The sequence below is a fragment of the Camelus dromedarius genome, chromosome 3 (genome assembly GCF_036321535.1).
Source record: "Camelus dromedarius isolate mCamDro1 chromosome 3, mCamDro1.pat, whole genome shotgun sequence".
NCBI lineage: Eukaryota > Metazoa > Chordata > Mammalia > Artiodactyla > Camelidae > Camelus > Camelus dromedarius.
In genome coordinates this window covers 86,186,647-86,475,004 of record NC_087438.1, presented here as the reverse complement: position 1 = coordinate 86,475,004, position 288,358 = coordinate 86,186,647, and the positions used below count along the sequence as shown (strand labels likewise).

General features: G+C 41.2%; 1 protein-coding gene, 2 long non-coding RNA genes and 2 pseudogenes across 6 annotated transcripts; 4 read left to right on the top strand and 1 right to left on the bottom strand.

The window, feature by feature from the left end:
• Positions 1–52,061: 52,061 nt before the first annotated feature.
• On the top strand, positions 52,062–91,657 carry LOC105089737 (uncharacterized). The gene is made up of 6 exons (XR_837208.3): positions 52,062–52,461; positions 59,794–59,838; positions 65,916–66,055; positions 67,405–67,525; positions 87,410–87,509; positions 90,508–91,657. It is a non-coding gene; the product is annotated as an uncharacterized LOC105089737 (long non-coding RNA).
• LOC105089726 (elongation factor 1-alpha 1-like) lies at positions 54,325–56,384 on the top strand (annotated as a pseudogene).
• LOC135320519 (uncharacterized) lies at positions 76,414–99,632 on the bottom strand. Its single transcript, XR_010379688.1, has 3 exons — positions 99,501–99,632; positions 79,635–79,872; positions 76,414–76,838 (listed from the first exon to the last, which is right to left on the bottom strand). It is a non-coding gene; the product is annotated as an uncharacterized LOC135320519 (long non-coding RNA).
• ZNF608 (zinc finger protein 608) lies at positions 97,279–276,820 on the top strand. Of its 4 annotated transcripts, XR_010379655.1 has the most exons (11): positions 97,279–97,563; positions 100,908–102,014; positions 141,292–141,547; positions 187,403–187,490; positions 188,014–190,468; positions 192,133–192,550; positions 193,117–193,289; positions 194,585–194,738; positions 196,630–196,711; positions 265,513–265,598; positions 276,594–276,820. XR_010379655.1 is itself a non-coding variant. In XM_064483621.1 (10 exons), exons 2-10 carry the CDS (start codon positions 101,094–101,096, stop codon positions 265,541–265,543), a joined length of 4,578 nt encoding a protein of 1,525 aa, XP_064339691.1. In that variant the 5' UTR covers positions 97,279–97,563; positions 100,908–101,093; the 3' UTR covers positions 265,544–265,626. The 4 variants fall into 4 exon arrangements, 3 of the variants coding, with proteins under 3 accessions (XP_064339691.1, XP_064339696.1, XP_031304783.2); XM_064483621.1 differs by lacking the exon at positions 276,594–276,820 and having other exon boundaries at positions 265,513–265,626; XM_031448923.2 differs by lacking the exons at positions 265,513–265,598; positions 276,594–276,820 and adding an exon at positions 197,293–198,308 and having other exon boundaries at positions 97,280–97,563.
• Positions 230,673–231,808, top strand: LOC116149763 (large ribosomal subunit protein bL9m-like; annotated as a pseudogene).
• Positions 276,821–288,358: the final 11,538 nt, after the last annotated feature.

Sequence of the window (288,358 nt, the reverse complement as noted above, 5' to 3'; positions counted from 1 at the left end):
TACTATCTGCAGGCAGCAGGGATCCATTTACAAGTTTTAAGGGAATTGTGGCAATCACAGAAGGGCTCTGAGAAGATCAAACTGTCAGCACATAACACAAACTAGAGGAGGATAAGTCTGGAAGAAGAGAGGCCAGGCAGGAAGTTTTGCACCTATACAGGTGAGAAGCAATGCAATAATGAGGGGCTGAGCTAGGAGATGTGTAACTGCCCAGACGGCAGGCAAACAGAAATCAGTCTGTTTCTGATTCCCTTTCTAACCAGAGTTTTCACAGGAAGTTTAGTCCAGTAAGGGAAAAAATGTACTTCAATGGGAAATGCATTTTGTTAGGTCACACCTTTTTGATTATCTGATTCTAGTCTTTCATTGTGTTTGAACTCTTTACAACTCTGTAATTTGTAGACAACTGATAACAATGCAAAATAATGCTTGTCTCCAGATGTGTAAATTCTCCCTAATAGAAGTTCAGCTGACTTCCTTCCCCATGTGGAAGAGGCCAGTTTTGCCTCTCTTTGCATGTTCATGTCAGCATTTCTGATCAAAAAATGTAACCTTAAAAAAAATTCTCCCTTGAACTGGTTGAAACAGCTCACTGGTTGCCTCATTAATGAGGTAAATAAAATCTAACTTGTGTCCCTATTTATATCTGTATTAAGACTGAGATTTAATCTTTTCATTGAAAATTTTAATAGCCATCCTTTCTTTTTTGTAAGTGGATTCTTGAAGCCAAAGCTCTAAATAGAGGTGAATGACTGTTACTTTGCTGGTGTTTAGCACTGGAGGTAAATTTCTAGTAAATGATAGAATTACCCTAAAGAGACCACTTGCCAAGTGCAAAGGCCAGTGTTTTGAAGGTTAAGTACAAACAAAATAGCAAAGGCATTGTGCACTCTCTGCCTTCCAGAAGACTCTTACCTTATTGCAGAAAAAGCAACTTCCTGTCAGGTGGCAGAAAAAGAATCCCAATTGCTTCCATTTTATCAGGAGTTACCACAAAGAAATGAATATCTAGTTTTTAAGAAATGGAAACAGGCAAATATTTCTTTTTCACAAAGCAGGCCTATTCATATGTAAAGTATGCTACCCATGTTCTAAGTGCATAGAAGATCCAGTAGAAGTGTGCAAGGTGTTAAAACCCCTGTAGATCGTTATCCCTGTAAATGGACAGCTGTTTATAGTGCCAGTCTTAGAGCTGCGTGCCACATCCCTTTCAGTGAACTCCAGAGAAATGACCCGATTCTGTGGTTATGTTAGAATTTTTTTGTATGTAATATTGCTTAAAATAAATGGGCCACCAACTGAAAATAAGAAATCTTTGAATCCATCTCATTGGAATGGAATTTGGTTTTGTACTACAATCATAAAATGTAATCTCGCAGTGCAAGATACCCTTCTCTGAGTTCAGGAATACTAATCTACTTTTTACATAGATGTATCTCAGAAGCTAACATTCGGAAATGTGCTCGCACAATATGTCACAATATGTTGTTTAACAAAAATATAGAAAAAAGTCATATCTGCCGCAAGTGAAGAATGTCATTAATGCATCAGCTGCAAGTTGTTCACAGGCTTCTGACTTGGCAGTTGGCTGAAAAGAACCACTTACTTAAGCAATTCCTTACAATTAGATTCTGCTTGTTGCTTTTGGCTTCAGCACAAAGCTGCTTTCAAAAGCAGGTGACAAAATGAATTCTATAAAGGCTGAAGTCTGCGACCTTATTTTGGGTCATTTGCAACTTCACAGATTGTTAGTAAAAAATGTAAGAGCATTAATAGGCTGGTATAGTTTTCTTAACCCCCCTGAATAGAGTGATTCGCAGAAAGACCCTTGCCATTCTTAAAGCCAGACTGCCGGAGTAGTGGTGGAACCAGGTCACTTCCCCCCGGGGTGACCCAGGGTGCAAATCATGGTTCCACCATCTCCTAGCTGTTTGACCCTGAGCAGATTACTTAAATTCACCATGTCTTGGTTACTTATTAGTAAGTCCTAGAGTCCCTATGAGGAGTGAGTATGTAAGGTGCTCAGAATCAAGTCCGGTCTGTAGAAATGCTGTATAAGGGTTGTCTGATGGTATTAAGATTTATTTAGTGGTTGAAAGAGCATTCCTACAAACTGCAGTGGTTCTAGCTACTTTCCAGTGTACGGAAGAGAGGAAACAATCCTCAATTTTGCCAGCAGCTGGAGAAGACTAAGACGGCTGACAACCCACTCCTCTGTTCTCATATTTCTTCTCTCCCCTCCTCATTTCTGGGAAGAGTGCCCAATAATGAGAACGATTTGTTTTCAGGAGCCTCCCACAAGCTGTGCAAGGGATGGTACCTGGTCTGAAGCCCATCCTTCATGGGAAATTCCCTGACTCATCTCAGCTCAGTGGGAATGAAAAAAATTTCTTTTGATCATTTTCTGTCACATCCCAGCTCATAAGCACAATAAAAGTGGATACCATCTTCTTTTCTCTCTCTTGTGAGATAGTAAGGGAGTCTGAGAGTGGTTCGCACATCTTCAGGCTTGTCTTCATAAGTCAGCCCTAAAAGAGGTCCACAGACTTCCTGTTCCAGGAACAGGCTGTGTTCTGTTAGCATTCCGCTAAGAAGGTTAGCATTCCGCTGATAACCCCACTAGTGCGCTCAGTAGGGAAATGGGCAGTGCCTCACGGATTCCATCTCCCCAAACAGGAGGGTCTGAAGAGGCTCAGGGAGCATTCACCCAGAGCATGAATGGGTTATATCACTTCAGATAACTCGCAACTCAACCTTTGTTTAACATTCAAGGAGAATTACGGTGATGAGAGAGAAAGAGAGAGAAAGGGAGAGAGAGAGAGAAACTTAAGTAAGCTATGGTGAGGACAGCCTAAAGGTCAAAATTGTAATATTAAATAAATCTTACAAGATTTTATAAACCCTAATTTATTGTCTATGTGCAACTGACATTTTAGCTCTTGGTTTAATACCAGACACTTCAAAGTATTCTTGTAGAAGAATGGTTGATAACCCTCTTACACAGTATAATTGGAATTCTGCATGTTAGAACATTTGGTTTCTGAAAGATTTCTGTAAATGTTAATAGCTGTCTTTTAAAATGGTGTAAGTGTGAAATGCTATGAAAAGCAAAGGTTTAAATGTCACTCTGTCTATAATTTTCATATTGTAAAAACTAAGTAAGTTTTTTTAAATGGAAAACCTAAAAGCCTGCTACAAGTTTGAAGATATAACGCATTCATCCTTCCTTTTTGACACGGATATGACATTTAGCCAAATGAGCCAATTTTAGAATTAAAGGTAATCAGTTTTTTTTCTAAAGTTTACTATTGAACACTTAGCCTAAACTGAGAAGCAATTATATTTAGAGTGTCTCCCACTTTCTCCCAGATTATGAGATTATGGCTAAAGATCTGTCTTTCAAGCTTGTACCTGATGAGCCACCCTGATCCCCTTGATCATTGCCAACTGGGGTTTCGTTCCTGAGTACAGGCAGTCAGGCTGAGGCTTTCAGAACAGTGGTGGAACCAGGTCACTTCCCCCCAGGGTGACCGAATATTTGGCCATTACAAAAATTGAACATCTTCCCCCCGCTCTTTTCCTCTTTTCTTTTGCTCTCTGGTTAGCTTTCTCTCACATTAAAATATTTACTGCACGTGAGGAAAGAATTTTCATTTTCCTCCCTTTACTCTGTTTGGAAATCCAAATTCTACATCTCCTCCAGTGATACAGTCTGAGTCTGCAGTTCAAGACTAAGTTCCCTATAAACAAAACAATTAGTAGGCCTGATTCACCCAGAATAGGGTCTGAACGTTACTCAGAACCCCTTTTGGCCTACATACTGTTTAATGAGCTAGCATAATTCTGAAAAGTCATGTTGGTTATGTGGGTGCTACTAGAAATCTGTTACTTTTCATAAAGTACCAGAGGTTTCAGAGGAATCAATTAATAAAAATGTAAATGAGATGGCATTTAAGAATTTTCCTTCAATACATCACACTCATTACTGCATTTCAACGTTTCGCTGGTTGAAAGAGAAAGGAGCCAAGTCACAGCTCAGACCCCAGGAAACACACACAGCTCACTTCCTGCTGCCCTTCTCTCCTGTGCACACAGGCCCTATGTCTCAGCATCCTGACATAATAGAAGAAAGCTGGCTAGTAGTGCTGGTTTAATATCCACTGGGCTGTTTTCACAGAACCATTTGTAGCATCTGCTGATTGCCCACAGCCTTTACCTCTGTGAACAGAAACTAGCTTTAGGCTAAGCCAGTAGTAGAGTCAGGGGCTACAGAACTGGCCAAATTCAGTCTTTTCCACTGGGATAGATTAGAGATGAATGTAGTCTTATCCTCTTTGATACTAACATTGACCTTAATAATATCCCTTATCGTGATAGCACCTGAACTGTAAACTGGATACTCTGCTTCCTCCTTCTCCATAAAGAAAGAAAAATAACCATCCTTCTATGTGAAAATGGGACTTTTGCGGGGGGAGGGGGATCATATCCTGGGAAAGACCTTAATAGATGATTAGCCTTGTTATTTAATTAGGATACCAGAGCAGTGATTCTCAAACTTTGGCCAAAATCAGAATCACCTCCAGGGCTTGTTAAAACAGATTGCTGGGTTCCACCCCCAGAGTTTCTGATTCAGTAGATCTAAGACAGGACTGAGAATCTGCACTTCTAGCAAGTTCCCAGATGGTGCTGGAGCCGTAGATTCGAATTCTACACTTTGAGAACCACTGAAATTGTGTGCTTTTCCAGCACGCGAGCTGAAAGATAACTGGGTTATAGCTAACGACCCTAAATAGCAAACTTACTGAGTCACCTAGGGACATATTTTATATCCTGCTTTTCCTGGTTTACTAGAAAGATAAATTACATAAAAATAGACATTCACTAAATGACTCACAAAGATCATTTCAAATGGAATGGGTCACGGAGTGGCAAAACTCCTTTAAAATTTTCTTACTAAATTACCATGGACATGCTGTCTTTGGGACCTTCATTACTTTTTTTTTCCTGAAAAACAAAAATGCTAATAACTTCCATTTGTTAATTTCTTACAACATTCCTGGCTCTGCATTGTGTGGTTCCCATGGGTTGACCTCATTCAACCCTTACTGCAGTCAATGAGGAAGTTTTATAATTCCCATGTGACAGATCTGAGCACTTGGCTGAGGGAGATTTAAAAAAAAAAGTTTTGGAAACAGTGCATTAGATACTCTACAAGTGAACCTTGGAGCAAACCAGATGACAGAGAGCATTGTCACCAGCTGACTGATCTCTTTCTACACCCTGTGCTTGGGCATGAGGCCATCAGCCACATTGAGAGACCTCGTAAGAACAACCCTGTAGCTCATTTGCTGTTTTCCTGTAAGGATGTTGTCAAGGACATCATTTACTTCATTACAAAGCGTCTTCTTTGTGAGGGTCTGCTGGAGAAACTTCATGGCTCTCAGTGCCAGGACGAGTTGTGTTTCTTCTCAGCCCTAGGTCTGATCTACAGACAACATCAATCATGTCCCCAGGCATGTCCCCTTTTGGCTTTACTTTTTCATCTTCCAACATCCACATAATAATATTTACTTTTTTAGATGTTCTCAACAATAAATATAACGAAGACAATTTGAGGAAACCGGTAACAAACTTGGTGTCAGCTTAGTTGAGCATGTTTCCTGCAGGAAGATGCCCCTGTTCCCGCTGAAATGGAAAACAATGGCAGGAAGTAGGAGTAACTGTGAGGGGAGGAACAAATGACCTAGGACCTGTATATGTTGCAAGGGCCACAGAGAATTTGTGCACATCTAGTTAACGTGAGCAGACGTCGTAGACTGTCGTTGTCATTGTCATGCTTGTAGCATGTGCTTGTAGCATGTGCTTGTGCTCCCCATCCTCTCATTCCTCTTCCTGTTTAATGTTTCCTTACATCCCTGTCACCGTTCCTCACAGAATCTGGAGGAGGGAGGAAGTTCCTAGATTATTTGTCAACAAAAAATAAGCTTTGTGTCTTGGATAAGGTGGTAGACGGGGGGAGGGCACTGATCGATTCCGTGCAGGGCTGTACATCACAGAGTAAGAAAAAAATAAGATCCTATTATGTTTAATCAGCATGTTTTCTAAACTGTTTAAGAAATCTTATCTAGCCTTCTCTTAAAACATGTGAGAACAGCTTCTGGCAGCTTGTTGCTCAACTATGCAAATCCTAGAGCAAAGTCAACAAAGAAAAGTAGATGCTCCCCTCAAAATTTGCTAATAAATTGTAAAAGGAAAACTTTACAATGGAAAACTCTGGCAGGTGCTGCCTTACCCAACTCAGCATTACCAATAATGGGATCAACAGCATCGTGTAAAAAGGATACACGGACACAATAACACTTAACACTTACCTCATACTCCTTAAAAAAAAAAAAAGTGTGTGTATGTGTGTGTGTATAAATGTATATATGTGTGTATATCCTGAACCTAATGATAATAAGATAAACCCAAACTGAGGCATGTTCAACAAAATAAATGACCTATACTCTTCCAAACAATATAAAAACAAAGAAAGGTCAAGGACACATTCCAGATTAAAGGAGAAAGAGAGTCTTAGAGACTAAATGAAATGCAAGATCCCAAAGTGAATTCTGAACCAGGGACACAGTGACTCTAAAGGACATCATTGGGACCATTGCCAAAATTTGAATAAAGCTCTGTAGATGAGATAATGGTATTGTATCAATGCTCAACTTCCTCTTTTTGATTATTGTACCATTGTTATGTGAATGAATATCCCTCTTCTTAGGAAGTACACGCTGAACTATTTAGGAATAAAGAGACACTGTGTCTACAACTTAGTCTCAAATGGTTCAGAAAAATCATTTGATCATTATATACATATGTATGTATTATGTGTGGATTTAGCCCATGTTCATTTTGCAGCAGAGTAAATATATATATATACACACATATATATGAGTTAATATCTATCTTTCTATCTCTCTATATAGATATATATAGAGAGAGGGAGAAAGAATATTAAAATAATGAGGTAAAAATGTTTAGAAATTCCAGTATCTGGATGAGGGGTATCCTTTGTACTATTATTTGTTCTTTGCAGTTTTCCTTTGTGTCTGAAATTATCACGCAATTAAAAATTGTTTTGTTTTTCTAAAGAGAGCGGCTGGAGTGTTTTGCTAAGCAATAGCAACTGAAGTGTTGTTTGTGTTGTGGCACAGAACATAGCTGCAAAACAAGGTCATTCGCGTGACAAGCATCGTCATCTTGAAAGCACGATGCCTAGTGAAAACATTTTTTTTCATGCATAGACTTGAATAAATCCTTTAAAATTTTTTTGAAGCACTGGGGTCTGTTATTTACAGCACAGAGTGCTCTTGTGATAGCAGTGTCATGCATGCCACGTCCAGACATGCTTAGACCTCAAAAAGCCTTTCCCCCATCCTTTAAAAGACATCGGAACATACCAGAGCATCCACGTTACCAGCTGGAGTCATATGTCTGTTTTCTCTGACAGGGGTAGTGCCATTATAATCCAGTAGGCTCTTGTGAATGCGGGGCAAACGTTAGCTCTGATTTTTATTGTGGAGCTTGAGGGAAGAGAACATTTGTTCCTTTTCATTCCTGAATATTTTCATGGTGACATTTCTCAATCCATGGGTTTAGGGATGGCGCGCGCGTGTGTGTGTTTACTGCTTTCTTTTCCCTCAAAGAGACCATCCAGTGACCTTGAAATCTGCACTGGCATTTTGCTGGCAGGAAGGGAAGCTCTCTCTTCTCATTTGCAAAATGAATAACAATTTGATCATCCTTAAACTTCTAAAAGGTTAATTATGCTCTCTCCATGAGTACTGAATAAAAACCTGTTTTATCGCTGCCCAAATGAAACCCACAGGGTTCACCCTCCCTCTAACTCTGCCGGGAGACCAAGTCCTTCCAGCTGTCAATTAACCACTATCTACTCCTAGATCTGTGTGAGCTGCAGTAGATTTTCTCATCCCAAAACTATGACAGTCCTCATTTACTAGACTGTGTGGTGACTTTAAAAATGTCTCAGCAGGAAAGTGTTATCTGGCTGCGGGCAGGATGGAAAGAAAAGGGAAGCAAGAGGAGCGAGTTAGAGAGAAAGAAAAAGATAAAAAGGTGTTGGATTGCTGAAACTTCTTTCACACAAGAGCAAAACAGCAAGATGAAAAAGCATGCGCCAAGATATAAAATAAAAGATAATAAATAAGATAATAAAAATAACCACCATTAAAATTAAAAGCACATTTAAAGTGTTTAAGCTCTTTTGTTCTCAGAGGCAGTAGATTTCTGCTGATCTAAGACTTCTCAAGGAGGGTCCCTGTCCCTGTACTCACGTGTACAAGCACCTGTGGTTCAGCACTTATGGGTGGGGTGGTTGACAAACCTTGTACAGGACAGGTTCAACATCTGCCCATCTCCTGTTTAAAATTTCTAAGTTCCTATTCTTTCTTGGCCATAAACAGCCTCTTTAGTTATAAGTCATAAACGGTATCTTAAAAAGAAAGTCTGAGTTACATTTCATTTTTATTACAAGAAAACCTCGTTTTTCAAAGGCAAGGAATGTCAGACAGTGGAGGTGGGTGGCTGGGGCAGGGATTTCTGCCTTCTCCCTGATATTCATGGCTCCTTGTTTTAATTTGAAATTTTTCACCTAAGCCAGCCAAGTGTTATTATATGGGAAAACAAGAGAAACAGGAGAAAAGATGGAGCAAGCAATATATTTTTTTTCTAAAAGAAATATGTTATTCTGTACAACACTTGAGATGTTTTTAAGAGTAATGTAATTATTGAGACGCCACGTAGGGCCTGATCTTTTAACCAGATTGAAGTGGGTTACTGTATGTGTATAAAAGGGCCTCTGTGTAGCTTTACCCCATGTTCAGTATGCAATAGAGTAAATACTAGTGCGGATGGGGCACCAGGTCTCTTATTTCTCTGTAAAATGATCTAGTGGAGACTACAACTTTCCAATGATTTCATGAAAACTGGAATCATTTTCACCAAAAAGCACTCATGCAAAGTGTATAGTTTTTGTTGTTATTCTTCCTCAGTGTGTGTGTGTGTGTGTTGTAAGATATACATAACATAAATTTACCAGTTTAACCATTTGTACAATTCAGTGGCATTAAGTACACTTACAGGGTCGTATAACCATTACTGCTGTCCAACTCCAGAACTGTTTCATTATCCTAAACAGAATCTCTGTCGACTCAACAACTCCCTGTTCCGTCCTTCCCCCCCATGCAATGGCCTGAATATTTGTGGCCCCTCAAAATTTGTATATTGAAATCCTAATGCCCTATGTGATGGTATTAGTAGGTGGGGCCTTTTGGGGATCCTCAGGGGCCCTCATGAATGGGATTAGTGCGCTTAGAAAAGAGACCTCACAGAGCTCACCAGGCCATCCTGCTGTGTGAGTGTACAGCTGGGAGTCTGTGATCAGAAGTAAAGAATCCCTCATCCAACCAAGCTGGCATCCTGATCTTGGATTTCCAGCTTCCAGAACTGTCAGAAATAAATTTATATTATTTATAAGCCACCCAGTCTGGAGTATTTCATTATAGCAGTCTAAACAGCTTAAGATACCACAGTCCCTGGTCACCTCTATCCTGCTTTCTATTAATTTACCTTTCTAGGTACCTTATATAAGTAGAATCATAATGTTTGTTTTGTGTGTGTCTGGCTTACTTCACTTAGCATAATATTTTCAAGGTTATCTATACCATAGCGTGTGTCCAAATTGTGTTCCTTTTTAAAGGCTGAATAATATTCCATTGTCTGTATATATCACATTTTGTTTGGCCTTACATCTGTCAGTGGACATTCACGTGGTTTCTGCCTTTTAGCTATTGTGAATAATGCTGCTATGAACATTGTTGTACAAGTATCTGTTTGAGTCCCTACTTTCAACTCTTTTGGATATATACCTAGAAGTGGAGTTATAAAGTATATAGCTTTTGTCTGCAATAGTTGTGTTAGCTAGGTCATTATATGTGAGATAAGAAATAGAATAGAAATTTTACTTAGCAAATATTGGATATTAGTTGCTTGGATTCTATTCTAAGATCTTTTACATTGTTGTCTTTTAATTATTTGAATGTTTGCCGGGAGATTTTGAAACTTCAGAAAATGGGGAAAGAAATGGAATCCATAGAATTTTCTTCTAGCAGAGAGCTGAGGTCTAAACTAAAGCACTAACATGGGTGAAGGATACCTTCCTCTGAGTTGTGAACAGAGCAGGAACATTGTTTTTCTTAAGAATAGTGTCATTTGGGAGGGTCAGTTGACAAGAGTTCCATCTCCAGCTTCCTGTGTACCTTTTCTCTCCTAGAGTCCTAGAAATGTTCTCCACTGCCCACCTACAGTGTCCTTTGGCAAACTGCCTCCCTCTTCCTTCTCTCTTCCCTCCAATCTGCTGTGCCCTCATGAACCAGATAATCCCACTGCTCTGCTCCCTGCCAATGCTAGTTTTTCTAGGATTAGGCCCATGGTCTAAAGAGGATCTGTCTAGACTTGTTCATTGACCAGTGGCTTACAATCCAGCATTTGTATTACAAACATGAGCTGAACTAGCTGGGATCCTTTCTCAAGAATTAAAAATCAGGAAACAGAGACTGAATCACATACTCTCTGAAGCAAAGGGCGAAGATTGTCCTAAGAATGCTATAAGGACTCCTTTGAAGAGAATGTTTTAAGTCAAAGTCACGTGTAGACTGAAGTTATGAGAGAGCAGAAAACGTTAGATACTAGTGGGGGAAAGTGGCTCAGATACACAGAGAGTAGAAACATCATGTGAGAAAGAGAACACGCAGCCTGTGAGGAGGACGGCAGAGCTGCTTGTAAGATCTGCTTTATGCCCAAGTCTTGCCATTTCAAGGTCTCTCCATGTGTTTCTTTACCAACGGACCCTTTTGTCAAGCTAACTGCAGTGACTCACTGTTCCTTGCAGTTTAACAAGCCCGACTGAAACGCTCTTCTGTTGCCTTTTCTTCTACATCTGCCTCCTTCCAGTATCTCTTTTTTTTTTCCTTCTAAGCCCCCTTCTTTCATTTTTTCTCTTTTCCTTCCCCCTCCCTGTCTATGCCTTAGGCATCCTGTAATTGCCCTTCCTTATAGAAGGCCCAAGAGAACTGAAGAGAGATAATACAGTGGCTTTTTTTTTAAAAATAGCAGCTTTATTGAGATATAATTCACATACCATAAAATGTAATACTTTCCAAGTGTAAAATTCAATTAGATTATTAGTTGTATAATCATCACCACTGCCCAATTTTGGAACATTTTTATCACCCCAATTGAGTCTTCCCGCTTACCCTCCTCTCCCTAGTCCTAATGTACCAATCTATTTTCTGTCTCTGTGGATTTGCCTGTTCTGGATTTCATGTAAATATGCTATGTACAAAATACAACCAATACAATATGTGACTAGCTTCTTTCACTTACCATAATGTTTTCAAGATTCATCCATGTTGTTGTGTATATTGGTACTTCATTCTATTTTATTGTCAAGTAATACTCCATTGCATGGCTATGCTACATTGGTTTATCCATTGGTCAGTTACTGGACATTTGGGTTATTTCCAGTTTGGGGTTATTATGAATAATGATGCTGTGAACGTTGTGTACAGGTATTTGCGTAGACATATTTTCAGCTCTCTTGGGCGTACATCAAGGCGTGGAATTGCTGGATCATATGGTCTAATGCAGTGCGTATAATTGCCTTTTGCTCCCTTTTTCTTTCTGTGATATTTTAAGACCTTCAAGTTTCACTACTATCATTCTCTATTCTTTTTATCTTCTTTGTGTGTTACTGCTTTCAGTACACTTTTCCATTTTTCTCTTCTCTGCACTTTTACTAATTATTTGAGTTCATTTTTTAAAAATCATCCTTAAGTCCCTTTACTATATTTCTTTTATCATTCCTTCCTTCTCTCTCTCTATCTCTGACAGTGCTTGAGGAGAATCCGCTTCACCTCAAGGAAAGTAAGGCTTGTGTGAAATATAATTGCATAAGGCCATTCTATAGAGTAAGAGCTTCAGAAACAGAAGCAGGACATATTCAAGGGTGCGTAGACATAAGATGATAATAGCTTACATATGAACGACTACTGTGGTTCTATTTTTATTCCTCTGTTTGCCAAATCTGACCACAAAACTTGATGTTGGCCTGCAGTCTCTTCCATCTCTCTGTCCAAACAAGCTGCAAATATAATGTGACTCCCAGGTAATTGCCGCAGCCGCTGCTGTAGGGTATGTCACCCTTGGCAGCACTAACCCTCTGCCTCGGGCACCATATGGACAGTGACAGGCAAATCACCCTGATGAGATGAAGAGCTGTAAGTGGATTGAGGGAGGCCTTTGACTTGTCCCAGCCCCACTGCTTCCCACCAGGACATGCCTCTGTCTTAGTCTCACTATAAACTCAAGTTTGAAGCTGAAAAGCACCAGTTTTGCTCATGGAGATGATTCAGTGTTTTCCAAGATTTTGACAGCTGACCAATTAAAAACTAGATGCCACAGTTAACAAGCTCTCAGTAAGCCGGATGTAGTGCTCTAGAAGGCACCAAAGCACCTACTACACAGCCATTCTCAGTGTGAGCTTGAGAGAAACTCACTGATAATGACATTGATGAAGATGCTGATGACCTCAGGGATACAAGGCAATATTCAAGTCATTAACCAGAGGGCAGTGAGTGCTGTTTCTTCCAAACATTTCCAGTGAGCCTTCCATTTCCTCTATTTCAGGATTTCTTGTCTCCAAAATTCTGAAATTTCATCCGTTAATGATTTGAATCCTGCCCAACATCCCTAAAGTACTCATCATCATCTTCACCAGCTTAATTGTCACTGAACATTTCTCAGACTTATACTAAGCATGGACAGATATTGGATAAAGTAACATGGCCAATTTGGTGTGTAATTTGAAAAGCATAGTTTCATTCATTTTCAGTCAAACCACAGAGTTTATACCATTACTAAGATGTTTGTTTACAAGCCCATCATTTAACCTTTCAGACTGTGAAAGAGGACACAGGGATATGTTTCAAAAGGGAAAGCCACACAAAGTCATATTCCTGAAATTCGTGACGGTTACCTTTTTGTAAAAGCTTTGTAAATTTTCCAGGATCAAGAACAACACAGAGAGGCCTGGGTCCCAGATCGATTGGCATTGTCCTTTACTTACCGTTCTGATCAATATTTAGTATGTCAGGCAATAGTTGGGTGCCTATAATGGATGTGAACCATGTAATGGTTTTTATTTTTATTTTGCTCTCCTTATTAGCCAATGTACCAAACCCCTTTCCCAATAAGAGGTGGAACCAATAACAAACAGGAATTTTTGCTTAGTGAGTACGTCCTTTTCTCTGTGTGATCAGACTTTAGCGAGAGAGGTCTAAAGCAGTGGGCATGGGCTGCTGGACTTTCTAAGTTGCTATAAAAAGTGCACATCAGAGAAGTTTTGGATAGCACAGCATGATGCAAATTGCTACCATACGCATCACTTACAGGACCATGCCTATCTCAGCAGTGGTGGTGGGAGTGACATCACTAATGCTGTGACTTGAACTGCCCTCAGGGAAACAGAGCTGATGCACCAGCAAGGGTGGTTAGCAACACACAGAGACCCAGCAGCGCACACCAGATGAGGTCGATCTTCCCGATGGGAAGCTGTTGCAGGGGTTCTCAGTTTGATTTCTCAAGTTTTTTAGCTAGTCCACATAAAAAATTTATATGAAAAACCTGGGACGTTTTTCAGTCAGTGAGGGGAAGTGGCACAGTGAACAACATTTTATTTCATTCTTATCAAGTAAGAAGTCAACAGAAATGAAAGCTTTTATGGTATCTGTGTTAATAGCTAACAATTCCGGTCACCAGTTCCGATAGATGGGTTTTTCCCCACATCAAGCAATTCTCGGACACCAGCTGGGCATCCTGCAATTCAACTCAATTCTGACATGGTCTGCCTAGAGATAGCATCAGATCCCATAGGTTAAGGGCTCAGTCCTACAAAACTGTCCCCTTCCTCCCATTTTGGATGCCGCTTACAAGTCTAGGTTGTCCCCTGTGCTTCTAACCAGTCAGTTGTAGATGGGAATTTCCAACCACCCCATCCTTGGGTTTGATTAATTTGCCAGAGCCACTCACAGAACTCGAGAAACATTTTACTTCCTATATTTCAAGTTTTATATAAAATGATGTAACTCCAGAACAGGCAAATGGAAGAAACACAGAGGGCAAAGTACAGTGAAAGAATGTGGAGTTTCTGTCCTCTCTGAGTCAGCCACTCTACCCACACCTCCACATGTTCACCAACGTGGAAGCTCTTCACATCCTTTCTTTCTTTTCTTTTCTTTTCTTTGGAGGTTTCATTACACAGGCATGATTGATTAAATCACTGGCCATTAGTGATTGAAATTAATTTCCAGCCCCTCTCTCCTCCCTGGGAATCTTTGGTTTATTAACTTACTATGTTTTTCCCTACTCGTGCAAATTCGTGAAAACAGAGAGCTAACTGGGCTAACACTATGACGAAAAGCCAAGCAGAGGGAACAGCATGTGGGAACTCCTGAGACAGCTGAGAGCTTGGTGGGCTGAGCTACTGACAGCCTCTGCGGCGTTATGATTTATCTGGAACCACTGATGCCTCCAACTCTGAAAACTGAAGCAAGGAGTTGGACAAAAGAATGAAAACACCGTTAGGAAAGAGAGTCCCCAGTGTGCAAATTAGCCCACATACACAGAGGAACGGTAGGGACTGAGAAGGGAGAAATCGACTTCCACTGCTCTGCAAGGCACACAAAGAGACATGTTCTCATTAAATTTCATGCTTATTTTTTGTTCATTTTCTGTATAAGATGGAATGAAAAACATCTGCCTTTACAAAATTCAGAGAGAAAGTTGTAAGGAAAGAAATAAGGTGGTTTCAGCATGAATCAGCAAAGTCTATACTCTCAGTAACTTTCATAGTTTTTGCTATTGGCAGGTACTTGGTTAAGCTGAAAATGTCATTGTGATAAAAATGAACAAAAATACGTCACGAATGACTATCCTTTTACTTAACATTGTTCTCTGGATGTGGTGGTCATTCAAAGAAGATTACCTAATTCATCAGTTAAAACAGGAAATACACCAAAAAAAAAAAAAAAAAAAAAGCACAGGCATATCTCAGTCATTTTAACACTCATTTGCCATTTTTTCTGATATAAAACTTAGATCAGGGACCTCAACACTCACTTTCTTAAATCACTTGCAAAATGCATCAATTATTTTTCTGTAGAAGAAACTTAAACATATTTATGAAGAAATTTGAATGCAAATTGCTTCTAGATTTCTAGGGTCTCATCCCCACAATGTTCATAGTTGTCTTTACCACACCCAATCAACTATAATTCCTCTATAACAACTCTATTAAATATTTCTAACACTTTAAACTTAGTTTTCATTGAAATATCAAGTTTCTTTTCAACATCTTGTTTTATGGTTCCCATAAATTTGAATTAAACTTTATGCTTCCAATAGCCTTTACAACTTGCTTAAACAGGTTTGGGAACAAATGTAACCGGCTTCATGGGAGAAGGGTACTGACCATATTGGAACTAGCATTTGGCCGGGAACTAACCATGTTCACTCTGGGTGCCTCTTCTTGACATTTAGCAATGAACATGGGACTGTATATATCCTTCTGAATTAGTGTTTTCATATTCTTCAGATAAGTATCTGAAAGTGGAATAGGTAGACCTTTTTTTCTTAATGTTTTGAGGAATCTCCATAGTGTTCTTTACAGTGGCTGCCCCAATTTGCAGAACCCACCAAAGCACGAGGGTTCCCTTTTCTCCATCCTCTGCAATATTTGCTATTTCTTGTGTTTTCCGTAACAGCCATTCTAACAGTGGTAAGGTGATACCTCATTGTGATTTTGATTTGCATTTCCCCAATGATTAGTGATTGTGAGCATCTTTTCATGTGCTTATTGGCTATCTGTATGTCTTCTTTGGAAAAATGTCTATTCAGACCCTCTGCCCATTTTTCAATTCAGTTGTTTGTTTTTTGGTGTTGAGTTGCATGTGTTATTTTTACATTTTGGGTAATAACCCGTTATCAGATACATAATTTGCATGTATCTTCTCCCATTCAGCAGGTTACGTTTTTTTTTTTCTGATGATAGTTTCCTTCTCTGTGCAGAAGCTCTTTCGTCTGAGCTTTATATTTGCTTTTGTCACTCTTGCATCTGGAATCAGACCCACAAAAGCATCACTTAAGACTGATATCAATGAAGTTACCAACAATGATTTCTTTTAGGAGTTTTATGGTCTTAGGTCTTACGTCGGATCTTTAATCTGTTTTCAGTTAATCTGGGTTATAGTGTAAGATAATGATCTAGTTTCATTTCATTTCGTGTGGCTGTCGAGTATTCCCAGCACCATTTATTGAAGAGACTATTCCCTCTCTACTCTGTGTTCCTTGCATAACTATACATTTGTGAAAACTCATCAAACCACATTTAAAAGAACAAGTTTTATCGTATATAATTGTTTCAATAACGCTGACTTAAAAAAAAAGGAAAAAGATAAATAAATCCCCCTTAAATATGGTGTGTGATCTTTTTTTTTTAATGTGTTGTTGCATTTGGTTTGCTAATATTTTGTTGAGGATTTTTGGGTCTACGTTCATCAAACGTATTGGATTGTAATTTTCTTTTTTGTGGTGTTATTGTCTGGTTTTGTTATCAGGGAAGTTCTTTGTAAAATGTTTTAGAAGGCTTCCCTTGTCTTCATTTTTTTGGAAGAGTTTGAGAAGGATAGGTATTAAATCTTCTCTAAGAATAAGTATTGATTCTTCTTCCTTGAATGTGTTGTAGAATTTACTAGTGAAGCTGTTTCGTTTACCTTATTAGTAATTGGTTTGTTGAGATTCTCTGTTTCTTTTAATTCAGTCTTGAAAAATTGTATGTTATTAGAAATGTATCCATTTATTCGAGGTTGTCCAATTTGTTGGCGGATACTCATTCAGCCACTCCATGTCTTTTGATTGGCTAATTTAGTCCATTTACATTACAGTAATTATTGATAGGTATGTACTCATTGCCATTTTGTTAATTGTCTTCTGGCTTTTTTTGTGTGATTCTCCTCTGTTGCTTTCTTCTTCTCTTTCTCACTTGTCTTTTGGTGATTTTCCTTAGTGTTATTTTTAGATTCCTTTCTCATTTTCTTTTGTGTATTTACTATAAGTTTTTTTCCTTACATTTATCATGAGGCTCACATGTAGCATCCTATGTAAACAGCCATCTGTTTTAAATTGGTAGCAACTTAAATTTGAACACATTCCAAAGCTTTATCCTCTTACTCCATCACCTCACATTTTACACTTTTGATGACACGTTGTACACCTTTGTATTTTATGTATCCCTTAACTTGTTTATTGTAATTTTAGTAAATTTTAGTACTTTTGTCTTTTAATCTTCATGGTTCTTTTACAAGTGACCAATCCACTATCTTTATTATGTATTTACCTTTTCCAGAAATATTTCCACTTTTGTATGTTTTCTTATTATTAATCAATGCCATTTTTTTCAGCTTAAAGAAGTTCCTTTAATATATCTTGTAAGGCTAATTTACTGGTGGTAAACTGCTTTAACTTCTGCTTATCTGAAAAACTCAATCTCTCCTTCAATTCTGAATGATAATCTTGCTGGGTAGAGAATTCTTGGTTGGAAGTTTTTTCGTTCAGCACTTTGAATATGTCATGCACTTTCTTTTGACTTTAAGGTTTCTGCTGAAAAATCCATTGATAGCCTTATGTGGTCTCCTCTGCACATAAAAAGTTGTTTTTCTCTTTTAGGATTCTCTCTTTATCCTTAACTTCTACCATTTTAATTATAATATGTCTTGGTGTGTACCGCTTGAGTTCTTATTCTGCCTGGTCTTCCTAGACCTAGCTATCTGTTTCCTTCACCAGATTGGGGAAGTTTTAAGATATTATTTTTTAGAGTAATTTTTCTGGCCCTTTCTCTCTTTCTTCTCCTTCTGGGCCCCTATGATATGAATGTTATTCCACTTGATATTGTCCTGAGTTATATACCCTTAAGATATATTCACTTTTTAAATTCTTTTATCTTTTCAGTGCTCTGTCTGGGTGAGTTCCATTGCTGTGTCTTTCAGTTTGCTGATTTGTTCTTCTAGCTCATCCAATCTGCTTTTGAACCCTTCTGGTGTATTTATAACTTCTGTTTGGTATTTTCTTATGTTTCTTTTGTTATAATTCTCACTGTTTGTCTATTCTTCTTCTAAGTTCAGTTAGCATCTTTATGACCATAACTTTTAACTCTTTATCAAGTAGACTGCTTATCTGTTTTGTTTATTCCTTTTTCTGAAGTTTTGCCTTGTTGTTTTGATTGGAACATAGTCCTCTGTCTCCTTATTTTGCTTAATTCTGTGTTTGTTTCTATGTATTAAGTAAATCAGTGAATTATCTCAGTTTTGAAGAACTGGGAGATGCCTTGTGGGACTTAAGCAAAATTCTGTCTGGACACACAGCCATGAACATAAGAGGCACTCTCCATGTGGGCTGTGTGTGCCCACCTGTTGTGGCAAGGTTGTGTTAGCGGCTGGGTATTGGTGGGCTGGGCTAGCCCCCAGAGTAGCTGTGGGACCTGGCCATGGTGGCTTGCAGACACAGTAGGCAGAGTTATCACCCAGCAGGCTGGAAGGCCGAGCTGAGGAGCATAGGTGGGCAGAGTTCTCAGCAGGGCACACCCCGGCAGTAACAGGTGGGATGGTGATTTCCACAATGGCTCATGCCAGTGCTGGTATTAGCACAGTGGCCTGCAATCACAAAAATGAGTTTCTCCAGTGTCTCCGAGCCCAGGGAGCATCTCAGCTGGTTCCTGTCTCTCCAGCATATGCTTCAGGAATATTAAGTGGGTCCCCTTTACCCATGGTCCATGCACTTTCAGTATGACATTTTTATGCTGCTTTTCAAGTCAAGTGAGTGTGCACATGAGCCGTTAAGAGCGAAATTTTGGTTGCCTATAGTTCTGTAGTTTTTTTGCATGTGTTCCCTGTTGGTTTACAAAGCCAAATATTTAGGGGACTCATCTCTCCTGTGTGAGATCTAGGGGTTAGGTTGCCTGATGTGGAGCTCAAATCACTTGCTCCTCAGGGAAATTAACTGTACCTTTGTGATTATTCCCAATTGTGTTTCACTGCAGCCGGAATGTGGCTTTTTCCCTTGGTGTGATCATGTCTCTATTTTTCCTACCCATCTCAGTGTTGTCCCTTTACCCTTTGTTGTGGAGACTCTGTTCATTCAGTTTTCAGGTACTTTTCTGAGAGAATTTTTCCACATGTAGTTGTGGATTTGCTGTGTCTGTGGGAGGAGGTGAGTTCGGGATCTTCCTACACCACCATCTTGAACCCCTCATCACATTATGCTTATTTTATTAGGTCTTCTTTTCTCAATAACTTTAAAGAACTGGGTAGAATAATTTTTTAAGAGGTGGGCAAATGAACAAAGCAAAATATTAAGTAGTAGTTGTGACCTAAGACATCATTAATTTAATACCCAAGTGTCTTTAATAATGATGGTCTACTGCATTCACACATTTATAATAGATAAATAATGCAAATTCATTGTAAGTATTTCTAATCATGCAGAAAAGTGTAAGAGATATAATAAAAGCACTAAAATCCCCCAACCCACTGACAACTACCATTAACGTAAATTTATGTATTATCTTCTGCATGCATAAATAAGATTTTGATGGTGTACTGACTTCTTTCCCTGTAAATAACTCTGTACTCAGATTTGCACTTCTGCAAAGGAGTATGATGTATATAGATGGGTCTTCAGATGGCTTCTCCTGGGGACCTTTCAGGGACTCCCTTCCACAAATCCAATTTAAAGTAAAGTAAATACTGTGAAACAGATACAATGATGTCCTATTACAAACATCTTGGCATTTGGATATAGTCTGTCTCATATTTTTTCTCTTGGTGCATGTATGTGTACTTCCTAAATAAAATGGTCTCTTTCTACCCCCTCTAAAGAATTGATAAATGTTTAATTATACTGCATTCCATTGATTTATTGCAGTGAACTGAATGGAGGTGAATTAAAGAGAGCCATATGGGAATTGTTGAGTGGTTGTTAAAACATGTCTCTACTCTTGTGGCAATGTGGTGCCTTCAGTCTCCCAGACATAACAACAAAATAAAAAGACTTGTAATCTTCTAAAATAGCAAAATCTCTTAAAGTCCCATCCAAGTGAAAAATGTACTGCTTTATCAAAAATGTCCAAAAATAAATAAATTACACCCCCATGACTCTCTCAGTATTTGAATAAACCAGAAACAAAGATTTTTTAAACTATCTTGATAGGTATACATGTTCTCTTTATTCTCAAAATTATCACTCCTTCGTACTGTAATCTATTCTTGAAATCCTATTACTTCTAGGAATAGAACCACTGCTGGTAAGTATTTTAAATACCAAAATCTACCATTAGAAGTCAGGAAATGTGGCATTAAATAGTTCAGTTGTTTAGTCTATTACGATTTCTCACTGATGGGCCACTGTGGGTCACTGGGTAGGGGGAGGCGCTACAATTCGGGCTCTTTGAGAAAGCAGCAAGAAGACGTCATCACTCTCTCTGAAATGAAAGGTTCTCCTGTGCCTGATAATTGCCACTAATAATCCCTAAGGTGTATTCCTTATCCAGCTAGGGGATTTTTAAACTTTTTTTTTACTGGAATGACATTTTTTTCCTCCTCTAGTTAGAAATCAGAGCTTTTTAGTACGTGTCATGATCAAGCTATTGGAATGTGTCCCACAAAGGGATCTACACTTGCAAAGCACCCCAATAATCTTCAGAAATAACCAGGTATCCAGCATGACAGGGGAAGAAGAGGTGTAGCCTATCGGAAAAGCAATTCCACTAAATAGAATGGGGCCTAGGGTAAAAAAAAAAAAGATAAATTAGAGCCCTTTCATCTGTAGAATCAAGATAAACAAAAGCAGTGGAGAAAACTTAAACCCCTATGGTGGCTGGTAACTGGCCACCATCTGGCTTCCATAAATCCCTTGGAAGTGGAGAAAGCATTTCAGGTGCTAAATGGGACAAGGCTTATAGCCCATATGTTGAAATCAGTGCATTTACAAATAAGCATACCGTTAATTACAGTTACTTGTGAATGGTAGCAGCAACAGCTATTGCTTCCCAATAATCGTTTTCCTGTTATTTAGTACCAGAATCCTGACTTTATCTGAGCGCATCTATAAACTAGACATAGAACTCTGTTTTTCCACCACCTTTCAGTTAGATGTGACCATATGATGAAGTTCTAGCCAATGATACAAAACCAAAATGTTATCTAGTATTTACAGAAAGTTTCCTTACACGGCAAGGACTGAGCCTTCTTCTGTCTTTCCTTGTCCTGCTATACAGAATAAGAAAATGTAGACCCGTAGTAAGGAACATGGAACAGAAAACTAGAGGGAACCATGCCAGTCCTTGACTCACTACCTCCAGATTTACTTTACTTAAAAGAGAATTAAACTCTTGTATTGTTTAAGCCACTGTTGTTTGAGGGCTCACTATTATTTGCTGCTGAAATGAATCCCAGCTAATACAGGTTGAAAATGAATAGATTTATATAATGCCCAAATGTGCTGGCAACACAGAGGTATCAGCCAAGGGTGTTCACACAGGCTAATGGGAAGGACTTCAACCTAAGTGCCCTTGTAAGTAAAAGGGTGAGAGGGTGGCACTGGGACCAGAGGTGCCATGCCCAAAGTCCAGGAAGACAGTTACTGTATTTGCTCCCCACTGAGCCTGAACACTGTCTCCTAAGACTTCTCAATTCCATGGAGATTCAAGCCACTTCTACCAACCTTTGGACTGGACATAAGCTGAGAGAGACATATAAAGGCCCTACAGCAGTGTTTCTCAGCCTTTTATTTGACACCACTTCTGGTAAACATAAAAAGCTCCAAGCCATCACTCTTGAGATAATGATACATCCCTGAAGAGTTAGTACCCCCCCACACCATGCCCTTTGGGAATAACTAGAACAGAGCTCCCATCAGCTGTCTGGGTGCTGCCAAAGGTACTCATTAGGGGGTTTTGTTCTTTGTGTATAAAGCAGTTCTCAGTGTTTGGGTTTTTTTTTTTTTAATCTGCTTCAAGAAATAGAGTAGATGATATTCACAATGTGAAACACCCATGGGCATGCCCAGAGTGAAAAGAAATTCCCAGCTTGCTCACTATAACGCCGTCATTTTCTATCCCACTCGGGAAGGCATAAAGGAGTTGGGATAAGAAGGATATTATTACAAACTGTATAATAATGATGTGACAACTTTGAATTCCCTTTAATATATAAAGATATTAACTCATATCAAATTTTTGTAAATAACTGGTCTCAGTTAAAGATCATCTGTAACAACGCTCATGAATACAGCTTCAACATGCCGTGACACCTCCAAGAAAGTGGCTCATTTATAAAACTCTTCTTTTGCTATAATCCGTACTGAAGACTCCAGACTCTCCTCTGTGATTTCCAAGCCTGAGAGAGGCTTCCAATATAGAAAGCTATTCACCAGGTAAACAGCTGAGCAAGCTTCCCTATGCAAATGAGTTCTGAATAAAAATCTCTTTAATGATAATAATGAGGATGCTGATCAGAGCCAATTATTTGAAGCTTCATAACTTGTATATTAACTAAACATCCTCATAATTAAGCAAGTTAGCCTAGGGAAATGCTATTCATTATCAGCTCTAGTGTATTTTGGTTTTGAATTTTCTGCTCTAAAATAGTCCCATGAATAGGAAGTGAGCTTGTATGTGAGTAACTGGAAGCTGAAAGGAGAGAGCTTAACAAATCGGGGGTGTGATTATCATTATTGTCATTATTTTAACATAACCAGAAGTCTGGAGGGAAGCTGTCCAAAGCTGGTACTGTGGCCCCAGGTAGCTAATAGGGATCCAGGCTCTTTTCTATTTCTGCTCATCACATCCTCAGGGTGAGGTCTCATAGGGGGCCAAGATGGCAGCCCCACCCCTCCTTCATGCCCCATTTCAAGCAGGAAGGGGATGGCCAACGGCAGCCACCAGTGGAGTCAGCTTATTTTCTAAAGAGCTTGCCTAGACATTCTACCTGGCAACTTCCACTTACACATCGGTGACCCAACAGATCACATGGTCACCTTTAGCTACAAAGTGGGGCTTGGGATGTACTATGTTATGGAACCTGTCTGTGTTTTTTATTCATCCCTAATGCATCCTTGTTGTTTTTGTTTAAATGTCTCCTTTCTCCTTTTTTATGATTAAAAACATTCTGGAAAGATGCTATCATCATACTTTTTAATATTTTTCCTAACCTACAATGTTCTGATCAGTTGGCCCTTCTTCACAAGTCAAAGGGTGCAGGTTTTTATTTGTAAGTAATGGAAGCCCGCTTGACATCTGACAGTCAGGCTCACTGTGTCCTGCTCTACACGTCAGTAACAACTGGAACAGTTCTGGAATTAGCACTTCGCTGTCAGTTTTGTTAATGATGTTTCAGGCAAAGAGGAACACAACCTACTCTTCTGGGGATATGATATATTGACTCTGCATAGCTGACAAAAGGCAAATGTTGGTTTAATGCCAAATTCACCTTTCAGATATGTCATAAGTTCTAAACAGCTGAAAAAAGAATTAGTAGTGCTTAACTCTATATTAGAAAGTTGTGTAAAGCTGAATTTGAAAGTTAGCTTAAGAAGAGATTTTTTAATTATTATCAGTCATCAGAAAATCTCCATTTCAGGTGACATACAGAAATGAACAATAGAAATAGTTTCTCCTCAGATAACATTTTCCCAACCAAAATGAGAATTGACAATTGCTAATATTTAAAATGACCCTTGAAATAAGCCTAAACAAAGATTATAAGCTTCAGGAAATTGACAGAATGGTTGACAATGGTCTGTGTAAATTATACACTATAATCATTTTTTGTAGGAAAATGGGTCTTCTCCTCATAGTCTGTGGGTCCCATGCTATATTTTGTCACTTTTAAAGCAGCACATTATGATGGATTGTTTTCTTGTCGTGAGAGCACAGATCTAAGAATTCAAATGAAGCCTCCAGCTTTCTTGTTAGAATTTCTAACTGCTGATTTGCTAGTAGAACAGCTCAGGATATACTGTGATATTCCTTGAATCTTTGCACAAAGGCATGCTGACCATATTTGTCCAAAGTGTACAAGCACAATAAGAGCACACACATAAGGTCTGGGAAGCTACCAGACCTTACATGCTGAAACGCCTGTGCTGTCTGTCCACTGAAACAGATGCACTCCTAATCTTTCCCCCTTAATCAAATAGATTTAATAAGTCTACAGTATAAACAATTCAAGTGGATCAAGAACATATTCAAAATTTTTATAGGTCCGTTTGATATGCTAAAAGCATCACTCTCTTGAAACATTATGTTAAAACATAAATCAGGCATAGTTTTCAAAAGAATGAAACAATGACACATCATAAGGGCCTTGTCAGTCTTTTCACTTAGAGCAAAGATAACTACTTTTTCCCCATGTAGTTTTTGGGATTTTTTTAAGTAATTGTTTTCAATTGTGGTGAAATACATGTAATATAAAATTTACCATCTTATCCATTTTTAAGTGTACAGTTCAGTGGCATTAAGCACATCCACATTGTTTGCAACTGTCGCCAGCATGCATCTTCAGAACTTTTTCATCTTCCCCACTTGAAACTCTATACCTGTTAAACAATAAATCCTCATTACCCACTCCTGCCCAGCCTCTGGAAAACACCATCCTACTTTCTATCGCTGTGAATTTGACTCTTCTAGGAAGTTTATATAATTCGAACCATGAAGTATCTGTCCTTTTGTGACTACCTATTTCATTTAACACATGTCCTCAAAATTCATCCATGTCATAGCGTGTATTAGGATTTTCCTCCTTTTTAAGACTAATATCCCATTGTACGTATGTATATACCACATTTTTATCCATTATCTGTCTGTGAACCCTTGGGTTGTTTCCAACTTTGTTGGTTGTGAGTAATGCTGATATGAACATGGGCACACAAAGAACTCTGTGAGTCCTTGCTTTCAATTCTGTTGTTTCCCATACATTTTTAAATAGTAAAGCCGAGTACTGGTGTTAATTTCCTATGTGCGGGGAAAAAAAATTTCATAAATGTTCAGGAAGAAAATTCAGTCTCGTGAGTATCAGAGAAACAGAAGATAGTAGGAAGAATAGGCTCACCTCGGTGACTTCCCAGCTTTGTAACCAAAGGACCTTGTGGGAGACATTTGAGCTCTGGTTTCCTCATCTGTAAAATAAAAGCCTCTAATTATGTGATTAAGGCTCCATTCCAGTCCTATAATTCCTTGGTTTGATGGCTCTAATCAGCTCAGGACTTCTCACCAAGCCTTACGTGATAGTTCATAACGCTCCAGGACCTGATCCAAAGTTTGTGGGATTTTTATTTTTAAGTTTACTTTTTAAGCTCTGAAATTTCTTTCCCACTTGTAGGGAAAGGGAAACAAGACATTCATTTGAAAAGCAATTGGCATTTTTCAAAAGTATTTAAGAGAAAAATGAGTGCCCCAGGGCATAATCCTTGTGGGTTATATTCTTTCTGAAAGGAAAAATGTATTCACTTGTAATATCACTGTAAGTGTTGTGAGAATTTGCAGCATATTATCGCGTTGTTTTTCAAAATTGTCCACTGGTGTGCTCTTCTTAAGATACGGTTTAACTCAAAGAATCTCAACCAGTATGCTACCCAAGGGAGGTTTTTCCGGTTACCTTTTACTTCAGCGAGGTGGTGTGCGGACGTGCGATGGTAGGGCGAGGGTAACTGTTTTCCTCTCTATTGTGTAGTGAACACCTTCAACTCGTCCCCCAGTTTGGTTTATGTCTGAGAGTTGAATTACCAGTTTGGATGACTCTTTGGTTCAAATAAGCTACATTATTGCAAACTTTCCACTTCGTTTTCTGTTGAGTAAACACAGAGCTTGCGTTCAGGCTGTGGTTTTGCAATCTGACCGAGCCCGCTCTCGTCCTGGCACAGAGGCTGCTGACCGCCTGCCTCCTGGGCCTGGCAGAGCATCAGGGACGGCAGAAGGGGCTGGTGGTGGTCAGACACATCAGGGCTGCGGCAGATTGCTGGACTGTAGGCCTTTATGTTCTGTGATTGGTTTGCACCCTGACAGGTAGCACGTAGGAAGCGTGTGATTGGAACAGAAAGTTAAGCTTTATGCTGGATGTTTTATTTCTGGTCTACACACATAATTCTGCCTCTCCCTCCTCTTCCAGTCCTGTGGAATTCAAGCATGCCTGCCCACCCAGCCTTTGAGCCACTGCCTAGTGATGCCTCTCTGTGCCTCAGCTTCTGCATCTGTAAAATGGGCATTATAAGAGTGCTACCCCTTCGGTGGGTTGTGAGGATTAGATGAATTAATACAGGCCAGATGCTAAGATGCTGTACCTGGCACGTGGTGAGCTGTGGGCACGTGTCCATGAGAATTAATATTCTCCCTTGAGCTTGGGCCCCTGACCACCTTCACAAGTTATCTCAGTGCCTGGATTTTCCATGGAACCTCTTCCATGGTTCCAGGCCCTTTCAGCTTGCTTCATGCTTTGGGACATCTATGCCTGAGTCTGACCCATTTCCAAACCTTTCTTATCACACACTCCCAGGCCTCCACCCTGCGTCTATGACCAGCTGCCCCATGCAGTTCTAGCATTAACAATAGTCAAGGTTTGATTGGGATGAAAAGCTTTCTTTTTACAGCCTGACCTGAGGGGAGATTGGCAGGGGCACTTGTAGCCTGGACATTGTCTACTGGAGAACCTTCTAATCTGCTGAAAACTGAGCAGGTTGGAGCCCTGTACCAACCCCTGCACCCCTCTCCCCTCAGGTCCTCCTTGATAATGCATGTGGGGTGAAGCCGTGTCTCTTGTCCTGAATCACACAGGATGTCAGTAACAGAGCCAGAAATCGGGGCTAGCTCCTGGCTTTCCCATAGTTATATTCTACCCACTCAACTCAAATGCCAAAAAAAAAAAAAAAAAAAAAGGCACCGCAGACATTTCATCAACCTGTCTCTTCTGTCAAATTACATTATTCTCAAATTGTGTAAGCCTTATGTAAACAATATCGCTTCACACATGGGGTTCCATAAGTACATTTTCTGCGTGTTTCTCACGCAGCAGGTTTTCTATGGATGGGGATATAAAAAGTGCCAAGATTTCAAACTTAAGAAAACACTTAAAGGGCAGCCGTCCAGCAGCATTAGAGTCATGTTTTGCCCCGAGGCACAGGCGTGTAAGTTTTGTGCAGCTGGGCTGTCATAGGTGGTACTCATTACCCCGCGCTCAGAGCGGGACCTGTTCCTGCTCCGCTGATTCACTGAGACCCCATGGCTGATGGACTTCACTGCCGTTGGAAGCACATTATTTTGTACTTTCTTGCTGCCTCTTTCTTCTTTTTGACACTCTTCTGCTCACTTGCTGTTTCATTCACTCATCAGAATAACCATTAGCTCTCTATTCTCCAGCCGTCCCCCCCACCCCGCCCCAAACATCTTATAATACCACATATTCACACATGTTTATTTGAAGTTATTATATCTAGGGAAGGAGAGTCCCTTTTAAAACTCCCTTAAAACCCCCAAATTCATTACATAAAAATGGTCCTCCTATCTATCTGATTTGTGTTTATAGGCTTGCTGAATTTTTATTGTATTTTGTGTAAAAGATGGTGTTTCCTCCAACTAGTTAACTAGCTACAAGTCCTTCAATTAACTTTCACTATAATAAAATGAAAGCATTTAATTGATTGTTAAATAATTGAAAGCAGGCGCACTAAGGTGTATTGCCACAATTTAATATGTTGTACCATAAAATGATGCTAAAACCCTGACAAAGAACAGCTTTGGAATTTAGCAGCAGGTATTATAATTTATATATTATGCTGATGAAGACATTATGTTAAAAAAAATAGACTTTTCTGCCTCCAATCCTTTCTCTAGCCAATCTATCTAACCCAGAGTTGCCAGCTTAATCTTTGGAAACACCACTTTGTAAGCATTACATTACTTTCGGGAATCTTCCGTGGTTTACCATAACTTAGAGCATTGGTTCTCCACCTGGAGGGAGGGCTGGTTAAAACAGATTGCTGGGCCCCACCCCAGACTTTCAGATCTGGTAGACTGGGGTGGGGCCTGAGAGTTTACATATGTAACCAGTTCCCACATGAGGCTGAAGCTACTGGTCTGAGGCCCAAGCCTGGACAACCATTGACATTGAAACTCAGATTTTAGTATGACTTTCAATGTCTTTTCTTATAATAACAGGGCCTTTTTTATCTCTTTAAATTATTACCGAGTCCATCTCGTTCTGCTCACCGCACGACAGGCCAGTGAATCAGGAGACAAGGTGTTGGGGCAAGGAATAATGACTTTATTTAAAAAGCTAGCAGACCAAAAAGATGGGGAAATTATGTCCTAGAGAACCATCTTCCCCAAATCAGCATTCAGGTTCCTTTTATACTAAAGGATGGTTGTTGCAAACTTTACGTCGGAATCCTATGTTCTTGAGCTATCCAATAGGTCAGGTCTTGGTGTCCCTGTAAACCTCCAACAAGACAAATATTATTTTCTATTCTGCAACTTTTTAAAATCTTTATGTGAATGGGAAAGTGTTATACCCTTAAAGGTCAGAGCCTTGAGAATAAGCTATCCTGTGTATTTCAGGCTCTAGGCAACACTCTTTTACAAAAGGTGCAGAACCAGCATGACTAAGTACAGGAGATAGAGCACAGGGTTAGAGCCAAACGAACAGATCTAATACGGCATCAGGTCTGTTCTTCCCTATTACCAAATGGTCATCCATGAGCCCCCTTCACAGGAAACTGCTATGTCAGTGAAATTCTTCTCTTTGTCTTCCCCGAAATTGATGCTTCCATCTGTATTGAAATGGTTTCTGCTGCTTAAAACATATGCCTACCCTGGGGACCTTCGCATCCTATGGGGTGTCAGGGTTTCTTGCATCTCCGATTATGATAAACATTGGTTTTTCTCTGCTGTGTATTTGCCCCCAGTACAGGTTACCTTGTATTATTACTTATTTACCTATAAATGTGATCAAATAAAGTAGTTTGCTGTGTGACACAACCAAAAAGTTTGAAGATCTTAGGCAAGGTTCACATAACAAAGCCAAAATTGACTGCTTTTTTATTTTTACTTAAAAAAAAGAAAATCATGATAATGGTCAGTCACCAAGCAGTCTTTCTGTTAGAAGCAAGTCGGCGATGTAGTTATCCCACAAAGCTCTCTGCTGCACGCAAAGACCTTTTGCCAATCCATTAATATGGATATGTGACTTTTTTCTCATGGCATGACTGAAAAATAAAACTGATTTCCACAAGCCTTACACAAATCAATCACCTGGTGCTCTTGATGGGTAGATTTTTTCAGCTTCACGTCCCAGTTTTGCTGTGGATGTAAGTCCAGAGGTGGATTTCCTGTGAAGACAATGGAGCTTAAACGTCAAGCTCCTCACGTGTTTGATGGAATGAGCCCTTTCTGTGGCTTGGTGAGGAGCCCTAGTGTTCTGTTCGTGAGATCATCTATTCCTGTAAAATTTGCAAAAGTTAACTATTTCTTAGACTTTTTTTTCCTAGAGAGGGCCCCCCAAATTGTATAAGCATCAGAGCCTGGGTTGGACTCTGGAACCAATTCAGAAGCAAAATTAAGGCTCTCAAAAATAAATGTTTACTCTTTCCCCTGGTTTTCTATTTTGCTTTTAATCCATAAGTATAACTCTAGAACTCTTTAATCAAATGAAGACACATATTTTGCCATTTGGAAATTTGTGGCCATGCTATTCATTTTTGAAAATGGACAATATTAATTTATATTGATTTTATGTGATCATATCATAAATAACATTATTTGAAATACAGGCAATTACCATTTAACAACAGTTATCTTTGTTAAATCAATATGGAGCCCAGGGAAGTAAATATCATATTTTTATGAGCAGTGTGAAGAACGAAAAAGCCTAAACCAATCAACAAAGCATTGCACATTTGCATAAGAAGAAAGTGTGAAGGAGTGATGCTTTGGTAGCAATGATAGTACATGACACAACTCTTGCTGTCACAAAGAACACAGGTTTAGAAAGATTAAAAAGCACAAACTGGAAAAGTTAAAATTGTATTTTCTTAAGTTTATGATGTGAGAAGAAGACTTAAAGATACTAGAATATTTCTAGGACTTAGGTAGATTTGTTTCAAAAACAAAAAAGTAGTGTTTGGTGTTTTCTTTCAAAGCCATTCATTGTGAGCAGTTTGTCATCACAACCAGCTCTGGCACTTGGCCAGTTCTTTTCAGGGACTGGCTTTAAAACAAGTGGCCATTAAAATCTTACCAAGTCACAATAGAAAATTCTTACTGTGGTTCATTCTTGATGCAAAATTTCCTTCAATTACTGTATTCATTGAGAGATTATAAAACTTCATTTCATAAACCAAGTCATTTTCATAAGCAGTAAGTCATAACTTAGATTTCTCTTTACTTTTATCAGATACATTCTTGGTTTTCCAGGGAGAAGTTCCTAATTGTTTTTCTTCAAGCAGTAAATAGTTGCTAAGAGCAAGGATTTTCATTGTTACCCCTCATTTCTTGAAGATATAATGGAAATGAAGTGAAATTTACATTATTGAGTACATTAAAAATTAGGCTTACATTTTTAAAGCCAAGAAACACAAAATGTTAAAGTTCAGGGTACTAAAAATTACTTAAGAAGGCACATTATACTTTTGATGAAATAGACACTATTCAATAATCGTTATGTGCACAGTGGCACAGAGAAATTGTTCCATAAATGCTGTTTGAATGAATGGTAGATGAATGTGTAAGTTACCAAGGATGAAAGTAAGAAAATTGTGTTGCCGTATACAACTGAAAAGGCTTTAATACATTAGTAATTGAAAGACGGCTATTGACAACACATTTAAATGAAAAAGTTTGGACTCATCACTGGAGACAACTTGAGTCTGAGTAACAAACCTTACTAACCAGTCCTCATCCACCGTGCATTTCCTAGTCAGCTTCCCCAGGTTTACTGTCCCAGAAGCCCAAACTACACCCCTTTTTCTCCCTGTCTAGTTATTTCTCCAAAATTTATTGTCCTTTGTTAAAATGGTACATGAGCCATTGGAGCTACCAACTCTTTGGGGTTTTACTTTTTTCTGAAGTCCCCATGCATGCAAAAATGTTGACATAATTTGTATGTCTTTTCTCCTGTTAATCTGTCTTTTTCAGTTTAATTCACAGGCCTCATTTAAAGACTCTAAGAAGGGAAAAGAAAAGTTTTTCCTCCCCTACTGCTTTGGGGGTTGAGTTTGTGTCTTAGAAAGGGGCTTAATGACAGGGAATGCTTTCAGGTTTGTTTAATACTTTAAATCTGTGTCAATTAGGAGAACAAAAAAATGTTTCTGCTCCACTGCAGCATTGTTTACAATTTGTTATAAAATTTCTTCGCACATTGGAGTACAGTGAATGTATGCACTTGGCTTCCAAGCTGACTGAGCCCAGGTCCAGGAACCAGCAAAAACTGTAGTATTTGAACAGAACTCATCTCTGAATTTAGAACAGAGGCTGCTGTCTTTCTACTGTGTCAGACTTCCTGCTGGTAGAGAGCATCCCTTGGTCCAGAGATATTGATTATAGCCGAAATAAATCAGAGACTTCTTTGCCTGCTTGTGCTAAGAGAAATCATACTCCACACTCTTGACAGTCTGCCTGGGCTGAGATCTGTGCCCAGCCAGCACGAATCATTTGTAAAGAGAAGTGGAAGGGCAGTCTCCCAGCACAGCCACAGTCCTTGAAAGCCTTATGCTGAAAGAGTGGCTCAGGCCCCAGATTAGCAGCATCAGCAGCATCTGACCACACCCAGACCCACTAACTTAGAAACTGAGAGGGGTGGGACCCAGTAATCAGCGTCTTAAGCTCTCCTGGTGGTTATGATGCAAGCTAAACACTGAGATAAACGAACCCTCTTCTCCTGTATACTGAGCACTTCCTACTACCAGGCACAGTTCTAAGCCTATCAGTACATTCAGTCTTCACACCAACCGTATATGGTGGATACCATTTTTACCCCATTCTGTAAATGTCAAAAGTGAGGCTCAGAGCCCCATCACAAAACTGAACAAAACTGAACCTGGTCAGGTGCTGGCATTGTGCTATATTGGGTACTTCAACACAATAAGGGTCAAAAACAGATATGTCTCTATGCTAATGGAACCCATAGTCTAGAGTAGCTACTAAAGGCATAGACATATGAGAAGGATGAGGCAAATTTTGTTGCATAAAGAGATATCTGAAGCATAAAAATGGTTCCAAGGTGACTCTCACTCAGGCAACAAGGTGGTGCTGGCCAGTGATCAGAGGCCTCAGCTCCTCTTCACATGGACCTACCCACAAGGCTGCTTGAGCATCCGCACAACATGATAAACAACCTAAGAGGAGAAGGTGGAAGTGGAAGGGGCAGATTTAGCAAATAAAAATACAGGTGACCCAGTTAAATTTGAATTTCAGAGAAGCAAAAAATAATTGTTTAGTGTTAATGTGGCACATGCCATATTTGGGACATATTTATGGTAAAAAAAATTTTATTGATTTCTGAAATTCAAAGTTAACTAGACATAGTGTATTCCATCTGGCAACTCAACTTTCATGACCTGGGTTCAGAAATCGTACACCATCACTTATTCAATACTTTTTGGCCACACAGAGCAGCTCTGATTCAGTGCGGAAGGAGCCTGCAGACAAATGTTAAAATTAGGACATAAGGGTCACTGAGATCTTGAAGGCTGACTGAGATATCAGATCTGCGACCTTGTCACCGAAATTTTTCCCTAAGGATCCATTCAGTTTTCTCAAGTTTCCCAAAAGGAAGAGTCATCTTCCAGCATCTACTACTACAATTTTATAGTGTCAATCACAAAATAAGAATAAGAGTAATTTCCCTTGAAGGAAGGAGAACAGTGTAAGACTTTTTCTAGCCACTTCCCCAACAGTGAGATCAATGTTTGCATATGTGTCTTACTTTAACATCTATTAAAAATTATGTCTCTACCTACATATGCAAAAGGCTTTCAAACAACAGTGGATATTTTTCTTATATTCCATTTACAGTCTTAAATGACCACTGTGAGTATTTTAATCACCCTCTATGTGGACTTCTTCATCCCCTAAAATGAAATATGACGTTTCTTTGTCTTTTTCAAGATCTTTCTCAAGTTCTTTTGAACCTTTATTTTCTAGCCTCATAACATCATTAAATGAGAGGCTTCTGTATTTTCATGTATCGGGACCGTACTCAGTGCATCATATTTTATTGGCTCTTTAGACTTTGGAAAGCAATTGAGCAGAAGGGGAAATAGAATTAGCATTTCTTGAGGACCTGCTAATGTCAGGGAACTCTTCATGCCTTTTAAGCCTCATTGAAAGTCTGCAATGTAGGTACCATATCTTGGTTTCCTTTTTCCCACTGAATTTTATTCCACCAAAATACAAGCTGAATGCACCATTTTATTGAAGATTTTCAGAGACCAGGATTTAAATACCTATTTTCTTCTGCCCAGCTATGGGCATTTAGGAAGAGCAGGACCTGAGCCAGTCAGAGCAGAGGTGGAAAGCAGTAGCCTGGCTTTCATGATAAGGCTGGCCAGGACCAGAAACTGAGGATGTGGAATACTGGAAAACGTTGTAGGAGCATCAGAAGGCAAGACACAGCTCGATAATGGGGTGAGGGCACTTGTATTCTAGTGATCAAAAACAAGCGTTGCCTTTTCCATATCCTAAAACCTTCAGTTAGAATTGAAAATCACATCTCAACTCCTACAAAAGGATTCTTTCCCTTTTTTACTCTGCATTTTATTATGAATCGTAGTAAAAACTCTTATTCATTGAGCATGTACACGGGTGAAGCATCTTCCTAAGTGCCTACATATAGGGGCGTGCTCCCACATGGGTGCCCATATAACCCTAATCCTGACACCAAAATTGGCTTTCTTCCTCCCATTTCACATATGGGAAAACTGAGGTTCAGAGACACCGAGTAACTAAGCCTAAGTTTTCAAAACGTTAGGTGTCGCAGTTGTAGCACAACCAAATGTTCTGATTTGTCCAGGGAGGAAGGGTTTCCTGGGATACAGGACTTTCAATGCTAAAACCAGTACAGCCACAGGAAAGCCCCTGACGTTGGTCACCCTACATAGTTGGATTCAGACTCCAGATCCTTCTGAATCCGAAGCAAGTGTCCTTTCCATTACTAAACACTTTTTGTTGTTGTTGTTGAGTTGTGTAGCACCTATTTACTTCCATTACTAAAATGTTTAGCACAGCGCTTGGTACGTAACAGCACTAGTAAACACTGAATGAATGAAGGGATGCGTAGGTGATTTCTTTAAGGGTGGTTGTGTAATGATCATGGCTGTGGTATTGGTGGGAGAGGATAAAGTCATGGGCTTTTTTTTTTTTTTTTGGCCAATTTACTTTAAATAGAAAGCTGTTAAATGTGCTGATAAATGCTTAACGACTCTTGAGGACAGGAGAGGATGAATGTATGGGGGAGGGAGTGGGTTGGCAGCTCCAAATTGTAACGTTTGTTGATTTCCTATGATGGCCAGGTTTAAGGTGCTCAGGCGTTGTCACTGAACATGGAATTGGGAAGAGATGAAATAGCACATCATTATAATTCCATCCTACAGGTGTGATAAATGTAAATAACCTTAAAACGATAGGTAATAGAGAATAATTAAGAAGTGGTAAGTTTTGATGTATTAACTTTGAGTGTAATTCATTTAATTGTAAGTCTACATAATTTAATTTTTAGGAATGACTATGTTTAAAAACCAGCTCACCAAATCTTAAAAACTGAACAGTCCATTCTTAGAAATAATTGGTTCCATTGGTTGCAATGCTCCTGGCCCATGTAGCAGCCCCGAGATTTCTCCCACTGGAGAAATTACTAGTAAATGAGTTGGCTCAGGCCAATACCATCATCATGCCTGGACTGAAAAAAGAAAAAATACAGACATCTCTCTATGTGGTATATAAAAAGAGCAGGACATATTTTCCAGAGATAAAGTACCAAAATCAGTGGGGTGAGACTTCAGAGGATTTTAGAAATTTGGTGGGCAATTAACATTTATGAAAGTATTTCTAAGGTTGGCTAAATTTCATAGAAGAAAGCAGTATTTCCACATAATTTTGGTTGACTGATGAAAACAGACCTCAGCCAATTTCCAGGAGAAATGTGATGATATAACTCAACTGATGTGTATTTTTGTCGGCAGTGCAAGGATTTAGTTATAATATTGTTATATCTACATACTGAAATATAAATAGCTGGAGAAATCTATAGTGCGTGTGATAGTCTGTTCAGTTTATACAGCTATTTCTTGAAATGAATGTCACATCGTAATATAAATTCATAATTAGGAATAGAAATAATTAGGAAGAAGAAACTACAAATACTTCTCTAGCCTAAAGGAGACTTATATATCTTTGTCAAAACTTTGACCTCAGGTATGATAAGATTTTTTTCCATTGTTGTTGTGAGCTGAGCTTTATTTTGAAGAATAATTAACTCTAAAATTATGTCTCTGCAAGTAAAGTAAAATGAACCCCAAAAGAAATCATCCTTCACTATCTAAGCAGGAGGAACAATGACTGAACAAACATGCTTTTCCAGGTAGATCAACTTTGCTCCTCATTTTTTCTAGGCTAGGTTCAAGGTACATGTGATTTTGTGTTTGGTGACAGTTATGTCCTGATTCTTAGCTGCCAGGAAAATGGGCTTCCAGAGCATCTCTGTGAGAACTCTCAGGATGAAAAAGGATCATCTCCAGAAGATCCAATCGAGGTTATGTCATGGTACTGACCAGTGCATGACCAATGCCACCAATACCTATGAAGATCTTTAGGACCTTAAAAAGCAGCCAGGTTTATAGGGTGCCTTTGGCTCAAGAACAACATGGACATAACAGGGCCACTTGAGGCTGTGCCCCCGTGGACTAGCAGGAATCGCCACGATTCCGTCAGTGGGTACAGATGCGTCCTGGACACATGCGTGATACTGTGCTAGGCACTGAGTTTCTATCCCAAATCAACCAGTTGAGTCCCCCCACTCACTGCATTTCAGAGAATCAATCAGACCCTGCCTGGGCTTAACATTCTTCAAGGGAATCAAACATAATCTTCTAGCAATATCTTCAAGTAAGGTTATACAGTCACAGGAATCCACTGACAAGATGGCAAACTTTTTTTAAAAGTCGGAGTTATTGAGGTAGTTTATATGTTTAAAGAAATCACCATTTTTAAGTGTCCACTTGATGAGCTTGACAATTACATACAGTTGTGTGACTGTTAACATCACATTGGTTTAAGCTATATTATACCGTTACTAGACCACTTCACCTGTTAGGGAGAATATTTTTAAGCCCAATGAGTTGCATAAATACGATCTGCATTTAATATTTTGAAGGTAGAAGCATTAAATGTGTTCAGTGGAAGTCTCTAAATATACTTGAAGGATTTTAAGCCTGTATTGGCCATTCTTCATTTTTAAAATGCTGCCGGGGCCTTGAAAAAAAGCGAGGTACTCCTGGTCTTTCTCATATGCTGAGAAAGCTGAGCCTGGTTATGTGGCAGGTTTTGTGAACAGCTCAAACACTATGAAAAAGAAAGCGTACGCAGCACTTTTTTGCAGAAAGTTGAATTGGATTTCTTTTGCATTATCCATGTTGTACCCCCTTTCTCTTGTCACCCCAAGAGTAACAGTGGCAAGAAGTTAAGTTTCATAAAGTAGTATTTGAAAGCTAGTGGGTCCATGTGTTTTAAACATCTGAGACAAAGGAAAGAGCCAGACACTGGAAAGTCAGCTTCTCCTCCCCCTGCCTGCCTCACCCCACTTCCCTCTCCTTGAAACTAAGTGGGGAGGGGGGCATATTATTACATATTATTGAGGGTTTTCAAGGCTGTTGTATGTCTGCATCATAAAAATACTCCACCTCAAAGAAATTGGGCCCAGCATAGGAGGAAAAAAACCAATCACTTGGGCAAATGACCAAGCAAAAATTAGGCAAAAGATCTGGCAGAGAGTTGCAGGTATGGATAGTAGTGAAAAAATAGGACCTTTGGTGAATCTTTCCCCAGTTCAGTTTCCAGTGACTCACTATGGGAATTGGTGCTGTGTACTTTCCCTTTCCCTGCTCCTCTGTCAGATGTAAATAGGATGTATCTTGTGAGGTTGTTGGGAGAATTCACTGAGAAGAAACTCTTTACCGAGCAGAGCCTCCAGCACAGGGGAGACACTCAGTTACTTTAGTTCCTTCCACCCATCCTCCTTAAAAATTAGTAACAAAATCCACTTGAAATATTCAAGACCATTTACAGGCCCCCAAATGCACATTTAAAATCAACCATATTTAGTAAGAAGATTGTCAGGAATGCTGACTCTTTGCAAAAGTACAAGACTATTTTGAAAGTACCGATCCCCTCTGGGTGGATTTTGTGTCTCATGGCTTCTTATTTCAAGCAAACAAGAGCCTTTTGTGGTAATCTCTCCCACATGAGCCATGGGAACAGATTGTCTTCAATCGAAAGCAAACGAGAAATTGCTTAAGTACAGGTAGTGACTATATGAATCATAAACCACTTTCTCAGATAACAGCCATTAAGTAAGTCTGTGTACAAATTTGACAATTTTTATTTCACTACCTTTTGACAGTGCTTTCGAAGGGTTTCAGAGAACAAGCTCTGACTATAGCTTTCAAAAATTTGTCACTGAATGTTTGTTAACCTTGCTCCTGGTGATAGCTGGAGAACTAAGATAATGCCTTTCAAATGGAGATAAATTACCATCTTTCAAAAGATTATCACGGTCTTAATCGAGTTTGCTCCAACAGCCGAACAGCCTGTGACCTTGTTAGTTATACAACAAACATATCTGTTACTTTATGATTCTATAGGTAGTAGGGTAGAACCTTCCATGTAAATGTTTTCTTTTTTTTTTTAATTGAAGTATAGCCAGTTTACAATGTTGTGTCAGTTTCTGGTGTACAGCATAATGTTTCAGTCATACATATACATACATATATTCATTTTCATATCCCTTTTCATTATAGGTTACTGCCAGATATTGAACATAGTTCCCTGTGCTGTATAGTATAAACTTGTTTATCTATTTTATATATACTAAATGCAAATCCTAAAATATTTTCTGTGTACCAAAGGATGGATTTACTCCAGTTAATGCTTTTGGAGATAAAATAGAAGATTCAAAGTGTTTAAAAAGAGTATATCACGCTAGTTCAGATACGGTTCCGATTTTTTTTTAGTGTTTCATGTTGACGTAATTTCAGAATCAGAGAAAATTTGAGAGAATAATACAAAGAGTATCTGGATAGCTCTCCCTCGGATTTCCCAAATGTTACCATTTTCTAGATGCATAATGTGATTTAAAGGAAGAGGAAGGTAATTCCAAGTTCAGAAATAGGCATTGTGTTATAAAATTCTGTGCTAGTGTGCTGTCATACGTATGTATATATTATATATATATTGTATGATAAAAGCATAGGGATTTCACAATTAAAACATTCAAGAGACTGTTAGAGCGTCCCCATTCTTAATTTCTTTGAAAGAAATCATTTGCCAATTTTTACATATAAGTGTAACTATCTGCAGGTATATGAAAAGATTCCAACATATGGCCCAGTTTATGAAAACTACAATTACTACATCTTGGGAAATTAAAGTACTTTTATCCTGAATATAATGTTACAATAGCATGGAAATCAGCACGCCGGGTGTTCCAGGATGTCGGCACATCAGTGGTGCCGACTTTCAACAGAAGGGAGGGAGCGTTTGAATGGTATTAATTATTAAATGGTAACATTTAATCCTAGATCCTTATTATCTGTGCCAAGAGAAAACATCTGTGGGTGCTTAGAACAGGCAGATTTTGGAGCATCCATACAGATTCTGTTAGGTTTTGATGAAGCCTCCCAGGGAACAAGGTAATTTGGGAAACTAAGCATTTATTCTCTGCGTCACACTCCTAACCTCTCTGCAAACAGATGACTCTGTGGTACCGAGAAGGGCTTTATGGGTTACCCACGTGGCAGGGAAGGAAAGGAGAGGCCCTGCCTTTCCACTCCTGCCTTGTCAGGGCTATTTGAAATGAATTCCCTGTCAATCATCGCAGGAGAGAAAACTCAGTATCACTGTCTCAGCTCCTCTCACAGTGGCCACCATCTGTATGACAATATTCATTCATGCTGTTTCCTGCCGCCCCTTGCCTCTCTGTTTTAATGGTCTTTTGTAAGTGTTCCTGACATTTTATCTTTCTTTTAAACATTCTGCCAAGATTATGTCTGAAAAGAAGAGGGGGGAACCCTCCATTTTTCACTTGTTAAATCTTTGGCAAGGAAAACAATTCAGCACCATTCTCCAAACACTAAGACTGTTTCAGGACACTCAAAAGTCTCCAGCAAATGGCTGGGCCCAATCAGGGCTGTGGTCCAAATGCAAAGGGACAAAGTGAATACACCTACTTCATGCTCCTCAGACGAAATCAGACTTTTAATTGATAATCTGTTTTCTCCTTTGCTGAAGTGACAGTCTTAAGGAAAAATACATTTCCCTCTTAGCCTCACACTCCTCTCTTGAAACTAATGTATCAGTGTTCATTTCCTTAGGTTTCAATGACTTGCCTAGCGACAGTCACCCCAAATGTAGTGCTAAAGATGCTGTAGCTGATCAACAGAAGGAAGTTTATGAAAAAGTCAAAGGAAATTGTGTTTCACAAGAGAGTCCAAAGAGTGCTTTTGAACTTTGGACTTAATTCACCATTGTAAGTCTGATTTCCATGTTAGCAGATTTCTTGTCCGCGATTTTCGTTAGCTAGATTAGTTGGGTGTGCAACCTCTCCCCCATTTCTGACCTTTCCTTGATCTTTTCACTTCCTCATATTTGAATCTTGCTTTTCCCCCCAAGATTTGGATAATACTTAGGAGACAGAAAACTCCCAGCACCATGTCCAGAATTTTTCACTAATCTCTGTATAGTGTTCATAAATCCATGACCAAGACTTAGACCACTCTGCAGATGTATCTCAACCCAAAACAGAAATTCCTAATCTTTATTAATATGCTTATCAATCACTGAAGAACATCCAAGAGTGTAGTTTTTATAAATTCACTTAAAATCTCCTAATCTCACTTGAAAAGTCTGTAAACTCCTGGGAGCCTTTCTCTTCATTGTCCCAATGTAAAGCTCGCTGTTATCAGAGTATCTTGTCATTGTCACCTTTGTCATTCCATCTTCTCATCCCTCATACTTTTGTTGTCCCATGTGACATGTTCTCAGTACATTAACCCCTGTCCCATCAAAGCCCCTAAGACAAGCTTCTTCTGTTCTAGTTATTCTACCAAAATGTTCATGTGGCTTTTATCATTTCTCCACACCACCCCTACTAGGCAGGGGATCTCAAATAGAGCCACATTAATTGTAATAGATTGTTTCTTCAGCTTTCCTGTCTACCTGCTATTACAAGTTGTAGACCCCCATACAAAGCCCACAACTCAACTATGGGAACTCCCAAAGTTTGTCTCTAAATTTCTTATAAACGAATATAGTTTGTAATTAGATCTTGACCTTAAGTATACTACTTCCTGACCTGCAATAGAGGGTTAAGCAGTGTCCCTCGAAAATTCATGTCCACCTAGAACCTTAGAATGTGATCTTATTTGGAAATAGAGTCTTTGCAGATACAGTTAAGAGAAGGATCCAAATGAGATTCTGCTGGTTTAGGGTAGACCCTACATCCTATGAGAGAGTCCTTATAGGGAGAGAGGAAGACACACAGATTCACAGGGGAGAAGGCCATGTGAAGACAGAGGCAGAGGTGGAAGTGATGCTCCCACAAGCCAAGAAACACCAGGAGTGACCAGGAGCTGGAAGAGGCAAGGAAAGACTCTCCCCTAGAGCCTTTGAAGGGAGAATGGCCCTGCTGACACCTTGATTTTGGACTTCTGGTCTCCAAAACTGTGAGAGAATATTACCTAACTCTTGAAAATGTGGTATAGATTAAATGAGATAATGCATGTGAAGAACCTAGTACAAGACCAAGTTCAAGTCTCTGCTTAGTCACTTGCCAGTGATGCTAGGGAAGGTTACTCAAATTCTCTAAGCCTCAGTTATCTTCTGAAAAAAAGGAGATAAGAATTTCCACCAGCCTTCACTGAAGAGGTTTCATGATGAACAAATGACGTATAAATATGAAAATGCTGACATACATGGAACGATCGTGAAACGTGGGAATCTGTGCTCTTTCCACCTCCTGCCCCTGAAATGACAGGAGGTGGTAGAAATGGGGGAGAGAAACCAGATTATCAGGCTTCTCTTCACTAAGCTGTTTTGATAAGAAGAATGACCATCAGACCAAAGAAGAGCTCTGGCAGTATCTTTGGGATGACTTCTGGATCTTATTAAGCTATCATCCTCTAAATGTAGTTTCCAGAAGTGTTGATATTGACATCAGTAAGCCTTCACAATCTCTGTGTTGGTAGAATTGGTAAATTCATGCAGCCAGTCCAGATCTTCCTCCCTCCCTCTCGTCTTTCTTTCCTGTTTGCCAGTATTGCTTCCCACCCTCTCTCCCTCCCTATTACCATGCTGCTCTGACATCATGACTGGGGATAACTCTGAAAAGAGGGCAGCCCCCGTCCGCTCCCGGTGATTCATCATATTCTAGACTTGACTTGTCAGGGAGTACTCTGAATGTGTGGACCTGGGCATGGTGGCAGGCTTCACTAAGAACTGGGACAGATTGCTTGAGAGAAAATATGCGGCATGGAAACCAGGTAGTAGGTATTGGTGTACTGTTCAGGAAATCACAATGATCCCTAAGACCGAGGTGGTGGCTGTAATTTCACAGGTAGCAGCCACAAGACCACTAAAAGTATCATAGACGAATCAAGCCTGGGAAATATGTGACAGGAGCACAGCCTTGTTATCAGCCTTTATTCAGTGACCCTGAGTTTCCCACCGTCACCTGGGAGAGGGGCTGGCATCTGAGGGGCTAGAGGAAAAGCACAGGAAATACCCAGAGATGGAAGCCAGAAGGCTGCCCAGGTGATGCCCACCACTGCTCAACAAAGAGATGGTCTGGGGGGATTACAAAAGTCCAAAAACCTTTTCAGGGGGAGAGAGAAAGGGCTAAAAATATTTAAGTGTGGAAAATAGATGGCTGTGGAGTTGGACTGTCCTTGGTGAGAATCTGGCTCTGACACATGAGTGGCCTTGAGAAAATCATTTCCTTTCGGTTCGGTGGTCCCAAATGTAAAGTGGAGATTAACCTACCTTGCAGGCTTGTTGTAAGATTTAACTGAAGTTATGTATGAAAGCATCCTGGGATGAAAGATTCAGAAAAAATGGATTCTTTCCTTCCTTCTCTCCTTCCTTCTCCTTTTGCCCTGAGTTCCTATAAAATCACCTTCCCAAGATAAAGATAAAAAAAAACTTTATGTTCCTCATGAAGAGAACAATCTCTTTCTTGTTCCTTTAGTATTAAAATTCAAATGGTCTTTTTCTTAGTAAAAGCTAGAAAGGGACATTGGTAACATCTCTTGTAGGCACGCCTGTATTTCTAAAACTGGCAACCGTCTGATCATAAGCTCCCCCTCCACCTGTCACTGGGTGAAAGTATCCCTTTACTGTGAACAAGACCTGGGCCATGTATATTATACGTACACTTCGATGCTCCCAAATGCTAATTTGTGACAGACCAAGAGTACACAGAAAAGAAATGGTAAAAACGGCAAATTAATAGTTATCTAGTTATCTAGGGATCATAAAGCTGAAAAAGATATAAAGACAAGGTAAATGGCCAAGAAGTTAATGAAAGTTACCTGAGAGCAGGGAATGAATTAAGGCCTTGAGTGAGAGATTTAGACTTAAAGAAGATGGATTACTTAGGAAGACTTCAGTTTCAGGTAACAGAAAACTCAACTCACATTTGCTTAAACAATAGATTTATTTGCTCAAACAATAGATTTATTTGCTCATCTATCGGGAAGTCCAGACAGAGTGAGGGCTTCAGCATTGTTGGGTCCTGTGGTTCAATACATTGACGTGAGTTGGGTTCTTTAGTCTTTCTACTGCAGACTGAGTGTCAGCTCAGCACCGGGGCTCAGTCCACAGGAAGGATGGCCGCAGTAGCATCAGAGCTATATTCACAGTGCGTGGGAGAGAGAAACAGGCTTCTCATAGTTCAGAAACCTCCCGCCAATCTGTCTTCACTTTTTATTAACTGGATTTGGGTTATATACCCATTCCGAATGAGGGAAAGACTCATCCTTCAACCAGTCAGGCTCTCCCCTGGGCTGTGTTGGGGTCAGCTTCCCTTGAGGAATTTGAGCTGCATCAGGGGGCTTAGAGACCAAACAAAACTGGAATTGATCAGGAAAAAGAAAGTATAAATAGGTCGAGGATCGGCCACCAACCTATGGAAGGTGAGAGGGGGTGAAATTTACAAATTTGAGGGCCAATTTTTCATACCTGGGGCAATGTCACCGAGACAATTACCAGCAAAGTCAGATCTGGATATTTTTCTTAGTCGCAAGCAGTATGTTTGCTTTATTGTTACGTTGTTTTGTTTGAACTATACTACACTGCCTCTTAAACAAGTAGTACAGAACCCCTCCCTCACAAGCACATACAAGAAGAGATTTCCTATCCTGAAGCCCGTGCACTCAGTCAATTGCCAAGTCCCTGCATCATAACATGAACCCACTACAGCGGGAGGTCCTGGGAGTGCCGTCACCCTGGCAAGGTCCGTGGTTCCTAACCTGGCCGAGCAACAGAATCATCTGGGAAGCTTATTAAATACACACCTGCCAGAGATACTGACTCAGTAGGTATGAGATGAGGACTGGACATCTATGTATTTTTTAATCCTGGATGAGAGGGAGTTGGAGACTGGAAGCCTAAAGACTGGGATGGGAAGGAGCATTATTTCACTGTGTGTTTCTTTTTCTATGCTCTTTAACTCTTTATTTAAGATTTTGCATATATGGTTAATCTTTTTTTTCTTTCTTTATTGAAGTATAGTTGTTTTACGAAGTAGTGTTAGTTTCAGGTATACAACATAGGGATTCAGTTATACATATATGTGTAATATGTATTATTTTTCATATTTTTTCATTATAGGTTATTACAAGGTATTGAATATAGTTCCCTGTGCTCTCCAGTAGGACCTTCTTGTTTATCTGTTTCATACATCGTACACTGTGTACTTTTCTGCGTGGTTTGCATTTTTTTTATCATGTGTACATTATTCTATATTACTCTCTTCCTTTCCCTTCCCTTCTCTGTCTTCTTTTAGGCCCCTGATGTTTCTGAGGTGTAGCCAGGGCTGAGAACTCTTCATCTATGTGCTCAAATAGCAAAACTTAGGATTCGATACTCTTGAGGCCAAAAGTATTTAGAACATTTTTTCAGAGTCATAGTGTAGTCACTGCCTCATTAACAAGAACCCTGAGGCCAACAAGGGAAGGGGGTCCGTGCTGATGCCTGACTCTGGGTCTTGGACTCATTTCTTTTCCGGTTTCTGCAATGACCACAGAGTCTCAAATACACCCCACTTCTTGAAATGGAGACTGTAGATGACCAGAGAGTTTTGTTGACAGACACAGAAAGGGAGAATTCTACAGGAAGTTGTTCAGCTTCCTTTTGAAAAAGTAAGCAGAGGCACCACGTGTAAGCAGAGGCCACAGACACAGATGTCTCAGTGACAGAGACCACAGTAAAATGATGCTGTTTATTTCTTTTCTTTTCCACATCATCCTGTATACTTTATTGAAGTACAATCAGTTTACAATTTTGTGTCAGTTTCTGGTGTACAGATACTGTTTATTTTAAGATCTTATTGTAGGTGTTTTTTTCCAGAGTCTCTTCTAAGTGACCAGAGGCACTGCTTCTCTTTGAATTACAACCCCAGAAGTAAGAATCGCTAAGTGGATGTGTTATAAAGCCTTTCTCACTAGCAATGTGAAGAGATTAGAAGGTAGATGGAGAGAGATGTGTTTAGGAATCATTAAAATGGTGGACATTGTTTTCAGAAAGGGACAGCCTTTGTTCACTCTTTTGTAGCTAGTTATGGTCTGATGAAAATCAACCACAAAGGCAATTCAGCCTAATAGTCATTTTCACAAGAATGGACCAGACCACTTGTGGACACAGTAATTACTCTCTCATACACCTTTACTTCATACAGGATATTTTTTAACCGGCATATAAATTGTCTGGCAAATTTTGAGGTACGTCAGATGTGGGAAATCGTTCTTTCTATAAGGTCAAAGTCATAGCTTGTCCTGAACAACCAACTAAAAACCGTTTAGGTGCACAGTATCCCTCCATCCCTCTCTGTATTTACACTGCATTTTCTTTCACAAGGGCTTCCTCTCCTTATCACCCCTGTGTAGACATTCCTCATCAGCCCAGCTTTAGAGGAAAGAGCTTGTCTGTTTGCAAGATGCAAATGCCAGGTAATTCTTGAGTAGGAGAGTCCAGATGTCTCACCCCTAAAATTTGTGCAGTACAGTGAGTGACTCAGTCTGAGGAAATGTTGATCTGAGCATTTGGCACCAAATTTCCTACAGCTCCCTTAAAGTGGCCTAGCCTTGGCTTGGACTTGGGGCCTGGGGGTTCATCCAAGATGGACAAAGGGTCCAGGTTAGCTCCAGGAACTAAGAAAAAGATAGTTGAAGAAGGGATACCCGCATTTTCCTAAAGCCATTTTCCCCATGAAGCACCAACAGGAAGAAAGCCAAATTTCATTTTCTTATTTTTTCTGTTCCCATCCATCCAGCTGGGCCTTAAATTTCTCAGTATACCAAATATCATTATTTTTATGAGCTAACCGAGTTCTTCAGAGTACATTCTTCTTATTAAGTGAATTTGGTATTAAGCATTCTACAGTGCTTTAAAAATTAAAGAGTTTTTTTTTCTTTAGTCCAAAGAAGAGGGTAGAAAACTAACTAGTTCCTATTGTGATTCAGATACATGTTGGATTTTTATATTATCTCATTTCATTCTTGTAACCATCCTGCAAATTAGTTACATTGTATTATTCAATATTAATGTCCAGATAGGACCTACTGCATGTCTTCTCTGTTCTCAGGACCCTTGCAGGTCCTGGGGACTTTGTGATCCCTCCAAGAACAGTCTGGTGGGCAGGACAGCATAGAATGGTCATTACAACACAAACAGAAAGGTGCCACAACAGATACATGAACAGAAGACTGCAGGAGCATGCCTTTTTAAAATGTAAATCTCTTTTATGCATGCACCAGTCAAAATAGTAGTCTTCACCCCAAAACAAATTCCCAGGTATTTGGAAAAGACTCCAATATTTTGATACAATCAACTTACTGAAAAACAGAAAAGTAATTAACTAGGAATATAAGCTGCTTTTTTTTTTCTTTTAGGGAACATTGGAAAGGTTTCTGAATCAATCTCTCTCTCTCTTTTGTTTTTCTAATGAAGTAACTTAAAATGTTCTCAAGAGACTTCGTTTATTCATTCATACTCCTGTGTTGTTTTTTAAATAATTTAACATAGCTTACCAAAGTGCATACAACAGCACAGGGTACATGAAAATACTCAGTACCAAAGTGATTCTCTCTATGTCAGTTTCCTCTTAGTATCCACTTCCTGTTCCCCACAAAGAACCATTTCCTTCTTTCTGGATTCAGTTCTGTTTTAGGTCACTGTAGCTATCCTGGCAAGCTTGGGTTTCCTCTGGAACTGATTCAGGGCCTCACATAGGTCCCAGACTGCCTGACCTGTCTCCCCGTGGGGTCTGTGTCGCCTCTTCCACCGGCACAATTAAGTCTCCAAACTACTTAGACAGGAACTTCTGTCCCAAACAGATCTGTTTATCAGAGAGCTGTTGGATTGCATGTACAGAAGCCTCAACAAACAGGATATTCCATCTCAAATTTATGGCCCCTTGGCACACACAAGAAGGCTTCCCAAGGAAGCTGTGACTCTTAAGACTGCCAGACTCCATCATCTACCACGTTGCCAAAGGGAACAGGCTTGGCATCCGCTTGACTGGCACTTCCTGGTTAAAGTACGACAATGAGTGCCTTTTTTGAATTTGTGCAGCTTTTGGGTTATTAATTTCAGGATGGAAATCATTAGTATTCTTAATTTAAAGAGGAAATCTTTGGACAAGAGTCTGCAGCTATACATCAATAATAAAGATTTTTCTCTGAATTATGATGTTTCTACCTGCCTCTGAGATTGGATTTTTTTCCCCCTTTTCGTTTCTAAGCCTTGAAATTTGCCTTAACATACTGACTCTGTCAGGTTCCTGTGGTGAATTGATAATGAAATTAGGAGAGACAGGGTCCATTGACTTAGAAGACCTGGGCCATTAGTTAAGTCTTCTCTCTGTTTCTGCAACTGGCTTGACACCCGCTTAGTCACCTTGGTTTTGGCACTTGCCTCTGACACTAACACTTAAGAGAGCAGAGCTCAGAATGGAGATGAGGAGGAAGCATGGTAAATAGATGCTATAAAAAAGAGGTGAAAATCAATACTTCCATTAACATCTAGAAGCAGACTCTTCAAAGGACATTTATATGTTTAACTGACAGTAATGTGCCAAGAAGACTAGTTCCTCTAAGGACCACAAATTATGTAACTATCACTGTGATATTATTTCGTTTTCTCTTTATTTTGACAAGAGATTTCACCAATAGAATTTAAAACTAAAACAAAACAAAACAAAAAAACCCCAAGCAAACCAAAAAGCTCTGCCTGGGAAAAATATTGAAATAAAGATTACATTTTTCAAGAATGTAGCTACAATAAAAATTCTAGTTACATACATCAAAGTTACTAGTAATGTGCCACAAAATAGATATTTTCTTGAAGTTTATCATAATAGGATTGATTTGTACCTGTATCTCCTTTATAAGACCATTAGTTTTGTAATATGTATATTAGCAGTGAATGGTTAATTTTCTGTTTTGGTGTTATTGTATTATCCTCTCATCCTCAAGTCTAGATTTAATTCCTGGCTTCTGCATTCCCTGTGACTTAGAGAAGACAGTCAACTCTTAAAATGTGTGTTAATTTCCACACATGTAAAAATGGTGTTGGGAGGAATAGAGAATGGGTGTATGTGAGTACCTAACACTGTGCCTGGCACACAATAGAGTTTCAGTAGCTCTTACCCCCCCACCTCCCCCCTCTACTTGGTGTTCCATTTCCCTCATGTTAGTCCTCCTACCTCCTCTGCTTTACCATCTCCACTCTACACCTTCAGAGGGAACACCTCTGGACAAAGGATGATGGTATTCAGTGACTTTGGATTAGGGATTGAGCTGGTGGCCTTCCCTCCAGTGAAGGAGGCTGGGTATCTCTCCCGAGGCTGCCACCACTTCTACTCCCCTTTCTTCCTTTCCTCTTGCCTGTGCCCAGGAGCCAGAGTTTGGTAGGCTCACCCGTCCTCATAGACAGCGTGGGGCTTGGGGCGTTTCTCTTTCTGAGGACAGAGGTATTCAACCCAGCAGATCAAGAGATGTAGCTTGTCAGCTTGGATTTGAAGGACACAGTTACTCTAAACTTGATTCTGATCTTCAAGATAGGGCAGGTTTAGAACAAAGTGCTGAGAACCTTGGGAGAAAACAAGAGCAAAAGACAGGAATATTAATCAGTATCTGACATGCATCCTAGACTATGGAAAGCACATTTCAGAAATTTCAAAGAAAATATATGAGGATTTTCTGAAAGGGTATAGCTAGGTCCAGAAGGAGTAGAAAATGAAATTCTAACTACATAATAAAAAATAAGCCAAATATGGAAGAAAAACTAAAAAAATCAATATGGTTGCCCAGAGAACTCTCCTTTGAGCTCAGATTTTTAAAAGCATGTTTGAAAGATCAAAGACCTTGTAGGCAAGAACAAAAGCCATGCCACAGCACAAACCTAGAAGAATAGTGTCATAAAGACTAAAGTGAAAAATAAGCTCAATTTTGCTCAGGAAAAAAAGGATAACAAAAAAAAAAAAATGACATTTACCAATGTGTAAGAAGCAAGAAGAACTAGGAACTGTTAGTCACATTTCTAAGAAATTATGATATAATGTTAACAAGACAAAGAGAAAATAGAATTACTCGGCTCCGATTTTGCTCTGTCTTCTATACCAGAAGAATGAACTTCAGACTAAAAATGTAAAGATGCCTGGCAGATGTACCTGAGGACTGAAAATAAAACATGATAAAACGCAAAGCGGGGAGTCCCTGGATGATTTTCCATGGGGGAACGCAGCTGTGTAAAGGATCACAGAGGTAGCATCAGCCAGAAGCTGGACCACTCCTGCGATGGTCTCTCCAAGAGATGATGAAGGACTGAAGGGAGGCATTGCAGAGCGTCAGAGAAAGGTCTGATGGAGGGAGGCTGAGGAGGTAGAACTGATGAAATAACCCACTGCACTTCAGGAAAGATGTGGACGTGCTGTTTGAAGTGCGCACAGAGGAGGAAAGGATTTCATCTGTGGAAACAAAGCAGACAGGATGAGGGGAGTAGAGACTGTGGGTGGAGAGCAATCACATGAACCTAGTGGTGGAGACAAAAAGTTGGCATGTGTTTAAGACAGGAAGAATCCAGGTTTGCCAGAATCTTAGGTAACGTTCAGGGAAATAGCTGGGTATACAGGAGACATGGAGGAAAGGATACAGTCTAGGTGCAAAGGGTTTATTACCTATCAGAAGTTCAAAATGAGGGCTCCGCACCTGCTGAGGAGCTGCAGGTGAATTTAAAAAAAAAAAAAGAGCTATTCATATACCTCGTCCTGTGGACACCATGTAATTAGAATATGTAGCTCAAACCTAATGGAATCAGAGGTCTGTGAATTTCTTTGTGTTTTTGTGTGAGATTGACAGGTTAACAGTAAGACTGTTGAAAATGGACAGTACCACTCCTGTTAAAGAAGGTATCTGGGTTATTTTGAATTGCAGGATGCTAATGTGAACAGAGAAAGCTTCCTGGTCCCACCAGAGCTTACGATAAGGCTTCCTCAGTTAGACCAGGGGTCCAGGATGGCCTCTCTAAGAATGTGGCTTGGGCTGAGAGCTTGCAGATAAGTGGAAACTAGCGTGAAGAAGTACTGCACACACTGGGAGGATTAAGGCTTTAGTCAGATCTGGGTGCCTCACTTTCAAGAGAAATGTTGCTGAAGCTCTGTCGTATGGGGAACCGGAGACGGCTAGCCAGGAGTCACTGACTTAGGAGGAAAGCTGTTTTATCAATTCTCTCTTGCCTCGAGGGAGAATCTGATCCAATTCTTAGGTGATCCATATCAAGGTCAAGCTCAGAGGCTCCAGACCCAGATATCTAGATTTGATTCCTGGCTCTGCCATGAATTACATTACTTCCTATGTATAACAACAGAAGCAACAACAGTAATACATATGGCACAGGACTGCTGGGAGGATTAAATAAATAAATACTGGTCGTGTCTAAAACAGTGCCTGGAACACAGCAGTCATTTAATACATGTTGGCTATTATTATTGCAAAACAGATGGGTATGTATCATTTTGTAATGGAATGTTTTAGTTATCCAAGTTGTTGTGCAATATTTGAAAAAAAAAGAACCTGAAATGTTTAGCCAGGGATGAGACGCTCATTGGAAGAAACCAGGAGGAGCTGACACCTGCCTTGAGTGGGCAGATAAATTGTATGACACCCACTCTTTCTGACTTTGAGATTCCACAATTTCATGTGCAAGAATTGGTCTTCATTTCAAGTCATAGATGTGTTCCTGGTAGCAAATTATTAAATATCCTGTAGCACTTTCCTTGTTGGGACCAAATATCTGTTCTTTAGATTCATAAGACCCTAAGTCTTCAGTTAGGACATAGCTGTGTGTTTCAATTTGTGATGAGTCAAATCTCTGGGAAAACTATGTATTCAGTCTATAAGATGGAAACAGAGAACATGGGATTTTTAATACGCTTTCATTCCGAAATGTAAAATCAGGGACTTTTAACTTATTGTCAAATTGCCACAACCATCTTGTAAATGCTTCTTGATTGTTAGTAAAATGATGATACTTTATCATCAATCAGCAATGAGCAATAAGGGTCAGTTAAGAAATACAGATTTTTTTTTTTTTATCCTTTCAAGGGTTTTCCTCAAAATTCTCGATCTCAGTGAGAGCACTGATAATCTGTGAATTATCTTGGCTCTCAAAATGCAGAGAAGAATCCAAAAAGATTAGAAGAAAACATTGGCCCATTTTACTGCGAATTCAGCCAGGCTGATTTGCTCAATGGTAACAGAGGAACAGCAACTACACTAAACATCAGAATGGTCAGTGCAATTAATGCAATTAAAGTAATTAGTCCTGGCAGCTGTAAGGTCAAATAGAGGTAGCTTTGTAACAACAATCTGCCACTGCAAAATTACTGACATTTCCAACTAAATTATATTCTCTAAATTGTTGCCTTAATGCTAAATAAATAAAGTTATGCTAATGTAGGGACTGATTACAGATTGAAATTAGCACAATTGCTTGTTATACAGTCTGCTAGGGTTAACATTTTTAAAAAACATAATTAATAGCCTTTGCTTACTGTCTCTGGTTATAGATCCTGCAGCTCATTTGCATTCTTTTGCAAAATGCTGACAGTGCTAAATGTCTAAGAAGAAAGATCTCATCTGGAGGTGGAAAATGCATTTTGCACATCATCAAGCTAAAACTTGTTATGGTTTCAGGCCAACCTTCATAACAGAGATGACCAGAAAGAGAATGGATCAGAACGAAGCTAGAATCCGTTTTTCTTTTCAGCCTGGTGATCCAAGCCTTTTCTGGAGTCAATGTGAAATGTAATTGCTCTTTTGACCTCTATCTTCTCTCTCCCCAGGTCTGAGGAAGAGCTATACTGGTTGATTATTGCAAGAATGAAAGGCACCCTGACCTTGTGGACTGAACGCCTTGCGGCTTTCAATGTTGCCCATTATACTGAAGGCAGGCAACTCCTAGAGAGAGGCGGAATCGACAGGAGAGCTGCTTCCTGGGCAACCTGCCAGAAAAGGCTTCAGCAGCAGCAGTTTAGACACCACCAAACAGCTCAGGCAGCAAAGGAAACAGCTGGGGAAGGGGGGTGCGGCTGGGGGGTGAGGCAAAGACAGAGTATATAAAAATATTGTTAGCACACAGTTTAAAGAGCTCCCGGGCATCCGTGCTATACAGCGCCTTTGCTAATCCTGCCCCTCATCATCCGCCTGAACTGAAAACCGACCTGGGAAGGAAAGCTGAGGAAGGAAGCAGCAACCAATGTAAGTGCAGCTACTGATTTCCTAAAATAGGCCGACACTCACTCAAAAGACCTTATGATCATCCTCCCATGTAAATAGGAATGTAGTGTGAGTTTCCAGCAAAAAGTAGGTCAGGATATGGCGTTCCGATAATTGTTCTAGACTCTAAATGATTCACTACAAACCTGGTGGGATTATTTTTAGAATTTATGATTCACAGAAGGATTAGGGTGCCACTCGGGCTGAAAGCAACACACTGGCTCCTTCTGGCTCTCTAGTTAAACCTGATTCGTTTAAAATCAGCTGTGGGTTCTTTACATATCTGCTAGTTCTACTCCAACAGTTCTATTCAACAAAATTTTATCGAGCATTTATTACATGCTTAAGCCCTGTGGGAGAATAACTGACATGTGGCACTTGCCTGTGCATTAGTGAGACCATCTGGTTGACCAGTCAGACACAGCAGTGGTGCTATTTGCTTTGATATTTCATTCCATCCATGGAGGGAGCAAGGCATGGTGTTGGATATTCTAGATTCAAACTTTCATTTAAGTCTTATAGTAATCTTCAAGTTCATACTGTCATCCCCATTTTAGGAAGAGATGATTTACTAGAGTTTTAAAAGGCTTTGTAGTCTGGAATTAGCCAGACTTGGGTTCAAACTCAATTTTGTTACTACTCAAAATCTGCAATCTTTAAAAAAAAAATGTCCATTTTTCTGGGCTTTGGTTGACTTAGTTTCCATAGTGAAGGAGACTAGATGGACTTAAGACCTTTCCCAGCTCTGTGTTCTATACGAAATATTGTTGAGGAACCACACATCCTAGATTTTCTGGAACACCCCAACTCCAAATATTATGGTCCATTATGCCTATGAAATTATTTATGCCCATCAAATGCTGAATTTGGGCACCTCAATCTCCCTATCTATACATAAAAAGAACTATCAGAAGTAGGGAGAGAATAATGAGTAAAGGCTGGGGAGAATAGTGTTAAAAGATACTTTTCAAAGAATGGCAAAATTGTGACCCTTGTACAGAGATAAAAATGAGTACATGTTAAAGATTTGATTCTATTCATTAATCAAAGAGGGAACCGACAGATGTTATAACCTGTTCAAGAGAGTCTAAAGAGACACATTTAAAGATCAGGAATATTGAAATGAGTACACAAATGGAACCAAACTGTTTTTTTTTCCAGAGGAGTGGAGGGAAATCAGTTGAACCTTTACCATACAGGGAAGCATTTGCATGTCTATCAGTTACCTGTAACATATAAGTTGTAAAATAGCTCAAGGACAGTGAAGGCTAAAATCAGATAATGGGAAGGGTGTGCTGTGTGCAGACAATGCATAGGTTCCCATGAAACACAGTTTTTTTTTCCTGAAGGGGATATAGCTTGGAGTCGAACATGCTTTCATTGTGGTTTCCGATTCTTCAATAGCTTTCAGGGGAAGGATCTCAGTGGGGGCGTGGGTGTGGACCAGGATCACCTGGGGAACTTTCAGATCAGAATCACCACCTCCAGACTGCATCGAAGAGTCTAACGAATGTTCTAAACAATTAGAGGGTCTCTTCAACTGCTTTTTGAGGTTGAAATTATGATCGAAGGAGACCTGGAAATTCAGCTTTGTGCAGTATTTATAGGTGTAGTATTTCTTCCTGATCCTTTTGTGACTTTTTTTGATGTGGTTTAAGGGTCTTGAAACTGTTAAGAGTTCAGTTCACCAAGGGCTAAGGACTGCTGTGCACACTGGAGGCACAGCAAAGTCAAAAGGAGAAAAGTGAGAATTAAAGAAATAAAAAGAGGGAAAAAGCTTTTTTGCAGTGGGTTTGCTGCCAGAACACAGGGGTCATAAAAAACCACTGCTAAATCTAAGGCAAAATGGGAAAGGAATAGTCTTATATCAACATGGTCATCATTGGACATGTAGATTTGGACAGGTCTACTACTGCTGGCCATCTGATCTACACATGTAGTGGACTGACAAAAGAACCATCAAAAAGTATGAGAAGGAGGCTGCTGAGTTGGGGAAGGGCTTCTTCAAGGAAGTCTAGGTCTTGGATAAACTGAAAACTGAAGGCTAGCGTGGTATCACCGTTGTATGTCTCTGCAGAAATGGGAGCCCAGCAAGTATAATGTGCGCATCACTGATGCCCCAGGGCACAAACACTTTATCAAAACCGTGATTTCAGGCACATCTCAGGCTGACTGTGTGTCCTGATTGTTGCTGCTGGTGTTGGTGAGTCTGAAGCAGGGAACTCCAAGAACAGGCAGACCCCTGAGCATTCCCTCTGGCTTGCACACTGAGTGTGAAAGAACTAATGGTTGGTGTTAACAGAATGGATTCCACTGAGTACTCTAGGGCCAGAAGTGATACAAGGAAATCATAAAGAAAGTCAGCACTTACATTAAGAAATCTGGCTCAAGCCCAACACAGTGGCATTTGTGTCAGTTTCCGGCTGGAACGGTTACAACTTGCTGGAGCCACATGCTAACATGTCTTGGTTCCAGGGATGGAAAGTCACCTGTGAAGATGGCAATGCCAGTGGAGCTTGGGATCACACTGCTTGAAGCTTGGGATCGCATCCTGCCACCAACTCGTCCGACTCACAAGCCCTTGCCTCTGCCCCTCTAGGACACCTGAAAAATTAGTGATATTGGCACTGTCCCTGTGGGCCAAGGAGAGACTGGTGTTCTCAGCCTGAGTGTGATGGTCATCTTTGTTCCAGTCAATGTTACAACTCAAGTAAAGCCTGCTGAAATGCACCTTGAAGCTTTGAGTGAAGCTCTTCCTAGGGACAGCGTAGGCTTTGATGTCAAGAATGTGTCTGTCAAAGATGTTCGTCAGGACAGTGTGGTTGGTGGGATGGCAAAAAAATGACCCACCAGTGGAAGCAGCTGGCTTTGTGGCTCAGGTTAATATCCTGAACCATCCAGGCTGCATCAGTGCTAGATACACTCCTGTGCTGAATTGTCACACGGCTCACATCGCTTGCAAGTTTGCTGAGCTGAAGGAGAAGCTTGATCATTGTTCTAGGCGCAAATTCTTGAAATCTGATGAGGCTATCTCGTGGTTCATGACAGCCCACTTGTATTGATGGCTTCTTTGACTCTCCTCCTCTGCCCTTTTGCTTTTGGTGAGACTTGAGACAATCTGGTTGCCACCAGTGTCATCAAAGCAATAGATAAGAAGGCAGCTGGAGGTAGCAAAGTCACCAACTCGGCCTAGAAAACTCAGAAAGCTAAATGAATATTATCCCTAGTGCGTGCCAGCCTGCTCTTCATCAGTGGTGGAGGAACAGCCTCAGAACTGTTGGTCTCAGTTGGCCATTTAAGTTTAATAATGAAAGACTGGTTAATGTGAATAATGCATTGTAAAACCTTCAGGAGGAAAGGAGGATGTTTTGTGAACCATTTATTTTGTGTGTGTGTGGCAGTTTTAAGTATTGGTATTTCAGATCGGTACTTTTTAATGGGAACACGTTGACCAAAACTCTGTCACAGAATTTTGAGACTCATTAAAAGAAAGTTTATTGAGGAAAAAAAAAGTGAGGGGTGAAGAATAAAATGAAGAATGGAAACAGGGAAAAGAAGAATCAGCTGGTACAGGGGTGGCCATGGATGCCCCTTCCCCCTCCATAGAGCTACTTTGTTAATAAAAATACCATTTCAAATTCATGCCCATAAAGAGTGGGAGTCAAAAGAAGCTTTATTTCCAAAGCTCTGCTTTGTAGATTTCCCACTTCCACGGACAATCTAACATGGTCATAGTTTTCACGAATGTATTGGAGTGTATGTATTCTAATTCCATTATAATAAATGAAATACATGCTGTTCTTGCAGTTTTGCACTTTGAAGATTTTTCCCCCTCTCTCCCACACTTCCCTCCCTACATAAAAATTAAAAATAAAGGGAGTGATCAACTGAACATCTAAATTGAAGTCTTTTCCATTTGCATGTATTTTTAAAAACACAATACTGTATTGTAACGGTACTGGACTAAAGAAGCTATAGTTACTGATAGTTCCAAAAGGAAAATTTGTGAAAATACCAGTTCAAGTTTTTAACTCAGCAATGAAAATGAAATGCAAAAGAGAAATGAAACGTGGAATGTGGAGAACTCTGGCGGTTCTAGGAAGACTGTGAGAATCGCTAGAGAAGGAGCATTCAGCAGGAGGAAAGCTGGCACAGGGTCAGGGCACACTAGACCTTCTATCTAGTGAAGCTTTGTAACCTCCCAGGATATTATTCTGGAGTCACTCTTGAAAGAAAATTTGAAGAAGCTCAGTAGCTGTCACACTCAAAGAGGTCAACTCAGAAGGTGTTACCAATCTCAGATTAGGCTGCTCACCATTCAAAAGCCAACCAGTTGAGAAGTGTCGGTAGAAAGGAAAGGTGCTTTAATCAGAAAAAGCTGGCAAGCTGGGGCGATGGTGAACTTGTGTCCAGAGACCATCTCTGAAGATTTTGCTCAGCCATGAGTGTTCTAAAGGGAAAAGGGGAAGAGATCTGTTAATCACTGAGATAGGGAGTCAGAGTGGTCCCCACCCCCCACCATGTGCAGGCTTGTGGGAAGCAGTATTATCTTGACTAAATTCTCTGGGAACTGTGGACTCCAGGAGAGGAAGGAAGGCCCGTGGGCTTTCAAAGTGACAGAGTACAGCTGGGCCAGCAGACTCCCAGTTGGCAGGGAGATCACTGTGTTTGGACAAGGCCAGAAGGGTTCAACCAGCCAGCACCATGATGCTAATGAAAGAATGCTACTTGAACCTCTCTAAAGTCAAAGTTTCATAAAAATTCAGTCCTACCGAATAGTTCAGTCCTACCGAATAGTTTCTTTCTTTTCATTGTTTTAACCTAAGGGATGAAGAAAGTAAATCAGTGTCAGATTAAACCAAAAAAAAAAAAAGATTCTGGTAGCTCCACACAATATATTAAAAATGAAAATAATCGTTTGCTTGTGGGAAGAAGAGAAAGCTCATAAAACTTTTAGACGCTTCCTTCTAATCATACACATTGTTTAAAAGAAACTTTAGAGCTATTATTCCTTTCGATCTTCCCCCAAAGCTACAAGGTGTACAAAATCTACTGAAATTGCACTGCTTTCTAGCTGTCATGGTTTAAATAGTAACATACGCATACCTTCCAAGTTTTGAAAGCCCATTCAATTTTTATATAAAAGCAAGTTACCAGAAATGGGCAGAGAGTACAGTACTAAATATAGCAATGTAATTACTGTCATATAAATAATCTCCTCTCTATAGTGTTAGAACAATGAAATAAAAGGTTTATCTTGACAAAGTTTGAGTAAGTAGAGGTGGAATTGATTCAGAATCTCCATAACTTCTCCATCCACTGGCATGGGAGGGGGCAGAAAAGAGCTCCTTTAATTTCAGTATCAGCACGTCCTTCCTATTCATTTGCATTTGGGGAGTTTTTCCACAATGTATTCATTTGCTAGTGAGATAATGTGTCCCCGCCTGATCAGATAAGAGGCGGATAGAATTACTAATGATGAAAAGAGGCAGCACAAGGGCATGAAAGCAAAGCAGCCCTTCCTTTTCTCACCTCATCTGGATGGATCTGAACTTCAACCATCTCTTTTTTTTTTCATGGTGATAGTGGGGCCATTTTCCAAAACTGGGCTAGGACATTGCAAATTGTGTTCTACAGATTCTTTTCTCTGTAAAGTGCCATTCAGAGAAGGAATGTGATGTCATCATGCTGTTCTCTTCTGATATTTGTAGGGACTTGTCAGTTAATAAATTGAGGGCAATTTAAATCAACTGTCACTCAATATGCATCAACTGTTTCCAGGTACTGCGGAAATAGCACCATGGAGGTCCGCTCCTTTGAAATAATTCTAGAAATATATCTATCTAAAAACATTTCTAATAGAAAGTTAGAAAGCTTGGATTCCCAGAAATGTTTAAATTACTGATTGGAGTAACAGGGTGTTACTAGTAGCTAAAACATAGAATGTAGATAGAAATACAGGTTAAATGGAAGGAGTAGAGGTGATGTCTTATCCTGCACGGGTTTTAGGTAAATGTACGATTTATGTAGAGTGCTCAGTGGATTCCTTAGGACAAGTCCAAGTTGGGAAGCCACCACTGGGCATGGAGCAGCAAGTTTTGAGTTCAGGAGTCTCTGGCCTGAAAACCAAACAATCCCCTTGGCCCTCACTTTCCTTTCCTGCAAGCTTCCAGAGTCTCTCGAATATGAAAACTGTCCTTTTTGGAAAAATATGGGAGAGCAACAGCTTCTTGATCAGCATTTCATTGATACGGATAACATAGAGACTAAGATCAGACATTCTTACAGAATGAAAGGGGTGCAGGAGTACACGCCGAGAAAAGATGGTTTTGCTTTGACTTACCTAGGAGACGCTGTGAAGGTAGCTTGGAAGCGTGAAGCGCTCACTGGCTGACTTGACTGGGGAAGGCTTAGATTCCTCTCATCTCTTACCTGCTGCCCTTTGGGTCGAGTACTACTCTGGGATAAAGGAGGGCTCTAGAGTGAGTAAAAGCATGCCAGATTTGAAGTTCCTCTGCTCTCCATCACCCAGAAACACCATAGCTCTGAGATGGGTACCAGTCCACTGTTGTTCCCCCTGCCCGCCCACGGTGGTGAAGCCTTGTTTGGTATTGAAATCATGCTTAATAACGATGCCCTGCGTGGCCTTGTCACCCACAGAGAGCGAAAGGAACTCTGAAATAGTCACAGTCTCATAAAGAAAGTAGTGTTCCTTTAGTAAAACGCCAGTGTCCACCAAACAACTGTTACAAAGGAGATGTAGCTCCTATGACGGGAGAAATTTTTCCAGGGCTATTTGGCCAAAGATGATAGTATAATAGCAAGAATCCTAAAAATGAGAATGCAATTATGAAGGAATCCTTTGGAACCCTGCACCCCCATATTCTAACTGTATTCATTTCCCAAAACTATCAGACCATATTCTAAAGACTAACACATCAACCGAACAGCATTGTACCACCTTTTTTCTTTTTTTTTTTAATTTTTTAATTGAAGTATAGTCGGTTTACAATGTTGTATCAGTTTCTGGTGTGTAGCATAATGTTTTAGTCATACATACACATGCCTAAATTCCTTTTCATATTCTTTTTTTATTATAGGTTATTACAAGATATTGAATATAGTTCCCTGTGCTATACAGTATAAACGTGTTGTTTATCTATTTCATATATAGTACTTAGTATCTGCAAATCTCGAACTCCCAGTTTATCCCTCTACCCACCTCTTCTCCCCTGGTAACCATAAGTTTGTTTTCTGTATCTGTGAGTCTGTTTCTGTTTTGTAAATAAGTTCATTTGGCTTTTTTTTTTTTAGATGGGGCTATGATGTCAGCATGCCCAGTGCAATATTCAAGAAAAGGTAACTAGATTTTTTTGTTTTGTTTTGCATTCTTTCTTATTGAAGTATAGTCTGTTTACATTGTTGTGTCAATTTCTGGTGTATAGCATAACAGTTCAGTCATACATATACATACATATATTCATTTTCATATTTTTTTCATTATAGTTTGCTACCAGATATTGCCTGCCTTGAAGCTCGGGAACTAACATTTATTGATGGCTTTGCAGGTACCTAGCACAAGGCTTCAGCACTTTCTCATATGCTAGGATGCTAGAGAGCAGGCTACTGTAGGACAGCTTTTATTCTCTCTGTATCTACAGGACAAGGACACTGGCTATGATTTAAAAAAAATAGAGATCAGGTTAAAAAGATGGATACACCTGAGGGTGTGCATTGGGGACTGTGAAAGAAAAATGACTAGGGATGAAAAAGGAATGCAAAGTAGGACTGAGGGCTGGACATGCATAGGTCAAGGTCTTAATTTTTTTAGACAAACTGAGTGCCCTGTGGACATAATCCAGGGTCTCTAGAAGTTAGAATGGAAGCAAATTGCTCTCTTCATTCTAAAATGGTTATTTTCTTTAAGAGCTAGGCTGAAAAGAAGAACTGAGAAAATCAAAGTTGCTAGCATATTTCTGAGCCAGTGCTTGAAAGTATGGAAGATTCTTAAATCCATGCCCTTCCCAGGTCAATAGGTTCAAGACAAGCCCATGTTACATTGGTTCAGAGTCCCTGCGGGATTCCCAAGAGTTTAATCCTACACATTAGCAACACTGGGAGTTAAGATTCTTGCCTGACTCCGTGAGCTCTTTTCCCAAGTGTTTTGTAAATCTCTGAGCAGTATGGTGGAAATGAATAAAAGGAATCTAGCTGCATTTCCTGAAAATGTTCCATATTCTAGCAAAAATAGTTATAATAAACTTTCCTGTAATTCCCAGTGAACAAGTTGGCTTATTCAATTGAATAGACCTTTACTGGGCACCCCAGGTGTGAGGCATAGTGCCAGGCGCTGGGGTGGGGGGTGTACTGTTGTGATGATAGTGGTGATGGGCTGCTGATGGTGAGAAAATTACTTCCTGGGGGCTTACCGTGCACCGAACATTGTTCTAAACTCCCTATGCGCGTCCGTCTGAGGAAGTGTTTATGACAACCTTACTAGGTAGGTCTAACCCCCACAGTACAGAAGTGGAAACTGAGGCATGTTGGTGACTCTACTTCCCTGAGGCTCAAGGTGGTAAAAGTCAAGTCTTGAGGAAAAACTCCCTGTCATTGCTTTGTTTTTCCCACTCTCATTTTATTTATTTTATTTAATTCTTTTTTAATTGAAGTATAGTCAGTTTGCAATGTTGTGTCAATTTCTGTTCTACAGCATAATGTTCCAGTTATACAGATACATACATATATTTGTTTTCATACTCTTTCATTATACGTTACTATAAGATATCGAATATAGTTCTCTGTGCTGTACAGTATAAACTTGTTCATTTTTTATATAGTAGTTAGTATCTACAAATCTCAAACTCTCAATGTATCCCTTCCCACCCTGTCCGCCCACTGGTAACCATAAGTTTGTTTTCTATTTCTGTCCCACTCTCACTTTTTAAAATTTGTAAATTTTTATTGAAGTATAGTCAGTGTCCAATGCTATGTCAGTTTCTCCACTCTCACTTTTAAAAGTATGAGCAGAGAAGTTGAACTCAGAAGTTACCAGGGAAATAAAGTGGACTTTTACAGAAAGTCTAGATGTTGAGAAAATAAGCCAATTCTTTATTATCACATCATATCATATGAAATCATATCCTATTAGATTACCTTGATAGTCATAAAGATATATTTAGAAGTGTTGCAAACAGCCATGAAAAAAATTCTCTTGGTTGTTGATTTGTATTGGTTAATGGGTAGCTGCTGAAGCCAGCTGGAGGCAGCAATAGACACAAGACAAGCAGTCTTTTTTTTCCCTTAAACCTTAAAAACCTTAAAATGTCTGACAGAATGCTTCTAATGAGAAAATAGAAGTGAATGTGTAAAAATAAGCCTGTTTGAAAACATCCTAATGTGATTATTCATATTGTATTTGAGTCTCCTCTAGTTTAAAAAAAAAAAAAAAGGAAATTATGTCTACTGTGAAACCTCCAGAAATGTTGTTTGTTTATGTCCTAAGATAGTTTTAGGAGCATCTCTCTTATCAAAATTTTTAAGAATCATTTCCATCTTGGAACCATTCCTTCATTAAAATGTCCATATATCATTCCATTTAATTTCCTTTAATCCCACCAGAAACACATCAGGTACCACTCACAGCCTCAAGAGTATATACAAATTTGTTACACCATCTTTAGGGAAAAGCTTGTCGATTTTTAAAGTGTTTATGCTTACTTTATTAACATTATTTAAATAGTGACATAACCAGTGTTGATTTGCTGCCACTACCTTGGAAATGTTTAAACATTATTACAACTTAGCTCCACATTCCAGTTTTATCTCTAAAATTAATGCTTTTAGGCTCAATTTATGCCTGTCAACAAGTAATGATCAGAGATGTGAGCTGGCTCATAATCCAGAGGTACTAGGTTACAATGTGTTACCATGGAAACTGTGTTTTATTGCATTTTCTCTTCTTGATTTAAGGCATTTGACAATCATAGCAACTGTTTGCCAGTCTTCCCACATCATAAAAAATTCAAAAACACAACCAATAGAGAAAAAAGAAAAAAAAGAAAAGAAAAAGAAGATGGGAGGAGTCTCTACTGTTCTTGGACCTCATTAGAAACATAAAAAAGAAATGACAGCCTAATATTTAACATGGACCTTTTGTGAATAGTTTATCTTTCAGAAAGTCCAGGAGTGTTGGAAAATTCAATCAGTGGTTAGTCATAGAATGGACCTGTCTGCCTGTGGTTCATTTTGTTTATTGCATCATATATCTTTTATGATCACTGGGACTTTAGCCTGAAACAGCATTTTCTTTAACAAGAGCCATGTTTCCGTTAACGTTGTTTATTGCATCTGAAACATTACTCTTTGAAATCACGGTACATTTTCTATCGAGCAAAGGTCTGCAACTGAATCGTGCATGAATGTGTTTATTCAGAATCTAGAGTTTAAAAAAAAAAAAAAAACCTCATCCAGTTCATGTAACATTAATCACTTTGCCAGTGTTCAGCTGAGGTCATTGCCACATTCCTAGCAGTATTAAGGCAAGTCGAGATTAATGATTAATCACGTACATTAAACCTTGGAAGGGGAGCACGTGAAAGGGATCTCACGTTAGACACTGTTTAAAAGACAGAGAAGGGACTGTGGTGAAATGGGCTAAGTCTGCTGCAGCTTGACTTTACAAAGTGCTTGTTTTTACTACATGGGGTCAGTACAACGTCTGTGAATCTCAAGGCTTCCTTTTCCTATTTCTTCTAGTTTATAGGTCAGATTTAAGGTCTTTCTGACTGTTCAAAATGAAGACTCATTCACTAAACTTTCTTTTTTTAGTACATGCTGATCACCAGGCACTGGCGAGGAACTATCCACGCAAAGATGACCCAGACACAGCCCTCCCTTCCCTGCTCCCCCCAAGAACCACACGATCCACCCAGGAAGAGCGGTACCAGATGTGCACAATCTGAGCAGAGTTTTGTGGGAGTACAGAGGAAGGAATGATTAATTGTGAAGGGAAGTCAGGAAAGACTTTACTGAAGTTAACTTTACAGGGGGAAAGAGGTGAGCAAAGCTGGCCAGGCAGAGGGAATGACATAAAGACCCTGTGAGTATTCTCAGACTAATTAGTGATTTGATGAGATGAGAGCAAAGGCTTTTGTAGAAGAGCTGAGAAGGGACAGGCAGAAGATGAGATTGTAAAGTAAGGGGGAGACACATGGCCAAAGTTTCTGAATGTGAACTTTATTCTAAAAGCAATGAGAAGTCTTTGAAGAATTTTAAGCAGGAAAATTTGGAGCATCAGACTGTAGTAGAAATTGGATACAATTTCGGGTGAGGGCAGGTTGGATGGCAGATTAGTGGGTAAAAAACTAGAATTACTGTCTTCAAAAAGGAGGAGGATACAGTCAGCCATTAAAGTGGTAGCAGCTTAAGTTTGGCCATAGAATGGAGAGAGACATTATGGGACCAGATGTGACAAGAATGGTCAGCTGAGTTCTTGGAGGGAGTTAAGGATAGATGACAGAGAAAAAGGAATCTAAGATGGTGCCAAGGGATCTAGCTGGGGTGAAGAAGCAGATGGCAATGCCATTAACCGAGGCACCTGAGGTCATGGGACCATTAAAATGATAACTTCTAGTAGGATGTTGGACAAACTACTATGTCACTGAGGAATGACATTGGTACTGGATACGCTGATTTGGGGGCCATTAACTTATACTTGGTTGTTTAGGTCATAAGGGAAGGTGAGAATGTCCAAGGCAAGAAGGTAGAAAAAGAAGAAAAGACAGTCCGAGGAAGAGTTTCTGGGAGAGAAAGTATTTCTCACTTGTGTGATGATTTTCGAATTTAGAAAAAAAAAACAAGAGGCTTAAGGAATTTTTATGTTTTTCTCTATCTAAATAAAGAGTAAACCTGGCACACAGAATAACCATTTCTACAAGAGAAAATTTAAGAACAAATATTTGATTAAAAATATTTTACTCCTGGTTGCATATAATGTATAATGCAACCTGTAATTAGGATGCTGGTGGGCTCACATGTAGAAAGAAATGTTTCATATAAGAGGTTAACACTATTTTGAAGCATTACCGCTTTAAATGTTCTTAATATGCATATTTAAATATGTTCTTATATTGTATGTGACAGATTTACATACTTCCCATGTTACCATCATACACTTCCATTAAAGATTTATTTATTTTTAAAAATACATTTTATATTCCCATAAAAAGGAGAAATTAAATCATAAAAAATACACACAAAGTTAGTGTTTATAGTCTAACTACTACTCTCACAAAAAAAAACCATTGGAGTCGGTGGCTGTCTTTCCCGTTGAATAAGGAGAGAAGGCCCAGGTATGAGCTTAATTTTTGCTCATGGAGTTTTGTATTTCAAAGACTAAATTTTCCTAACTACAGAGATAAAACAAATGTGAGATGCAAAAATGTCACCTTCTAACAGAGCAGGAGGTTGAAATTGTATTCATCTAGGCTTGGCCTCACCTTCATCAGTATGGAAAATTTAAGAATTGATTTCCATCCAGTAACAAGAAGTTACTGGAAAAATCAGTAGTATGTGTAGAACTCAGAAACACCATTTTGGGGAGGTTTATGCCTTCCAGCTAGTTTTCTGTTCATTCATATAATCATTGATTCACTCAGTAAGAACTTACTGAGCAGACATCATGTCCCAGGCTCTACCAGTAGCTCTAAGATGGCAACATGTCCTTCCATTCTAGGAATTTATACTCTTGGCCAAAAGATGAGGTGAATTCTCAGGTTGCTGTTGTGATTGGCTGTGCAGGCTGGGCCCTGTACTGCTCTAGAGGGAGTCATCACAGATAGGCTATAAAATAGCCCTGGTGCCACCCCAACCCCAGCTTATGCTGGTGGACATCTGCATCTCCTTGGTCACAGTGATTAGCTCAGAGATAGGCATGCGACCCAGTCAGAGCCAATGAGATATGAAGAGATGTTCCTGTAGGAACTTCTAAGAAAAAGAAGTTCCACCTCTCTTTCTGACAGCTACCAAAGGGAGCCCATTTTCTGCTGGATGATGAGGTGTGAGGATATGAGATCAGAATTTGCTTCATGTGTTTTGCTACTGGGAGCTGTGAGCCTGGAGTTACTGAGTTCTATCATGGGGGTCCTGAAGAAAGCCCCAGTATGGTGGGCAGAATAGGGGGAGGGAGCACCCAGGTCCTTAGTGACATCATGGGAGCAGTAGATCAAGCCTCTTACAAACCCACAACAAAGTCAGCTGCATAAGCCCCTACGTTTCTTTTTTCTGCTTAAGCCAGATTGAATGAAATTTCATGTCACAGTTACAAGAATCTTGACATAGTCCCCAATACTGATACCTCTTGTATAATATATAACTTTTGTGCCTATTCAGATTATCTACTGGTCATGTTCTTCCCCATGTGTATTCTTCTACCTTAGGGTAAGGTGGATCCCAGTGGAGTCAGTGGGAGGATGGATAAGTTCAAACTCTTTGAGAGATTGACCTCTAAGCTCAGAGCCAACTGCTTTCCAGTCTGTTAGTTCTCATTCAACTTGATACGGAGATGATGACAAAGAAAGTGAGTATTTTTAAAGTATTTAACATTTGGAGCTTGCCCCCCAAACTGACTTGACACTATCCTCCTAGATTTGGAGGCTTTTTGTAGGAAAGTGCTTAGCATTTATTCAATGCTTTACAAAGATTTTGCTTAAAAATGTTTGCATGTTTTTATTGTGGTAACAATATATAGAACATAAATTTACCGTTTTAACTATATCATTTAGTGGCATTAAGTTTACAGTGTTATGCAACCATCAGCACTATCCATTTCCAGAACTTTTTCATCATCCCAAAAAGAAACTCTGTCCCCATTAAACAATAACTCGCCCTCCTCCCTGCAGCCCTGGTAACTTCTGTGCTACTTCCTGTCTATGAATTTGCCTGTTCTCAGTACCTCACAGAAGTAGAATCACACAGTATTTGTACTTTTGTCTCTGATTTCACTTAGCATAGTATTTTTAAGGTTCATCCATGTTGTAGCATAAAGATTTGCTTTCAGATGTATTCCTCTCCCTGTCCCCCTAAAAGTGTTTTAATTTCTGCTCTTCAAAAAATAATATGTACATATTGGGTTAACTTTTAAAAATTAGAACATACTCAGGAACTGACACATATTTTAGGCCCACAAGGGACCAGTCAGTGTTAAGCACGTAACAGATACGACATTGTCTAGTGCTCTCAGTCCTAACTGTTGTGTTACTTTCAAAGACCCAGCGTCACAGGGGCACGTGATACGGTACCCAGGATACAATCCCATTTCTCCTCACTGTGATATTCCATAGACTTCACATCACAGAATGGTCTAACCGTAAGCCTATTTCTAGTTTTTGAATAGCTTTAAAATTTCCAGGATAAAAGATTTCTATTTCTAGTTAGGTTTTATTTGTGCTAGTACATACACACTAGTTCACACTAGCGGGGTTTGCTTAAATCTTTGGCATGAGGCCACCCTCCAGACACCTACTGAGTGATTGATGGTCTCAACTGAGGACTCAGGCTTTCTATGTCCAAGCCAGGGTGCACTCCACACCCAGAACACACATACACACCTTCCATTTGTCTGCACACCTGCTGTGCCCTCCACACGCTAACCCCTCCGTACACTTGCACTGAACACATGTATCCTTGGCTTCTCAGAGTCAGACAGGAGTTCTGGTGACTTCCAACAACCTGTAGGACCAGCAGAAATTTTAGGACCAAGATGGAGTTAGCCTCTGCCTCGTCTGCCTTCTACAATCCCTTCAAGTTCCCTCTTCTGATTTTAATCCCTATCAAAAGTAAATGCACAATTATATGTGATTTTTCCAGATATGCTTTTCATTATTACAGAACTCACCATTCTTCCTGCCCCCTGTGCTACTATTCTAGCTACCCCAGAGGAATCCTGCCCAGCAGCCCGAGAGCCGAAGGACCAGGGCCGCTCTTCAGATCAAGTCTTCTGTGATTGTCTGGAGCTGTCTAAAAAAGGATGGAAAGCCTTCTGAAAAAGGTACTTCGTCTTCTAGAGGTTGAAAAAAGTGGGTCAGAGGGCTTTTTTTTTTTTCCAAAATCTAGGGCAAACCTATTTTTTGGTTAAGGACTTTATAAGACATTGCTCAATTTATTTAATGAGCAAACCGCATTGCCACATACCCAGTTCCTCTGAGAGAACTGTTCCCCTAAGTTTGGATCTTCGCTAAATGTGCAATCATGGATTCTTCACTCACATATACTTTAACCTTGCTGATGGCTCTCTCAGGACACTGCAGGGAAATTAGCGTGTGTACTGGCAAGCGAAGACATAGTGCAGTTAGCAAACCTGGACTGGAATCCCAGCTCCAACACTTTACTTCCCGTGAGGTTATGAGCAATTCTTGGAGCCTCCCTCTAGCAATCATTTATTTATTGCTGCGTTAACAAAGCAGTCTAAAATTTAGCAGGCTAGAAACTAACTTTTGTTGTTGTTGTTGTTTATTGTGTGGGTCAGCAATTTGGACTGGGCTCCCCTGGGCAGTTCTGGTCTCTCCCAGGATCAACCATGCAGATAAAAGTCAGCTAGTGGCTCGAATGGGGCTGCCTGGTAAAAGATGGTCTCACTTACATATTTGTCCAGGGCATGTCCATGTTCCGCCCCTCACCTTTTTGGTAGACTAGCTTGGCTTGTTCATGCAGTGGTCTCAGGGTTGCAGCCACAGCCCAAAGAAATCCACGTGCAGGCACTTTCAAACCTCTGCTCACGTTTGTCATGTCCCATTGGCCAAAGAAAGTCTCACGGCCAAGCCCAGATTCAAAGAGTGGACAAAGAAACTCTACCTTTTGTTGGGAGAAAAGGCAAAGTCACATCGCAGAAAATCCTTAGTATGGAAATGGAATTACTGCAGCCATCTTGCAAACAAACTCCATTCTTTCTTTACAAAATGGAGACAATCACATATGAAATATAACATTACTGTGAAAACAGATTTACTCCCTCCTCTTTGTTAGGTAGGTCACTAGGGCATAGAAATGGAAAGAGTGTGGGCTAAGGTAAATTCAGATCTCATTATGGAGGGTTCGGAATGCTCGATTGAGTTAGGGGATGGTGTTTATCTCAGCCATCAGTGAAGACTTACTGACACATCATGCACAAGTCAAATGACATGATGTGAATTTGTTTAAGCAACTGATCACTATATAAAATGATCTGCTTCACTTACTTGTTTTGTTGTTTATGATTGTTTTCATCTGTCCAGGAGATTATAAGTACCATGAGACAGAATAAGGACTTTGTCCAGTTTTATTGTCTGTCCTCAGCATGAAGAGCTTTGTCTGACTTAAGACATGCTTGCTGCATGATTGACTGTGGTCCAAGTCACTTCAAAATTCCTCCTATAACGTGACTTCCAGACTTTGCACTGTGCTCACCCAAATCAAGATGCGTAATCTCCTCTAGTTCTCAGTGTCCTCTGGCACTGTACACAATCCCCCTGGTATATTCAATGACAGAGAAAGAAAGGAGTATCTCTTGATCTGGTTACTTCACTTTTGTTAATGCAAGCTAAGATTGAATTTCTTGGCTCATCTGGAAGTTTGAGGTAACTAAAATTCCTAGGGTTTTCTCCTACAAACTACTATTAGTCCAAATCATAGTGTTCTCCCCTCCCAAATTTGTCACCAAAAATAATTTTTAAAATACCATAAACGTAAAGTGTGTTGCCCTTGTTCAGTTTTATCTTCGGTTTCTGGCTCATCATTCTAATTTGTCTAGATTGTTCTGAGTCTCCATTGTGTCATCAAATACATTGGCTTGCCTTCTCAGTTTTGTACCACATTCAACTTTGATAAGCACACTTCCTCTGTCTTCAGCAAAGTAGATAAGGATGTTGGGCAGGGAAGCCCTCATCTGGAGACCTGCCACTGCTGTTCCATTAGAACTCTTCCTCTAAATGTAACCAGCCACACACCCACTCAACTCTCCTATTCTCCAGTTTTCACTTCTCTGTCCTTTCTGAGCACGTCATTGGCATGTTATCATATGTCTTGCTGAAATTAAGGTATCAAATGTTTCTAGCATTCCCTTTTGAAATTTATGTATGCATTTATTTTACAATACCATATTTTAAAGATTGAAGTATAGTTGATATACAGTATTATATGTTATAGGTATATAATATAGTAATTCACAATTTTTAAAGGTTATACTCCATTTATATTATAAAATATAATATAAAGTAAAATATTGTAAACTAAAATAAAATTTATAAAATCCCCCTTGTTGTACAGTATATCCTTGTAGTTTATTTTATACCTGATAGTTTGTACCTCTTAATCCTCCAATTCCATCTTGCCCCTCCCCCTTCACTCTCCCTGCTGATAACCACTTCTCTACGTCTGTGAGTCTGTTTCTTTTCTGCTGTATTCACTAGTTTGTTGTACTTTTTTAGATTCCACATATAAGTCATATCTTACAGTATTTGTCTTTCTCTCTCTGATGTATTTCATTTAGCATAATGCCCTCCAAATCCATCCATGCTGTATACCAGAAACTAATACATTTTTAATCAACTGTACTTTAATTAAAAAGCAACCAACCAACCAACCAACCCATTTAAAATATGGTCAGAAGAACTGAACAGACGTTTTTCCAGAAATGGAGATGCAGATGGGCAACAGCCATCCCTTCCCTTTTGTACATACCTATTTAACCAATCCCTTTTTTAAAAATAATAAGATGTTAGTTAGTCATGGCTTGTTTTCATCTTCTTGTTGACTGACCTGCATGCAACTTACCTGCCACTGGATACTCTTTCTTTAGCTTACCTCTTAGAAAGAGGATGTTTCCGGGGGAAGACATCCCTGATTCAACTGACGTTCCGTCCTTCTACTGGGACTCCTCCTATTATCTCCTTACATCTTTGCAGACTGCCAGGATCCCCTCTCTTCTGTAAAGTCAGTCTCCCATCTTCATTGGATCATAGCCATTACCACTGCAGTACTGGTTCTCCAACCTGATTTCATGTCAGACTTGTCCAAAGAGCTTATTAAAACATAGATTGCTACGTCTCACCCCCAGAATTTCTCCTTCAACAGGTCTGGCTTGGGAGCCAGTAATTTGCATGTCTAACAGGTTCCCACTGGCGCTGATGCTGCTGGCCTGGGGACCATATTTTGAGAACCTCCAACCTAGTATACATCCCATCTCATTAAAAAAAAAAACAAAACAAAACAAAACTTCCCTTGGACTTTATAAACACCTCCAAAAATGAGGCTCCCATTCCCTCTTCCCTTTTCATAGCCAAACTTCCTCAGAATATTACCGACTCTCACCATCTCCATTTTCTCATCTCCTGTTCACTCTGACACCAGGGAAACACAGACATGTGATATGATGAGCCAAGAAATGTGGATGATCTTTCGAAGCAAAGAATGGCAAGCAGATTTTCCCCTATACCCTCTAGAAAGGGACACAGTGCTGTTGACGCTTGGATTGTAAACCACTGAGACTCGTGGCAGACTTCTGACGTAAAGAACTATAGGGTAATAAATTTGTGTTGTTTTAAATTCTTTTGGGTGGGGAGGTAATTAGGTTGGTTGGTTGGTTTATTTTTAGCAGAGGTACTGGAGCTTGAACCCAGGACCTCGTGCATACTAAGCACGCACTCCACCACTGAGCTATAGTCTCCTCCCAAATTTGTGTTGTTTTAAGATGGTAAGTTTGTGGTCATTTGTTACAGTGGCAAGAAAATTAATACAAGCCTCATCTCCAGAAGTAACACCAACATCTACCCAGTTGCCCAAGCTAAAACCTTACAAGTCATCCCTGATGCTTTGCTTCCCTTTTATCTACCTTCTACCCACCTAATCTAGCAACAGGGTCTGACAGGTTTACCTGCAAAACAGATCTTGAATCTGTCCATTTCTCTCCACCTTATCTGTCAACACTGGAGTCCAGACCGTCATCATCTTGTATCTGGACCACGACAGCAGCCTGCTAAGTGGTCTGTCTGTTTCTGTCCTGGTCCCTTTCTAACTGATTCTTAACTTGTTAGTGATAATGATCTTTTGATAAATGCCCATCACTTCTTTGCTTCAACTTCTTCAATGTCTTCCCATCACAGTTAAGGAAAATCCAAGTTTCTGAACATGGTCTACAAGGTCCTTCATGACCTGGCTCCTGCTTGCTGCTCTGATTTCACTTTATACATTGACTCCAGCTCACTTTGTCCACCACATTGGCATCATTTCTGTTCCTGTAACATGACAGACTCACTCCTTTGATTCTCTTCCCTTGTATGGCTTCTTGTTTTTCATGTCTGACCTCAAATATTACCTCCCTGGGAAGGCCTTCATTAACCCCTCCAGGTAAAGCGTGCCACACCACTGTCATCCTCATTCTTTGTCAGATAACCCTGTTTGTAATTAGTGAATTTGTTTGCTTTGTTTTCTTTATTCTCCCGACTAGAACGTAAGCTCCATGAGGCTGGCATGGCTGATTCAGCGTCACACCCCCAGGCACTACCACACTGCCAGACTGGTGGTAAATAGATGCTCCCCAATGCAGGAATGAATGAAGGAGTGGAGTGAGTGAGTGAATACTGTGATCACAGGGGTTTTTTCCATTGAGGTGAAATGTACAAAACATAAAATTGACAATTTAAAGTGAATAATTTAGGGGCATTTAGTACATTCACAATGTTGTTCAACCACCATGTCTTAACTAGTTATGAAACATTTTCATCACTCCAAAATAAAACCCTTTACCCATTGAACAGTTATATCCCATTCTCTCCATCCCTCCACTCTGTACAAAGGCCAGTTTGCTTTCTGTGTCTGTGGATTTGCCTATTCTGAATATTTCATACAGATGGAGTCATACATGGATGGATACATTATATGTCCTTTGGTGTCTAGCCTCTTTAGCGAGGACGGTTGCAAGGTTCATCCACACTGTAACATGTAGCAGTACTCTGTTCTTCACGACAGCTGAATACTATTCCTGTGTGTGTGTGTGTGTGTGTGTGTGTGTGTGTGTGTTTATCCAGTCATCTGCTGATGGACATTTGGGCTACTTCCACTTTTTGGCTATTGTGAATTAGTGCTGCTGTGAACATTTGTGCATATTTGGAATGTAGGCAGTGATTTCTAGAGCATAAGCCTCATTCAGCCCTTGCCTGTTTCTGATTTCCTCTGTATCTCTCGTGCCCCAGGATTTCGCAGTCAATGAGAGTAGCTTAATGATCATATCTGCTTAATTATCATAGAATTCTTAATCAGGTTGTTTGTTCTGTGGATTAATACAGCGGGTTCCAAATTTAATAGGGCTGGAGACAGAACGAGGGGTAGGCTGAAAGAGATTAAGCAGAAGAGTGGTAGGTGTAGTTAAAATTATGACTTTTTAAAATCATGCACATTACAAGATAATCAATTTACTCATCCAGTGATAAACTTTATGTTTCCCTCAGAAATGTTAGTAGCTACCAATGCTTTCTGAATTAGGTACTTAGAATCCCTTGGTAGTCCATTCATTGCCATTTCCAGTGTTAAAAAGTTTTAATCCACAATTAGACATATATTAAGCCATTAAAATATCATTGCATTTTAATGATTTGAATCTATGAAAATATGTAAATTAGTAATGGCTTATTAAACTTTACAGTTTCGGGTGATTGTACAAAAAGAACTGTACATATAAAATGGTAGAGGGGAAAAAGCCTTTTGTGTATTTTATTACATCATCCTTCAGCGAGGATGACAACAATGAAAACATGTGTGCAATTCCCCATTTAAAAAAAATAAACATATTCAGCTATTCTGAACAGAAACGATTTCCATGAAAGCCAAGTCCACACAGTCATTTGGGGTCTAAGCATGTCATCTTGATCCCTGGCACTCTGTTTTGTGCTTTGGAAAGCGCTACTCAATTCAAAACAGAAATTTGGAAAAGGCGTCCTCCCTGGAGCCCTCTGAGAGCCTGTAGTTACGGTGGTTACTTAAATATTATTTCCATAGCTACGCTGGCTTCTAGCCACAGCTGAAATGCGTGTCAACGAGCTTGGTGTGAAAATGGGCAGGGAGGGGGAAAAAAAGAGGAGACAGAGGACACTAATTTTCGTTCTTCGGAGTAGGAGGTATAATGTCTTTATAAAGTAATAATTAAAAGAAAAACAATTACTGGAGCCTTATCTGGACCGTGCAGCTGTACTTCCTCCTTTTGCATTAACAGTGTTCCTAAGGTTATGACAAACCATGAAAATTGCATCTTTAGAGGAGTTTTATTCCTTTTCCTATGATTTGATTGAAACAGACAGCTACATTTTGTGTATATATAATTAGGCAGTAAAATAGGCTTTGAAGGCAGGGTTCCATTTAGTATGTGAGTCACACGCACAACTGCCTTTCATTCACCAGCCAAAGACTGATCTTTTTAATGCTTCAACTCGCTCAACATGTTTTCTGAATGCTACATCTTCCACGGAGAGGGGGGAAAAAAGGAAAGAAAATAAATCAGCTTTGCGCCCATATTTCTTGCTTTTTTTCATCTTCTTTCCAAAGGGAAAACAGTCTGCAAAGCCAATCTAGGAAGTCTTTGGTGATTTAACCTTCTGACAAACTGATTTTTATCGTCCCCCTTCCAGATTGTCGTCGGGCACAAGTGAATGCTGCACCCGTTCCTGGCGTATCTAATCCCTCTCATAAAAGGCCATTGTGGCAGTAAAACTGAGACCAATGGCTTTTTCATTCTCCACCTCTCAGCTCTCCAAAGTAATGGCGCTGGGTCTCCTCATCGTGTTTTTCTTTTCAGATGCATAGTTTCTCCCTTTAACAAGGTTAAAAAAAAAAAAAAAAAAAAGGGTAGGGGGCAGGGGAGGGAGGATGGAGGGAGGAGAAGGAATCCAATCCCATTTTATTAGTGCCATCCTTGTATGTGGTTACTAAGTGATTTCCCCCACCCCCGAACTTGAATTAGGAAGAGCATTTGAGATAACAGCCTGTTTTTATGAAAGAGATTTTCCTCTGAGATTTTGAGTATGATGAGAACAAGCCTGGGTGTATTTTTTTTTTCTTGTCATAAAAATCAGGGCTATCAACTGTGCATCCTTATGCCTTATCCGATTAAAAAGCAGTCGCCTATTAATCTCCATCCTTTCATCTCACTGTGTACCATTTGCTCTTTCCTGTCCCGTTCTGGCAAACCCAAAGATGGAGAGAAATAATATCAAGCTACTTGGCTGATTTATGCAAGTGATAGTTTGTGTTTGTAGCCTGCCTTTCATCTGAAGACCTCAAAGGGTTTTAGGAACATTATTACGTTGACAGGGCCCAACTCCAACATAAAGGGCACAGAACGGCCATAGTCATGCAAATCTATGTTTCTAGAGTGATTAGTACCCTGGTAACCAAGAGAGATAAACTAGTTTCTCATTTTTGATGTGAAATTTGATGTCCAGGCAAGAATTTCAGTTTCCAGTTCAGCTCCCCACAGCCCCCCACGGGATAAACCACTCAGTATTCAATTTACCTCCTGGGATGTCCCCCCGGGGAGTCTACTCCCCAAGATGAAGGGCTTTACATGACAGGGAGGTGTATATATTTCTTCAATTGGCCTAATCTAATAAAGCTGGACGTGATTTATATGTGCAAAATGTTGCCATGCTAAATAATTCAGAATGAAACTGCCTTTTCTAGTTGTGCTACAAATAGGTGTCAATCTGCATTTGATGGTGCCTGTATCCCACAGGGACTTTGGACCTACTGAAAAGAAATACATTCCTTGTGCTGGTTCTGAGGAAAAACATTGGGGACAGTGCCCCTAACTAAGCCTATGCGTCCAAATCAAATGAAAGCTTTCAAAGCGGACTCTTCTTGCTGGTTCTGTTTTTGTGAGTAGGAGGAGCAGCTTCCATTGAAGACTGTGGCACCTGTCAGGGTTTCCCTGTAAATCTGATACAGAGACTTCTTACTGTAGGAGATGTATATGTACGTGGTCAAGACCCTGTTGGAACAATCAGTTTCTCTTCCTAGCAGTCCCCGCTTTTTGCTGACTTTATTCCTCTTTACAGTTCTCCCTTTTTTAAAAAAATTTTTAACTGAAGTATAGTCGATTTACAATGTTGTGTTAGTTTCTGGTATACAGCCTAGTGATTCTGTTATATGTGTGTGTGTGTGTGTGTATTCCTTTTCATATTCTTTTTATTATAGGTTATTACAGGATATTAAATATAGTTCCCTGTGCTATACAGTAGGACCTTGTTCTTTGTTTTACAAGAGTAGTTTGTATCTGCAAATCTCAAACTCCCAATTTATCCCTCCCCTCTTCCCCCACTGGTGACCATACGTTTGTTTTCTATGTCTGTGAGTCTGTCTCTGTTTTGTAAATAAGTCCATTTATGTCATTTTAGATTTCACATATAAGTGATATCATATGGTATTTTTCTTTCTCTTTCTGGCTTACTTCACTTAGAATGATGATCTCCAGATCTATCCATGTTGCTGCAAATGGCATTATTTCGTTCTTTTTTATGGCTGAATAATATTCCATCACACACACACACACACACACACACACACACACACACACACACACACACACACACATATATGTATGTGTGTGTATATATATATATATATACACCACATCTTCTTTTTCCAGTTATCTGTTGATAGACATTTAGGTTGTTTCCATATCTTGGCTCTTGTAAATAGTGCTGCTATGAACATTGGGGTGCATGTGTCTTTTTGAATTAGAGTTTCCTCTGGATATACGCCCAAGAGTGGGATTGCTGAATCATATGGTAACTCTTAGAATTCTCCCTTCTTTCTACCTCACAGTTTCTCTCCCCACCTCCGTCTTATTCCCCTAAACTGTGGATTTTTTAAAGAATTTCTTTTCATGAAAACAGTATCTTGAGCCATATTTTTATTGTGGGTTTTCTCAAATAAAGTCATAAAGTTTGCATTCATTATTTGCTTTTAACCGTATAGACAGACACGTGGACCTATATGGTTAGAGCTCCACATTTCCATAGCTTTATGCTTCTGAAGAATTTCAGCGATGGTTTGCTTTTACATGATAAAGCATCACATGCATTATTTCCCAATTGGAGCCTCTTGATTTATGAAAATGAAATAGCAACATTATGAAAATGATCCAGCCAATGTTGGGAGTTTCTTGATAACTTCTGAATGCCAGTTTTTATTATTAACTTAGCCTAATTTTACCAATGGATATGAGAAAACACAGGAAAATGATATCCTGTGCCTTTATTGGTGAACTAGCGAGACCACAGTAGTCAGTTACTTCTTCAGTCTTTAACAGCTGACTGGAATCCCAGCTTTGTGTTACCCTGAAAGCAAAAAGCCAGCAATGGAGTCAGAGATGTCCAGCAAGCCCTCCTCCTTTGGGTCCCTTGGCCACACAGAACCAGGACATGATGTTTCTGGGGCTGGCCCTATTTTAGTTGGGCAGTGCTTAGTTAATATTCCCTTTAAGAAAAGCATATTTGGGGTGCTTATTTTAAACCCAATTCAGAGAAGTGGTCTACTTTTAGGAAAGGAGCTCTTCATGGATTTTAATGAAGGACTGGGAGCAGTCAGAGGTACAGTTCTTCCTGCCTCCATCATGTTCCCTCATTTTGTCTTCTAATATTTTCTTCATAGTATTTCTTACTATCTGAAGTGAGCATTTGTATTTACCTGTTTACTTCCTTATTATTTCTCAGTTTCACTAGAATATAAACTCCATGACAGCAGGGACTTTGGTATATATAACCCGTATCTATATCTTTTGTCTATAATAGAGCTTGGCACCTGATGCGTACACAATAATATTTGTTGAATGAATGAATGAGTGAGTGTTAGTAATATGGTGAGTGTCCAGACATAGCTTCTTCTAAACAGATACATCAACATTGAATAGATTTCTGATTCTGTAATTCTATAAATATTTAACTAGTATGGAAATGACCTGATTACTTTATTTTGATTATTGTTTGGTATAAACATCAATTCACTGGAATTAATTGCAAGCCAATATCCAGTGACTCTCTACGTCGACCTTATCATATCTACACTAGAATGAAAAATCACATGCAAATAAGTGACACAGAATCAGTGCAGGATACTAATGAGAGGTTTTAATTTTGAAACGAAGTTTAGATGTAGGGTCTGAGTAGTTAATTGTATTTAGATTCATTGATAGTTTGTGGAATTCATGCACTGCACCCGTACCAACTAGTCTCTGAATCAAGGATTGGTCTTGCTAAACCCAGTCCTCTTACTCTTGCTCCCGTCTTTGAAGGTCAGTGGTTGAGCATGTGAACTTTGGACTTTTATGAGCCAAGCTCCAAGTCTCCCACCATGCCTCCATTTCCTCCTCCCCAAATGGGATAATAGCTCCATCTCCATTTTGTGTGTGAGTGAGACTTTAAAGAGAGGATTATGTAAAACACCTAGCTCCATGCTTGGCATGTAGTACTCAATAAAAGTTAGCTATAAGCGCTAAGTAATAGAAGTATCATTATTCTCTTTTTCTGTTATTCCCAAGCCAAGTTTGGTTAGCTAGTCTTAACTTCTCAAATCTATTCCTTCTGTCTACATTATCTCCAGTTCAAGGTCTCCCTCCAGATAGCCTTTAGAATTTGTTGGACCCACTTCTGCTCTTTCATTGGAATGGATCATTCAACACATCTGCCTTTATTTATGGCTGTCCATGAACTTCATTTCGTCTCCTAACCCAACACCACCAGCATTATCCATCTTGCCCATTTCTGGAATCCCAGATTTTTAACCCAGCCACCACCATGAGTCAGTCTCTACTTTGGACTTAAAAAATGGTTTCAAAGATAGCTCTGAGTAACTGAAATATTAGAACAGTCATGCTGCTACCTCAAATGTGTGGTCTTGGGCAAAACATACATAAGCTTAGTTGCAGTGTTTTCAGCTGCAAAATTAAGGGAGTCGGAGTAGAATATTCCGTAAGGTCTTTTCCGGCTAAAAAGATTTGATTCTAATTATGTAATATATTCTTTACTTCCATACTTGCTCAGGTTAGATTTTCAAATAATTTCTACTATAGCAAAACATTCAACCTCACTATTGTTTTATCAAATATTAAACTAACTGATCCAGATTGAACATTTGCTATTACGTTCTCATTGCAACATCTCCTATAGCTATCAGTTTCTAATATCAGTTTCTGACATACTCTTAGGCTGATATGTATAGAACTGATTTGACTCCTCTGTCAATTCATACTGGAAATGCAATTTCAGTATATAATGTTAGTACATTTATTATACCTGTTTGTATGACCCATAGCAGTCAAGATGGGGTATCATCCAACTACAGGCTTACTTGATAGTTTCACTAGTCAACATATAAAATGAAAATGCATTGCTTTTATAGCTGGCTTTATGTTTTCAAAGTACATTCATACATATTAACTCCTATGACCCTCACAAACTAATGAGGTAAGTAGAGCAAGCCTCATTGTCCCAATTTATAACAAGAAAAACTAGGGCACAGCAGAAAACTTAAGTGGCTTGCCCTAGGCACCACAGTTGATTAGTGACATCTAGGACAGGAACGCGGGGTCCTAACACTGAATTCAGGGTTCTTTCCATGGTGCCTGTCCCCATTCACAGCCAGCTTGTTTATCTCACTAAGTGCTAATCATCAAGCCCTCTGCTGCTGTAAGGGATCTCTCCTACCCACCAACCACATCGCTTTATTTGTGCAGAATTAGTCAAGGAATTATTATATAAAATGTAAATACGTATATATAGGCACACACACACACATAGATATACACACATATGTATTTATATTCATGTGAAAAGCTGATACAGGTTATTTCCAGTTTTCCGTTTTAGATGCGATGTGTTGCTGGAGATAATAAAAATTCTTGCTGTGCTTGGCTTTATTGCCCTATTACCTCCTCTGGTCTGGATCTTAGTGTGGAAATCATCTCATAATCAGCTAAAAATAATAAGCAAATGCTAGGATTCTTGTGAAGAGTGGGTAGCATGACCGATAAGGGAAGCAGAGAAAAATACTTACCATTTGAACTGTGAAGTTCATTCTGTTTACAACCCTGAATGAACTGTTAGGTGAGATGTTTACTCTCGCCGACTTCCACTCACCTTCAGTTTTATTACTGTAACACCAAGGGCCTTGGTATTCATCTCTTTCATCTTCAAAAGCCTAGATGTTTTAAAATGTTGTCCCATCTTCAATCTTCCATCACTCACCCCTTTCACACTAGTGAATCCTTCTATCATAGTAGTTGTCCTTCCATTGCTTTTGGTTTGCAGATTTTGTAAAATCAGATTTCATTTGTTTCCTGCTCAGTTGACTACCTGTCTAGTCACAGCTTAAACCCTGTAAAAGAAACATAAAAAGAGTAGAAAGTACCATATGTCCCCTTGAAGTATTGAAAGACAAGGTATATTAAAGAAGGAACTAGAGAAAAAATATATGACAACCTACAGAAAACTGGACCGTGTAATACACACTGCAAAGAAATAGTGAAATCAGAGAAGTCACACATTATTTGAACTAGAAACCATGGTGGGTTTAGACTCACTTTTTAACCTTGGAAGAATTGTATGATTTGGATTATGGAAACCAGTGAAAGGAATAGTGCATTATAGGTACAGTCATATGATGTTGGTTTTAGGAAGATAGCACAGAATCACAGAAAGGTGGGGAGGAGGGGCTTTGGACTCTAGACCTGGTTCAGATTCAAGTTTGGTGTCTTCCTAGCTACAATAATAGGAGTTGCCATTTGAATGCCTATTTTGTACCAAGTATTATGTGACACTCATTATTTCATTTAATCCTCCAAATAACTTTGCCAGAGTTAGGATGCCTGACATGTAGTAAGAGCTCAATAAATGTTTGTTAAATTATTTAATACTAGAAGATGGTCCTTATTTTGTTTACAAGGAAGCCAAGGCTCAGAGAACTTATATTACTTGCACAAGATCACACAGCTAACAGTTACTTTTCTGGGTTGGTTATGGGTTAAATGAAATACTCTGGCTAAAGGTTTAGTACAATGCCTGGCACACAGAGAGCACTTAAATAAATATTAGGACAGAAAGTCTCACAGAAGTAAACTGATATGGGATGAAAAAGGAACAATAAGGAGAGCAGTAGCATAACTATTTTTGGATTTCCAGCAGTTTAAGGCAATGTGTTCAGAGTTGATAGAACTTCAAATGACCCATGTAAAGCAAATATTTGATGAGATGTTTGCTTTCATGCTCAGCCATGGCCACTGTTACTTAGTTTTTTTCTGTCTAATGATTTGAATCCTAAGCATGAAAGAGACAACTAAATGACTCTTCCTGGAATAACCTTTATTTTGCACATTTAACAATGGTTTAAGAATATTTTCTATAGGGGTATAAAATGTTGTTTGATACTCCCAACTCATATAATACCTTAATAACTCTTTGAAGTGTTGAAATCAAACCATAAGCTTTTTGAAAACGACCTAAGTATCCATAATTAGTCTGTTCAGGCTTCCATAACAAAATATCACAGACTGGGTGGTTTGTAAACAAGAGAAGTTTATATTCCACAGTCCTGGAGACTAGTAGTCCAAGATCAAGGTGCCACCAGTGGTGAGAGCCCACTTCCTCAATGAAGCACTTCCACCATGGTGGCTGTCCTTACTGTAACTGACCTGGCGGAAGGGCGAGCTGGCTCTCCAGGATTTCTTTTATAAGGGCACTAATCCCATTCATGAGGGCTCCAGCCTTATGACCTAATCACCTCCCATAGACCCCAGCTCCAATACAGTCACATTGGGCATTAGGATTTCAGCATATGAATCTGGGTGGGGGAGGACATAAATATCAGTCCATGGAATCCGTCAACTGGAGATGACATAATAAATTACAGTGTTTCCATCCAAAAGATATTATGCAGCCGTAAAAAGAATGAGATAATTTATATGTACTGACATAAGATATTTATCATTTATTCTTTTTTTAATCATTTATTCTTAAATGAAAAAGTAGTTGCAGAAAAATTGGAATAGTGCAATTCCAGGTTTGGCAAGGACAAAACTACATATCATGTACATGCTTGTAAGTGCATGGGAAAAAGTTATGGAAAGGTACCTAGTAAACTACGGGGAGAAATTTCTACCAGAGTAGGGAGTCTGGTAGAGTGACAGGAAGCTTATGCCTTTTTACTTTATATACATTATGTATTGTATCCTCTTTTTTTTAAAGCTATTTAAGATGAGCATGATTATTTTTATTTCTTCAATTTAAAACTCAACAGAGATTATACCAAGATAGTGGCCTAAATATACTATATAACTCCCCTTACACCCTAAACTCCATTGAAATGATAGAAAATTGCCTTATTTACAAGGGCTGCAAAACAACATGGGTTGCCATGAGAGGACCGTAGAGTTTGAGAAATTCCTGAAAACTAGAAATCAGTGGCAAGAAGAAAGCTACTGCAGAGGTGGAAGCAGTAATCCCATCAATGACCTGCCAGGTTAAAGGTCGTGCGGAGTCCCAGCATGAGCCTCAGGGCACCTGAAGAACCACTTTGGAAAAAGCTGCACGAACAGGGTGCAACTCCTTGCTCCTTTGCCACATCGATGAACCGCAGGAAACAGATTATTACCCTCGTTGCTTTTGAAACAAAACAAGAAACTGAAGTGAAGCCCTCTAGCATGTGAGTCCACGTCGGAGAGGAAGCCCTGCGTAACACAAGGTCTGCTGAGTTGGGGGTTTGGGGGCGGGGTGTATGCGGGCTTCAACAGCGGGCCTTTCTTTTTATGTAGTACTTGCTACTAGAATAAAATCTTGGAATCTAAAAAACTAAAATAATATAAAAAAGAATAAAACCTTGAAGAGGGGTCCCTGAAGTGGGTGTTCTTACAGGTTTGCCCCCGAGACAGCACCTCAGGTAGCTTACGAATGCCAAGAGGAGCTTTCAGCCCAGAGGAGAAGCCAGGAGTATATTCTTCCTTCCCAGAGGGCGTGATAGCACCAGATATTTGAAGGAAAACATTTTGAAAAAGAGGCCTTGAATTCAGGAAACAGAAGAATGAAATCCTGGGGGAAAAGTCTCAAATAATAGAATTGTGTGTTTAAACTAGAAAAAAAATTAGTATTGTGAAAAATTCAAGAGCATATTCGTGAAAGAATAGGCTGATAGGAAAAAGGAACATTAAAATTTTCAGAAGTGAAAATTAGGATTATTGAGGGGGGAGGGACAAAGTAGCGACAATTTAGGGATTAACAGATGCAGACTACTATATATAAAATAGATAAGCAACAAGGATGTACTGTGTAGTACAGGGAATTTATAGCTGTTAGCTTGTTATAACATAATGGAGTATAATCTGCAGAAATACCAAATCACTGCTGTACACCTGAAACTAATAACATATTTTAAACCAACTGTACTTCAATAAAATGTTATGATTATTGAAATAAAAATCCTCGATAAGAGAAGTAGTAGAATGGATATGATATGATCCAATCAAGGAGCAGAGACATTGATCCCAGTATCTCTACCAGAATGCAGGACAAAAGGACAGTGTGATGGGCTGAAATGTGTTTCCCCCCAAATTCATATGTCAAAAGACCGAACCAGTCACATAGTCAGAATATGACTATGTTTGGAGATATCGCCTTTAAAGAGGAAATTAAAGTTAAATTAGGTCATATGAGTGGGCCTTAGTGAAGTCTGACTGGTGTCCTTATAATAAGAGGAAATTTGAGCACACACAAAGACATACCAGGGATGCCTGCCCACAGAGGAGAGGCCATGGGAGGACACAGCAAGATGGCAGCCATCTGCAAGCCAAGGAGAGCGGCCTTGATCTTCCAGTCTCCAGAATTGTGAGAAAACAAAGTTCTGTAGTTTAAGCCATCCTGTCTGTGGTATTTTATTATGGCAGGCCTGGCAAACTAATCCAGACCAAAACATGGAAAGTATGAGAAGATAGTTAAGAAATACAGAAGATACAGCCAGAAGGTTTAGCATTTATTCACTAAGACTCCCAGATAGGTGGAACAGAGATAACGGAAGAAAGAACAGAAGCAAGACAAATTCTCAGAATTAGAGACAAATAAGAGTCTTGACAGAAGAGTTTCAGGTTTGCTAAGCAAGATTCATTTAAAAAACAGCCGTAAGTACACACATTGTGAAGTTTAACAAGTAAATCAGAAAAAAAGTGATGTGAGATTCTCTTTGAATACAGTAATGTATTTGCAACCAAAATGCACAGTGAGTTTGTTGTAGCCCAGCCAGCCTTTTTGACATCTTTTCTGTCTCCCATTGATAGAATCAAAGTTTAGAAGCTGCTTTCTACAGATCTCTTATTTCTTTTAAGTAAGGAAATTGAGCCTTAGAGAGATTAACTGGCTGGGTGTTTTTAAAGACATAGTTTCAAATTTTTGGACACTCTCTCAGAGACCCCCCTCCCCCAGATGGATCTCTGTTCCCTCCCTGTGAATCTGAGTGGGCCTGTGACTGCTTGGACTGAGACAGTTTGGCACGAGGGCAGCCAACTCTTCTAGGTTTCCCAGGACTCTCTGGGTTTTAGCACTGGAAAGCCCCCAAGAAACTCTTCAGAACTAGACAAAGCAGGATAGTTAGTGACCAGAGAAGCGAGTTAGGTGCCTTCTAAGGTTAAATCTTAAAATTCCGGGAAGCTATTACCGCATTCACTAGAAGACTCACTCTTGGAGCTCTGAGGTGTCATGTAAGGAGTTTGACTATCCTGAAGCTGCCATCTTGGAATGGCCAGGAGTAGGTGTTTAGATCAACAGTCCCAGCTGAGCTCAGCCCTCCAGGTATCTCCTCAAGGTGCAAGAAATGTGAGTGAAGCTGTCTAGGACCCTCTAGGCTAGCCCAGGCTCCAACTGAGTGCCACCAAGTAGCCTCTTTTGGTACCACATGGAACAGAAAGATTTATCAGCAAGGCCTGCTCTTATTACTGACCCTCAAAACCATTGAAATAGATTGGTTGTTATTTTAAGGCCCTAAGTTTGAGAGTTGCTTGTTACATAGCTGTAGATAATTAGAACAGTGGCTGAAATTATCAATAGATTCTCAGGTCTACGTCAGTTCTGATCCAGTGTCAGGTCTACCACAACTCAGCATTATGACTTTTTTTTTTTGTCCAGAATTTGTATAGATCCTCTTCTAAACTGAGACATAGCTTTCTAGGTATTACATACACTTATTGGTCTATAGTAAGTAGATGTTAAAGTAAACTGTCTTTTGAAAAAGGAATGCTTTTTTTTAAAAAAAAACATATTTCTGGCTCACAATATATTTTTATATCACTCTGCCTCTAATCAGGGAGGGAAACCTAGTAGTAATTTGAGCAGGGAAATTTTAATATAAATAGTTATTCAGTATAATGGGATTTTAGTAATGAGGGACTGGCTAGTAAGAACTTAAGAGAACTTTAATGAATGTAAGAATAAAAGATATATAATATAATATCAGAAATAATACAATATAGTGTAGCTACTCTCCCTGGTGCTGAGAGAAAACACCCAAGGAAGAGTTCTCTGGTCCCTCACACTCAGAGCTGAAACCCAGATCTTTTGGAGACAACATGGCCTTGGCTCACTGGATGGCAAAGAAGTCTTTGTGGAGCCCTGCTAGCAGAACTTGCAGGAAATCTGCACCCTAAGGTGTTGGAGAAAGCTGTGCACAGGAAAGTATCTCATAAGAGGCATTTAGCTATGATATGAGTACCGGGCTGCCAGGGGAAGTTGCTGGTCACTGTGTACTGCAGGACCAGTGTATGCTGCGGAGCTTGGTGCTGGAGAAGCCATCCATGCTGCACGAACCTGCCAAGTGATGATACTAGAACCAGGATGCAAAACCCTTCCCTTCTGCAGTGTCTCTCCAGTGCCCTCTACTAACAAAATTTAACATTGTGCCAGCTGGCAAGAAAATCTATTTAAAGGCTCAGATCTACTTTTACCAAGTGGGCAAAAAGGGTAAATTCAGAGCTGAGTGGCTAAAAAAAGATAACTGACAGTTATTATGAAATATGCATCAAGATTTCACTTTATCATGTCTGGAACTTCTCATATCAAGTTCTATAAAGGATTATCCAGATGTTTCCAAAAGTGAATATTTTAGATAGGGATGGTCATATGCTGAAATATCAAACTCATTTTCCAATCATAATTTTTATGTGAATACCATTTTGTAGAGTACCAAACCATTAAATGTTGTTTCCAAAATTATTATTAAAAGCCCCGTTAGTGATGGTAAATAGGCATAAGATTTCTTTTTAAGGATGTTGGGGCTATTCTAAAATTAGATGTGATGGTTGAAAAATTCTGTAAATATACTAAAATTCATTGAATTTTACACTTAAAATGGGTGAGTCTTATGGTACATAAATTCTATCTCAATAGAATTTTTTTTTAAATAGACCCTGTATACTCAACTTTTCAAATGGAGAAACAGACAATACATATTTAAAGATCTGAGAAATGCTAGGTAACCTATTTTTCCACTGCTAATTCATTTAATAATTTTAATACTGTTATCAGATATTATACGCATATCCAGTACCCACATTTTTTCCTTTTTATATTTTTTCCTGAGCTACAGTATTTTACGACGCCTATAAATCTTTTCTGATTTTTCTTAAAAATGATATACCAGTCCCAATGATTTTTTTCCATCAGAACATCTTTGAATGTTTTGGGAAATATTTTTAGAATATTTTGTATAATCATCTTTAGATACAGTTTGATTCTATTGGCAACAAAATGATATTTATTATCCTAGGAACTTCTTTCTTACTTCGAATTTATTCTATTGAATTTAAATAAATTTTCTGAGATGGCTGCTAAGGTTGCAGATTATTTTTGCTTTATTTTCTTCTTGAAACAGTCTCATCTTGGAAGTTTTGTTTGTGACCTGGGGTTCTAACTACCTCGGTGCTAGAACTGTAAATCCTGGGCCCTGTTTTCTAATACTGACCTATGCCTCTGCTAAGGAATATAGGGAGTCCATTACTTGGTTCCTCATTTCTAGAATGTAGAGGTTAATGACTTTGTAGAATTAGGTTCATCCCTAAGTGACCATCCAACTTTTTAAGAAATTTTGAAAATAAAATATAAAAAATGGGTCCTTTTCAAGAATGACCCAATAAGTTTATTTTTTGTATCATCAACTCTATCACAGTGTCTGCAATATAAGTGGTATTTAATAAATGATATTTAAGTAAATGCATAAAATAATGTTACAAAATAAACCAGTGAGATTTGATGAGAGCATCTGCATTTTGTATTGAAGCCAGTGCCTGAAATATGGATCAATGACAAACATTCACTTTGGGCTTACAGATAGCTCTAAGTACAGAAGCCTTTTACCTTAGACACATGTGACCCAGTGGGATGTAAAGTTGGACCATAGAGAAAAGCCCCAAAGTTCCTTCTTATTTTTATCCTCTAAACCCTGTTAAGAAACGGGGAAACCTATTTACAATGATACACTCATTAAATGTTTTGTACTTTGACAAGATAAATCTGTTCTACTATCCCAAGATTTTTCTGGATATACTGAATTATTAACAGCTCTAGGTGTCTGAATAAAAAATTCTAATCATCTCAGCCTCTGGTCCATGAGCTATTTGACATCTACTGCCTGCTAGGACTGTCCTGGGTTCCACTGATGTCCTTATGCTGCTGCTGCACGAGGGGCAGTCACCTTGTTCAAGCAGCTCCCCAAGTCTCTACTTACTCCCTCCACTTTGAGTTTTCTGTGCTAGAAATATTTGTACATAATGGATGGTCTTACTGTTGACACAACTGAGTGGTCTTCCTCCCTGTCCCTCCTTTCTCAGCTAGGATTTGTGTCCATCAGTGAACCTCTAAAACCCTAACTCCTCTCTCTACAGATGCCTTTCTCTCAAAATGGATGTTGAAAGCTGTTTCACATTAACAACAGTAAAAGTCTCCTCCCACACGTAGAAGTCTACTCATGTATAGAAGTGCGGGGTAAGTTCATTAATTTCTTCAAACTACCCTTCTCTATTCCTTTTCAACAGCAAGCTTCTAAAAAGAGTGGGCTTCATTCGATCTTTCCATTTGCTCCCCTCTATTTCTGTCCTGAACCCGCTGGTTTTTGCTACCATTTTGCTTATGTTGCTCTTTCTATGATCACTAAGTCTTTCCCCCTAGTAAAAACCAATGGAGGCTTTTTCAGTCTCACACTAACTTGATTACCCTCATGCATTTGGAATTGTTGATAATGCTCTCCTTCTCAGATGTATCCCTGACCTGTTGGTTTTTTGTGTTTTTTTTTTAATCTCTCTGCTCACTCATTCATCATTCAAACAGTTACATTTTCTGCTGCAAATTTCAATGTTGGTGTTCTCCAGGGAGACCATTTTTGACCCTATGTTCTGTTTGTTGACATTAACTTTGGCTTCAATCGACATGTTTTCATTCATAAAGAGCTATCATTCAACAGGTTTTCATTCATAAAGACCTCTCCCTGCTCTGGTTAGTTTATTTAATTTGGCTGTAGTAGGTTCCTGTAGAAATTGTACTTTCTAAGTTGAGAGCTTTTAAGTTCAGAGTTGGCTTATTGCATATTTATTGTTGTCATTTGTCCACTAAATATACTTGTTGACTTGAATATTATTTCAAGACACCTTGAGCTGCTCATTAACCATTATGATCCCCTACATTTTGGGGGAATCTTTTCTACTGTCCCCCATGTAGAAGTTCGATATAAGTTTATTAAATTAACAAAATTTTTTGAACATTTGATTCCAAGAACTCTGCCAGGCATCATGGATGATGGATGATATAATTCATTTATTAGTTTCTGGTCCTTTTCTGACTACCTTTTCTTTATATATATAAATATGACTGTAAATTAACTTATAGGAGTTTCAAGAGTTTTCCATAGGTGTACTAAAGCTAGGTCATTCATTGCCTTGTGATAAATTTAAACTCTTCTTCATAGGGGATAAAGGCTGTCCTCCAGTCCAGTCTGGCTGAGAGCACCCTTTTATACATTATAAAAGGCCGCCCTTTCTCAGGCTGATGCAGTTCAGTGCCAGGGCACCTAGCTTGGTGAGCAAAGCATGAGCTGGATGCCAGCTTCCATTGCTCCCTCACCAGAACACCTCTGTGTGGGTTCATAATGGCCCCATCTAAAGTAAGGCTGCAACCTCAAGCCCGACCTCCATTCCTCCCCCTCAGGGTCCCTGTGACCTAACGGAGCTGGACTAGCACTGCTGTTCTGTTCTTTTTGCCTCTCCATCTGTGCTCATTGTGTCTCCTTTTCCTGGTGTGGTCTTCCCTCCACCTCCGTCCTACTGTGGGACCACAGTCTGACCTCCTTCTGCCCTAGGGCCTATGCTCATTCCTTACATAACACTAGCTCTTCTTCTCCAAAGGAATGCTTCTTGTACTTACTATCCTAAACTAAGTCCTTTCTGGAGTTTGGCAAGTGTCTTATCTCAGCTATGAAATCTGAAGCATCTCTAGAACAGAGATGATGTATTATTCCTCTTTGTATCTTCTGTGAACCTGTATAACACAATAGAAGTTTGTTGAATGAATATCCCAAGCTGAATCACAGGAAATGAGTTAATATTTGTAAAATGCTTAGCACAGTGCCTTTCCCAGAGTAAGTGCTATACAGGTGTTTGTTAAGTAAAATTAAAGGTTGATAGGACATGAGTTTGGATTTGAGAGGACTGTTGTTATTATAATTAATGATAATTGTGTCCATAATTTATTAATAGACTCAGAAATACTTTCCTCTTTTATCACTGGACTTTCAGTAATGTGGAACCGTAGATAGAAACATTGCTTTCTTTTTATATTCTGTTCCTTTTTCTAATTACATATCATTTCTCTCACAGTGATAGTTAAATCTCATTATATTTAATGATTTATCCAATTTCTGCTATAACAGTTTTATCAGTGACTCCTTGTGTTATAATCTCATTATTTCACAAAATTATACCCTATTTGTTAAGAATAGTAGCTGTTACCATGATTTCATCTTCTTCAGTGCTCTTTTTAATCTCAGTGTCATAGCCTTCTTTGTGAAAAGATTAAACATTTTTCCCTTCATTTAGTCTAATTCTGTTCAATGTGGCTTATATATAGCGTCTTTCACTATATTTGCTATTTTATTTAAAGAATTTAATTCTGTGTCTGAACTGTTGGCTTCATTTCTACAACTCAATTTCTTTGAATAAGATAGAAAACATGCACTGAAGAAATCTAAATTACCAAAGTTTTTCTTTCTCCCAGTGTGTAATATACTTGTAATGAAATATTAAATCTTCATTTCTTAATTTCTATTGAGTATATTTCTATATGGGATTTATTTTTTTCCTTCCTTATTGAAATATAGTTTATATAGAAAGTTACAAAGAGTTCAAATAGTCTCCCAAGTGCATATTGAAAATATAAATAGAACATTACAGATTTTTACCATATATGGCCCAGCAAGTGAATTTGACCTAAAACAAACAAACAAACAAAACAGTGAGTAAACAAATGGTAGGAAGCAAGTATAATCTGCTGCTTGTTTGTATACACAGCATTATCCTTTGAGACAATTTTACCCTATTGGGTTAACGCCAAAAATGTTCCAAGGCCAAGGAATAAATTGTGTTTCTGAATAGCTCTTCCTTCTCTAAGACCTAGTAGATTTATTTCTTTCACTTTTATTAGAGAAATTCCCAAATATATATGTGTGTATTACATAAAGAATATTATGATCCAGTGTATATATATATTGCTAGTCTCAAAAATGAGCAGTAATGTCATTTTTAACCTCACTCTGCTACCCATTATAGTAATTTTTAAAATATTTTACATTCACTGTTGTCTGGAGCCATGTTTTGGTGGCAGTCAAGGGCAGTGGTTAAGCATCCACACTCAGGCTGGGCTTCCTACATTAAATCTTGGCTCCCCCAAGATTTGGCTTTGCTACTTGAAAAAGCTTATTTTTTCTCTGTCTCAGTTTCCTCATCTGATGATGACACCTCAGGGGGCAGCTATGAAGATTAAATGAATCAACACATATGAAGAATTAAGAAGAGATTTCTGGAACATGGTAGGTCACAGATATATTTCCTATTATTATTCGCTATCTTAAATTAGAACCCTATTTTAAGTTTGAAAAAGTTGTGTATGCTTATGGCATTCATGGATTTGGGGGGGATAACCATGTAAATTTTAAACAATTTAAAAAATTATAGATAAGATGCCTTAATTATGAATAAATATATTTTTTCTCCTTTGCTCCTAGAAGTGGTTTGACATGACTACTTTTCAGTATTAAACTAGAAGTGTTTTAATTTCATATTTTAAGTTTTTTAAATCTCAGAGGAAAAAATTCTAGTTGGGATAGTGTTTAAGATGTAAAAATTAAAGCACATGTCAGAACAATTTGTTAATTTAACTTTTGTGGGAATTCCTCTAAAATCAAAGGAAACACCACAAGAACCCACAGACACAGAAAACGTTGCAATAGCATTAGAAGAGTGGGGACAGTATAGCTCAGTGGCAGAGTGCATGCTTAGCATGCACGAGGTCTTAGGTTCAACCCTCAATACCTCCATTAAATAGATAAATAAACCTAATTACCGGCCCCTCCAAAGAAAAAACAAAGCACAAGTGAAGGATTAAAAAAATATTGTGAGCTATCTTTAAAAAAAAAAAAGGAAACTATGGTTAAAAGAAATGTCGCCGTACTTTAACTTTTATTTGTAGCAAATCCCAAATATGATCATTACATTTTAAATGTGCTTAAAAACAAAGCAAAACAAAACAAACAAACCAACAAAAAAAAACCAAGGTTCTTCCCTGGATGATTTTAAGAGTCTTGAAAAAGGAAGACACAAGGAAAGAAAAGAAAGGAAAAGAAACAAAAAGGTGATTAAAATGTTTTTGGAAGGAGAGGGTCCATAGAGCAGGCTGGCTTTCAGTGCACGTGGAGCTATAGAGAAACCTGAACATACTGGCCCAGGAGTCAGCCAATCAGAAGGCTGAGAACCATATTTCCATAATGATGATTGGCTGGTGGACTGGTGGCTCAGCTGAGCTGAGGATGGGACGGAAATGCTCTGCTGAGAAATAGCAAAACAACTTTCTGGCTTTCTGTTGTTTATTGCATATTCTCCAAATGATTGTAGTGATTCATCCTTTAGGAAAGCTTGTTTTGAAAACAAAAGAGGCACAGTTGTTCACAACAAAAGTGATACTCAGCAGCCAAGGAACTGAGTATAAATGTACTCTTTTATTTTTCTTTAAAATAAACTTAAGTCTCCTGATTTTTTTCTAACCAAGTGTGTTAAGACTTCCAAGGAGATACCTAAGGGTTTAATTTAAATTACAGTTTTGACCGGGGTTACGATTTCTGATAAGCATCATCTTTGCTTTATGAATCTGTCATTCATTTTCACATAATTGTGAAATATGCACAAATATAATGTAGTTTGTAAAGTGTGGGAAAATTCTTAAGTCCTAGGACCAAAAGTATATGAAATTCTCTGACAATTAAGGGGATTCTGCTAATCTCCAAAAGAAAGCTCTATTAGGAAATCTTTTTATTGCATTCTATATGAAAGCAAGATACATTTACCTGTGTATTTGGTGTTATTCTCACAAACGTTTACACATATCTAAAAATCCACAGTCATTAAGTCATAGTGATTTTTTAAAATGACAAGAGGAAAGGGGAAAATGGGAGGCAAGGTGGAAAGATGGAGCAGAACACAGCTGTACCCTGCTGCCTTTTGGCCCTCTCCTGCTTGTTGGTTTGTGTTTTGTTTTAGTTGTTGTTTTACAATCAAATAGAGCAATGACAACATTTCACGTCCTCGTTTTAAACGTTGGTCTTACATTCATTCTTTCCACAAACCATCTTTCTGGAAATGAGAATAATTCCATAATGCAGATTAAGCAGAAGTATTTTTCAATCTTTCCCAGTGACCATTCCTTGGCTAGCTAACAGACCAGCCACTCAGAAGCAATTTTCTTCAGGCTGAAATTATGTGCTGACCGTAGCAGATCACTTCCCATAATAACCCTTCCCCCACCCAATGCTAAATACAATCTGTCTCCTACTCACTGTAATAACGTGCAAATGACTGTAATTTTGCAGACAAGAAACAGCCCAAAGTGAAACGTGTCTAAACAGAGGTCGATTTGAAAAATCAGGGCTATTACCTAAATCTGTAAAATACATATTGTAATAAAACCAACAACAGCAATCTCCAATAAGTAGTTTTTTAAAAATGTAGCTTGTGTTTTGATCTTCATTATGCACCCGGTCTCCACTGGCATAAAAGAAAAATCCTTTTCCAGAAATGGTTTCATTACATGCGATGAAAATTGCCTTACTTTGCTAACTGATCTGCAGTCCTTGCTTGGGCATCGGTTCAGATATAGTAGCACACACCACACTGTAAGGGCTGGGCCAAGGGGAGGTAAAATTTCAGACACTTAACACTGACCTACATCGCGTTCTCTCCATGTGAGCAGTATACAAATGCTTTCCTTTAGAAGAATGTGCTGCTTTGCAATATTTTACTGGGTTCCCTAGGACTACATGGCATAAAAGGGACATGATTTGCTGCTTTTCCTTTGGGATTATTTTCAGCTTGAGGATTGGGAGGAGGAATGGATAGATACCTGTACATAAAGGGAAAAGCTCCTCCTTCTTTAACAATACATTTCTTCATTATTAAATTTATTGTAGCCATGAATTGGAGCATGGAAAATGTGCTTTATATCATTTCAATTTGTTTAAGCAAAACTATGTTAGAAAGATTTTTGGAGATAGATAGACATTGTTCTCCTTCCTTGGATGTAGGGTCCCTCTGTTCCACTCTAAGGAGCTTAAATGGCATGTGAACTAATAGGGCAAGGAAATGACCTGAAAAGTTAACACAGCTTAGTGTTATAACATTATACAATGTGTGTAAATGTCTATATTCACAAAATGTATATCAGAATGTCTGAGAATCTTCCACAATGAGTCCATGGCAGGGTGAACACCATAGGTGTCTTTCTTCCCTAGCGCCCCCCCCCCCCCCGGCACCCCTCATAGGATCTGAAATATTTCTGTGCTGGGTCCTCTCTCTCCACTTGACATCTGCTTCTTGGCACTTTACTTTGGTCCTTTGATACTTCAGGATATTGCAAAAACGACCAATGTTTGACCAAGAACACTGCTTATCTCTTTTTGGGGACAATTGTCTAGAGATGGATCCTCCACAGAAACTTGAATTGGATTTAGTAAACATGTATGAAAAGGCAGAGAGAGTTTCCTCTGAAAGACCTTTCCTAGGTAGGAAGTTAGGAGATTACTCCTAGGTAAAGGGAAGAATGGTCTAGTGTTTGTGTGGGTGTCTTAATAAATCACCAACTCCATTTTCCCTAAAAACCCAGTCAGGTCACCTCCCCACAGCAATGAGGCAGGTCTGTTGATAAACAACCCCAGACAGATAAAGAGTCTTTCTTCACAATCTTCTTGGGCAGCCAGAAGGTTTCTCGTTATGTCCAAATTAAGTTCCTTTTCCCATAAATTAAGCCCATTTCCAGGTAGGTTTTAATTTTTATAACTTTGCTTTCTGCTTTTCCCCTTGGTCTTGAGTAACTCTCTAGTGTCAAGGTTGGCATAGATTTAGAAAAGCCACAGCCAGGTATAGGCTCCCTTCCAAAAAAAAATTCAAGAAGTTATTTCTGATCCTTAATAATATACCACAAATCAGAGGAAACGACACTGAAGAAAGACCACCGTGTTTTCCTGTTAGTGCCTGAAGCCTCTGGCCGCCTCAGCATTGAGCTCTCTGTCCTTAAAAAGGGGTAAAAGTCTTGTGCCAGGACCTTTTAATGACCTAGTAATTGAAGCAGTATGTACAGGGGCAGAGCTGGTGGTGGTGGTTATTGGAGGTGGGATAGCATTCTCTAACTGCTCCCTTTACACTATCCTTGTGCTCCTCCCACACCTTCACTCCTCCTAGACTCCTTTCCAGACAGTTCCTCCCCTCTACCACATCTCTGAGTAGCCAGGCACTAAAATGTGAAATTACAGAGTATGCATATTATACGAGAGTGTACTAGTATGGTCAAGTATACACATGTAGACATTAGTTCTCGGACTTGTATGCTCCCTGTTATTCTGGTAAGAGATGAAGATAACATTTTCTTCTCTGAAATATGGTAGAACTTCCCAATTTTGTGAGGGGAGTAGCTCTGATTTTCTAAGCCAGTAGTTAATTATCTTCGTTTCATTCATCAATTAGCTGATAGCCCTCTGCTGTCTCTTGATTGGCCCCTTTGTCAAACAAAACAAAACAAACACGCACAAAGCCAGCATAACAATTCTTGCTGATTCAAGTCTCTTGGCAGAACTTGGAGGGCAGGAGGTGGGGGTGGGGTGCAAATGGAGGGTGGAGATGTTGGTATGGAAGGAAAATGCTTTAGTTTATCAAAAATGGTTTGGGTTAAAGATGTGATTGAATTGGTCATACGCCTCTATCTTTGACCGAGTGGGGTTTATTAAAAAGGTTTAAGAATTAGGGTTAGTTGTTGAAGTTAAGGTTAGATTAGATTATTTAAGTATTAAGAAGCCCAAACTTGGTTTTAGTTACACTAAATCTATGCTGCAGACCCTGTGATTTGCTTTTTCCAAGGAAGTGTGTTGGAGGAGCGCTTCTACCTTTTCGAACTTTATCAGGTCTTTCCAAGTCCAGTTGTTTTAAGAGCTAATCATTGATTTTTCCAAGCTGATATAACATATGGGATAGCCAGGGGCTTCTAAAGGCTGAAATGTAGGTGATACTCCAGGGACACAGGAAGTGCCTAAGAATGATCTGGTCCTTTGAGGGACCACTCGTCTAAAAGAAGACAAGTTAAAAATTAATGTGTATCTCCCATTATCAGTGGGACACACACAAATGGTAAAATTTGTACATTCAAAAATATAAAACAAATATCAAAGTTAAAATAGAGGAGAATTTTATTTGTTAATGTGTGGCTTTGATTTGAATGTCAGTCTATTTAGGAAGTTGGAAGGACTAGTATAGACTGCATTCCTCTAGTTTATATACCCCAGTGAAGGATGGAAACTGCTGTATATTACTATTTGCAGCATCAAATCTAGTTCATCTTGGGTAGTGAAACAACTAATTGGCATTTTTTAAAAAATGAACTAAATATACTGAAAGCTCAAACACGAATCAATAGACATTATTTAAAACATGTGACATAAATATTTTTATTGATCCGCAAAGTCATCGCTGAATATTTACATCATAAGCTACCTTCTGCTAGCTCTAATTCACTATGTATGTCCATTTGACTCAGTTAAGACACATTCTTAAATTGCAATTGTCATGTGGAAATTACAAAGCCAGTGGTACTGGGTCTTTAAAACTTGGGATCATGACGCTTTCAAATATATTCAGAGTACCCTTTGACTTAAAATTTTCCATACTACAGCTCCTAAAAGTGATGGAAAATAACGATGAAAAATTAAAACTAAAAGTACTCTAAAGGCTTAATGTATATAAATACATTAGCTTAAGTATATTAGCTGTTACAGGACAATGCTGAACTTGTTATTTCATATTAACCTATCTTGTCCTGTGACCTCAGAGTCTCATTAACTTGGTTGGCATTTGTCCTACAATAAATTCTAAAATATTTTTGTGTTCTTGGTGGATTGCACCGTGCAGGGTTCAGAGGACTTTTACACCCGCCTCTCCCCGATAGTGTTAAAGATTTGGGGTAAGGGGAACTCTCAGAATCGCTTGGTTTAATAATAGTACTGGAACTATTTAACGAGTTAATCTTCCTAGTGTATTTATCTCCCCTAAATAGATTTTTGTTTTAATGAGGCTGGCCCGAGGTGTTAATATTGTTGGTTGGGACCTTATTTTATTTTATTTTATTTTTGGAGCTGCTGAGGACAAGGTGGAAAAGCTTTGTTACTGATTCCAGGGAAGAACCTTTCACGTAGTGGTGGTTAAATGGTTGCCAGCGTTCACACTTCATTGCTTGTGGACCAGAAGACTGGAAACAAAAGGGTTACTTGTTTCCCCACCACCGCCTTCACCCGTAGATCGATTTTTCTTATTTAATCAGCGAGTAAAATGAGAGACACAGGGAAAAAAAAAAAAATTGGAAGAAGGGTAAAGTGGTGGGGGAGGGTTGAAAGCCAGAAGCTGCAATACAGAAAATCAGTCTTGGGAGTTCGCGCTGCCGAATCCTTGCAACGCGGAAGGGAAGCCAGCACAACACTTCGTACGGCCAGCCTCCCTTCTCTCCAAGCTACGCGCTAGTGGCTCATTTGGCTTCCCTCAGCCACCGAGCGATCACATACATTATTTCCCCCAAGATAACACAATCAAACTTGTATTTACCGACATCCTCTCCTCGCAGCCTGTTTGAGATTTGTTTTAATAAATAAGTGTTTTATGTGAATGATGTAGTAATTGAAACGGGCGCACCATTTTTTTTTTCCATCTTACTGCAGGAGGTTCCTCAACCCCAATCTGGTTGGAAAATAAAACGCTTTGTCTCCACAACCACCCCCCACCGCACCCCCACCCGCTCTCAGTGTGTGTTTTATACGTGTGTATATCTCAACCCCCTACAGTAGCCAAGAGAAAGCAGCTAGCCAATGAGAGAGCCCAGTTTCATAAAAGCTGCTCTCTGATTGGCCGGATGAGAAAGGGCAATGGGAACAAAGAAAAGTCCCTTTCAGGTATAGAGGCTGAGAGCTCCTTTTGCTCCACTCCCCCTGTGTGTGTTGTGTTTCAGTCCTGATTTCAGTGTTGCAGAACAAGCTTGTGTGTGTGCACCAGGGGGATTTTTCTTTTCTTTTCTTTTCTTTTTTAATTTTTGCTTTTATAAAAAATACACAGGACGGTCTGTGACATTTGATGGTCCATCTTCTTTAATAATAAATTTGTTGAAGAGATTATAATTTCCAAAATAAAGCGGCTGCAACCAAACACATTCAATGCAGTTAGAAGGAAAAGGTCAACTCGATCCAATACAGACCGTAAGTACGGTTGCGTGGTGTGTCTCTATATAGCACTTAGCGGGGACTTCATGCAGGGGAATGTGCGAGTTTTATGCATTGAAATGAGGAACTAGTTACAGGGTTTGGCTTTTGCATTGAGAACAACAACCCAAGAAGGGTGAATTTTTATTCAGAGGAGGGTGAAGCATTTGTAACTTCTTCACACAAATTAAGCTTGACTGGGCACTCGGGGTAACTTAGAGTAAATTACCTTTTGGGCTCTAACCCAAGGAGAATAAAAGTGACACAGTTACAAATCCTGATATGCAGTGTCCATTCTCTAGCGCACCTCACTCCTCCCTCTCCTATCCTAGCTGGGCAGGACCCTTTTCCAAACCGAGCCAGGAAAATGGGGGCAAGGGCAGAACAAGTTGATTTCTGTCTCTTGTCACATCTAGTGCCCAATAATTTAATATTAAACAAGGGAATAGTCACCCATTACATGTAATGGTTATAATTACCATTTTCCACCTCCTTAAAAAAGCAAGCAGCAAAAACACCATTAAGGAAAAAAAAAAGCCCCACCCAACCCAAACAAACCCACAAATAGTAACAATGGTGTGTTTATTACAGGACCTGGCTTGGGAGCTAGCAAAATGTTTTTCTTTGTTTAAGACATGACGGGGGTGGGGGTCCCTAAAATCCAAGTAGCTTGGCCGTGCCCTCCCCCCTCGCCTAGTCGTCCCCATCCCTGGCCCCTTGGGAAAACCGACAAATTGGAGATAAGTTGAGGAAAGGTTTATAAGGTGTTTCTTTAAAACATCTGCTTTGCTCTTGTGCTCATTACATTTCACTCCTTCCGAACTTCCGAGAGCCTAGATCTGCGAGAAATGTTTCACATTCATAACTTGTAGCTGCTCCCACTGCAAGGGGGGGGGGTGGCGGGGTGGGGGGAGAGTGTGTGCAGGGGGAGGGGAGAGACCTTCAGCTTTTTTTTAAAGACCAGATCAGTATTTTCTTGATACGCTTGTCACCATTTTTGTTCTCACGACAACCAATTGAGCCCTTGATCCTCACGTGATGTGAAAGGCTTGCACTGTAACAAAATCGCTCCTTTTAGATGGTTGGTTGTTGCTAACTCACCCATCCCCCTCTCCCAGCCCCGACATTTCCAGCAAAGCGACTCTCCACTTCCAATCCATCAACAATTCATTACTGCTTTTAGCTTCCAAACGCCAGCTAATTAAAAATACTAAGCCAAGCTCCGGGGCCATCTGACTAAACACAGGAGGGGGTGGCTGAGGGAGGAGGAGGAGAGAAAAATAAGTAAAAGGGAGACGCACCGTTTGCCGCGACTATAAATGGGAAAAACTGTCCTGAAAAAGGTCGCCTTAGAAAAAAATCTTTTTTTTTTTTGACTCTAATTATCGAATTACCACATGACTGATTGGCTTGAGCGACAGCGGATTTTTTTTCCCCCTCAGGGACTATACTAGGAACTCGGTTCCTTTTTCTTGAAACAACATAAAACAGGAAAACATCACATCCTTTAGGTTTCGAAGACTGAACCAATTTTAAACGCCGTTATTTCCCCCACCCTGCCGCTCCCCGCCCCGAGCGAATGCTGTTATAACTGGTTTATCAGTTCACTGAATCATCTGCTTAACCCCCCCCCCCCTTCTTTTTCTCCTCTAGCTCGTTTTCTCATCCCACCCTTTCCTCCTCCTCTTCCCCACTCCATAACTGACCCCCCCCCCCACGTCCCCCTCCTTTCCTCTTAAGTTAGTTCAAGAAATCAAATCTGTCAGGACGGGCGGAAAAATGCCACTTCCCGACTAACAGGCGGAATCCAGCCCAGATTTTCAGTCCTTTCTTCTTATTCTTTCTTCCCTTTCACTAATTTATCCCGATGTTAGCACATTCTGTCTTGTTACTAGCGGACGCCTGTAGGTTTGCTACATGGGATCATTACTTACTGATCACGGTGACTCTGAAGTCTGGAACTGAAGGCGGAATGAGAAGTTGGGAAAACTTTTTTCTCTAAGCTCTCTCTTTTTTAAAAACTATTATTCTCGATGCTTGTTAAGAGGGAAAAAAACCCTTTGGTGCTTCTGTTGTGAATGTGAAACATTATCTTCCAGCTGTACAGTGACACATTTTTTTAAGGAGAAAAGGACTGATCCGTTTGCCAAAAGGGGGGGTGGGGAGGTGGAATAATGTTATCGAGTGATTATTCTGGCTGAGATGTGTTATTTGGTTCCTTCCTTCTTGATCATTTGGTGTTTAAGTAAAATGAGGCACAGGCTTGTTTGCCGAGTGGAGTGGGAAAGGCATTTTGATTTGCTGGCCTAATTAAAAAATGATAAAGGATTAAAGGTAAGCAATGTCTGTGTGTGTGTGTGTATGTATATTTATTTATTTTTTCTTGACAATCAACTGTTAAAAAGGGGCTGATCCCTTTTAAAACCGTTTTAACTGATCTTTGTCAAACACACACTCATTTGCGGTCATTGAGGCCACCTTGGCGCAGATCACTTAAAGTGTATGTCTTAATCAGTTGCCCTTACAGTCAGTAGCACCATATTTAACAGCTTGAGCAAGTCTGTGACCTGGGAATACGGTAGAATTGTTTAGATGTGATTTTTTTTTCTTCAAAAGGCAGATATTTAGCCTTTCATTTAACACTTTTTTTTTTTAAATAGAGAAATGCTCTTAAAGACGTGTGTGTATATTTCAAAAATAAAATTGTATAAACTGTTGGGGAAGAAAGGATAGGAGGGGAATATTTGTATGGAGGGGGGAGATTATTGGATTTTTTTTTCCTGTTCCTTACTGGGAACAAAAAACAGATTGCCCAGACAATTTGTAAAAACAAGTAATAAAATTAGAAATGAAGAAAATTTAGTAACATCATTCTGAAACTAGCCTGAGAACTTCCAGGGTCTGGTCTTTTAAACTGCAAGATCTAGGACATGTATAAGGATGTTTGAAGCGTGTTCCTTCCTCTTGTCTGAGTGTTCAGGCTGTGTTTCTGGGGTTGAGTTATATGTATGTTCTAGAAAAAAAAAATCCTTAACTCTTTTTTAAAACCTTTCTGGAGTTGACTCAGATCGTTAAGATATTTTAATGCCTTTTAAGAAGTGATTATCCTTGTGTTCTTGATAAAGGGCTTTTTTGTAGCTACTGTAAGATGCTTACTGGCGTGGGTATGTTTTTCGGGTATGGTTATTTTCTTTTAAACCTGATATTGGACTGTGGAGACAATACATGAGCCACCTTACTCTCCTTCCTTCCCTGTACCCCTTACTGACTCCCCAATATTAATCGTTTTTTATTCTGGTAACACCCAGACAAGAAATATTCGACTTTTCCCCCCTTCACAGGAAAAGGTGGACCTGGACTGAAGGGTGTAAAATCCCTGGACACATTCCTGGGGCAGGAAAAAGAAGAGGAAGATTAGAAGATTTTTTTTTTTTTTTTAAGAGAAAACCCAGCGGAGCTAAACGAATGTCCCCTCATCTCCAAAGGAAAGTTCATCGGATTTTTATTCTAGAGAGCTCATCTTCAGGATGTCAGTGAACATTTCTACGGCAGGAAAAGGTGTGGATCCAAATACGGTTGATACATATGACAGTGGTGATGATTGGGAAATCGGGGTTGGAAATTTAATAATTGATTTGGACGCTGATTTGGAGAAGGACAGACAGAAATTTGAAATGAATAATCCCACCAACACCACAACCAGCAGCAGCTCTAAGGATTGTGGAGGTCTGGCCTCCAGTGGGGCCGGCGCTACCGCAGCCTTAGCTGATGGCCTAAAATTTGCTTCTGTTCAGCCCTCGGCTCCCCAGGGGAATTCACACAAAGAGACCAGCAAATCAAAAGTGAAAAGGAGTAAAACTTCTAAGGATGCTAATAAATCTCTGCCTTCTGCTGCCTTGTATGGGATTCCCGAGATCAGCGGCACTGGCAAGAGGCAGGAAGTCCAAGGGCGCCCTGGAGAGGCAACTGGCATGAATTCAGCGCTGGGTCAAAGTGTGAGCGGCGGCGGCGGCGGCGGCGGCGGCGGCGGCAACCCGAACAGCAATAGTATCAGCACCGGCACCTCCGCTGCTACCGCGGGGGCGGCCGCCTGTGGGAAGAGCAAAGAGGAGAAACCAGGTAAAAGCCAGAGCAGCCGAGGCGCCAAGCGGGATAAGGATGCGGGCAAATCCAGGAAGGACAAGCACGACTTGCTTCAGGGCCACCAGAATGGCAGTGGCAGCCAGGCCCCTCCCGGGGGGCACCTCTATGGCTTTGGGGCCAAGAGCAATGGAGGTGGCGCGAGCCCCTTCCACTGCGGGGGCACTGGGAGTGGCAGCGTCGCGGCTGCTGGGGAAGTTAGCAAAAGTGCCCCGGATTCAGGGCTCATGGGAAACTCTATGTTGGTAAAGAAGGAAGAGGAGGAGGAGGAGAGCCACAGGCGAATCAAGAAACTGAAAACTGAGAAGGTAGGATAAAGTCGCCTTCCTCGATCTCCTGCTTTCCTCTTTGTGTGCATTTGTGTGAGTGTGTGTGTCGGGGGGTGTGCATCTGTGTGCCTTACTCTTCTTACTCGTGCTTTCTGGTTCTTTGTGAGATTTCTCTTCTGTGCATCCTTTCCGTGAACATTGGGTATGGGTGAGCTGACCTGGGGGCCGTGTTTAGCTCTTGCTTCTGCTGCTGCTGCTCGTGGTGCTCCTGTTTGGGTCCCCAGGTGGGAGGGCTGTGTGTTCTAAGCACCTTTTACCCTGCAAAAGGGCTCCTGGCCAGGCAAGCTGGTTGCTGTGTGCTTTTAATAGACAACCTGCTCCTGTGCCCACTTAACTCTTGTCCTGGTTTCTCTCCTAAGGAGAAATGTCTTCTGTTTTAATTTTCACGTTGGAGTATTTCTGGTAATGTGTCCTTAGGTGCAGGGTTCAGGTTCCCTCCCCGGAGAGGTATGTCGAGGATTCTAATTTACGCAGTACCCTCCACCCATTTATTTTTTTCGTGATGTTCTCCAAAATAGTTCTGTCAAAGGATAATCATCCTGTTATTGGTCCTGAATTAAACCTTGGTTTCCTAGGGTCATTGGTTTCCTAACTGTGTAGAAAGAATGGAATGGTTTTGGTGGCTGCTACGACTCTCTCCTTGTTCCCTGGCCTGGTTCTTAGCTGGTGATGTTATCACTTGGATTTCTAGATTGACCAGGGAGCTGGAAGGTTAGTAAGAAAAGTGAAATAGACTTGATGGATTGGTGTTCTGAAATGTGAAGACATAGCCAAAAGATACTAGAAATATGTGTTGCATTTGAACGTTGGGGAGTGTTGATCTAGGAATTTTGGACCTTTCTTTCCATCTTTGTCATTGAAAGTCCAGTTAGACACTGCCTTTGAAAAATTGCCCCCAGTGTTGTGCTCCTTAGTTCTGGAGGCAGAGGACTTACTGGTCTGGCATTTCTTGTGCATTAAGTAACATCCCAGAACTGAAGACTGTTCTGTCCACGGAGCAGGTTGGGAGTGAGCTGGGGGAGTGAGCGTTGTTTCTGTAAAATTAATCTTTAGCTTAAATTTAGATTGTGCCTTGCCGAAGCAAAATTCCTATTATGTGGTTTGTGGCTTAGTTGTCTGGATATATGCTTATTAAATAATTTGATTTTTGCTATTTCTAACTTGATCAGAATAGGGAAATGTCTTTGGGTGATTATTGCTGTGTACAGTAACTCACTGCTCTCTGTTTAAACCTTTTTAGTTTTGTTTCCATGTGTTCAAGATTTAAATGGGAGTACTGGAAGAAAGTTTTGACTTTAATGATTGGAGAAGTTGATGAAGGTACATTAAAGTGCAAAAGCCTCTGAACGCTTCACTTCTTTTATTCTTATCCCTTTGGTCAGACAGCATTTTGCATTGATGAATTTAAATGTGTTTACCAAAAAAATCCAGGTTTCAATTCTAACACTTGATGTGTAGTTTCACATAATTTCTGTTAAAAGGCATTCTGAAGTCTTATTAGTACAGTAGGGCATTTACTTTTGTTGCCAATAGTCTTCAAATTGCAGTTCTAATCTGCTCTAACTATCTAGATGAATTGCCCTAATCCAGTGCTCACAATGGCTGTGGTTAAGGAGTCAGAGCCATTTGATTGGATTCACTGCTGCCTGGAATGTGGGAGGTACTGCCCTTTTGCATTCCCCTTAGCCTTTTAATCTTCCAGCCAAATGTTCACATTCAACAATTTTGTTTAGCTGGCAATCGGAACATTTCAGTATCTCAAAGGCTGCTGTCATGGCAACTGAGATTAGAGCGTGGTGTCAGTTCTCCAGTTTTTGTATTCTTTTCACTTTCCAGTCACAGAGGAAACTGGATGAAAAAAAAATGGAAGGATTAAATTATTCATATACATGCAACTCATCTCCAGTCAGAGCAGCATAAATGTGATAGTATGAATTACATAAATGAAGAGCAAACAAGTCATGATGGGTCTGGCGTGGGGGAGGGGAGCAAGCACAGTGCATGTAGAGTCATGGCTACTGGTGTGGTCACAGGGACCCGTGAGGGATGGCCAGGAGGGGCTTGAATCCTGGGGTGTTGGCCATTCTCTGTCTAGCTGGGGTATTGGCTCAGGCTCTGGAACACTATTCCTTCTGGGTTTCCTCCCCACCCCCACCCCACCCCAGGAGGACTTTTCTTAAGAATGCTTTCCTCCTTGGGACACAGAGATGGCACTCCCTTGTACAAACACCACTCAAGGAAGTGACTCTAATTCCACCAACTCATGGTTGTGTAAAATTTGATTTTAATTTAGAAGATCCTACCTGCTGATGAGAGGATACCTCTTTCTGAGGGAAAGATTTAGTAGCACAAGCTTTACCTGACAATGATTCGACACTGAGGCATCCTTGGAGAAAGGTTTCTTTGACGTTTTGTTCAATGTTTTAATTTCAGCCTTGCTTGCTTATCTGGGTTTGTGAAGAGTCAATATCTCACAAGTGAAGATGATTAATTTTCAGCCATCAGATGTGGCTCATGAGGGGCCAAGTGCAAAAACCAAAGAGGGGTGTAATGGGGTGTGTGTGCTGGCTTTTTCTTTTTTCCTCCCTGGTTGGATGGTTCACAGAAGATTCATAAGACTTGCTGTCACCGGTTACTTTTCACAGCATGCTTAAATGTCAATTTTTGGTCTGTTTATTCTGTTTCTTCACTGCACAAAGTCATGTAAAACATGATAAATTGGACCTTATGAAACCTAATTAAATCAATGAGTGTTCTACTCCTTTATGTGGAAACCACAAGTATGTTGTAAAAGTCGCCACTCCCTTAATACGTGAACAAAATCAAAACATGCCATAATACTAAGATGTTTGAGCTATATTTCTATAGCCCATTTAGTGGTTAAGCCACCAGTGGCATGTCTGAATAAGTAGATTTGACGGGTTGGCTTTTGGTTGTTAAAACCTGCTTCTCCACCTGCCCCCTCCTTTCTTTTGAAACATAATAGCCTGTATTGAGGCTCTCCTGCATGTATCCTCCTTAACTGTCGTACAGTTTTGACTTATCAGACACAGGCATTCGGCTGGGCTAAATAGTTAGAGTCTTTGGGTTTATTGGATTGCTGGGAAATTCAAAAATCCACAGAAAAATTCTTAAAAACAGCTGAGGCTTCAAATACACATGAAAAGCCCAGGAGATCTTATAGTTGTGTCTTAGGGTTCTGACTACTCCGTTATACGTTCAGAAGAGAGAATGATTTTTCTAATAGCTGCTTGCATTAAGCTGGTCCTTAACAGCCTAAATGTGGTGTCTTCAAATGGACCTGTCTATAAAGGATATCATTCATTTGATTTTATTCTCTTGTAGAAGCTTTTTTACACTTCACTAGGGAATTCTGGCACATTTTCCAAGTGAGTGTGAGCCATTGAAGAACATATTTTGATTAATGAGTTTTATGGAGGATATGCTCCCCGCCCCCCCCCCCCCCGCATATAGTGCCCCCTACAAATTCTGCTTAGAGAGTGCAGTTTATCTACTGTGAAATAAAAGGGCAGAAAGGTCACTTGCTATAATTAAAGAACAAAGTCCATTGTTGTTGGACAGCAAACTGTTTTGAAAGCTACATAAGGGATTTAGCTGTTAAAAACGTTGGGAACTAAGGGTGGTTCCCAATCAGCATTGATTCAGCTCCTTTCTTTTCTATAGGCTTCCTTGGAGGGTGACAGCGCTTTTGAGGTGGGTGCAGAGGGGCTGCCCTCTCCCCAAGGAAGTTTTCTGTGAGAACCCGTGGAAGCTTGGAATACTTGCGTGACCAAGCACATCACTGGGTATTGAGCAGAGTATTTGAAGTCTGCTGAGTTTGCTGAAGAAATTTTAAAAATACTCACAACAGATTAGGATTTTTCTACACGAGATAAATACTGTTTGGCAACTTTTAATAACTTTGCAAATAGTCTGTAAAAAAAGGGGGGGCAGGGGGGAGGAGAGATTGATTGCCCCAGTGTCATGAGGTTAAGAATGCTCTTCAAGTGAAATTGCTTGGCTGCAAGATGGTTTTAATTAGAGTGTTATAAAGACTTATTTTTCCTAAGCAGCATTTTATAGTTAGTAAATGAAATGTATGCCGAAAGTGCTAAGCAGAAATCTCCCTAACCACAGAGGTGTTCAATAACCAGATTCCAACAACATGGAAAGAACCATCTGTTCTTGGTTTTCAGCATGAAAAACAAGGATTGAATAGCTGAGATTTGCTCCAATTTTGACTGTGTCTCTGTGTGCGTGTTTTTTTTTTTAATTTAAAAAAGTTCACCTGGTACTTCATAGGAACTTGAAATTGCAGTAATATGAGCAACACTGTGAAAACACATGTTCCGACATTTATTTTAACCAGTTCTACTTTTATTTAAAAGATTTCCAGAAGCCCAGCCATTGAATACTTTATAATGGTTATTCAGTTCCTGCAGGCAATCACAATGAGGGGTCAGTTTCTTCAAAGATCTAACTATTTAGTCAGTACCTGAATTATTTTGTCAGTGTTCCACCCTGGAGGTGGCTGGGAGAGGGGGCGAGCAAGGGCTCTCCCAGGCTAACTCTGGTCAGCATTTGTCGGTTAATCTAATTGTATGTGGTAGCATCCTGGACTGGTGTTTGCTCTCCACAGACCTTGCTCAGGTTCAGAGCTCTTAGGCTAGGATTGCAGATAATGAGGAAAATATTCTCTTAACGATAGTAACTTTGGAGTCCTTGACTTTTAGATGCTAAGCTTCTGGGTTCTGGTTTTCCTAAGAGCCCTGGGTAAAACATTATCCGGCCTTTGTTTGAGGTCTTTTATAGAAGCTAATGACCGGGCTTGTGCCTCCCTGAGATAAATGACATTATCTCTGAGTGGGCTGACAGGAAACAGACATGTTAATGGTGAAGCTGCCGGGAGGATCTGCCCGGGTTCTGACAAAAGAGTGGAGAAGGGACCCCTGGTTGTGGTCATTAACACATCATGCATTCTTGCTCCTCCTAAGAGGCCCTTGATAATTGGAAAGCCATTTTAGCCACAAGCACTTAAATCATAAAGTGACTACTCCCAGTTCCTTTGCATTCTTAAAAGTAGCAGAGCAATGTGTTTTTTGTTAACAAGTGTGTGATCTGTTTTTTTAAAATGGTGGCAGTTCTGGGCAGCGTGGCGGTGACGTTTGGGAGGACTGCACATCCCAGTTTTTATCAGATGAACTCTCTGTCTTTCACCATTGCTCAGTCATCCCTCTAATAAACCAAGGAGGGGGGTACAAAAAAAGAGAAAGAAATCATTTGTATACTTGAAGAGGTCTCGTGGGAGAGGGATAAAAATCTCTTTTTTACAAGTTGGGGAAAAGATTTTGCTCAGTGATTTTGCATGTGATGAAACCTGCCTTTTGAAGTGTATGTTTAAAAAGTCATGGGTGTAATTGAGTTTCAATGCAGTTTCGACTCTCTGCTTCTTGAACGGAGATAATTGCCGTGTTGAACACACTCTAGAGTGTAGAAGAGGTGGAAGGATCATGTTATTCTATTCTTTAATATTAAGTATTGGAAGTTTTTCCCGGTAATTACTGTAGCACAACATAGTTTCAATTGCCAGCACTCTGAACGTACCAGTGATCTGAACATCAAGGGTTTTTGCATTAATACTAAACAGTTTATTCCTAAATTACTTGTGTTGCGTTCTTGTAGAACATGGAAGCCAGAATTACGGCAATACTTCTTAGCAACATCAGAGTGGAAATAATCTTTCTTCCCTAAGACTGTTGTCAATAAATAATAATGCCCTCTTAATCTGTACATTTAAGGTTATAGGGAAAGAGAACAGGTGACTTCTCTGTCCCAAGAATGACTAAAGTCATCATCATTACAGGTTCATAGAGGGATCATACTGGGTAGTACCCTGTGACTGCTATTTATTTCATAGGTGTGTATATACATGTTTTAATTGCATAGATAAATGTTGGGTTGGGGGTGGATTGGGAGTATTTAGTTAGTGTGGGCTTTGTTCTTTAAAAAAAAAACAACCCACCATTGATTTTTCTATTCCACTCTCCTGCAGAGTAATTGGCCCCACCGTGTCCATCCAGGTCCCACTCCCAACTGAAGTTTCTTTAGTGACTTCTTGCTTTCTGTTCCAATTTCTTTTTCATTTAAGCTGAAGGTTTTGGCAGTTGAACAAAGCGTTTGCAGCTGAATGAAAGATTGTTTAACAATTCATAGTAGATTGACCATCAGTTGGGCTGTTTGTAATGTTACTTGGAGTGCTTAAAGGATATTCAAGACGGGGAGATTGGCACTTTGCTCCTGAAGCTGAGTTTTGCGTATCTGCTAGATTTTGGTTAGAAATACCTTTGGGAATGTATTAAAGTAGATGATGGGTTTTGCCTGAAGAATTGAAGAGATTACAAAGCAAATACTTCTATTTTGATAGGTCAGTGGTCCTTGAACCACCGGGAACTCGTCTGGTACTCAGAAGGCTCCCCCCCCTGCCCCGTGAAGCTAAATGAAATGTTAAAACTATATATTTTTGTTGTAATAGAGACCTCAAAGGGAAGGGTGTTTCGGTTAAAACAAATGGGCTTGAAGTGATGAATAAATACTGCTGCTGGTTTTTCAAAGCTACCCTTTCTTCTTTCTCATCCCCACCTCCCAGTCCAGTTTATTATTCACTGTGACTGTTCGAGCTCAGCCACTGAGCTTTTTGCGATTCCTGGGAATCCTCCTCCTCAGCAGCACCTTAAAAAAAAAATGTGCCTATGAGAACACTGAGGCATATTCCAATAATGCCATATGAATGCAGCGTTCATAGTTTAAAAATATATTGATGATATATTGTGTTGTACATAATGCTTTCAGAAAGCAGGTATTTAGGTTGTGGAATTGGCTTATTATGTTAACCAGAGAGCAGATGGCATGGTGCCACAGATGTATAATTTTACTTAAAGGGACTTTTAAGGTTTTGATGTGTTTTCTTTTCCTCTTATTTCCCTGATGGCTGCTTTTTATTGAAGGGTAACTTAAGGAGACCTGGTAGCAATTTTACTGCCTTCCCCTGACAGTTTGAAATAATAGCTTGGTCTTTGGTTGCACTGATCTTCTACCAGTCAACTTGATTCTGGTTTTTGTCATGTGGCAGTGAATTAAAGGAAAAAAAAAGTGTTTGTAGTATGTTTTAAGAAATGGACTCTTTTATATGCTTCAATTAGCAACAGACGACACAGTTCCAATTGGTCACACTTTCATAAACTCCTAGAAGTCACTGTTCGTCCTTCTGATTAAAGAAAACCCCTGGTTTGGTTTCTTCAGGAAAGCACATCTGGCCCTCTGGCAGCTTTAGACCCACTTTTTTTGTCTTTCGCATCAGTCACTGAAGGTTCAAAGGTCCTGTCTAAGTTGTTCCTTTTTTAGGTTAGCAAGCTTTCACCATACTGGAGGGCTGTACTTTTTTTGGTGGCTATACCTACCACGTGCTTGAATTCACTTGGCCTAAAAGTACCATTTGTTTCTCTGCCTGGGTTTTACAGTTTTATCCATTCTTCACTTAGACCATCATCAGGCTGAGTTGGAAAGCATCTCTTAACTTTTTTTTTTTTTTTAATACAAAGTGTGCATAGCCAGACCAGATTACTTTTGGATTTCCTGTCACCTCCTTGGCTGATTTATGGATGGCTCATGTTAAAAGCAACAATAATGTTTGAATTGGAAGGGTTGAAGCCTCGGGTTTTCATTCTTCACAGAGAACTGTTTATTTGTGTGTGGTTTACCACAGTACATGGATAATGCTATCAAATCTGTGCTTTATTATAGGCTTATGACGAACACAGCAGCACTTCAGTGATGTCTTTCTGCCTTTTCGTTCTTTGCCAATTCTTTTGTGATGGAAATGAAATGAGAACTGCATCTTTGCAGCCAAGGGGAAAATAGGCACAACAAATAGAAACTGTCCCTTGAGCCAGTTCAGCAGTAAGCAGTGGTGATTTAAGAAACATTTTTCTCCAAGTAAGTGAAATCCATGGGGGAAAAAAAAAGTCCTCCAATGTAACTTTTCCATGAAGATCTGTGGAAAATGAGCCGCATATTTTGAAAAACGGAGGCTGTTCCAACATCGAGGCTTTATCCCTTTATATTGTTTCCCCTCTGAAGTAACTGAAAAGCGGTCCACCCGCTCTTCAGACCTTTCCCAAATCTTTCAGCTGCTTTGAAGGTGGAATTTGAGTTCAGTGATACTGTTGGCTTCTGCTCCCCAAAGGGAGCAAACATGATTTTAAAACAGAGCGGTTGAGCTTTTCCGCATCAAACTCCATTTGGCCAATTGTCTCCATTTACATTCCGTGCCCAAATCCTTCAGCAGCCTTTCCCATGATGCCGCAGCAGATGCCAGACACTGAAGTAGAAAGCGAGCAGCTGTTTCCATTACTCCATTGCTGTATTATCCTCCACAATCTGCTTTCTTTCTCTCTCCCCTCCCCCCCTTCAAAAAGAAAGAACCCTCCTCTCCCTCCGACGTTGGCCTGCTCGGGTTCATCAGCCTGCAGTCTCTCTCTCTCTTATCAGGCCCCCTGATTTCCTGCGAAGGCCCGGTTTATTGTTTGGCGCGAGGTGGGGGCAGATGGAGGGCCTGGGCCCCCCGGGGGGCGTGGCCGGGCTGCGCGCTCCCGATGGCGGGGGCGCGCAGCCGGGGCCGCGCCCTCCTTCCCTCCCAGGACCCGTTTATAGCTCTGAGCGCTGTAAATCTGTCAGCTCTTCACGACGCCTTCACCTCTTTCTTCATTTGCTCCGGCTTCTAGTTTGACAACGTTCCCCTGAGGCGGAATTCTAATCTGCTTCCAATTAGTTGCAAAATGTGACTGAAATTTCCACATTATGACTGCTGTTTTACTTGCACGCACACATCTAGAAACAAATTAATGCTCTTGAATATTTATTTTTTGGGCCCTTGGATTTACTTTAAGAGGAAGAGTTTCCAACTCTTTGGATGACTTCCAGGATTTGCATTTCCCCCCCCAAAGCCTTATATACTGGGTGTATATATATATATTTTAAGCACAAGTATAGTAGGGTTTCCACTCCGTCTCTTAATAAGCCTTTTCTATCTTTTCAACATTTCTCAAAATGTGTTACGTATGTTTAAATTACACAAATACATTTTGTAGTATTTCTAAAATAAACAAAGCAAGAATGTTTGCCCAAGTTTAATGGAAGGTTCCTCATGCAGTGTTTTAAGAGAACCCAAATACACACAAATTTACTTCTAAATATAGCTTAAGTATATTTGGCCAAAACACAAAAGACTTGTTACACACTTTTAAGTTCTTTCGTTTGCTATTCAAAAGATAAACAAATTGGACGATTAATTGGCTTAACAAATATAAGGGCAGCATGAAAGATGTCACTCTGGACACAAACATTATCCTACAAGTTTGTGCTTAGATGGAGCACACCTTCTGGAAGCCATTGGAATTCGGGGGCTGCGGTAGGCACAGTGGATGGCTCCCTGACTTCACTGCCTCTTAGCCTACATAATCTATGTGGTTGTGGGGTGGTTGTGCTTTGAGGGAGGTCAATCACCCCATCTCTCTCTCCTCTTTAGTGATTTTTTTTCCCCCCAAAGGTATTGATCCATCTGATTTTATGTAAATATTAGATTTGTTTAAATCTTGGTTGCTGGGCAGGTCAAATTTAGCTTTATTTACTACTTGCCGGAAAAACTACTTTCTCATGTACTGCAATTTTAGTACCAAAGCATTGGAGTGTCTCGGGTTTAGTATTTGCAGAAAGGTGGTACTCTTAAAGAATGTAAACAGCCAGATTACTGTTGTATTTTATAGTAGTGTTCAGTCCTCAGCATCTTGGCAGATTGATATCAACAGTAATAATGCGCTTTAAAGAGGTGTGAAGAAATTTATTGATGGTCAAGTGGTTATGTTGATCACATTACTTTGTATTAGTTTCTAAATAACACCTTCACATGTAAATAGATCCTTTTTTTTTTTTGTCTGCAGCATGGTCACAGGTAATCATTAAAAGCTCTGTGTTGATTGATTTATAATATCCTTTTTGAATGTGCTATTTTCCATCTCCGTAACCAGGAGGTGGAGCATTTATTTCACTATGTTTAAAAAATAAAACTTATTTTGAATGATGTATTCTGTATAGAATATAAATTATTTAAATTTCTTGATTTAAAAACTTTCAGCTGTGGCGGAATTCCACAAAAGAAGTAGGCACGCTCTTTGTATTGCTGCTTTTCTTCTTAGTCCATGACTTGTAGGAGTAGAAATGGCCAGAATGAAATCCTTCAAAATTTAAAATGTGGGCCTTTTAGATTGTAGAGACCTCCTGGGTTAAAAAGAAAAAGAGAGAAGAGTGGCTCCACAGTGAAATGCTGACAATGGGCTCGATTGTGCCGGCCCCTCGAGTCCAGGGGTTCACTAATTACCCTTTAATGAGGTCGGTCTGCCCCAGCCTTTTCCCTACCTTGGGAGGAAAAGCACACAAGACAGTTGGAGTTCAAGTGGATCTTGCTGTATTTGCAACTTAGCATAACTGCTTTGAAGGCCCCCAGGGCGCTTAATTGGGGCTGGGCATTTTTGTTTTGGGGGAGACTCCACACAGCTCCCCATTGTGTGTGTAGAAGCCACGGTGTGTCTTGGAAACATTACATGCTTTTGTTGATAGTGCATAGTTTTATAAACTCCAAATGAGCTTATTGCCTTTTAACCATTGGGAGCACTAAATAATAGAATAACCTAGAAGTCTCTGGGTTGGGTATCCGCCAAGCAGTTTAAAAAAAAAAAAATGAATGAATGGTTTAATTGTAGAGGAAACCATTTGTTTACAGATTAAGATTTATTCAGGCACCAAATCCTATGGACCAGGAGGTGAAAGAATGAGGCTGTAAGGTATAGGAACTGAATGCTCAGTGTTATGTTTTGTGATCATGCTTAGCTGTTTTTACTCTTGTTTTTTTTACAAAAGAAGAATGAATTGTTGAATGGTGAGAACTGCTTGGCCAAGTGTACTTTTTAAGCTGTAAAGAGAGAGGGGAGGAAGGCGGAGGCGGATTGTCATTTCTTTGCTGCCTGATCAGGAAGCTAAAAACTTAAGGTTCTCCGAGTTGAGAGGGGGACACTGGCTGGTGCTGAATTTTCCTGTTCCAATGAGGGGGGCTGGTGATGGTTCTAGTAGAGGTAGGCAGGAAGAAGTGGGGAGAAGGTATGTGGGAAAGGGGTGGTTGGTGGAGACCCTTTGTTAAAACGGCCCTAGGCAGTGCATTCTCTTGAATAACTGGGACCCTTTACAGAAATTCCGCACTATTTCATTAGTTAATGGTACTGAATAGAGAAACTCTCCAGCAACGGCAGTGAAGTGATACATCTTTTTTTTTTTTGATGCGGGGGCAGGGGGAGCTGTTGCCGGGCAGCCAGAATTTCAGGGTGTCTTTTCTTTTTTTCTTCTCCACCCTCCCACCCCAGGGTCGAGGCTGTATCTTAACAGTAGAAGACCAGAAATCCCGGCATTTGGTCCCATTGTAGTTGTAGTCCTTCTGACCTGTTTGTGAACAGTGGGCTTAAGGAAATCACTAGTAAAGCGTTTTCTAGAAGTTTCATTTTGAACACTCCCAAATTCACTGTTTTTTTTTACGTTAATCTTCCTGGGAGTGAAACCCTTTATCTCAAAGTATTCCTTTGTGTATAAACTGTCACCCTAACGATAACTTCGGCTACTTACGAGTATTGTTTCTGCATGATATCTGTTTGCTGTTTGGCCATGAAGAAACTTGTTCATTCAGTAACATTAAAATGTCTTGTTTGTTACTTGATGCATATTTGATAAATTGAACTTTCAGTTATGTTAAATTGGCTTAACATGATCTTGTTTTGGTTTTCTCCTTACTAAGTTCTGGTACTGTCATTTTGGCACGATCCTTTTGAAATGTCTTGATTTTCCAGTCTAAACCATGGCTCATAGCTTCATTCTACACATCTTTCTCTTGGGAGGTGGTGAGTAATGAGGGGATTGTAGGAATGAGGAAGCAGAGAGGATGCAAATATTTAGTTCTAAGTGGTTTCAGCCTTGTCAAACTAGTGACTTTTTAAGGTGCTGTTGTTCATTCAGGATGCTTCTCTATGAACATTTTCTATTTTAGTGAAAAAAGAGACTGGATTTTACTTCTGTGAGCATCCGACATCATTTTTAAAACTTCAGACTTTTAAATCTCGTAAAATTTAGCACTGTGATCGTCACTAAGTAGACTAAACTTGTGTAAATATGTTTTTTAAAAATCACTCCCCCCAGTCACGTTTTACTAAGGAGGTACATCCCTACAAATGCTCACCTAAATGTTTTTATTTCTTTGGGTGTAGTCTGACTGTTAATATGTGCTCAACCTAGGTTTACTGAGCAAACCAAACAAAAGTGCAAAGATAAAAAAACATAGCTCACATTCATATTTATGACAGCCTAGAGGCTTTGCAAAATTGAAATCTCTCTGCAGTTTTAATCCCTCCTGGAAAGTCCCCTTAAGGCTCCGCCCGAAACCACCCTCAAATTGTCAGTACCTCTACAATGTGAATGCTCCTGAGGATTTTAAACGGCACCTACACATACCATGTATTTCGGTGAGTGTCGTCTGTGTTCATGTGTACAGAGAGAACTGGGAACTGGTGCTGAACTTCCGCCCTTGTTAACAAGGGTCCCCCTTGTGTCTGGTTCCTCCTCTCTAACATGTTCTGTATACTGTTTTAACTGGATACATTTTTATTGCCGGTATAAATGTGAAACGAAAAATGCTGACCTTTTAAAGATGCTCTGAAAATGATTTTTCTAAACCTGCTTACACCAAAGTCTAGTACTTTCTATTTTAGTTCATATTAAAGTCTTAGTTAAAGTCTCCTTTGAAAGGCTGGCATATGAACCCATAAGCCTGCTGTAAATTCGTGGACATTATTTCCTTGTAAAAACCCGTGTTTTCCACTCACCTGGAGTTAGTACAGCTACGGAGTTACTTCTGCTGATATTCCTGTCCAGTTTTAGATTGGGGGAAGTTCTGTACCATCTACAGCTGTTACCCTATGATTGGCTGATGACACGGAATCACTTACCCTTGTTGGAATTTCAGCTGAAATCTTAAACACATTGAATTTTCCTTTTTTGACACTTAATAGTGAAATCTGAAGAGATGTGTATGTAGCTTTTCACACTTGAAAAATCTAGAAAATGTCCAGTGTATTCAAATCACATTTTTACTGGTGTTCAACACATAGATACAGATCTCTTCAAATCGCCTCTGAATTTGGTGAGCAGCTTTTCAGCACACACCAGTAGTAGGAGGAAGTTAAACGGGGGAGGAAAAATAGGTACTGTTTTATCTTTTGTCAGTTAAAAAAGTCCTGCAAGGTTTTTGAAGAATTTCATCTTGGCTCTTTTGTAACTCACTCTGGGGTCTAAGGAGCAATACTCACTGTACAAATATTCTGTGCGACGAGGTCTATTTGCCTCCATGTTATCTGAGCCTGAATGTGCGTGCATAATTGGAGAGATTATTGGAGAGACAGTGTTTTGCTGTGGTAGATGTGGTTTAAATCCTAGCACTGAGCATAGCATTTACTTTCTCAGCTTACCCACAAAATCTGTGACTAATTTAGTGAATGTGAAGACTGTAGTCCAGATGGTTAGGTTTAATTGTAAAAACTGGAAAGATTTCAAAGTACCCTTTGGGGAAGTGTGGGGGGCGAGGAGAGGGGATCAACAACTGAACAACAAAAGAGAATGAAAAGTGACTGTAAGTCACTAAATATAGCATATTTGTACATTACACATTTATAAATACACACACACATATATGTCTGTATATACGGTCAAAGAAAACTTGAAGAATTTATTATACCAGTCAGCATGAACAGCTTCCAGGATCAAGAAGAGAAGTGACTTTTAATGTTTAACGATTTAGTATGTTCTCTTTCAAGTGTTTCCTACTATGTGTGTGTTTGGCCTTTTCTGGGCTCAAAATAGGTTTCCTCTCAAGTATGCTGAGAAGATACCACTTCCATATCACCCTCTATTCCTGGTTAAAGAGCACTGGCAGTTATCTCATCAAACAGAGGAAATTACCACTCTTGCCCAGGCCGTGGTGGGTGTCCCCTGGCTGGGGTGCTCTCTGAGGCCCGGGTGGCGAGATGATGGTGAGTGCTACGGGGTGATGGTGAGTGCTGCGGAGAGACCAGTCTCTCTTTTTTTTTTTAAATTGAAGTATAGTTGATTTTTTGCACTTTTTGTTTGTTTGGGGAGTGGGTAGTTAGATTTGCTTATTTACTTCTTAATGGAGGTATTGGGGTTTAAACCCAGAACCTTGTGCTTGCTAAGCATGCACTCTTCCATTGAACTGTAGCCTCCCCCACCAAATATCCACTGATTCTGAACAGTTCTTGCCATGCTCTTTTGAGTACAGGCATCCGAGCTAATGCTTTTAAAGCTCCTCAACACCTTCTGGCTGCTTCCTCTATAGACCAGAGCTTAAAGGATAGAATATGTCCCCTCCTCTTGTAGTTGGGACACCACTGACCTAATAACTTGGACCAGTAAATTAGCTTTGAACTTGGTAGGCTAATAGGGCTCTCCAGCGGACTTAACTTGTATTACGTGGGGTTATAAGGGGAGATAGAAGGAAGGAGAGAAAGGTATCAGGGACAGGAGAAGGGTTAGACCGCGGGGATCTTGAATGGCTGGGGTTCATGGCATAGTGATCTGCAAGGCAAGCAAATGGAGACATGTCCAAATATATGTATGTATATATATTCTAATTATTACACATAATCATATGTAATATATTACATAATAATATAATATATACAATTATATTTCATAATATTGCACAAGCATAGAGAAATGAGTTAAATTTATATGTGTTATGTTTACCATATACAGTGCTTTAATATTTGATTATTGAGCCCTCAGCATTTTAAAATGGCACAAGGAACAAGCCTGAGGTTGTCTTCCACGGTAAGGAAGATAAGCAGGAGGCCAGCCATGTCGGGCTAGTGGTTTCAGATTATGGAAGACTTGTGTGCTATAGGCCAAGAGAAGGTGCTTCCTGAGGAGAAGTAAGTGTAGATCTTGGAGGTGATTATCACCCGTGGGAGGGCTAGATAAACCCAAGGTCAGCTACCCCAACGCAGAGGTGGCCTTTGTGTTGATCCCCTTGGTTATGTTACTTTTAAAAATATCTTTCTTTTACCATCTGATATCTCCCCATCTGCCTAGAGCCTAATTTTTCTCCATTTTTCAAGAGCTTTGCTTTATAGTGATCCATTGACTTAAGTGATTAAGTGATGTTAAGATTGTGCCACTGCCTTACTGTGAGAAGACTTTTAAAGGCCCAAGAATGGTGCTCACATGTGGGGACTGTGTAGTGGGAGGAGGGGCGGGGGGGGCTCCCTGGTGTCATAATCACAACTTTGGGACAGTCATCTTTTCTGCCCTCAGAGCTGACTTTTTTGTAAAGCTGATTTTGGAGAGAACCTCATCTGCAGATGTTTGTTTGTTTCTTTTTCTTTTTTCTTTTTTTTTTTTTTAGTGGAGGTACTGGAGACTGAACTCAGGACCTCATCAGCATGCACTCTACCACTGAGCTATTTCCCTCCACCTAGATGTTTCTCAGCATTTGAACAAGGTGGAAGTGATGAGGTTGAATTAGAGGCTGACATTGCTTTTTTTTTCCCCCTTCTTCCTGATTTCATGGTGGATATTGTGAGAGACTTTTATAACTAATATAAGGAGTGAGGTTCAAACAGGGACCTAACAGGCAGGTGAGAGCCTGAGGGTTGATACTGCCATTAAGTTACGGGGTGAGGCAGACTTGATAGTAGTATAAATGTCATAAACCTCTATTTTGCATATTTGTTAATGTGTTTTCATATATATGCACATTTATGCAAGTTGGGTTTTATTTGCACATTTCTACTATATCTGATGAATTTGATTTGAGAAATAAAAATAGTAGAAGTAATGTGCATAACTGAAAGAGATCTGTGAGGGCAGGTGTAGAAGGTCAAGGCTTCTGGCATTCTAAGGACACAGGTCAGAAAGATGAAGGGTGATAAACTCACCGGTATACCTGGCAGCTCACTGCAGCCCAGAGTTCTCCATAGTTTGTGCAAGCAGTGGTGCCTCTTACGTATTCTGAAGCCTTGATTTAGGGAAAGAAGAGGGTTTTAGGGCTGACAAAGCACATGGTTGTATATTTTTTTCTGTTGGAAACCCTGGAACATCTCAGGACCCAGTGGAAAAGAGATTTGTTAGAAAAATGGAGTACAAATTTTGCCTACTTGTTGAGAACCTCTTGCTTTGACATTACTTTAGGACTTTGACTCAAGGAATTGGGTGTAAGAGATGAGTAGGAAGCAGGGTCTGGTGTAGGTATGGTTTTGAAGCCCAGTTACAGGGTGGAGAGCTGGGTCAAGTATGAACTTGAGATGGGAGAGAAAGAATTACGCTGACTTGAGGGGAATCAAACCCTGTTCTCCCCATTTGATTAAATATTTGCACTTTTTTCTTTGGACATGCTTGCTAGTGTCTCAGCTGACTGCACATGCATTAAATCCACCTAGATAATACCCATGGAATGTGTTCTGGGCAGACTGTGTCCGTACTGGATTGGGAGTCAGGCGCAGGTCAGGTTGTGGAGGGCCTAGTTGGCCATGGTAGAGAGTCTGAATATGATGAGAAACATATGGAATTTTGAGCAAAGGAGTGACATGATGTGGTTCGTTTCTAAAAACTTGCCCTTGACTGCTGTGTGGAGAAATGACTAGAGAGAGAAATAGGGAAATGAGTTACCGAGACTTTTTCATTTGTCCATGCGTGAGAGGATAGACTCCTTGGTGGTCGTGGAGGTGGTCAGAAGTGCCCATTGTCTAAGATTGTGAGGACAGGACTTGGTTACAGCGTGGTGAGAGGATGAGAATTGAGGACAATGTCTAGGATTTTGGGGTGGTAAAATCAAGAGTTGGCGACACACTTTTGATTTACTCCGCAGCTGTGAAGTGACGATGCCCGATTGAATGGCCAGTGCTGGAGGCATTGATTGGAGGAAGTGGGTATGTAGGTGGGCTCTAAAGTTGTGGGACCAGAAGAGGTCACCTAGAGAGTCCAGTTGGGGAAGATGGGGGCCCAGGGCTGAGCCACGGAGCATTAGGGGGAGCCAGCACTGCATCCAGTGAGGAGGAAGAAAACTGAACCAGTCTGGTGTTTCTGGAAAGGAGTGAAGAAATTCTAGGAAGAAGAGTGTAATCAGATGTGTCAAATGATGCCAGGAAGTCAGGTTAAGGTGAGACTCAGAATTGATTCCTTCCTGACTTTGGAAAAATGACTGTTTTTGGTGATCTTAACACAAGTGGTCCTGGTTTGAGGGGTGGGTGAGGGGAGTAAAAGTCTGACTGGAGTCTTGGATTTTTCTTGGAAGGTGAGGACAATGTTTAGCTTTTATGTAAGAGACATCATTCATTCAGGGAATATGTATCTATAGCTGTCATTTTTTAATGTCATTTTAATGTCGCCTGTATGCTCATGGGAATGATACCGGAGAGGGAGAGAAGCTCATCATTCCAGAGAAAGAGGGGATAAGGTGCCCTGGAGTAGGCGTGGGTCTGGGGTGGGGAAGATCTGGTGCACGGGTGCATCTGTGGGCCTCTGAAGCTGGGGCAGGTCCCCCATTGTAGTAGGAAGAAAGTCAGAAGATGAGAACAGATAGCAGGGGGTGTTGGTAGGTTTTGTGGTGGAAAAATGAGCAAGTTTTCTTTTTTATCATGGGTGCCAGGGTAGCGTTGCTATGTTTAGGGATTCTTTTTAATGCAGTTACTTCAGAGGGTGATTCAGTGTTCATACCTTCATTCTCTGCCTTCTCCTGCAGCTGAGAGAGCTTTGACTGTGTTCTGACAGTAGAACTGTTAGAAGCGGGGAGGTGGCCATGTGGGCCTCAGTTTATTCTTTCGTTCATTCCTTCACTCAGCACGTATTTTTTGAACACGGATTATGTGCCAAGCACAGTCTGGGTCCCGGAGGTACAGTCAACAGTCTCTGCTCTCATGATGCTTATATAGCTAATTCATTTGGGACAAATAAATACATTTTTGCTTGGTGTTAAGTGCTGTCATGGAAAATCAAGGGAGGTGGTAGGGAGGGTTGGTGGAAGAGTTTGTGTTTGTTTACATTGGAGGAGGGACCTGATATCCTGTGAGGAGAAGCCATTTGACCCTCTGGGGAGAGAACTTTCTAGACCAAGGGAACAGCCTGTGTCCAAGCCCTGGAGGAGGGAGAGTGTTTGGTGTGTTCTAGGAGACACCAGGGTTGCTGGAGCTGAATTGGGGCAGAGTGGGGGCCGGGGGAGGGGGCGAGCAAGGAGATGAAGCTCAAGAGGGCGCCTGAGGCCAGGCTCCCGGGAGCCGTGTGGAACCAAGTAAGACTCTGAGATGAGGAGGGATTGGGGTTGTGAGCAGGGCAGGGCCAGGCTGGGACTTAGGTGACAGAAGGGTCTCAGTGTGTGGAAACCTGGCTCTGTTCCTCCAATGTTTTGACTTCATTCTAGTTTCCAAGTGTTAGGGAGATGGAGAGGGTTATCTTGTGAATTTTATCAACGGATTTCAGGTGCAGGATCATAAATAGTAAGTTTTTTTCTCCCCCCAGAGAGTGGACAATATGGTCCCTTCCTCAGAAGACATTAAAAAGAGACTATTACTTTCCTCAGAGCGAATGATGACTGGATGTCTCTAGTTGTACACACACACACACACACACACACACACACACACACACACACACACAATCGTATTAAATGGTCAATCACCACTAAAATGACTAACTACAGAAATTTAAAATGATCAGTCATAGTATAAATAGAAACGCTGCATTTTTTTTTCTTGCACCCCCTTAGGGCTCTTGTATATTCTCTAGGGGCTTAACACGCCTCCTACTTTGGAGACTGATCTAGAGCCCTGAGAAACTAGTTGCGTTATTAAAATAGTTTTTATTTGACTTAAAATTTAAAAAGCAGTATATAAATTGATGAACTGTACGCAAATATTATATAATGGAAGGTAGGTGGTTTTACTTCCCCCTTAGACCCACTCCCCAGAGTCAACTCCTTTTAACAGTTTTGTATGTCTTTCTTGAAATAGTCTCCATATGTTCAAGCCTGTGTATTTATATATCTCATCTCCTTATACAGATCAGAGCATATTAAAGAAACAGACCTGCACCTTGCTCTTTTCACAGACCTGTTGTCTTAGATATCAGGTTCCCTTTCTACCTTTCATTCCAACATTTTTTTTAACAGATTCTCTGCTAATAGCATTTAGGTGTTTTCTAGTCTTTTTCAGTTATAAAATGTTCTGGTAAATCTTATTTTGAATGCATTTCAAAATTGTCTTCAAACTTGATTTCATCAGTTGCATTCCCATCAACAATGGAACCTGTAATGCCTACATTTGTATGATTTAATACTGTGAATTCTAATGTTTCTGGCTGTAATCTGTGATAATCTATTAGTCCACTTTTACAGTTTGCCCCTTTCATGTTTATAAGCTGTTGTATCTCCTACATATTGACAGTTTATAACCTTGGACTGATTTTCTAGTGAGTTATTGGTCATTTCTCACTGATTTTAAAGTATTTCAGTTTACATTAATAAATACACTTTTCTTCATGTTTTGCAAATACTTTTCACGTACTTGCAGTTTTTCCCCACCCCTTCTGATTTATCTTTTGATGCTGTTTATGCTAATTTATTTCTTATATAAATGTCTTAAATTGTGTAGTTAAGTTTATAATTTTTTTTCCCTTTTATGGCTTCGGGGTTTTGTATTGGTGTAGAAAGACCTTTCTCCAAGATTATTAAAAAAAATTTTTTTGTACTGTTTTTATGATAGTTGGCAATCTTTATGGTTTTCATCTGGAAGGTGAACATGATTTTTCATCTTTTTATGGCTTTTGGGGTTATATTTCAATATAAGTAATTTTCGATCCAAAATCCTTGAACCCTAGAATTGAAAGCAGTTTCTTAATCAGAGCTGGGCATCTGAATCACCTGAAGAGTGATTACTTTTTTCCTTTCCCCAAATACCCAGCCCCAGAGCCCCTACCCATTTGAGGGGGGCTTCTTTGTGTGCATTTAGAAAAAGCTTCAGATAGTTCATTAGAAGATGTCTTTTTTTTTTCTCTTCTCTCCTCTTAAAGGCAGATGTTAGGAAGGTTATTAGAATTTCCTGTGGTTGTTGCTGTTCTTGTAAGATTTGTTAATAGAAAAGTCACCACGGTATTGCTTTAAATATGGCTTCATCAAGTGTTTTACAGGTGGTTAGTTAGTGTACTTGGTCAGATGGGAGGTAGAGCAGGACGGACTAATGGTTTGCAGCTCCAGCCCTAGGAGCATTTAGAGCCAGGTGAATGCTCTTACTAGTGTTTCTTAGACTCTGAGAACAAAGGCATCCCTGCACCATGAACTGCTTAAGTAGTAAAGAGGAGTCATGGCTTTGCTTAGTTAGCCATTTGGTTTAGGAGCATGAAGTTAATTGCAGTGGAAGCAGGAGGAACTGTTTGGGGAGTGTGTAAAGCATGCAGTTTGAGTATTATGGCCGTGAGGTTGATCTCTGGAGGTCATCTCTGCTGGTCAGCTAGGCTTCAGAAAATTGCCAGCCTGCTCTCGCGCCATCTCAGGCAGCAGAGCATAGCCACTGAGTCCTGCTGATGCTGGCCACATGTGACCCTCAGGAGACTGTGTCCTGTGGCAGGCGCTTGACTGCAGTTCCTGCCTGGGGGGTGACCCAGGGGAGAAGCTCTGGAAGTGAGGACTGAGAGACTGGCTCTCACTTGACGCTTGGGCGATGACTTCTCTATGACCCTGGGCAGAGTTTCTATTTGGACCACTGTGTCTTAGTTTCCTCTTGGAGTAGTTTTTCTGAATGTCCTTTTCGTTCCACAATGAGTGTAATTCCCCGCACTCATACTTATTGCACTGGAGACAGGTGTCTTTTACTTGCAGCGCTTCTGTTTTGTTGCTGTTAGCTGCGGATGCACGTTCCCCCTGCCAGCCTGCAACCCTGGAGGAGGGCCTGGATGCCACTGGCCTCAGCACCTAGCACTGTGCCTGATTCTAGGAAATGCCCAGTAGCTATTTGCTGACCTCGGTTCTCTCTTAGGGTTGCAGAGAGAGGATAGCCTGAAGCCAGACTCTGTTGGGTCCATATCTTCCGTCTTTCTTCCGTGGAGAGATCACAGGCAAAACTGTTGCTGGAAATTATCTGGATTTTTGTATATCTTGCATTTATGCAACATTTAAAATTCTTTAAAGCACCATCACCTGTATATAACTGGTTACATCCAACCTGCTTTCCTGGATCTGGTAGAGCGTGTCTGTTGAATTTTAAAGACTAAAGGTAAAATGCCTTACCCAGAAGGGCTATGCTGTGTCAGAATAACAGATTGCAGTGGCATCCTGCTTGCTGGCAGATTTTTGTCTGATGATTTCTTTGTCACCCACAAAACCCTCAGGGACAAAATGGAAGGCTACTCCTAAAAAAAAGTCATTATTCAAGTGAGAGAGAAATGTCTATTGTAATTTACAGCCTACGTGTGACTTTGGGAAAATTGTTTAAACCAAATTAACAATCCTATTTGGAAGAGGAAAAAAAGGCCAGTTCAGGATTTTGGAGTTTTGTAAGATCTAAGGAACTCAGGGATAAATTTGGTATATAATCATTGATTACAGTCATATGTCATTAGCAGTCATAACTGTTGTTAAATAGAAGAGTGGTTTGAGTTTTACCTTGAAGTTGCCCATTAAACTCAACATGTTATTAAAATATATTTTCCAAAAAAATATGCTTGCCAATATACATTGAATAGGTGAAATATGTGTGTGTTGTGAAAGTCTTTTTCTCCTCTTCTGGTGTTGCTGCGTTAGGTAGCCAGTGCATGGTTCTGGTTCTTCTAGGGTCTCTGCTAAGGTGCTTTTTTAAAAAAAACAGCAATGTATTTTAGTGGAGGTCCTGGGGATTAAACCCAGGACCTTGTGCGTGTATTAGATGCATATATTAGATCCTGTATTAGACATTATCAACAAAGCCTGGGAATAATTTCTTTCTGAGACCGCCCCCCTTCCCCCTAGTAAGTTTCCCAGGTGCAGCGTTTACTCAGAAGGCTATTTCTTTTCTAATATCAAAGATGCAATCAGTAATTGTTAGTCTTTGTACAAGGCCTAGCATCTAGTTGCTGAAGAAATGTTAGTTGAACTCATTAACACCTTAAATTATGTTTAAGGACTTCTAAAACCATACCCTGCAGGTTTTTATGACAGTCTTCAAAGGTCATCAGGAAACAGATTATTGTCCTGGTTTTGTAAGCGAAGAAACCGAAGTTTAGAACTAGGGCAGTGCCTTTACCTAAGCCAACGTGTGTTGAGTATGCACTGTAATGAGAGAGAAACACGACTCCTTCCCTTGACTTCACCACTAGGTCAGTGCTTCTTAGGGCTATTCTAGGTCGTGATTTTATTGAGCATATATGGACTCTCTCTCCAGGGGGAAAAAAAAGGAAGAAGGAAGTGCACCTATGTGCAAACACATGAACCTTTGCTTCTCTAATTACAGGATTTCTTAGACTTCACTAAGTCTTTGAACCCTAGGTAAAGAATTTTTGGTTCAACAATTGCTTGTCAGCAAGCCCTTGAATTAAGTGACCTACTTAGGGGCCAAACAGCTTGATTACCGAGAAGCAACAGGAACCCGATGCCTCTTGTTTCTCCCCTAATGATTTTTCCCACTACCCCATGCTGATTTTGAAATGATCAACAGCAAATGAAATATTAGGAAAACATGCTAAACAGAAAGTTTTCTACAAATAAAAATGCAAACAGATCTCTTAGTGGTGGAGGATACCCAGGCGGTGCATTTTGTAGTAGGGCTTCGTATATTAGGGAGCCCGCGGGAACCCTTAGTTGCCAGCTGTTAGGTTTAACCTGATCATTTACAAAAATACAGCAGTCCTCACTGGTGCGTATGTTAGAAACTGATAAAACCAAAATAAATGCTGTGCCCGTGGCATGTATTTTTGCGAATGCTTTCTCTGTGTGGGTTGTGAGAGCTGGCTTAATTCTAATTGCAGAACTATCAATGGGGTTTATATCTGTCTTCCTGAGGTAGCTGGAAGGAAGATACTTATGCACTTAAGGTTAGTGACCACACATTTTGATTTTTGCTCTACATGGGAGAGAGCCGTGCTGATTTGAAGCTCATTAGTGTGCAGGTTAGTACTAGTCGCTTCTCTTAGTTAATTAAATGTTGGAGGGCCGTGGAAGTGGAAGAGTAATGTGAGGTTTTACCAAATTTCTGATTTTTGGAGGTAGAGACAAAGTCAATAGATTATGTCTACCATGCATCTTAATTTAAAAGTAATTCACTGATTCCATAATGCCTCCATTTGTTTCATTCCAGCGTTTAAAAAAGGGACAGGAAGAAGGCTTGCCTGTCATTCCTCACCAAATAGCAGTTTTGCAGACCCTTACAAGTTCCCATATGTTAGTGAAAAACATTTCCCAAGAAATTGGCAGCATTGGACTTTGTAGCTGATGCCAACTACTTCCTTGGGCCAATTCAACAGAGAGGAGAGGGGAAAAAATGCCTTGTTTTAGTGGCTGAATTACTCTGACAAGCTTTCACATCGCCCCTCCTCTTATTAATATTCTTTTTGATGTGAGCTTGTAAAACAGAGGATTGGCTGTTAATCTCCAAGATCTCAAGGGTTTTTGGCGGTGGCCCATAATTGATGTGTTCACATGGCTGTTGTCTGACTACTAATGATTAGACAGCAGTGTTATCTCCCAGCTCCATCAATGTTGCTTATAAATCACACTTGATAAACTGCAGTTTCATTACTTCAAAGAATCCCAACGTGTCTCCGTACTTTGATAGAGCTGCTGGAGGCGTCTCATGTTTCCATGACAGCTTAGATTAGGTTTATTTTTCATTTCTGTTTGACAAAATATTAGACTTTCCAAGGTACTTGGAGAATGATAGGCAGAGAAGGATTACCTGCTCTCGGTGGGCAGATGTCCAGTTTGGGGTAGCAGGATGTATTTTTGCCTCTGCTACTCTGGCCCGGGTGAGATGGAGTGGGGCCCTGCGGCCTGGGGCTGGGCCGCTCCGAGAGAAGAAGGGAAGAGGAGGAAGCTCTCAGAGTGTGGGCCTGTGCTGACTGTGGCATGGCTGCAGTCGGCCATCCAGAACTGTGAGCTTGCACTGTAACCGTTCAGTCACAGTGTGTGCCGACCCCCTGCGTCACGGCATGACTCCGCTCTGCAGAAGGGCGAGAAAAAGCCAGACGGTTTTACAGGAGGAAGAGGTAACAGCCACAGAAATTGTATCTGTTGTCCCTATTCATTGCCCATATGGAGACACTTCGCTGGCCACACACACACACACCCAGAGCCCCCTCTTTGCCCAGAACCCTGGGCTCTGCAGAGACGAAAGTGGGTTGCACGTTGCATACACACAAAGGGCTAAGGCTGGACCCTCTGCTGAGTCTTGGGCCCTTTTTCTGTGATAAGTGCCCATGTCCTTGAGCTAACTTTCCTCATCTTTAAAAAAAAAAACAAAAAACCCCCCCAAAACTAATTTCTACCATCATTTTTGCATATCCTTGAGGGCTGTGTTCTTCTAGAGCCCCTTAAAATTCTTTTTGCTAATATTGGTTAATTAATCTTCACTTACATCTTGAGATCAAATACTAGATTTCAAAGGAGTACTTATTTGTGATTTTAGGAACTGGGTTTCTTAAACACTGGGTTTTAAAAACCCCATTGCTTTTAAGAGACATTTATATCGGTTTCAGATATGTCAGAGATTAACGATTTTATCGAACTGTATGATTTTTATTCAGAATAAAAGTATATGGCCAATATTGGGAGTTAGAGGTTTTGTTAATAAATTGTTATACAGACTTACCAGAGTTCTAGTATGTAAGAATGTAGGCGAGCACATGTAACAGCAAAAACTACCTGAAACAAATTCCCCCACCCCACCCCCTAAAACAAAACAAGAGTCCCGAAAGATCTCAGTGCTTCAGGTTTATTATTAAAGATATTTAAAATTGTTGGTTAAAACAACCACTTGAGAGATGTGCTTTTTATATACTGCTTGGTATTTTCCATACATAAAAATGTTTCTCTAGTTCAGCTTCTTTACTGGAGTCCTTACGTTTATAAGTATTAGTGTTGAAGAACGCAGGTACTTAAAATGCTTATCTTAAAATGATTTGTGGTCAAAGGAAATGCCCTTTCTGGAAAATTAAACCAAACAATTTAAATGTAAGTTGTTTTGGTTCTGGTTATTAGATGTTAATGCACTGTGGGAAAAATTCATGATTAACTTAGAGATGATAGTCTTTCAGGGATGTAAATGGATGCTTCATTTAGTTTTGATACATACAGGAACTGTTTTAGAGTTTCTCATGTAGCTGTGAAATATGGAAAAAAAGTCTATTCAGAGGAATTGAGTCTGTTTTTGATTAAATAAAATATGTATGTATATATAAGAGCTGGATGGTAATATTAAAAATAAAAATAATTGGAATATTTTAAAAGATTTTTTATACCATATTTAAATGATTTTTGAAGTAGAATATGTATATTATCTATGAGTTTTGTGAAGCTTATTACCATTATGGCAAAAATAAGTATGCATTTTTTAATTTTAAAAAGATACCAGTTCTTCTTGACTGATGATTTAAGTCATAATTCAAATCAACTAGATTTAAATTTAGCTTAGTTTGATGCTCACTCACTTTGCAGGTGTTTAGCAACTAACTGGAATTTACTGTGCTATTAAGGGAGTGCATAATAGAAATATACATTTTACTGTAAATATGAAAAGCTCCGTCACCCACCTGGTGCTTAGTTTGATGTTAGTATATAGAATGTGTCCTCCATCATTTGCTTTGTTTTTGCGCTACATCATACAAAAATTTCTTATTCATGGGTTACATGTCCACTAAAAATTTGTGGCCACCTGTTTATTTTGGAGCTGATCTTTTATGGTTCTATGTGAAGAGGATTTAGAGCAGGCATTCTCTGATAGCTACGAGATTGAGTGAACTGCCCTCCAAAATTAGTCTTAGTAGTTTGTTATAGCCATCTAAAATCTGTTCTGAACTGAGACATGGTGAAATGACACATTCTGGAACTATGGAAGCTAAGATAGCGTGACCCTGTCTCCCATTCCCCCAATAGCCCTCATTCCTCTCCGACACTAAAGAGTAACTAAAATGGATTAGTGACGTGTGCTAGCATACATAGATGACCAACTTATTTTTATTTATGTCTGTGATTTCTTTTGAGACCTTTCACAGAGTTTACTTTGATTCTTGAAGTACCCCTACGGAATAGCTAAGGCCAGCCTTCTTAATGCCATTTTAGAAGATCCTGCTTTCACTCTGAGGTTTAGGATTCCTCCCAGAACACCAGTCTCTGGAAGAGAAAGAATCATTGTGCCTCCCAAATAATATCAGATCATATACCTGATTCTAAATAACTCACAGTGTTCAATTATAGATTCATCTCCAGACATTTTGAAGTTTTTCATTTTTCATTTCATTTGAAAAACTATCCTCCAGTTTCCAGAGAGGGTTTTGAAGGTATCGGTTTAGCTACGTGACACATGGAACAAGTCCTGAAAACACTGCTGTTGAGGGTGGTGAAAACTGTGTATGCGGGGATGACAGGGACCGCTCGCGTTGTCTGAGCACTTAATACGGGAGGGGGACAGTAAGGACTTTGGGTGATCTCATTTCACGTGTCTCTCACACTAAATGCAAGTCAGTAGTATTATATACTAAGATCCCCAATTTATAGATGAGGAAACTGAGGCTTAGCAGAGCTAAGTGAAATTGTAAGACGATTCAGCTGGGAAGTAAATGATCTAAGAGTCAAACACAGAGACTTTATTAATGACATGATCTTATTTGGTTCAGAAGGGTTAGTGTGATGCTTGGCATGAGACCTTGACCTGTCTGTCCTGATACTCTGTGGGAAGTAGCTTCTGGGATGGATGATCGCTTGATTCATTCCTAGTTCCCAGCCAAATGTGTTTGAGAGCAATAATTTCATCTCATTCATTCACGTCAGAGGAAGTTAAGATAAAACATCTTGGTTTTCAAGATTTAAGATGTTACCGAAACCATATTGTAATTACATAGGATACTTACAGTTTCTCTGTTCTTATAGGGATTGAGAGGTATAATTGATCAACAATGTTGTTATTTCAAAAAACTTCACTTGTGTGTAAGTTCTGTGCAGGCAGGGATCTTGGGTGTCTCGGTTATCATTATATTAGTGGCCAAGCTGTCGTAGTAAAGAGATGCTCAATAAATATTTATTGAGTTTTAAAGTTATGACTACTCAAGTTTGAATTGAAGTGTATACCTCTTGTGTCTCTTTTCTGGATTATGACTCCTCTGAGTTTTATTGGGAGAGTTCAGAGTAGTAGTACATTAAATTTTTCTTCTTTTTTCCTCATTCAGAAATGGATCTATGTGCTGGCTTCTTCTCATGCCTGTGCTTCTCCCTTCTTTTTTCCTGCTCTCTTCCAACCCCTCCCCCACCCCGTAACATACATTAGAGTCAACCGGGGAACCTTAGTGAGCTATTGGCAGTACAGGCATCTCCCATTAACCCGACCAGGGGCCAGCACACACTTTTTCTGTAAAGGACCCATAGTAAATATTTTAACTTTCTGGGTCCAAATGCTAAATCTTACATAATATGTAGGTACTTATATGATGAGGGAGAGAAAAGTCTCTACAGATTTTTCTTTAATCGATGAAAATTAAAATCTAATAATAGTAATTGAGTCCAATTTGTTGGTAATACAGGTCTGCGAATGAGAAGAATGGAATTCTCTTTTTAGGGGTGAGTGGTGGTATTATTTCACTTAATATGGACTCAAACTTAATGGTTGCTGTCATTAAATTGATTGCAAATTTCATTTGTGAAAGACATTCTTAGCTTGTGGACTGTACAAAAAAATTGGCAGCAGGCGGGATTTGGCCCACTGGCCTTTGTTTGCTGACCCTTGAATTAGACTGTGGACTGAAGACGTCCCAAGCAAGGTAGACTGCTTCTGATAATCTCCCTCTGTAAAGGCCCACTGCTTGGAGACTGGGAAGGGAAGGTGTTTGCATTGGGGGAGTTGGGATTTGCAGGCGGGAGCAGGAACACAGGGAACAGGCGATATGCTTTGAAGGTACTTGAGAAGGAAGATGGAAGAGGAAGAGAGTGAGTTTATCCCTGTTCAGGGTCCATCAGTGATTCTCAAGGGGATGTGCCTTGGACCCTTCGGGACATCACTCTGGGAAGGGCAGGATGAGGTGGGGGCATCTGAAAAAGCATATTCAGGATGCCCGCTGGTTTTGTGATACAGCCTCCTGAAGTGAAATTCTCATTATCTTCTCTGGCTGCTGGTGACACATGCATTGCAGGAGCTGGCATTTGGGGGTGGAGTCTGGGTATCAAGGATCAAGTCATCGAATGGAAAAGAGGTGGCTGCTGCCATGGTGTTGGGTCATTATTTCTTCACCTGGTTTGAAAAAGAAAGTTCTGGGGAGGAGTTTGGGCCACATTAGGGGGTTACCAGCTGCTGTTAGGGTGAAATTAAGGGCTAGCCCTTAAAAAGCTAGCAGTCATGGTCTCCTGGTAGGTAGAGGGGAGAGAGGGGCCCCGAGCCAGCTCCCCAAGGGTGGGCACTGTCTCCTCTTGAATTCTCTGTGGTGTTGGCCACCAGGCCTCCCAGACGACTGTGACCTTAGAGCCCGTCCCCTTTGATTTTGGTCACTCACCTCTCTCCTGGTTTGCTGTGACCTCAGCAGCCGTTCCTCCTCTCTTTCTGCCCCATCAGCGTTGGGTGATGGGTTCTGCCCCTTCTCTGTATTTTTCACTTTTTCCCTGAGCCATCCTGTCCTCTCTGCTGGCTTCACCACTTTCTCTCTGCCAGTGACTCCTCTCTAGTCTAGATAATTCTTTTGAGCTCCAAACAGTTCTGTCCATCTGTGTGCTGGATGTGGCCCCACCGTCCTCTGCCTATCCTCCCCCTGCCAGGGACTGATGCCCATACCGACTAAAACAGACACCTGGGGCTGGTCTTTGAGTCTCCCCGCTTCCCCCGCCTTGCTGAGCACAGCCTCTCCTCCACCCGCATCGCAGCTGCTACCTCTCCCATGGACAGCTCTAGGGGCTTTCTAACTGCCCACCTTTCCTCCCCCAATTTCAGCCCCCGCGTGTCTCTTCTCCCCACGCTCCCTGTGTGCTTTTTACCAAATGAACTGTCAATCCTCCGGTGCCTCTCCTCAGCACTGTCTTCTACCTTGGCAGTAATCCCCCAGATTCTTTGCCTGACCTGGACTCTTCCTGAGCTGTCTGTTTCTCCAGCCTTAACGTTCCATCTTCTTCCTGACCCCCTAAGCCTCCAGCCCCTTAACTGACTGGTCCAGAATGGCTTGACTCTGCTTGCGCCTCCTGCCCTTCCCCAGGCTCAGCCCTGCAGTTCCTTCAGATGTGTCTTGCATACTCCCCATCCCACCTGTTGGTGGTCCCACAGAGCCCTGGGCCTGACTGCCCACCCGCGCCTTGACCACACACACTGACTGCTCTGCGGCCACTGCTAGTCTCTCCTGCAGCCTCGGGGCCCTCAGGGCACCTGGAGCAATGCTCAGCACATTGTGGAACCTGGCAAAAACTTTTTAGATGAGGGAACGACTTCCCTGATGGTGAGGTGGCTTTAATCAGTAGTCCTGATAAAGAGGGGAGCATGGGGTCAATACACCATCTCCCTGTCACACAAACTAGGTCCTAAGACGACCTTGGTTTGTCCATTTCAGGACTTCTGCATGAGGGGTTGAAGGAATAGTCCTGATCTTGTGCCTTCTCCCTTCTGCATTAGCATGTTTTCTTTTCTTCTCAAGTGGAATGGCTTGGCATCTTTTTATTAAAAATCAGTTTTTAAAACAACCATGGAAGTAGGACATGTTCGTGAGAAAATTCATGCAGCACAGGGGCTATAAAGTGAACGGTGGTCCCTCGCCCCCTGCATGTTTTTATATGGGTTACTTTTCTGGAAGGATGCATAAAACACTGTTAGAAGAGAAGATCTCCGTGGAGAATGACCTTTTGGCTTTTAAAGGCTGCTCTGTTCTCAGGAGGGAGGATGGAAATCTGGGCCTGGGAGCAGCTTTTTTGTGGGGAAACTTTTGAGTTATGGTACAGGGCTTGATAGAGGACAGGGCCGCCCGCGCTGGGAGAGTCTATGGCCTCTTGTTTTGCTCCTGACCCTGAGACATAACTTAACCTCTGAAGACTTCAGTTTCCCCAGTTTACAAAGTCGGATGAGGAAACTCTTGCCTTTCAGTCGAGCTGAAATAAGAGTGAATGTGAGTGTCTTCAAGGGGTCCTTGAAAACGGGTATGGAGAAGGCTGGGAGAAGCTTTGTAATTTTTTCTTGCTCTGTAACCTTCCATCTCTGCGATGAACTAGGGAGAGCTTTCCTGACTTGTTTGAATGGTTACGAAATTAAAATTTCAAAGCTTTCATTAAGAGAGTGTCAGCTATTTTGAATCAGTGGTTGGGAGGTATGGAAATGAGGGATAAGATATTCATACGGAGCCTTAGACAATTTATGTGAGCATCCTTTAGGTTTTGCGGGGAGAGGAAGGAAGCCAAAACTTCCCCTCCTGTGCCTGGCCCACCGTGCTGCTGAAAGGAAGGCTTTGGCCCCTTCCAAGGCACCGTCTATTCCCATCAGGCACTTCCTCATTATTGAATTTGTCATGACCAGTATGTATTGTGTTTATAACTCAAATGTCTAAAATATTAGTTGAAAATATTCCTTTTAGGTGGCTGTGGGTGAGACTCCCCTACTCTAAAGAAAAGGAGTGCTGTTAGTTGAGAGGATTAGGAATAAGGTAATTTCCCCCCCAAACAGGCTTTTCTTCCCTTCTTTTCCCTTCCTTTCTCCTTTCTTTGACTCATGTCTGTGGCCAGAGAGGGGTGAGGGTGAGAGGCTCCAGCCTTTCCCTAACTTCAACCTAATGTCGAGGAGAAATTGAGATCATGCAAAGACAGGCAGTGCATTGGCGGCCAGTATCTACCCTCGAGTCAGAGTTTTGAAATTGATGTTCATTTATCCATGTGAAGCACAAACCAGAGTTAAAAATCCAGTTTTACTGGACTTCTTCTTCTTCTTCTTTTTTTTTTTTTGGTTTGACCCTTCAGGATTGGGGACCAGATCTAATTGAAAGAAATGGAAATTGTGTGGAACTTCGACACTGAGTGTATAAAGGGATTCGTGAAAAGGAATTATCCAAGAAGATAGACTTTTTTAAAGTACCTTCACCACTGCCTCCTTTCTTTGTGGCTTCTTTTTGTGTTTTAAGTGTTTTTGGAAATAGGCAGGATGAGAGGAAATCAGAGAACCCTTACGAATAAGAGGACAACACTGATCATCACCTGCTGTTTAAAGCAGGCCCAGCTCTCTGAGCAATGGATGATGTCAGTGGCATTTCTAGAACAGATGGAGAATCTGTGGCTCAGCCATTGGACAGTATTTTTTCCCCCTCAAAGAACACACATGAGGCTGAGTGTGTGACAGCTGATGTGGTCTGGTGGGAAGTGCCCAAGGCTGAGTCCCTGTGTCCCCTCCACCTCCTCACTGTCCTGTGGAACTCTGCCCAGCTACAGGAGGGCCTCCTAGGGGAGAATTTGGTTTGGCTTCAAAACAGTAACAAAAGAAACTTATTAAGACATTGAGTCTTGAGTAGTTTAATTATACTCTCTTTCCATACTCAGGACCTTCTCTTTTGCTTTGAAGAATTGTCATGAATAAAGAATGGAGTTAAAAAACATCATTGTTGTTTAAAATATATTTTACACCTATGGCTGGCCCTTGAGTGACTCGGCCTTGTGGCCTGCACGTGGGGCCACTTCTGGAGGGATATACTAACAGTCAGTGACCTTCTCTTGGCTGCCACCCCTGAGTAGTGCCACAGAGGCCCCAGGTTGGCATCCTGCGATTCCAGCGTGGCTGGAGTCCTGCCTAGAAAGGGAAACAGCTCTCTTGGGACCAGAGACCTGGTCTATCCCCAGGCTGATCCCCACCTGTTCAGTGGCTCAGCCTCTAAAAACACTTGAGCAGCTCAACCTTTGGCTTTTTATTTCCAGCAGTCTCTGGTCTTCACACCTGGGAATGAGAAAATGGAAATAAGGGTATGATTCCTAGTCACTGTACCTAGTTGTTGCTTTTGGAATCGGATGATTTAAAACAGTAACAACAACAAAAAAAACCTGAGCTTTGGTTTCAGCGAAGTGTTCAGTGGAGGTTTCTGGAGGGATTGCAGTGTTTGCTTGGGCGCACCGAAGTGCATCATTCTGAACTGTGCCGTGAAAGGTGATTCAGGTGTGCGGCTTCTCACATACAGAAAAGGGCAGAAGTTACCTGGGGAGGGAGGTGTCTGAATCATGTGTCGTGTTTTACATTTAGAAGAGTTTCTTTTGCTGTTTGATCACTGTAGGTTCAAATTCTGGCTCAGCCACTGACCTTATGTGACCTTTCCCGTTTCCTGTTCCTGATTTGTAAAGTATTGAAGAAGAGAATGCACAGTGTAACCCCTCCCACGTTACATGTGTTAAGCTAGCTGCTGCTGTTACTGTTTTCACAAGAAGGCCCAGGGACTTTGAAGTCAGAGAGGTTTGGCCTTGAAATTCTTTGGGTCAGTTGCCCATCCTTTGAGATCTTCAGTTTCTGCTTCTGTAAAATGGGGATGTGAGGAGTGTGAAAGGAGATAGAAAACATATGGGGCCTGGTGCACAGTAGGCCCTAGTAAGAGCTTGCCCTGTTTGGCAGCGAGCTGTAAGCATGCATTACCTTGATAATGGTTCTAAAAGGAGAAGTCTCCCCTGCATGTAGTCAAGACAGAATTCGGAATGACTGAAATACAGTTGTTCCAGGTTTGTCCTTCAGGGATGGAAAATTCACCCTTGGTGATCATTTTGGAGAAAGGATCAGTGCTTGAGGAAACCGTTTTTTAAGCTTACCTTGCTTTGCTAATGATGCGGTGATGTCAGGCAGAAAGAGTGGTTAAAATGCAAAGTGACAGACTGTGGCAGTGGTCACCTTTAAAGAGCTGTGATTTACCCTACACAAAGTGCAGTCTCTGTCTAATGCTTTTCAAATTAAAGAGGTGACTGTGGGCAATCTCATAAAACAGCCAAATACCAGGATCTGGAGAAAACGTGAGCATTAAGTAATCGTGTCCCAGCGTGCTCATAGAATGTAAGAATACTGACTCTGAGCAAAATAAAACACCATTCCCACTCTGGTTGTTGGCAACCCAAGAATCTCAGGATTGAGGGGTTTTGAGCGAGACGAGCATGGAGATTTGTGGCAACAAGATGGAAGAAATCGGGCAGGCTCCCCAGTCACGGTTCAGACTTGCCCCCGGGGTATGGGAGGGAATTTTTCATTGAGACCTGCCTATCTCCTGGTCCTGAGCTTCCCCTCTGCCTGGCAGGACTAGCCGTCCCCACAGCAAGGCCACCTGACTGCCCCTTTGTTGGGTCTTAACGGAGGGGGAGTGTCCGCCGGAGCACCCCCAGCCCCGCCCTGGCGACCCCTCCTCACTTGTCAGTTTCAGGTACACAAGACCGTCCTGGCTGACACAGTCAGTGCTTCAGCGATGCAAAGCCCTTGCCACCAACACTCCAGCTTGGGAGCCTTCCTTGCTCATCAGCACTTGGGAGGCTCTTGAAATGAGATGAACAGAAAATATTGCCAGAATCTCTGCTGATTTCTTCCCCCAAGTCCTCTGATTACACACACACAGTGCCGCTATCTGTGTAAATAACCTTTTCTTCCCCGCCTTCCTCTCCCCTCACTGCTCCCCCACTCCCATGCTCTTAGGCTCTCTCAAGTGATAAATAGCCAGGCTACTGCTCAGTGTGCACCAACACCTGGGAATAATCACGCAAAAATAACAGTGAGAGACTGCCGCGCGTCTGTTCTTGACATTAACTTTCCTCAGTTTGACAGGCTGCCACCACCAGCTGTTAGACTTATGGGTCTTTTTTTTTTTTTCCTTCCCCACTGGAGACGGCTGCTTTCCTCTTAAGGGCTATAGTAGGTTACATCAGTGTCCCGTTAAGATAACAGAAAAGAGCTTCGACAAAGGAACCATTGCCACAACCAGCCAGTTCTCTCTTCTAATCTTTTATTCCAGCTAATAGTAATATTTGACTAATAATTCCCTGCCCACTTTTTTTTAAAGGGAATATCTGATTATTAACTGTTTTAGGGTCCTTCCCTCCAGAAAAGTATTTATAATCGCCTCCCTGGAATTGCCTTTGAATGTATCAAATCTTAGCATTTGGCTTTAAAGGGCCAAACCATCTACTGATTTCTTTTCAGTTCAGGTCTTTGGCATATTTGTAATAATGATAATACTGTTGACCATGGCAGTAGCTTTTATTTATACTTCGTACTAGGTCCTGGGCTAACGTTTCAATGATGTCAGGTAGTAGTCACAATAGCAGTGAGGTGTTGTTTCCATGTTACAGATGAAGCCACTGAGTCCCAGAGAGAGAGCAAGCAATTTGCCTCAGTTATGTTGCTGAAAGTAGAGCTGAATTCCAACTGCAGAGGCTGATCGCCACACCGCACTGTCTTCCACTACATGCTGTTTTTTTGCACTCAGGCCACCAGGGCCAGCCCCTTGGACGAGGTTCTGTGGTGACACTTGTGATTTTGCTGGATTTGTGTAATGATATGATTGCTGCTGCAGTCTTGCCCACTCCCTTGTTTTGCTAGAAGCCTGCACTGTGCAGGTGTGCAGTGATTATTTATCGGGCATGGGTGATCAAGTTTAGGTGAATAAAAGGAGACTTGGGAGAGCGGTGCACGAAAAAGAGGTACAAGTAGAGCTTAGTGGAAGGAGACTCTGTAGAAGTGGAGGACTCATCGGGCCCTGTGATCAAACAGGATGGATTGAACTGGTGGACGGCTGCCAGCTGCCAGAGTAGGAAAGGAGCAGTATTTCCCCAGGCTGAGCTTCTCAGGGTTAAGCCCTTTTTCTTAGACTTTTAACACACTTTAACCGCACTTAACCATGCATTTGGAGAGGATTATAGATTTATGTTAAACATAGTAGGATATAAAAAGGATCTTTGTAAGGTTGTGTGCAGGGTTAGAGAACTGTAATATCAGACCAGGGATTTTTTTTTCTTCTTTTTTAAAGCCAGTGTTGACTGAACTCAGCACTATGCCAAGCTTTCGCTTGACTTGAATTATCTCCTTGAGTCTTCACTGGGACCCTGTGCTGGGTGATTGTTATTCTTACTCTCATTTCTTTGATCCAGACACGGAGCCTTAAAGTAGCCAGGTCATTTGCTCAGGGTCTTGCACAAGCAGGGCCAGGATCTGAACCCAGCACAACCCGAGGTCCAACACCACCGAGTCCAGGTGTAGGCTGCCTCCTCACCAGACTCCCTTCTTGAAACCGTTGCTGCTTTCTGTCTTAAGGATCCTCACTAGTTGACGAAATATTACATTTCAGTGTATGATCAGTGAGTGACCTGAGCAGTCGGGATGCAGTGGAGTTGCCCTTTTGTATAAGGCAAAAGTAACTAGCGAAGTTCTTTTCAAATCCTGGGTTACATATGGTGCCTGTGACTATGAGTTGGACACCATGAAATACACAAGAGAACCAAAACATTTTTTGCAGGGAACTTCTCCCGCTGGGGGCATTCACTGGCAGGAAGCAATGGCTACATTCCAAATGATTTCCCTTTTACCCCTCTTTTGTCTCCTAGTGTGTGTTGAACCCCTTCTGTCAGGTTCCTGCTTGGAGGATGCTACTGTTTTATGCTCACCTGGGCTGCCAGTAGAGATAGCTTATCACCCTCGCACAAACATGGGCCACAGTTTTCTCTAGAATGAGTTAGCTGGACTAAATGACCTTCTAGCTAAAACGTCCTGTGGTTGTCTCAGAAAAGCTGGAAATGCCAACTCAGCTGCCTGTGCCCAGGCAGGTCCCTGGAGGGGTGGGAGGTGGAGGAGACTCAGCCCTGTGAGTTGAGGCTGTTAAGGAATGTGGGCCCAGCATAGCATGTTATCCAATTATTATGTTAACAGAGAATGGAAATTTAGGCTTTCCCCTAATCTTTTGTGTTGGCAAAAAGATGAGAATGTGTTTAAAAGTAGCATACCTGCTAAATAAAACACCTCTGGGAGTGGCTGTAAATCCCTTCCCCTCTCTGGGTGTTGATCTCTGGGGACCAGGAAACCCCCCAGTAGACCACATGGGTGGTCTTTGTTCTTCACTCCAAATCCTGAAATCCCAAGGGAGAAAAGTTCCCTTTTCTCTTCTCACTGGTTTTAATGATGATGATGATAATGATGATGATCTGGTACCTACGGGAATATGAGTTTTGAGCCACACTGAGGAAGCGAATGCAGGGGAAAAACTAAGAGAAATTCACTTGTAAAACTCAGAGAGTGGACCCTTTAAAACTCTATTACCTATCAAGTCTTCCTATCAAGTTTAAGAGTTTCAGACCATTATCACATGGGGGGACTGTTTGTGATTAAGTTCATATTTATTGTCCAACTTCTTTGAACCTTAGCTTTCTCATTTTAAAACACGTGTGGACAGGGCTCCAAGGTCCTATCTATAAATGTCATCAACTGGACTCTTTTCAATGCATTTGGATTATGTTAATGGAAATAAACACAGTTAACTCACTGTTGGCTCAAGATACCATGGTCTTTCCCATCAAGCCACCTAGAAGCTTCATCTTTGAAATTACATATATATCCCAAATAGTATGCGAGTGTGTATCTCCGTGCAAACAGATTCATAAGCAGAGTTATACTGAAATAGGGATTTAGTCTAGAAATTCTGTCGTGATAGGATTCGTGATCACTATTAGCAGGCCAAAGAATACATTTTCCACTTGAGGAACATGGGCCTCAGAGAGGTTAAATGATTCTCCCAAGTCACAAGCTTACTTAGTGTGGGAGGCAGGGCTACTGGTGTTGGCGCGCCCTGTCCCTGTAACTTCTGTTGTACCTGTTGCTCCAGGGTGTCCTGATATGCAACATTAGAGTTGATACTAAGACTCCTTACCTCTTTTATTTTATTCCATTTTCTTATTTCTCTAACTGAAGTTTTACTTGTTCTCTTAGAATGAATGTAGGCTGTTGATCAAGGATATAAAGAATGTTTTCAGGATACTGTTCTATTTTGTCTTTTCAGTTTATATGTGTAGCACCAAATTACAGTCAATCTACAACTAACCGTGCAGATTAAGAGGTTGTTGGGAAACATGCAAAAAAAAAGTGCAGTAGCTGGTTTATAATTTTCCTCTGTCTTTTTAAAAATTCTTTTTTAAATTTTTAAGTGATTTCAATCTCATACAATCTTTTGGCTGTAATTAAGACTACAAGGTTGTATTGGATCCTCCCACTCCTTAAATTTTCTTCCTCAGAACCCCTTTTCTTCATTTGTCAGCTCAGTTTTAAAATAGGAACTATCAGTGCGAACTTTGATCCACATTAAGCTGCATTTACACGAAAGCATAAATCACCAGATCTGGGGTTTGGGGCTGTTAAATGCTTTTCTTTCTTGGGCTCTGTGATCACGAATGAAGAACAGTAAAAAGCATGGAGCAAAAGAAGTTTTATGGCAGCTTTGAGAGCAGGAAATTAAGTTTCTTTAACGTGCAGTTGGCTGAAGGGCTGTTCGATTGCATCTTGGATCACTCAGGCAAGTGAACGTCAGTTTATCATTTTTGTGAAACGCAAACTGTAGAAATAGTTCCTACAGTCATATGAACAAGGCGCCCACACAGATGACTGCTTCAGCTGTTTAACTAGGAGCACACTTCCTCATATGACTTATCTTGAAATACACTCTTTTTGTATGTGTGTGTGTGTGTGTGGTTTTTTTTTAAAGAACAAAGACTATATAATATTATGTCTGTAGCCAAATGTGGATTTCTTAGAAATATTAACTGGGAATACATGAACAGACTAAGATGGTGTTTTACCAGGACACCTTTCTCTGTGTCCTTGTTACACATCTAATTTGTTCGCCCAACTGATAAAACATGCGAGGTATCACCTCTTCTAAGTCGTGATGTCTCTTTGCAGCTTGAGGACGTAGGTGATCTGAAATCCCCGGCAGACACGCTCTGCATTTGGCTCTTTCACATTTGATAACCTGTCAGCAGGGCCAAAGCTCTTCTGTAGCAGTCATGACAGTTATTAAAATGGGCCAAATGCATGAATGGCTCGGTTGGCGATCTGCCTGTTCAGTACACGCATAGCCTTCGGTTTCATTATGGCCAGACTCGTAAACTTTTTGTGGTGAAGGACCTCTTTACTGCTCTCCTCAGGGTCAGGGTGCAGAGGAGCTAGTACACTGCACGACCTTGTAGAGACTCCTTTCTCTTTCCCTGGACACAGAGAGGGCTGCCGATTCCTCATCAGACTCATCGGAGATCTTTAGTCACTGAACCACTCAAGGGCTTGTGCGTTGGAGAAACCCACGTTCTGTTGAGCACACAAATTTTTTCTCTGTTTATATGAATTCTGCTAGAACACTTAATTAGGAGTTGATGCTTAATATATGCTAATAATACCCAGTTTCTGGTTTTCAGTGTGTGTAATCAAGTTTATGTATTTTCTATATTCGGCAGAGGAAGTTAATATATTTTAGTAGTGATTTAATTCATTATGTTTTATAAAGTACTTGGAAAGCCAATTTTAGTCCATCTCCTTTGCTTAAATGTCCAGTGATGCATATGTGGGTATTTATTGGAGTTTCTCCTTTGGAAAACATTGTAATTTTTGCAAATAAGATTTCATTACGAGTGAGCCACAGGCTTGATTTTACAAAGCAGACTTCATTCACGTCTCCTTCTATTGGAGAAGGACGTCGATGACCTGCCTCTAACACAGGCAGCTAGAGCTCCAATGTTGACCTCGTTGGTCAAAAAAAAATGAAAATTCTCATTTCTGTTCTCCTTTGTATTTTGGCACCAGTAAAACACACAAAGCATATTATCATTGCCAATGGCATTTGGAATGGTGGTCTATTCTGCAAGTGATGTAAACAGATTGCATGGAAAAGAGCTCCGAGATGCAGCACCACTGCAGTAAGCCTGTCTGTCTTTCAGGTTGACCCCCTGTTTACAGTGCCAGCGCCACCGCCGCCGATTCCCAGCGGTCTCACGCCTCAGATTCTGCCCTCCTACTTTTCCCCATCTTCATCCAATATTGCAGCACCGGTTGAACAGCTTTTGGTTCGGACTCGTTCCCTGGGTGTCAATACGTGTGAAGTTGGAGTAGTGACAGAGCCAGAGTGTCTCGGGCCCTGTGAACCCGGGACCAGTGTGAATTTGGAAGGGATCGTGTGGCATGAAACAGAAGAAGGTAAATACAATTTCTTTTTATATATTTCCCCGTGCCCCCTTCGTCGTGATTGTCTGTGTGTCTACCTGTAAGGGGAGTTTGCTTGGTGGTGTTCAGAGAGGAATGAAAAGTGGTTCTTACACTCTCTTGATTTTTCTGGAAATAAGAGCTATGTTTATCTTTATGGTCATGGCTGCTTTTAAACACTCGAGATCGGTCTGGGGTCCATCAAAGTGGTTCTCTGCTTTAAGTGCTGACATGGAAGGGCTGGGAGAACCAGGGGAAGGGTGATCCTCTCCCCTAAGAAGTATCATAGTAAATAGCATGGGAGGTCGATCTCAAGTTCATTGTCTTCTTGGTTTGCCAACTGATCTGTCTTGATGAGGCTGTTTTTGCATCGTGAAGGCTTATATTTGCTTTCTGAACTGAGTCAGGTTCTTGTATCTGCCGAGGGCCATTCCCATGATGTGGTTGTGGCTGGTTGTTACTCACAGCTAATGAAGCCAAGGTCAAAGGCTTAAGCCCCAGTTGAGCCAGTCACCTCTCTTCTAGGGCTGGAGACAGCACTTTCCCTGCCCCTAAACTCAGCAGGCCCTCTGGCAAGTGCCATCTACAGGTCACAAGAGAACGAGGGTACAAGAGAAATGGATCAGGTTGAATCCTTCATTGCTACTGGAAATAGTGATAGGTGTATGCTGTGCTAACAGTGGTTCCAGACCATGCTTGGCCAGATCTCATAGCACGTGATCATCAAATGTAGCTTGTTTCAGATGGCCAGTGTCCTTGATGGAGGCCAACAGAGAATTAGAAACTAAATACCAAGGAGAGAGCTGCGTTGCTCCATTGGGGACTGAGCAGAGTAGAACATATGTGGGAGAAGGCATGCCCCAGGGTGCACTGGGGCACAGAGGAAAGTGAAGAACATGGGAAAGTTTTTTCCCTCTGAGCTAGGTTGGTTAAGGATAAAGGAGATGATCATTGTCAGTGTCCTGGGAGAGGAGTTAAGGGCAGCGATGAGGGTAACAAGAAGGGTCTGAGACTCAAAATCATTGTTTGGGTTCCTCTGTGTCAAGGGGAAAAATCGAGGGCAGAAACTCAAAGGCGAGAAAGTAAAATATATGCAAAAGAGGCTGAGCGGATGGGGAAGGGGAAATATTAGGGGTAATAGCAGCAAAAGAAGTGACTGAGAGCAAGTAGTTAAGAATCAGGACAAACTGGGGACTGGAAGGAGAGAATAAAACTGAAGAGTGACAATCAAGTGACAGGTGTAAGCATAATTCTCGGAAGGCAGGAAACAGCCCAAGCTGTTTCATGATAGAAAAACAAGACTTTTCAGAAAAATCTTTGAGTCCTTCATGTTAACGTTGAGTATATTCTAGTAGGATGGATTTCATAATTAGATTAAAAAAGAACTTTGAAGATAGCTTCAGTAAAGAAAAATAAAGATTTAATTTTTTAAGAAGGTACCAGAAAAAGGGCATGAAAGCAGTAGATACAAGAGGCTCTCTTACTTGCTCAGATAGAACTGATAGTTAAAATTTACTCTTGGTTTGAGAAATTTGGGGGACTTGGGGGGGTCCTCCTCTTTGTGCTTTTAACTGGAAAGCCATTTAAAACAGTACTGTGCAACCACATTGGGAGGAATTGCTGTAAGAGGAGCTGGAATTAAAATTCTCCCGTCTTGCTTGCCTGTACAGATACCATCCAGTGCGAGGGGGTCCCGTGTGGGGAGCAGACTTCTTCCTCGCTGCCTCTGTTTGGGTTGCGTACAGGGCACCTTCCCTAAGATTTTCCCCGGAGCAGAAGTGGTGGCTAAGGGCTTTGGACTGGCATGTTGGTGGGAAACGCGTAGAAAAGGAATCAAGACATTAATCAGGTTAATTAGCGTAGGTACTGATTTTCAGGAACACAAAGAGTTGGAAAGAGGAAGGGTTCATTTCCATCAACTTGAAAGTCAGATTTTCTTGTACTTGGGTAATTGACTAGGGTGTCTTCTCTTTCCTAGTTAGGACTTACCACTCATTATTTTATGACTTGTCATGATTTTATTTATTCCAGTGTAGGGTAGGACCAAGTCCCTGCAGTGTGACCTCCCTGGGTGGTAGATGTTGTCAGAGCAGCCACAAACTTTCTGGAACAGCTCTAAAGCTTGAGTTGTTTTTCATTTTGCTCTAAAGTCTGCTGGGTTTTGACTTTTAACCTTGGCCTCTAAAAAAAGATGGGATTATTTAGGGAAAAAAATCCTGTGTGTTTAAAAACTATAGCAATACAGGAGTGGATAAGAATTCTGGTACTCTGGGCAGGTGCCGAAAGAGCTTTCACCGTCGGTGTTACTCAGTAGTGATGTACATAAAGCCACTCCAGTTCTTGCTGTTCTCTGAAAGTCCATCCGCAGAGTCTGATGTCCCTGCTCTGGTTTGCTGGGACCTGTGCATCCCTGTGGATGGCTTCTCGCCATTCATCCAGTGGACTGATAGCTTTAGAAGCTTTTCAGGCACCGTAGTGGCGCCCTCAGCAGCTCCAGCCCTCTTTGAACTGCCTCCCATTTTCCAGGATGTGGAATGCCTGGGTGTTTACTGTGGTGACAAGAAAGAGATCAAGCTGGTAATAGAGTTATTCTTGCTGAATAAACTAAACTTCTGACCTCTGTAGAGTTGAAGAACCCGCCTTAGGAGAGGCCCAGGTCATGAGATGTGTGTTTAATGTGTGAACATTTTCAAGAGCGTTCCATTTGCATTTTTCTCTCAGTACAGTGTGTTTACAGCACTTGTACCGATTTAAAAATTAAACCCACTTGACCATTAATTTTTCCCTTTTGGGAAAAACAAAGAAAGAACCAGAACAAACACATTTGGAGCCAGTTATTTGGCAGAGCTCAAAGAGATGGATTTGGGGAGTAGGGGAGGGAAAGGAAGCCGTGGTGGTTTTCTAGGACGAGGTTTCGCTTACAGAGACCTTTGAGTTGAGCACTTACAAAGCTGTCGGTTGCCTCTGACTAATGTCCTATAGATGGAGTTGAATAAAATCTCTTCCTGGGTATTTTCAGTTCTAAGGGCATTATAGTACCAGTTGTTTTTCACAAACATGGTTTGTTATGTGTATTCACACATGTATGAAGTTTGTGTGTGTGTGTGTGTGTGTGTGTGTGTCTGTGTGTGTCTGTGTGTGTGTGTGTGTTTTAAGATCCTAGGGATTTTAAAAGCGCCTGTCTGTAGTTTGTGGGAAAGTGTTGAGTGTTCTTGCGATTTCATTGGAAGGTGGTAGGAACAGCAACACTGGAACGTGAAATCCCCACTAAGCACCTAATTGTTTTTTGTGCTTGGAATTCCCATTTGAGGAGGGTTCTTTTAATCACAGACTTCCCCCCTCATGTTACTGCCAGTACACGAGGTCCTGGTTGCCTGAGAACCAAATTGTACTTAGAGTAAAGTGTGATGAGAGACGTTCCCTCTGGAAATAATTAGTGGGTTTCAGATCATACTTAATAGGAGAGAAAAACTATTACTGCATTTGGATGTATACTTCTTCCACTCTGATCCTTCTTTAAGGTGAATGCATAGGAGCAATGGTGTGTTGTACAAAATTACTCACAGATGTTGGAAGGAATTTCCTGAGCATTCATTCCTGACATTTGGGACACACATGCCAGTGTGTAGTCATTTGTTTGAAAATTTGCTCTTGGTGGTGGGTTGGGGGAGGGTGGAAACCAAAAAAAGGGTGTATATAGCAATGTGTGGGAAATACATCAGTGCTTAACCTGGCTGTTTTAGCTTTAGAGAATGTGTTTTCCTTTTGATATTTATTGAATCCTGATTTTTTTTTTTTTTTTTTTTGGTTTTTTGTTTATTGGTTTTTTTTTTTTTTTCTTTCCCTACCCAGGAGCATACTTGGTTTGGCTGGGTCCATTGTTCATTGTTATGACTGTCATTTACCACGGCTTTGCCATTCTGTCCTAGAGTAAAGCCACCAAAGAAAAGGAGGTGAAAGAAAATGGGTATTTGCCAACGATGGCCTCTAAAACATCTGTAGGTTATAGATCAGTGATTCTCAGATTGGTGCCTGTGAGTCATCTGGTAAGCTTTTAAGACATGGTTGGCGCCCAGGCAGCCCTCCCAGGCCTTTCCTTGGTCTGGGTTGGCAACTTGGTCAGGTTTGGTGACCCGACATCAGTGTTTTTTCAGATCTCCCCAGGAGATTCTGCTGTGCAAACAAGGATGAGAACCACTGTCTCAGGGGAGAGAGGGGATGTCCTGGCCCTGTGCAGGCTGCTGGACCTCTTCCCTTTAAGGAAGTTGCCTCATTTTCTCAGGTGAGACATGGACCGAGATACTTGCCTTATTTACCTCACAGGGTAGATAGTGTCTGTCAAGGTGTGTCTTGTGGCAGGTGAGCATAGCTGTTTAATCACTATGCTAATGAGAAAAAGGGTCCAGCTCTAATCCTGAACAAACTCCACAGAGCTTTTGAGGGACTTCATGTACCACTCATGCTCATTTATTAATATAGTGGGCGGACCTTAGTTATTTTCTCCAGTAAGCCAGACACTGTGGCTTCATTTCTTTGTGGTCTGCTGAATTTTTTTTTTTAAATAGTTCAGAAACCCAGAGTGTAAAGGAAAGTTGATAAAAGTAGCAAATAAAGGATTGGACTCAGAAAACATTGGGAGTTTTCTGAGGGGATGATGGAAATACAAATGGCGACTTAAGAGGAAAAGTCTAGTGGGAGGGGAGGAGTGCTTGTTTCTATCACGTCCTTCCCCTGACGTTCTGCGTGTTTTCTGAGGAAAGAAAAGTGATCTTGGGAATTAACGTTTTAATTAACTGGAGAAGTAAATGATTCTCTTTTAAACCACCAGAGATGCCCTTAAATTCTTCTGCTTTTCCTGCATCTCCAAAGTCATAAAGAGGGTAGTGTTTAAATGTGCAATAGAGGGGATTTTAAGCTAATTCATTAAAAAGAAAATGATGTTACATCATTGATGCTTGATCTAATGTGTGGTGGTGTTATTCCTGTTCTGAAGTATTTACTTCCCAGCCTTATTGAAAAGAGAGCATTTCTTTAAAATTTTTGATTCAAGAGATTAAGTTTTAATCCAAGCTTACTTTTTTTCTTGATGAGGGAGGGTCTGACTATGATGTTTTTTGGAGGAGAGGGAAGGTCTGATGCTGTGAGGTATGAGGGTAGGTGGTCCAAGCTTTGTATTTTCAGTAATTGAGCACAGAGGCGGTACCTGAGTGAAACATTGCTATTTGTTGAGATATTTCCCAGTGAATTTATAAATTTGGCTTTGACTCACAGGCAGAGTGAGATGCCCACTTTCACTTCTGCATTTCACTGCCTGCCGTGTCAGTGATGAATAACAACTGTGCAGTGATGGGGAACTTTAAGATGGCTGGTGGGCATGCACGCCAGCAGTGCTCTGCTACGTGGAGAGAAGTCAGCCCCCAGGATGTGAGTTTGGTAGGTGAGCATAGTTGTTCAATCACCGTGCTAATGAGAAAAAGAGTCCAGCCTTAATCCTCAGCACCAACTCCACTGAGGTTTTGAGGGACCAAAAGAACTGCTAGTTACTTCCACTCTGTATTGGCCAGGGACCTTCCCCTCACCTTCCCCTCATCTTGTAATGGTGGTGGCCGATGAAAGTACAGATTGTTTCTTGAGGTTCATCACCATTGGTATTAGAGCAGCTCAAAGGGTGTGCCTTCCAAAGTGTACAGGTGCTGCCCATTTTCACCCACAAAGGCACCCTAGATAGAAAATCAAGTCCATACATTTTCTGGACCATACACCATCCTAATTACCTCTGATTATTCTGTGCACAGTGGTGAAGTTTTTAATAAAATTGGTTCATTACAACTACCAAGCTCATATAACAATTTTTTTTTAAAGATTACTAAAACTAATGGTACCAGCTTCATGGAAAAATACAGAAAATAAAAATGGAGAACAACAGGTCTTCACACAGTAGACCCTCAATAAAGATTGTTGACTGAAGGTGAGAGAAAGGAAGGGAGCAGGGAAGGCTTGCCTGGGCTGCTTTCCTGGGTTTTGCTTTACTCCTGGACCTGTTTTATGCTTTCCTGATGAGGTAATGTGGCCAAAATTTAGATACGATGAGTGACTGTGTGTTGCTGGAAAGCCATAGCATAGACAGTCACTTCACCTCTTGCCAGTGTAAAAAATAAGATGCCATTGGGTAGGATTCACCTTAATGTTTTTGGACCAAACATTTATTCTTTTGTGTTATTTGTGTATATATTTTGGTGGTGACAGTAGGTGTTAAGTAATGAAGCAGTAAGTTTTAAACTCACTGTATTAAAGGCATTTTGTTACCCCTTTTTGGTTGGTTGATATTGTAGTGTGAATACAGAATGTAAAACATTTTAAACTAAACTTTTCTTAGGATTGACGTATGTATAGTGAAAGATTTAAGAAGTTGTCTTGAAAGATTTGGGTGTATGGTATTGTCCTGTGTGCTTGCTTACCCTTTTCCTATAAAGGGGTTGGTAAGAAAATCTTATCTTAGTATTATAGGGACTTGGAAATGAAGATATTATTTTCCAGTTACAAAATTCACACAGTCTCTGGGGTTGCAAAGAATAGTTGTTGGCCCTTCTGGGCATATTGATTAAGATATTCCATTGACCTTTTTTTTTTTTTTACTGAATTTTTAAAATAGCAGCTTCATTTGAGATGTAATGCACATAATGTACAGTCCACTGATTTAAAGTGTACAACTTAGTGGGTTTTTTTTTTTTTGTATTCAGAGTTGTGTAACCATCACCACAATTACTTCTAGAACACTTTCAGTGCCCTCCAAGAAGCCTTGTACCTGTTAGCAGTCACCACGAACTGACCACAATCGTCCGTTTCATTGACTTCTGCATCTTTGTCCTTACCTGATTCTAGGTTGTATTTGTGTGTCAATATGTATATTTCATGGATAAGAGAAAAGGTTGTTTGTTGAACACTTATTTTGTGCCGGACATCGTGCTGGCTTTGCTTGCCAGCTAATTTCCTTCAGTCCTCAGGACCAAATTCAGAGTGAGCGCACTCTCATTATGTTTTAAAATAGCAGACTTAGGAAGGGGTTCACCCATGCAAGGCAGCACACGTGGTAAGGGAGTTTGGCCCTCCGGAGCCCCTGCTCTTCACAGCTACTGCTGGGTGTTCTGGATTTCCATTACTGCTCAAAAGTTCCAGTATGTCTCCTGAAGTACTCTTCAGAGAAAGGGAATAAAATGTGATGTAATAGCTGGAGTTTTTATTTTTAAGCACGGAATGATCAGTTCTTCATAGGTCTAGCATCTGATTTTGGCAAGAGTAACAGTCAGCTTCAGCTGGGTTGCTGTGTACAAACCATCCCTTTCAGCCCCACTATGCCGTAAGCGTCTCTGGTGCACAAATCCCATCTGTTCTGTTCGCTGTTGGAACCCCAGCACCTGGCATGGAGTAAGTACGCCATACATATTTGTTGAATGTTGAGTAAATTCGTGGAACAAAGTGATATGGTCTTGCTACCTGTTTAAGTTTGAACAGTGTAGCTTTCTCGTCAGGAATGTGTTACTTTTAAATCAAGTTTGGCCTACACAATCTGGAAAATAGAGCTCCAGAAGCTACTTTGTCCCTGATTTTTTTTTTTAAGCCATGATAAAACCTGATGAAATTTTATTATATTTCAGCTTCCAACCTTGCTATTATTAACCTCCACCAAAAAAGGAGAAAAAAAATATTTGATGTGCTTTTTTCCCTTCAATCATTTATATCCTCAGTGTGGTTTTAATGTTTTGATTGGGAAAGGACTCCATGGCCATTTTAGGCCATTTGGGGGAAAAAAAAGTAAAAGAGAAAAATCATCTACAATCTCACTATTCAGGCAGCCACTTCACTTTGTTGACTTTCTTTCTTAGCTTTTTTCATGTGCATTAAAAAAATTATATTTGTTAGTACACTTGTGAATATTCCTTTCTCTTCTCTCAATCTTAACATTAAAGATAAGCATTTCTGATGTTATTAAAACACTTTCTAAGACACATTTTTCATTGCTATAAAATATTACATGGAGTGGACACAAAAAATTTAAAGTCCTCTAATAGTGGATATTTTAGTTGCCTTCAACTCCTTAGATAACTGTCAGCACTGCATAGTATATTTTTGTGCATGAAAGTTTTTGTATTTTATGGGTTTGCAATTATTATGGATTTTCCAGAAGCAAAATTGCTGAGTCAAAGGACACAGACATTTTTAATACAATGGAAGACATGAACCGCTTACCACTTTCCCAAAAGGCTGTACCGGTTCACACCGCCCCAGTGGAGTGCCCTCCTTGGTTGCCCTTCCCTACTTTGGACTCACCCACATTTTGGTGACAAAAGGGATGAGGTTGTAAGTCAGAGGCATAGCTTGCAGGGCTCACACCCCGGGTCCTGTCCTAGACAGAAAGGAAATGGGACTTTTCCCTTGGAGCAAAAATCAAAATGGTCCAGGCTGAGAAGACAGGTGTGCAAGTGAAGGGATGTTCCCATGAGAGCCGGCTGCGGGGCTCTGCCTCGTGGAGGGCTCTGCTTTGGATGGTAGGGAGCTTTAGATTTCACTCCTGCTTGTGCCTGCAGCGACACTTTGCAGCTTTTTCCCCCCAAGTGAAAGAAGTTAAAAGAGATTTTTAGATCTGAGGAACTCAAACACCCAGGGGAGAAAATTAGTCTGTCAAGCATCTATTCTGAACAGGGAGGAATCGAAGTCACTTGTGTTTCTGTCTCTGCAAACATCTTTCTTTGGGGTTCTGCTCCTTTCAGAATAAGGACAGACGAAGAATGGAGTCTTGATAGAAAACCTTTGCACCGCACGATTTGTTGGTAATCATAATCTGTGACTTGATGTACCCCAGCAGTTTGCAGATTCCTCTCGGGCACACCCAGCCCTGCCCTGGCCCCTGCTTCCCACAACCATTTGCTCCCAGAGCCTCTTCTCTTGGCTGCCTCTGTACAGCAGCAGCAGGAGGAAGAATCGTCCAGGTAGTTTTTTAAAAACATCTACCAAAGCATTCCCATATGTACCCTTTCTCAGGCTTTCTGCTCTCAAATAAGTTGGGCTAATATTTCCCAGGCAAAAGGAAAATAAGCTATCATATGCGAGAAGGAATATCATAGGTTGCAAAAAGCCATTCTCAGCAAAGAAAGTTGGAGGAATTAGGCTCACGGTCAGAGGTGCAGAATGTCTAGCAAAGTCTGATGTCACAGTCAGGAGACCCAGGAGGGGGGTGGATAAAAAGTGATGTGCGAGAGGCAAGGCCCTTACTGCTCATGTGATAATTGCTTAAAACTGAGCAGTAAATCGAGCAATTCTAGCCCTGCCATATGTATATTCACCCAGATGTATATTCATTTCATAATTATGCCTTTTGACTCAAATATGTTTTTGAGACCCTTTCATCATATTTCAGTCCTTGAGTGTGAGAAATGTGGCTGTTTCCTTTACGTGACACATGACACATTTGGCAGGTCTGAACAATCACCGCTTTTGCCTGGAGAACTTTACAGTTGCTCTGCCAGTGCTATGTAATTAGCATCTCATTTATGTGGAAAACTCCTATAATTAGCCCTATTATTGCTACAGGAAAACTGAGGTCTGGACAACCTAAATGAAATGACTGTGTGTCCTTTCTGGAGTTCTCGATTTCTACCTAAAATGATCAGCCTTGCCTCGTTTTAAGTCTGTTTGTGTGTGTGTGTGTGTGTGTGTGTGTGTGTATGAATGTAACCGATTATTTTAAAAATATGCTAAAAGGCGAATAAACATTTGCTTGTCAGTTTGAGGTTTTGACTGAAATGTGGGAACTTTATTCGGCTTACAGAGGGAATTTTTTTTTTTTTTAATATTCACCAAATATTTTTACAAAAATACCCCAAATGTCATTTTTGATTCCGTAACTCTCAACAACAAATGCCCAGCCCTGCCCGTGCGTCACTGGCAGTGCCACATGTGCCTCTGGCCCAGTGAGCATCTTGTACCCGCCAGCCCTTCGGGACTCACGCACATCTGCACAGTTTGTATGTTGTCACGTTGGTGTCTCCTTGATGGCCACGTTGACAAGCCGACTTTTGAAGGAAGTCAAGTCGAAAGAGCTGACTGAGAACATTTAACATGTCTTACTTCGCCTGAGTAGCAGCAGAGACTGGTACAGCAGATAGACAGCGAAGACTGCTTTCCACCGCTTTCCCCGGGTTCAGGAGACGATGTGGCCACTCTTCAGAAGATGACCCGCCACCCAGTTTCAACCAGTGCTCTCGGAGAGCTGCTTCATTCCAGCACCTCGAATACACACCTGTGGAATTTCTTCTAGTTCAAACAGACATAGAGCGAGTGGATGCCGGAGGAGCAGAAGAACCGTAACTGGGACTAGGGGCATGGCTCGGGCGCTACCTGAACCTGGAACCCAGCTGGCTGCAGTAAGGGAGTGTGGGAGGGTGCTCTGAGTTCAAGGAGTCTTCGAGTCCTTAGGGGCAGATAAGTTAGGAAGCTGTAAACCAAAACTGTGATGATCTTTGCAAAAGCACTATTGCCATGTTGAACTTGTCTCTTCCATGAAACCCCTGCTTGGCAGGGTGACTGCAAGGTTAGCACATTCACAGGGCGTTCTAAGAAATGTTAAGTTCTAAGTTGATCATGGGACAGATGACCCAGTTAGGGGACTAGGGGCATGAAGGGTCTGTTTTCAAAGAAGCGGAATGCAGAATGAGCTACCTGAAATTACACTGACTGCATATTCATCTTTAGTGATTCGGAAGGTGACCATTAACGTCAAACCCTCAGTCAGATACTGGAGTGTCTCTGAAGTGTGTACCCTCTAGGACATCTCACTTTATATCTGTCTCTTGAGTTAAATACCTTCTTAAAATAAATATCGTCAGTATACCAGCCCTCTTTGCATTTTCTTGAAGTAGCACATTTCCAGTATGAAATTTCGACAAAGCGTGACATATGTTGAGTGTGACCGTTAAGTATTTGAGGCTGTGGTTACCATCCCTTTCCTCATTTTCCCAAAGCGAGGAAAACGGAGTAAGAGGAATTTATGACTTGAGTGGAAATCAAGGCCGACTCTAAAGGAGAATCCCCTGCTGCAGAGTTCCAGTAGCTTCAGTGATGGCTTGGGAAAGATCTCGTCTCTCCCACTGATGCTCACCTCAAAGTTTGCAGAAGAAAGTGGGCTGGACCGTACCAGGCTCCTCCGCTGGGAACTCAGTCAGGACTGGAGGTAACCCAGATCCCCTGGGGTCTGGGTTCTGGCTCACTGAGAAGCCTTTTTTCCCCCCACATTTTGCTCCCACCCAGACCACCCTTGATCAGTGGAGTCCGGCTTTACACTACCTTTCACCCGAGGGAGATGCTGATATGCTGCCAAGGGGTATCCGCCATTAACCTGCGTCCATTTACTCGGTGTAAACCTTTTCATAGTTTGGAAAGCAGCGAAAGGAGTCTGGTGTTTACAGAGGAATATTAGGGGGTTGTCAGTAAGCCTAACTTCATGCTGTTCTTTTCACTCCGCAAATTCTGGCAGCTTCCAGTTGTTACAGTTCAGTGTTTGGTGTCGTTGCCCTATTTGTTTCATTCTGATAGTGAATGAAAAGTGACAAGGGAGAGCAGGAGTGCCAGGCCAGTTGGTAAGCATGATATGATTGATTAGAACCCTGAATGAAAACATTCCAGGGGGGTCAGTTTGCAAAGAAGGCAGCCAAAGCCTTTCTTCTAGTGCACTTGAACTTTCTGTTTTTTGTTACTTGAATCGGGTAGACAGTACAAGACTGAAAAAGCAGGCGAGAAGCTATGTGTCTTTATAATCCCCTGTGGTAACTAAACAAAAGGAGCATTTTATATTTCATTCAGAATATTGTGTTGATTAAGGCTTTCCGGAAGGGTATGATTGCATAGATCAAGAAGCACCTGGGATTTTTTTTTTTTTAATTAAAAAAATTCTTCTTTTTCCGTCTGGCTACAGTGGTTCTAATATCTGTCTATTTAGCAGATTTTTTTTTCAAAATGTATTGTTACAGAGCCCTTAAGAGTTCTTGGTATTGCAGTTTGTGACAGATACAGGGTTCTGGAGAAAAGACATGTGGCTAGAACACAAGAATAACCTGATTATAACAAAATGGTGTGATTGCTGTAGCTTGGCCGTTACTAGAGTATATTGGTGAGAAGAGAAGAGAGACTAGTGGAAAGGAAAAGGGAAAAGATGTGACTGTAACTAATATTGGTAACTCCCGCTTCTCACCATCCCCATGTGTTATAAAAATGTATGTGTATGTGATGGACTAATGGAGCTTTTTTAGAGTGCTCCTGTGGCGTCTTCAGCTTTGGCTGAAATAGCTCTTGTTCACTGTCAAAGCTGCTGTATTTCACACAAGCTGAATAATGTGATGTCGTTCAGAAATGCCTTTGGACTTGTGGGGAAGCCTGGCCTTTGGCCTTGTGGGGAAGCCTGGCCTTTGGACTTGTGGGGAAGCCTGACACGGTACTGGGGAAAAGCAGAACCCTAGAAAAAAGCCGGAGAACCAGACCATTGTCTCACTTTCCCCACCATCTGGCCGTGATCCGTGGGCCCGGGGCCTCATTTCCTCACTTGTGAAGTCGGGGTGGGGTGGGGGTGGAGCACATCATTTCTTGAAGATACCTGACGTCTGGGAGCACAGGGTAGTGAATAACTTAAACTGTTCTTGCCAGAACGATTTCGGGCTTAAAGGATTCAGGATGGAATTCTTAGGAAACAGTCAGTCTTGATGGCATTATCCTTAAATCACCCTCCGGGTTAGTGTCAGGTCCTGTTGAACAGGTAGGTCCAGCTCAGTCTGCAGAAATGAATCTATTTCTGGAACTCTTTATTTGCTCAGATCATTTCTTGGACTTTTAGCAGTTGTGCACATGGAGTCTGATCTGAGTTGGCAGACATGTATTTTGCACTCTGATAGACTCCAAGGCAGAATGAGCTCATTGAAGACGTTATCTGATAAGATTCCTAAAAGGTAGCCTCACAGTTTCATTAGTAGGTTTCGAGCCCCTGGTCGTTTGCCGGCTCAGGGTCCCAGGACTTCTAGTGCTACTCTGTCTACCGCTGTGGTGAGACTCCCTGTCGTGCCCAGATCCCCACTGTGATAAAACCGACTAGATGCATGAGAAGGAACATGTACATGTAGTTTAGTTTTCTTTTAAACTTTTAATCGGATTATACGTGTATATAGTTTATCAAAAAGCCACCTAGGTGTCTGAGGCCCATGGCAAACCCAGCAGTTTCTCGTCCCCCTTTCCCTCACCCAACTGCTCCTCACCAGAGGCAATGAACTGCTTTCAACTCTTTTCGGTGGTATTTTTCTCTGTATTTTGAAAGCAGATGTTTATATGGCTATTTCTTCTTTCAGTTTGAGGGTTTTGTATGAACTTCTTGTTACATTTGCCTCTTACGGCGGATACCCTATCTCCTGGGTCTAGGCATTCTTATTTCTCTCTTATTTCAGTCCCTTCGTTTTGGTGAAGTGTATCTTCCAGCAGCTTCCTAAGAAAAAATTCATGGGAAGTAAAATTTCTGAAATCTTGATGTTTGAACAAGGTTTCCTTCTACCCTCTCACTTGATGGATATAACAGCTCAGTGAAAAGTTGGTTAAAATCATTTTCTTTCAAGACTCTTGAAGACATGCCTTTGTAACTTTGAGCTCCCCACAGTGTTGCCTTTGACAAGTGCCAATGCCATCCCTACTTGAGATCTTGTGTTTGCTACTCTTTGCTACCCCATCTCTCTCTCAAGCCTCCATCTTTTCTTTGTCCCCAGCGTTCTGACATTTCTCAGTGACATCCTTCTTAAATTTGTTGTTCTGAGTTTGGTCTTCTCCTTGGACACTCAGGCCCTGGAGAGTTGGAAGTTTTGTAGTGGTATTTCTTTGGAGAGGATGTAATTTATGTTTCCCTGTTCTCTTTCTGGAGCGCCTTTTATTTAGAAGTTGAACCTTCCGTATAAACCGTCTATTTTTCTGATCTTTTCTCTCCTTTTTCAAATCTCTGGCTTAATAGGTTATTAAGTATTATCTGATTTGGGGAGATTTTCTCAACTTTATCCTTCCGTTTTTCTATTGAAAAACAATATGTTCTCACAGAGTTTTCATTTCTAAAAGTTCTTTTTGTTAAAAAACCTATTCTAGTTTCATGAATACAGAGTCTGCTCATTTACTTAAGGATATTAATTATCTTCCTTCTCTCTTTGTTTCTTTTTCTCTCAGCATTGTTTCTAGTTTCTCTCACTTCCTTTTTTGGTTGGTGTTTGTTTTGGCCTCTTTTGGAGAGTTTCTTCAAATGCCTGATGATCCTTGGCTGGCAGTCTGAGTGATGTTCTAAGAAGCTGGTTTGAAGGTCCATATGCTTGGGTAGATCTTTTTGATGACATAGGGAGATCTGGTTGGATCATTCCTCTAGGGGATCCCCCAGCTGGGGGTTTCCACATGCCTCTTCTCTTGCTTTGATCAGTTTCCCCAGAAAAGCCTTTTCCGATTTCCTGGCAACCAGCTTTATTTGGTCCTGATTTCAGGGGAAAATGAGTGAAGGTTTCACTCTCCATTGTATAAAAGAATTAATCTTCTTGTTTTTTTAGTAGCTATAATATTATCTCCATTATACAGATGAGAAACCTCTTAAAGAGCCTTAAGTTCCTTTGTTGATTTTTCTTGGTACTACCATGTATTTCATGGACTGAATTGAGATAATTCCAGTTAATTTTACAGTGTCTTAGATTCTTGTGTACAGCATGGTGATTCAGTTATACATATATATATATTCTTTTTCAAATTCTTTTTTATTATGGCTTATTACATGATACTGAATAAAGTTCCCTGTGCTATACAGTAGGTCCTTGTTTTTCATCTGTTTTGTGTATAATTGTTTGTATCTGCTAATCCCAAACTCCTATTGTCCCTCCCTGCCTTCCCTCTTTGGTAACCATGGTTTGTTTTCTATCTCTGTGAGTCTGTTTCTGTTTTGTAAATAAGTTAATTTGTATGATTTTTCAGACTCCACATATAAGTGATATTGTATGATAGTTGTCTTCCTCTGACTGACTTACTTCTCAAGTCACTTAATTTATTTTTGTCATGCCTTACTTGGCCTATTATGATTTTTTTTCCCCCAAATGTAGCTTTAGCTATGCTTGTTTTTCAGACAGACTGTAAGTTTGGGAAGTTAAAACAGTGGCATATAAATGAAACAACAAACCGCCTTTTTTTGGTTTAGCTATTGGTTATCTAAATAAAAGAGATTCAGTAGCTTTTGGAGTGGACAGATTGTCCCTTAACCCCAGCTCTACTTGTCTCCCTTATGGATTCTAGCCAGATCATGATTTTGAACTTGAGCTTTGTGCTTTTTGTCTTTATTTAGCAACACGGGTTGTTGACCAAGCCATTTTTTTTTTTTTTTCACAAATTCCTTTCAGTGTTTGTAGCGAAACCTTTATCTCGTGGTTTTGACTAACCCTTTAACATCTGCACCTCGAAGACACTGAAGCTGAGACAATTCTCACATAAGTACTTCCTTCCATAAAGAACAGATGCACTGAAGATGCCTCATTGAAGCCAGGGTCCCTTGGCCACGTCCTGTGGCGGAAGCAGGCCCTGGGGCAGGGTGTCAGGAAGGGCTCTGTTTGCTTAACCAACGCACAGGCAGTTACTTGTATTTTCAAGTTTTTCTTCTCAGCCTAGGAAGGAGCCTTTTCCTTTAGTCCATCTACTTTAGTATACTAAAGGGTACGTACCTTCCTTGTTGAGTCTAAAGGCTGTAAGAAATGATTGTAAATATCACATCAGTATCTTACTCTGAGACATTCATTTGTCTGTCTGGTTCAAGCACATATCCCTAGTGCCAAGCCCATGGGCGGCAGCCAGTAAATCAGTGTTGTCTGAGTTGATTGCACGGGGAAGAGGAAGGAGGTCAAGTTAGTGCATGACATTAGCACTACCCTCTCTCCGCCCATCCCCTTCCCCGTCTTGCTCAAGCCCAGGGGATCTCAGAGGGCTGTTGAGTGGGTTTCGCATGCTTCTACCAGTCCAGTCGATAAGGTGACAGGAAGTAGGCTACAGGAAATGTTTTTATATCCTTAGAAGTGTTATCTTCGAGGGGCATAGTTTGTAATGCTGAGGGAAAAGAAGCCTCCTTTCAGAGTGTCGGGAGTGAAACAGGCAAAGCTGCTAATTTGTTTTCGGCTTCAAGGAGATTTAGAGCCTTGGCCTCCCTGGCAGTAGCTCGCCGTGGAATTGTTTTCCTGCTCCTTCATCTTAAGTCTCCTGCACGGCAGTAGGAAAGGCTGGATGTTTACAGAACTGGCAGCACCAGATTCTTCTTTCGCAGACAGACTCGGAGATTTGTTGCCCGGGACTTTTCAGACTTAACGGTGTGCTCTTGGGAAAACACACCAATCCTTTTTCATATCTGAAGGCAACCACAGAACCTCCCCTGGGAAGGCCAGCTAACCTCCAGTCACTTACCTGCTGGGAAGGGATGCGTCAGAGCGAAAGTTCTTGCCCACTCACCTGGGCAGAGCTGTTATTAGCCCTGCCTGAAGGAGACAGCAACAAAAATAACACATCCGGCAACCAGCGTGCGAAGTGAGCAGATGCAGTCAGATTCGAACTTGGCCAGGCTGCACCCTAGCTTTGCCCACCAGTTGGAGGTATGAGCGTGCGAACCGAGATGACAGCCCACTGTGGTGAGGATGGAGCTTCCAAGATGTCACTTCTGGCCCCCAGTTAAGCCCTTGGCCAATTTAGACTACTTTTATAGGAACCTACCAGTGGCACTTCGGAAGAGACTATAGAAAAAGAAACTCTAGCAGGTGGTTGGTTATGTTTGTACACTCTTGGTCAGAACTTTATTATGGAGATTTCTGTAGTTAATCAGATTAATTTTAGTCTTCCATAGTTCCCTGAGATTTGGTCCCAAAGTGGAGGCATTTGGGTACTGAGAGTTGAACTTGTAAAATTTCTTGGTAACGCCTGGATCAGCATTCTAGGAACTGCTTCATCGCCAGCTTTCCTTTTTTTGGCATGGGAAACTGTGTGAAGAATGCCTTCTTTGAAGCTCAGAGGCCCACAATGAGCTACGAACTCTCTAATTGAACTTTACAAGCCGAAGGGGCCGCGTCGGACTTATGGGCTGCGTTTGAACCAACTTCCAGTCACCATAATTTCGTAGGGGTGAGCTGCCAAAAGCCATGTGGGGCTTTATTTGATCCATTTGTGAATTAAGAGCCTGCCATAAATTAATTACTATATATTGGGGCTAATAAAATCTGCAGGCTGAGAAGGCCTTTGGGTTCCTGCGTGGAGGGGAATCAGGACAGAGCTACTTCCTGGTGTGGGAGCCGTTCCTGGCCCGGGGCTTCCACGATGCTGGGAAGGGATGGTGTTCTTGCTCCCATGTCCAGCCACGAGGCACCCGAGCTGCTGTGGGCTTTGCCACCATGGGAAGACTGTGCTTTATTGATCATAATAAGCTGTTCTGTCTGATTAAAGTTGCATCATGGAGTCTGGTTTTTTAGGAGCCCTATTGAGAATTCGTTGCAGAAGAAGCGATTTGCTTGTATTTTCCGACAGTTAACAGGCCAAGCAGATGGGCGAGCAGATCCGAAATTGTTGGGCTGGCTGCCTGCCATCGGTCTATGAATTCTGATTTGCATGGATATGTAATAGTTTGATGCTTCCCTTTTTTGGAAGTTCTTGCCTCTGAGCCCCGGGGGAGATTAAGCCTTGCGTTTCCTGTGGCAGGCACCCTTGGAAGGGATGTCGCCACAGTGGGCCTCACAGACCCTGTACCAGGTCAGGCACATCAGGCCCCGTGTTGTCAGAGGAGAGGGCCAGCCCGGCGGCCCATGGCGTTCCAGGGAAAACTGGTTTCACTCACCACTTGCCTTGCGTTTTCAGGTGTTTTCCTTTTCTTTTAGGCTCTGTTCACCAACATACTGAGTAACTAAAGAAAGGGTGTTAAACTTACACTTCCAGCAAGGCATTTATATACAAATGTGAAATAAGCCAGAGCTGCATGTGGGCAAAGATGATCAGTCTGAGTTCTTCTTCTTTAAAAAACTTGTTTTGTTAAATATAAGGAAAATACTATTTAATTTTTTTTTTATTATTTACTAGTTTTATTCTTAAAGATTTTTTATTGAAGTCTAGTTGATTTACAATGTTGTGTTAGTTTCATGTGTACAGCAAAGTGATTCAGACATATATATTCTTTTCCATTATAGGTTATTACAAGATATTTAATATAGCTCCCTATGCTATACAGTAGGACCTTGTTGTTTATTTGTTTTATATATAGTAGTGTGCATAAATGTTATCACCAGACTCCTAATTTATCTTTCCCACCCCCTTTCCCCTTTGGTAACCATAAGTTTGTTTTCTATGTCTGTGAGTCTATTTCTGGTTAGTAAGTTCATTTGTATCTTTTTTTTTTTTTTTAAGATCCCACATATAAGTGCTATCATATGATACTTGTCTTTCTCTGTCTGGCTTCACTTAATAAGATAATTTCTTGGTCCATCAAGAAATGGATGCTGCAAATGGCATTATTTCATTCTTTTTTATGTCTGAGTAGTATTCCATTGTATATGTATACTACATCTTTATCCAGTCATCTGACGATGGAGATTTAAGTTGCTTCCATGTCTTGGCTATTATAAATAGTGCTGCTGTGAACATTGGGGTGCATGTATCTTTTCAAATTAGAATTTCCTCTGTATATAGGCCCAGGAGTGGGATTGCTGGATCATATGATAACTTTAGTTTTTTAAGGAACCTCCATACATTCTTCATAGTGGCGGCACCAAATTACATTCCCTCTAACAGAGTAGGGGGTTCCCTTTTCTTCACACCTGGAAAATGCTATTTAAACCATATGTGTAAGGTATAAAGAACACCATGAAAGCAAACATATATTTCCTGCCACCTAGTTGAAGAAACAGAAAATCGCAGTTTTAGGACCTTTGAAAACACCTGGTGGCCCTTCTTCCTTCATCCCACCCTGCTGCTGATCCTCTCTGTAAAACGCCTTTCTGAATTTTGTGTGTTTTATTCCTAGGTGTTATAGCATTCCTCTGTAAAGAACACATTGTTTTGTTTGGTTTTGAACTTATATAAATAGAATCATACAGTATATTTTTCAACGTACTCTTTTCACTCAGCATTAAGTTCTAGTTCATTTTCACTGCTGTATCAGGTTGGTGGAATATACCATTATTGTTTATCCATTCCTGTGCCCATGGACTTTTGGATTGTGGCCCGTTCTTTGCTATTTCAAACATCATCCCTGTGAACATACTTGTGCCTTTCTCTTAGTATCTAAGCCAGTTTTTAAACAAACCAGTCTACTTTAAACAGTATGCTGGGTTTAAATTTTTTTTTTTTTAATTTTTAAGGTTTGTTTTGCTGAGAGAGTATGCCACAAAATATTTCAGGTATTACAGATTATAAAATGACCATTCATTTCACACTTGAAAGAAAGGTATGTATTTACCCAGTGGTGTAAAAGACCAGTAGCTTGATTTCTATGCTCTTAAAAGTGCTCCAGATGAAAGTCCCAGTTGCTGCAAAATGCATTTCATTAATGTTTGTTAAAATGGCAGACTGAAAAGTCAGATGGAATTTTAAGATCAAAAAGATAAAAGTTAGGAAAAGAAAACCAACAAGATGTACCTGCTTCATTTACGCGAGCTCTATTCACCTCTCCTTCCTGGGTTCCTGGAGCATTTATTGTTTGCACGTGCCACCAGGTGTCAGGTTCTGTTTCTCTAGTGACACTCACTAAAGGCCTTTGATGGCTTCTCTTCAGCTTCATATAAAGTTGAGAACACGCTAGCTTCTCCACAAACCTGTACCAGCCTACAGGTATGTCTTCCAGAAGAAGCCATGTTGAAGCAGCGGAACCCTCCCTGTCCTCTGTAGCCTCATCTTGCTGCCCAGGGGCCTTTGCGTCGCTTTTTTCTCTGCCCAGAGCCCTCTTCTCCCAGATCGTCCGCATGGCCAGCTCGCATGTCTTTCTAGCGTTGGTTCAGATGATGCCTTCCCAGAATAATAATCCTTAACTCCTACCCCCAAACTAACCTCTCTCCCGTCACTTCCTAAACCCTATACTGCTTTATTTCTTCAAGGACATTAGTACCTAAAATTGTAGCTGCTTCCTTGCTCATTACATGTCTCATCCCACGTGGAATGTGGGTACAGAGTTTGTCTTGCTCACTGCAGTATTCCAAGCACCCAGGAGCACCTGGCACACGGGAGGAAGCGTAAAAATGGATTTTGAGTAAATGAATTTTCCTTAAATAACAGATAGCTTAAGGATATTTCTGAGTAAAGGATGGCTGTAGTTTCATGGAATGTATCCTCCTAGAGACAAGAGACTTTTAAGCAAGTCATCAAACTTGTTAGGCCTTATTTTTCTCAACTGTAAAATGGGGTTATGGATGTAGTAAGTATAAAAACATTAATAGATACAAAATTGCTTTTTTAAAAAATGGAAAAGATGTGTTATCATTATCTGTATTGCTGACATTATACAAACTGCAGGGGGATACTAGCCCTTAAGGTTATTGAAGGGAATTTGGGTTGAAAGAGGTTTAGAATTTCCTATAGGAAAACAGCCTTTAAAGATAAAAGGACCAGTCACGTTGGAAGGCTCCAGAAGACTGTCTCTTTCTCTCAAACCCTTGACTACAAGCTTAGCCTCTGGAATTTTCATCAAGAATCTGCATGCTTTAGAGTGACATGTGCCCCTAGCTGACGTGAACTAGAAATTTACTAAGAACATTTAAATTTTCCTCTCGATACTTAGGTATTCAGAGTTCTTTAAATTTCACCCATTGTAATACTTTGAAATATTCTTTTGTTATTTCATTTAGTGTATTATTTATCTGACCAGCTGAGTTGCAGTCTCCTTCAAAGGAGAGATTGTTTTGTTTGGAATTTGTTATTCTGTTGGACAAACATAATCATGTGCTTGGCAGAGAAAGGGTGTTTGGATAAAAGCTTATTACGCAGTTAAAATACTTTTTATTAACTTCAGGTTCTACTAGACCCGTATTTTTCCACCTAGACTGCACGTTAAAGTCATCTTAGGAACTTTGGAAAAATGCCCTGGCCCAGGTCTCATGTCCAGATACTCTGACTCAGTTGGTTTCAGATGGAATGTAGGCAGTTTTTTTTTGTTAGTTTCTTTGTAACTTCTTGCAGGTTATTCTGATCAACGCTGGGGGCTGAGAACCAGTAAACTAGAATAGATCATTGGTTCACAAGTGTGGCGGTCCAGTGAGTCGCCTGGGGAAATGAGAACGAGCTGGTGCTTGGGGCCCACTCCTAGAGGCTCTAATTTAAATTGGGGTGGGCCTCCAGATTTTGAAAAGACTACTGAGGTGGTTCTAAAGCGCAGCAGTTTAAGAGCACTGCCCTCAACTGTGGGCTTCTTGAACGTAGCACGAGACGCAGAGAGGTCTGTGCAACTTTGCCCGATGATACTATTGACCTGGAATATGTACAAAAAAGCAGACCTCCCCGACCCAGAATCTGCAGAGGAATGCTTGGGAACCCCAAGCTCCACGGGTGGTTTTATGATCATGCAAGTTTGGGAAACATGGCCCTCACCCAGTAAAAACTCTATTTCTGACCATATTGTAATTGTGGGTGAATTTTCTTATAATTGACTTGGTTTGTCTCTGAGCAGAGAAACTGGCTTTATAGGCGCTCACTATCTTATGAATAATGAAAACAAAAGTGTTTCAGGCTTAGGAACCTGTATATAAGCAGCCAAAGGTGTCGATTTTGTAATTTCATCAAACAATTGGTTTCTTTTTGTACTTAAGTAATCAGAAACTACACACTACATAAAATCTGTGAAATAATAAGCCTACTCAGAGATGAACGTTAGATCACAGGAATGTGTCTCAAATGTTGATTTTCATGAGCAGGGGATACGAGGGGTAAACGAAAGCAAAACTGATGAAAAAGTCTCATTCTACCTGAGGGTCTTCCCTTTTCCCGACACCCCCAACCCCTGTGCCGAAGTATTTTTAAAATTTGGGGGCTGTTGCCTGGTTTGTGTATCACTGTAGTTCATTTACATGATTTGTTCTTGCAGAGGTAATCTAATATACTCTTATATTAAAAATTAAGTAAACAAGCAAGGTTGAAAAACCAAGAACCTTGAATAGAACTGCCTGCATTCTGTCTAGCACTGTGGGAACCACTAGAAGTTAAAGGTCTAGGAGCATCTGTTGTGGTGGGAGGATAAATATGAATGTTTATTGTCTGAATAATGTGTAGCTGGTTTAATCTACCAACTGGTTAATCAATTGCACGATACTGAAGAGTGGGAGGTATATGTAATACGTCATTCTGTCTGGTGTTTCCAATCATTTGTAAGAGATTTGCAGTCATTTGTAGGAGGAAGCTGTCCTTCTCTATGTGAATTAAGAGACGGAGTTTAATAATGACAAGCATTCCCAACTTGGTGCAGAATCCATTTGAAAGATGCACAAACTGCTCACATTGATGGTGGGGATGGGGTGTGTCGGGACTTCTAGATACTACGGTTAGGTCCCTTGCATTGGATATTGGGGGCTCCAGAAATTTACAGACTGCCTGTGCCCAGTCTCTCATGTTATATTTTTTCTGCCATTTTAGAAGCCAGGCCACTGCACTTTCCCCTTCCTTATTTTTTTTCTTAGAGAGTCACCTTAATTTAGTAGAACTTAAAATATTGTCATCATATCCTGACTACAAGCCTATGATAAATGGGTTGGGTTCCCACTTCTCTCTGATGAAAGAACTTTGAGGAGACGTATTTGTTTTCTCTGGGTTTACTGTGAACAATGTTAAGATCTGAGATTTTGCCTTTTAGCTTTTGAGATGCTAACTTCAAAAGGCCATTCCTTCAAAGAACTTCATGTTGCTATTTAAATGGTAATTACTTTTCTCCTGGTTTAGCTCTGGGCTTGATAAATTCAACAGGCTTAGTATTTTAATTTTATATTGTTGGTACTGGGAGATGAGTGTCTGAGTCAAAAACGCTAAATTCTGATTAGGAAGACAGTTGAAGATAAATAAGTTTCTTCTGTATAACACAGGGAACTCTATTCAATATCTTGTAGTAACCTGTAATGGAAAAGAATACGAAAACGAATATATGCATGTATATGTATGACTGAAACAGTATGCTATACACCAGAAATGGACACATTGTAAACTGACTATACTTCAATTTAAAAAAAAAAAAAAAGACACTTGAACCCCTAGATGGAGGATCTGCTCTAGTGTTAGCTTGGGAAAACCCTTAACCTCTCTTCCGGTAAAAATTAGTGAATGACCTTTTTGCTTTTTGTTATTCATTTTGTACGCATTTTTCCTTTAGTACTAGAGACAGTTTTCCCCAGCAGTGTAGCCTGCTGATGTAATTGAGGGCATAGTTTGATTCATTCTTTAGAGATTCATTATTTTCATGGAGGGAAAGGTATTAGAATCGTGTTTTTCAAAAAAGTGCTAGTCCCAGAACCCAGATCAACCGAATCACAGTAAGTACTTAGGGGTCAGAGCGCAGTACAGTGATTATGAAAGAAGTTTTCCCTCGTGATCCTAGGCGGAATCATGGATACAAACCAGTTCCACATTTTATTTAGGCAAAGAAGAAGTAAATCAAGTTTATTTAACGAGGTGCTCATGATTAATATTTTATGTTGTATTTCTCAGTCAAGTATTTAGGGGAAGAAAGAGCCTTTCAACTTCTTAGTAATTTTGCTGGCTAATTCCTAGATTCACTCTCTTGGTAGAAGTGTAGAAAGGAGCCCGAGGGACAATACCATGTGTCTGTTGCTTAGTCACAAAAATAAAACCCAGTTCCTGTTTTCTTATAAATACTTTTGGCGAAGGGCAAAGAGAGAACTGACCCTTGAGGTGCTGTGAGAGTGGAGGAGGAGAAGGCTGGAAATTGGATCTGTCGTACTCACCACGGGCTGGGGTCGTTAGTAGAGGCTTAATGTGGAATGGGATTTGTTTCTGTGGTTTCAAATGACCTCTTGGTTATGGCAAGTTACTGAAAAACCCCAGGTGGCAAGGTGGGTCTTGGCACATCACCAACCTAAGGACTGAGCGGGAGGCCTGCTGGCAGACAAAGGCGTCTCTGGGCTTGGCTTTCTATTGTGCCTGTCTATTTCCTGACCGATTAGTTTCGAGCTTCCTCTGAATATTTTATCATCTCCTTGGTTTATAATCAGGACCACCCACCTGATTTTAGCCCGCTGACTTTCTTCCCCCTGCCTTTTTATTCCCTCAAGCCCACAGTGCATGTGTATTCATGTTTTTGCTTTCCATTCACGGAGATCTCCAGCTGGGAAAATATAGTGTGTACAGTCCTCTCTGCCTTCAACTGACATTGCTCATAAATTGCGGCAGAAACACTGCTATCAGCAGCTTAATAGCAGGTAGAATGCAGCTCTACATATCAAGTCTCAGCAGGACACAGAAACTATGGTTACCACACTTCCAAAAGGAGAAGGGGAGGGGGTAGAAAGTTTTCTATCTAAGAATAACTGAAACAACATTGAAAACTGATTCACCGAAAGTCGCCTTTGGAAAAGGACTTACAAGGGCTGACTCGGGGTAGCTCTGTTGTCACTTTTTGCTGAATTGATTTTTGAAGACCTCACAAGAGGTTATTGTGGTGGAGCAGGGTAGAAAAGGCAAGCTTGTTGGCTTCTTTTTTTCCTTTCTCTTTCCTCTCTCTTTCTCTCCCTCCTTCTGTCCCTTCCACCTTCTCTCTTCTCTCCCTCTGCCTCTGCCTCATCTTTTTAAAAGAAAAGAAAAGGTCTTTGCTAAACATAATGAAAAAGGGTACCAGTTAACTCGGATACTAAGGTGGGGTGAGCAGGTGGAGTTAGACGCTGCCCTCAAGCACAGCTACCCTCAGGTGAGCCTGGGTCCCTGGCAGAGGAATCCTGCCTGTAACATCGCTCTTGGTGTTGCCTCTCAGCTACAATTTATTTCATCCAGCACAGCGACCTGTCCACTTATTTGACCTCTGGTAAAAGAACACACAGTTATATAGCATATCAAGATGTTAATATTTTAAGCTATGATGTGAAAATGGATGCTCTTTATTATAGAGCCTTTCCAGTTAAAAAAAAAAAAGTAAAAAAAATAGATAGCTGCTCCACTGTGAGAATTTCCAGTGCTTTTAGCACATCATTTTATCTTAATAAGCAAGATTATATTAATATTTTGAAAAGCCCCCAATTCCCCTCGATGAAGAAAGGATTGCTGGCCTCTGTCATCTTTTGTGAGTGGCCATAGCAGAATTCTGCCTCTTGCCAGAAGAGATTAGTGTGGATGGTGAAATAATTCTTGCTTTAAACCGAGTTAAGCTGTTGTATTAATACTCCTGTCAAAGGGCTCAGGCAGATAAAAAGTTCTCAGCCTCATTCCAGGGCTCCTTGGTGGCTTTTCCCAAAGGAATAGCATTAATACCTCCTACCCCAGAATGTCAGAAAGTAATTAATCACAGTCAGTATTCTGCATTTCTTTACGGGTAAAACTCAAGGTGGTTTCTGCACATCTTATTTTGTATGAGGTACACTTTCCTTTAAAGTCTTGTAGCCTTGCTTCTCTGATAAGAATCAACCTCACATGTTTGGAGCAAAGCTGAGAATCAGTATTTTTAATAAGCACTCAAGGGGATTCATACCACCCTGTGAATTTGGGGTGACATTAGAGTCTCATAGGCCTGGGTTTGAAATCCATATATACCATCTCCTACGAGCGAGCATGTGTGTGTGAAGAGATTGACAGATTTTTCTGTAGTCCAACCAGGAACCCAGATTCAGAAACCTGCCCTATATTTCTTCCAAAATTGAAACGCTCAGTCCTTTTTAAAAAAATTATAGTTGACTTACAATATTATGTTAGTTTCAGGTGGACAGCATGGTCATTCAGTATTTTTACAGATTATACTCCATTAAAATTTACTGTAAGATAATGGCTATAATTCTTTGTGTTATACACTATATCCTGGTTGCTTATCTGTTTTATGCACAGTAGTTTATGTCTCTTAATCCTGTACCCCTGTCTTGCTCCCTGCCTTCCCTCTCCTCGTTGGTAACCACTGGTTTGTTTTCTATATTTGTGAGTCTGTTAATGTTTTGCATATATATTCATTTATGTTATTTTTTAGATTCCACCTGTAAGCAATATCATACAATATTTGTCTTTCTCTGTCTGACTTCTTTCACTAAATAGAATATTCTCCAGGACCATCGACATTGTTGCAGATGGCAGAGTTTCATTCTTTTTTTTATGTCTGAGTAATGATGGGCACTTGGGTTGCATCCACATCCTGGTTATTGCAAATCATGCTGCTCTGAACACATCTGTGGGAACCTTGATTCTTCCCCTTCACAAAGCCTGTGGAATTTGCTGTGGGTAACGCAACATTTGGTTTAGGTGCTGCCCACCCGTTCTTGCCAGGCCCCTTGGCCGTGTGCCATCTCCATAGGCCATAAGGGGTGGAGACTGACAGCCGTCCTGAGAACACCTCCCCTGACAAAGCGAAGACAGTGAATGCCTGGGGCTGTAGCCCCGCCTTGGAGCCACCATTGGCTACCTGTGGCGCCTTGTGATAGAATGAAGCAAGGGAAAAAAGAGGTTCTCAGTGCAAGTTTAGATAAACTCTATTTCATAATGTTATTTTTGACATCACTCCGTCAGCAGGTAACATGCATGCGTGTGTGTGTGTTAGGCTTCAGTAAACAGAGGAGGCCCTGGTTCCCCTGGTACCTGCCAGAGGACTTGGGTTGTTGCTCAGTGCTCTGGCTCTTTCTTTGCCCTTTTCTTGACTCCTCTTCTCCGAAGCAACTTCTTATCTTTTGGATGTGTGTTTGTCTCCCTGTGGCAGAATGCCACAGAGGCTACTGGCTGTGGGGCAGACCCCTTGGCTGTGTGATGGACTCTGAAGGGGCCCCCTTGCTCCCTGAGAGCCCATCAGCCGTCCTGGTTGCCACTCGCCTTGGGTGCTTCTGTGTGGACACTGAGGATCACTGGAAGAGAAGGAAGTCAGAGATCCAGTGATGGTTTGCCTCAGTTCTCCTTAGTCCTGGGACCCGGGGCTAGCCATTTATCTTCTCTGGGCCTCAGTTTCCTTCGCCATGAAGAGGGCAAGTTTGGAATGGGTGATCTTCAAGATTCTCTTGTGCTGCAAAATTACATGATTTTTTTATTTGTTTTCTTAAATGGGAGTTCTGGACATGACATGATGAAGCTCAGTGTGTCCATTGTGTGCCTTGTCATGCAGATTTCATGTCCCAACAGATTAGGGGAAAAGGCCAACCTGTTGACTCAAGGGCCAGGCATGTATGCTTCTCCTCTTTGTCCCAGTGTCTGGGGCATACTGGGTCATTGTCAGAAACTAGAGCCAGACCCCCTGGGCTCCAATTCCTGGTCTGTAGCTTACTGTCTTTGTGACCTTGGGCAATAACTTACGTACTGCCTGCTTTATGTCAGTCTGTCATTTGTAAACTAGGGATAATTTATTCCCCTTCACGCTCCTACACAGGGTTGTTAGGAGGATTAAATGAGTTAATGTTGGTGAGACATTTCGAATAGTGCCTGACGCAATCAGCACCACATGCGCTTGTTAAATTAACAGACACACAAAAGTACAGTTCCCAGGGTCATAATACTTGTTCTAGGCAAACACAGGTGTGCTTTTCATCAGTCTGCCGAGCGTTCCCTACAGTTTGGGATTCCACCTGGAAGACAGGAAGACCCCCATGTTTGTAGGTACTCTTACAGTCTCCAGCAGTGGTGTTCATGTTGCCAGTGCGTCCTTTCTGACAGCCACATCAGGCTGGCAGGTGTCTTGACAGCAGGACCTTCCAATACAAGCGACCATGAGGGGAGGGAGATGGCTGTGATCAAGGAATGAATGCATCCTCGGGGTCTGCAGTGAACAAACCCTGGTTCCCAGGAGACCACCTTGCTTGTCAGACACAGCTTTCCTGTGCGTTGTGTGGGCCATCAACTATAGAAAGAGGTGTCACTGGGAACAGTGCCTCATGAGTAAATATATATTGCCTCTTTACCGGCCCCGAAACCCATGTCAGTAAATTTCCTTCTAAAATTTCTTTAATATGGGTCGTGAATGCATCCTAAGGAGAAGTCATCTTGAAGGATTGATCTTAAATACCTCATGCACTCAGGGGTCATGCAGTTCACTTTTTTTCTCAATTGAATTCCTAATTTCTATTAAGTAAATGAAAGTTTACATGTCTGTATTCCCTTGCTCCCCAGGATACCCTCTGCATCTACATGGACCATACTTACTCATGTGTTGATTACTGGCAATTATAAGGTTGCTCTCATGGCCGTTTTGTTTCAGAATAGAAATTTTTATAAAATTATTTTTAGTTTTTGTTGTTCTACTTTGCAGAATATTTGCCTGCACCCCATGATTTACATATATTTACCAAATTTCTATTTCAAAATATGCCTTCCCAGAAAATTAGGCTACTTAAATTAACTAGAATTAAACAACAAATGCCACGATTTGATGAATAGATTAAACACACACACACACACACACACACACACAAAACCCAATTTGTGTTCTGATCATTTGAGTTGTGAAGAGACTAGTCAAAATGAGTTCTTCATCTGCTGGGGGTAAGAAGTGCCTTTACTGTATCATGAAGGCAAGAATATTGAAGTGGTTGGTGTCCTCCCCGACTCCTTCCTTGTATGAGGAGTCAGGTACCTGACTCATAATAGCCTGAAGATGTGACATTTTTTAAAAAAAAACTATTTGTATCATTGGGAGAACATGAGATACCCAAAAGCACACTGGGAAAGAAAACCATCATTCTGCATTTCAGTTGGCACCACAAAAGTCCCTATTAGAAGTCACAGGCCGCTTGTTGAGGACAAGTGATGCATGTAGCACTTCCAGTAACGCTCACTTCCAGTTAGTGGACCACTCACCATACTAGTTCCAGTCTCAGTAGCACGCTAACCAAAGGGCAGGTGATGTCATCGAGGCCAGCGAGGACCAAAGCCAGAAAACAGCACTCAAAACATCACCTGAGTCTTGCACCCTTTATCGTCACATGAATGTGTAACCTGGGATTTGCATTGCTGAGCAGTTAAGTTAAATAATTGGATATCCCTTGAAATCAATTTCTGGTGATCACACAAGCAGATTGAAAACCATGGCTCGAAGATTTACATTCAGCAAGTAAAATTTACGTTCCCTGAAAGGCAAAGAAGGCTGTCATTTCATGCTTCCTAACCTTCATTGTCTATTTCCCGTTGGTACACACAAGCAGCCTAGGACACACCACTGTACGTCCCATTATGGAGTGAGAGCTTTCTGCTCTATCAACTTTGTTGTATAAAAGCTCTGTTTTCTTTATTACCTTTATCTATTATATCTGTAAAATTTATTTAAGCAATGACAGATCTCTCTTTGGGACCCAGGGTCTAGGAGAATAACCAGTGGCAGGCTATTGGGAGATTTGTTGGATCTGACCGTTCGTTAAATTGCAAGGAGTGGTGGGAGGGGCCAGCAGTCCTGATCTGCCACGGCTGGGCGGGTTCTCGTCTGTGTTCAGCGTGTCTGCATCAGGTGAGCAGCAAATGTACCTCATCAGTTGCTTTTGTGATAGTTCAATAAAAGTGGATGGCTTTTGAAATCCCGGAGGAAGGCTCCTGGTTTCGTTAACTAGTAGTTCACAAAAATTTCTCATGAAAAAAGAGGCCATACATAAAGCCACATCATTTACATCTCTGTTATCATCAAGCTATTTTAAAAGTGGAAAGAATCAGCCAAGTTAGGCTCAGAATCAGGTAACGAATAATGCTCAGCTTTGCAGTTTTCACTTTCATATTTTGATCTGTGTAGAGTTATAACACAGGGACTCTTTTATGCTTTTATTCATTTTAATGTTTCATTTGCCTTAAAAACCCACTTACTGAGTACCTGCTCTTTGCCAGGCACTTTGAAAGAGATGGTGCTTAGTCTCTCCGAGAGGTTGGCCAATAAACTTCGGGCACCCTAAAAGTCACGGTAATTTTTGTGATAGAAATATCCACAGATGTGGTCAGGCAGCCTCAGGGCTTCTTAGAGTTCAGGCACCTGAGCTTGGACTCCAGAGATGAAGGCAGGTCCAGGCTTTCCAGGTAAAAAGTAGGAGTAAAGCATGAAGTGACCTGCTGTGTGCCAGGGACATCTAAAGGCACTTGGAGGTGCGAGGCAGGGAGCTAAGTGGGAACAGCGGAGGGAAGCCAAGGGCTGACTGGACAGTGGTGTGGATGAAGAGGGAGGGGCTGGAGCCAGGGGTTGGTTTGGAGTCAAAATAGGCATGAGTTGATGACTGATTAGACAGTTCGTTAACAAAAGTAGAAGCCTTCGGGTGTGAATTGTGACCCCTTTGAAATAACAACTCAAATCCTAAGAAGTTAGAACTGTGGTCTCCAGTGAGTCCTAGAACCATCCCTTACTTAGTTTTATACTATGGATGCCTTCTAAGCAGTTAAACATAACTTGCATCATGAAGAGTTTCCAGATTGCATGCTTCCCCCAGACTACTGTTTTCTCTGATATTATGGGAGAGAAGAGCAGTTCAGCAGATTAAGGTTTATCACCATCCATGTGCTGGTAAATAGTTAACCACTGGCTCTGGGGTGGGAGTTCCGGGGGCGGGAGGAGTGTAGTGCTGGCTGTTGTCTGCGGTATATACATTCTCACCGTGATCAATTTCAAGCTTCTGATGCGGTGTCTGATGTGGAGCTGGGAAGAGATGCGTACGGTCTACAGTTAGCATCTACAGCTCATGCCCCTGCGCCCGCCACTGATCCTTACATGGCTTTAACCTTGTGGGTCCCCAGCCGTGCACGTGTAGTTCCTTCATGAAATCTTTCTGTTAATAAACTTCTGTTTATGTAAACTTATATAATGTGTTGAGGAGTGTGGTATCAAAAGTCAGACTGCCTGTGTTCAGATCTCTGACTTTCTGACTGGGGGCAAGTTGGTCAGTTAAACTTACTGTTAATTTGCTCATCTGTAAGATAGTGATGATAAAAGAACCTGGCATGTAGGCGCTGAAAAATAAGTGAGATAATCTCTGTAAAAACACTTCTTGTGACCTCCACACAGTAAAGCACTCAATCAATGTTCTTAGATTTATTTTCTGTCTTTTCCCCCCTGGGGACAGTAACACAACTGTTAACTGCCTGTTGTGTAAAATACTGCTGCTCTTACTAGTTTTGGATTGCTGTCTTTGAAGCTTCAGAGGGGAACCCAGATTCAACTATACCAAGATTCAGTGAGCAAATCTCGAGTTCAGTGTGTCCAGAGGCTTAAACATTTTAGTGATCAATTTGGTCCCTTTGCAACTTTCATCTTTATTGACCCAAGACTTAAAATTTGTAGCCTGTCTTTATATACGGTGACTACTTGAATATTTTAGCCAATTTTTCTCTGAATCTTTTCCTCATTTATTTCTGGGCAGGGAGGACCTCTTGTATAATAATAAGCTACACATGCAGTTTTGTTTTGAGTACTTTACCAAAAAAATTTTGGCCCTGGTAGCTTGTGATATTTATGAGTTTAATGTGCTTTGATCACGCATTCTTGGTTGAATTAGAAAAATTCTGATTTTCTTTAAATATTACATTTGAGTTGAACTGAATGGCAGCAGAAAATGTAATCCACTGTACCAAGAGACTTTGTTCTCCTAACTATCACCTTTGGAGAAAGCTGGTCAAGTCTGGTAGTGCACTCACATACCTTGGAGGCAGTGTACAAACACACCAGTGGAACAGAATTGAATTGAAAAGTGGCTTTCTCTTCACTTGTTTGGAAAAACATGTTCTAATTTATATATACTCATCCATATACTGGGATATACTAAATAAAATAACACAATCCATCTTGCTGCCAAACATTGCAGGATTTTGTGACCAGAAATCTTTAAATCAAAGGGAAGTAAAAGACCAAACCATTTGGGTTTTATACTTTTTTTCTGTATCCCAGAAACTTGATTTCCACAGTGTCAATGTGTGGTGTCTCCTTGGAAGCCTTCAATCTCTGGGCTGCTGGGAACAGTTTGAACATGTTTGGGGGGACCTGGCTGTATGGCTGGCCTGATCTGGGCACATGAAGGACAGTCCTGGGTGCCCTAAGGCTTACCCTCTACCAGGCTGCTGTCCTCCCTTCCCCCTCCCCTGGGAGGCCTGGGTTTGGGTAAGAAGAGCCCATGGTTTGCCTGGTTTTTCTTTCAAAGAAAACGGGAAAGCCTTTGGACCAGTAATCCTGCAACCCTTGCAGCCTGCTGCATTCCTCAGTGGAAGTCTGAGTGTAGTCTTGTACCTTCACCCCGAGGCCATCTAGTCTCTTGCCAGCGGCTTACAAAGCTAACTCCCAGTTTCGGAGGAAAAAGATCTTTAGTTATTTTAAGCAGAGGACATCAGAAGAAAATAATATGTTTCTACCTCATTCCTCCATCAAGTGCTTTCCTGCCCCATGTACTAATAATCCCCACAGATATTTACCATGAAAAACCTATTTATTTAATATTGCCTATGCCGGCTCCCAGGTGTTAGCATTGCCCCGCCAAACACTGCGTGTTTGCACTGGTTTTAGAATTAGTGATCCAGGGACTGTGGTGGGTGCAAATCAGATTTTGGTCGAGAGAGAGAGAGAGAGAGAGAGAGAGAGAGAGTGTTCACTCGAGAAAATTACGCGGCAACCTGGAAAGATGTTGAAATGTTGAGTCAGGTCTTCGTCCAGTGAAAAGAGATGGATAAAACATACCCTGAAGATGAGCAGCAATTAACTGTGCATTACTTTGTGGAAAAGACTTCAAGCTGGCTGTCCTGCAGGTCAGAGTCAATAAAGACTGAGTTACTAACAATAGCCTTTCTCTCTGGCTGAAGCCTTGGACTTAACCCTCACTTCATCAGACCAGGGAAGAAGAGAATAATGCAGACAATAGGAGTCTTAGAGGTTGACTTGGGCCTAATGCCCAAGGAGGCTGTAAAAGCTGTCAGAGCCTTGATGGATTGGCTCTCACGCCTTGGTCCCCCCTCATTCCCCTCCCCCGTCGTCTGCCCCTTCCCTGTGCAAAGCACTAACGTTCCAGCCTCTTCTGAGAGGCCTGATGTGCCACCTGGGGTCAGAACTTATCAGCCTGCAGGGCTAATGTTTCAGATAAGGCCAAAGTGCAGTCAATAATTTATACGGAAATTTGTGCTCAGAGTCGCAAGGAAAGCAAGTTCTGACTCGAATTCTTGTTAGTCCAAAAAAAAAAGAAGTCCAAGTCAACTTCAGATCTTCCTGCTAGCCTCACTGTTGTGTATATTAATAACACTTAAATTGAAAAAGAGGGTTAAAGTCGTCATGGGAGACTGATGTAGCATTTATCACGTGGAGCTCAATTTCAGGAATTCCAGAATCGATAGGTGAACTGGGGAAAGGAAACGCCAGCAATTTGGAATGTATTAAAAAACAAAAGCAAATCGTCTCTAGTGACTTTGGAAACTAGTAAGTGTCCCTGGAGAGTGTTCTGAAATTGAGGTGGGTGATACAACATGGAGCGAAATGTTAGTTAATTTCAAGGTCTAGAAGAGATACAGGTATCAGAGAGGAGGGAGATTTCAGTTAGATTCCTTTAGTACCTCATCTGATTGGCAGAGAAATGTCACTCCAAGTTAGCTGAGGTGGCTGCGTGTTACTGTGTATGTGGGATTGTGTGTGTGTGTGTAAGAACATCTCCACGTCTGCATAAATACACGTATGTACACACGCGGGATGCAGAAATAGCAGAGCAGTGACACCGCGCGAGGCTGGTCAGTCAATAACCAGCTAAGTTTTGTTCTGCTCCAGCAAAACGATGACTTGCTCCAGTAAGTGCTAACAAAGGCCCTTTTCCCCGCGCTCTGCTCTGGGAGAGCACTATTAGTCACGCTTCATTAGGCTTGTTTACAGAAAAGAGCTGGTCTCTAAGCACGTTATTGAAATACTTGTAACTCTTGGGCTTTTTTCTTCCCTGAAAGATAAGAACTTTGGAATGTGGGAGGGGGGAGGGTGGGAAGGCAGCCTCTCTGCCCATCATCATGAAAACTGGTCTGTTCAGATGGGATCAGAAAGATGAGTTTGCCTGTAACCTCTGTCTGCAGCCCCACGAGCCTTGCTGCCAGGTCTCGTTTTCGTTGTCAAGGGGTGGGGGGCCTTGGATTTTGCTTTTTGTAATTCAGACAGATGTTGGGTGTTCAGTTCGCTGTTCCTGAAAACTTGACATGAGGTTTCCTTACCCTGAGTCCAGAGCAGAGTCTTTGGTGATTTAGAAACTGGCTTTCTCAGTGGCTTTATTATTGAGAGGTGAAATGAGGAAACGGTTGCTTTAAACAGTGGATAGGGTAGGAAGGATGACTTTATATTGGCTGAAATTGCTGGTGGATATAGAAATAATAAAAAGTCCTTAAGGTTGGAATTTGCAGACCATAAGACTCTAAGGTATAGCTACGTCACATGTGCACTGGGCCAGGTCACCAGGAATCTGGGATGATCAGTACCCATGCCCATATTCGAGGGTGTTTTCCCTGGAAGCAGTGCAGGTGGGCTTGCTTGCTGCTGGCTGTATTTCTGAGTGGAGGATTCTTGGTATTTGGTATCTCCCTCCATTCTTCAGCTGGTGGACCTGGGTTACAGGACAGTTTAAAAGGTGAGGAAGCCCAAGTCCATTTGCTGAGTGACTATTTTGTGTCAGTTTCCATGTGAAATGCTTTCCCTAAATTATCCCTTCTTTGAGATGCATATGATTCCTCCTTTATAAATGAGGAAACTGAGGGTCAGAGAGGCTTAGTTCAAGGTGAAGCAGCTCCAGAGTGGGCTTTGAGCCCAGTGTGTCTGTCTCCAGAGTCATCTAGTCAGGCGTGTGGGCTGTTCCATTCCACCACCAATCACTCTTACTTTCTTCCCTAGTCCAGTCCTCGAGGTAAAATTGACTGCAGACTGAGTTTGACTAGACTTAATTCCTTCAGTTTTGTTTTGTTTTTTTTTAATTACATTGAACCTGAGCACAATTGCATAGCCTCATTTAGCAGAGTATGTGAACTGTCTCCCATGCTCCAGGTGAGAACAGGGAGGGTCGCCAGGGACAGAAACCTCACTCACCATGCCTTTCATTGTGAGAGTGCTGACTCTGCTTTCCCTGACGTCCGCATTCCTTGCTTCCTTTTTAGATTTGCAACGATGGTGAATTTTAGGTGGCACACAAAATAGACCCTTTTGTGTGCCACGTGCATGCAGAACCTCCCCGTTGACACACACGTGCGCGCGCGCGCACACACACAGCTGAGAGACGCAGTTCCCTCTTTCCGCTGCTGTTGTAAATTGCTATTTTAAATTTCAGCAAGTGGAATAATAGCAGAGTGATCATTACCAGTAAATGCTGCAGGCCTTTGAAAAGAATGGCTTGTTCAGTGGTTTTATGATTTACGGGGACACAGCTGGTGGCCAGCAGAGCTGTCGGAATGTGTGCTCTCCTGGGCCCGGTAGAGCCACAGATGAAAAGGGCCCAGAGCTGGCACAAAAGCAAATAAGCACTCTGCCTTTAAATAAAGCATCATAATTTATATGAAGCCTGGCTCTTCAGTCCCAATGAGATACATGCATCAGTAGCAGCTTTTTGATGTAAGCAGAATTGTCATTTGGTTCCCACTGTCGCCTTGTAGCTCAAGGACTGAGAATGGTAAGAAATTACTTTGAAACGCAGTCCTCAAATCTATAGTTGTGTTACACATACCCTGACATGCAATTTACTCACGTTGAAATCCGAAACTGCTGGTCACCTACCTAGACTGATCTACAAGAGGTTTGTGGGGAAGACAGGTGATGAGAGGGGCTGGGAGAACTGATTCTTCGTATTCCCTTTTCCGAGCCTACCCATTTCCCCAGGTGTGTGGCGTTTTCATGCTTAGATTTTATTTCCTTTGCATCTCACACTTTCATTCATCTCGGTCATCACTTTGCCTCCTGCCTGCTCCTGCCACCCGGGGACCTTTGGGCAAGAAAAAGACTGCTGCCTGCACCAGGAAGTAAGGAAGGGGCAGGTGTCTGTTAAATGACTTTCCAAATTCTCAGCATCCTGCACCTTTCGTCTCCCTTTTTAGCCTTTTTTTTAAGGGGCAGTGGTGTAGAGGGGGTGTTTTTGCCTTAAGGATAGTTTATCTTCCCTCTGGTTTTGCCGTTCTGTTTACCTGTTTTTCAAATTGAAGAAACAGCGTTGAGGAGAGCCTGGCTGTAAAAGTTGAGGAAGAAGCTGGAAAGATCCCATAATTAATATTAAGTGCAGGAAACGACTGGGCCTGATGATTTGAAAGGCCTGCGTTCTTTCAGTTGCTTATCAGTTGCTGGCATGTGATGCTGAGGGTGGGAGTGTGCAGAGGCTGTTTCCCTTTCCTTCTGGGGGATCCTGGCTGTGTGCTGACTGCCCAGGGCCCCTGGTACATAGCTGCCTCCAGAAATAACACTCTTACAGGAACGCTATGTTAGGCTGTGATAAAATTGCAACCATATCATTATGTAGGCTCGTAGTAGGCCTGGTTCAGTTAATACTTCTCATTTACCTTTCCCGACCTTTGAAAGCTTTTATTTAAAGGGAGAAAAAATAATCTTCTAGCAAGCAAGTAATTGAAGCTTGTAAGACAGGATTGGGGGCAGCGAGTCCACTGGTACCGAACCCTTGTCTTCCCAGGGAGAAAGGGAAGGGCAGGGGGCAGGGGGTGGATGAGAAATCGTTCTCCTACTTTAATGAGGAAATTGTGCCTCAAAAAGGGAGAGGGCCTGAGGAACCTGCTGGTGCTAAAAACCATTCATCTAAGCACATCTGATTTCACATGAACTATTGCACACCTGCAAAGGAGCAGAGAAAATTCAAGTTTTGAACTTTGCCCCGGAAACCAGAGTGGTGCTGATGCTTAACTCCTTGTTACAAGCCTTAAGGCATACGTTGCTGAAATGTTCAATCAAACATAAGAAATGAAACCTCTTTGCACAGATGTGTGCATACATACATACACTCCCACCTGTACCTGTTCAGTTAATGCATTTAAATTGCTCCCAATGTCTGTCTCAGAGACTGTACTTTTTCAGTTCCATCTCTCTGTCTGTTTCTCCTTTCTGCCTCTTCCCCACCTTCATCTTTTATCTTCTACCTGTTGTGTTTTGGCTGAGCCTTGATGGCTCACGATCTGAAGAGCATCCTCTTGGAGATGCCGGGGGTGTGGGAGGGGTGGGGTAACTTTTGACACAGCCTGGGTGTGTCTGGGACTTCGTGCCCTTGTTGAAGCAAGCTTGGGGAGGTTATCCTCTCCCCAGCAGTATCACCTTAAACCTGTCTTCCTGTCTGTCCCCAAGTGGGGACTCTGCATAGAAGCTAGTAGAAACCAAGGAACAAGGCTACATGGTGTAGTGAGAATGGTGGATATATTAATATATATTACATTTATATAATTATATATTATTTATATATAGTTTTTTTTTCTTCAAATAACTAGCTTCAAGCCATCAAGGACAGTGTTGCTTTAGGATGTGTATGTCTGCCCAACTTAAAAGCAATTTCTTTTTGTTATTGATCATGTTTAAAATTACTTTCTAAAGCTCTCCATGTGATTTTTTTATCATACTCTTTGTACCCCACAATGTCTATAGTGACACCTACAACATGAACTATGAAACTTGCAAAACCTAAGAGCTGATTATTTAAAAGAAATAAAGCATCTATCTCTTCAGTAAATACTAATTGAGCTCTAGTGATCTGTTTTTAAATCTAGTGATTAAAAATAATTATATATTAGGCCCTCCAAGTTTTCATGAATGCTTAAACTTAGTTCTGCTTGCTCAGTGAACATATTGTCTGCATCCACATGTGCGGTGCAGGCTCCCATGCAAATGTATGGGAAGGCACTTCTGTGTCCCCGGAGCTGCCTTACAAAAGCCTTATTTCTGTTCCCTCTTCTTGCCCACAAGACTTCTTCCCAGGCCATTGTATTTTCTAGAAGTGGGAAAGGATAATGTTACTAGGGAAGCGAGAAAAGAAAAGAAAAGCCACGAGAGCTTCTTTGCTCTGACCAGTCAACTGGATATCGACCACCTGTCTTCATGGGAAAGAAATAGATGGCAGTGAATAAGCAAGAGTCTAGTTTTCCAAGAAGCTCAATGATTTTCCCAAATCAATACAGCTCATCAGGCCTCAGAACAAAGGCTGCGGGGGAGGTGACAGTGATGGAAGTGGCTCTGTGTTCTTTTGTGTATTAAACCATAAGGCCCATGGGGAAACAAGGTTTCTTTAGCCAGGATTTTTACCCTCTTTTAGGGATTATTCAATATTTTTAGGGGGGAAAATCCTTTCAGTTTTTTTTTTTTTAATTTCCATAGGTTGTACCCCCCTGATGATCAAATGTACTTTTGAAAGAGATAAGCACAGTCAAGTAAGAAAGAAGACTATCTTTTAAAATGGAGATTAGAGTAGCATCTTGCCATTGCTTTTTGGTATTGGTTTAGCATACTTATTTGGCTTAAGGTCTTCTATTTCTTTTATCTTGTTATTTATGGACAGACTTGAGATGAACCACAAAGAATTGTCTGAGTGTTCAGATTAACCTCTGGCAAATGAAGAATCATCACTATCCTCCCATAAATGAACCTTGTTCTTAAAATCCTGAAAATAACACCAAGCCCTGCTAGGAATGCTGAACTATCATCGGAGAGGTTATAATTAACGGAGATAGAGTGGTGCCAACATTCTCCAGCCGCCGACGGAGAACATCTATCGAAACCAGCAGTTTTTAGCCCTTGATTCCTTTAATCTTTAAGCTCGCTGTGCTTTCATAAAGCAGTACATTAACACCAGAGCAGTGTGTCTCTGGGGTTTATGACTGGGGTGGCGGCACACTGGGGCATAAAGTGTTTCATTACGCTTCCCCTTGTTAGTACTGCCCTATCTCCAAGTCCATTGCCTACACTGTTTGTTCAGATAAAGCTCCGTGTTCAGGGTGACTAATCGCTGCACTGTGTTCCAGATGGTTTGATTACAGGATGTGGTTAAAGTGACTCTTCAAACATTGAGCCCAGCAGTGGAGCTCTTTTGAAAAAAATACTGCATTTTCTGGTCATATGACAACACTGGCTTTTCATGTCCTGGTGCTCCCTGTAGCCTTGGCAGAGGTAACAGGAAAGTCCCTCTGCTTTTTGGCTGTCACGTACTTCATTAGCAACCAGGTTGTAAATTTAAAATTTCCCCCAATAATTATAAAGTCAACTTGGTCCTTTGAAGAAAGACCTATCTGACGATGAGATGCTCTGAAGCCAGAAAAATGAACAAGGGTACTATACACAAGACTCAGTTGAAAAAAGGAAAAGTACCAGTCCTGGATACAATGAAACCACCACAACAAAATATTAGAGGGAGGGAGTTCAGGACAGAGGACTAGTGATAAATCATACCTTGTACAATAGTCACATTGTATAAAAATATAGAGTAATATGATATCCTAAATGCATGAACTTTATCTGGTACTCATGAAACAGCATATTGTGGCATTTTTGTTGTCCCTAATGTTTCTGCTAGAATAAATATAGAAAAGGAAAGAAATGTGTAAACTTAAAAAAAAAAAGATTATGGTATAAATGGGTTCCATTTCAGTATTATTAGAGTGAGGTTTCTGTTTTCTGCATGAATGCACACCAAGTCCGTCCAGATGTGGCAGTCTGAATAAGAGTGCAAAAAAAAAGGACACCCCACTGATGTCTGATTCCAAATTCGGCATTTGCAATGCTTGGCAAAGACTTCTGTCCCAGGGATGAGGCACTTTAAAGACTCTTTCAGAGTCTTTAACTGTAATATAAACAGTTATGCTGATCTACTGGGAAATCAGGCATTTGCCCAGTTCTTGAGAAAACATCTTCACCAATACCAGAAACAGTCATTCATAAACCATATTTATAACATCTTCGGAGCAAAATCTCTCCACAGAGATTTTCTGTCATGTATAAGCTAGTGGGGGATTATGCTTATTGAAAAAGTATGGTAATGATGTAAAGAAGTCACTGAGTAGGAGTCAAATCTCGACTTTCTCCATTCACTGTCGAGTAGCTCCAGCGTGTTGAATGAACGCCCTCTGTGTGTTCACAGGTGTGGTAGGTGCAGACCCTTCTCCTGTCTTCCAGGAGCAGAGTCTAGTTGGAGGAGACAGGCTGACTGTGCTTGCAAGTGGAGGAAAGTGTTCACGTGACTGCATTGTAAATTAAGACAGTCTCAGCAGCGTTCAAGCAGTAGCAGTTTACTTGCTATTCGTGTCATAGACTGACTGCTGGATGGGGGTTCACCTTGTCATAGGTTCCCAGATGAAGGAGATTCTGCCATCTTCTTATGGCCTGCAGGGTCACTGTGGTCTTGTGCCAGCCAGCCGGAAAGGGGAGATCAGACGAACACGCACAGAAGATTCTTTTGGGCCAGGCCTGGCACTGGAACCCAGCGGTTCACTTGCCTTTCATGGAACCAAAGCACAGGGCCATGTCTAGCTGGTAGGGAGGCTGAGAAAGCATCTCGCTGTGGACTCGGAGAGGAACCATGGATTCTGGTGCGCAGCCACTGGGGAGAACAGTTGGATGGAGTGTGGTGGAGACCCGGGAGGGAGTGGCTGTATTGTTGGGGTTCTTTTGGTCACTTAATTTTTTAATTTGTTTTTAACACCTTCATTGTGGTATGGTTCCTGTACATTAAACTACACATATTTCAGATGTACACTTTGATGAATTTCGATAGATGTATACAACAGTGACACCACTACCACAATCAAGATAGCTAATATGGGAAGTGGCCGTTTTTTGGTGGTGTGCTTGGTCTGTGTGTCTGGAAAGGATTCATAGAGGAGATAATGTTAGACTTGGTCTCTGTTTGGTCCTCAGTTCATTAGGAACCTTAACTTTCCTTGGGGATTTGGATGAGGCCATCTTTAAAGGCTTTTTTCCCCAGGGGAATTAAAAGTGTGACATCAGGAATTGTTGAAGAAGCTTGTTTAGGCTGGAGGGAAAAAAAACAGAGGGCAGCTGGAGGTGGCAGAATGTCGACATGGCCATTGTCCTTGTGTGACTGTCAGGTGAACTGTCTATAGGGTATCACAAGGTGCAGCCAAGGTCTGGGTGTTCAAAGATTTTAGTGCACAGCCAGGAACAACTTTTAAACAAGGTGGCTGGAAGAAAGCGGGACAGTCCTGGGTAGTGGTGGGAGCCCGCCCAACAGTGATGAAGCAGGAGGGAAAAGGGACACACAGTATGAGGGCTGTGCACGCCTCACCTCACAGCTACCACATCCTTGTATCCACGACAGTGCTCTCAGCCTTCAGTATCTTGTGACCTACAGGTTTCTACTCTTATTACCAGTTTTCCTTTCCATATTACCAATGCAGATTCCCAAAGCAAGTCGCTGCTTGGTTGCCTCTGTTTCAGTTACCCATCACTGGAACAGTCAGCCGAGGCCAGGGTTAGGGTCACTTGTCCAGAGGCCTGGTCACCTCAGACTTCACTCTGAGCAGGGCAGGTACTCTGTAAATCACACACTGGGTCTCATTCATTGAGATGGATTAAGGGGTCTGCTCTCTAGTGTGGGTGACATGCAAACTATACTTCCACTTCTGGGATAATACAGGATATGCCTTTGTTCTGTTACATGCTTGCAGACTTACAGGTATAGAGTTTGGATGGAGTTACAGGCTAAACATGGTTGACTCCGTAGCACCAAATAGGTGTTGCATACCCTGTAGGTGCACAGTAAATGCTTAATGGGCCTGGCCATCTCTCTGGGAACACTCAACTGCTAAGTAGTGACAAGAGGAAATAACACAACACTGTGGATAGGGAATCCTTATGGGATCTCAACAAAAAAATTATTTGCAACACAACCCAATCCCCATCACTTCAATACAGCATAGGTGTAGAAAAAAGTCACACTGCAAGCATCGTTTCGTTCAAGGCAGAACTCCATGCCTCCCAACACAGCTAGCCCATCTTCCCAAGAGACCTATGCCCAGAGCAAAACTGAACACACAAGCATGGGCCAGCCCAGAATGAAGTTGGGTTATAGAGGTAAGGAAGCGGGCGGGAGTGAGGTTACAGAACATAGACAACATTCTTACTAAATATCCCATAGGTAATACAGCAGCTTAGATGGTGTGTTGGTGTCTAAGAGAGTCTTGATACAAAGAAAACCCTGTGTGGTGAGCACACTCAAATGGTCCATTGCTCTCTTCAGCTGTATTTTTACTTTATTGGTTATAATCTTCAGATAGTTTCAAAAATAAAATGTTACAGGGAAGGCAGTATTAGCATTTTGAGAAAGACCATGCCCAGTCTGTTGGTGGAAAGGGACGATAACAAACCTGGTGGGATACATGAGAATTTAAAGATGAAAATGACTTGTATAGCATGTCCCTAGCACCTAGCTCATAGGCCAGACATTTGGAAGAATAAATGTGCAGTAAAATACTAAATCTTTTTGGAATAACTGTACACTTATTTCTAATTTATATCTGATAAGCACGAACCATAACTATGCCCAGATTTATAAAATTTAAAAATGGACTTGTAAAGGGCTAATTTTCATGTTGGGCATTTAGGCCTTTAAAAAGTATAGTTTGCTTTATACGGCCATGGATTACAAAGTGTTCACGATGTTGAGACGTCAGCAAAATGATAAGCCGTTTATATCGTTTAGAGCTAAAACGGTACCTTCGTACTTGGCCCCTTATAATAGCATGTTGTCTAAACATAGACTTCCTGACAAAGAAACAGGACACTTTGTAGTTTATGTGAGAAGCATTCCTTAAGCCTTCATTGCAATGCAGAGATTTGGCCCTGTAAACATGTGCGTGCGTATATTCACGCGTAAATTCTAGGTGGGTATAAATATTCTGTGACATCATGGACTGGATTGTGCATATAAAGAAAAATAGACCAAGCACACGTATTTAATTAGAGAAACTTCAAGATCTTTCCACAAGTAGAGCATTTATTTTGAGCACTTTGGGGATTCTAGAAAAATTAGGCCGACTTATTAAGGCCCTATGAATTTGAAAATGGACTTTTCTTTAGGATTTTATTCCCCCTAAGTGCTAACAATGATGATTTTAACAATACCCCCTTTGGACTTAGATAAGGTCTGCTTGTGTGGTTTCTAGAAACAGTATCAGGCGATGTGAATAGTTTTGCAGCGTGGAAGTTGCACCTTGTGTTTCACCTTCGTGCCAGCTTCACGCAGTTAACCCCTCCCCCCCACACACACATAACCAGTGATTAACTGCGTGTTGGGGTCCCTTCTCGCCGGACCCCACTTTTTCCTTTGTCCTGTTTTTGAGGCCACGAATTCAGTGTCAAGCGTTGGGAGTGGGTTTGCGTGTTGGGTGGAGCTGCGCGGCGTGGGTCGTGGTGGGAAACCCGGCCCTGTCACACGGACAGTAGTAGCCTTTCATCACAAGGACCTGCTGGCGTTGATTTACGGAGCCGGGCAGCCCGCTGTCCCCGAGAGAACCTGCCCCCGCCTCGTGGCTGGCCCGCTACCTTGGCCGCCGCCTCTTCCCCAGGCGATGCTCCTTTATCCGCCCCCATCGCTGCCCCGCTGCTCCGGGCGGCCGCCCTCGGCCCAGCCAATCAGACGCCGGCGTTCCCAGCAGGCGCCGGCCAATCCGAGGCCAGCGTTTGCTGGAAACGCGAAACCCTTAGGGGAAAAGCAATAACAAAAGCCTTTCACTGCAGACAAATGTTAAGTGTCTGTGCAGACTTTTCCTGTTTTTAATTTTATTACTGTAAGAATGGAGGGTTTGTTGTTTCTTTCATGTTTCCTTTCAAGCAATTTTAATTATACATTTGTGCTACATCAGGGACTCTGGAACGCAGTGATTCAGCCTATTGCATCTAAAGTTAAAATGCAGTAACCTTCTGGCGATACAGATACATTCCTGCACTGTAAATATAGCTGACATGCTAAAGAATTTTAAGCAGCTGCAAAGGTCTTTGACACCACACACAGTGCCCCAGAGAGCAGATGATGAGAAAAACAGCTCTGTGTTCCCCTTCGCCTTCTCTCCCGCCCCCTCCCTTTTCCTGAAAGGATGTGCTCATAAAAGAATCCTTTCCTCCAATTGTTCTGTCTTGTGCAAATTTTGACCAAATGCCTAACTGCAATTGATTCTCATCTCAGTATGAATTTTTATACTCAATGGCTTAAAAAAAATTTTTTTCCCCTAAAGGAATTAGAATGGAATCAACTGTGATTTGAGGGAGTGCTTGCTTTGCTTCATGCAAACTACCCCCACCCCAACACACATACTATTGATACAGTGAGTAAATTCAGCTGTCACCTAAGTAATAGTAACACAGACCATATGGGAAACAATTTTTAAATCTCTTTTTGAGAATTTTGAAAGAAATCCTCTCTTCCTCACTACTTGAGTCCCAACCATTCAAATATTTTACCTGCTGTTCAATACGTTCCCAAGGAAATGAGTCTTACCTTATGAGGTGTCCCTTACCATAAAGGAGTTCAATACAGATTTTCTGCAGAATTCAGAATGGCGATAGCAGGTGAGTAAAACAGCTAGAAACAGACTTTGAGTATTGTCTCTTGGTGTTTCCAAGAAGTGTGTGTGAGTTGGGGAGGGGGGTGTTGAGTAACAAAGGCACACTTAAATACTTCACTTTTTTACCCTCATATTTTATATATGTCTCAAAATCTAAGTCCTTTTTATATATGCTTTAAAGGAGCGAGTTAAAAAAATTTGGAACCTGTCCTCTAGAGAAATAAAAAGGATGTTATATTTTGTTTCCCTGTGACATTTGGTATACTAAGTGCACTTAAGTTTAGTAATTCACAGATGCAGTGCTAAATTAGATTGTCTGTCTGCAAAGCAGTTGGGAAAAGCAGAATGGCTTGCAGGAAACAAGTGTGTTGGTTTTGAGATTTTTTTTTTCTAATCCTCTGTGGCAAATGCTTACTAAAGTTGATTCTAAAGATAACCCCAAGGGCAAACCTATTGTGCACATTTATTTTCTAAAGAGGGCTATTTTGGGAGTCCTTAATATGAAACAAGACCAAACAGTGAAACAGATACCATAGGGCTGATTCTTGTCTCACAAAGCCAGAGAGGGAGGATTAGGAAGAAGAAATCGTAGCTGATTGCTCTCTGGACTCCAAGCCCCCGCTTCCCCCTACCCCCAAACCTATTTTTGTGCATGCACATCATTTCTTTTTCTAAATAAAAATCACCATTATTTTGTACTGTTGAACTGGAAACAAAACCAATGACTTTCAGTCACCTTCTGGTTTAAGCACTGGTAACTGGCGCTTAGTTTTTGTTGGCCGCTTGCCAAACGAAAGCAATTATGTGTAATAATAGAAAAATTAAGAGGTGAGTGTTGCTGTTTTACAGCAGGACATGGCAAAAACCATTTCCTTCTGTCAGCAGTATCTTGATTACGCTCTCACACGCAGTCTTACCCTTTTGTACCACATGCTTGCGCGTGTGTGCGTGCGCGCGCACACACACACACACACACACACACACACACACACACACACACACAGTTTCCTGTGGGTTTTCACTTGAGGTCACTGAAACCAGAAAGAGGAAGAATGCAAACCACAGCTTTTGAAAGCAAATGAGAATGGAGCTTTGCTGGTAAAAAGAATAGTAATAATAAATGAACTGGAAATAGAGTAATTGGTGCTAACCTTGGTCCTTCTTCATTCCCCACTCCTGCAGGTGTCCTCGTGGTCAATGTCACGTGGAGGAACAAGACTTACGTAGGGACCTTACTGGACTGCACCAAGCACGACTGGGCCCCTCCCAGGTATGCACAGGGCCTTTGATTTCAGGCTCTGTTTTCTCTCCTCCTTCCTCTTCTTCCCCTCTCTTTCCCCATCCTCCCTTTGCAAGGAAACCATAGAGAGAGATTAATAATACATAAAAGTCTGTCTGTAATTGAAACCAGGCAAAAGAGCAATGAACAATTCAGGACTGAACACAGTAAAATGCAGATACTGGGTTTCTTTTCTGTAGGGAGTTCTCTACTTCCTGCCCCTTCTCTTTCTCCTTTGTTCTCCTTTCTCAAAACAGGAATTTGAACTAGATTTGAAGCTTAGCTACCCGAGTTGGTTTTCTTTGGTTTGCTGAGAGTGGATGTAAGCCTTCGGTAGCCTGTTCTTTTGGGGGTATTGAAATTCTCAGTGGAAGAGTAGGATGTCTTTTCCTTCTCTGGGCCCAGCCCTGGAGTTCCTGGGGTGTTGACTGCTCTCTGCCACCTCATGTGCCTCGTGATTTCACCTGGCTCCTTTGGAGATGCCCGTTTTGACGTCTGTTCCTTGCTTCCCCAGGTTCTGTGAGTCACCAACCAGTGACCTGGAGATGAGAGGGGGCCGGGGCCGAGGGAAGAGAGCCAGGTCCGCCGCAGCCGCCCCGGGCTCGGAGGCCAGCTTCACAGAGTCCAGAGGGCTGCAGAACAAGAACAGAGGCGGGGCCAACGGGAAAGGGAGGCGGGGCAGCCTCAACGCCAGCGGGCGAAGGACACCCCCGAATTGCGCGGCTGAGGACATCAAAGCCAGTCCCTCCTCCACCAACAAAAGGAAAAACAAGCCTCCAATGGAGCTTGACCTGAACTCCAGCTCCGAGGACAATAAGCCCGGGAAACGCATCCGCACAAATTCGAGAAGCACCCCCACCACCCCTCAAGGGAAACCAGAGACTACTTTTTTGGACCAAGGCTGCTCTTCTCCGGTGTTGATCGATTGTCCTCATCCAAACTGCAACAAAAAGTACAAGCACATTAACGGCCTCAGGTACCACCAGGCTCATGCGCACTTGGACCCGGAGAACAAGCTAGAGTTCGAACCTGACAGCGAGGACAAGATCTCGGACTGCGAGGAGGCGCTGAGCAACGTGGCCCTGGACTGCAGTGAGCCGAGCGCAGGTGTTTCGACCTACGAGCAGGTGAAGGCGCCGGTATCCCCTGGCTCGGGGAACCCCCCGGGGACCCCCAAGGGAAAGAGAGAGCTGATGAGCAACGGTCCGGGTTCTGTGATTGGATCGAAGGCTGGGAAGAATTCGGGCAAAAAGAAGGGGCCGAACAATGACCTGAACAACCTCCCGGTCATCTCCAACATGACGGCCACCTTAGACAGTTGCACTGCCGCAGACGGAGGTCTGGCTGCCGAGATGCCCAAACTGGAAGCGGAGGGATTCATTGACAAGAAAAACGTGGGCGAGAAAGAAAAGGGCAAAAAAGCCAACAGTTGCAAAATGGACAAAAACCTCTCCAAACTCAAAACTGCCCGGCCCATCGCCCCCGCCCCGGCCCCCACGCCCCCGCAGCTAATCGCTATACCCACCGCAGCTTTTACCAGCACTACCACGGGGACCATCCCCGGGCTGCCCTCCCTCACGACCACGGTGGTTCAGGCCACACCAAAGAGCCCTCCGTTAAAACCCATTCAGCCAAAGCCCACGATCATGGGGGAGCCCATCACCGTGAACCCAGCTCTCGTGTCGCTCAAAGACAAAAAGAAAAAGGAGAAGCGAAAGCTGAAGGACAAAGAAGGGAAAGAGACGGGGAGCCCGAAAACGGAGGCGAAGCTGGGCAAACTGGAGGACGCCAAGGGGGCGGGGAAAGACTTATCCGGGCATTTTTTAAAGGACCATCTCAGCAAGAGTGAGGGGCTGGCCAACGGCCTGTCCGAGTCGCAGGAGAGCCGGATGGCCAGTATCAAAGCCGAGGCTGATAAGGTTTACACTTTCACCGACAACGCCCCCAGCCCCTCCATCGGGAGTGCCTCGAGGATGGAGTGCAGCGCTTTGGTGAACGGGCAGGCGCCCATGGCCCCGCTGCACGTGCTGACCCAGAATGGGGCGGAGGGTTCCGCCGCCAAGACGAGCAGCCCCGCCTACTCGGACATATCGGATGCTGCCGATGATGGTGGTTCTGACAGCAGGTCCGAAGGCATGAGGTCAAAGGCCAGTTCCCCGTCCGATATTCTTTCTAGCAAGGACGGCGTTGTCAAAGGGCATCCTTCAGCTGCAGCACAGTCATCGCAAATGAAAGAGTCCCACTCTCCCTATTACCATGGCTACGACCCTTATTATTCTCCTAGTTACCTGCACCCTGGGCAGGTGGGCGCCCCTGTAACTGGGAACGGCGGTAGCGCCCAGGGAATGAAGATCAAGAAGGAGTCCGAGGAAGATGCAGAAAAGAAAGACAAGGCAGAGCAGCTGGAGGCCAAGAAAGTGGACCATAATTCTGCATCCTTACAGCCTCAGCACCAGTCGGTGATCACGCAGAGACATCCGGCCCTGGCTCAGTCACTGTATTACGGCCAGTATGCCTACGGGCTCTACATGGACCAGAAGTCTCTGATGGCCACCAGCCCGGCCTACAGACAGCAGTATGAGAAGTACTATGAGGACCAGAGGCTGGCTGAACAGAAAATGGCCCAAACTGGGCGAGGAGACTGTGAAAGGAAAAACGAGCTCCCCTTGAAAGAGCTGGGCAAGGAGGACAGTAAACAGAAAAACATGCCGTCGGCCACAATCTCAAAAGCTCCTTCTACTCCGGAGCCTAACAAAAACCATTCTAAACTAGGGCCGTCAGTGCCTAATAAAACTGAGGAGACAGGTAAATCGCAGCTTCTCTCCAATCACCAGCAGCAGCTTCAGGCCGACAGCTTCAAAGCTAAGCAGATGGAAAACCACCAGCTTATTAAGGAGGCTGTAGAAATGAAATCTGTCATGGACTCTATGAAGCAGACAGGTGTAGACCCAACCTCGAGATTTAAACAAGTAAGACTGTGGAGCGTGGCCCCCTCAGGGAGACAGCAGTGTGAGACTCATATATGGCTGGGCTTGATCTCATTTGATTTCTTCCCAGAAAATCAACCAAGGGTTCCTTAGGCTCGATGCCTCTTCTCTTGAAAGATATTTTAGAAGGTTTTCTCAGGAGTTCTTGTGTCCTTTTAAAATGTACACTGCTCACTAGTTCCTCTTCATCTTGTGTAGTAAAAAGAACCTGGGCCATGTGCTTTGGAGACTCGTGTTCCCTGCCATTAACTAACTGAATCTGACGAGGTCTTTTAATTTCTCACTGAGTCCATAGTGCGGGAATTCTACCCCGTGGTGGCTGAGTTCTCTTCTCACTCCGAGATTCTGAGTCTGATCACTCAAATAATTAGTTCTTTGGTATTTCCAAATTTATTTTGGCATTTTCTAAGAATATTCAGATGGGGTCCTTAAGTGCACATTTCCCCCTCATCTTTTTCATGAAACCCAGGTGTCTTGAGGTCCCTAGACTCCTGTGTTATGCTCTCTGTTAAGGGCCCGAAAGTAGGGCTCAGTGCTGCTCACTTGTGAGGCGAGCCAGGGGTCTGGGTGGACGGGTCACAGGCAGCCACCCCGGAGCCCTGTGGTCAGTCAGCCAGTGGTTAAATGCGCGAACACCTGAAAACCAGTCACCATGAAATCAGACACGTGCTAGTGCTTTCTGTCACGACTCAGAGACATCCTGACTGACTACTGCAGTCCCACAGGCATTAATTCTGGTATTTCCCAGCTTCCCCAACCCCCACGCTGCTCCCATGCTTAGATGTCTCCTGTGACCCAGAGCAACAGAATCCATTCTTGGTACCCATTTCTGCCCCAGAGTTGGGCCTTAAGCCTTAAATACCCATTGGGTTTATATGATGAATGGGATGGGAGGGTCACAAAGGCCATTGAAGGATCTCAGTTTCCCCACTTATGGAGGCCTGAATCCGTCTGGGACTTCACAGGGCTGCGTTTAGGACCATACAATTTGTGGGGGTCGGGGGTTATGGATGCTTCAGTTTCCTAATAGAAAAACCATAATATGTACTGTTAATCTGAAATTTTACTTTGATTAAAATGTCAGCACATGATGGGACGTGATCCAGTTACATTAAACCTCAACTGCAGTAGATAAAGAAAACTATGAGGAAACCACAGGTTTCCCTACCCCCGCCACCACCCCGATATGTTAATTGATGTAGTAATTACTTATATTTACTGTTATCAGCGGGAGCTGGAGTTTTTAAAATTCTTTTTACCTATGTGAGAGAATAAAAGGAAAATGAGGGTTAGGTGAAATACGTCTGTAGAGGTTATTTAACGTTAACAAATGACCTTTAACAGCCCAGCTCTGAATTCTGGCAGAGCTAAGTTTGGAAGCCCAGCTCCATGCACTGGGCAGCAGTGTGACCCTGATATTACTTGAGCTTTAAAAGCTTTAGTTTTGTCATTTGTAAAAGGAATGATTAGCAATGCCGGCCTCAGACAGTTATTACTTCACGAGAGGAGGCGGTACAGCTCTTTGCTTGGTGCAAACATAAACAAATGTTAACGTAGTAGTAGAAGGAACAGTAATAGTGCTGTTGTGATGAATGGGTTTTTCGGAAAAACTGAAATTGTAAAACAAATCTGTTTCTGAAAATCAGGATCCAGATTCAAGGACGTGGCATCATTATGTCTACCAGCCCAAATACCTGGATCAGCAAAAGTCAGAAGAACTTGACAGAGAAAAGAAATTGAAAGAAGATAGTCCCAGGAAAACTCCCAATAAAGAGAGTGGTGTGCCCAGCCTTCCTGTGTCATTGACAAGCATCAAAGAGGAGCCCAAAGAAGCCAAGCGTCCAGATTCTCAGTCCTTGGATGAGAGCAAGCTGAAAAATGATGATCGGAAGACTCCCGTAAACTGGAAGGACTCTCGAGGAACGAGAGTGGCTGTCTCCTCACCCATGAGTCAGCATCAGTCCTACATACAGTACTTGCACGCTTATCCTTACCCACAGATGTATGACCCCAGCCACCCTGCATACCGGGCGGTTTCTCCCGTCTTAATGCACAGTTACCCTGGTATGTGTTGTGGGTTCTCACTCTGTGGGTGGGAGGAGGCTGTGTTCAAAATATCAGCTGTTTTAAAACTCAGGATAAATTAGATGCTTCAAGAGTAGCATTTGTTTTGCTTGTTTTTATGCTGCTTAAGTCCCAAAGATGAAACTGATTTAACATAAGATTTTTTTTTTTAAGATGAAATGTTAAGAGTCTTTCGCTGTGGTTTCCATAGGCTCCGAGGGTCGGCTCTAGCTGTTAGACTGACAGATACTTTATTGCCTGTGAAAGTATTCAGAGCACTTACTGTCATAACCGTTACTGTTACTGTTCCTTTCACTTAAGCAGACACATAAATGTATGAAATGGCTCTAAGCTCAATTCTGTTTATAACCTCCCTTCATCAGGATGAATTAACTGGGAGAAGAGAATCAGAGAACCTAAATACAGTTTAATGATGGTGTAGCCCTTTCTTAATGTAGTTCCCTATTTTAAGCTCTCTGACTCTCATCCCAAATTCATGTAATCCAAATTTTTTTTTAAAAAGATGTCGCCCCTAACTTGGTGTGGCGTTTATTGTTTATCTGCAGGGGCCTATCTCTCTCCAGGATTTCATTATCCTGTTTATGGAAAGATGTCAGGGAGAGAAGAGGCAGAGAAAGTCAATACCAGCCCTAGCATCAACACAAAAACAACCACGGAATCGAAAGCACTGGATCTGCTCCAGCAGCACGCTAACCAGTACCGGAGCAAGTCTCCCGCCGTAAGCCTCCTCTTGTTGTTACTTAAAAGCACTGTGTTTTTGAGGGGAGAAAAGTGCTAAGCTAGAAGACAGTCTTGAAATATAAATGGTTTTGGGACCCAGCTGTGATTTCAGGATGCTGTTTTATTCTAGTATATAAAGAATGGAAGGTTGAAAAGTAAGATGCTTTCATACACAGGGGGAAAAAATTGTCAGCACGTGTAACATAGTAGTGATTTTTCCGTTGGAACATTTATACCTTGCTTTCCCAGGAGGACCCCTGCTAGCCAGATATTTAAATTTATAGGGACCGAGCTTTGATGTGCTCGTGTGCCAGAGCGAGTAACTTGGCTAAGGAGTGGCGGCTGCATCTGCTGCTTTGGCCTTGACTCATGGACGTGTCCCTATAACTCTGCTGAAGTAGCTTGGGCATGTGTATTTGTGCAAGGTGGCTCTGCTCCCACCCTGCCCTCCAAAAAAGGGCGATTGCTAGTCCTAGAGACTGTTGAGAAGACAGGTTAAAAACAAAAGTTGTGGTAGTTCTTGCCTCCAAAAGAGAGGTTTGGAAATACAGGTTCTGTGACTGTGAGTCTGTCTGCCTGAGACCCTATAAAGAGAAAAGATGATGTATGAATCTTTTCCTGAGAGGACTTACTGTGCAAAGGGTTTTTTTTTTTAAGTAAGAAAAAGGACTTTAAGAAAAGAGTGATTAAGTTCTAGTGGGTAAAAACATCTCAGAAAACTTGAGCCTTAACACAGTTATGATTTGGGAGAACCGGAGCTTCTCTGAGTGGTCCGAAATTGAGAGACTCTGGAATCCTTCAGAGGTGTAGGACAGTCATTTCCTCTGCTTGCTCTCAGCATATGATAGTAGAGTGTCTGTTTTCAATGGAACATAGTAGATAAAGAAAGGTTTAAAATTATGACATAGATTCTTCTCACAAAATTAATTAGAGTAGAAGAGTAATCAGAAGGCTGGACCTTAAAGAAGTCTCTACAACTACATTTTTGCCTCCATCCCTCTGTGACAGGTGTGTCTGGGAAGCAGGTGGGTCTATTCTAAACCTGCAGTTGTGAGTGAATATAGAGATCCTCTTATGTCAGTCGTTTGAGGAAAACATGGATGCTGTGTTGGCTTAATTCCAGCTGAAACGAATGCCTGTCTTTTGAAATGATCTGCGATTAATAACAAATTTTACATATCTCTGTATGTACTTTTTAATCATTAGCACGTATCGCTGAAAGGACAGGTGGTTTATGACTCCTACTAACTGTTTTGTTGGAGGATTAAAGGGGGACCTCTGTTTCTGTTGCAGCCCGTGGAAAAGGCTGCAGTGGAGCGGGAGCGGGAAGCGGAAAGGGAGAGGGATCGTCACTCCCCCTTCGGCCAGCGCCACCTGCACACGCATCACCACACCCATGTCGGCATGGGCTACCCGCTCATCCCTGGTCAATATGACCCTTTCCAAGGTCAGCAGCGCTGTCGTCCCTGTGTCTCTGTTCACCCCACTTTGGAGAACAGTTGCCAAAACCACCTTTCCTGCCTTAAAATAAAAAGGTTGAGCTTTGAGTTAACAATAGCTCTAGGAGGGTTTTAAAATATATTTCTTTTAATTTGTTGTTGTTTTTGGTGGGGAGGGTTTTTAATACTTTTTCTGGTATTTCCTTGTGACACAACGAAGGCTATTCTCACACCCTCCATTCAGTAGAACACAACATCGTGTTCCACTGAAATGGCTACCACTTAATAATTGTCACTTGTTGTTATCAGCACACCCTGTTATCTCACACAGGGTGGCGGCCAGTGTCTGGGGCAGTGACTGCAACAATCAGAAGATCAGATAGCTGCTTCTGGGAAATGTGGAAAACAGGGAGGGTCGGTGGGAGGCTCTGGGGAAATTGCTTGTCCTGATCTCCACAGGCCTGGAGGTTGCCCTCTTCCCCATGGAAGTAACGGGAGTCACATGATTGGGCTCAACACTTCTTAGAACCTAATTCAGGGACTCTTACAGCCCTTCACTGCTGTGACCCTTTCAGTAAAGAGGAGAGACATTTTTAAAAAGCCACAGAATCGACGTGGGGAACCTCCGGTTCGTGGTGTTTTAGTGGCGCGTGAGCCCTTCCTCCTGGCTCTGTCACCTCCTGGCAGATGTTTACCAGCAGATCACATGGTAGCATCTTGCTGTCTGAGTCAGCTTTGGCTGCCGTAACAGAATACCGCAGTCTTTAAGGCTTTAAAGGACAGGAATTCCATCTTAGTTCTGGAAACTGATGGTCTGTGATCGGGTGCCAGCGTGTTTGTTTCTGGTGAGAGCTCTCTTCCTGGCTTGGAGGCGGCCACCGTCTTGCTCTGTGCTGCTGTGCTCTCTGTGCATCCGGAGGTGGGAGGGGGCGAGAGAGACTTACTCTCTCGTGTCTCTTATAAGGACACTAATCCTATTGGATCAGGGACCTACCTTAGGGCCTCATTTAACCTTAATTACTTCCTTGCGGTCCTGTCTCCCAATACAGTCACGCTGAGGGTTAAGCCTTGCACATAGGAATTTTGGAAGGACACAGTTCGGTCTGTAGTGCTTGCCAAGTTGCCTCTTACTCTACAGTCTGAATACAAGATAATGTATTTGCAGGTACTTCCAAAAATAGGAAGTGCTCTACAAATGTGGAGGTCATTTTAGTTTATTCAACTCAGGTTACTTGGTGGCAAATAGTGGTATTAAAAGGGAACAGAAAGAACATAGAAAGACAGTCATCTCCCTAAGGTTTGCATCGGTTTCCTCTATTTTTTTCCAGAACTGTTTTCTATAGAATTTAGAAGAATTTCCTATTAGGCAGCTTCCTGCCATTTGAAGCTGTTACATTTTCTTACTGCTACCTTTCTCTTGCAGGGTAAAAGTTGAGACTATTTCTAACTTCAATTCAGTGATTCCATGTACCTTATGGGATGCATTGTGTTCAATCACTGGGGAAAACGTTAACATGATAAAAGTTATTATGAAACTATTGTATTCTAAGCAAATAGCGTGTCGCTTCTATAATTCACTGTGACTTTTGATTCCTGTTGTTACCTGGTACCTATTATTTCTCCTGAGCTTCCTATTCATGAATGCGTGCAAACCATTTAGCACCATGCAGAGCCAGAGAGATGGGATGCTATATTCTCTTTGAATAGCTATTAAGAAAACCGCAGAGTATTCAATGAAGGGATAGACTGGTTAGACCAAGCAGTTTGTTCTCTGTCCTTACTGTATGAAGCATCTCATGTATATTTAGGAAAGGACAGATTGCCGCTTTGGGGTCTACAGCCCATCACTACTCTACCTTTCCAAATGTCACAGGAACCCTGCATTTTATTCCCCATCAGGCTTGACCTCTGCTGCCCTCGTTGCCTCTCAGCAGGTTGCTGCACAGGCATCTGCATCAGGAATGTTTCCTGCACAAAGAAGGTAAATATTCTCTACATTTCAAATCAGTTTTCTGGATGGAGACATCTTAATGGGTGGGAGGAAGCAAGTGTAAGCTTTTTAGACCAAAAACTTGGCTCCTAAGGGTATGATACTTTCGTAGTGACTGTGCTTATGATCCCACTGTGCTTCACAGGCGCCTTCTATTTCGTGAACCTCATTTTTATAGCTGTAATGTAGATAAGTAATTAACTGAGCAGTTTTTAAGACAGTTGAAAGTTTCTTAGGTTATCTTCACAGCTTTGTTAAAATAATCCACAATGACTCCCTTTGTCTTATTGTGTTTAAAAATAAAATTGGAAATGGAGGAATTTATTTCCCTGATGCTGGAGGTAATGTTTGTTCTTCGGTATTTTTAATTATCCCTCAGGTTGTTTCAAAAAGGAAAATAATTTCTTTTTCATGATGCATATATCATTTCCCTTGTGTCCATTCACTTGCTATGGAATTGGATTCCATGAATTGCATAGAATTAAAATAAGCCTATCAATCTTTCGGTTTTCATATTTTCAGTGTCAAATGTGGGTAGAACCCGTATGCTAAGGTTTTCTTTTCTTTTGCAGAGAATAACAAGATTGGAAATGTACATTGTCATGTGACTGGATCACATGGGGAAGCGCTTTATACAGACATCAGTTCCATGGTGTTAATTTGAAATGCCTTAATGGCAGGCAAAAACCAGTCATTTCATTTTTGTAAATTACAGATTTTATCACAGAGTTGCAAATGTTGCTGTAATTAAACTTCTGTTTTATATATATATGCGTATACATATATGTATATATACATATATATATATATATTCTTTACTTTTTGTATCAGTAACCAGGCTCGCACACACAGGGTCTGCTGCCAAGTCGCAAACCACTCAGCAAAGGAAATTTAAAAAATGTATTTGTCATGTTGCAAAGTGTTAGCCACAAAAGGCTGCTTACTTTCTTTTCCTTTTCAATTGTAAATAAATAATGTTATGTATCAGTGTGCCTGAATCTTGCATATCCTTCCTATATTTCCCGTAAGCCCCTCTGAAAGGCTAACTGTGATGATGACACTTTGGTACAATTTAGATGTCTATTTGGTGGCTCCCGTTAAGACGCATCAGTGTAAAATGTTCCTGTAGTCACTGTTTGTACTTGTGTATTGTGGGAAAAAAGTACTTTTGGAAGGCATGGGGTTGCCAATACCACAAAAACTGTGTTGTATATAATGTAAAGATTAAAATGGGGAAATAATGAGCATCTGTGAATAATGAGGTGTCATTTTTGATAATCTTGAATGGCAAATAACCCAATAGCCTGCATACCAGAGACATCTGTGATTGTTCTATTACTTGAATAGTCTTGCAGTCCTTTTTCTTTTCTTTCTTTCTTTCTTTCTTTCTTTCTTCTTCTTCTTCTTTTTTTTTTAATGTTTACAATTATCCAGTTTTAGAAGAGAGAGACTTTAACGCCATTGCCTGGTTACTTGTTTTATGCTGTAATCTAGTTTATTTTATGTAAAATGTATATTGAATGCTTTCCTTTTTTATACCTGCCTTAAATAATTTGGCAATCAGAATTAAAAAGGTTTTTTTTTTTTTTATAATGGCTTCTTGTCCGTCTCATGTTATTTCTAGCTGGCTGAGAGCAAGTCTAATTTTCAAAGAAAGGTTCCTTCATATTACAGATGTCCAATGCATTAAGATCTGGTACACAGATACTAACTTCTCTTATATGATACCCAGGTTTAACAACCAATAGTGGGTTTAATTCAGTGGAAACATGGGTGGATCTTTAGTGGGTATTTACCCCAAACATGGAGCATAATATCACTGCAGATTGGTAGATAACAGCTTTCTCTGGTACAGAATGATATTCCAAATATGTCGGGTCTTGTGACTTGTGGACTGTAGGTAAAATGTATAAAAAGTTAGTCAGCTAGCCATTTATTTGACTTGTCATTAAATTGTTTTAGTAGCATATGCTATACCACATGTACAGAATTAAATGCTTCCTGTTTTTTTTTTTCCTTGCCTCTCCTTCTCTCCCTCCCTCCTTCTCAACAAATACTTTCTGAGCACCTGCTTTATCCAGGCACTGTCTAGATGCTGAGATACAGCCATGAACCAAGCAGACAAAAATTCCTGTCTTCAGAGAGTTGGCATCTTCTAGTAGGTGGGGTAAGCCTAATAAAATATATAAGAAATAGGCGGAGTATGTCAGATGCTTGATCAATGCCCTGGCGAAAAATTAAGTCTGGGAGTGGGCTTGGGGGCTGTGTGGGAGTTTGTAACTCTTAAATTGAGTGATCAGGGAGGGCCTTACTCAAGGAGATGAGGAAGCAGTCATGCACATCTCTAGTGGGAAAGATTGGCAGGGGGAGGGGGGTTGTCATGTGTTTGGATGGATTGATTTTGATGCTTCATTCCAGCTGTAAGTTTTAATGATTTTACTGTAATTGCTAATGACAGATTTTCCACTTGGTTTTCTAAGAAGTTCTTTAAGTTGATAGAATTTGTCTTGATAGAATTTGGTTCGTTCTCTTACGTCGAGGCCTTTGCTTCACACGTGAGGAGGAATTTGCAATCAAAAATGCTTCCTCTACTTTTGGAAGCCACCATCAAGCGGCTTTCCTTTGGAGTTTCATCAAACATTGTTTATGGGGTTTATTACTGCACTTAAAAGGAGTTCACAGATTTTTCATCATTTTTTAAGTTACCAGATTTTTTTCAGTTCCTAGACCACATTTTGATGTATCCTGGAAGGCGGTGGAATTTGTGTCACCCCAGTTCAGTATGTTTCCTCTGTTCAGAATATCGTTTCCAAGATGCAGTATGTGTTGCCCAGTTCTGGAACTCACTGAACAGTTCACTATCGAAACACAGGACCAGAACTTAGGTCAACTTAACATCTTCACCAGCTGTACTATCACATTCCTGGGGGTGGCTAGGGGATGCTGTGGATTCCTGAGGATTTTCCTACCTTCAGTAATAAGTCTTTTTAAAAAAACATGTGGAAGCCAATCTTGCCTGAGCTGCACCATGATGAGATATATGCTTATTTTGTACCAGGCTTTTAATCACTTCTAGTTAGGGGCCTAAATAGATAAGTTACTAAATAGGTGCCTCAGATCAGGCTTAATTTTGCTCCTGTAATAAACAAGAGTGCTGATAAACACAGAGATACATGACCAAAAGCACAAGGTGATTTGAGTAGTCTCTCCCCCAAGGCTTTTACTGGAACATTACTCATGACTGGTTTACATTAATCACTGAATGAAGTTTTGTTTCTTCCCCCTTATTGTTCCAGTGTTGTCTCTGCTGCTGACAACAGGAATTGCCAAAGGCCAGAGTTTGTTTATATTGTGTGTGCCATTTCTCTGGCTGACTACAGAGTCAGTACTGAATGGTAAATTAAAGATTCCCAAAAGACAAGCACACTTGGCTCCATTATATTACTATGATGAATCTGCCATTAATACGGTTCTAATTGTTTTACTTTTCCAGACATAAACTCAGTCCCCTTAGTGACAAATAATAGGGTTTATTGATTTTACTAAACATTATTCATTCTAGGCCTGCTCTTATCAGCTTGTCCTGAACATATGCAAAAAGCCTGCAGTGCTGACACGGTACAAATTAACTTCATGGAGAAATGAGAGTGAAGAGTTGTTTACAGCTGTGGTTCCTGCGAATGCAGAATATTAAAAACAAGGTAACAGGCTCCGTGTAGAACTGGTTGTTCCCAGATGAGGTTCTCAGGTGGCTTTTTCATGGAAACTTGCCGCTGATGGTCAACCCAGGTGCTTAGCACTTACAGCAGAAAAGGACTGTCTTACATACTCACCCTGGCTGTGACCCTGATGGAGTGTGGTTTCAGCGCAAGGGTTTGAGAGTCACCAGAATAAATAGCTCTGATTGATACAGGATAAAACAGCAGTTTAAATGATAATTACTGGTCACTCCATTCCTTCCCTGACTCTGAAAAAGAGATGAAGCAGGCAGAGCCATTTATTACTGTTTTTGTCACTAGTCATCCATCCCCTGCTTCCTGCACAAGCTTGAGTCATAAATGTTGTTTGCTTTCAGTTCACTTTAGGAGAGAAAACAAAGTGAAACCCACTCATAGGAGTGCCTTCATCATGGTTTCTTTTTTAATTTTTTTTTTTTAATAAAGTCACTCTCTAAAGCAGGTGTTCCCAGCCTCGGCACCATGTACATATTGGACAGGAAGATTCTTTGTTGGGGTGGGAGGTAGGAGGCTGTCCTGTGTGTTGTGGGATCTTCAGCTAGTCTCTACCCACCACACACCAATAGCGGCTTCTGGTCACACCCCCCACCCCCAGTTGTGACAACCAACTGGTCATATGAAATTCAGATCTCCTGCCTAGCCCGTTCCAATGATAGACTGCTGAATTTCCATGCTCTTTGTTGCTTTAGAAGATGTAAAAACCATCAGTGGCACCAGGTAATCCTAAGAAAATATAATGGGGATGCTCATTTGACCAAATGGATAAAGTTGGACCAGACCCTCTAGCTTTTTTAAGAGAATTGGATGATCTGAAGTTTAACATAATAATTAGTACTTTTTATAGATTGAATTCATTTTCAATCCAAAAACCTGTCTGAGGGCTGAATTCAGCCCAAAGCACATCAATTAGCAAGATGTGCTTTATATATGTTGTTGAAAATCTTCACGCTAGCTCTGTAAAGTACATATTATTTTTCCCTGGAGCAAAGACTTTCCAGTTAGAAAACCTGGAGAAAGGAGGCATTCTTAAGCTGCTGCTGGGACTAAACTCAGCTTTCCTTCCCATCAGGAGTGCCATTCAGTTCATGCACAGGAATCAACTTTGAGAACTTCTCAGATGCAGTATACATTTCAGTAAAGTTTTTTCTTTTTTTTTCTTTTTTGCTTAGACATTTGAAACACAAGGCACTGACAATGCTGTGAGTGTGTACCAGTTCTCAGTCTAGGTTTATGTTCTGATCACACTGGCCAGGCCCTGGCCCATCTTCAGTCATCCTCCTGTCCATGGAATGGAGGGTGGGTACAGGGGAGATCACACTCCTTACCTGCGTCCGTAGGAGAAATGGCTGCTCATGGTGATGCAGGAAAAACAGATGTGGGGCTTGAGGAGGGCTGCGTCAGGCTTCGGTTAAGCCCCTGGGACGTGCCCCGCCAAGTGTGGGTCCTTGGCTTCGCCCAGGAAAGAATTCAAGAGCGAGCCATTGTTGAGTAAAGGTAGATTTATTCAGAGAGATACACTGAAAGGCAAGAGAAAGGCCATGAGGTGTGGGGGTTGGGTGTTCAGATTTAAAGTAGGTACACACTCCATAGACAGAGTGTGAGCCATCTCCGAAGGGAGAGAGAGAGAGAGAGAGAGAGGCCGTGAGGGGCAGTGTTGACCATTTTTATGAGCTTTGGTAGCTTCATATGCAAATAAGTGGAAGGACCAGTCTAACTAGCCTGGGGAAGGGGCTGGGATTCCCAGGAAGTTGGCCATTTCCCACTCTTTGACCTTTTGTGGCTAGCCTTGGGACTGTCATGGCACATGTAGGCATGTTATTCACCATGTTAATATATTACAATAAGCATGTAATTGAAGCTCAAGATCTTCTAGAAGTCAACTCTCCCACCATCCTGAGCCTCAAGGCCTACTGGGGGTTGAATCTTTCACCATTTTGATGTTAATTACTGTAGCATTCCTTGAATGGCTGTGCCCTGCCCCCTTCCTGTCTCAGTGGCAGCTCTCTGGCTTCTTGTGTGTGAGACCCCACTACTGTCTCAGCCCAGCTCTCCAGGCAACTCCTGAAAGTGGATCAAAGCTGACCCGCAAAATGAAGCCACTTTGACATCTCTTTGAGAATTGAGTTCTTGAGGAATGGAATCATGGCCTTACATCTTTCCGTGGCATCAGAACCCCCTCATTTCCAAGTTAGGAGACTTAACACGGCACTGTGCTTTCCATTATTAGAAAATCTGTAAGTTATTTTCTTTACCTTCAGTGTTTTATAGTGATTGTTATTCCTTGAGTTGGAAAGGTTGGAGCACTGTTAATTTTTGACTCATCTTTCTATTGATTTGTGGAGGTTTTCTTTTTCTTTTTCTTTTTTTTAAACTTTGTCATCACAGCCCTGCTTACTCTCCTGCCTTGCTCTTTTTTCTTTTTAATTTAAGTGTAGTCAGTTTACAATGTTGTATTAGTTTCTGGTGTACAGCAGATGATTCAGTTATACATTCAGATACATATTCTTTTTCATTAAAGGCTATTACAAGGTATTGCATATAGTTCCCTGTGCTATACAGTAGCACCTTGTGGTTTATCTACTTCATATATAGTAGTTAATATCTGTAAATCCCTTAACTTCCAATTACCCCTCCACCCTAACTTTCCCCCAGTAACCATAAGTTTGTTTTCTATGTGAGTCTGTTTCAGTTTTGTAAATAAGTTAATTCGTGCCATTTTTTTAGATTCCACATTTAAGTGACATCATACGGTATTTTTCTGTCTTTTTCTGGCTTATTCACTTGGTATGACAATCTCCAGTTCCATCCATGTTGCTGCAAATGGCATTATTTTATTCCTTTTTTAAGCCTGAGTAGTATTCCACTGTGTGTGTGTGTGTGTGTGTGTGTGTGTGTGTGTGTGTGTGTGTGTGTGTGTGTACCACTACTTCTTCATCCAGTTATCTGTCAGTGGACATCCTGCCTCTTACAAGGATACTTGATTAAGTTGGGTCCACCCACGTAATCCAGGATTATCGCATTTCAAGGTCAGTGGATTAGCAACCTTAATTCCATCTGCAGTCTAATTTCCCTTTGCCAAGTAACCTAACATACTCACAGGTTCTAGGGATTAGGAAGTGGACATCTTTGGGAGGGCATTATTCTGTCTACCACCCCACCCAGCACCATGTCCTCTCTGCCTGGATAGTAATAAGAACATAGTAATGGCCGCTAGCATTTATGTAGGATTTACTGTGCTCTAGACACTTATTGCTAAACACTTCACATAGAACAGTTCACTTAATGCTCATAACAACCCAAGTGCTATTCCCACTTCGAGATGAAAAAACTGAGGCACAGTTGTAAGGTACTTTGTCTGAGTTTGCACCTCTGTATAAGTGACAGGGGCAGGCTTCATGACCATTGTGCTATATGCTGCTTCAGAAAGAGGATCTTAAATCCCCTAGGCAGTTAACAAAAGCTAGCCAGCTTTCCTTAAAAAAGAATAATGCCTTTCTCCATTGCACGCCCCCCACCCACCCATAGTCATGTGCTCTCTTTCCCCTGCAAAAGTTCCCTAGAACTTAATAGCCTGTAAGAATTAAGAGGGACCTGTCTTGTCCTCAGACAAGTAGGCTGCACTCTGGAGAGAAAAGAGGAGCTCAGGACCACTCTTACTGAACAGAGATACTGGGATGGGGGTGGTGGTGAGGAGCCAGGAGTGTTAGGAAAGGCTCGCATCAGGCACCGGTGAGCCAAGAGACAGCACGTGGCAGTCCGCGGACAGAGGGTGAATCTTACCATTTCAAGAACAAGCAAGAATCCTTGAGAAAGAGAAACCAGGCTGTAGCCCGCGGTCAGGGCTTAGGGTTACTGAAGGCTTTAGGTTGAGAAAGAGCCTTGACAGATTCTGAAGAGAGCCCTGCCCTTGCTGGAAGGGCAGGGGTGGGCGGTAACTCCAAGGTAGTGCCAGCACTAGGCAGGGCCCCATCCTCTTTCCTCTGCCCTCCCCTCCCCCTGGCAGAGAGCAGAGCGCTTGGTAAGGAAGAAGACAAAGGAATGGCCCCAGTTCTCTGCCCCTCCACCAACCCTCCCTGTGTGCACAGGCTGACCTGCTTACCCGTGGAGGATGGATGCCCTGACTTGAGCAGGGATGGGCTAGCGCTCTGCCAGCAGGTCTAGTGACTGGAGATGCTTTTGGTGGGGTTAAAGTCCTTCCAAAGAAGGCATTTTGGAAGTGACTGAAGCAGAATTCGTCCAGGAAACATCTTCTGAGCATTTCCTAAGGGGCCCAGTGTTTCCCTGGGGCTGAATGCTCAGCCCCTGCGCTCACAGCCCTTCCAGTTGTGGGGCACAGCCCTCCCTCTGCATCAGCCAGACCCCTGCAGACCTTTTGTTGACTAGGCCAATCTGATGTGAGGAGGAATATTCGCTTTGGGGACTCTGCCATCAAAGCTTGTAAACCTTTCCACATGATGTGTTCAGCCTTAGAAATCCCCAGGTGCCTGTGTGTCTGCCACTCCCAAACCCCCGCCGTCCCCCCCACCCCGTCTCAGTGATAAGATACAGAGACAGGCTATAAATGATGGATTTTACGACAGCAGTTCTGGGACCAGACTGTCTCCCTGTCCGTGCTGCCCCCAGGCTGGGCCTGAAGCAGGACTGGCCGCAGCAGGCAGCTAGGGAGCAGCAGATGTGCCCAGAGGTGGGGAGTTTTGGTGACTCATTTCTGTCCCTCGCCTGGATTCTGTGGGTTGTCAGTGAGGGGCAGAATCAGAGGCGGAAAGTGCCACACCACCCAGGGAAGCCCCATTGCCTATCCGTGGGCAGCCTGTCATGGTTACTATCTTGAGAGGCTTCATGCTGTTCAGTGCAGTTTCTGGAAACACAGTGTGACCGTCGAGGGGGCTCAGGAACGTTCCTGTCACTGACCCTGCTGGGTGAGGTGGGCTGAAGTCATGTCGGTGACCAACCGTCCCCCAGGTCAGCTAAAGGGACGTCCTTTTCATTGCCTGGTGGTGGATACTCATGAACTGGTGCTGAATATGCATGTGACATCCTCCCAGGAGGCCAAGTGTCTCTAACTTTGTCCCACTCCATATATGTGTATGTGTGTGTGTGTGTGTGTGTGTGTGTGTGTGTGTATGTATCATATATATTATTTGCTCGGGGCTCTGAGGGCCTCTGACACTTGCTCTGAATGCTTGGCAGGTCACCTGTGCCCTGCTTGCTAATGCCACCTTGCCTTAGTCAAGGACTTCGTCAGCTGTAAATAACAGAAACCTATTCAAGCTGGCTTAAGCAAAATGGGCAAGTGTAATGTAGGGCAGAGAGGTCTTACGGGAGCAAGGGTGGGACGTGTGTGTAAGCATCAGGGGGGCTGGGGCTGGGACGTGGGTCATCTCCAGGCACCTGGGCAGCCTCCCCCTTCCTCTCCTCCCCCACCCCCACCCCCAGTCTCTCTCTGACTCTCATCATGATCTCTTCTCTCTGCTCTTTCTTTTCCTCTGTCTCTCCTCTCTCTGCACACTGGCTGCCTCTGGTTCTCTAAGCACATGGCTTGCCTTGCTGAAAGTACGGTCTGGCATCTCTGTTCTAATTTCAGGTTCCCAGGAGAATCAAAGTGGCCCAACTGGGGTCCAGTGAGCCAAGAGGGTTTTGCAGTTGAGAATAACTTGCCTTGCTGAGGGACTCCAGGTTGCAGGGTCAAGGGGTGCGGAACAGATCGCTGAGCTGGCTCCTCAGTTTGGCTTCTTTTGGCCAGCCCTACACCACCCTGTGTCCAAGGAACATTTGTGGCCAAGAACAGAAGCCCATTCAAGCCAGCTTAGTTACAAAGATGGTTCATTGAAAGCTTACGAGTCAGTCTCATATTATAAGAATATGGGAAGGAAACTGGCAGGTCATAGTGATGGTGTCTAGAAACCCCTTCAGTCTCTCCCCAGGGTCATGTAATCTCCGCGTACCTGGAGAGGGCGTGGGAACACTAGGCTGTCCCCCTTACCCCGATCTTGTCCTGTGTACCTCTTCCATTTGGCTGTTCCTGAATTGTATCCTTTAGGATAAAACTGTAATCATACGTATAGTACTTTCCTGAGTTCTGTGAGTCATTCCAGTGAATTATTGAACCTATTTGTGGGGGAGGGGAGTTGTGGGAACCCCCAAATTGTAGTTGACTGGGCAGAAATGTAGGTAGCCTGGGGACCCCATTTGCAACTGACTTCTGAGGTGGGGGCAGTTTGGTGGGACTGAATCCTTCATCTGTTGGGTCTCCATTCCCTCCTGGTAGTATCAGAATTGAATTGAATTGTAGGACCTAGTTGGTGTTAGAGAATTGGAGAATTTTTGCTGGAAAATGATTTAATTTTATATAGGAGTTTTCAGGAAGTGAGAGAGCAAGTCATGTAGTTGTCTATAGAATAGTGTTTCAGGCAGAGGGAAGAACATGAGCAAAGGTAACGAATGTCCTTGGAGTGTGTAGGGGAAAGCAGGGGGAACAGTGGCTAGAGTGGTCGATCAGGTGTGTGTGGACACAGCCTTGCAGTGGTAGCGTCCTAGAACACAGCCAGGTGGGCTATCACATAGTCTTAAGACAGAGCGCTCACAGACCTAATGCACACAGATCACACAGTTCATTGGAGCAATTTAAACCAAAGCATACAGTTAGAAGGTAGTGGAAAGAAATGGAATGGACTGACACACTTAGACTGGGAAACAAGCAAATGGGAGGGCCACATCCCCTGAATTCCGTCACACCATGTTCTTCTGTCCTGTTTCTCTCTGGGCCACATCAGTCGTCCCCACTGATGGTGTGGTTACGAGGGCCACAGGTGAGGATGAGGAAGAGGAAGAGGATGCCTGAGTCAGCCCCACTTGCTCTGTGGGAGAGCCTGGTGAAGGGCTGTTGCGTTAGTCTCCTGAGCACATATGGGCTTTATTTGCGTGTCCAGGACAGAGGGCAGGTGGGGTTTTGCACAGGTTTCATCACCAAGTGGCTAAAACAGGACCTCGTGGCTACTGAGTCCTTTGTGTCCTCATGTATACTTAGTATATCATGAATATTCAGTGTTTCCTTGCCTCATATATATTTAGGGTATCATGAATATTTATTATTTACTTGGTTCTTCCAATCCTGTCTGTCTGGATTCACACATACATGCTCTACTTGTTTTATCTAATGTATCTCACAGGTAAATACCTTAATGATCTGTGCTTAACACATCTAATGATTTGCATCAACCTCATTTGTTTTCTTGTTTTCTGTAGTGGAACTGATATTCTCCGTGTGGCAAGTGCACGTGGCGTGAAGTCTGAGAGATGGATGTATATGTTTGGGTGGGGAGGAGGCGTATTATTAGGGTCTTATAAGCTATTGTAAGGACTTTATTTTTACTTTTAAAGGGCTGGAGGAGCTGTCTGTTTAGGTGAGCTTACAATTTCATCACATGCATGAAAGATTTTAAGAAAGGAAGGAGGTAGGAAAAATTACAGAAGCAGGTGCCAGCAGATTCTTTGTAGAGAGGTGTAATATAGAAGTGCAGAGAATGTGCGTTATTGGGGGAGGATCGTAGATATTCATTTTTCTTGTTTGTCTACCAGCTATTTCAGTCTTGTCAGGATGGCAAAGGAATGAGAACGTGCAGGAGGAGGCAGCCACCCCAGGATGTGAACGAAGGTGCTGGGCACAGAGTGAACAAGAATGGTCCCAGAGAAGAGGTACAGCCAGCACTAAATGGAAGTTTAATGGGGGGAGTTTGCAGGGTAGGAGGAGATGAAGTAGTACCGTTAGGATTCAGAGGCATTGCTGGTTTTAACTAATCATTCAGTCTTTGCCATGACCTTGACTTAACTCCCTGAGAGGTCTTACTCCAGTTATTTCTTGTATGTTTCCTCCTGCCTGTTTAAATGGATTGACTGACACAGCATTGTATACCTTAATTATACATTTTTGTGATTTGGGTTAGCTGGGGCAGAACGTTAACATATTTACCACTTGGATAAAAATGTTGCAGTGCTTGTTCATAAAGCAATAGCATATAGCAATGTCAGCTGGAGTAGAACCCTAAAAAGTCAATTTTAGCTCTACTGAAAAAGTCACTTAAAAAGTTTTTGTGGAATATCATTGGTTTTACTTTTTAAAGAGTCTGTCTTGTTGGAAAGAATTTTGAGGTTATTTCTTTCTCACGCTTCTGTAACATAGAACACACAATTGCATGTTGTTTATTTTTAAATTGCATAATATGTTTCTTAAAGAAACATGTAAAACTTATGCAATTACTGTAGTATACTATTTATATTTTTGGAAAGTATGGTTAGTACGTGGAAGCATAAAAGTAATTTCATCTTTTTTTGTAGTGAAACATTGCTTGACTTGTAGTGGTATGTTATTGCCTTAAATATACCTTGACAAACTGGTTAGCTGTACGGGAAAAAAAATAGCCTGGAATCCAACATAACTTTTTATAACAAAATTAATTCCAGGAGAATCAAACATTAGTGGAAGCATCACAGTACTAGAAGAAAACATGGATAATTTATTTATATTTTTAGAGCGGGAGTGATCGTTCTGTATATAGCATCAACTTCAGAAGCCATAAAGGGAAAGGTTGATAATTTGATTGCTTTAAATATTTAAAGATTCATTTGTAGAATAACATTATAAATAAGGCCAAATAGCAAACAAGAGACTGCAGGTAATATTTGCAATATATACCTTAGGCGAAGGGCCAATTTTTATACTCAGATGACTTTTAAAAGTGCTGAGGCAGCACCCTCATAGAAAAGACGGACAAAAGAGACAAACAACTAGTTAACAGAAAAAGAACACAATGACTAATAGAAATATGAAAAGATGGTCATATAGCACAGTAGAGGGCCAGTGGTTTATTTTTCCCTTAATAGGACCGCAAAGGTTAAATGTTGGTGAGGGTGTGTGTCAGTCTCACTACACTGGTAGTGAGAAATCTGTTAGGGACAAAGTTGGCACTGTTTGTCAAAAATGTAAATGCACATAGTAATTTCCTTTTTGGGAATTTAGCCTACAGCCATTCTCAATTGCACAAAGACACTGTACAGAAATGTTCACTGCATGATTTGAAACACCAAAAACTACTTAAACGTCCATCAACATGGTCTAGTAACGGTACAGCCACAATATGGTGCCTTGAAAAGGATGACATAAGTCTCGTATTTGCATGTTGTGATGGCTCAGCGCATTGTTGAATGAATGGATGCGGGATGTTACATGTAGGGTATGGGAGTACAGTCTCTTCTGTAAATAAATGAGTACATATTTATATACGTGTGTGTGTTGTATGCTTGTGTGTTCGTATCTGTGCATGTTTGTGCTTTATATTTGTATTTGGATAGAAAACCTGGAAAGCAAGCCTCTCAGATTAACAGTGGTGAACGGGAAGTGGGGAGAAGTGGCCTAGAGGAGGAAGGGACTTTATTTTTAATTAATATAATTGTGAACTGTCATTTAAAAAAAATGATGGACATGAATTACTTTAAAAATAAGCTGTTATTTCTCTCACCAAGAATCTGTGGCATATCTGTCTCTGTCTTATCTCTACTTCTCTTGCTATCTCTTCACTATTTTTACTTGATTCCTCTCTATTTAGCTAATTTAATATATATATAAAACAGTAAAGGAGGATGTTTATTAGCTAGTTGTAGAATATTTCACAGCGATGCTAACTGCTTTGACATTTATTATACAATGTCTGTTCTTCCGTATCTGTGTACGGTATTTTATTTTAACACAACATCATACGCGTACTCTTAACATACGTAAGAGGAAAGTTACGTACTCAGTTGGAGTAGCAAACAAATAGATGTCTCTATTAATGATAAGTACCTCTTATAGTACGAAATATTTCAGAGTTAAAAATAGAACATAACAATTGTGAACAAAGTCTATATAAAATTGTTTCAGTAGAGGTTTTATCTCATTTTGTCATAATAGAGTTTCATCATTTTAAGGAATTCTGTTGTGATGGGCATTTAGGGGTGAGCAATGGACTCATCCGCATGATGGTAGCCACTATGAAAAAGGTGGCTTCAAGCCCTTGGAGACAGAGCACGTACAGGGCTTAGATGTTGAGCAAGAAGTGAGTTTGGTGAGGAGTTGAGGTTAGTTAATGCCCAGCATAATAGAAAGGCTTCCTTTTTTTTTTCTCTCCTGCTTGGCATCTAGGAGCAAGGAGTAACAGAAGCTACAAGTAGACTTAGGATAGCTCTTGGGTAAGTGACACATAGTCTCTTCCATCCCTTAATACCTCTTCCTCTCCTTTTTACAAGGAGAAACGAGGATGGTTCTTAAAGTAAAAACAGCCATGTCATATTTCCATTTCATATACTCATACGTATTTCTATGCCCATAGAGGTAAGCTCGCATTTTCAAAATTTTGCACTTGCTTAGAAGATCTTTGCCTCTCCTTTCATTTCAAGCTTTCTGAATCATTTGTTTTAGGTGTGTCTCTTTTATGCACAGTAGAGATTAGTTTCTCTATGAAATCCAATATGAAAATCTGTTTTCAGTAGTTAACATTAGAACACTTTTATGTATGGCTCTGAAAGATGATTGTTTCTGTTCTGTCATATTATGTTATGTTATGTTTTCTCTTTGTTTATTTTAAATATTGTTATTTACTTCTGATATTTGGCAAGATTTGTATTTTTGACAAATATTTTGTATTTTTGTATAAATATTTTACCTCTTTTGTATTATATAAAGGCATAATTACTTCATACAAAGTACACTTATACAAATTACCTTATAATAATACAATAATAAATACAAATTACCTTATACAAAGATCACCTTTCTATATTAATCGCAGTTACTGTCATCAGTGATAAAATTAGCTCATGTTCTCTCCTTTGTCCGTATAGTCTCCCTCCCTCAACTGCATATTGTCTTTTATTGTCACCTTTTTAGTGCTAATTATATTTTCACTTCCACCACTTATTTTGTCAGTATTAAAATATATTCTTTTGTCCTCACTTGTTTTCTACCTCCTATAGTCTTCTCTCAATTTTTATTTTATTATTTTTTAAAAACATGTTATATAAAGACATTTTCCAAAAGTAGAAGAAATTATAGATGACTGGGTCCTTAAATATCCAAATTATTTTTCATCTTAAAATGCCCATAGCTTTGAGTATGTCTCAGTGTTGATTGTTCTAGTTTAATTTTTCATAATACATGATCTGCTTTTTGATTATGTAGGTACAAGTCACAAGTCTTCATTTATTTCAGGAAAGTTCTATCACCAATCGTTTAAAAATACTTGCTCTGTTTTATTTTCCCTTATGGAAGATTCCAATTATATATATGTTGGATATCCTTTGACTTGTGTATCTACTAGATAAATTTTATCTTTTATAATTATTATCTTTCCAACTAAAATTTTTTTCTTTATTTTTATCTCATTTTATTAGCTTATTTCCTATAGTTAATGTTCCTTTTTGGATTTTCTACAATTTCTCTTTCTCCTTTGCACTTTTCATTAAAAAAAAAAATCTCTAACTTTTTTCTTGTAGTTTTTCCTGAGTTCTGCCAGCATGTGTTTTATCCTTTCTTCTCTGCTGTGCGTTCTTCTATTTTTATAGTTTTCCTTAATGGAGGTAATTGTTTTATTATTATTTTTTAATATCACAGTCAAATTTGTGATGATAAATTCATCTATTTTTCTGAGTGTTTTTTAAACTGTTGCTAAGTTCTGATGCTTTCAAAAAATTCTTTAAAAAAACAGTGTGCCAATTATGCTATGCATGATTGATTGGGTTTGGTGTTCTCAGACCACCTATTTATAGGATGTTTTGTTAGGGGTGGGCCAGATGGAATTCTAGGCTTTGTAACTCAAGATGCTTTCCTTTGCTGCCTGAGAGACATTTTGCTTCAATATGGCATCTCTGTGCTGTGCAATCGGTGTTTCCTCTTCTTCTCTGACCTAATCGCATGATCTGAGCTCTGTTGCATCTCAGCCATTCCAGAGCCACACCCTCTTCAGTCTTTCACTTAGTGGATCCCTTTCATTTTAAGAGTATTTGTGCTTATGCTTGTTGGGACCTGCTACCAGCGTCACTCCCTTCAGCCCTCCCCGGGCTGCTCTCTGCTGCTTCCAGGAAAGCTTCCTTTGGGGCTGTGCTTCATTTCAGCTGTCTGAGGCAGCATTAGTAGTAATTATAAGTTTGTAGTGTTGTCGGTATCCAAGTTTAAAAAAAAATTTTTTTTCTCATTGTCCTGGTTGCTCAGAACAGTTTCTAGGAAAAGAAGTTAAATAAGTCCTGAGCCAAACTGTCACCTTGTTTATGCTAGAAGTCCTTATTCTCATGTTTTAAATATTTTCACTTCTATTATGTAATTTTTTGATTACACAAATCATATATAACTAAATGATTATATTAAAAATTAATTTAAGCAAAACAGAAGAATAAAAGAAGTTAAAATAAAAGTCTCCCCTCTTAATCCTCCTCCCAGCTCTTAAAGAGTAACCATTTTTCTTTGGTTGGTATATATCCTTCTAGACATTTCCCTATGTATGTATATGAAATTGATATTGTATATTTTGAAATTTATACCGGTAATCTTGTCCTTTTTAATACTCAGGGGTTTTTTTTCTGCTTTCAGTTCCCTTTGCCAATCCTACCATTAACTTTGTTTTTTGTTTGTTTGTTTTAGTAGAGGTACTAGAGATAACTTTGTTTTTATTCTATAGCTGCAGTTCTTGCTAATAAAATTATTATAAGATTTATCAGTCTTGAAATACAGCAGTTCCTTCTATGTTCAAGGACAAAATGTTCAATGAAAGTTGAACGTTATGATTGTGGAAATTTTTCCATTTCTTTTATCTGTGCTTTCATTTAAACCCTTCTCTTTTCAAAAATCTGAAAGCAAGAACTGAAGTTATGCTCTCTGCCATCTCGCTTTTTTCCTCTCTCCAGCTTCTTTTTTTATTCCTAGCAGATTCTAAGATCCTGTCTTGCAAACACAAGACAAAACCTCTTCCTGTGAAGATTGTTCTGGAGCAATACTCTTTTTGTTTGTTTGTTTTTGCTTAAAGTAGCCCCATCACCGCCGAATTATAGTTAACTTTTTTTTAATTATGAGAATGATTTTAATTTAAATATTCAAATTCACCTTTCTGAGGTTGAACTTTATGACATATTTTGTTTTGAGCAGTCTCTTTTATGTTTAAACAACTTCTAATCAAAACCATGAAAAAAGTTGCCTTATTATGTATAATTTTTCCTCCTTAGTCGTCACATATAGTCCTATATGAAATGAGAAGATGAAAGAACGTTTTTATTTTTGGCAGCCCGTGTCTTCATGCTGAGTCCTTAAATTAGACTCACTGCACAGCCTTTGCTCAGAACTCTCATTTTCTTGTGCCAAATAAAGTAGGGCCGCCATCACTCTTGTGGCCACTGTGTTAGTCATCTGATTGAAAGGTTGGTCCTTGACAATCTATCATTTGGACAAAATAGTCATTTGGCAGAGTCTGGATTTTCAGAGTTTATCCTCAACAGAGATAACAAATAGCTGCAGAAGGGGAATTCTGCACAAATGGAATTGCTTGGAAACAACAACAGACTTGGAAGGCAAAGAAAATCTAAAGCTGTCGTCCTCAGATGTGAGATGCAGAGACGTCTCAAAGTGTCTCTTACTTCAGAAAATTGTTCTAGTTTCTGTATTATCCTCTGGGCTCTGGGGATGCCTGAAAGAACAGGCAATGTTTTTGCAGGACATGGTCACATAGACATTTTTCTGGAGGCAAAGATCTTTAATTTTAATTACATCCCAAAGATAGAAATGAATGAAGTTTAGAAGTGTTACTAAGCACGTTCGTTTTCTGTCACTTTGTTTCTGCGCATTGTGGTCATTTGTTGTTTCTGCCTGGCATCCATTTCCCCTTTTTTGTCACTTTCCTTCAGTGTCCCTTTGGGGGCCTTGCTCTCGGTCGCTCTCAGTCCAGGTGGAGCCTGGGGCTCAGATGTGGTTGATCTGCATATCTGCCCTCCTGGCCAGATTAGTTCAGGAGTGAGCCCCTGACTCACTGGGAGCCTGTGAAATTTGGTTCTGAGAATTTGCAGGAACTCCTGAGAGAGGAGCACCTTGTTTTCAGTGGCGTTGCTGAGCAGATGGAAGATAAACCCGAGTCTGACTGGGGCCTCCAAGTGGTGAGGGCTTTCCTGAAAGTGCAGCTAACGGGAAATACAGTTGAGCCAAGGTGGGTGGGAAATAGTCATGATAACTTTTGAGCCCCCATGATACCTTTCTAATCCAGGCAGGTCTAAAACAGCCTTCTTCTCTATCTGAACCAATAAGCACCTTGCCCTCACTATTTACTTGTTTGTTTATTTTAAATGGAGGTACTGGGGATTGAACCCAGGACCCCATACATGCTAGGCACTCTGCCACTAAGTTATACCCTCCCCCTTTTGTTTATTTAAATCAGTTTGAGTTGGAATTTTGTCACCAGAGGGACAAAGTCATGGCTGTCATCTCTACTAAACTATATATATATATACACACTAAACTATATATGTAGTTTATATATATAACTATATATAAATTATATATATAAACTATATATATAGTTTTTTTAAATTGAAGTATAGTCAATTTGCAATGTTGTGTCAATTTCTGGTGTACAGCATAATATTTCAGTCATACATACACATACATATGTTCCTTTTCATAGTCTTTTTCATTATAGGTTACTACAAGATATTGAATATAGCTCCCTGTGATTGATATATATATATACACATATATGTGGTTTTTGAGTAGGTGTAGGAATAGCCTCTGTACAATCTGATGTGCGTAGCAATAAACCGAGAGTCATTTAAGAAACAGAAGTGAGCATTGTGCATATTTAAGTCTAATGACATAAAATACTTTTAAATAACTAAGAACACAATTAATTCTTCGTTTTTCTAACATGTATTACAGTTTAGATTTTGTTCTTGGCCTACTAGGTTTTGCTCCTGAAAAAAAAAAAAAGCCTTCCTGCCAAAAATGCCTCTCACGTGCATTGCGTTTTTGTCTGATGTATGAACTAGGCCATGGGGACGCCCCCGCTCTACCCTGGTACCCAAAGAGGAGAGTAGACGAAACAAGACAGTCTGGAGGACTCCCAGCTCTGGCCTCCGGATTTTTCTTATTTCTTCCATTTGGCAATAAGTAAGAAAGGGTGCTTGTTCTCTTTAACTCAGTGAAGTTTTAGGAGAGAGAACAAAGAAGCATTTTTGAAAAATCTGCTCATAGTTCGAACAAAGTGGGTTCTCTTATCTAAGGTTCAGACACAACCAAGATAAAAAAAAAATTCTTTCATGTGGTCTCTTTCAGGTTTTGAGAAAAATCAATACTATAGTCACACTCATGTTTGCGCGTATAAAATATTGACTGAAGATACGGGCTTTTTAGTCCTTATGTGAAAACGTCCGTCTTAATCGTCAGATGGGTTCTAATTGCCTCCCCTCCCCTCTCAGGGAAAGAGTAACGTGAGCACAGCTAAAAGCAGAACCATATAGTTATTTTATAACTGGCACTAACAAATTTCGCCAATTACAGAGTCCATTCTGTAAGCAATGGATGTAAGGCTCCCAATTAATCTAGTGCACCTCCAGGCAAGGTCTAAATCAGCTGGATACAGCGAAAGCAATTTGCACACAGCTAAAAGCAAATTGGAAAATAAGTGTTCCACGCCGCTGCCTATCTTTCCAAGCCAAAGACACAATCAGTATTCTGGCAGCAGCCCTCTGTCATGTTATTTGCAGCTATCAATTTTGATTATAACAATTATTGATTAGTTAGGAAAGTGAATAATCTGAAGCTCAAATAAATGACTCTGCTGCTCCAGGTCTCCTCCCTGCCCCTCATGAGGGGGTGTTGCTCTGAGTCCAACGTAAAAATTTTACCTGTGGGGAGGGCATAGCTCAAGTGGTAGAGTGCATGCTTAGCATGCACGAGGTCCTGGGTTTAATCCCCAGGACCTCCGTTATAAAAATAATTAAATAAATAAACCTAATTACTACCCCCCGAAAGAGTCCACCTGGATGTCTGGACCAGTCCCTCCATTTCTCCCTCCACTCCCCAGCATGCACACAGTCCTAATTTTGCAATTTGCCTTAAAGACTGATCTGACCGGAAATAAAACTTGGCCAGCATCTTATTTCTAATCAGAGAATTTCACGACCGTTATTGAAAAGGTCCCTAGATTTTGCAGATTTGGAATTCACTTAACCGTTTTTGTTCAGTTGGGTGAAGAAGTGAGAGAAGAAATTCCACGGAAAGAGAGGAAAATAGAATTACAGGGAAGAAAAGAAAAATGATCCCTGTATTGTCAGATCAAGCAAGCAAGACAGTGTGGCTTAGTGGAACAAACAAAAAGGTGGAATTTGGGATTAAAAGGCATGAAAGAATCTTTGCCTTAAGATTATCACCACGCTCCTTAACTTTGTGATTTTGTACAAATCAAATAACATTGCAAAGTCTTTGTTTCCTAATCTACAAAATAGAAATGAGAATAACACAGTGAGAATAATCCTTTCTTCCTTAGGTCATTTTATGTTTTAGGTGGAGTGAGTTAGGAATGTGGAGACAGCTAAGTAAGGCACTCTTATCAGAAAGGTTCTGCAAGATGATTATAAGATACTACGTTGAGCCCTCCCCAGCAAGTTCTATCGTATTTGTTGAATTAACCATGTTCCCCTCTACTCAGTTTTCTCCTGTCAGATTCTGCATGAAGGAAACGCCAGAGAGGTAAGCAGCATAGAGATGATAGATGTGAACGTAAATACATTCATCTCTCATTTTATGAAATAGATGCGTGCTAGCAAATCTGGCTATAAGGTGAATTTCTGCCAAGCAAATCCCATTTCCCTCTTGATGTCTTTATAAAATCAGATATATATCCACAGAAAAGAATTTCCCAAGATACTCAGTCAAAAATTGTCACAGGCCAACAGTAGTTACTTTGAAGTGCGTTCAGAATCTTGAAGTGTTTGGCATGATTTTCCCAACTCTGGATTTCATCTGGAATCTATCTTTGCAGAAAATGTTGATTAATAACTTTAAAAGATCAACAGCTCTTGGAATGAAGCTCCCCTCCTCCTCTGGTCTAAATGTTTACACAGTCCCCAGACCCCAGCTGTAATAATACACATTGCTAATAGGTGGTGTACCTTAGCAGGCAAAGCTGTACAGTTCCCAAAATTTTGGCAAGTCAGTGGATTCTGTGCTTTATCACTTTCTTAATCTAAAAATTCAGCATATTGGGCTTATTTATAAAAGGCTACACAGAGCTGGACACCACTGGTGTGGTACATTAGGTGGTCCAGTCTGAATGCCACAACCACAGTCTAAGGCACCGATGCTCTGAGGTTCCAGACAGGACGTGAGCCAAGAACTGAAGAAAGGCCAAACCTTGTTATTCTTAGCAGTTCCTACAGAGGAGCCATTAAAACCTCAAATAACTCATAATTAATCTCTGCTTGATTCTTCTTGTGGAAAGAATCATACATTTAGAGAAACATGCCTGTGGGGCTCAAACCTCATGGAGAAAAATAGCCAAATAGATTCATGGAGATCATTTTTTTTCCTATAGATTTCTTACAAATAATTTCAAATTGTGTAAGGGGTAAAATCTACTTTTATTTTCTCTCTAATTTAAGGAAAGGTATGGCTTACTTAATTTGCTCTGTATCAGAGAATATAATTTTTTAAAATAAATACGATCATGTAATTGCTAGCGAGTCTTTCACCGTATTTCAAGGGAATCTGTTTATTACTTTTGTAAACATTTAAATTAAACACCAGAGTGAAAAAAAAAAAGATCTGCAATGGTGACACGAAGAGGAATTCTAACTAGAATAGAGTTAATATTTTCTCAAGCATCCTATTTGAATATGCAAGGTTAATCATATTGGCCATATCTTAGAGCATCAGATCCTTTTCTAAAGGACCCCATTTTTTATTTTTGCTTTTAAATCTACTTTAACATATATTATGAAATACCAAGTACTGTATTTCAATATTTGGTACTTAAAATGCTTTAAGGATTTACCACATTTCAATCAATTGAAATTCTTTCTATGAATAGAATGGGCATAAAAATTTCCTTACTTGATAAAAGATTACTTAGCAAGGGCTGTGCTCAGATTAGGAATGTCCTTGAGTTATAGCTACATTTAAAATTTATATGACATTCACCATTGAACGTGGATCATTTGAAGAAGTATCTGTTTTTAACTCAAACGTATGAGATAGGCCATTTGCATAGTAGAAGGAGCATGAGATTTGGTATCAGAGACACTCAGGTTAGACCCTGAATCTGTACCCTTTGATTTTATGTCCCTGGGCAAGTTATTTAAAGTTCAATGGATATCAATACTCTCATCTATAAGGTAGGGATAATACAACAAAATGAGTCTATATTAAAGAGATTTAAATAAGGTAATGCATTGCAAAGATAATACTTGCACAATAAACATTTTTCTTTCCCATCCCCTTTCCTATCTCAACATAACATCAGGAGGTGTGAGGTGTGCAGGATTCATCAACAGCTAACTGGGATAGATTTGCAAACTTTCTGACTTCCCTGTCCTCAAAATCGATCGAGAAATAAATAGAAAATTGAGCTGGGATAATTTAATTATTTCAAAAGTCAAAATCTTGACTGTAAGAGAGTGTTTATCTAACCAAACACCTTTGAAATTCTCAGCGGCAGACAACATACTTCAGCCGTATTTTATGGAAGGACAGAATGAGGGTGTTCGAAGAGATTTTAAGTATCGTCTGGTCCGATTGTCCAGCTGCTGCTCTGATCCCCTCTATTTTACAGCTCGGTCCTGTCTGAACCCATGCAGAGAACAGGCCCCCGTGGGGGTGGGGGTTGAGGTGTCACGAGGCTGGAATTTCATCTGCAGAGCAGCAGGCTGGGCTACAACCCAGGTCACCTTGTTAAATATGTTTCTTCTGCACTGGGCCCAGTCTGCAAGCCTTCGGGGTCCCTAGGTAAGTTGAGGAAGCGATCCCCCGCTTGTCCTGGGTGGTTATTTCTGTGCCTCCTCCAGGGGACCACACCAGTTGCCCAGGAACCTCTACCTGGAGTAGCTCCACCCAGCCCTGTGCCACCTTGGCCGATCTAGAGTCTAGACCATTTGCTACCCTTGCCCTTTGGTCCTTCATTGTTCTGGACAGAGTGACGAATTTGACATACCGATTTTTAAAGTGTTAATGATTATCTCCTCTCCTGAGATTATCTTCATCCTAAAGGTAACTTGTAAAGCTACAGTGGCCTCAGCAGCAGGAATGAAACAGGACAGCCTGGGATTTGAGCAGTATCGTGGTGGAGGGATCCTGGATAGCGACCTCCGCACCATACAAGGTATTTACCTTCTGTCTTTTAGTAAGATTAGTGTGGACAAGTGTTCATGGACACCAGGAATGGAGACTATCTCTTTCCAGTTACAAGATTATTCAGTGCAATTGAAATGCTTTAGCATAAGATTGAAATAACCCAGGAAAGACTGATTCCTATCACGTTAACATCTAAATGTCTCAGCAGTTCAAGGTTTCTAAAAAAGAAAAGCCAGTGCAACTGCTCCATGTTTAAATCTGGCACCTTTTTAAGTGGCTGTGAACAGGTAAGGGAGGCCCGCGGTGAGCCCCTCTGACGGGGGAGCTGGGAATTGTCACCCCATCATCACCAGGCTTTGCTTTTAAGAAGTAAATACCTGAGTAGTGGATGGGGCTTCAGCTGGAAACACCAGGCACAGCTATAGAAAATCTGTGTGTGGAAGAGCTCAAGCTAATGCTGTGAGAATCAGAAGGAGAAATTATTCAGAAAAGTGGCCTCCCAAAGAGACTGCTGTTGCCTATGCCAGTACCTGCCCGGGCCTGGAGGTGTCTGCTCTCCCCAGCCACAACTGCAGAGCGTGAAGAGAAAGTCAGACATTGTGAATTCAGTCTTTTCTTGGTTCTACCAGATGCTCTGATTGTTGGTGTCATGTTTATCCAAGTTGAAAAACAAATCAACAAAAGAATGTTTTTGTTGTATTTTCTTTCTGTGGTGAGTCCTCCTCTCGATGAACCTACAGACCATTTGTCTCATTTGGTAAATATGCGTCTTCCAAGTCATGCATCAGTTTCTGTCTCCAACTCTCTCCGTGGTAATTTCATTTAACAGATGACTTTATATACTCAGCCACTCAGCATTGATTTGACGGCTATGTGGAAGGCTTTAGCAGGAAGGTCTAACAGAGGTAAACACATTCAGCTCTCCTCTCTTTATCCTCTCTCTTGCCTCCCTCCTGTCTTTAAGAAAAAAGATCATTTTCCTTTTTTGCAAATTTTCCCTTTCTTGCTCCTCTCTCCTCTTTTCCTGGGGCCCTTACCCTTGGCTTTATATGGCCAACTGTCTCTTCTTTAATGCTGCCTTCTCTTCTTTTTTTTCAAGTTCTTTTTTTTTTTTTAATTTTTTTTATTGAGGTTTGAGTCAGTTATAGTGCATCAGTGTCTGTTGTACAGCACAATGCTTCAGCCCTACATATACATACATATATTCGTTTTCATATTCTTTTTCATTATAATGCTGCCTTCCCTTCTCACAGAAGCATGATCAGCTAAAAAAATCTCAGTTGCTCAACCGTTTTACCCCTGGAGGCGTAATGCTGTCTCCCTCCTCTTCACCATCAAACTTCTCGATCTTTCTGTCACCCTTGTCCCTTCTTCCTCACCGGAGACTCAGTCCTCAACATTTCGCAGTCTCGTGTAGAGATCTCCTCTCCAAGGAAGCCTTCCCCTTTCTACTGAAAGTGCTTCCTTGAGTGGCACCTGGTGATTGACAGATTCAGTGCCATTTCTCTGAAGCCTGTGTCCTTGACCATCTGCCACAGCCCCTGCTTTCTCCTCCCTTGGGTGCTGACACCTGTCCCACTGTAATGCTTTGCTTTGAGTTTTGAACTCTTGTGTCTCCTTTGTGGTTCTTCTTGCTCCTTTTGCCCTCAGACTTAGATTTTGTTTTCCTCAGGCCACTATTCTCTTTTGTCTTGCCTTCAGATTTCTTCTGTCCTCAGAACTCTAACTGCTGTTGTGTCTACGTTACCACTTACAAGCCTGTATTCCTATTAGTGACCCCTCTCCTATATTTCTGGCCACCTCCTTATGATATCCAGATGTCCCCACTTTGTCTTATACTTAATAAGTCAGAAATCTAAACCCCTTTCCTCCCACTACATCAGCTTCTTTTTCATACTCCCCTGTCCCTTTCCAGGTGCTACCTGCCACCCACACTCACACCTTGGAGTCTTTTAACCCCTCCTAAATGTTCAGGAATTTGTACTTCTACTGTGCAGTTTCCCTTAGATACACCTGTTACTTTTTGGCATCACGTAGTTTAGGTTCTCATTCCTTCTTGTTTTTACAAAAATAACTTCCTGAGTTGTGTCTCTGCTTCCTAGTTCTCTTGCTCCAGGGCACTCACTCTGTATGCTACTGTAGAAACCTATATGGTCTAGTAAAAATACATGACAGCGTATATCTCTGTGTACTCTGGTAGAGATACTCCTATTTGAAAGCATCAGGAATTGGTAGCTTGTGGGTTAAAAAAAAGATTGTCAGTTAAAACAAGGAATCATGAGTGATGATGGACACATACCTTAAATATTTTCTTTTAACTTAGAGCACATCAGTGTGCATTACTCTTAACACTTTCTGGGCCAGTGATTCATATTCTGCACATCCTTTTATGAATGAACGTCTCAACCAATGGTTTCTTTATTTGTTTTTTTAAGTGGAAGAGAAACTTAAATTTTTGAAGAAATCTGAAAACAAAATTGTCCTGAATTTTTATGTTATCCCACCAGTCATTTACAATTTTTTCACCTACACCCAATTTGATGATATTAAAAAGCAAATTCAGGGAAAGTACAGATCTCTTTTCTTCAGTCACTTTTGTTTTATTAGTTTATTTTAAATAGTAAATAAATGACATAATCATGATAACAAAGGCCATTTGTATAAACTGGCTGACGAGCAAACACCAGTTAGTTACTCTTGGTAAATATACAATACAACTGATGAGAGCAGAAGTGCTCAGATACCCTGTTTAGAGAGGAGCCCATTAGTGATGAACGGAGCCATCTGTGTGTGGTGGCCAAGAATCGGGGCTGGGAAAGATCACAAGTCTGGGGATTTGGCTCTTTGGGGGTCTGTAAACCCTCCTCTGCTGTTGCTGGGAATGTAGTTTGGTGCAGCTATGGAAAACAATAAGGAGATTCCTCAAAAAGCTAAAAATAGACTTACCACATGCTCCAGCAGTCCCACTCCTGGGCATAGATCCAGAGAGAATCTTAATTCAGAAAGGTACATGCACCTCAATGTTCATAGCAGCACTGTTTACAATAGCCAAGACATGGAAACAACCTAAATGTCCATCAGCAGATGACTGGATAAAGAAGCTGTGGTATATTTATACAATGGAATACTACTCAGCCATAAAAAAGAATAGAATAATGCCATTTGCAGCAACCTGGATCGACCTGGAGATCGTCATTCTAAGTGAAGTAAGCCAGAAAGAGAAAGAAAAATACCATATGATATCACTCATATGTGGAATGTAAAAAAAGAAAAAAGGCAATAATGAAATTATGTACAAAACAGAAACAGACTAACAGACATAGTAAACAAACTTCACTGTATTTTCAAATTGCCCGGAGTTAGATATCTTTGCTTCTGAAATCCTAAAGAATACCACTAACAGTCTGTAGAGATAACTGACCTCACAGGAGTCTTACTTTGGGGTGGGGCTTGTGTGGTTGGAATCATAAGCTATTGCCCTACCAGTGACTTCTGCTATTGGCAGAGATGGCTACTAGTCTGCCACTCACCTGGGGGTCTTTTAAAAGTTTTTTTCAAAGAGGCTTAAAAGAAACTCACCTATGCAACAACAACCAAATTTTAAAAAATCAAAATGAAGACCTTTATACACATCTGATTTCAATACAGAATTTCCATGGCAACATATCACTCATTGTTTAATGTTCAATAACTTAGAGACCAATTTGCCCATAAAACAATTGGGTAATGTTCAGATTCAGATTATAGGAATCTAGTTTGTTTATAAAATATTATGATCTTGAGCCTTTCAGTCTACCATGAGTTAATGTCTACTCTGGGAATTCGTGTCATATTCCCTAACTAGAATCACTTCTGGAGAGCAAAAATAATTTAATGAGGGAAAAAAATCATAAAAGAAATCGAGTGTACAAATCCATGGATTAAAATATAATTTAGAAAACTGTTTCTGACTTTGAGTTCATCTGTGAACTGATTTTCCTGAGTCTCATCCTCTATAAATACTGGTGCTGCCAAAAACCAGAATCAAACATTTTAAAATGTTAGCCCAAAGCCAGCCAGACACCATCTTGAGAGTCTTGGAAAAGTGATCCCCTTCCAAAAATCAAGCCCACCTGTTCAGCACATGTTTCCAGAGGTCCATTGGCTGTTAGATAATGAGAGGTTCGGATTTCATTGACATGCAGAGTGGATTCTGAATTCTTGTAGGGCCCTCAGACCAGGCCCAGAAAAAACCGGCTTGGACCTTTCCCTTGGATCTGTGTCACTGTGCTGTCACTGGGACTTCGGAAGCACTTGACAATGCAGCCCTGAACTCTGGTGCATGGATGACTTGTTTTTCCAAAAGGAGAGAAGGCTGGCATTACTATGTAAGCAGAGGAAGTTGACACGATCTCACTCATGGGCCTCTCTTCTTTTTGTGTCAGGGAATCCGGCTCTGCAGAACAGGCAGCCTTTCTTTCCGCCGCACACGGTTGTCGGCTTCGTTTTCCTCATTCTTAACCTTTGCCTTCTCCTTGGAATGAAGTGTGAAATACTGCCAAGACTCCATATTTTTTTCTGTTGATCTTCCTCACAACAGTCAGGAGGAGCAGGGTTAAAGATGTTTGTACACCTCCAAAAATAAGGCCAGCACGCAGGACAAGGTCAGAACAGCCCCCACCAGTGGGAAAAGGTTACACACCCAGATGGGTGCAGAGAAGAATGTTGCTTTCCATCTTGTACAACCTACATGGTAGCAACCTCGTTAAATGTCCAATTTAAATTAATGATGAAAATACCTTGTAAATAATGAAAGTCCCCCAAAGCCAAACAAGTACTAATTGCCTTTGAATCAGTCTTTCCCTTTAAAATTGTCTTAATCCAAGCAGCACATTAATTATTGAATGATACTTAAATCCTTGTGAAGAATTTAATTTGCCTCATTTTATATGATGATGTATTTTTTTATTACAGCATATTGCTGTACATATTGTCAAATTATAAATAATTCTATAGATAAGATTATTCTGAGAAACAGAAAATTTGACTACTTGTAGCCAACAAGTAAATATACTGCACTACTCAAGACGTTTGAGAAGGTCTTCACCGCAGTCTCAGTTGTGATCAGAAAGCATTTTATTTTTGCTGGTTTGCTTCAAAGGGGAATGAGAGAGCTCTCTCTCTAAATGTATGGTGCCATTGTCAACTGGTTTATTCAGAGTATTCTGTTACTGAATTTCCTCTCTCATTTCTCAAGAAAGGAAAATTAAGAAGGAAACCACACGTTATATAAGCATTTGAGAGTAGGGCGGGCGGCGTCGTTGGATGGCTTGTGTATTAGGGCTCTGGCTCAAGGAAAGGGCCTATCTACCTCCTTCTCCCTTTATATAACTTCTTACCGCACCACCAGATGCGAACCGGAGGGCAAAATCATCGTGGAACTCAGTTTTCACCCCGTGCTCTGTGTGTGCTGTGTGGCTTTGGCAGCCTCGGGTCTTCCGGGATCCCGCAGGGCACTCTGAGCCTCCAGGGGGTCTGTCAGGAGAGAAACCGCCCAGGGCCACCTGCTGCTTCCTTCACCTCTTACCTTAAAGGTTCCTTTCCTCTTACAGATCTGTTTATCATCTCCCTCACCCTATACTCTTTGTTAATTATAACAGCTTAATGGCATTTTGGAAGACAAAAGAGAGGAAAAATCCATCTCCTGTAAGCAAATTAACCCAACACACATTAGTATCATTGGTTTTTAGCTACTGTAATCCCATCTCTTATAAGAGGGTTTTGTTTTCTTATATAATTTGTAATCATGGAGTATGTTTTGGGTCTAATTTGTTTTACAGTTAACGCAGAAACATTGTTGCATGTTCCTAGAGTCTTCATCATTATAATTTAAAATAGCTATATAAAACATAGAAAACAAATTTATGGTTACCAAAGGGGAAAGAGGGGGACAGATAAATTAGGAATTTATTAGGGATTAGCAGATGCAAACTACTAAATATATATATAGATAAACAACAATATCCTGTATAGCACAGGGAACTCCATTCAATATCTTGTAATAACGTATAATGAAAAAGAACATAGAAAAGAATATATATGTGTATAACTGAATCACTATGCTGTACACTAGAAACTAACACAACATAGTAAATCAAGTATACGCCAATTTAAGAAAAACAAATATTTCTAAATGAAACAAACTAATCCAAATGTTTAAAGCATCATGTGATCTGGGATCACTCTTTAATAAATGAAAATAAGCCTAAAAATAAAAAATAAAATAGTTATATAATAGTTCATGAAGAAAGTTCATCATCGAAGAATTCCTCCTTTTTTTTAAATTTAATTTTCTGTTGACTTTCTTTCACATATATGTGTAAGTAAGACTGTAATAATCATATTCAGAACCCTTTCCCTTTACTGTTTCAGATGTCCTTAGACTAGAGGCCCAGCATGGGTATACTGGCTCAGTGGACGTGAACATCCCATAGCTTGTAATACGCATGCCAAACTGCTCTCCAGAGAGGCTGTGCTGATTGATACTGCAGCAGTCACAGATAAAACTTCAGTTTCAGTGCGGCAGAGCTCATGTTATGTCTATTCAATGCTGCAGCCTCAGGAAAGAGCCAGAAAAATAGTACCAGTCGGTTCTATCCTCTGTGAAGAAATGAATATTGGTTACGGAAATCAGCTTCAAGTGATTATTAGGAGAGAAAACTGACATCTTTCACTGATAAGGCAAATTGGAGACCACAGTATGCCTAGATGTTCTGCTGTTGAAATTCTTCGTCTTTATTGTGTGTCTGTTGCTTATTCACATTTTGTAGATATGGACTATTTTATTCATAAAGGTATCTTGATCAAGTCGTATTTCTGTAGAAAACTTATTCAAGTGTGGAAGCACGTGTCAGAGTCTGACTCAGCCGATTTTATCATGCCCTGCACAAAAACCTCTCTAGACTCCATTACTTAGAGAGTAAATTCTGAGTTCTTTATCGTGCCATTTCAAGGCCTTCATTCCCTGGCCCCAGACTTCCTTCCATCCTAATCTTTACTGCACGTTCTCTGTATGCCAGTCAAGCAGTGATACGTGCTGTTCCCCAAATGCTCCTCGCCGTCCTTGCCCTTGCTCTTGCTCTGTCCTCCCACCGTGTCTTCGCTGTCCCATCGAAATTCTACTCTGGTTTCAGGAAGTTGAGAGTCAGGCCCTCCCACAATCTTCCCTGCTTCCTAGGCATCCTTTTCCTCCCAAATGCCTGTAATTTCTTCCAACGCTGGACCATGGTCAAACTTTTGTTGTTGTTGCTTTTCAAAATTTATTTCAGCCCATGATTTACTTTACCTCTTTAGCTACATTTTTGCAGTGTCCCCTACCCCCACCCCTGCTTTATTGGGGTATAATTGCGAAATGAAAATTGTGTATATTTAAGGTGTACAATGTGATGATGTGATATTCATGTACATGGTGAAATGACTGCCACAATCAAGCTAACTGATACATCCATCACCTCACATAGCTCCCTGTGGACTGTGGTAAAAGTTTTACTTCTGTCTTAAAGCGCTTTTCTTGTTCTCTCCCATAGTTAGTGCTCGTGAACTTGTTAAATCCCATTAAGTCGTAATATTTTTGAGGGGAGGAAAACTTCTTATTCATTTGTTAATTATTTACAATAATTAGCAATATGTCATATATAGTAGAATCGACTATTACATACAGTGTTAATAAATATTTGTTTATTTAAAGTGTATACATTGAGCTCAAGAGACCCTCATTAGTGTCACCCATCATTTAGCAGCAGCCATTAGAAGACAGACATAAATCTCAAGAGGAAGTAACTAGACATCTGCTCTCTCATGGTAACTGATGTGAAGAATCCTGACCCTCAAGTGTTTTGAGATCCTTAAGTTCCTCCTGAATCATCAAGGTAAAATGATGCATATTAGACTCTTTCAGGCTGAAAAGGCACCAGTATATCCAGGTTACTTCAATTAGGGTATTTATTGTAAGGATTCATAAAGAAGTAAAGAATGATTAGAAATGATCTCATTTATCACACAGCCAGGGGTCCTGGAGAACCAGAATTTTCAGCTCTGTGGCCTTGTTTCCTTGTCTTCTTAGCATAGGCCTCTTTTGCTTCAGCTGCAGAATTTTTCCATTATGGTCAAGTAATAGTCAACTTCTGTTAGTCTTCGCTACCACTGCTCTCTTCAAGAATCACCTTGTTGGGGGAGGGTATAGCTCAGTGGTAGAGTACATGCTTAGCATGCATGGGGTCCTGGGTTTGATTTCCAGTACCTCCATTAAAAAAAAAAAGTCAAAAATAAAACAACGTAAGAGTGACTTTGTCATTCAAGTGGACGATCTGAATGGTTAGCCAAGCACAGCTGACTTGTGTCCTCCACCCAGCTTTCTATGGGTTGGACCACAGTCTACAAGGAGGAGACTACGTGCCAGAGCCTCCAGGCTGGGGTCCTACGTGTGTCCAGGGAATGTGGCCCAGCCAGCTGTGCTGGGATGACTGTGACAACAGTGTAAATTCTAACTGCTTTTTCCCACATGTGATTGACACTCAGTGTATTTTATCTCTTAAACTGGTTTAGTATTTCAATGTTAAATTATTTTCTAGTTTTGTAAAGTTGATTATGTTATATGTAAATTCTACTAACTTGAATTTTACTTAGAACATTTTCTAATTTTGATAGGTATTAGTGGATACTTTACTTAACAAATTGCTAACTTTATAAAGCACTTACTGTTGCAAATATATCTCCTGTAATCTTCTCATGTACTCCGTAAGCTATTTTTATCCCCATTGCACAGATAAAGAAATTGAGGCTCAGGCAGATGTCTTAACTTGTCTAAAGGCACGTGACAGAGTCATCAAACCACAGTGTGAACCCAAGTTGGTCAAAGCTCAAAGCCTGTGCTTGCACTGTGTTTCAGCAGGGATAGTGTAGAGTTTGAATTATTTAACCACTATTTTCTCTTAAAAAAAAAAGATGGAAAACATATCAGGGTTTTATGTAAGTTTTAACTTCTTCACATTTCAGGATGAGTCTGGATATTTCACAAGTGAAATCAGGAGTAGTGAGGCTGAAAGGGCACAGACTGAACTTGGGCATTGTCAGTGCTGCTGCTCGGTCCACTGTGAGCGTTTCTTCCCCCACCCTTCACATGTCTGTTCTCAAGTATTAGGAAATGACCCAGAACACCTCATCAATGAAAAAGAATGTGCACCGTGCTGTGACAGAGCTTTATACTAAAGGACTTTCAAGAGGGAGTTAACTCAATGGTGAAACAACCTTGCTCCCGTTTAAATAGCTTTTCCGAGGACGGCTTGCAGCTCAGGCATCACCGTCGCCCTTATAAATACCCACAAAACAAGTGAAGCAACAAACTTAAATTTGCTAAACTTAAAACCTTTTTGCAGAAGAAACATAATAAAACAGGACCCAGTTTCTTTCTCTCTGTCTTTTTTTTTTTTATCTAGAAGCTGAACTGGGTTCACAATTGTGTTTCCGATTCAGTTATAATTTCAAAACTCACTATAGTTTCTCCTCAAATGCTATATTCCTTTTATCTGAAATTTCAGGTTTTTCTCTCCCGTTTCTTGGGATTTGCAAAGCGGCAAAATCGGCCAGTTTACATTCAAGATGTCTTGATCCTTTTCTCAGACTCCTGCCAGTGTACTTAACAAAGAATGATTAAAAGCTGTGTGTTCTGTTAGAACTGTTATAGTGTTTAAACAAGGAAGTCTGTGTTTGTTTAAGAGAATGGGGAAATGGTTATCTTGACAGATTAGACTGAAAAAACAGGACAGCCACAGTCTAGCACAGATGTCCACATTTGCCACTTGGCTGGCTTTTTGAGGTATTCTAAACAAAACTTGCTTGTGCGCTGGTGCCTGTTCTCTGCTTGACACCTGACTGAGGAATGTGATTAAGAGCCGCTGCCAGGGCCTGGGTGTCTCTGTGGGCACAAGTTCCCAGGTTTGAAATTTCTCAGAATCTGTTTAACTGTGTCATAATTAAACTCATGGAACACGAGAGGACTTTGGTTTTAAGACGCCGTTCCAGTGCGATTTCATCTCGCATCACGCAGTTCCCGTGGCTTCACTGCAGTCAGCATGCAGCTGAGCAGAAGCTGCGGGGATTACCACGTTAATCAATCCCTGATAAACGTGGTCTTCAATTGGGTGAAACATCGGGCAGCTGTGGTTAAGCGGCAATAGCACTAATGAAAATTCAGAACACCTGACTCAAGCCCGCCCTCCCCCACTCACGAGCTGTTTGCTCTTGGTTACGTAGTCATTTAACGCTTCCAGGCTGACGTAGATGAGACGTGATAAAGGCGGCTCCCGCTTATTCGGCGCGTCCTCGGTGCCAGGCTCTGCTGCCGGCCTGACGCACGGTACCTCGTCTTCTCCTCAGAAGAGCCCGATAAGGTGGGTACACTTAGCTGCGCTGTTTCCTGCGCTATTTCAGAAAAGCTAAGAGTTCTGCCCAAAGTCCTCTTGGGTAGTGTGTAGCTGGGATGTTTGAACCCACGTCCGACTAGGACACTATTGGATTTTGGCTTTCTCAGGCAATGTGATCTTCAAGGTAACTTCTGGCTGTGAAATCAACAGTTGTGAAATCTGAATACCTCGACATGGTTTTAACTATGTCTACAAATACGTTAAAAAAGCCCAAAACTGGGGGGGTGGGGGTGGGGGCAGGGCATAGCTCAGTGGTGGAGTGTGTGCCTCGTATGCATGAATGAGGCCCTGGGTTCAATCCCTAGTATCTCCATTAAAAAAGGAGTAGACCTAATTACCTCCTTCTCCTCACCAAAAAATTTTAACTATAAAATATATTTAAAAAAAAAAAAAAAAAAGGGAACATGGCGGCGGCTGCCGCGGGCCGGGCTCTGCTGCGGACCGGCCCCGAGCGGCCGCTGCGGGGAGGAGTTCGGGCGCTTTGAAGGCGGCGTCCCCGGCTCGGAGCGCGACCTCGGCCTCTCGGGGCACGGGCCGGTAGCCGCACCGGCGCCGTCGCGTCGGCAAGCTGGTGGAGGGCGCGAAACGCCGGCCCGCAGACGGCCTGGAGCTCATCCTCACGCAGCCTGTGGAGGAACTTGGAATCCGCGGTGACCTGGCCTCGGTGAAGAAATCTGAGGGCCGTAATCACATCTTGCTTCCTCAGAGACTGGCTGTGTATGCATCTCCCGAAAACAAGAAGCTGTTTGAAGAGGAGAAGTCGCTGAGGCGAGAAGGAAGATGAGAGAAGATCCAGACCAAGGCAGGTGAGGCGACAGTGAAATTTCTGAGTTGTCACCTGGAGGTGGGGATGAAGAACAATGTCAAATAGGAGCTAAACCCTGAAATAGTTGCCCGCCACTTCCTCAGAAATCTTGGTGTTGTGGTCGCCCCATATGCACTGAAGTTACTAGAAGAGCCCATCACACAGCGGGGCGAGTAGTGGTGTGAGGTGACGGTAAATGGACCTGACACCGTGAGGGTACCTATGTCTGGTGAACTTTGAGAGGCCCAAGACCAAAAGGTACAAGTACTGGTTAGCCCAGCAAGCTGCCAAGGGAATGGCCCCCACCAGTTCCCAGACCATTGGAACCTTTTCTCCCTCGAAAGCAGTGAAGCAGAATCAGAGGAGCAAAGGTGGGCTTGCACTGTAGTAACACTCCCAGCCTTGACCAAATACGGAACTTTAGCATATGGAGACACTGGGCACATGCATGCACGTACATGTTGAATTGTCTATATTTGCCATCTTCATCTTAAGCAATTAAGCACATCTGGCCTTATTGTGGCAGTCCTGCTCCAGTAGTACCAGGCTGTAGATTTGATAAGCTGAATATTAATAGACCAAAAGAGCCTAGATCCCTTTAGGCTATTCCTCCGTTGTAATTCATTGGAACAAATGGAAGAGCTAGCTCATTCTTATCCAGACTGAACATTTGTATCTCAAGGAGAAATAAAGAGGTTGTGTTCTTAAAAAAATAAAAAATAAAGGGATGTCATTTTTAAACAAAAAGAAACTAGACAAAAAAAAAAAAACGCTCAAAACTTAGCCTTGGTTGGTTATAATCATGGGTATGCATTAGTATCAATGTCTGTTGTCTGTTGCCTGGTTGTATAGTTTTCTAGAAATATTAGTATAAAATTCCCTTATCCTTTTTATGAAAATCTAGAACTGTCTTATTAAGTAGTAGTTGCTAAATAACATCTTGCAAGCTTGAAACCCTGGTATGTGTGCTTTCGACTTTTGAAGAACTTCAAAATATAGTACTTAGGACTTCAGGATCTACGTGTTCTGTCGTAAAAGCAACTGGCAATTTAGCTCTTGTATTTATTACTACTTACAAGGACTTTATTTTATAACATGGGTGATACTTGAGTGCAATCAATCTGAATTTAGAATTTATTGTAACGTAGCTTTATTGGTGACAAAGGAGGTTTCCATTGCCTTATTTTAATTACATAAGATTTTGATTTATTCCTAATATAGTCACGTGAGGTATATGAACATATTTTCCAAAATTCATGAGTACACAGTACTTACTGAAAATATAAAGTGCAAAATGTCACAGCAGCTGGTGGCAGTTCACTTTGGCTTTGGCTGTTTTTTTCACGTCAGTGGGGTTGGCTGTCAGGACTTTGGGACACCAGACAGGATTCCGACCATGGGTTCTACTGACCTTATTCTTAGAGACCAGCTAGATTCTTTCATGCAGAGTCTAAGAGGTCAGTTTGAAGAATTCAGTCTATACCAATTTTGATACATCTGCACATAGTTATTAGATAATCAAAAGTGTATTAAATAATCAACTTCTTGTATGACTGTTTAAATGATTTATGGTATTGTCTTTGCTCCTATAATCTTGACCTGACAACAGTCAGCCTGGATGGCTTCATTCCTAGCCTTCCTGACATAATCCTCTTCATTTACTTCTTGACCTAACCCTGTTCCCTTGTGGATGTCATTACTAACATTTGGAACAATCTTTTGCTCTACAGCTGTTTTTTTTTTTCTCCTACTAATTCTGTTCAGAAGAAATCTCTGGGAATTTTACCCTCAACCATCAGTCTCTCCTGGATCCTTATCAAATAACAGGATTTACCCAATGTACTATTTTGTTTACCTCAAAAATAAGAGCCTGCTTCTCCCCAAGTAGGAATCTATTGTTTTATCTTACCCCTTCCCATGTTAATAACTGAAAGATCAGGGTCACTCATTTATCCCCATGCTGATAGGGTGCCTGGCAATTAATACTAACAGGTAACGAGGGGATTTCAGTGTAATTATTTCTTAGGTACATTCCTGGCAGTGTGTCGTAGAACTTCCCTGGTTTGATTTCACCTGGAATCCCTAAGATCAGGAATTTAGTTTCTGCTAACATTTAGGAGCAAATTGTGGCTGTCACTTTCGTTTTCTACCTAGCTCAAAGATAAAAGGAAATAATAAGTTTGGACATGTTGAGTCATGTTTAGGAAAAGGGAAGTCCAAGTCTTCGGATGCTGTTGGGTCTAGAATGAGTCATGTGACATGTACCTCTCACTGAGTATTTTTTCCTGGGAGAAGTCTGGGTAATGATCTGAGGCAGGCATGGAAGAGTGGTGTGGGAGGCTTGCCTTGGTATTAGAGGTGATGCATGGAGGACTGTGTGTGAAGCTCAGGTGGTATTTTTTCAGGCTCGCTGTCTGGATCATCTCTTTTCTGCTCACTGTCTCCCCCCAGCACTGCTGCTAACTTGCCCACCTTTTTGATCCATTGATTGTTCAAAGCTCAGGCCAAAGGCAATCACCAGGGTTGAGAGATAAAGAATGTTAGTAAGAGTGGTTTTTATAATTTTTTAAATCCTTTTTTTTTACACTTCTTGTTTCTTTTGAGGGGAAGGGAAGGTAATTAGGTATATTTGTTTACTTACTTACTTATTGTTTTTAACGGAGGTACCGGGGATAGAACCCAAGACCTCGTGCACACTAAGGACATGCTCTACCACCGAGCTATACCCTCCCCCACCAAGACTGTTAAAGCAGAATTTCTCACGCTTGATCCACCTTTCCAAAATTTGCTAAATCTTAAACAACAACAAAAAAGGAGTTAACCTACCTTTTTATTTAACTAAATCTGTTATTAAAGGAAACAGGATATCACATGCCAAAAATAGATGACTCAACACAAAAACTGAAGACAAAACAATGGTTTTTAGACTCTCAAGGCTATAAAGGTTCTGAGCTTGAGGCCTGCTCTCTTTTTCTAAAAAAAGGAGATACTCATTTTAGAGAGATGAGAAGGGTATTCTGGTGCCAAACTAAAAATTTCTCTGTGGTTTATCTGAAGGGATTGAGAAAGAATTGAGAGTTGTTAGTGTTATTTAATGCTGTGTTTTTGAGATTTCATCCCACACACCTTTAATAGGCTGAGTCTCACATGCAAAAAAAGCATTAAAAACATTGTTTTTAACTATCATCTGGACCAGGTAGTAGCTGGCAGTGGATTCAAAGAGTCAACATGGGTTTATTGAGTGTGTATCATTTGTGCAAGGCACTATGGGAAATAGAAATACAGCAGAATCATCTGACTGGGGTCTAGAAGACATACATAATAGGTATATGTTTCTGTGTGTGTGACTGTATTTAATAATATGAGATTTGAGCCTGGGACTAAATTGACATATGAGTAAGTGTGATGTGTGACACAGCATTAAAGGATTCAGAGAGAAGGAACCATCATTCTGAGATGTGGTTGGTGTGGAAAAGCTTCATGAGAATTTGGTGCTTAAAGAATATATACGTTTCGGATTGACTAGCAGGTGTAAACAGGGCACTTGCAGAGAGACAGATGGTAAGCCAAAGCGTTACTTTGGGGTTCAGCATTGAACCCACAGAGCCCACGTCAGATTTCAGGATGTGGTATATTGCACAGAATTGACTAGGAGAGACCACATGTAAGAGTTGGCTTGGGCTTTGCTATTATTGACAGAGAAGAGGCATTTCTTACCCTTAAACTGCTGTCTAGGAGTATGAGGAGGATGTATCTGGCAGTATGTATTCGATATAGGAAACAAGTAGCCCTCAAGAGCATATGGTGGTCATAAAGAGGGATGGAGGTCTAAGTTAACAATAGGGAGATACACAGATGGTCCACAGTGTGCGGAGACAGCATCATCAGGACTTGGAGGGGCACCAAGGAGAGAAGTGAGATGAGACTTCACCTCGAGGCCTGGGGCATAGAACAGGGGCTCTGCCAAATGAGATGGTTTTGTGGGGGCAGGTTTTTATGTTCTTGTTTCAGTGTGGATTTGAAAGCTTGTGCTCCATTTTAGCTGCAGGCAGCTAAAATTAGTTATGGCCCCCATATAAAAAGCCGAACCAGAAATCCAAGTCTCCATTCTGTACAAGGGTGTATACTGGAGAAAGGAACCTCTCTTTCCCTCAATACATGGGAGAGAGAGGAACGGGAAAGGGAGGTTATTGCATTGATCAGACTCTCACTCTGCATCTTGTATGTATACTTTTTGGAATTCAATTCTCACTGCAACTCTGAAAAGAAGGTAGTACAGAAGCCCATTTTACAGATGATGAAGCCAAGATCTACAAGTCTTCAGGGATGCTTCCAGGTAGGATGGAGGATAGCTGAAGACAGGAAAGAGTCCAGGAAGAGAGAAGAGAACCAGGAGAGGACTACTCTAGGGAAGCTCTTACAGGGCATTTCAAAGGGGCATCTCTTACTGTGCTTTACCATTTATTTATTTTTCATGCATATTTTAATTTTTTCTGTTGCAAATCCTTTATGTAATTAGATATTATATTGATTAAAACAACGAGGGCATGCCCAGTTAATTGGACTTAATGATCTTTGACAGTAAAATGATCCTAGATTTGGTGACAGGACGTATTTTTGTTCCCCCTCCCGCCCAAGAAACAGGAGATGTTGTAGTTTTTTTTTGGAACGTTAAAATACTCTAAATGAAATTTCTGGGAGTGAAGGGGTGCCAAGTGGCTCACAACCATGGTCCATTGACTAGTTTCAACATGTTTCAGGGAAGTTTCAGTCCAAGCTTGATCAGTGTTAGTCCTCTGTATGGAACATAGTCGTCCACGATGGCACTCGGAGTAGGTGGACTTAGTAAAGAACAGTTCCTGGATACACACTCAGAAATGCCAGGATCTTTGGGAAGGATTGCAATCATGGAACCCAACAGTTTTTACCCATTTAAGTGACAGGCCTCCCTTCTCAGGTTCCACGAAGCACTTTAGAGGATTTGGAGGCACAGCTGCATTGGGCTGTGCAGGGTGCTCAGAGCATAAAGCGAATGAAGAGGCTGTGGAACTTCTGCACCAGTCTTGAGAGGATGGGACAGTGACAGCTCCTGGGTAGAGCTTGCCTGCCACCCTACCTTCAGGGAAGTGGGAAAGTCGCTTGGCTAATCAAGCAGCTGGGCTTCCTCTTTTTGTCCAGATCGGCTTTCCCTCTGTATAGTTTAGTATTCCTAAACTTCAGTATTACACTCATCTGAATCTTAAGAATTGAAAACTCACCTGAATCTGTCCTTTGGGACAGGTGTGTGTGCTTGTGTGGGTTCCAGCAAGGTCTGCCCCCGGATCCCGGCTACGGCTTTGGAGTGGAATGGGGGTTCCATGCACAATAGTGAGGAATTTCTTCGCTTTGTTTCCCTTTCTTTGCTCCCCCTGACTTTTCCCCTGTTCTCTCTGCTGTCCTCGTGGTCTTCTGATGCACCGTCTCTCAGCACCACTTCTCGTTCCCAAGCAAGTGCCGAACAGAATAGTATATCTTAGAGAATATTTTTTTTTTAATTGAAGTATAGTCAGTTTGCAATGTTGTGTCAATTTCTGGTGTACAGCATAGTGATTCAGTCATACATTTACATACATATATTCCTTTTGATAGTCTTTCTCATTATAGGTTACCACAAGATACTGAATATAGTTCCCTGCGCTATGCAGTTGAAACTTGTTCATTTATTTTATATATACAGAATATTATATCTTAGAGAATATTTCTTATCCAGAATCCTTTGGATTATTCCTCGAAGAGCCCTATTTGGCAGAACTGTTTCTCTTTTTAGAATCAGGGAATCATAATCTTAAAAGTTCATTCATTTATTCAACACATGTTTATTGAGTGTCTAGCATGTGCCAGGCACTGTACCAGGGAGGTACCTCAATACATAATACTGTTGGCTGCTGTTAAGAATCCTGGAATCTGTTGAGAAGAGACAGGCAGGAAAATTAATGATTACTTTATGCTATGATATGAATAAAGGTACGTCATTGAATTTTTTGAAAATTCCAGAGTCTAAAGAAGAAATCAGCTCTAATCCTACCATCCCTAGAGGATCACAGTCGACATTTTAATTTGTTTTCTTTAGGAATTTTCTCTATGTGTGTTTAGTCCTGTGCGTGTTTGCATAGCGAGGCAAATATTTTAACACGTTAACGTGTGCTTTCTCTCCTTCCTCAACTATCCAAAGACATTCCATGTTTGGCCCCATGTGCTAATCAAGTTAATGGGAGAAGGGAATAGGGAGGAGCTGGTCGGGGGGTGGCTATGTGGATTTAATGAGGGAAGACCCTCGAAGTTCGAAACAGTTTGAAACCCAGAGTAGAGGGGTCTGAGAGTGAGAAGAGAGTTGGGGCTGAAAGTGAGAATTGAGCCCTGAAACCACGTAGCATTGGCTGACATTTGAGGAAGAAGGGAGATACAAGCAAGAAGTTATCCTGCCAACACTTGGGAGCTAGGCCCATGATGAAAAAGACAGGACTATGATCAATCCTCCCTCTGTCTCTAAGATGCTTGGAATGAAGACGTAACCTTTCAAGGCCTTTGTGGGAGTGGATGTGTGGTTTTGGGTGATAGTCTGCTGAGGTGGGCTTTACATCGGGAATAAGAAGGGCCAGTTTGTTCCGACTGTGTGTGCATGAGTGTGTGTGTGTGTGGCCTGAAAGAGGGATATGGTGGTGATAATAATTTTAAATGGTTTCATGTGGTTTCTTTTGTTTTTCTAAGCACTTGACCTTGGTCTTACTCTGCCTGAGGCATCCACCTATCCAGCTGGCTTGAAAGCAGACTGGAAAAAGTGAGATAATACTCAACTTTTGACCTTCAGAAATAGGATTGTGCGGCAAGTCAGCTGTCTTGACAACCAGGATATGCTTTGAGAAAGAAGTGTCTAAATCCTTTGCCTCCCTACTTGATATATCTAAGTCCTCCCTTCAAGAGCTGGATGGTGAGGCATTTCCTAATGGAGGAGGGAGGACCAGACAGTAAGATGATGACTCTCTTCCAGCTCCAGAAGTTTAGTTTATAAGATCACACTCAGTGTTAAATCTGACAGTTAACTTAGTTAATGTCTTCTTAGCTGGTATCTGAGTGCTAGAGAGAAGGAACAGAGCATCTGTAGACTAAAGAAAGAAATGACATGTTTTCTCTACATACCAGAGTTGCATTATTTAAAATTACTTAATGCACACACGTACATACGCTCAGTTAAGATCATTACACTGAGTAGAGTGTTGTTCTTGCCAAAGTTTGTTGGCAAAGATCAGAAACCCCCTGAGGCTAACTCAGGCATGAGGGTAAGGGATAATTTAAGGATTTCAAAAGGCAATCTCATGGATATTCACAGACAAGATGAAAAGAAGAGACAGGCCCCGGGGAAAACAGACTGGGAAATTCAAGATCCTAGTTCACGCTTACTGCTGCTCAGAGGTCATGTGTCCTGTCTCTTTGCTTATGAAGCCTGTACTTGGTGCAACATTGCAGCCAGCCCTGCATCGACATCAGAACCAGTCATTTAAAGGTCTGTCATCAACTGATCGCTTCCTTCTGGACCTCTAAGCTCAGATTCCACTGAGACACTTTTTACCCAAATTAATTCCAAATAGATCAGAGATATAAAGCTAAAATATAAAACTATAAAACATTTAAAAGAAACCATAGAAGAAAATTTTTGTGATCTTGGGTTAGGCAAAGAGTTTTTAGGTATGACACCAAAGCATAATTCATAAAAGAATATAAATTGATAAACTGGGACTTCATCAATATTAAAAATGTTTGCTGTGCAACAGCCACTGTTAATAGAATGGAAAGACGAGCCACACTGGGAGAACATATCTACAAAACACACAGACATATATGTGTATCCAAACCACGTAAAAAAATTTCTCAAAACTGAATAAGAAAATGGGCAACCTAATTAAAATATGGGTAAAGTTCTGAAGATGCTTTACCAAACAATATATACAGATGACAAACACACGAAAAGATGCTCAGCATTATTAGTTACTAGAGAAATGGATATCAAAACCACAGTGAGATACATCATGCACCCACTAGAATAGTTGAAAAACAACTGGCAAAGATGTAGAGCAACTGGAACTCTCATATGCTGCCAGTGGGAATGCAAAACAGCACAGCTCTTTTGGGAAATAGTTTGTCAGTTTCTCATAAAGTTAAATATATATTTCCCATGTAAAGCAGAAATTTTACTTTTACATATTTACGCAAATAAAAAAAAAACCTCTACAAAATTTTTATAGCAGGTTTATTCATAATTTCTTCAAACTGGAAACAACCCAATGTCCCTCAACTGGGAACGCACTGAGTGAATTGTAGTACATCCGTACAGTGGGATGCTACTTAGTAATAAAAAGGAATGACCTCTTGATGTGTGCAACAAGATGAATGAATCTAAAATGCATTATGCTAAGTAAAAAAAAAAAAAAAAAAATCCAGATTTGAAAGATGACATACTATGTGGTTTCATTTGTACAGCGTTCTCAGAGAGGCAAAGTTATAGCAGTGGAGACCAGATCCATGGCTGCCAGGAGTTAGGGATGATGTCTGGCTACAAAGAAGTAGCATAGGAAAATTTTGGGGGGTTGATGAGGTTGATGAAAATGTTCTGTATCCTAATTGTGGTGGTAGTGACGTGGCTCTATGTATTTGTCAAAATTTATAGAATTATACACTAAAAAGAATTAAATTTACATGAAGTATGTAAATTTCAAGAATTTAAAAAGAAAGTAGGAAGATACTCCAGTGAGAGAGGAGATATAATTGACACCCTGAGATCAGATTCCACCCTTGGACCAATAATTGATGCTACAGCACGCTGAGCTCTGAGCTGTTTCTCTGGGTCTTGATGGGACAGTAACAACTGGGTGGAAAATTGGACTGGTTTGCAAATGAACAGACATGTCTGGAAATAGTTTTACATGTGGTATCACTGAGTACCATTATTTAATGAGCATTTTCCCAGGTCGTTAAAATTATTTTGTCTGCATCAGTTGAAAATGTTGCTAGACTAACTTTACACGTGGCTGTCTCTGCTGAGTTTTGAAGAAAAATTTGAAAATGACTAGATCAAGGAGGCAAAGAAGAAGGGGAGGGTCTAAGTGTCACCCGGTCTCACAAGTGTCAGAATCAAGAACTTCTGGAGAACTCATTTTGAATATAACATTGAGCTAAATAGTTTATGTGTCATAAAAATACGTATTAAGATTCAAGCTTCAAGATGCCAAGGAGCTCCCTTGTTAGGGAGTAAAAGTAACACAGAAAATGAGAAAGGTATTCCTATTTTCTGCTTAATGTTTTTTACAGTCTCCTTCTAAGCCCTGTAAATTTATATTACATTAAGTATAAAAATAATCCTATTGAAAGAACCTTTGAGGTATCAAGATCTATAAATCTTCTTTGAAACATAGCACAGGTAATCTCTACCTTATTGCTACAAGGCAGAGATGTGACATGTTACTATTATTTACAGTTTTGGAGTACTTCCTTGATTTTTCTCATCAAGTATCTTTGTGCTACTGCTGAGCATTGTGAAAAATACTTCAAAATCAACATAACTAGCTATATGGTAGGGACATCGAAGCAGCAGCAATTCAGCCCAGAGCTCCTAGTTGACATTTAGGAATATCAAGTCACATTTTCCACACAATGAACAATTACCCAGGCTTTGGTTTACAGCATTAATATGGGTGAATCAGTATTACACCAGACAGTAGAATCAACATGCTCTCTGGCTATGCCTCCCAGGCGAACAGCCACATAGTTAGTATCACTAGGTTTAAATATGTTCCTTCTAGAATGGTATTTCTAGGTTAAGGCTGAGGACAGTGGCAAGATTGCTCGAGTGTGCTTGTGATGGTGGTAGTTGGGGGACGGTAAAGAGTCAGTAGTTCAATCTCTTTTTATGAGGCCCTTGTAGAGGCAAATGTTAGAATGTTTTCATACTTCATTTTCTGATGAGCAAATATAGTAATCATCCAGGAGGCTCTTTAAAAGAAAAATAAGGCGGCTTTCAGTAATCTCCTCTTGTCATACTTTGCATAACAAATGGATCAGTGGGAGATGAAAAGCCAACAAAGGCCAACACGTGAAAATAAAATCGAATGACTTGAGGTGATTTGGGGAGAAGGGAACACGGTCATTGTTTGTAAAGGAAGGTTAATGGTATCTTTGTACCAGGTGCAATTTTGTAGCATGCACATTTTGATGAATGATAGCTAGGCTCTGTCGTCACTTGTGACCTATATATAAAAGAGTCAAAGTGAAGTAGTTATCAGCATTTTATTGTCACGAGAGATTTTTTTTCCTGATTGGAGCCCCCAACCCCCGCCCACCCCTGCACCCTGCTAAGAAATCGCTAGCCTTGGAAAGAAATATTCAGAGTTCTGGTTCCCCCAAAGGCTATGATAGCATTGACTAGCCACAAAGTGATTACCTAGCTTTATCAGTCATCTACATGTGCCAATAGGAACTGAAGGGAAGGGCTTTAAATTTTTTTTAATTTAAATTTATTTACTTTAAAAATTATTGAGCATTTTCACATCTCAACTCCAAAGACTGTACAGTATCACTGCTGACAGTACATTTACCCAGAGACTGACTTTATGCTAACAAATATGGTGTTCAGATTGTCAGCAAAACTAAAATGAATGAGCTTAGCACAATTCAAATGGATCCTGGGCGTATCATCCATCAATTAAGTTCTTCCTGGCACTGTTAGGTTAATATCAAAGTGTACAACACCACATCATCCATTTTCTTTAGCATTTTTTGTGTTTAGTCCCAGAAAACAGTCCGTACGGTTTTCCTTATATCTCTCTTCTTGACTAGAGTGACCATAGCAGTGATAAAGCAAAACCTGAGGAGATGTGACCAGGGACTGTTCCTGTAGCTTTGTTTTTGGTCTCTGGGTGAGAGGTGAGTGTCTCCAAAACACCCATTTCAAGGATGAAAGCCTGAAAGGCAGTGAGAAATGGAACGGTGGGAAAACGTCAGAGAGGTGGAGTAAACCACCCAGAAAACTCAGTCTGGACTCCAGCCATTCAGTTGGACTTGATCTCAGTGAATGACCGAGCGGAGGGAAACGTGATGGGATTAAGTCCAGGAGCAGTTCTGAAAGCGGGAAGGCCATTCTGAAAAAGTAATTCCCACATTGATTCTAATTTACCTGCTTTGGTTTTCTTCCCCTCAGATGCATTAAATTCAGATTTCATTCAAGATGCAAGTCCAGCTCATTATCATAATGACAGAAATAGCCATCTTTGCCATGTACGATTCTATTTAGCAGAGAAGAGCCTGGGCTTACCGGCCCCTCTGGGATAAAAACTTGTGCTTCAGTGGGAAGCAAGAGAGCGTTAACAGGAGAATGGTGATTACAAATTCTGCTTTCTGGTGTGATTACTAGAGCTTGTAACTCTGGAGTAATGAAAGGGGGCATCCACGTTTTAGGACATTTCTTATTTAAGAGATCCCAAAGGTGAGTGAGTCCTCTATAGCAGTTATTCCTGATCTGGGAGCCACATACCCCTGGGGGTAGTGCAGGGAGCACAGGTTATTGCAAAGGGGTCTATAAATCCGAGTAACCATTACTATTATTGTAGTAAAAAATAATGTCACACATGTCCTATTTTAAATGCAAGTATATGCTATTCAAACAAAATCAGTGGCTACTAGAGGGGGGGTCATTAACATATTCTGTTATTAAAAATGGGCCTTCAGACAGATAAGGATACCAGCTTTATTCATAACTGCCCCAAACTGGAAGTAATTCAAATGTCCATCAATATGAGAATGTATGGTGTGGAGGTATAGCTCAGTGGTATTAATACTACTTAGGGATGACTGAGGTAGGTGAAGTTTCTGGAGGCTCTTCAGGGCTGGTTTGGAGTTTAAGATCTTTCCTCCTGTATGCTTGATGTTGTCTTGGGTACTGAGGGTCAGTAGGGGAGTTCTTCTCCAGCTGATCCACAGTAAAAGTAGTAAAGCTGGTCTTTCTCTGACACTGACTTTATGCATCGGTGGAGGTGCTGGTAATAGTGATGGTGGAAGACAGCTTTGGGTGTCTCAGCCAGACCTCCCATCTTCCAGCCACTTGTTAGCTGCTAATGGAAAACAGATTCCCCTTCTCCAGAGAACCACCCTCAGCTGATGGGAAGTCTCCCCCTTCCCCGCAGTCAGTGACCAAGGAAAGGGTATAACAAAGTTTGGCTCCTTGCCTTAAGGGACAATAACTCTACTGTGTGGTTTGTACTCCAGAGCTCTCTCTTCCTGTGTCTTCAGACCAGGCAAGACTTTCCCTGGGCCCACCCGCTTGTCTGGCTCCTCCCCTTTCTTTATTTCACTCCACCCTTCCTTACAAGTTTCTCTGGAGAGTATGTTCTTAATATCATTCTCATTAGAAGCTCCTTCTCAGGCTCTGCTTTTAAAAACTGCAAGTTAAAACACTAGTCTCGGCCAGTGGTTCTAAACTTCTGTGTGCATAAAAATTACCTGGAGGGCTGGTTAAAGATAAGTTCCTGGGCCCCCATCTCAAAATTTCTGATTTAGTGGGTCTGGGGTAGGGCCTGAGAATGTGCAATTCTCACAAATTCCCTGGTGATGCTAATGTTGTACCCCGGTCTGAACACCACACTTGGAGAATTATTTTTTAAGTAGTTACTCAGGTGGAATGATTTTAGGCACTGGGCAGGCATCTTGCAGATCCGTTCCTATGACAAAATATTTTTCCAAGTAGCTCTGCCACAGGCTGTAGGACCTGAAGTTTGTACTTACCTCCTTTTGGTTAGGAAGTTGAAGACTTCAGTAAAAATGCAAATGCTATCCAGAAGGCACAAATGCAAGCTGCTTCCATCCCTTGTGTGTTCACTCTGTTGTAGTTAGTTTACTTGGCCCGTTACTATTTAGCAGCGCTCCAAGAAAAATGGCAGGAAAGACAGGAAGGTTTTAATGAAGTCAAAAAATTAAGTCCAGTCACAGTCTCTCCAACTTACTGTAGTCACACAATCCTTTCTCCAAACAAAAACTGCAGAGGAAGCCCACTATATAGACACAAATGGAAAGGATTTCAAACCACCAGGGCTAAGTTTGAGAAACACTGATCTACACATTGGCGGTGCTGACTGGTCCAAAGGGGTCTTTAGCTCTTTCTCAGTTTGATTGGGGCCGGTCTGGAGCTGGTTCCATGTGGCACATGCATTTTAAGGAAACAGACCCACCATCTGATTTCACTGGGAAACCAGAGCTCTCATATTGTATTTCACGAGCTGCAGACTACTGCTGAGAAAACATGCATTAGGAAAGGAAACAGGATTTGGCTCCATTGTTTATATAAATGATGCTTAGAAAAAGTCATGTCAGAAGCATACCCATGTCATGGGCCATGGATAAATTTTTGGATGTTTTCCCTTCTGCGTGTTTCACGGTCTTGCTTTTTATTCCAGTAAAAAGGCTATGGCATATGAAAAGGCTTAAGTAACTGCACATTGCTGCCTGTGATGGCTTGGTTTTGATGGATGATGTGGGATTGTGCAGCTCATTGCAAAGTAATGCTTTTAACTTTTAAATCAACTTTTAAATCAAATCAGTTTTAAGTGAAAATGTTTTACACATTTATGTTCCAGATTTTGAGAAAAGCTTTTTTTCCTAGAAAACAGCACTTCTTGAGACACACCTACTGGTGAAGGGGGGTAGGGGCTACCTCTCTTGCTCAGAATGTTTGCTTGTATGGACTTCAAACTGCTGCAAGTTTAGGGCCCACAGGCCACTGTCTTAATGAAGCAGTTAATGATGTGTGAATTACAGATCCCTGACAACCCCTTTAGTAAAAACAGGACTGCATCTGCAGTATTCTGTGGCTGCTAAGTCATGATGGGCTGTCTGCTTAACGTAATGCAGTATCTTTCTTTTAAAACATTGTTCAGCTCTTTATTGTAAAATAAAACACAGATACAGAAAGCTAGATAAATGTACAGAAATGCAACATCATTAAGTAAAGCACCTTGCTTGCCTTGCAGCTGAGAAAATTCCTAACCAGCACAGAAAGGAGTGAGAACCAGGATCGTGGGTGGATAGGACACTTTGTTTCCACCCAGCTGGGGCTTGGAGGGCAGGAGCCAAAGAGCTTTTAGAGATGCTGCAGCATCCTGAGCAAGCCAGAGTTGTTTATGCTCTTTGCTTTTTGGCTGCTTCGCATTCCTGGGAGGTGCCCATTATAGCAAAGGACTGTGTGTGTGATGGATGTTTTAATAGCCTCAAAGTTGCCCTCTTCTCCCTCCCCACTGGAGGCACAGGAATGCTAGCTTTCCAGTGGATTTTCAAAGAGCCGATTGTTCTGAATGCTGACTGCTGTTTGGGAAGGGGGAACGCACGGGCCCCCTTTCAGCCCGATGAGCAATGCCCAAGCCCAGCTGTGGAGCGAGGCACTTTCTGGTTGCTGACCTGGACAGTCAGAAAGCATGAAAGTAAGGCTTGTGAGGGGCTGAAAAATACACCTCAACCACAACAAAGCCTTTTCTCCATCTAACTTGGTGGCCAATTTTAAGAAAAGAGAATTCAGTTTCAGCCTCAGTAGGTACTGGATTTGGATTCACAGGCCAAGGTCCTGTCTCTCTATCTTTATCCCTCGGATGAGAACATCCCGATCTGCCTTGTTGGGGCAGGGGTAGCTTTCCTTTAACCAGCTCCAGGAACTGTTTGTGTAACCCTCACCATTCCAGGGGACAGAGAGCAAATCAAAGAGCGGAGAGCGCATTCACCAGCGAACACAAACCTTTGCATTTGTTCCCAGAGCTCTGGGACCGAGCAATGAAGTCGAGGCAAACTGAAAGGGTATTGACATGCAAATGCAGCCCTGGGCTCTCTGCTGGGCTTCAGAAAAATGTTCCCTCCCTCCTGGGAAAGGCTGCCTGACTGGGTGGGGTCTAACTGGGCCAGGCCTTCCTTCTCCTGGGAAAAGCCCCTCAGGAAGAAGGGCCTGAATTAGCCTAGGGGAAGGTGGGTTTTGAGGGGAGAAGAGCACAGGGAGCATCAGGCAAGTCGGCAAAGTTATATGGTGACCAGTTGTCTTCATGTGCCTGGCACTTGAGGGGTTTCCCAGGATACAGGACTTCAATGCTCAGACCAGGGCAAGTTGGTCATCCTCGCTGAGAATGATTTGCTACCCTTAACCTTCTCAGAAAGCAAACAGAACCATTGTCTTTATGGAAACAGTGACATCCACTGTGAACCTTAGAGGCTCCTTATAACCTGTTTCTTCGCCCTCCTTTGGGCTCCACGTCTTTTCTGTAGTCCACTGTAAGGAGCAAAATTAACTAGTTAAATTTTCCTTCCTGTTTTCAGTCTCCAAGTTCCCACCCATGGGGAGAAGGGGAATAAATCTTGACAAGACTGTCCGTGGGAGAAAAAGAGGATGGGGAAGCGACTTTAATTATTAGGGGCCTAATGTGTGCCAGGTGCTAAGTGATCTGTTTCATGCTTATTATTCATTGGCCCTCTCAGAGTCCTGTGAAGTAGGTTGAATTTTGCCTGTTTTGTAGATGATGAAATAAGGAGCTGATACATATACATATGGTATAATTTTCTTAATTTCATTTAAGCAGAGGATCTGACAAGAGGACTGCTGACTGGAGAAAGGAACAGTTACTGAGCCAGACTCTTTACAGACTTTAAAAAATAATGTCATTAAGTGAATTTCACATAGTTTTGCATGATTATTCTAAAAATGTATGATTGTTGCAAAAATCGTTTGCATATTGAGAAATACAATGTGAAAAGGAAAAGTTTTCCTACTTCGTACCCCTTACCTCTCTACTCCCCAGAGGCATCCACTCTTACCAGTTTCTTGTGTAGCTTTTTAGGTATTTCCACACTTATGGATCTCTCTCCATTTCAGTCCACAAAGGTCATCTGTTTTTTGTTTGGTTGGTTTTTTTTTTTTTTTTTTTTTTTTTTAGCAATTAGGCTGCCCCTTATTAAGATATATGGTATTCTGATATATGAATGTATCATGTAATATGAAGTCTACTATCAAGGACATTAAGAAAGTTTTAATTTTTTTCCTATTACAAACAATACCATGATCCACATTCTTGTACACTAATATTTGTACCCTTTTATAGGTATATCTGAAGGACAAATGTCTATAAGAGGAATATATACTTAAAATTTGGGTGGATATTGCCAAAAAGCTGTTCAAAATTGTACCAAGTTTTACACCATCCAACGCAGTGTGAGAGTCCGTGTTTTTCCCCCACCCCAGAAAACAAAATGTTAGAAAATGTTTTCCTGTTGACAAAGCTGGTTGCTAAAGAGATAAAATTTCATTGTTGCTTTAATTTGCATTTCTTTATGCCAGCATTTGAGTATCTTTATATTTGTTTATCGGGCAATACTATTATCCTGCAATCAGTGTGCACTTGTGACAGGTATGGGGTGCCAGGAATACAAAGATGAACAGGGCAAGACACCTGTCTTCAGGTACCTGACAGTCTATCAGGCACTTAAAAAAAAATGCAGTGAAGAATTATAAGTATTGCAGAAGCAGCTCATATAGAGTACTGTAGGAGTCCGAAGAGCCATGTGGGCAGTTCTGCCAGGATGGGTCAGAGCTGTAGATCAAGGGTGTGGCTGAGCAGATCTTGAGGGTGGCCTAGTAGAAATGAAAGGAGTTTCGGAGATAGGCAGATTGGGATTCTGATTCTGGTAGTTATTGTGCTATCTTGTGCAATTTCTTTGACCTCCCTGAGTTTCAGTTTCTTTACCTGTAAAATGGGGATTATGCTGCTGCTGCTTCTCCTTTCCCTCCCTCTTCTCTTCTTCTTTCTCCTCCTCCTCCTTCATCTTTTCTAGGAAAGGGAGACTTTTGAGGTCCCAGGACCGTGGGGTTCAGTTAGAGGCTGCTGTGCAGTGGAGGCAGCATGGTGCTGTGGCCGAGCTTGGCACTTGATCCTCTTGCGGCAGGTGTGTGTCTGGGTGAACTGGCGACGGGAAGGGTAGATGATGCTGTCTGTAGGCGAAGCACCAAGTGCAGGGTGGTGTTGTCTGAAAGTTCTGCCCTTCTCCCACTGTTTGCCCACAAAAATCAGATGCTGTCGGTCAGGTGGGGCGCCCTCCTTGTCTTGGATGTTGGCTATGACATTCTCGACGTTGTCACTGGGCTCAACCTCAAGGGGGATGGTCTTGCCTGTCGGAACCTTCACAAGGATCTGCATCTCTGCATCCCTGTTGAAGAAAAAGAGTGGAATTATATTTCTTAAATGGCACTGTTTGGAGGATGACAGGAGGGACCGCTGATGTACGAGTAACTACTCCATATGAATTTCATTGTCAGGACATTCCTTATATCTGAGGTAGAGTACTTCCAAACTTACTCAATTTTGAGTTTTCAAATATGAAAAGAATAGAGACTTCAGAACCTGGCCTTGCTCATTTGTGGTAATATCTTCGAATGACAAAATGCTCTTATTGTTACATGATGTAGCTGATGAACATTTACACTGTCGAGGACAGTAAGTCCTGAAAAAGAAAGTTTACAAAACTATAGGACAGAATGCTCTAATGACAATATAACCCGGCAAAGATGAAAAAGGACTGAATTACAGGTTGTGACTCAGAGATGCATGGGATGGTGGCTGTATCTGTGCCTTGGCAACTGCAATGCTGGAGCATCGATGGTACCAACAGTGCCCTGATGGTCTTTGTCAGAGATACCAACCTCACTTCTCAATACCAAAAGAAATGTCCTGATTCCCTGAAAACAAAATATTCCAAATACCACAACTCTTTTAGTTTCCATTTATTTTACACATATTTACTGAACTTACTACTGAAATGAATAGTCACCCCCTGGGGAGGCTCTTGAAAGACATCAGGCTGTGAGAACTTGGCTTTTATGACTTTGAAGGCAACAAGTTTAATTCTCTTTTGTGCAGAATTTTGTTTATTCTGTTTGCCTTGAAAGAGACCATTTAAATGATTCCCAGTGGGTTACGGTCCTTGGGGAAGGTCCACTGGGTCATTTGCTGAGCCGTGTATGTGTCTGCAAAGGGACAGTTTTCCCACCTGGGCTGCCAAAACGACCCATAGATAACGAGTCCGTGTCCAGGAGCGTTGGCTCATATCAAACTCTGGTGGGTCAACACTGAGGCTGCCTGTGGGAGACCACAGCTACACTCACCACTAGCGTGCCCAACTAAAGGGTGTTCTCCAGGTGCTGTTTGGTTTGCCCTACATGTAGCCAAGTTCTTTGTCATAATGTTGAAGAACAGTTTATAAACTGCAGGGAATGTAGAAGCTCTTCTCAGAATTCAGCCATCTGAACCCTCCAACCTAGAGGTCAAGGTGGACTGAAAGGCACAGTAACTTCCCCAGGGCTCGCTGCCTTCCCAGAAAGACCGAGGCCCAAAGTAATGACAAGATAAGAGTGACTTTTTTTGAGGTCCTTTCCATCGCAGTAGAGCCTCCCTACAGTAACCTGCACAAATCTTGAGTTGTAGATTTATGAATTGTTACCTATCTCCCATGTAACTGGAAATAAAAATTGAATGCAAAACTGTAGAACACAATCCTTGCAAGTATTTTGAAATTAAAAGGGTTTCTTTTTATGTTTTCTGATCGCTAATTCTAGATAAATTAACCAAAGCTAAACTTTTCTCTCTCTATTACTCACTGTTTTTGCTCTTAATGCTCTTATTTTACTGGTGTTTTGAGCACCTGGTTGATCTGATTTGGTTGACTCCAGTCCTGTCTAACAACAAGGGAGAGAAGACTGTCTTCCCTTAGTGTTGCCTGGAGAGTAGGCTCTGGTACCCAGGGGAGCTCAAAAGAGAGAATCAGGCTGAAAAATCCCTGAAAAGCTCTTTGATGTGTTGGAGGTGTTCTTAGATAGTGTTTATTGGAAGCTACGAAAATTGTGACTCTGGGCTTGAAGCAATCAATAAATCAAATGTAGCATCTGAGGTAGTTTCAGAGCATTCCCTGGGAAACTTGGCTCGTTCAGTTCCTCCTCTATCACTTAAAAGAGAGCTCTTTGTCTTTGGGGTTGATGAGTGGGTATAAAAGCAATTCCAGAGCCAACTGTCAGATAAAGCAAACTCAGTTCCTGCCCTGTAATGACAAGGTCATGCACTGCATAGAACCGCTTTTAGATGGGCTTTGAGTAAATTCAGATGAAGAAAAGCTTGTATCATAAAGAGTGAGGAAAAAAAACTCACCTCAGCTGCGAATACACAGCAATCAAAAGGAGTCCAGCTCTGGTGGGGACACCAGCCCATCACTCCGTTTCCAGGATGACTTTAGTGATTGAATGCAATGGCAGCTCTAAGGGCGACTGCAATAACAGTTTCTCATAAAAAATTAACAAAGAATTTATGGAAATGTAGGAGAGTCCCAAAGCAATTAGCTTAGATTTCTCTAGAGTCTGAGAAAAGCCTGGATAATTACATGCAGAAACTGCATAAAGTAGCTATTTTCATTATCGCTGGCTACAGAAAAGTCCATTTTCATCACAATGGGATATAATGATGTTAAAGCTAACAGGGAGCTATGTTTAAAGAGGTTACAACACAGTTTACCAAATGGTTTGATTTATGTAACTTTGGAGATAGACACTTCAGGTGACTGTTAAGGAGCCTGGAGATGCTCCCCTTGAAATTTCCAAAAGCCCCTATATGATAGGAAAATATATTACAGTTTCTGAAAGCTAATTGTACATTATCACTAGGATGCACAAGAATGAATTTAATTTGTCTCAGAATTGAGAGCTAAATTGTACTACAAGCTGGCACATGAAACATGAATATCCATTCCGACTCAACTCTGTTGTAAATTGACTATTATGGACGTTTACCGGTGCACTTAGGGCTGGGGTCCCCTTCCTGAATGTCCTGGCACCCCATGGAAGCAGAGGCAACATTCAGAAAACCCACAGAGCCTTTACCAAGCTGACAAAGAGATGATGTGTCATTGTTGAAATGTCACAATTTTCAGTAAAATAAAATGAAGAGCATCATCTCTTCTGATCTTCATTTCCAAGCACTGGTAGTTTAATGACTCTTCCCAAGTCCAAGAAAGCCAGCTCCTCCTTGGCCAGCTGTAAAGAAATGAGGAAAGAGACTTAATACAGTGATCTTTTTTATCAACTTCTGGTGTCCTCTGCAATGACAACACACACATCTGAACATCCTTGTCTATCTAGAAAAAGCTGTAGTTAAGGCTGTGCCTGGGATTCGAATGGTTCTTGAAACCATTAGATTCTTGCTATGAAGCCCACAGAATATTAATAACTTTAGTTCGCTGCAGTGTCAAAAGGATCATACAGTCTCTGTCTTATTTGATAAACACTTGCTGTTTAAAGAAAAAAAAAAAAAAGAAGAAAGGGGTCATTTAAGTGTTTCCAACAAAAGCCTCAGCAGAAGTCCTAATCTGAATGGACACTGCTGTCTGGGGACAAATGTCAACACAGTTCAAGCTTTGTGAAAAGGACTGAAAAGACCCGCAAGCCCGCACATGGGCACGCTTATGGCCAGCATTAAGAAAATCAATCTAAAATAACGAAACCGCATTCACATCACAACCTGGCCAATACACGTCCAGCAGATGTGACAGTCATATTTTGACAGTTCAGATAGCTGATAACGGATGGCAAAAGCAATTTCTCTTGGACGTGGGACCTGGGTTTATGCAATTACAGCTCCTCTGTTTGTCTGGGCCATATTAAAGATGCAAAAAGCGGAGAGAATAAACAGCAGCCAGTATCTTGGTATAATCGATGCAAAACAATGCGAGTCCCATCAGTATCATTCTAGTCTACTTTTAATTTTTGTTCGCTGCTGCATTTAATAATAGCCCCAAGAATAAATTAAAATCCTGCCATCCTTTTTGCTTCCTAGCTTGCCATCTTTTGCCAGCCTCTTTGTCATCCCAAACACATTTTTTTTTTAGCACATTATTCACCTGGTAAATGCAAGAAAGGAAGGAAGAATGAATAGAAAGCTTTGTTGTAAATGGAACTGGTGTTTCACTCAAGCATTGTGAATAGCTCTGACATTCAACACCCTTGTACCTGAAACTTCTGGACATCTCCCATTCTGGCAGGTCAAATAAAGCTGTTTCTTGGGCGATAGTTTTAAAGTACTTGTAACATGCTTTGATTTACAGATTATCAATTCTGCTGAGCAACAGAGAGACATATTTGGGAGTCGCATAAACAAATACATTCAGCTGTGCTGTGGATTAACCTAAAGTGACACATTTATTTAAAAATCTGCCTACTACTTGTCCTCATTGATTAAATGCCCTTAAGAAAGTAAGTCTGATGAAATACAAGCCATTAAGATGCAGCACACCTACTCCCCTCTTTTTGATGGTTGACACATTCCCCAGGGTGGGAGATTGGACGGCTGATAAGCTAACACTGAATTATAAGCACTTTGTGGAATGTCACTGGCAAGTGAAAGATCTACTGTTTTGCTTGCAAAGCAACCATATGCCTTCACGGCACAAAAACGGACACAGTGCAGAATTATTTCATCCTCTGCGTGCAGCATGCAAACGAACGTGTACCCTGCGTGTGCACGTTCATGGCCAAGATCAGCTCAGCACAAGCATGCCTTATTCCTGGCTGCTGTCCCACTGATCACAAACATAGAAGGGTCCACCAAGGACTTTGTCAACGTTGTCAGAACTCTGAGGAGCATTGAGTGATTTTGCTGTGGCTTGTTACCTGAGCTTTAGCAGTTTTGGAATAGGTGGCAGGTGAGCTCAGATTTATTCTCTGGGACTGTGGAGACAATCCTGCCCAAGTCACATCTCAGGCGTGAGCTCTACCTGGAGCTGAAGCCTTGATGATGGTGAAGCGAGTAGCAGCAAGGCTAGTTTTCAAAAGAGAACTGGCATGAATGCTCCTGATCAGATGGGGAGAACCATTCAGAGTGTTTCTGCTGTGAGGGCTGTTTGATGCTGAAGTTTGGAAAGCTATTCAGGGGAGTTGAGAGCAGCCCACCGTGCTTGCCCAGACGTCTGAGCAGCTCTGCCTAAACTCTGGCCTCAGTGAAGGGGGGAGGGATGCACATCCTCTTTCAGAATGAGTGTGGCTCCAGGTCAGCCCTGAATGGAGAAAACTGCAGCTCTAGGACCTGGACCCTCAGCTACTGACACCTTGAGCTCTTCACTTCTCATTTACATTTGACTGCCTGCATAGATGTCACCTGGAACCCAATTTCTGCTCCACCTGCCCCTTTGTGCCCCATTTACACATACATTTTCCTCTCTTCCTAACTTGCTAAATGTAGTTTTAAGCAAAATCTGGGGTTGCCCTGTTCATTCCATGTGGCTCTCCTTGCCTGCTTTTCACATATACAGAAGAATGTAGGACAGATTGTACATAATAATAATAAGGGAGAAGTCCCATTGAGAGAGGTTAGTCATTTGTGGCGTCAGAAATCATGAGAGGGAGGCTTTGAGTGGTTTATCAATGTCAGAAGAAGGCAGAGATCAAATTACAACTTAATATGCACAGTTGGGTGTGTTTTATTATTTATAAGACAGACTTCATTTTTGACACTCGTCTGAACGCTCTGTCATTCTTCTGATGGGGCTCCCGTTCTGCTCATCCCCCCTCACCCAACCTCTACCATTTAAAATATCCTGAACTGCTGCTGTCAGGCAGGCTCGGGCACACCGAGCAAGGCCATCACTTTCCCTACAGCATCCTTCTCAGAAGTCAAATCCTGGTTTCTCAGTCAGGTATTCCAGAGCTGAGTGAATTGAAAGGAAAAAGGAAAAAGCAAGCTCTTTTGGAGTTAATGTGTCAAAAATGGAGCTTGTACCCACTGAGGGGATTGAGAAAAATCAAAAATAGCAGACTCAGTCATCAAATATCTGTTCCTCTGTGGCAGGCACTGTGCCTAGGTACTGGGGACACAGAGAGGGTCCCCTGCCTTTATGGAGTGTGTGGTCTTATTAGGGAGACAGACAATAAACAAGAGACTTCCAGGATGGAACTTACGCTATGAAGGCCTGGAACCAGTAGAGGAGGGAGTCCAGGGATGCTCTCCAGGAGGAGAGGCCAAGTAAACAAATGTGGGCAGGTGTGTCAATCTCTAAGTTACTGTTATACTGTTTTTACACCCTGTTGGCAGGTCTCCAGCAGCTCATCATTATAGTACTGATAATGAGCAGCGTGTATGCAGTTCATGTGGAGAGTTTTCTTGGGAGATGGATTAGTTTTCTGGAGCTGCTATAACAGCACCACGGCCTGCGTGGCTTAAACAGCAAACGTATGTGCTCATGGCTCTGGAGGCTGGAGTCTGAGATCAGGGTGCTGGCAGGCGTGCTTCTTTCTGAGCCTCTCTGCTTGGACTGTAGGTCACTGTCTTCTCCCGCATCTCCACGTGCTCTCCCCCGGTGTGTGCACATGTCTGTCCTAATCTCCTCTTCTTATGAGAACACTAGTCATGTTGGACTTGGATCTGCTCTAGTGACCTCATTTGCACTTAATTATCTCTTTTAAAGAACTTACCTCCAGACACAGTCACACTCTGAGGTACTGGGGGTTGGAACTTCAACTTACGAATTTTGAAGGGACACAATTCAGCCCATAAGGCAAGGAGGGAAACGTCTGATGGTAGACCTTTGTAGGGATGTAATTTGGGAAACATTATCTTATCCTCTGGTACGGGTAATGTGCGGCACCTGGTGCCTAGGAAAATCATGTCACATGACACCCTGAGGGCTCATTCTGCCTTTTTTAGTTGGTCTGGCTCCAGTGGTGTGGGTCCTGTCCTGAGTGAGCCTTCTGAGAACCTTGGACTGGGCTAGAGATTCTTTTTAAAGAAGTTTTACATCTATCAGCTCAACTTCGGGAGGTGGTTCTGACCACCAGTTCTGAAAAGGGGCAACTAGGCATTCCATATCTGAATGTATCTTAAGTAAAAGTATCAAGCTAACTATTAGAAAAATGACACCTAGTTTTAAGAAAATCTGTTGATACATTCATAATTTTGTACCACAGAAGGAAATTAATGGACAATTTATTGGAAACTGTGTGCTTAGCACTCTGCTAAGGAGAATGTAGAAGCACAAGAATTGATTTATTCTTCCTTTCACTCCGTAAATATTTGTTGGGTCTTTACCATGGGCTTCATTTACAGTGTCCATTTTTTGAAACATGTCTGAGTATCACTCAAGCATGATGTATGGAGCTCTTTTCACGAAGCCCTTTCCAAGGCACTGTGGTGCTTGCTGGGGGCATGGTCATGATAAGACTGAGACATCTGGGCTCCACAAGACTCGGAGGAGGCTTCCTGGAAGATGAGCCCCTGAGGATGGGATGGGAGGAACATGTAGTTAGAATCCATGCAGAGCAAAGGTGATGACGAGGATGGAGAGCTAGTTGTGAGTATCTAGGAGAGGAATTGGAAGGGAAAGGGAGGCTCCTGAAGGGGATGCTGACTCCCATGGACTTCTTAGACAGAACCTTTGAGTCTAAGTGTTTGTCTTCATGGATCTGATTAATAACATAGATATCAGAGAAAATGTCCTGGTCTTTGTTTTACACATAAACACAGACACATACACATACACACACCTACTCAAACTGGTAAGTGCTTAGCCCCTGCACTTCCTTTACTTAGCTGTCACATTGTCTTAAGTGTTTACTTACCTACGTACCTCCCATACTGAGTCTGCATTTCTGGTGCTCCAGACCACGAACTGCAGAGTTGTTAGGTTTTATGGGTTTGGTAATTTCATATGCTAATAAGTAGGAGGATTATTCCAACTAGTTTGGGGAACAGGCGAGGAGTTCCAGGTAACGTCCCCTCCACCCGCCCATTTTTTTGACCTTTTATGACCATCCTAGGAACTGTCATGGTGCCTGTGGGTGTGCTGTGAGGCTCAAGGTCTACTGGAAGTCAGATCTTCCGCCATCTCGGTTCTAACCATTTTGTCCTGTCCTCAACTGCTGCGTCATTCCTTCAATGGCTGTCCCTTACCCCCTTTCCTCCCACTTCATTTGTGCTAGCTGGAATGTGATTTTCATAGTAGGAGCTGTCTTAGGCCCACAGGCAGAATCTGTGTGTTCAGAATGGTGGAGCTATAAGACAGAAAAACCTTGCTTTCATCATGTTTGCAAAGTTGACATTACAACCCTAAGCAGTTTACCCGGACTTTAATTTGAAAAACAAAAGAAACTGTCATTTATTTAAGCCACTGTTATTTTAGATTCCTTGTTACTAGCAGCCTAAACTAATCCATTTATTATACTACATACGATTCTCACATATGTCCTGTGTTTTTACCACATATGTGTGTATCCTAGCCAGTTTTTACATTGTGTGTTAATATTACAGCTGGACGGTATCATACAGTACATATCCTTTTGAAATTTGCTTTTTAAAATATTTGACAAGATTTTTTTGATATTTATCCATGCTGATATTTGTAGATATAGTTCATTAATTTTGACTACAGGTCCTCAATTTATCTCTGTCTCTACTAAGGAATAGGTAGGTGATTTTCACTATTTTACTGTTGAAAAAGCACTACAACAAACATCTTTGTACATGTTTTGTGGTGTAAAAATGTGAGAATTTTGGTGGGGTGGATAGCTGGTGGTAGTGTTTCTGGATTGTAAGTACATACATGTTTAGCTTTACTAGGTCTTGTCAAAGTGGTTGTTCCAAGCAGTGTATGAAAGTATCTATTTCTCTGCATCCTGACCAATGTTTGATATTACTGGATTTTTCAGTTTTTTCCTATCCGATGAGTGAGAAATGGGATTTTATTGTTGTTTTCTACTTGTCCATTTTCCATGATGAAAATGGATCAACTTTGTAATTAGGAAAGATAAAAATTAAAACATCTCTCAGCTTGAGTCTCAGGATATACATTAAGTGGCTTCAGGGGGTCTAGACATGCATCACGTATCAGTGGGGAAGCTTTTTCATCCGTATGGTCCCCTCTCTCAGCTCGTAGAGCTGTCTAATTCATTATTGTAGAAATACTGTGGACATTAATGCAGGACAATAAAGATTTTGTTCTGGTTTAACACATTGTTTTAATGAGAGTTTCAAAATCATGGTGCTGGCTGAAGCCGCTTGCATTGGTGACCTATGACTCTCTGTTTCTGGGTCTCTTGCCACAAAATTGTCTTGTTCTGCTGCCCCTTTAGGGAAAACTCCTTTTATCATCTACTTCTCTAAAATATTGCAAAGTGGGAGCATAGTATATTGATTCACTTGGTCTCTCTTCTCCCCAGCAGTGAGAAGTGAGAGCCCTCAGTTACTCTCTCCAAGTGATCATGTGCCTCCTTCTATTTCCAGGGACATCCCCAGCCCATCTGTCCTCCCTTATTCTTCCTCCCACGGATGGCCCTAGATCTTGAATCTCTTCCCCATGGACCAGATGACAGCATATCCTGTAAAGTGCTGTCTTGAGGTGGCTGCTTTCTGAAGGGCATTTGTGCTTTAACAAGGGACTGTAGGAGGCAGAACTGCCATTGCCTTCTCATTTTGTCCTCCATGCTTCATCCTCTCTGTGCTACACTGTAACTTTTAAATATCTACCACTCACTTCTCTAATTTTTTCTTCAGCTATATATAATCTGCCGTCTGATATTTCAGTTGAGTTTTAAATTTAAATGCTTGTATTTTTTATTTCTAAGAGTTTGCTTTGATTCTTACTCAGATCTTCCTGATAAATTAAATAAAGTCTCTTGTTGCTTGCTAATTTTTTAAAATGACATATAAAAAACAGTTCATATATGTTTTATCTTCTCTGTCTTAGAATTATTTTAATATTGAAATTATCAGGATATGAAACCTATGGATTTCTGTTTCTGCTGGATTCACTTACAGCTACTTACTTCCTTGTGTGTTTGATTTTTCTCATTTTTGTTATGAGCTCCTACTTGGTTCAGCTTCATCTCTAGGACTCCTGTGCACCTAAATTGGGGATGGTTTCTTTCAGGGAGGATTTGTGTTTGCTACTCCTTGAAGCTGGGAGTGGAGTGCTACTGACCTGGGACCTCCTTGTGTATTTGGAGGATCTGTGCTGGTACATATTTCCCAGGTTGAGCTCCCCGACTTGCAGCATTCACAAAACTCAGACACCCAAACCCTGTACTAATGCTGAAATTTACCCCTAGGTTAACTCCAGATTTTGTGTTCTCATTGTGTACTGCTCCAGCTTTGGTATCATCTTGCTGTTCATTTCCTGTTTCTTCGTCTTCCTTTTGATTTTCCTTACTTTCCCGTGTTCCCTGCATTGCTTTGAAAACTTGTTGTTATAGTTAATCTAGGATCAGTGTGTTCCTAGTCCTCTGTACTGCTAAAATCTGGTATCTCAGGTCTTTTTCAGCACAGTAATAAACACAGCTCTCAGGGGCTTTATTTTCACACATTCTGAGCACTCACCATGTGCCAGCCTCTGTGCTGGATGCTATACGGAAAATGTTCATGAGAGCTTGGAGTCTGGTAGGAAAAATGGACATGTATACCAGAAATTATTCTACAAGGCAGTGTGAAATATGTGCTAAAATAGAGGCATAACCATGGTGCACAGCAGAGGCTAAGGAGTGAGGGCTTGACCCCCACTGGGGAAAACTGAATTGTAAGGCTCTCAGGATCAAGCTCATGCATTGACTATAAGCTTCCATTTCATAACAGTCCAAGGGTGTGCAGCTGGGCAGGAGTTAAATCAAGTCTCTTTCATGTTAAGAGTGACTGATGTGAAGGGCACAGGCTTCCTGCAGAAATCTGAGGAAACATTCCAGCCAGCCCACGGTGCTCTTCTAGTCACAGACCTCCGCTTGTACTAGGGAATTATTTAGAAAGTACATGGTTGAGAAAAGGTGGAACACATTTAGGCATTTCAAATATTTCTTGGGGAAAAAAATAGCCAATGGTTATCCTGCACTGAAAGGAAAGTTTTAATGTGACTACTATTTGAGTACTGGTGTTTTCCATTATAACACCATTTAAGAAGATTGTAACTTGACTGTAAAAATTTCCTCTAAGTGAAAACTTGGCATACCACAGTGCTTCATTTGAATAATGCCTGCCTTAAATAAACAGATAAACAAAAAAACAAATTTGGTTTACATTGGCCAAACTCCTGGCAAGTCAGAAGACATCAAAGCCCTTAGTATTGGAGATAACTGATCTTTTCTATAGATGCTTGTTTTCTTTACTGCATTAAAGCTAAAACAAACAAACAAAGCACCAAGAATCAAACTTATTTATCTCTTTACTGTGCAAAACAAATATCCAATTTTAGATAAGAAGTCTTCATGTGGTGTGCCAAAAATTACAATACCAAAGTTATTTAATGTCTACTAAAGGAAAGACGGTGTTTAAAAAATTTTAAGAACAGATGTAGTTGTAAGAAGCCAGATGGCTAAAGTATAACCCAGTGTATGGAATTAGCGAGAGACAGGCAGCAATTTTGTTATTTCCACTGTGTTAGGTGAGCTCTACTGAGACAGTGAATTATATGGTAAAAACCCCAGTGATAATCAGAAGAATTAAAGTATTTAATACTAAGCAGTTATGCTTGGCATTGAAGAACAAAAAGGAGACGCTGAGGGACAGAGAAGGATGTTCCACTCTAAGGCAGTATACTTGAGATAGGGAGCTGAACTTGCTGATTTCTTGGTAACCTCACTTTCCACATGCCCTTTTTTTTTTGCCATGCACTGTCAATTTAGTACGGTAATAGCTGCAGATGAGATAACAACACGTACTCTTTTCTTGAGGAGCTTATAATTCTAGTGACTAAAGCTACAGAACCCTGAATGTGAATAAACAACTTGAGAAAGTCGTCTGGTCTACCACGGAAGCACAAGTCAGCTCTTTTGTGTTTAGAATGAGTTGGTATGTGTATCTACAAAGTGGTGCCTTTCTAGGAATTGTGAAGGATACATTTGATGATATGTGGTCAATTTTCAACTGATTGACTAGCTGTAGAATCCAACTGCACAGTGAGATGTGACTCTCTGAGCTGTGGTAACAGCAACAGGAGTAGAAGGACATTTTCTCCTTATTCTTTAAAGTTACAGAGGTAAGGAGGAAGTTGGAGGGATGGAGAGCAGATTAGTGGTTGCCAGGGGTTAAGGAGGAGGCTTAGGGCAGAAAGTGGGTGTGGCTATGAAAGGGCAACATGAGAGCATTCTTGTGGTGGCGGAAATGCCCTGTATTTTGACTCTGTCATGTCAGTATCTTGCTGGTGAAGTTGTGCTGTAGTTTTTGAGGATCTCACCTTTTGGGGGAACTGAGGAAAGGGTGCATGGAATTTCTCTGCATTTTTAAAAAATAAATTTTTCCAAATTTATTGAGATAATATTGTCATGTAACTGTTGAACTAATTAAACAAGGAGGCTATTAGAGGTGGTTGTAATACCTTAGTAGTCTGTGTAAGCAAAGCAAAACCTAAACATGTAATGCCTCAAGGTAAAGAAATCAAAGCCTGAAGACAACCAACCACAGACGGCTGTCTTGACTTTCTCAAACAAGGCAGCTACTTAAGCTGAGCCAGTCAGTCAGTTTCCTTGTGTTGCTTTTACTTCTCCCCAGCTCCTGTCAGTGGAGCAGTCCTAACCACTTACAGTTTGTCCCCTTCCCAATTTGAATCGAGATTTGGTCAAATAAACTTAAGAGTTTAACATGCCTCAGTTTATCTTTTAATGTGACATCATGTGAGTTTAAGGTGTACCAAGTGATGATTTGATATACATGTATATTGTTAAATGATTACCACGACAAGGTTAACACATCCATCACCTCACATAGTTCATACACTCAGTTTGTGTATGTGTGTATGTGTGTGTTGAAAACTTTTAAGATTTACTCCCTGAGCAGCGTTCACATACACAATACAGTACTGTTAACTGCAGTCACCAGGCTGTACGTTACGTCCCCAGGGCCTGTTCATCTTGGAAACTGGAAGTTTGTACTCTTTGACAATTTTCACCCATTTGCCCTACCTCCTACTCTAGTTGTTACTTCTTACAACTTCATGTGAATCTATAATTATATCAAAATAAAAATTTAATTAAAAATAATACTAGATTTTCTTGAACAGTACATACAATAAAAAGCAAGAGGACTAACAATGTAACATCTTTTAGAACATGGTTCTGTAAACTACGTCCAGCAGGCAGCCCAAGTCTGACCCACTTCCTGTTTTTGTGAATAACCTTTTATTGGAACACAACAATGCTGGTTAACTTACCTATTGTGTGTGGCTGTGTTTTACTGCAATGGCAAAACTGAATAGTTGCAATGGAGACTTTATGACCCACAAGGTCTAAAATATTTACTATCGTGCCCTTTACAGAAAAGAAAAGTTTGCTGACCCCTCATCTAGGATGTAAGCTCTACAAGAGCAAGTAAAGCATCTGATCGGTTTATTTACCACCGTACGCCTGGCACCCTCCTAGCTCACTGCAGGGGCAAAATCATCATTTGCCAAATTAGGGAAGCAGCATACTATGAAAGGAGGGTTTTCTATGGAAAGAATTATTGAAATAACTTAAAACATCCTCTTGAGATCATGTCTTGTACATTTTCCGAAAGCCATGGCAGTTGAAAAACAGTGATGCCTGCCTTTTTCAGACTGATAAAGGAAGAGGATTTCTGGTCTTACATCAGCCCACAGTATCTACAAGAGACCTGTGAAAAGGAAAGAGTCCTGGAAGGCATGAACGAAGTGTGTATAGGGTATAATGTGATTCTAAATCACCATTAGTCAGGCACATGATTTCCTTTTAGGTGCCTAACTTGTAGCAACAGTTCAGTCTTTGAGGTGTGTTTGTAGTTAAGTCACTAAAACTAATGAATTTGATCAGAAGATTTCCACCTGTTTATAGGGAAAAAGCACCTTATTATCTCATTGTTCTGACATCTCACTTGTTCAAGAGAAGAATTATTAAAAGCAGGAGTCAGAAAATTCTAACATTTAAGTTGGCTGCAGTTTTGAAATTTTGATGATACCAATGAAGGTTTCCATTTAAATGGAGTCTTTAGCAAATATTCTGCAAGGTGAAAATGTCCTTTGATAATAGAAGCTTCTAACTTGTTAGCTAAACTTTGACTTTCTCCAAGGGAGGGATAATTTTATCATACTAGAGTCTCAAGGATAATTTCCAGGGAATAGGGTTGCTGTTGGGAAGATGAGAAGAGGAAGTAATGAAAGCAGAGTTTGGAGCCAGACGAAACCGGATTTGAATCTCTGGGCCAGGGACAATTTAATTATTCTTGCTGTGGCTCATCTGAAATGAGAAAATGATTCCTGTCTCCTAAGGATGTTCTGAGGATTAAATAAAGACGGAGCATGCTTAGGACATGGTACATACTCACAGACACTCGTGAAATGTTGGTGCCCTTTCCTTGGACCAAAAGACAAAGGAAATAGAGGGGGGGGGTCTCCCAGGTGACTACAGAAAGGAATACCATCCTCCGAGTGACAGACACTATCTCCTAGCTGTTTCCCTGGGGAACAGTAGGACCGTGATTTGTACTGTGCCTGAAACATTGTCTGTCTAAATGATGGATCTGCATGATACTTCTGAAAGATCATTTTATTCCTGGACTGTAGCAAGGCTGCCGAAACAAAAACAAAACTCCTCGTTATGGTACATTGGGCTAAAGAGAAGTTTCCAATGAAACTCGTTTGCAGATGCTGGTCTAGTGTGGAGATGGCACAGCTAACGAGAGCCTGCTCAACAGACTGGAGTCTGTTGCTTTAGTCATTTGATGCTTCCCAACCCCTACACTTTCAGCATTTCACCTCCATCCCTGTGCAGATGGTTGCCCAAATTGTTTGTTAAAATGTGTGTTTGTGTTTAAAATAATCTTTCAGCGGTGAGGAGGGTACAGCTCAGTGGTAGAGCGTATGCTTAGCATGCGTGAGGTCCTGGGTTCAATCCCCAGTACCTCTATTAAAAAAAAAATTAGAATAACCTTTTGTTACAAAGCCTTTATTGTGATGGGAGTTCTTTTCTTTTATCAAGTTAAACGTGAACCGGTAAGAGACAGTATCCTCCCAGAGACAGTGTTTTGTCCTTTCCAGCCGCAAGGCTCTGACCTTGAGTTAGTTCCTAGGGCAACACCGTAGTTGCTGTTAGTTTTCCAGGTGGCTTGTCAGTGACAGTGGCCATTTTACACATCAGCATGAGGCAAAATTATGATGAAGCACGTTTACCGTGGATAGCAATTTATTATTGTACTAAAACATATTTAAGGAGAAAATGTGACAAGAAGAAAGGTAGACAGAAGGCACTGTGACTATCTAGGGATTATTACCTTACCTAAACTAGAGGGAAATAATAAAGCAGATTTCAGGCTGCAGACTGTGTCACCACTGGATAAATAGCTAATGTAAGAACACAAGTGTACCCAAGGACAGAACTACACAGCCAGCAGCCACCAGGCAACGCTAGCATGGTGCATGCACCAGCTTTGCATTTTTACAAAATCTTTTTAAATGACTAAATGAAGCCAGTATTTTTTTCTTCATTTTCTTTTGTAACTCTATTTGTCATATTTGAAGTTTCCAAGACCAAAAGTCCGTTGCTAGAAAAATAAGCCTCCACAGAACTCCTGTTTTCCGTTCCCCACGTGGCCGTAAGTTGCACTCTGAATTATTTTATTCACTTGATAAATGTTGACTGTGATAGGGGAGAAACAGAGCTGAGGAATGGTGTACTTCCAGGTGGTATGTTAATTGGACACTGTTTATTCAATAGCAGCATTAAGAATATAAAAACCTCATCACTGTTCCTGTCTGAAAAGCCTTTGCAAATAATAGCACTTATATAAAACTTAAGGCCAGAATGTTTCTTGTTTACGAGGAACATAGTATTAGCATATTAAAATCATTAGTAACTAAACTAGAATATGTGTTCGGTAGCCTGTCAAAGTACTAATGGTAGTCGTCCTGGAAACTCCACATCTGCCACCGGATTAATTACTCACATAAAGCATTGTCATCTCCCCACATCTTAGCGTCCTCCTAAGGAGAGGCTGCTGGGGTGATGAATGGCCCTGAGTCATGTACAAAGGAATGAATGGGAATGTTACCCAGCGGACCGAGAGACCTGCTCTTGATTCATACTAGAGCAAGCTGAAGGGCCTCGGTGGTGGAGCGTTGCTTTCTTGAGGCTCATAGGCAATTACAAAGATATGTCTGGCACAAGGCCTGGGAAACTAACTGTTGAAACAGCCATAGCTCCCTTTCCCTAGAGGACTTTGTGTAGGAGGAGACTAGGGTGGAGGTAAAGCTAGGTCACAGTGAACCTGGCCGCCAGGGGTAGGTGAACTAGCTGCTGTTATATGCCCGGTTGTATGCCAGGGTTTCTAGGCCCTCCCAGGTGGAGTTTTTATTTGTTGAAGTCCAGCTCAGAGGTGACTTCCAAGGTCTGCATTGGCTTTTCTCCCTCTTACCCCTGTGTTTTCTACTTGTGGTCATGCTATCGTGGATTCCATTTTCAGAGAATGCAGGCAAAAAAAAGTTAAAAGGATTTGAAAGACAACTTCTTGTTTACAATTAAAACTAGGAGATTACAGTTCAAAGGTGAGAACCCAGCCTGCAATTAAGGCTGGTGAGAAGACTTCAGCAAGCTATTGTATGACACTTAACACAAATGGGAACAGGAGGTAGTCTGTTGATTGCGTCCCTGGGCATCCTTCATGTGATCCATCACTCCAGTCAGACATGTTTGTCAAGTCCCAAACCATCTCCATTTTACAATAAATACAGCCTATTTTCGGTTCTTCTGTGTTTCAGATGAGAGTGAAACGAACTTCCCAAACAAAACAAACCCTTGTGGTTAGAAAACTCATCCCATTTCATTATTTCTACCTTCTCTTTATTTCCCAAAGTCCTCTTTTTGAGGGGACAGATTCCCACATTTGGAACTTGGGAGGTTAAAGCCATCTCAAGTACTAATGAAGCCAAGACAGTTTACAGAGTCTTTCAGCATCATTATAATTAGAGAAGCAATTAATGTGAAGTTAGTGGTAATTTAAATTATCAACTGGATATCAGATGATGAGTTGTTTGGAACTGGCACATCTGATGAATACCTACTCGGTGAGCAGACTTGCCTTTCAGTAAACAAAGATAAGACCTAGCCACCTGGTTGGCCAACTTCATGAGCCCGTGAACCTGTGGGAATGCTATTTATGCAGGTGATACAAAGCTTAGCACTATGGGTTTTTCAGGGAGAATTAGTGGAGGTGCATTCTGTTGAGTCTGTGCCCCTCCTATTGAATTTCTGCTGCATCGTTTAAGTATTTAAATACTACTCTTTCCACAGAAGATCTTTGGAGAACCTACTAGCCCCTTACATTGTGTTCTTTAAGTATCCACATTTTTATCTCACTTGAGTGTTCATCCTTTTTCATTAGACAGATGCAGTATAACTCAGTGGCATGCTGATTTTCCAAGGACTTACACCAGCCTATCCAGGATCATCTTGGCCCTGAGGATGGAGGTAAGAAGGGAGGGGAGAGTTGGAGGGAGAGAGGGGGAGACAGAGTGAGAGAGCAAGAGAGAAAGGGAATATGAATACCTATGTTTTATTGGGAAATTATGAATTGAACCTGGAGGTTTGGGTTGTTTGTTGTTACTGAGATCCCAAGAGCTGTGTTGGAACTTGAATCTTGTGGTTAAACCTTGGCATTTTATAGAATTCAAGAGAATTTCTTGGACTCTGTTGTCCATACATCATGACGTCATGACTGACCTTTTAAGGTAGTAGCACTACTGCTTAAGACATTGAAATTTGTCTTATTTTGTGACCTTTGATACCAGAAATCTGTGTCCTGGCTGATTTAATACTGTCCTTTTTTTGGCTATAAGGCTTAGGAAGCAACAGATTTAGTTAATTTAACTTCTCAAGCCTTGAATAAAAATATTAGGGGAGAAAAAAAGACCTAGCAGGAACTGTGGCTCCCTTTTCTTCTCTCCTTTTTAATTCCAGGCGTAGGGCTTATTATAATAAGAAAAAATCCTCTGAGGTTTACACCTTCTGTTACATACTCCCAGTACTTCAAAACCCATGTATGTATTTTCACCAGAAGGGCTAAACCTTTGAGAGAAGCAGGTCACACGATTGAGTGGCTGGAAATCATTTACTATCGATGGTCACTCAGCTCAAGATTGTATCGCTGAAATGGCTTAGGAAGAAAAATCAGTAATACTCACATATTGCGCCGTCCTCTTAGAGGATCATCTATTTTACCTCACAAAAGTATTCCTTGTTCCAGATCATTCTTTTGAAATAAAAGAAGAAAAAAGGGTGACCTACATCATAGCTCATTTTCTCTTATGCCCTTATTTTAAGTTCCCTTTTTGGAGGGAGAAAAAGCCAGGTCTCATGGAGAAATAGATAGGAGCAGATACACGTAAGATGAAAGGCTAAGGGGTGTGCTTGTATTGTGATTTTAATGGTTCATGTTATCAACTGAGAAAAAAAATCACCTGGTAAATATTTAATAGTATCCCCATTTCAAAAAATTTTGACAGTGGGGGAATGGTTTTATCCCCATAGAATGGCTTTTGTGAGTGGGGGGCATTGACTTTACAAGCACAGACCCATATGGTCACACAGGGCTTAGTGGGTCATTATCGCTCCCACTTTGAGGTAGACATTCACACTTTCATTGTTCCTTAAACTTAACTCTCATACATTTGTCCCTGGATATGGAACAGGGTTCTGATGAAGTGAGTGTGCCTGTCTCATCTGGGAGAGGGAAATTGGAATCCATCTGGAGCACACATATACCAAAACCTGGATGAAGGAGTCAGCTAGAAAGAATGGCCTAATCTTGCAATTGGCTTGGAACTCTCCTTGGTGCTGAGATAGCACCTGAGGGAATGTTCTCCACATGTTTCTGATCTAAGTGTGTCTGATGGGTTGTGCTAAAGCCAGAAATTCCCGTAGTGGGTTGTGTACCATACGGGTGCTGGAGGAAGGTGTTCTACAAGGTACAAGGACACAACATTAAATAAATTTGAACTCATGGTGAGAACATTATTCCTTTTGAAAGTCCTGATCTCCACTCCTCACTGTCAGTATTTGTGTGACTGTTAGAACCCAGATGATCCCATCTCTTTCCACCCTTCTCCTACTTGTCATCTTTATTTATTTTAATGAAATGAAAGCTCTAGGCCTGTATATCACTGTATCTGAATTTTACTTGCATCTCTGATTGCTAGCTTTGGAGGATGTCAGCCCTGGTTTTCGTTTGAGAGACCTAATGCATCCCCTGATAGAAAGTACCAAAGGCTGATTCTGTTCCACTCTCTTGCCCTGTTTTTGACACCTTCATTGGGCATGTGCTTCCACTAAACCATTTATTTCAGTAATACCAAACTCAGTGCACAGAAAGCCAGAGCTAACTTTGACTTTTTTACGTGTGCTTTCAGCTTTTGCTTATTTACCTACACTTTGTGGTTCAATTTCCAACTGATAACAGGAAGAACAACATGTCGGTGAAAATGGCGCTATTCTCATGGCTTCCTTTGTCCTAGAAATAGAATGATGAAAACACTAGAACCTCTTCCTCTGCAGTGCATGTTTATTTCATGTAAATTGACTGAAACACAGTTGGTAAATGGGGAATGACGTCAATATAATGTACAAGTAGTGTCGATTTTCCCAGGCACATTAATGTGTTGAGCTGATTGGAAGCAAGTTCCCTCACAGTTAAATAGAAAGCTTTGGCTGTACATGATGACTTCAAGAAAAAAGCTGAAAATCCTGTAGAGCTGATCTGTGCTAGCTATGGCTGATTTAGTGGCTTCAAGAATGGCTACCTTTTTCAATGTGTTAAGGTAGCTGAAGAAGTCAAGAGTACAGATAAAGGGGCTAAAAAGATATTTCCTCCTGTACTAAAACAAAGGACCTGATTTTCACCTTTGATGAAACTGGTCTCTATTAGAAGCTTTCAAGGACTTATATCTGAAAGGACAAAGCTGGAGCCGCAGGTATAAGATGACAAACCATCAACTGACCATGGTGTTGTGACACCATTGGAAAGTTAACTGTGTCAGTATATTTACAAGAGTTGTTATTCTTTTTTAGGGGGGTTAGTGACAAAGTTCCATAGATTTTATGGTAATTTCCCTGACATTATTTTCTCTCAAAGTCCTGTTGGTCTTAGCATGCAGTTCTACAAAATGCAAGCTTTTTGGGCTCTTGAAGTTATCACAGAAATACCTGTAAAACATCTTAAAGGTTCAAATTCATATCCTTGGGCAATAATATAGTTAGTGTTTCAGCAGCACAGAAAAGGCAACTCAAGACAGCACTGTGCAGGAGATGTTGCAGTCAGAGGGGCAACTCTTGTAAAGTAAGGATCTCCACTATTGGACACATGATGCCACAACCGCACATGGGCACGTACACTAGTGATTCTGGTGGCCTCTGTATTCTCCTTCCTGTCCTGTGGGAGAGAGATGCTGCAGACTGGGTTTTAGATGACTTAGGAACCTTCCAATCCAGGAGAGTCTTTGTTACTCAGTGCATTCCCTCTTGCATTTGAGGTCCAGGTTATCTCGGTTGATTGTTGTGTCTGCTGCACGGTCATTGTTGTGATGTTGTGATGATCTGCACACATTAGAGAAGAAGATGTGGAATTCTAGCAACCTGGAAAGTAATGTGCATGCCCTTCAATTTATGTTTATATTCTTTATATCGACTTCTACCTTATGAGGTGAACTCGATTTTCATTTCCAACTCAGCCATTGATTTGTTGTGTGACATCAGTCAGATGACATCACCCCTGGGGTTTGCTTCTCAGAAACTGAAAATGAGGATGGCTTTTTCAATCCCCATGTCCTTTCTTGGCCTGGCATGCCAATTATGTGTCAGTTACACTGTGCCTTTTCCTGACATCTCGGAGTAATGGCCATACCCCCCGTCCCTCTTCTGTGTTTGGCATCACTGAATCTGCCCAGTGATTGGTGTTCTACCCAGTGACAGACAGTTCACAGTCTGCCCTGTGGTTTCAGAGGGATATGGCCCGAGAGCTGAGCCCAGCCCCTCCACACAAGGGACCAATCAGTCCTGTCACTTGAGTAGCTTGAACTCAAAATTAGTTGGTAAGAGTGGGAGCAGGTGAACTGGAGATCCAGTTCCAGGGAGGAAGTTGCATCATCCCCACCAGCCCCCTGCCCCCATGGAGCACTGGAGAGGGGAACCGCATAAGAGCTGCTCAGGGGACAGGACGGCTTGATGCATTGTCTTGAATGATGTTCTGGTCTCTGTGAGAGTTGACTGGGCTGAATTGGGACGATTCGTGACTATCTCGCTTTCCAGTGAGTTCTTATCTAATGGTGTGTTTTACCACTGCCTGGTTCAGGGGTGAGGGTGGAGAGGAGGTGGGGCTTGAGCCCAGTTGAATCCACATACTGGTGCAGGGCCGTTTCTCCCCACACCACCCACTCCCCACGTGGAATCCGGGTTCCTGTCCTTCTTTGAGGGTTCATGAGTGTTCAGGGTGATTGAAGCTTGGATTAGGTTTTTGGGGCTGAAAAGTCATGGGCTCTGGTTCTCCCAGAGGGTCACCGAGTATGTGCTGTCTGCTGTCCTGGCAAGGCTTTTGCCGGAGCAGTGGGAAGGAGACTTAGAACAGCTCTTTGGAGCAGGAGGTGCATTGTTCAAGGTGGGGACCAGACAGTCTCAAGAGGCTGACTGGTTCCCAGGGGCTGCTCATGCAATCCCTGCTGGTGACAGAGGGCATATTTGAGGACAAGAGGCCAGGAAGCCCTCAGTTTCCCAGGGGAGTATGATGTCACTCCTGCCTCATGCTCACTCCAAGCCCCTCTTCCCCGCAGGCCTGCACGTGTCCCCTCCCTTTGGTTCTCTCCTTGCTGCCTCTCTTTCCCTGAGCCTTGGGAAGTCCAAGGTTATCTTGGTGCATACATGGAGGAAGGGTGGGAGTGCTCTTTCCTCTTGCTTTTTACAGATTTTGAGTCCTTTCTATTCTTCTAGCTTTAGGATACTAGGACCTTGAGACACTTCAACCCAGTCATCGACTTCTTTATCCTTTGCATTTTGCTATAGCAGCCGTGGGCCTAGAATGCCATGGGCTTAGCTGCCGGAATTGAGGATGAGGTGGGGGAGTGAGGTGGATAGGGCAGCCTGCACCATAATGAAGAAAGGATAAAAAGAGCTCTGGTTAATTAGCGTGGGCAACCAGTCCCATGGCCCCTTGGATGGACTCTAAGCACATACCTCTCTGTGCACCCTGAAAGAGCCTAACATACTTTCTCTGAGTTTCTGGGGAGCAAAAGATTTCCAGATCTCACTGAGTGGGCCCTCTATTTCAGGGAGTGTGATAAGGTACAGTGTATCTAAGTTACTTGGGGGGCCTCTGAAGCTTGTTAGGTTACAACCTGTAATACTGAAAGGGAGGAAGATGAACGGAGACCATTAAAGCACTAAGATATTGATCAAATAATACCTTGGCTATTGGACTTCTGCTTAGGAGGGATCCAAGTCTAACTATTTATTCAAGAACCAAACCAAAGAAAAAACTTGGAAATGCACAAAGCAACAGGATAGAATCTCTGATTTGAAGTATGAAAGCAACTGCATGTGTTAAATCACCCACCAAGCTTTCTCTTGAATACGCTCAGTTGCAAGTGAAGTTCCTAAGGAAGATGAACAATTGCAAATCAAATGGAATGAGCTAGACAGGACCTCTAGGCCAGGGGTCGTATTTGCTAAAGAGGCTTTAAAAAAATAGCAAAAATATATGATGATAAAATCTTCCAGCTTTTGAGGAGTGCAATTTTGATCATCTGGCATCTGTATCACTCCTTTTGTAAATAGTCACTAACAAATACACACCTTTTCTGTTCTGTAATCTGAGTCAATTAAATGTTTCATCCAAGGAATAGGAATAAGCATTGTGTCAATTCCCACCCTCCCCCTGTGAAGAGCTCGGTCAGTTATAGTTCACAGGACACCACATTGCCCAGGAAGGTAGAATTATTTTAAGGAGGTTATTATGCTGAGGACAAAGGATAAGGGGGAAAAGTCATTTACATTCCACAGTTACTCCCCAGGTAAAAATGCAAAATAACAGAAGATGGTATTAAAACAAGATGTGTCTAAAATGTGTAGAAAATCTTATTTGCGGTTCAGTCAACCACCATAATTAAATCTCGTACCAGCATCTTCTAATAAACTATGAAGATACATTAACTCCCTATTGATCAGCATTTTGTCTTAGATATTTATCTTTTAGGAAATGAATGTCCATAATCACATTTGACCATGACCATTGCCTGGCGCTACAGTGACAGATACATATCATCGCATGTATTAGGCTGTAACCAGTTAAGTACAGGGGGCCATAACTGGTTCATCTTTGAATCTCACTCAGTACTTCATCTAAAAGGGATCAGGAAACATTTACTGAACTGGACATATTTTCTAACCCTCATGCAATCCCTGCCTTATCTCCCAAAGCTCTGTAATTGATGTAATTTATTTAGTCATTGTTTACTGAACAGGTACTACATGCTTTGGCAGTGGCTCTGATCAAGCTAGCATGATGCATCTCCTTCTGGAGTGTAAGTTCATGTGTTGGGAGACAGGACGGCAGCACCTCGGGGATCCAGGTGATCCGGCCCCTGTCCTGGGCCTCCTGTTATATGGGGCCCCGCTCTAGCCATGGGCAAGGAGTCCTGGGGCCAGTGAAATAATTTCCACCTAAAGCACACTGCCTCCACCTTTCCTCCAGGGGTCCAAGATGGGAGTCCCTGCCTACACAGGTCCAGCGGCTTCCCAGGCATAAACTGGCCTCTGTCCAGATCACCTCTCTGGAGCAGAAAACATGACCGTGTAAGCATTGCCAGGCCCATGGATTGGCTGTGGGCAGTAGTTTAAGGAGTTGTGGGTAGAGGTTGGGTGTATGAGCTGGTGTCCAAATGCACATGTAGCTCCTCTCAGTCATGTTAAAACTGTGAATGGGAAGAAAGGAGAAAGCAAAGCACAGTTCAGGGGTTTCCATTTGTAATCTTGTCCCAACCCCACATCTATTAGGAACAGGTCTGTACATAGGTAAAAGGATAGCACACTGAAGGCAGGATGCATTGAGTATTGATGGCACCCCCAGAACTAGGTTGCTCAGGGAAAGCTTCCCAGAGGGACTGACTTGTAATGTGCCTACTGTAGGAGGAAGAGAATCCTAGGGATAGGGGACAGTGAGGGAAAGAGTGTTTGTCTCTTTGGAAGATCTGCATATTCAATATGACTGAATCTCAGCACATATATGTGTCTCCATGTGTGTACCAGGGGGCTGGGCAGGGGGAAGCTGAGGTGGGCAAGGATTAAGTACAAAAGATAAGGAGATAAGGTTGGAAAGGCTCGTAAGAGCAGGACTGTGAAGACCTTGCTGGACTGAGTTGGGAGTTGATCCTAAGGGCAATCGATGAGAAGGCATTGATGGGTTTTAATCTGGGGGAGTATGATGTTTTGAAATGTATCTGAGCTTGTGGAGAATGGACTGGAGATGCTGGTGGGCTAAACTGAAATGAGACATGGGTAAAGAGAGAAGTGGACAGAGTCGAGATATTTAAGAGGTGGGTTTGATAGGATTTTGTGATACACTGAAGGGGAGGTGATAATAGCAGAGACAGTGGGGTTAAGGATGGCTTAGGTCTTCTGAATTAGACAAGAGATGTTGGTGGCAGCATTGAGTTGTAAGGCACAGGACGAGGGAGAGTTGAAGGGATGTGATCAGTTACTCTCTTAGTCTTTTACTCCATTTCCTGGATAGAGCCTCTCACCTCGATTCAGAAGGGGTGGGGCTAAAGGAGAAGCTGTTAGATGTCCCTTTTCCAACACATCACCCTAACATGGCATGTTATGAGGGCTGAGGGAAGTTTCTTCTTTATGCTTCAGTAATTCCATTCCTGGAAGGAAACCTCAGTTAGAATAACCTTTGGGCTGCCCTGCTGTCATCAATATGGGATCCTGAGTCAGTCGCATGAGGACAGCCCAGGGCCTGCTCTCCAGCCCTGAGTGTGACACAGCTGCCAACACCACGCCTGTACGGTTTCTTTGAAATCAAAGCCATAGAAAGTCCAGCCTAGTGGCCGAACTTGGCAGATTGGCAAGGCTGGTTCCACTGTTTTTCCTCTCTCATTGAGGGAATACATAAGCATTTTCTCCTTTTAGCTTTTTGTCTGACTTTGAAAGAGCTCTAAGTTCAAGGCTGGAACTTTACAAACATCCTCCTGAGACCCAGATTGATTCAACTTTTCTTCATCAGCCCCTTCACCTCCCTTTACCAGCGTCCTTACTCTCTCAAAGGTTGAAAATGTTGGTCTTGCTTGTCTTCAAGTAGATCCTGGGATAAACTGATTCCCACTCGGTCCTTTCGCTGCACAGCTGTTGGCAAAGCATATCTGCCCAGTGACTTGGAGAAGTATAACGGGGGAAGGAATGGGTAACGGGGAAGGACAGCTGCACCGGGAAGGAGCTTACACCATGTGTGGCCCTGGCAGGAGCAGACTCGGTGTGATGTGTAAGAGGGCTTGGAAGTAGAGCAGGAGGAGTGGAGGGACTGCCCAGGGAGGGATGGATGTGAGGAGTGTTGAGAGCTTCTGTGGTTCTGAATGACACACTGATTGCCTTGGAAGAGATATGGCATAGGTAGGAGTTAGATTTTGCTTGAAACTATAGCCTGAAGGGTATCAACTGATTCAGTCTTGTGGCTTCAATCCTGGGAAAGCAGAGAAGGGCAACTTCCATAACTAAGGAAAAAGCAGTCCCTCCCATGAAGGGTAGAATCAAATGGTATCGGTTTAGAATTTATGAGAACATGGTCATTGCTATCCCAGACAAACATCTCTTTTCTATGTAGGACCTTGGAGAGTGAGACTATTTGGAAAATGACAAACAGAAATCTACAGTATGAGTGTCTGACCCCACATAGTCCCTGAAGCAGTCACTCCTGCCCCATAAAGCAGTTATTTCCCACTTTTCAGTGTCATCAGTATACCCTCAAGTCCCTTAGAGAGCCTCCTGAAAGTAATTTCCATTCTTCTCTTTAGCTGAACTTCCAAATAATTTGTTTTGTAGGCTTATCAGCTGAGCGTGAAATTGATGTTTATTTTTAGTCCCCCAATTGGTTGAGTAAATGTGTTCCTATATCTAATTTCCACCTAATAAAAATATAGAAATCTCTTTTGAGGAGCTATCTTTGGAATTATCCTACTGGCAGCTTTCTCTTTTTTAAAAAATTTTTTTGTTTGTTTTGTTTTGTGAGGGGAGGTAATTAGGTTTATTTGTTTGTTTGTTTATATTTAATGGAGGTACTGGGGATTGATCCTATGACCTGGTGCATGCTAAGCATGCTGCTCTCTGCCACTGAGCTATACCCTCCCCACCACCACCTGGCAGCTTTCTTAGTAACCTTTAGAACCACATTCCGTTCACCATCTAGCCTACTGACCTTTTAAATGTGCCTGTGGGAAAATGTAAGCTCAGATCCATACAAATATGTTCAGAATATAGAGCATTTATCTTAGGAATAATGCATCTATCAAAACAAAGATGGGGGATTTTAAATGAAAGGTCTACTTATCCAGCACCATACATTTTTATAATTCCTAGATCAGGAATCCGTAGAAGGATTTAGGGTGAGAAAGTTACTTTTGATTTCCAAGGGAGGACAGCAGTGGCGTAGAGTGTAGGGAGGGTGTAGCTAGTGATGTCAAAGTTCAACTCTGGAGAGGGCTACTGAGACCAGATGGACTGAGGTAGCTTGCTTCCCGATGGAAATCTTGGTAAATCTTGGAGAAGCCACATGGAGTTGGCCATTCACTAAATCTCTTACCAAAAAGTCTTCTTGACTTAACTCCAGTTTCTAGTGTAATCCCCAGGTCTAGGCATGTGCCAGTGCTCACTTACATGATTGCTCTGCAGGAATCTTGCCTGGAGTGCTTCTTTGGGAAGGGACCACTTAGTATCTGATGAGAAATTACTTGTGGGTTAAAATTAATTCCTCTTTAACAATCTAGAGAAGTAGTGACCCTAAGATGGACTAATTGCCCAAGATGTTTATTTAAGGGGGAGGCAGATTCAAAAGATCTTATCATATTGAAAGCAAGGGAAAAACCACAGCCTGAACACAGAATTATTTTTTTTTTGCTTTACAATTTACAATACAGTTTTACAAATACAATGTGTAGTGTTAAAATAAGAATAGTGATTGAGTTAATTCTGCATTGTTTGTGTCAATGAGAGGCACCAGGGTAAGACACTAGTGTGGCAAATAAAGACCTCTCCCGCCCCAACTTCTATTTCCTATTTCTTTGATGTCTCAGATATTTGGTTATTTTCTTCTTGCATCAGAAATACCACTTCTCTCCTTGTCCATCTGGTAAACCTCCACTCATCTATGAAGCTCAGCTTATTCTTGGCCTCCTTAGTGGAACAGTCTGGTCAGGTTCCTCTGTACAGAGTTAACAGCTATCTTTTGGGCTCTCAAGTGCCTCTAGGTTGGTGTACTCTACACCATATTGTAGAAGTGTCTCCAGTGTTGGACTGTGCACTTTGCTTAGGTTGGGGCTTCATTTTATGATGATGTTCATTTTTTTATAATGACCCTGCATGCAGCACAGAACCCAGAAACTAGTAAGAGTTTTTTTAGGGTAAGTAAACAAATATTTACTGCATAACTAGTATGTATGAGGCAGAGAAGGAACTGCATAAAATATTAGGCAAGATTTTAGTCCATTTAGAGCTTGTAATCTAGTTAGAGTGGCAAGACACAAACAATGCAAGGCAACAGGTAGGAAGAGGCAGAGGGGTGACTCCAGGGCCACAAATACTAACGTGATAGAGACTGGCGTTCCTCTTGGGCTGGCATAGCAAGCAAATCTTGACGCAAATTCTCCAGAGAGAAGTCATCTGTCTCTTTCTTTTGAATTCTAAAGTTAGTTTATATATCTTTCGTGACATTCATCACATTCCACGTTGTCATACAGATATTTGTGTCACGTGTCATCTTCTCTTCTTGCTAGAGTAAATTTCATTCATTTCTTAAAATATCCTGCAGTGCAGGGGTTGAGCATTGTGTTACGAATACAGTAGGTGTTCAAGTGGGCTCTGTTGAATGAATAAAATACTTGCCCTGGATGGTGAGTGCTACATAAATTCAAGGTAGGAAAGTTCATGACCTGCTCTTTTGGTCGTTGAGTGCTTAGAACAAGAGAAGGAAGTGAGCTCTATTTTTAAGTACAGAGGAGATTTGTCTAAATAGATTCAGGGAAGGTGTTCTCTAAAGAGACAATGGTAGGAGCAAAGGTTTGGGAAGAGGGCTACAAGGACACATGTTGGAGGGGAGGAGAGCGGATAGAAATAGGACTCACGGAGGAGAGTATGAATGGTGTGGGAAGAGTGACTCAGTCTACTTTTTCCATTGTTGGTGAAGCCTGCCTCTCTGTCTCACTTCCCAATTAGCTCTTAATGCCAGCTAGTACTATGATGGTGGCCATGCGTTCTGCCCATCATTACTGCATTGTGGCAGATGGAGAAGGATGAAAAGAAAGAGGAGGAAGCAGAAGAGAGAACAAGGATATGGGATGGAGTGAATAAATAAATAAATATGGAAAAGCTCTGGAATAAAGAATTAGTGCGTCCTGGTGAGTTCTTGAGCTAGTCTGGCAGCAGCAATGGCCCGGCCTTCTGAGGTTAATTGAAAGTTGATGAAGTTGCTAAGCGAGATAATTTCCAATATTGTAAATGTTTTTCCTCCTTTGCGTAGATCCAAGAGAAAAATCTAACTTATGTCTTCTTTTTCAATGTGAAGGAATTGCTACATCAGCAGAAAGACTCATTTATAAAGATCTTGCTTTGGTGAGTTTGTCAAAGTGTTTGTTTCTGCTCTTTTTTTTTTTTTTTTCTTTACAAAGAATTGAAGGGATTCAGTGCTTGCCATTCTTTGGTTATCTTAACACAAGTGTAGTGTGGGATGGTGAAGTTTAACACCATGACTGTATTAGACACAGGCAGGCAAATTCAGTGGCTATAAAATAATAGTGGGGGTTTCTCTGTAGGTAAAACAGTGGTAATTGTATCCATCACTTGAGGGCAGAAAGTGATTGTACGTGGGGATTAGGAGAGCAATCTGCTGGCTGCAAACCTCATGGCATCTTTGGGAGGTGCATTCATTTTAAGCCTGTTTCCCCTCCTTTGAAGCCGGAAGTTATTGGCTACTCCCCGAGGCCTGTTATGACCATGTGAGGATCAAAAGCCCAACTGGGGTGGGAAATCCTTTGTTCCTGGCCCTCTCATAATAACTTTTTCCTTTCCTTTGACTGAGAGAAGCAAGTCAAATAGGATTATCCTAATGGAACAGAAGTGTTTTATATAAAAAGTTCAAAAAAGAAGTCCAAACAAATTCCAGTGTCTTTCAGTTACTGAATACTGTTTTATTACTGAGCCAAAATGGAAATTATACTGGTGGCAAGTGGGCCATTTTCTGAGGCTCTAAAGAAACCATCCTTTCTCAAATTATGACTGATTTACAAGCAAATGTAATGGTCCTTTTAACCACAGTAAATAAGTAAAACAAATGTTTTTCTTCTAATTCAAAGCCCTTGAAAGTACAAGCTTCAAAGACTGGCTCCGTCTCAAATTACTTTAGTACAACTCCAACTTGTTTCCATTGTTGCAAAACTGCAAACCATATGCCCTAAAATGAAAATAAAGATACCCTCAAATGACACCTTCAGGGGATAATAAAGTGTGATACGGGTGCAGAAAGCACCATGCAGTCATTTACAAAAGAGAAACATAGCCATAAAGTGATAAAACGATGACGTTGGAGTTGCTTTCTGGGCACCATTGTTTTAAAGACAGTTTGAACTGCTGTCTCACAGTTAAATAACACACTTCCTGATCTTCAGGCACTCAGTTGACGTGGAATCCGACCACAAGGTGGCTTCCCGACAAGTCCCTCTTGTGTGCTTGACTGTGAAGACCACTTTGGTGGGGACAGGAAGTTCAGGTGGTTCTGTTTGAGGCTCAATTCTAGAAAAATGAATGGTGTTCTTAGAAACCGGACGTATTGCACAGAAGGGAAGCTTCGCAAAAGCAAGTGGTTCCATGGGGTGTTTTAGCATTTATCCCTTGTCATGTGAAATCTACCTTGAGTGTTTTCAAGCAGAGGACAGATCTGGGAGTGCTGGGGGATGGGGAGGGGCTTCCCTGAGCATGGGGTTCAGCTGTGTGCTTTGTTGAAAATCTTGCAGAGAGTTTGGAATTCTCCGGTGCTTCCAGAGAGCAGGTTTGCAGGGCAGAGGAGTAATTGCAGCCATTTACCCTTTCAATTAAAATTTGCCTGGGTGGCTGGCTGCTGGTTTCAATCTTTTTTTCAGTAATTTAGGGAGAAGGTGAGGAATGGGTGGATTGTAAGATGGATGGAGTCAATGCAGGAGCAGCGAATAGGGAGTTGCAGGGAGGGGCCTGGGAGATGCTGACGGGTAACATCAGTGCAGGGTCACATTAGCGAGAGGCCGTGTCCTTTTCTGCTCTGGACAGAGCATGTGCACTGGTGGTCCACTCCTGTCTTTGGGTCATGCAGTGCTCTAAAAGTTAAATTATTTGGCAACATGAAAAATCAGACAATTCATTTAAAAACCTGCATTTTGATTCTCTAGAATCACTGGAAGATACGGCCAGGTGGGACATTCATTGTATCTGAAACTTATTAACAGCTGCCCCTTAGATGAGGTGTGTGTTTTCTCCAGACTTTTAGATGGTCCCTGTGCACATCTGAGTTTTGAAGTTCCATCTTTAGGACTCCGTTTCCTCCACTAGAAATAAAAATAGTTTATATTATTAGGGGCCAGTTCTCATCCTAATCACATCGTACATGTTAACTTATTTAACCCTCGCAACAATCTGATAGGGGGGTACTGCCACCACCACCATTTTAGTGATGAAGAAATGGAAGCCAAGGGCAGGAAAGTAGCTTTCCCAAACTCCCACATTCAGAGATGGCACATTTGTCATTTTGGTGTAAGGAAGCTTCCGTGAGTTATCATGAAGGGAAAACTGGGCTTGGCCACATGCTATTATCAGTTCTCATTTTAATGTAGTTTTGCACTTTAAACCCTCAGCCCTACTATTAGTTGATAATTTAAGTCATATGGACGTAAAATGCTGCGAATGTGTCACATGTCCTCAGCCTGGGTCAGTGGGTCCCTAAATATCAGTTGTGTCCATGAGGAATCATTTCTTGGGATATATAGTGTCAGACAAATGTTGCAATTTTCCCCAATGTCAATGCCAGTTTAATATTAGTAATGCTAGGTTAAAGTGAATGGCTAAAACAGCCTTAAAATTAAAAAGTAAGTGTAAGGATGAAAGCAACTTAGGGTTTACAGGGTAAGTAGGCATTTGGATCTGGACAACGGTGCTCTCCTTTGGCCTTGATATTGTGGCTCATAGATTAATTGCATTTATAGGATGCATAATATATTGTGAAAGAGAGAGCTAGAGAGGAAACAACAGAGAGTCCCTGCTGGGGAGGGGTTTTGTGCATGTGTGTGTGTGTTATGGACGGGATATGTCTCCCCTCCTAATTCATATGTTGAAGGTCAACATGATGGTGTTTGAAGGTGGGGCCTTTGGGAGATAATTGGATTTAGATAAGATCACGATGGTGATGGTGTGTCATGGGTTTAGTGTCCTTGTAAGAAGGAGAGAAGACAGCCAAGCACTCTCTCTGCCGTACAAGGACACAGCAAGAAGGCAGGTGTCTGCAAGCCAGGAAGAGAGCCCTCTTCAGGAATGGAATCAGCTGGCAACTTGACCTTGGACTTCTTAGTCTCCAGCACTATGAGACGTAAATTTCTGTGTTTAAACCACCTGGTCTTCAGTATTTTGTCATAATCTGGGCTAAGACAGTGGGTATGTGTGAGAGGCAGGCCCCTTCTCAGGGCAGGTGGCTGGGCCCAAGTGGACAAATGCAAGGCTGAGAGGGGCCGGGTTAGCTGAAGTTTCCCTATTGGTTGAATGACCCTCTTCATTCTCAGTCCTCCTGGCTCCAGAAGCCCCCAGGCGACCCCAGCCTGAAAGCATTGGACCTCCCTGGCTCCAGTGATGAATTTGTGAAGTTTAAGTGACCTGATAGGACAGTAACAGTTCTGTCTGAGGCCTTGTCCTAGAGTTAATATGAAAGAGATCTATGTGGTAGGCGGGTGGTTTAGCTGAGAGCTTGTAAACCTGGAGCTGTGGGTGAGCATCTGGGCCCCGACACAGGAGATGCTACTGGAGATCAAATATGATGCGGAGTGCAGTAGAGCCGAGAGATGATCAGGAGATCCCTGATGGCTTCGAACCCCCAAATTCCCTTTTGCCTTAAGCTGGCATGGGGTGGCATTTCTTTTTTCTACGACTAAAAAGCATGCTGATGAGCACCTCAGTAACACACAGTTTCCACAGGCTGCAGGCACCCGGAGTGGTTGTCTTCCACAGCAACCGTGCTGGATGTCAGCACACTCAGGATTATGTGTTGGAGAGAGAAACATCAAACCTAGCTTTCAGGGCTGTGGTGTGAGGAAGGCCAGCATTTTTTTCAGAGAAATGGAAGGTTGTCACAGCAGAAGCAAATAAATGCTATCTGGTTGTGTTCCCCTCTGCAAAGTTTGGCAGTATTTCCCTTGACGGAAAGTTACAAAATGATTCTTCTCAAGGCTACGCTTACTAATTGGTCTGCCTGGGAAAAAAAGTGTATCCATCGTGTCTACAACTTAATTACTGTCAAGCTTTCCTTGTCTGTGGCAAAAACAGCCAGTTGGAAATGTGTGGCTGTACCTTTTAGGGTTATCACAAAGTCTGATGTTTGTCTGCCTATTATTTCATTATGCTTCCACATATTTCCTCCAGACCTTGTTAATTACTGTTAATTTCCCCTCCATGACACTGCTGTACCATTATGCATTCGACTTTGAGAGTAGCTTCCATCTAGGATCTCTTTTAGCTTTACCATGTCGCCTACTGTGCAGGATGAAGCATTAAAAACATGACGCCAATGACATGTTTTTCTTACATCAGTAAAATGGGAACTGTAAAATTAAGAAAGTGTCATTGACTTTGGAGTCTTTTGAAACGAATTCTCTCCTATTGTCAAAATAAGAATTCTCTGGACGAATTCCAATATTGCTATGTGATTCTGCTCTGTTCCTGAGAATATGTATGAATGTGTGTAATTAACAATGACTTCTCCCCCATTAAATTAGTCTACTTTGACAGAAGAAAAAAGCCTTTAGAAATAAGGGAGCAATGCCAAGATTTAAATTTGTTCACCAGAATGGAAGATATAAAACATATTCCATTCATTCATACATTAATTATTTGGAGGGTTCCGTATTCATTAGCACAGAATGGCCCGGGTAACTTGACATTTAAGGAAAATAGAGGCCACAGGCGATACTAAACTGTTGCTTACAACTTCAGGAGTCATTCTTGAAGAAACAAATGTTCAAAAATTCTACAATTTTCAAGCTAGAAAGAAACTCAGAACCTATCTAACCATATATTCCCATAATTTTTTTTACTTAAAGATTCTGGGCCTCATTGAGGTTGTGTTGAATGTTACAACAGTGAGAATAGGAGCCTGGGTGCTTGGCTCCTAGTGGAGTGAAAATTTCTACACAGTGAAGCCATCAATACATCAACATTTTTTTTGTTGGGGGTGGGCACTGTTTTATGCCAGATGCTATACTGTGCAGGATGTATCGATGACATCATAGTCCCTGTCCTGGAGGGGACCATGAGGTAGTGGGGAGACAGACACACCACTGAAGAATTCAAGTGTGTTGGGTGAAGTGTTCAAAAAAGGTACATACTAGAATGTGAAAGGATTTCTTAGAGGAGGTGACCTTTGGAGTGGATCTTGAAGAGTGCATAAAATTCTGCCAAGTAGACAAAGCAGGGAAAGTCTTTTCTCCTAAAAGGAAGAGTGAGCGTGCCCATGGGTGTGAGAGGTGAGGTGTAAGCTGAGAGGTGGGCTGGCCATAGGGAACGTACATGGGGCAGGTATGGGACAGAAATTAGAAAGGTAGGCGAGGGTCAGACTACTTGGTATGTAGCATGAAGGACTTTGCACTTTATTCTAAAGGCAGTGGGCAGTCAGGTAAAGACGATACGCAGAGGTCTGATCGGAGTTGTGATGTAGAAAGATCACGGAGTGGTAAATGTGGACTGCGAGTTGAGAGGAATGGAGATGAGGACTAGGGAGACTCACTAGGAGCTGTCCCAATGGCCCGTTTAATGCATGGCCAAAGCCTCCCTGAGCACAGTGGCTCTGGGGATGAGGCAGAGCAGGGTACAATACCTGGAGAGACCGTTGGGCAGGAGACTGGAACAAGACATGGTGATGAACTGGATGGAGGTGGTGAGAGAGCACAGGAGTATAAGGCATGCTGATTTTTGTAGCTTGAGAAATTGTTACCTGAAAACTGGATTCACCTCTTGGTGGGTGTTGAGCCAAAAGACACAACTAAGCCAAGATCAGGAGTAGGAAGGATTTATTATTACTTGCAGCAAGTAAGGAGAACACTGGCGATCTTTCTTAAAGCAGTGTCTCCCCAAAAAGCAAAATTGGGGAAGTTTTTAAGCTAAGAGTGCATGCATATTCATGAAGGGGCTTGAGCAGAGGAGAATTCAGCAAAGAATTTGGGCAAAGTTCGACAAAGTTCAAGCCTTAGTTGATTGAACTTAGGGGGGCCAACATGACCGTTCCATCTTCTACCTGGGTGGGGGGATCTTAGTCCCTGCAGAACCCAAAGATTGTATCAGATAGTTGTGTATATTTCTTGAGGAGGACCTAGGACTGAACTCTTGTTTCTTGACTGCTTTTCCATTGTTCCTGCATTCCCTTACTTCCTTTAGGAGCATCAATTACTGAGACCTGTTTAAGGGCAAGTATTGTGGCCAGGCTTGGATCACAAAATGGCAAAACTGGCATCTCTGATGTCAAGAAAGCCTTGCCTGGTTCTCTTTCGTCTGGAACTTCCTGAACTATCTGCTCACAAAATGAGGAGGTTGATGTAGCCATCTCTCAGTTCTGAGGATAGATGAGGAAGGAGCCATGTAACCTCGAGAGGGTTCTGAGAAATTTTACAGACTGGGAGTGATGACTTCCCATGGTACCCAAACTGATGTGTTCAGGAAAAGGTTGCCTTCCAGCACACCTTTCAGGCTTGGCTGGTGCTAGAGTCTAAACACCTTACTTTCCGTTCATTTTGTACTTTCTTATTTTGAGATCATCAGAAAGCTCAGGCTTCTGTAAACTGAACTTGCACAATCTCTTTTCTCCTCTTGTGCTTGATCTATACTTTGCAACAGAGCCTGATATTATTGGCACAAATGAACAAGTACTAGACTTCACAAAGGTGACTGTATTTTATTCGCAACTCTGTTTTGTAACACATTGAAAGCAGAGTGCGGTGTGGCTGAAACAGAGCATTTAACCTCTGTGTATTACAGAAAATACCTTAGAAGTTTCCAGTGGCTTGTTCTTGCTGATTAAAAAAGAATGATGAAAACCAACATTTAAATCTATTGCCTTTAATCTCTGCTTGACAGGCAGATGGGATTCTCCTCTTTTCCAAGCTTACGTACACGTGAGAGATAAATGTATATAACACATTTGAGTCTCACTAAATTGGTATATGCACCACTCTCCTGCTGTCAAAGCATCTTGTGGATTTTCAAACAAATAATATTTCACTTTAGATGAAATCCTTATTACTGCTTGACATTTGGGTATGAAACTAGATTGAAAATCTGAATATAAAGGCAAGTAAAAAAGGAACTGAATTTAGCTGAAAGTGTTCATGCCTTTTAGTATGAACACACCTGTTGCAGGAAAATGGAGCGCAAGAGGATGGTCGTGTCCCAGGTCTTGGGCAGATTCCTGGGATGGGCTGCCGAATGAGGGCCCTTGACTTTGTGCAGGAAAGAATTCAAGAGTGAGCCATAGTAAAGTAAAAGCAGGTTTGTTTAGAGAGACACCCACTCTATAGACAGGATGCAGTCCATCTCAGAAGGAAGAGCAGCCCTGGGGTGTAGGGGTGTTCAGTTTTTATGGATTGGATAATTTCATATACTAGTAAGTGGGATGATTATTCCAACTATTTGAGGAAAGGGGCGGGGATTTCCAAGAATTGGGCCACCACCCATATTTTGTCCTTCTGTGGTCAGCCTCCAAACTGTGATGGTGCCTGTGGGAGTGCCATTTAGCACGCTAATGTATCACAGTGAGCATATAATGAGGCCCAAAGTCTACTGGAAGTTGAATCTTCCGTTCTCTTATGTCTGTTTGGTTCTAACCAGTTTATGCCCTATCCTGTTTTTCCTCAGTGGCTGTGTCATTCTTTTAATGACTGTGTCCTGTCCCCTTTCCTCCTGTCTCAAACCTACTTGATAGAATCAGAGGTGCTTGTCTAGTGACTTGGTTTCTTATTCTTTGGGCCTTCAGAGATGAGTACATTAGGAAGAAACATCTTTTTTATAATAACAGTCTCTAGAAGTGGTTTATAATACTGTGTGAGCAGCAGAACTTTTCTTCAGATGAAACCACATGAACCACGTGCTCTAGTCAGAAGTCAGCTGAGAAGAGCCAGGCTGTTACACTCACAGCCTGGATGGAAGGCAGGAGTGAAGCTATGGGTCCCCATCCAAGCCCTCAGCACCTTCTCCAAGGCAGCCAGTGGAATGCGTAGCACTCCTCAAGGAACAATTTGAAAACCATTAATAAAGAAGAGTTAAGATGGCCATGACTTCCCACATCTTAGAAGGTACACATTTTAATCTGGAATTGGCAGTTCTTTTTGTACTACTTGTTTGAGTTGTCGACTGGAAAAAAAAAAAAAAGCACAATGTGAGAGTTGTGAGTTAAGTTTTATTTGGGGCAAAGTGAGGACTATAGCCTGGGAGACAGCACCTCAGACAGCTCTGAGGATCTGCTCCAAAGAGGTAGGGTGTGAGGTCAGTATTTTGTGTGATTTTAGTGAAGTGGGGTACGTGCAGTCAAGCGCACATTTTGGCAGAGGGTTGCTGCTAGTCACAAGGAGCAGATGTTACCATTAATGGCTTTAGTGCTTTTCTAGATACGAGGAGTTGCAAGAATTGGGGCTCATAAATCTTCTCCTGAAAATATCTAACTATCTGAAGGCCTGTGCTGCCAGTTTTTCCCAGAGCACAGAGTGCCTCATTCCTGATCTCCACCCACACCCTGAACTCCTTTCAGAGAGGGTTGAAGGTCAGTGACTGCAGTGGCTTGTGACTTGATCATTGTAAAGACAGGTGGCAAATGCCAATTTTTAGTTGTCAGGGAGTATGTTTTAAAAATTGCCTTTGTTCACCTCAGAAGGTAGTGTGCTTTTTCAGGCCAGCCACGGTTCTTTCCCTGTCCAGCTTGGTGAGTTCAGGCAAATTCTTTCGCCTATAGCCACATGGATAAGTTGCTTTGATTATACTGAAAAAGTCAAAGTGTTAGATGAATGCAAGGCAAAGGGAGCTGTTAGGGAGAAAGAAATTTTCCGCTACCCTTCTAGTTTCTTCTGGCTTGCCTATGAATTACCTTGACATGAGACAGATTAAAAGTTTAATTACATATATACATGAGAGACTCAGGAAACCTGAGGGACTCACCAAAATAGCAGAAGCCCGTGCTATAAATACTGTATCCTCAGCTAAAAACAAAAGTGGATGTTGAGAGCGGAGAGAGTTGATTTCGGGAGGTTACCGGGAAAAGCACCGTAAACAAGGGGGATTGTGATACAGGTTTGTCTTCACCTTCTCCATCCATGAGAGTTTCTAGAGATTTGGTCCTCTTCTTCCTCCAGGTACAGAAAGGGAGATGCCCTTACTAATGTAAATATTTCTTACAAAGGGCAACTCCTACTTGGTTTCCAGAGCCCTTCCCACTGCTTTTTCTCAGAAAAGAAAAACAAAAACAGCTTAAAACAATTAATATGCTGAAGAGACATACTTTAGAGTGGCAAATTCTGCTCCCCTACAGAGCTCATAAAGAGACCAGTGATATTCCACTGGCATCTATATTAGTGGTTATGAATCTTATTTCTAAACATGGATGTTTAAGAGATGTCATGCTAATTTGCTTTCCTAAATTAAATGGAATTTGTCTCTGGGCCCTTATCCCACTGGGCCAGCAGAAAATTCAGTACCAATCATTGCTTGGGCTCTAATCCAACACTGTCTTAGGGTCACGGAAGCTTCTGGGAGTTCTGAGGTGAGCAGATCACGCAGTATAGTTGTCTTGGTCACAGGTGAACTGCTAATATTCTAGGAACTGCATTTTAAAGAAAATATTCTTGAATTTATAATGTTGTTTCTCAAACTTTCTGGGGGATAGAATGCTGCATATTCCCAAAGTTGAGTCATCTCAGGATGGTTTTTCAGGGCATTTGTGAACTTATCACATTAACAACATTTTGCTGGCCTGCCACGCAACAAAGTCAATTTACTGACACCAGGTTGTGACAAAGCAAAGTATGGTGTTTATTATAGGTGTGAAGCAAGGAGAATGGGCGGCTCATTATCAAAAGACCCAGACTCCCTGATGGTGTTCAAGGAAGCTTTTTTAAAGGCAACATTTGGAAGTGAGGGCTACAGGGTGCATGACTTTCTTCTGATTGGTTGGTGGTGAGGTAACGGGGTAGTGTTTCAGGAATCTCTGTCATTAGCTTTCTGGTTCCAACAAGTCTGGGGTCTCAGCATATAGTCACCATCCTCCATTGGGTGGGAGCCTTAGTTCCTGTAGAAGAACTCAGAGATATGTGTCAGATTGTTGAGTACATCCCTTAAGGAGAAACTAGAGCTCTGTTTTTTCACTGCACTACTGTTTCTTGACTGCTTTTCCTTTGTTTCTGCATTTCCTCATATCCCTAATTAGTAACTGTTTGAATCTGCCTTTTGGAATTCAGGGAAAGCCTACAAATGAGAAATGGGGGACAAGCAAAGGCTTTTATACCCGAGAGGGCCCTGTAGGCTCCTCCTTGGTTGCAGGCATTTCCCACTAAGTTATGAGAACTTCTATAACAGGTGCTCTGGGTCTTTGCAAAAGGATCTTAAGGCCATTTTTTGCCCCAGCAGTTCCTCTATTTCTGACTGATTTCTAAATACTGCTGCTTTTACCTAAGCATCCATATTACTCTTTTTCTCTTGGTATGAGAACACTGTGGATCATGTGGAGCTATTTAAAATATTGGCAATATCTTAGTTCCTCCCTGCCCCACTCATCTCTCTTCCAGGATTTGTTTTCTGCAATAGATGTGCTGGCTGTATTTTTTTTTTTTTTTACTGGCACATTTGATATGAGCTGCCTGGCAGTAAATACTGCATGGTGCTACCGATTGCCTCCAACCTGATTTCTTAATCCTTAGCTTGTTCCAATACTTGAAGGCTGAGTTAGCACATGGGATGCCATAAAACACTGGGGCGGGTCTGGGATAGAAAGACAGAAAAGCCTTCCTGATTCTCCAGATTTCCTTTCAGAGGTCTTTATTTTTAGAGTTAGAGATACCAAAGTCCATCTGCAGAAGATGAACTTGGAGATCTAGCATGCTGAGACTCAGTAGAGCTTTAGATGTTGAATGTAATCATCACTGTTTGCACTAAGTTTGGGTTGCTGTTTTGTAAGTTGCCTTCTTATGTGTAAAATGAGATGGAACACTTTAAAAAATCTTACTGCCTGTGGGCCACCCTGAATTACACTGGTTTCAAAAGTCATTTTTCAGTGGAAACTGGGAAGCATCTCTAAATTCCATTAGTATATGTAGTGAGAGAAAACAATGGACCAGTATAAAAAAAATTTTTAAATGTCATGAATTGCACAAAAAACAGAGTGATTTCATTTAAGATTTATAGTTTGTAACCCTGTGAAAAACATTCATGAAAATCAGAATTACTGATATACTGGGTACCAAACAGTTAACAAATTGTGGAGGAGACCGCTGACCATCCACTAAGATGACTTCTGTATTCTCTCACAGTCCTGGGAAGCGGCACAGTGGCTGCCCAGGTACGTTACACTTCCCAGTTCTCCTTGCACCAAGATGAGGGCAGGTAAGAGAAAAGGAGGATGCAGTGGTCTCATGCCTGGACCTCAGAATGGATTTTCTATTTTGGTACTAGTATAAACAAGGAAAGGTAATTTGAAGTTGTATCATTTCCTTGAATCACTAAAT

What these genes read in the sequence shown, in the direction of transcription:
- ZNF608 (XM_064483621.1), top strand. Translation starts at nt 101,094, where the DNA reads ATGTCAGTGAACATTTCTACGGCAGGAAAAGGTGTGGATCCAAATACG. An exon ending in CACGACTGGGCCCCTCCCAG is followed by an intron (nt 187,491 to 188,013) that starts GTATGCACAGGG and finishes TTGCTTCCCCAG; the next exon opens with GTTCTGTGAGTCACCAACCA. An exon ending in CTTAATGCACAGTTACCCTG is followed by an intron (nt 192,551 to 193,116) that starts GTATGTGTTGTG and finishes GTTTATCTGCAG; the next exon opens with GGGCCTATCTCTCTCCAGGA.